The 223,070-nt window shown below is 43.3% G+C and overlaps 1 protein-coding gene and 1 non-coding gene across 3 annotated transcripts; one reads left to right on the top strand and one right to left on the bottom strand.

The window, feature by feature from the left end:
- Positions 1-13,732: 13,732 nt before the first annotated feature.
- Positions 13,733-175,851, bottom strand: KIF5C (kinesin family member 5C). 2 transcript variants are annotated; one of them, XM_061199905.1, is made up of 25 exons: positions 175,726-175,851; positions 112,469-112,559; positions 104,401-104,474; positions 90,731-90,835; positions 85,450-85,498; positions 85,127-85,182; positions 84,357-84,444; positions 80,096-80,220; positions 77,363-77,467; positions 76,844-76,992; positions 61,999-62,147; positions 50,953-51,128; positions 45,383-45,451; positions 43,491-43,697; positions 41,191-41,337; positions 34,352-34,540; positions 30,662-30,779; positions 28,441-28,517; positions 27,333-27,442; positions 25,382-25,483; positions 24,944-25,004; positions 20,254-20,325; positions 17,220-17,324; positions 15,086-15,302; positions 13,733-13,840 (listed from the first exon to the last, which is right to left on the bottom strand). In XM_061199905.1, exons 1-25 carry the CDS (start codon positions 175,849-175,851, stop codon positions 13,734-13,736), a joined length of 2,874 nt encoding a protein of 957 aa, XP_061055888.1. In that variant the 3' UTR covers position 13,733. The 2 variants fall into 2 exon arrangements, with proteins under 2 accessions (XP_061055888.1, XP_061055899.1); XM_061199916.1 differs by lacking the exons at positions 90,731-90,835; positions 104,401-104,474; positions 112,469-112,559.
- Positions 175,852-204,492: 28,641 nt separating this feature from the next.
- LOC133079139 (small nucleolar RNA SNORA73 family) lies at positions 204,493-204,695 on the top strand. The gene has a single exon (XR_009698057.1). It is a non-coding gene; the product is annotated as a small nucleolar RNA SNORA73 family (small nucleolar RNA).
- The last annotated feature ends 18,375 nt before the right edge of the window (positions 204,696-223,070 follow it).

Here is a 223,070-nt window from a genome sequence, read left to right as displayed (position 1 = left end):
ATTTAGCCCTGACAACTGTCTCTTCCCAAAGCCGTGCCTATTGAAACTATAGATATTTGGAGAAACATAACACATTTTCTCATTCCTCCAGGGAACCCAAACATCATTTCTCACTTGCCAGCACTTTAAGATACCCAGGCAGGTCAGACACACCCCCTTAGCCAGGCTCTCTCAAGAAAGAGGCTCCCAGCCCTGAAAGGTGTGTTTCACCTCCCCAGTGTGATGACGTTACTCAGTAGGGCACCCCCTATGATTTCACTCCACGGCCCACCAGATGTTCACCTGATCACCGTCAAGTCTCCAGGATGAAAGGCGACTAGTCCTGACTCAGAGGCCAGCCCTTTATCAGCCTTTGGACCAACTCTAATGAACTCAACTTTCAGGAAGAAACGGAAAGGCTCAACTTCCTCACATAAGCTGGAAGCCCTGGGTCTGTCTGTGATCCTGCCTGTGGGTTATGTGCAGAGCTCATGGTGTTTCTGGGGTGGGGAGTGGGTGACAAGAGAGCTAGGTGGAGGCTCATCCTTGAGAAACACATGGGGACTGCCAGGCACAGGAAATGTGACAGACACGAAGAAAAACCCACCTGCTCTTCTGACTTTAAAAAGAACTCCATATAGATAGAGAATGGAATACTACTCAGCCACAAACAAGAATGAAATTTTGCCATTTGCAACAACATGGATGGACTTGGAGGGCATTATGCTAAGTGAAACAATTCAGGCAGAGAAGGACAGATACTGTATGCTATCACTTATATGTGGAATCTAAAAAGATAAAACAAACTAGTGAATATAACAAAAAAGAAACACACTTATGGATATAGAGAACAAACTAGTGGTTATCAATGGTGGGGGAGGGAGGGGGAGAGGGGCAAGATGGGGTAGGGGATTAAGAGGTACAAACTACTATGTGTAAAGTAAATAAGCTACAAGGATATATTGCACAGCACAGGGAATACAGCCAATATTTTATAATAACAATAAATGGAGTATAATCTAGAAAATTTTAAAATAACTATGTTGTCCACCTGAAACTAATGTAATATTGTAAATCAACTATACCTCAATAGAAAAGAACTCCAACTCAACACCTCATGCTGTTTTTGCCCCTGGAAGGCTTACATCAAAATTTAGTGCTTGACTGTGGTTCCTGCTACAGTGCTCTCTCCCTCTCTAATTTTTTTTTGGCTTCACTCTCCTGATTTATGTGTTATAATACTGTAAGCAATCTCACATATTTTGTATACATAAGTAGGATATAAGTTATAATAGAAAAATTTCAGAGTGTGGAAAGGGATTTTAAAAGTAGATAAAAGCAAAGTGGGTGAGGGAAAAAAAGGAATAAAGAACAAAAATTGAGTAGAAAAAAAAGAGAACACATTCCTTTTTAGAATACTACCTCTTCATGCAGCTCAATATCAAAAAAACAAACAACCCAATCCAAAACTGAGCAGAAGACCTAAATAGACATTTCTCCAAAGAAAATATACAGATTGCCAACAAACACATGAAAGGATGCTCAACATCACTAATCATTAGAGAAATGCAAATCAAAACTACAATGAGGTATCACCTCACACCAGTCAGAATGGCCATCATCAAAAAATCTACAAACAATAAATGCTAGAGAGGATGTGGAGAAAGGGAACCCTCTTGCACTGTTGGTGGGAATGTAAATTGATACAGCCACTATGGAGAACAGTATGGAGGTTCCTTAAAAAACTAAAAATAGAACTACCATATGACCCAGCAATCCCACTACTGGGCATATACCCTGAGAAAACCGTAATTCAAAAAGAGACATGTACCAAAATGTTCATTGCAGCTCTATTTACAATAGCCAGGACATGGAAGCAACCTAAGTGTCCATCAACAGATGAATGGATAAAGAAGATGTGGCACATATATACAACGGAATATTACTCAGCCATAAAAAGAAACGAAATTGACTTATTTGTAGTGAGGTGGATGGACCTAGAGTCTGTCATACAGAGTGAAGTAAGTCAGAAAGAGAAAAACAAATACTGTATGCTAAGACATATATATGGAATCTAAGAAAAAAAAAAAAAGGTCAGAAGAACATAGGGGCAAGACGGGAATAAAGATACAGACCTACTAGAGAATGGACTTGAGGATATGGGGAGGTGGAAAGGTAAGCTGTGACAAAGTGAGAGAGTGGCATGGACATATATACACTACCAAATGTAAAATAGATAGCTAGTGGGAAGCAGCCGCATAGCACAGGGAGATCAGCTCGGTGCTTTGTGACCACCTAGAGGGGTGGGAGAGGGAGGGTGGGAGGGAGGGAGATGCAAGAGGGAAGAGATATGGGAACATATGTATATGTATAACTGATTCACTTTGTTACAAAGCAGAAACTAACACACCATTGTAAAGCAATTATACTCCAATAAAGATGTTAAAAAATAAAAAAAATTAAAAAAAAAAAGAATACTACCTCTTCCCCAACTCAAAAAATACATATTCAGGGAGCTCATCTGATAACTACCATTTCTTGCTCCAATAGTGCAATCACTTGCAATTACAAAGCTGCTCAATTAAACATGGTAAAGCAACCTTATATTTCTGTCATTTTTAGAAGTCCCAGAGAGAGAGTGAGAGAGAGAGATTTGCCTTTGGGAGGAGCCTCTGTACTGTGTAGACTTTCTGGTAAGATTTTGTGCTTATTATTAGGACCAGAAATGAAAAACCTAAGAAAGCGTAGTCACAGTTGTCATTCAAATCCATTTTGAGCTGAAAACCAAGAGGCTCAGGAATGCTTTCTGCATACTCCCTTTGAAATGCCCATTTCACTTTCCTTCCAGGTTCATTTTTCCAAGCACACGATCTCAGAATCACTTATGGGTCACCCCGGTCAGATGAGACAGCCGTCCTACACACCTGGAGGCAGGGAGGTGCGAGCCCCTACCTTAAATTGTAGGGTTATGGCCTGACGTGATGACTGCAGCCAACCCATGCTGACAGCCAAGTGCTGGGCACACAGACTCAACAGGGCAGCCTCAACAGCTCCAGCCGACCACGAAGTGACACGATTTCCACAGAAGGCCTTTCATTCAAATCCCCCCTCCCCACAACGTGCAAGATTCTGCACATTTTAGCTAATAGTTTGGAAGAAACAGGGGGCCACAAAGGAGGCCCAATCTGCTTAGTTTAACCACCTCCAGGAGGGCAGAGAGAACTGAGATTTTGTGAGGGACTCTGAAAGGAAAACACAGGAACTCCACCAAGAAAACGTCCCTTATTATCTAGAGGTGCTTCTTTCTCACCCTGAGTTAAAGATCTTTGCAGACATGTCTGCCAAAGCAGTCTTTCCAGCAGGCCCAAGAATGGATTTAACTAGGATATTCCCATCCATCCCCCAACCTTCTGGAAGTTCACCTCCTTTGACAAATTCTGGGAAGAAAATGGATATAACGTATAGAGGTAAATGGGTGAGCCCCTAGAAAAAACACTTCTGACTGTTCCGGTCAAATAGACTGACCATCCAAAGAGGTTGGTGCATCTCGAGAACATTTAAAACCCAGTTCTGTTGACCCTCCTTAGATGGTTCACAGGAGCCACTCACTCTCCCAGAAGCACGGTACTGAAACCAAGTGACCCGCTACTGGACTGTCCCTGGGCCTCTGCCCAAATGGAGATGGTAATGCAGAGTGGCAACGTGTGACGGACTGAGAAGGAAGTAAAATCACCTTTCTTTAGAAGGGGTGGGGAAGGTTGAAGAAAGAAGCTAATTTTATGTGGGTTTTGCAAGAAGTAGTCAGAGATGTTTTCCCCCCAACCTTGGCTTTTGCAATTGCTTGCAGTGGATTTACGCTTAATCCAAACAGTACATAGTTTTATCTTTCCTTTGCCTTTCTACAATTCAATCCCCAGATTATAAGAATGACCAACTGTACTGGACATATCATTGCTGAACAGAAGTGGATTTATCTTACGGGGGCATTCGTGCAATCTGCTGTAGAGAGACAATTTTACTTGCTCTGAATTCATAACTCTGAGAACCATGCCATTGAGGAGAATTAGGTCCAGCAGCTGACTGCGTTGGAAACGAAGTACGGGTCCCTCCGTGATCCCTCCCTTTGAATTCACAATGCTAGTTTCTAAGTCCCATCCCAGGTCCCACCAGTGCCCGTCTGCAGTCATTTCTTTCCTCTCTTCCTGAGGTCTTGCTTCGTCTACTCCTTTTAGGCCTGTCCCCATGAAACCGCCATAACACTGGAGAATATTTGTCAGGGCCAGATTTTTGCCAGGCATTCTTCTATGACTTTTCACTCTCCTTTCACATTGTCTCGCTCAATTCCCAGCACAAACCTGTGATGAAGGTACTATGATCATAACTTCTCCATGCCACAGTTTTCTTAGCTGTTCAATGGCCAAGAACCTTGTCTGGAGGGAAGAGGTTGCATTTGCTTCATATACTTGAACTAAAACAACCCACTGCAGCAAATAGAAGGCAGCAGCAGATATGAGAATCCAGTTGTCGTTTATTAAGCTAAATAGTAAAGAGATTTGTGAAACCATAAGAGTGCCATTCTAAGTTTTTTGTTTTGTAAAATAATTATGTTTCATAAAAAATGGCATTTGTTTTTTTTAAAATTAATTAGTTAATTTAGTTTTGGCTGCGTTGGGTCTTTGTTGCTGCGCGTGGGCTTTCTCTAGTTGCGGCGAGCGGGGGCTACTCTTCGTTGCAGTGCGCGGGCTTCTCGTTGCAGTGGCTTCTCTTGTTATGGAGCACGGGCTCTAGGCGCGCGGGCTTCAGTAGTTGTGGCACGCAGGCTCAGTTGTTGTGGCTCGCCGTCTCTAGAGCATAGGCTCAGTAGTTGTGGCGCACGGGCTTAGTTGCTCCGCAGCATGTGGGATCTTCCCGGCCCAGGGCTCGAACCCATGTCCCCTGCGTTGGCAGGCGGATTCTTAACCACCGCGCCACCAGGGAAGTCCAAAAATGGCATTTGTTAATAGAATTACTATTTTAAATGTTTCAATTTCTAACATAATACCTATCGATAGATACAACCCAGAAATAGAAAAGCTCTTTGATGTCGATACTTTTTAAGAATGTCAAAGGTCCCAAGGTCAGGAACCCTGAGAACTGCTGCAGAGCAGATCAGAGCTCTTAGACCAGGATCCACCACTAGCAAGTGGTTAAGATCTTGACAGTTCACTCTGCCTCTGTGCAGCACGTCGAGTGAAGCTGGACTCCATCATGACCACACCAGCGATCACTGAGAGCTTGCTCTGTGCCAGGCACTCATCTAAGCCCTAAGATACTCAGGTATCTAATCCTCACAGCCACCCTATGAGTAGGGGCCATCTGGCCACGTTTTACAGAGGACGACACTGAGGCCCAGAGAAACGAGGTAATTATCCCAGGACATGTCCAAGCTGGGATTCAACCCCAGAAGTCCAGCTCCAGATCCTTAGCCCACAACCATCCAGCTACCCTGCCTGTAGCAAAGGGTCCCTCTCTGCATGCACATACTTGCTACTCATTTAATTGCTAGGATTTTCCAACAGCAGTAGCAAGTTGAACAGTCCAGTGGTTTTGATGCAGACCACATGTGTGGCTTCATGACCTACTGTAAATGAAGCTTTTCGGCTTCAAAGGGCTAAATCCCAAAGCAGCAGCTCTCCCACCCGCCACGTGTGGAGTGAACCCATTTCTGCTGTGGCCAGAAGTCAACCTGTGCGTCTTATGCCGCTATATTTTTTGTGATTAGGGTATCAAGAACAGGAGAAAGGTCAAGATGAACCCCAACAATGGTGCAAGATAGGCTGGATGCAGGAATTCAGGACAGAGAGAAGAGTAACAAGAAGGAAAGACACAATAGGGAGGGGATATGGGGATATACGTATACATATTGCTGATTCACTTTGTTATACAGCAGAAACTAATGCAACATTGTAAAGCAACTATACTCCAATAAAGATGTTAAAAAAAAAAAAAAAAAAAGAAGGAAAGACAGAGTGTGTCAGAAAAGCAAATAGAGTATAAATGAGCAGATGCCATTTTGGGAAGCTCAGCCTGAACCTAAGGATATACCAAGGAGCAGACAGAAACAGCTTTGTTGTTCCACTAGTCAAAAGCTTAGAGAGAAAACTCCATCCTGCCTGGGGTGGGTGAGGAAAGCAGTTAAAGAAGGGTGAGGTGGGGCTTCAGAGAAGGTGGAACTTTCTCAATTCAAAGAAAGAAGAGCCAGCAGCCCAAGTGGACTTTACGTTTAGGGCTTCAGCTGAGAGTGGTGAATATGAGGAAATGGCCAGGGGCATTTAAAGTCAAGGAAATCTGAGGTTTACATGCGAGGCTAGAAAATACTGGGTTTCCTGTCTTTAATGCACACTTGGAATTTCCCTGTTTGGATGCAGCTTACTGTGAGAAGACTGCTTGCAACAGAAAGTCATTTGTGCGTTCCCAGTGTCTGGGCCAAGTATGACAGGCTGAAGATCCTGACAGCAGCAGGCACACAGGCAACATGGGGTCCAGGAATTCATACCCTCAGTCACAGATGACCATCATGGCAGCAAAAGGAAAGGGTGGTGAAAGCCCATAAATCTTTGTTATGCATGTGCCTCCATCCCACCATTTAAGGAGTTAAAGATATTATTTTTATTAATATATGGGAAAAGAATCTGAAAAAGAATGGATATATGTATATGTATAACTGAATCACTTTGCTGTACACCTGAAACTAACACAACCATTGTAAACCAACTCTACTCCAATATAAAATAAAAATTAAATTAAAAAAACTAAAACACTTAGACATAAACTTAAAAAAAGAAGAAAACAATTAGCAAACATAGTCACAATAAGCTCCTAAAGTAGTAAAACCAGAAAGAGACAGAGCCGTCCTACAGTGACTGTTAGTGACCCACGGAATGTCACATAAATCATGACACAGGGGTCATGACAGACTCCTGGGCTCCTTTGATGGCTTTCTGTAGTTACGTTCACCTGGGTGACCCTGCTATAAACTGCAGAAGTGCTTTTCCAGAGCTCTTTTCTTTATGCCTCAAAACATGAAATCACAGTGTTAAAAAAAAAATGTTTCTTCAAATGTACTGTAAGAGACCAGTGAGTCCCTTCCAGCTCCGCCACTGTGATTTTGCCTAATATTTTATCAAAGTGTATCAAAACTTTATTAAATAGAATATGATTTCTAGACTTGATATATATGGTTTCTAATAAAAGTACAGTCCTCAAAATATCAGTCTTCATCTATATCAACAAAGCCAAAGGCATCCTCAGTCTTTGGTTCATTTCACAATATTTTCAATTTTATGCTTTTCTTGCCATGAAAATCTGAAGCGTTAACATGTGCGTATTCTAGATTATCTAGCTGACTACCTTGTAACCAACTTCAGCACCACACTTGCTTTATGCCAACACCAAGTTGGTGCTTCTCCTCACAACTTTCATCATCTTCAGGCTTAAAGCTGGGCAACGGGAAAATGATGCGTTCCAGCCACAAGAAGACAAAATGGGGCTTCCCTGGTGGCGCAGTGGTTGAGAATCTGCCTGCTAATGCAGGGGACATGGGTTCGAGCCCTGGTCTGGGAAGATCCCACATGCCGCGGAGCAACTAAGCCCGTGAGCCACAACTACTGAGCCTGCGCGTCTGGAGCCTGTGCTCCGCAACAAGAGAGGCCGCGATAGTGAGAGGCCCGCGCACTGCGATGAAGAGTGGCCCCCACTTGCCGCAACTAGAGAAAGCCCTCGCACAGAAACGAAGACACAACACAGCCCAATAAATAAATAAATAAATAAAAATAATAAAGGTGTTAATAATTAAAAAAAAAAAAAGAAGACAAAATGACTTGAAAGCATGCTGTGACTCTGCAGTGGTTTTTAACAGAGAAAGAGGGTGAAAGAATTGTCATGTCTTGACACATAAGCCAAACTTGACCAGAAGTAATGCATACCAGAGTCACACTGCACGCACCTCTTTATTTTCAGCAAAAGATTGTCATTCGTTAAATTAGTAAAGGTTGGTGATTTGGATTTTTGACTTTTTAAATCTATTTTCTAAATTTGTTTTGACTTGATAGTTGTGGAAGATCCGTTAAGTTTAGGGAGTGTACACTGATTTTAATGTGCAAATACTTGAGTATTATAATAAAATAATTTAAATATTTTATAATTATTTTATAATTTAAACTCCAGGAATCTGTGAGAATTTTATTTCCCTAAAAATACTCTATTTACTACTCAAGTTTGAGAAATAACAGTCTACAGATAGGAAAACGAAAAGAACACGATTCTGCCCCAAAGCCGGTCAGAAAACAGGTTTCAGCAATGCCCCACTGGTGCCATCTGGTGGACACATTTGAACGAGTGCCCACTGGCACTGCCGTACTCCAGGGCCCTCAGAACCAGGGAGCTGAACACGTATTTAAATGCTGTCTACCTTCAATGTGGGGCATCAAGTAAGCACTCAGCACTGCCTGAGAGGCCTATTTCACGCCTTCTCTCTTCAGCCTGCAACACGGTCTCCCCCCACCCTCTCAGCTGGTAACCTGGCTTCTTACTTGCATGAGAAAACAAGTGCTAAGATGGGTCCATCTTACTGGATGGATCTACCAGCACCCCCATCTACCAGCCACCAGCATCCGTACTTTCTGCTCTGCCTTCCTGTCACCTTGGGTGCAGTGTTGCCTCTGCTTATGTTCTGGATCACAGCACCTCTCAGAAAGCCAGTATTCTCTACTGTAATTCTCCTGTCTCCTAAGTTATCAATTTCCCTTCCCAGCTGGATCATTACCATCAGCGTACAAATAAGCTGTAATGGCTCCTACTTTAAAAAAGAAATGCAAATCCCGTCTTCACCCCACATCCCTCCATTCCTCTGCTCCTTCAAACACAACTTCAAGCTGCATGCAGTTGCTGGCTCTGTTTCCCCAGCCCCATGCTCTCTGGCCCATGCATCCCCCTCATGCTGAAGCTGAGGTCACTGCCCTCAGTCTCTGTGGCTATCCTCCTGGAGCTCTGAGCAGCCTTTGGCACAGCTGAGGACCTCCCCTTAGGAACCAGGGCTCCACTTCACCTCCCCAAACATCACATTCTTGCCTCCTCAGACCCCTTTACTGGTGCTACCTCCTTTTTCTGACCTTTCCATTGGCCAGTCCCCAGGCCTGGTCTAACTCTCCCCACCCTCTGCCTCAATCCACCTTTCTCCAGGTCATCTCCTCCACCCCATGGACTTAAACACAATCTACGGGCTATAATTTTCTATGATCTCAGCCCTGATCTTTCTCCCGAGCTTATGGGTCCCACTGCCTACTCAACATACACGCTTGGATGGTAAGCTAGGTTGGATTGTCTAAGAGGCATCTCATAATCAACCAAACTCTGTTTTTCCATAAAATCTGTTCATTGCCCAATTTTCCCAGTCATGGCTAAAAGGCACCAGTATTGACCTGGTTGCTAGCGCCCCAGCCTAGGAACCACCTTTGATTCCCACCCACCCCTCCTTCTCTCCCCTCCACCCTCAGCTCTCCAACACAGGCTGACTCTGACCACTTGCTGCTGCCACCCTGGCTCAGTGCTACTCCCCCCAAAGTGGACACCCGCAATAGCCCCTAAGGGGAGCCCCCTGCTCTTACACTCACCCCACCCGCCTCCTTCCTCCAGAGTCCAGCCCAGGCAGACCTCTCCTAATCATGAACTGAGTCCCACCACTCCCATGCCCAAAGCCCCCACTGGCCCTACACGCCTAGCTTACACTCTAAACTGCTCACCTCGGCCTCAAAGGCCTCATTTATCTGGTCCCATCTCCCTCCCCAACATTCCTAGTTATAATGGTCTCCCCTGTTCTCCAGCCTTATCAGCTTTCCTGTGGTTCCTCAAATATGCCACAGTCTGGACCCACCTTCCAGCGAGTGTCTGTGCCCATGTCATTTGCGGGGCTGGCATTTCTCATCATTTAGTTCTCAGCTCAAATGTCACCCCCTTTTCTAAATAAGTGTCCCCCATCTCTATTTCATTAACCTGTTCTTATTTTCTTCAGAACACTTAACACTATTTGCAGTTACCATCTTTATTTGCTGTCTATCTCCCCCTGACAAGCGTGTCAGTAAACAAGAACAGAGCCTTCTTTGTCTCTTTACTGTTAAACCAAGTACAGAGCAAGTACAAAAATGCCTGATTCCATTTGGCGGATGAAGAAACTGAGGCTAAAAATAATCAAGTAATTTGCCCAACGTCACACAGGAGTAGAGCCAAGGCCAGGGCTGGAACCCACATCTGGCCAATCCCATATCCCGTGTCGTCAGCTTACTGCACTGTATTGCCCCATGTCCAGCTTTGGGAGTTGAAAAAGATGGGCCCCTCCTCCTGATGCAGCCCACGCCCCCAGATTTGAATGAGATGAGATAAAAGCTGGCATTCTCCTGGGTTCTTTTGATTTCTATATGTTGGCATCTTCGGTTGCTCTGAAACTTTGAGCATAAACCAAAAGACTCATTGTGACTATATTCCTTGAATCCTGAAATGAAGCAGAAAGAAATCCCAAAGGTACCCAGAGGCTGCCCAAGTATGAATGTGCCGCTCTGGCTCAAAAAGGAGGGCTGGGAAGAGTCGCAGTTGAGATCATTTCTACAGGACAGACACACTTCAGAACAAGAATCCAGAGAGCAGGAAAGATCATCTCAAAAAGCTTTTGATCTCATCTAAGCAATTAATTCCACAGTTCCAATTTTTTTAATAAGCTTATTTTTTAATAAGCATTTCCTCACTTCCAATTATAATTCCCTACTCCATGGGTTATCATCCTTTTTTTAACCTCCACTGACCAATGCCCAGTTATTTCCATAAAAATAGTCAATGTTGCTGTTCATAACTTTTGGATAAATAAATGATAGTATCTTTAAAGCCCCTTATATCTGGTCATAGCACCAAATAGGATACTCAGACCTGGGCCTTCTCTGCTGTGCTTATGACCAACTCCTACAGACTAAAAACTATTTTGTAACAACTATGAGAATTAGAAGAGAATATAAACCAACATTCATGGACCACCCACTGTGTGCCAAGCTTGCAGTGCTAGCCTCTCCTACAGCTGACATTTTCTTGAGCACTTGTTATGTGCCAAGCAGCTCAGAAGTATGACCTCATTTAGTCCTCAAATCAACGCCCGTGGCCCAGGGAAAGGATTCTCCCCGTTTCACAGACAAGGAAACCGACCGTGAGGTTAAGTAACTCGAAGGCAGTGGAAGACCTGACACCTGACCCAGGTCGCTCGTCCAAAGTCAGGCCCTTCAACCCTACCACCATCCCGACACTTGGATGGGGCCTGTTTGTTTGGTGACACTGTGAGGAAAACACGCAGTTACAGGAGTCATTTGAATAGGTAAGGTGGGTGGTGGAGGTTCCAATTTCAGATAAAATCATCAAAACCACTCATAACACTTTGAATTAGAGAAAGAAACGAATGGCCATGACAGGTGAGGGTGGTTCTATACGCTGAAGGTCTTCAAAGTCTCACCAGACCTATTGATTTTCGGTCTTCAGAGTGAGAAGGGGATATATGGGTGAGGCCTGGCCAACATCTGGTCGTACGCACCCTCCATAAAACGTGGGTCTGACAGGCCTTTATGGGCGTGCATGAGGAGAGGGAAGGTCCACTGCAGTCTCTGACCCCGGAATCCCTGGGCCGGTATAGTCATTAAAAGCTTGCTAGGAGCCAAGCACACACACTAACCCGGTGCTTCCATCAAATGGGGTGATGTAGATATTACATCTAGTACAGTGCCGCTGCAGATCAGATGTTCAACAAATAGAGTGCTGGTTGCCCACCTGACCTCCATCTCCTTGTCCTAGGCAATAGAACACTACTCTTGTTCGGGGCGGTGATGTGCCCAGCTAAAGACTACCTTCTCCAGCCTCCCTTGAAGCTAGATGTGGCCACGTGTTTCAATTCTGGCCAGAGGGATGCAGGCATCAGAGTTGGATGGGACTTCTAGGAAGGCTGCTTAAAGGAAGCTGATTCAACTGTAAGAGCTGCTTTTGCCTCTCCCCAGCTTCCTCTCTGCTTGCTGAACATGCAACACACAGGCACGAGAGCTAGAACTGCAGAAGTCATTTAGGTGACCTTGAGGAAGTCATTTAGGAGACCAGCAAGGAAGGTACTTGCTGAGGACAGTGAGTCTAAATTTAAGAGGCTATAGCTTTCTGTTGTCACTGTAGAGTTTTTCTACCAGCCACTGACAGACCACCCTCAAATGTCCTTTACGTGACAAAGAAATAAACGTCCATCCTGTATCAGCCACTTTAGGATATTTTAAGCTAGCAGGTCTCAAACTTAGGTGGCTAGCAAAATCACCTGGGGTACTTGGTAAAAATACAAAGGCTCTGGGCCAATGCTCCTTCAAGGAGCCTGGGCGTCTGGGTGTGCTGGATGATGCTGACACCCACCAAAGTTCTAGAACCACTGCTTTAGGCTTTCTGTTCTAAGCGGCCCAATTTGTCCTTACAGTTCCCTTCAAGTGTCATCCCCAACACTGATAACGTGCAGTCAGAAGCAATTTTATAACATCCAGCTTTACTTTGTTTCTGATTGAAAGCAGAGATCGCATCTGAATAGGGTGGCCCACCACAGCCAAGATAATTCTGCATCCACCCTCCCAGGATACGGCAGAAGGTGGTGGGCACGCTGCCAGCCCGTGGCCTGCCTCGACCTGTCCTGCTCCTTGACATGCTGCCTGGGGCAGGGCAGGTGAAAGTTGTCTGGGTGCAGCCACCAAGCTTCCTCCTTGGAACTTTTAGTCTGAGCCTTAGCAATACTGGCGTACCCCCTGAGTGGGGTCTCCAGCCCCTCATATTCACTTTCCTTACCTTGATGCAAAAAGGACTGGGTGAGGAACCACCGCTCTCCTGAGTTGCCCCTGATCGCTGCGGCTTTGCTGTCAAGCTCACAAGCTTTCCTACTGAGGACTAAGACTCCAAGGTCAACATTAGGAGCCACTTCCTCCCATCTACAGGTTACTGGCCCAAAGTCAGAGTTTCTCTAAGCAGAGTTTCCTGGCCACCTAGCTGTCTGCCCTGCCCAACCAGTAAACTCTTTATCTCACATACAAGAGGACAGGCTTGTGCGCTCTCCTTCTCTTTTCTAAAGGACATCACTTTTTCCTTTGTGCTGGTACAGCAACGTCAGGCATGTGGAGTGTGGGAAGAGAAGTTTTCAGACCACCATCTCAAAGAAAAAAGTGGTCTGGACCCACCTAGAAATAAATCTGCACAATTCGTAAAGACTCCATTTGTTGAGTTCAGATAGTAATTATAAAAATGTGACTTTCTATTATCTGGCTCTTTCTTTATATTCAGTTCCTGAGACTTAAAGCAGTCACCCACATCTGCCTGCTCTGGGTAAAAGCAGTTGACAAACAGGTAATGCCCTTTTGGATGCCAGCTACAGAGGGGAGTCCTGCAGACAAAAGAAAGCTCGGATGAATCATTCACCGCACCCTCTCCGTCCCTGGAGGGTCCCTGGCACCAGGTGACCTTAGCTGGAAGACCCTGAGGCCCTAGACTGAGTTGAAGGTAGACCCAGGCCCCTGACAACCTGAAGCCCCAGGGCCGGTGCTGGGGTAGAGCTGCACTCTTTCCTCTCCACTGCAGGTCCACACACACATGGCTGAGAGCCAGGCAGAAGCAGGGAGAGCCCCAGGGCTGCCCCGGACCGAAGCCACCCCTGACACTAAGGACTCACTTCGTGTTTATTTCTGGTAGTGAGTGGAGTTTGAAGAGCTGCCTCCTCCCCCTCGGATGGCGTGGACGGCCGTTGGAGACGATGCTGGGTAGTGTCCAGGGCGGATGGGCTTGGCTGTATCCAACCGACAGAAAAAAGAGAAGAGACATTCAGAAAGGACTTAAACAGCCGCGCCGAGATACCTCCAGGTCACGTGCGAAAACCAAGAGGCACACTTTTTATCGACATTACAATTCTTATCAATCACCAGACCTTTCTGAAAGCGGGAGGTTTGCCCTCCGATTAGTACAGTTAGTTAATCCAACGCACCCAATGTTTAGGGGACAGAGAGACCTTGCGTATCAATTATTTCAATTCTTATCACGGAAAATTAGAAACAGAGGACTTTCAGTTTTATCTGAGGCAGATCCGTGGGTCCCAATGGGTTCCAACAGCATCTCCCTGAAACTGGATGCACAATTCTGTCTGTGATGCATTTTAGGGGGAGAGGGTTCACAGTTTTCAGTAGATAGTCCAAGGGTATAAGACCCAATAAATGCAATGAACCACTAATCTAAGTTATGATCTTAAAACTAGAAAGATGAAGTTGCTGGTTTACATAACATCTGCACAGCAATATCTGATGAGAAATAATATTACGTGTTATTGGAGATGTTTCAATTTAAAAAAAAAAAGAAAAGAAAGAAAGAAAGAAAGAAAAAAGCTCTCTAGAGAACATCCTTAAATCCCTTCCACTCTCACGGCACTATCCCAAGAACTATGACTCAACAGGCACACCCTCATTCTTTGCGTGGGTCCAAATCCAGGTCTTGAAGGGGCTGGATGTCCAGGCCCCCTGCACTCACTGATGCCAGGCCTGGCTCTCTCCAGAGTATTTCCAAGGCTGTGCTTGCAAGCAGCTCTCCCTGAGGCTTCTGGCTACACGTAGCTCCTTCATGGTTCTGCCGGGTGCAGAACAGAAGGGGCCTTCAGGCTTCCCTGAGCAAGCCATATATTCCGGTATTCCCGAGAAAGTATACCTCTGACTGTTTAAAGCTAAACACCTCTGCCTGCAGCCAGGGCTGGCCGCCTTCTCTGCTCAGCTCAATAGCTCTGACGATCACAAGGTCCCCCAGAATCTCTCAGAGTAAGGAAGCGCACGCCTGGCCATCCCATCCTCCCAGGATGCACGCTGGAGCCGGGAGGAGCCGGGAGGAGCCGGGAGGAGCCGGGAGGAGCCGGGAGGAGCCGGGAGGAGCCGGGAGGAGCCGGGAGGAGCCGGGAGGAGCCGGGAGGAGCCGGGAGGAGCCGGGCCGCCCCGCCTAGAGCTTCCGGCCAGAGGAGCCCTTCTATCAAGGGCCCGGGGGCGGGCACACGTACCGATCTGGGCCGAGTGGGCCCTCCTGGCCATGTTCTTGGCTCGCACAGCCTCCTTGATGCGGTCCACCTCCTGCTGGTAACGCTTGCGGTCCCGCATGGCGTTCTCCTTGGCCTCCTTCAGCGCGCTCTCCAGCGCCTTGACGCGCTCGGCCGTGGCACGCAGGCGCTTCTCCAGCTTGGGCAGCTCACAGCGCAGGTCTGCGTTGTCCCGGACCAGCTGTGGTGGGAGGGAGAGGTGGGGAGTTACGGGGCGGGGGGGTGGGCAGACCCACTGCGGGGGCTGAGAAGGTGACAGGAGAGCAGCTAGAACCACCACCCGCGCGCCCCACCAGGGTCGTCTTGGAGAGTCCGTAGGACCATAAACGGTGGGACCAACGGGAATAAAAATCCCGTACCCTGAGGCTCCAATTTGCCAAACAAAGGATTCATGGGTACGAGAAAGCGGGGAGGGGTGTACGATAGAATCAAAAGCCATTTCCAGCTGTAGGAAACTTTCAGGCTTGGGTGGGATTTACTGCCTCTTTTGTTTGAGGGGTGAGGAGGGGACTTGCCAGAGAAAATTGACTACTTGGACATTGGCATGTGAAAGATAAGAAATGTGAAGCCAGTTCAGACACGCTCAGTGAAAGGCATTCATGTTCTAGAGCTCTCTGAAGGCCTCTTTCCAAGCCAGGACACATTGTCTGCACCAGCACCGGGTTTGGACCCCACTTTGCAACATATCCAGAGACTAACGGGTAACTCAGGGATACTGCTCATTCCTTCATTACCTAAGACCCTCAGTTAAGAAGGAACAGGCTTGCCCTGGGTTAAGAATGGGCTCGAGAGCCAGATCTGTTACTGCCTGGCCATCTGACCAGGTGTGAGTCACTCAACCACTGTAAGTCTACATGCTACATAAATAGGATCATTGTGGGAATCCAAATGGATCAGGAAAAGTTTTGAGAATCTTAAGTGCTAAACAAAGGTTGAACTATTGCTGGGTCTACACCTGTTTTCTTTGCTCCTGTATCTCCACCCAGCACCAGCTCCAGTGCCCGGCAGAGAGTAGGTTTTTAATAAATATTCATTGAATTCATGAATAAAATAATTAATGAAATTCAGAGCTCTATTTCAAGTTCCCTGGTAGTTTCTGCTTTTCTATTTCTCATCGACAATTTGCGTGAATGACTTCAACCATGCTGAATCTGTCATCCTCCCTTTGGGGAAAAATGCCATCATCATTAATGTTGAAGAGGATGTAACAAGTCAAAGAGAAATGACATCCCCTCGGCCACGGGGTCCAAAATGTTGGACCATTTTTATCAGATCCCAAATCTTGAGGATTTAGGGAAAACTGTCATGAACATTCCAGCATTTAAACAGAAAGGAGACAAATAAGCTGCCTAAGTCACCGGTAGGTTTGGACATGGTTATTGCTCTCTGTCACTCTAGACAAACTCCAGGGTGTTGCAGGAACCCAAGAGGATGCCCAAGAAATAGGGCGACAGTGCAGAGAGGGGGCTGGTTCCGGCCCCAGTGCTCCCACGTGTGGGATGAAGCCAGTGGCTTCCTCGCCCAGTCTGCTTCCTCATCTATAAAAAGAGGGAGCCTGACCCAGCTCGGTGGCATCCACTTTGCATTCTGTGGAGTCTTTGGATCCACAGAGGGTCCTGAAAAGCATCACAGGAGACACTGAGGCCAGCTGGGGTTGGAGGCTGGGACGGGAGGCAGGATGAAAAGACACGACTGAACACTGTGTTCCCCAAGCCCCAGAGAGCTCACACTCAATTCCTTATATTTGGCTTCCATCAAAGAAAGTATTTTAGGACTTCCCTGGCGGTCCAGTGGTTAAGACTCTGCACTTCCACTGCAGGGGGTGCGGGTTCGATCCTCGGTCGGGGAACTAGGATCCTGCATGCCAGGCGGCGCGACCAAAAAATAAAATAAAAAAAAAAAGAAGGTATTTTCTATACAAGGGAAGTCACTGAAGACTAAAAGAGTTCCAGGTCCCTTCCAGCACTGATGTTCTCTAGTGATGTATTGTCCTTTTACCTTCTGTATCAGAGTCACCTCCCTCACTAGGGCCGAATCCAGTGTGGCTTCTCTCCAGGAGAGAGAGAGAAGCAGAAGGAAGATGACGCAACCCTCCTACCTGTTTGTGGACCTTAGTGAGCTGCTCCAGGTTATTCTCCAGGAAGGAAATTTTCTGCTTCTGGGCAGCACTGCCTCCTCCCTCGTCGCTGTCCAGCTCTACACTCTGCATCAACACCAAGGGGTCAGAGGGACAGGCCTCCACACTGCCCACCCCCAGTCCCAACATCATGTGGATGAGCCATTCGAAAGAAAACCCCCAATCTTACTAAAGGTTATTCTGAAAGTGAAAATGAAGAGTGGTTCTAAAAGTTTAGACTCGACCTTCTTCCCAATTAATTTCCTTGATCGGTACCAAAAGTGTTCTTTCTTTGGACAGCTGACAAAAAAACTTCACATCTTTTTTTGAGGGATTCAGATTAGATACAGCTGTCTTTGTGAAATATACCTCTCCCTTGCACGCAGGTAAATAGAGGCTTTTCTTTTCAAAAGGAAGTGTTCCAAAACTCATTAAGAGGAACTAGTGTGAAAACATAAGCCCAACAGGACAGGAATAAAGACACAGACGTAGAGAATGGACTTGAGGACACGGGGAGGGGGAAGGGGAAGCTGGGACGAAGTGAGAGAGTGGCATGGACATATATATACTACCAAAGGTAAAATAGATAGCTAGTGGGAAGCAGACACATAGCACAGGTAGATCAGCTTGGTGCTTTGTGACTACCTAGAGGGGTGGGATAGGGAGGGTGGGAGGGAGACGCAAGAGGGAGGGGATGTGGGGATATATGTATATGTATAGCTGATTCACTTTGTTATACAGCAGCAACTAACACAACAATGTAAAGCAATTATACTCCAATAAAGATGTTAAAAAAAAAAAAAAAAGCCCAAATTTCATTTCAAACATCACAAGTGAGATAACAAGTCATCAAGCTGTGGGAAAGTGTCTGTGGTCCCACTGGGAAGTCTCAATGGCCTCTGCTTGTCCCTTCAGCTTCCAATTCCATGAAATTACTTAATGAACCCATCTCAGACTAGTCACGGCATCTGCGTGCTGTGCTGGATCAACTCTCAAAATTTATCAGATCTTGAGATTGATAAAAACACTGTTCTCCCAGCACTGCCACGCTGAGTGGCCAGATAAGTTGGGAAATACATGTAGAAACACATCCTGGAGCCCCAAAATTGCAAAGCACGCTTGCTTTGTCTCATTATAGAAGAGATCATCACCCTTCTCTTTCTGAGACGTGTTGTCTATATGAGCATCTCAAACCTGTCTCTTTGATCTAAATCCGGGGTTCTCAAACCTAGAAGAGGATTTGTTAAAACTCAGATTGCTGGGCCCTACCCTCATCTCTGAGTCAGTGGATCCAGGGTGGGTCTGAGAATTTGCACCTCTAGCAAGTTCCCAGGTGACGCTAGTGCTGCTGGCCAGGTGGCCACACTTTGAGAACCACTGGTCTAGGAATAGGTTCTTCCTAGAGAGTTTTATATCGTGAAGTCAGGGAAGTCTGATCTCAAGCTCTGCACCCTCCTCGGAACACCTCCTCCCTCCGACTGAGCCTTTTTGGTTCTTGTCATAACCTCTCCAGTCTCTGTCTCCATCACCTCTGCTCTGGCCTCTCTCTCCTCCCTGGTCCAGGTCCTCCAGTCATTTCTATTTTGATGATGGTGATCACTACCTACCTGCCTGACCAGTGCCACCTTGAGACCTCCCATCATTCTCCACCCTCTTTCCTTGTTTTTATTTCCAGGCCTCCAAACTCACTAGAATCGTGCTGTCAGGTGCCACGACAAATCCGTGCTCTGACCCTCAGCTGGACACTCCCACCACTGCTCAGCATCCTTTTGTTCATCCCCAGCAAATCCCCCACAGCTGCCTGAGCCTCCTCTAGTCACTGTGGGCTCCCCATTCTCTTCCTTCTTCTCCATTGAGGACCTTCTTCTCCACATTAACTGAGAAGGTCAAAGTCTTCAGATGCATCTCTTCCCACTGTCATATATTTCCCTGCGGATGTCTCCATATTGGCTTCTCCACGTCTCCTCTCTGGGAAAGTGGGCCCTTTCCATCTACCAAGCCTAATACATTCCCCTATACTGTCAATTCTGTCTTCTCAGATCCGACTCCATCGGTCACCTCCTCTTTTTTTTATAATATATCATCCCTTTTCCTTGGCTCCTTCACACAGACCCCCATGCACACACTTTTCTTAAATATACCTTCCGTCCATCCTGTCATACCTCTGGGTATGCCCGCTGCTCCTCATCCATCACTTTCAAATATCTTTAAAGCGTAGCCCCCTTGCTGTTTCCACCCCCCCCTCCCCCCTCCTGAAACCTCCGCCAGCTGCTCTGGGGGTTCACCGTTCAGTGACTCCCAAGATCACTCTCACTGTGTGTGGCACAAGGACCAAAGAAGCTCAGACTCAGGAGTCACACAGACCTGGATTACAATCCATCTCTGGCTGTCCCCAGCTGTGTGATCTCGGGAGGTCACGTAACCTCTGAGCCCATCTCCACAGCTGCAAAACAGAACACTAAGAACCACTTACATGGCTCCTGGGGAGAGCAAACAAGGCGCCGGATGTTAAAGTGCTTCGTACACTCTGACCTGGCCCCTCATGGCCTCTTAACAAGCAAAGATGAGGCTCTAGCCCCTGACTTCCACGTTCCTGACATTGTTCACCAGGCTTCAGGGCCACGCTGTCTGATGAGACCCCTCTGGGTTTTCCCTGCATCACTCAGAGGTTTTCACACTGCTGCCAGATAGATATGTGTTCATTTGAAAGGATATTGGGTTGGCCAAAAAAGTTCGTTCGGGTTTTTCCATAAAATGTTACGGGAAAAACCCGAACGAACTTCTCTGGCCAACCCAATAACTTCCTTTTACTAAGAATGAAAATCAGATGGAAAAATGTTCCCAAGTATTTTTTCCCCCTCCAGCACATTCTTTTAATCACATTTTCTGGCATGAAGTAATTAATTTTTAAGCATAACCAGCCCCGATTTAAGCAAGTGATACTTCAACAGAAAATGATTCGTTCTGGCCAACTTTTCTTTTCTTCTCAGTCCCATTCACACAAACTAGAACTCACCTTTTTAACCCGGGCGGTCAGATCCTGGACGAAGAGTTTACGGAGGTTGTGTAGAGTCTGTAGTTCTCGAGACTGGAAGAGAAGATTGTTAAAATGCCACTTAAATGAGGGAACACGCTGAATTTACGACACAGCTGGCACCAGACCGTCAACCCCAGACATCTCCATAAAGCTCTGTAAGCCAACCATCGAGGCCATGGGGCTCCCCACTTCCTCTGACCTGCCCACCACTCATATCCTCCCCCCTCCACCTGGCATCTTCCCAGGGATACCCCAAGGTTCAGAGACTGGGAACTCAAACAATGAAGTGTAAACTAGAACAAAGCCTGCTCGTTTGCTGTGTTTCAAATAGAACCTTTTTTTCCCTTCAACCACAAAAATTCAAAAGTTTTCTCATAAAACTTCCTGGAGGGCTGTGTTGTACCAGAATGGACTCTTTTTTTCCTCTAACTTATTGTGTACATGTTATACAAAATGCCAACAAATTTAAATGAAAAGTTAGCCACCGTTTCTCCCGCCCTAACTGACCGACGTTTTTCACGTTTCCACACCCCTCTGGCCGTGGTCCATACGCTCCTTCGCTTTACATCACTGAGCTTATGGACCTTCCACCTGGGTGACCCTGGGCAACTTATCTAACCTTTCTGTGCCTCAACTTTCTTATTTGTAACCTGAGGATAAAAATAGTAGTTGCCTCATAGTTGCTGTTATCAAGCTTCAATGAGATGATCCTTATAAAACTCTTACAACCGTTTCTGGCACATAGTAAGCATTCAGTAAATATTAGCTAGTGTTAACGTATTGATGCCTCATATTTGACAGCCATTTCTTCATCAGACTTTTACTGCTTCCTTTGGTTGTTGTTATAACTTTCATGAAATTAACTTCTTGGGGGCATTTTTTTTCTTCGTTTTGGAGTCTTTTCTACTAATGAACCCTTAGGAATTAGATTGCTAAGACAAAGGTCTAAGTCAAATCTGGTGACCTCTGTTAACAAAATCAGAAAACCAAAATATTTCCTTCCATTTAAGTCTCCGTGTATTTACCACAGGACGTACAACTAGTTCCCTTAAAAATATTTTCCCATAAGGAGAGAAATACGCTCGCATTTATGTTTTTCAATTTGTCTAAATTGACCTACTCTAACACAGAATGTCAAGGGATGGAGCTCACACAAGCTCACAGAAAAAAGGAAGAAACAGGCTCTAAAGCCACGGAAATAATAAGTTTCTTGGAATAAAGGTTCTATGTTAATTTAAGGTCATATTACTGGGTCCAATTCCATAATTGTGTTGAAATAAAAAGCACCTGAAGTCAATTGCTTCCTCAGATGAGGCAAATTACTTTCTGCAGGAGGCCAAGCGGGCCTGCTGTTAGGAACGCCGTGCACGCGGTGCGTGCCCAGGGCTGAGCCACCGGCCGGCAGGTGCAGGGGGGCTGCTCCGAGCTTTCAGCGATGTAGCTGTGTTGCCTGTGCCCCTGCCCGAGGGAGCTCGGCCGCGGCCCCCTGCTCTGCGAGCTCTTTCTCCGGCTTCAGGGGTTTCATTACTGATTGAACTATAATCACAGTAAATACTTTGCATGAAAAACGCCACCACCCTGCAGGGACATGAGAAGAGAAGACCCGGGTGTCTTGTCAAAGGGCCAGGCGATTCTTCCAGGCCGAGCACCAAATAATCCAGAGTCTGGCAACTTTCTCTCATTATTGTTTGTTTTTAGGTAACTTCAATAAACAGTTTAGGAGGGGCAGTTCAAGACCTTGGAAACAGTTGATAAGTTGCACATGAATGCCTGCGTAACCCCATTTTGGCTTCCTGGGGCAATGAATTTTCCTCCATCGTATTCATTATCATTCCTTCACCCACCCCGATTCCTTTGCCTTGTGAAGTAAGTCACAAGCCTTTCCTGGCATGGACGCTGCCCTCTGTGTAAAAGCTCAGGGCTCAGCTTCCTGTCACAGGGGACAGCGAGGGTGGGACCAGAGAGGTGGGGACACAAGGCCCATCAATGCAGCAGGAGGAGAGGTCCAGCCCCAGAGCCCACACAAAGTGTCCTATTAAAGCCAGATGGCTGCCTGGGACCCCAGAGACGTCCCCACCGGCTGGTTGGCCTTTCCCAACGTCATCCCCTGGAGTGGGCTTCACAGACCCCAATCCCTGGGTGGCAGGTCCCACCTGGGCCCTGTCCAGACAGACCAGGAGGCAGCGCAGGCCTAGAGCTAAGGAGGGCTCAGAAAGGGTCAGCCAAGGACAGCAGGCCTGCCCCTGAGGAACACTGACAGCTTGGGGAGGATGTGATGGAAGGATAAGTAAAAACACCCACGTCTGGAATGGCACAGACCGCGGGGTTCCAGTTTGGGAATTGAAAGCGTGTGTGTGCGTCATGTGTGTGGACGGGCAGTGAGGGCTGCAGAGAGAACGTGGGAGGCTGTGTCAGTGGGTCCGTCCACGTGTGAGGGACCAAGTGTGTTGTGTGAGCATGTGTGTGTGGTAGGGGGTCCGGGGAGAATGGATGTGAGGGTGGGAACATAGGTGAGTGGGCTGGGGGGGGAGGCGGGGGAGGGAGAACCAGCGGAGGAGGCTAGTGAGGTAAATGTGTTGTCAAAAATGTATTCAGTGGACTTCCCTGGCGGTCCAGTGATTAGGGCTCCGTGCTTCCACTGCAGGGGACATGGGTTCGATCCCTGGTCAGGGAACTAAGATCCCACAAGCCGCTTGGTGCAGCCAAAACAAAACAAAACAGAAAAACATTCGAAAGGGCAAAAGAACATGCTCATGAGTGAGTGTGAAAGACAGAAAGCTTGTGAGTCTGGGAGAGTCAGCACGTGGGGTGTGCGTGAGTGGGCATGACAGAGGGTGTGAAAGTGAATGAGCAAAAGTGTGAGTGTGCCAGTGAGAAAGTGTGGATGGTCACTAATGAGTGTGAATGTGTGTGTCAGCATGTTACGGGGTGTGCTGGGTGAGTGTGTAAGAACTTGTGAGTGGATGAACACAGGCATGAGAACGTGAATGTGAGGGCCTGTGGGTGTGAGTGTGTGTGAAGATATGTGTGTGAGAAAGAATAAGTGATTGTGCCCGAGTGTGGGTGAGGCCGTGAGAGAGAGAGAGGTGAAGAGTGAGCTTCTGGGTGTGGGTGTGGAAGGTGTGTATGCTGGGTGAGAGTGTGCATGAGAGAGTGCAAGGGTGTAAAGGAAGAAGAGATACTGAAATATTGATCTCTGGCTGGTGGGAATACAGTAACATTTTAATGTTCAATATATTTCTGAATTGTTATAATTATCTATGATTATGGGTACCACTTCTCCAGGAAAACAGACGTGGAGGAAGCAACTTCATGGCTTCATTTCCGTTTCCCCTCCAGCGGCCCTGTGCACCGTCTTCTCCACCAGGCTCAAAAGGCCCAACTTCCTGTGAACAGTCATCCTACTTCTGTCCTGAACGGCTTGTGCCCTCCGAGCCCACACCTGGCTTTGAGGAGCAGCTAACACTGGCCCAGGGGCCAGAGTGCAGCCTTGGGTCCAGCCCTGATCAACCACTTGCCTCCAGTCTGGGGTCACCGAGTTCTTGGATTCAGGCTCAGTCCCACATAAATTCACATGACATGGGGATGAAATCAAAATGCATGACTGTATCTAAACAACAGTTTCTCTCTGTTGCCATGTCACGTGAAATGACTCGACATGTTTTCACCAAATTGAGAGACTATTTGGGTTGTCTGTCTTCAAACACAGGCTGCGTAGCATTTTGAAGGGCTCTTGAGAGCCCTCAGAGCCAGGCACCCCCCAGGGCCACTGAGACAGAAGTTGACCAGAGGAGACAGACCCAATGGAAGGACAGAGAAAACTAACCAGGATCTCAGATGGTGAGCCCTTCTTCCAAAGGGAAGTAGATCTGTCACTCTTCCGCCCCAAACCCTGCAGGTCCCAAGGCCCTACCTGGCCTGCACTTCCTCTGGCCTTGACCTCTCTGTGCCTACCTCCTGCCCTCCCCCCTTCTCTTGGTCACATACACATTGATCTCCCTGTTGTCCCCCAACATGCCTGCATGGGCTGACCTCAGGGCCTTGGCACTGGCTGTTGCCTCTCCTGGAAGGCTCCTTCCCCAGACATCCCCATGGCTCCTTCTTTTACTCGCTTCAAGTTCCTGCTCAAATGTCACCTCCCAGTGGGGCTGCCCCAAACCAGTACCCACTGCGCTTTCTATAACCATCTAATGGAGGTCATGATCTACATCCTTATTTCTCACTGTCTGTCTCCCCCAGGTGAAAGACAGCTTCACAAGGGCCAGCACCTTAACTCTGTTTTGTACTGATGCAACTCAAGCACCTAAAAGCATGCCAGCCCTCAGTAGGTGCTCAATAAATATCCATTGATTGTTGCATGGAAGTAAGTCACAACACACAGAGGCTGTAAAATTGCAGGCCCTGATTTGAGTTTAAATCTCAGTCAGGGCTTCATGGTTACAGTCTTAAGGATGGATGGATGGACGGATGGATGGATTGATGGTTAGTCACTCTGTTAAGACCTGGGGAATAAATTCTACAGCTCTCATGTTTCCATAGGAAGTTTTATGTTTAAAATGATATTCAAGAAAGGCATGCACAAATAAAATTTTAGAAGAAACAAATTCAAAAGATCATAAACCAATCTGGTCTCTGAGACTAAAATGAGTTGGAAAACATGTCAACATACCACTGTCTCCTCCAGCCCTTTGAGGTCCTCTCTGGCTTGTTCTCTTTTATCATTGAGCAATCTAAAAAACAGAAAGGAACTGTGAACCACCAAAGGGGCATCAGAGATTCTCACAGATACCATTTGCATCTGCAGATAAGTCAACAAAACAAACCAACTCACCCAAATGGCCATGGTCTGTTTTTAAATTGGCCTGACCTAATCTGAATATTTGGGTATCTGAATCACCAAAGCAGATTTTTTAAGACTTTGCAGGGCGGTGGGGGACTTCCCTGGCAGTCCAGTGGTTAAGACTCTGTGCTTCCACTGCAGGGGACATGGGTCCGGTCCCTGGTCCCTGGTCAGGGAACTAAGATCCCGCGTGCCGTGCAGTTGGCCAAAAAAAAAAAAACTTCTAGACGATGAGAGAAAACAGAGGAAATTTTAAAGCACACTCACAAGAGCTTTTCCAATTTCATTTCTCTCTCTTGGTCCTCTATTTTCAGCTTGTTATAATCAGAACTGAGCTTCTCCTGTTCCAGTTGCAGCTTCTGATTCAAACTGAAATGGAGAGGAAAAAGCAGTACATTTCCACATCAGCCTGAAATTCTGAGTCATGCTGCTAAAGACGTGGTTCTGTTCTAACCCCATTAGCCCTGTGCAATAAAGGTGGCAATTCTGGAAGATTTGGAGGGATCAGAGAACAACCTCACAGCTTCCTCCCTGCCCAAGTGAAAACGAATTTCTGGGAACATCTAAGAGGCATGAAACATAAGGCTTTGAGAATGTATTTATAGTTGGCTTGCGCAAGAGCTTTGGGAGGGAAAATAATGAGATGGGAAAGGGGCCGATATTTTAAAACAGAAAAACAGAGCCCGGTAAGAATTCTGCTTTTCCGCCCTACAGATGGTACATACGCACTCCCAGAACCTTATTTGGCCACTTTGACCTTCCCTTCCTCTCTGGTCTGATGCTCCAAAAACATCCCCTAAATCCAAATCCCTAGCTGACATAGGGACAGTTCTGTTCTGTGAAGTCTTGGGGGCGAAAGGGGGCAGTGGTCAGAGAGGGGAAACACAAAGAAAGTCCAGGGGCTGTTGCAAAAAAGAAACTCACCATCCGGTTGGGGGTATTTGGTCACCATTTACATCAGCCCGGTCCTTATAAAACCTTTCATACGGCCATGCCTACATGACTGTAGACAACAGATGATACACTCTCCGAAGGAAAACCCATGTGAAACGCAAAGGCCAAGGAAATGTCCCCACTTGTCAACTCACTCAGAGACCCTCCATCTCTCTCACCTTCCTTCCCTCCCCTCCCCTTCCAGTTGAACAATCTGAGGGTGATTCATCAGCATAACAAATAAGAGTCACACTTAAAGGGGAAAGCTGGACATAAGTGGGAGCATGGGGGTGGACCAAAAGAAGGGGAGAGGCGATGCTAAGTGCTTTCCTAGGTAGACTGTGCACAGAGCCCCATCACATCATTTACACGTTTGCTTTTAAAATGCAAATGTGCTGTGTGAGTAGCTCATGGACATTGAGAGAGAATTAAACTCCAACTCCAGTTTGATTCCTGTTTGGCAGTGTGACCCTAAGTAAATCATTTAATCTTGCTTCCCATATAGAAATGTTTCTTCATCTATAGAAACAGAGAGGAGGGAACCTGTAGTCTAGACCTGGGGTGGCTGGGAGGGGGAGGACAGGGGAGGAGGGTGTCAGTGGGTGGAAGTGTATTTCAATATAATTGGTTTTCTTTGTTTTCCTCTGTCTTTAATTTGGGGCATTTAAACACAGCCTGGGGACTTGTGTTGATGAGGCGGGAAAGTGAGAGGAGTGGGGAGGGGCAATTACTGAGCAGGGGGCTCTTCAGCAGCTACAACAGGAGAATGGCCTTGAGACCAGCTGCAATGCCCTCGAGCGCAGACAGACACACAACAGCACGGGTCCCTAAGGAGTGTGCCCCTGCAAGCAGGTGGCTCTGGGGCGTGCCGTGTTCAGGTATGTGTTGGGCTGAGGCAGCGGGAGCTGACAGTCTTCTCTGGAGCATTTCTTAACCCATCAGAAACGCTGAAGCAGAACCAATTCAGGTTTTTTTGGGTTTTTTTTCATCCTCTCATAGGAACAGCATCCCCACCTTCTGAGGTATGTGTCTGCCCAGCTGAATCACCAACGTGCCCCTGCTCCGCGGGGACCAGGCAGGGCAGCTGGGCCCGCCTGCCACCTGCCCACCAGAGCCCCCGGAGGCTCGGCTCCAGGTGGGGAACAGACCGCAGAAGCATCACGTCCAGCTCGCTGAGGCACCAGGGCAGAGCCCCGGGTCCGTGGGGCGGGGAAAGCAGAGACCTCCAGGCTGGCCCAGGGGCCGTGCCCGCCCCAACGCCCCACGAGCCCCCAGGCCCACTCACTCCCGAATCTCATCGATGATTTTCTGCTTCTCCTCGATTTCATCTCGGAGTCTGGACAGCTGCTTCTGATGAGCTTCCCGGTGGCTCTCCATCTGCTGCTCCAGCGCCTTCTGTAACCCAGGCCGGGGGAGATGCATCAGCCGCTCGTTGGCTCTCAGCCGGCTCTGTGACAAAGCCCTTGCTCGCTATCTCCTACCCCATATCCCTCAGCTGTCAGATCCCCAAACCGGGGCCCTCAGAACCCACCGTGCTTTACAGGGACAACAAAACTCAAGGATCTGTTATAAAACTGAGCGGTCCCTACGGGCAAATTAGCCCATTCCATGAGTAAAGGGTCTCCCGCTGACCTTCTATAGCTCATCTGAGCCACACGGCTTCTCTCGCCAGGTCAGTCAGAGGGCATGGACCTCTTACCACCTGGGTGACCTCAGACAAGCCATGGAACCTGTGGGAGTTGCACTTCCTCACCGTAAAATGTAGATAATTTCCCGGCCCTGCCCACTGCATGGATTTACAGTGATAGTCAAAGGAGACCTTTCCACCAAAGTGATGCAAACCCTGGAGAGGGGTTTGCCTAAAGCTAATCAAAAGTTCCACATTTTCTCCCTATCTCATTGTATCCACCTAAAAATCTTATTTCCCAATCATCTTTCCCACTTTTCCTTTTCTGTTTAAAATGTGACCAAAAATAAAGATCTCTATGTTTAAGATGAAAGCTCAAATTTGGGCTGTTTCTTTAAAAGATAGAGGGGAGAGATGTTTCCTTCCATTCAAAGAAGGGGTGACCATTTCTGCAGAAGTTGTGCCGAGTGGCCCCATGCAGTAACTGGAAGGTGTGCTCTCTCCTTCTTGGTCATGAACGGGAAGAGAAATGTACCAATACAACATAACTACTATCTACAGACACCTCGGGATTCCTGGACACCTCCACCTCCATCTCATTGCTAAGCCCAGCCACACTCTGAGAGCAGCTCTGATGCTCAGCCCCGGTCCCAACCCCCCTCCCTCCTACCCTGCCACACACATCTCTGAAGGAGTTGGATTTTCCTAGATCAAGGAAATCCAGTCCAAACACGTGCTGGGCTCCTGGAAGGGGCTGCGTACACACCTTCATTTCCTCAGCATCCTGCAGCCGGGTCAGATGTTCCTTTTCTTTATCCTGGAAGCTGACTTCATGCATTTTTTCTGTTTTGAATTTTAAATGATGATTTAAGATTTAACTGGCAGGACTCACACCCAAAAGTAAAAATTAGAAAACAAAAAAAGAATGGGGTGAAACATCAGCTTATCTTACCAATTACAACCATAGTATAAAGGAACGTGCCTCTGAAGGAGGACTTCTGGCTTTTTAAATCAAGGCTGATCTCTCCTGGGAGATTATCGAAGTCCTTCAGGGACAGTGGCGATTGGAGAGGAAGTGCTAACTTGGAGTGGTCACGCTGCAGCTGACCTAGCTGTCACCTCACGCCTCGGAGGACTGGTTCCCCCCCCGCCAGGCCTGGTGAGCTACTCCTGGGCAGCACACATAAACGTGCTTTGTCAGTGATAATGCACTCTGCGAATATTAGTGGTGTTTGGATTCGTGCCACTATTAGAGTTTTGGAAAGAGCTAATTTACCTCCCATGGGTATTCTCTAAGAATCTGGAGCAGGAAAACAATCTAAGGATAGGCACAAAGAAAATGGAAATATAAAATAACACTCTCCAGACTAAACAGGAAGGCCACGCCTCGTACTGGGGGCAGGGCTGTTATGTGGCACACCTCTGGGAGGGAGGGACCGGTCCCAGCCTATTCTTGGTCAGTGGCCCTCCCTGAGCACAGCTGGCAATGGGCAGCCCGAGGTGGAGGGAGCAAAAGTGTTTCGGACAGTGACATTCAAGTCATTAAGTATCCTCTCTAGTCTGTTTCACTTTATTTCAGCTCTTCTTGCTTTGATTTTGTTTCCACTCAGTGGCACCACTGCAGAAGCCATTTACCAGAGGGAAAAGTTCTTTTCCATGTCAAGTTTTGGGTGGAGCATTCTGTTTCTAACACCCTTTAGCACATAAAGAAAACCTTACAAGGTCAAAGCGGGGGTGAGTGTTTTCTCTTTCATCGTTAATTTACCTTGGCATTTGAAGCAAAATGTATTTACTGAGCAAATGACTATACGACAATAAAGGAAATAAAAAAGGATAGCATCATCGCCAATCCTATTACCCTCTCAAAACCATTTCCTTTCAAATATTAATTTACAGGCCTTGGAACATAAGCATCTATTGATTTTTAAATGTTATAACCACAGTAAAGATGAAATTACATATTATGATGTTTAATCTAATGCATTGTAAGCACTGCTGCACGGCCTTCATGTACTTCATCTCCAAGATGAAAAAAACTGTTCTTTTAAACAACATACCATAGTTCATTTAACTGTTGGACATTTAGGTGGCTTCCTTTCCTTTTTTTTTTCACTAAGTAATTCTGCAATGAATATATGAGATTTGAGGAGCAAAAGGTATGAGAAGTGTTGGAATTATTAATATGTATTTTCAAAATGCTTTCCAAAGGGACTCTACCAGTTTTTGTTGCAACTCATAATATGATCTGTGTGTTCCCGTTTCACCACAACACCTACATTCTTAATCCTGTTCTGGTTTCTACATTTCTAGTCATTTCTCTCAAATCTCTTCTATTTATTCACATTTATTGAGTGCTTCCTATGTGTTGGGCACTTCACTCCACAAAGGGGGTCAGGAGACTGCCTGGCAAAGGAAGAGATTGTTCAAAGGATGGGGGATGCAGGTAAGCCGTGGGTGCACGTTCAGGCTTTATATTAAGAGCAACAGGACACCAGGGAAGGGTCAGAGGCCTGGGGTTGGACCCGAGGTAGAACTTGATTTTGGAATCCTCCTTTGGAATACAGCCCAGTGGTCAGCCTAGAGCAGGTTGGAGACGAGCTCCCCGGTAGATGGATGTGGCCACAATTCTTAATTAGGATTAAGGAACAGCGACAGTGAAGACGGAGAAGAGCAGAACCAGAGAAGCACCTGGCAGGTCGAATGGACAGGCCTTGGGGACAGACCGGACGCAGGAGGTAAAGAAGGGAGAGGATTCTGACTTGGGCAGCAGGGTGGACTGAGGGAAAATGGGAAGAGGAGCAGATATGGGGTGGGGGCAGTCTTCCAGACGTTTCTCTCCCCCCCCGACCCCGCCCAATTATGCCATTGTTTTCAGTAGACCTAGAAATGCTTTAATTGAGCAAAATTAAGCATCATGAGTCCAGCCAACTAGAGAGTGTGTGATTGAGGCTGGGAGTCAGACACCTGCAAAGTGGTCAGTTGCTCACCTTGGGCTCGGAGCTTGGCCAGCTCCTCGCTGAGCGAGTCTTGCGACTCTTCCAGCTGCCTCCGCTTCTGCTCCATGTTCTGCATGTAGTCGGTCAGGGACTTGATCTTGGCTTCATGCTTTAAACAAGCAAACAGATAAAAGGGAGCAGTGAGGGCTTCCCGGGTGGCGCAGGGGTTGAGAATCTGCCTGCCAATGCAGGGGACACGGGTTCGAGCCCTGGTCCGGGAAGATCCCACATGCCGCGGAGCAGCTGGGCCCGTGAGCCACAACTACTGAGCCTGCACGTCTGGAGCCTGTGCTCCGCAACAAGAGAGGCCGCGATAGCGAGAGGCCCGCGCACCGCGATGAAGAGTGGCCCCCGCTTGCCGCAACTAGAGAAAGCCCTCGCACAGAAACGAAGACCCAACACAGCCAAAAATAAATATAAAAATAAATTAAAAAAAAAAAAAAAAAAAAAGGGAGCAGTGAATGACTAGCAAGTGGCCACCCTGGCTTGCCCGGGACTGTCTGACGGGACGACGCAAGAGAGGAGGAGTTCTCGAGTCCTTTTTGTTGAGTCCCAGCATCCAAATGGTGCATATTCTACCCTTTGTTTGGGATCTGTCCTTTTTCTTCCATGTGCTTCTCTGCTTCGTTCCCCACAGACCCAGTCATGGCCGTGCCCTTCCTCACTGTCCTCTTAAGTGAGGTACCAATGCCCAAGCTGCTTTTCCTCCTTACAGAAAACAGAGTGGGCTGCAGAGAAAGGGACTGGGAAAATGTCAAGGCTGAGGGCTTCGTGCTTTGAAACTGCACCTCTGGATTTCTTCTTTGGAACTCAAATATTACGTCTTGTCTTTTTCTGTCTCTCAAACACACCAATTCCCGTCTCGGGGACTTTGCATTTACATTTTCCTCTCCCTAGGAAGCTCTCCCCAGCACCCTCCCAGACATGGTCCTGGCTGGATCCTTATCACTCAGGCCCCAACATTTTCTTATAGCACCTAACTTCTGCTTGATTTATCTATTTTTTTTCTACTTGTTAGCTCCATGAAAATAGAGAGTTAATAAATAATAATGGTGTGAATGAATGAATGAGAGCTCGTGACTGAATAGGGACAGTAGTCACTTCTAGGCAGATGGAAATATGCAGACACTCCCCCCTCCAGATCTACAGGGTTCATATTTAGGCAGGAACACTCTGGAGACTGAGCTCTAATCTAATGAAATAACCTCTGGGAAATGGGACCCTGTTGGAGCAGTTGTTTTATAAGCATAGCTTTTGGTGACAAGGAAGAGTGTAAACAAAGGAGATAACATCATTTTAGCTGGAAATATTTTGTCAGATTCCTTAGATCATGTCAGAAAATAGAGAGCCAAGATTTCTCTTACTTTTGAACCCCAGGCAATTATGACTGAATCTTTGGCTTTACGTAAATTGTAGCAGAGTACAAAATAGCACCTAATGGAAAACTGTATTTGTTGCTAATGCAGAAAGCACTGTCTAACTAAAACCATCCCAATATTCTTGACTCCGATCTCATATACGCTGAGTGAGTGTCACTCTAAGATCTGGGCAACTGTCCTGGGCCCTACACTTTAGAGCACCCCACTTGGGCGGTCCTCTGGCTGCATCTCACTCCACTGAGCCAAGTTCATATGCCAAGGGAGCGTGCCCACCTCTTCTAGACCACAGTGAGTCTGGGAACCTAGAAACTCCTTACTCCAATGGCCCTAAGGCCACTCCCAGGACCAGCAGTGTGGCTCCCATCCTCCATTTACATAGATTACAGCTGACACAGTTACACACTTCCATCAGTTCACAGAACGTGCAGAAAGGACTCGACTTGGACATGGAGGCTGGTACGTCCAGATGGAAGGAGAGACACTGGGCTGCAGGCCGCAGGGCCTCTGTCTGTGCTCTTGCCTTGGCCTCCAAATATTAGGGGCCTCCAGAAGCACATGCTCTCAGGGTAACAGGTGATCTGGAAATTAGACTTGAGGTGTACTATGTCCTAATGTTTAGTGTTTTTCCTCTCAACGTTCACAAATTATAAAAATGTCAAACAGTAAAGCAAATACAGAAAAAGTAGTATAAATTTCACCCATTAACCACTCTAATTTATTAACCATTTCCCCCTATATTCCTGGTCTTATCTATATGAATGCATATTTTACCAAGTTGCAAGGCATAGCATAGATCTGTAACTCAGCATTTTCATTTTTACTTAACTTTATATAATTATACTTTCCAAATGACTGGGTTTTATCAATTTTTTGTAAGAGCTGCATAAATCCTTCCATGTCACTTTATGTTATTAGTCTCTCAATAGATAGTTGCCTATTTTATTTAATTAAAATGAAAGTAATACTGCACTAAACATCTTCCATATATAAGTGCTAATATTTTTAATCAGGGAATGATAATACCATATGAAATGAAAAATTTTCATTATCAATGAAAAATGCTATAAGTGAAATTACTGGACCAAAGTATACTTACATTTTTATGGTTTTTGATTCCCAAGGTCCTTTCTAAAAGGACTGACCAAATTATAGTTTTCTCAGTAAATGTCACTATCACACACCAGCACTGAATAATCTCTTAAATATTAATATATCTTTGCTTATTATGTTATTTATAAAATGGAACCTTGGTGTTTTAATTTGCATCCCTTAGATGATTATGGTAGGAGACAAGGAGATGGTTCTATGATGACACATTCCTATGTCTAAAAGCATACAGGATGAAATATGCTTTTGTCTGTTTCTCAGCACTGTCTGATGTGCCATTCCATACTGGTATCTGTTTACCCCAAATGACTTTAGCTGTTTTAATGCCTAGACTAAGGCAGTGAGCAGCTCACACTGGACCACTCACAGAAGCCTCAAGCCCACACACCAAGCTCAGGTATCAGTGGCAGGTCAGAAACGAGGCTGCTATTTTCTAAAACCACCTTACTAAAATGAAAATACCCTTCTAATGGAAGAAGAGTAGCCTTACTCATTGAGAGAATGAAATATGCCCCAGGAGCTTGAAGATTCCTTCAAGGTTTTGAGTGCACACACAGTTTCGTTTGAGTCCCAGCTCCACCTTTCACTGGCTATATGAGTTTGGACAGTATATTTAACCTTTCAAGTCTCATTTTCCTTACTTAAAAAAACAGGAACAATCATAAAACCTGCCCATCAGGAATTTTTTAAAGATCAAGTGAGAGAATGCACGTAAAGTGCTTAACATAGTATATGGTGCGTTGTAAGCACTCAGTAAAAGGATAACTGCTACTGCTATTAATAATAGTAGTAGTGATGGTAGTTTCTGTTGTCCCATATTAAATTGGACCTGTGGTAGAGATTAAAAGACGAAAGAATGTTGCCTTAGTTGATAGGAGTTTTAGATGCCACCCAGTCTTGTCCATTCATTACATATCTCTATCTATCCTACCTACCTACCTACTTAGCTAGATAAAGATATATAGACACATCCTTTAAACAGGGACTGAAGGTAATCCATGTAATTCACACAACTAAACCTAGCCTTAAGAAATAAGCCGGGGCTGTCATTGCCTGGGAGGCCACGGACAAGCCTTACGTAAAGCGAAGTCCATCAACGATCCCTGTTATGCACCATCGGCCCCAGTAAGAGCATGGAGGAAGCAGATTTTCCAGAGCACAGGGGTGTGAAATGAGGAAGAAAGGCGTGGCCTACCTGGGAGATGAGCAGCTGGCAGGCTGCCAGCTCCCGCTCACTGGCATTCATCTTCCTGTTGGAGTCCATCTGGGCGCTCTCGAGCTGTTTACTGCGGTTCACCAGAGATTTAACCTCCGACTTCATCTTGCTGATGTACAGCCGGGCCATGGTGAATTCCTCCTCAATGACTCCATTCACATCTGCCAACTGAGCACAGGAGGGAACACACTCAACTATGCCTACAATTTCCAGAGGTTCATGGGGGCCCTGAAACCTGTCCATGGGAACTCAAGATGTCTGTGGATTTCTGGTTAAGAAACCCTAATTGTAGGACCACAAGCTGAGAATTTTTCTCTAAAAAGTACTATACGTTCAACCCCAAGTTCTCTGAAACCTCAGGTAAAACTTTCAATTAAAAACCTCTGCTGGGGGCTTCCCTGGTGGTGCAGCGGTTGAGAATCTGCCTGCTAATGCAGGGGACACGGGTTCGCGCCCTGGTCTGGGAAGATCCCACATGCCGCGGAGCAACTAGACCCGTGAGCCACAACTACTGAGCCTGCGCGCCTGGAGCCTGTGCTCCGCAACAAGAGAGGCCGCGATAGCGAAAGGCCCGTGCACCGCGATGAAGAGTGGCCCCCGCTTGCCGCAACTAGAGAAAGCCCTAGCACAGAAACGAAGACCCAACATAGCAATCAATCAATCAATCAATCAAATAAATCTTTAAAAAAAAAAAAAACCTCTGCTGGGGGCTTCCCTGGTGGTGCAGGGGTTAAGAATCCGCCTGCCAATGCAGGGGACACAGGTTCGAGCCCTGGTCCAGGAAGATCCCACAAGCCACGCAGCAACTAAGCCCGTGCGCCACAACTACTGAGCCTGCGCTCTAGAGCCCGCGAGCCAAAACTACTGAAGCCCACGTGCCACAACTACTGCAGCCCATGCACCGAGAGCCCATGCACTGCAACCAAGAGTAGCCCCCGCTCACCACAACTAGAGAAAGCCCACGCGCAGCAACGAAGACTCAACGCAGCCAAAAATAAATAAATAAATAAATAAATTTATTAAAAAGAAAAAAAAAAACCTCTACTAACATAATCTTCAATTAACCAGGTTTTTCATTACAACTGATTTTTAGGATAAAAGAGATGATAGAAGAAAAAGACATCGAAATTTTAAAAAGAGATAACTCTGAAGAGGTGTTCCATTCAATGTCTTACACTTACATTTCTGGAAGAGCAGCAAAGCCCAGTGTTCCTAAGGTGACTCTGAGTCCCCATAAGAAGTCAAATCAAAATTTCAATTATGTTCTCTATAATCTGCTATCCAGAGAGGCAAGCAGTCTAATAGCTTGAATATGTTCCCATAAGCAAGGGTTGAAATAAAAAGGATTTTCTATGTAGTCTTCGATTAAACAAAAAATCTAATGACTAAGAATGTACTATTACCAAAAGTACCTCTGGATGAAAATTTTCCTGTGTAACTTCTCATTACTACCCATCTGTTTCCCTGCCTCTACACAACTGTCCCTTCCAAGCACACAGGAATCTAGATCACCTAAGAATAACAATGTAAATCCACCTTTAGAAGAAAAGATTCTGACAACCAGCATTCCTGTACCATCTCATGTTTGTTGTCTAATTTTCAGAGTTCTACTGGAAACAAACACTGCAGCAAGCTACTTGGGATAAAAACCCATGTGCTGAGATGCAGAGATGGTCTTGAAGGGCAACTGACCACATGAGCAAAGCAACTGTGTGCATATTTTGTTTAACCACCAGAGGGCATCCTAGCACCTCAGGAGAAAACAAGAGCCCTGGCCAGTACCCAGCCCGTGAACAGAGGCTTCAGTTGGTTCTAAGACAATGATTCCAACTATGGTTTTTTTGATGTTCCACAGTTCACTGCCCACTTTTGTCATTATTGCCGTCATTAACTCATCGTATGACTATTTCTTCAGTAAACATTTAAGAGCTAGGAATACGGAATCGTGTATCAACCGGAAAATTGGTAGCAGATAGGAAGTACGCTAGACAGTGCTGAGTGCCTGTGATTTGGTGTCAACCTTCCCCTAAAAATTCCACAACAGTATTTGTTAAATGACTCCAGTGTCCATCAACACAATGCAGAATCTATGTTAACAGCAAGAAAATCCACGAGAATCAATATCTGGCTCCATCTTACTTTGATGGAGTGTCTTGCTAATCAGTTAGTTACATTTCTGACTACCAACGATTTGCCTGCCAACACCACTCCTCATTACATTCCTTTTATAATCCAATGCTATGGAGGTAACGGGTGAGAAAATCCCTCCATCTTTAAGTTCAGTTTTGTTCTTCTGCCTTTGTGACTGGTCCAATGTGGAACAGAGATGAGAAACTCATTCTTTAGCCTGACCAGGTGTGCCTGCATATTGTCTTTCTGTATAACGGTAAGGGGCCATCCATCTCTTTCATGTGGAATTCACAACCTACACCATCTCCTGGTGGGAAAACATTGCTGAACCAAGAGGTAGAGCATCATGAGAAGGGAACAAACATCTCCTCCTCTAAGGCTCTCCTTAGATGAGGACACTTTGTATGCTATGCCCAGGTCCCATGTGAATCGGGGAAGAGTGAAGAAAATGTACAATAATGGGCTTCCTCCAAAGTGAGAGCTGGATATTTCTTCCCCCAAAACAGAACCATAACTTCTGAAGCCTACACTTGTCCTAGGAGGTCTAAAAGGAGATTTTGAATCCACACCTGATGGAAAAAAACAATACTCCAAACAAATGGTTTTAACTGTAAGGTTTCTTACAACTTATGAGTTCATATATTTAGTCATGTTTAGTTCAGAGTTTTCAGTAATTCCAGTATATACTGTTATTTCAAAAAGAAGAATCAGAGTTTGCTGCTGCACTAATATTTCATACCTCTCCCCTGGGTCTGGCAATGACTCCAATGTACGTACTGGGCTGTGCGATCCAGTATGGATGACTAATCCAGCAGAAGAGGCTGCCTCTCCTTCCATCTTGCCTGTATGGAAGGAGTCACCCCCCATGCCCACCCCATGACTCTAGAGCATGGAGCAGCTGAGCAAGGTGCCATTTCCAGGTCAAGTAAGAGGTAAGTGAGGTGACTGTTCACATTCTAAGACCTCAAAGTCAAAATGGAACTTTAAAAAATCCTTTTTAGGGCTTCCCTGGTGGCGCAGTGGTTGAGAATCCTCCTGCCAATGCAGGGGACACGGGTTCGAGCCCTGGTCTGGGAAGATCCCACATGCCGCAGAGCAACTAGGCCCGTGAGCCACAACTACTGAGCCTGCGCGTCTGGAGCCTGTGCTCCGCAACGGGAGAGGCCGCGAAAGTGAGAGGCCCGCGCACCGCGATGAACAGTGGCCCCCGCTCGCTGCAACTAGAGAAAGCCCTCGCACGGAAACGAAGACCCAACACAGCCATAAATAAATAAATAAATAAAAATTTGGGGGGGGAAAAATCCTTTTTAAAAAAAATGCCCAGAATTGTCAGGTTTATTTATAAGTGCAGTACAGAGCTAAGGTATGATACAGTTGCTTCCAAGAGCTTGAGGGGCAAGATGGGACTGAAGAAGCAAGCCCTCCTGGGGGTGGGGACCCCAGTCACCCTTCTGGCTGGGGACTGGACCTCAGACCCCAGACCCAGCAGACCCCAGGCTGTGTTGAAGAAGTTGATGGAAAGGGAGCTGTCGGTGATGAGGACTGACTTCAGACCCGGGATCTGGAGCAGTTTTATCTGCATCTCTGGTCCACCCATAGTCAGGTCCCTGATGGAGCTGGGGCCCAGGGTCTGTGTCACCTGCTTGAACTTCTTCACCTCCACCTCAGCCAGACCTGAGGTTGAAAGAAAATTAGGCAGCTAATCCAATCCATCTCATTTACTCTACCTCAACCTGCTACTCTGCTTGTGGCTAGGAATCTGGAAATCTTCATTTTAAAGAAAGACCGGTGACATCGGAACATGAAAGGAAGGGGAGGCTTGCTAATAAACCTGAATAAAGTCAACACTAGGCCCATCTTGTCATTTGCTGCTCTCATCTTGCTTTGTTGACTTAAAGTATTGCCTGGGCTCTGAAAATGTTTCCACATGTGATTGAGCTGGAGAAATATGGGTTCTTCTGTTTCCTTGCTGTTTAGGCCTGTCATATCCTGGAACTGAGGACTGAGGGAGACTCCAACACCTATCTTTCCCTCTCACCCCAGAGCACTATCAGGAGGGACCTTGTGGGGACTGAACAACATTTTAGGAATAAAAATACAAGATCACTGGAAAAGATTTCCTCGATCTCGTTTTTTAGATCAAAAGAATTATATACTTCTTTTGAATTATATACTTCTTTTCAGTTGAATACTCATAATCAGTAAGAAAAGTATCTGTACCCACAATGATAGATCTAAGAAATATACACATAACTCATGCAATTCCTGAGCTGACAACCTTCAAGATAATCTGTTCTCATCCTGTCATTTTACAAATTAGGAAAATGAAACCCAGAGAAGTAAAGTAACTTGCCCAAAGTCACATAATTCCTCCCCTTTAGCTTTCATTGCCCTAATGATTAAATCATAATTGTAAGAAAAAAAAAACAGAATGATTAAGAATATGATGCTATATAAGTGAAAGTTACCAATGAAATTAGTTATCAATGAAATTAACTAGGGCATCCAATTTCTGGAATCCAAAAATAACTTAAAAACATTGAAAGTAGTTAAAAATAATCTCAATCATACTTCATATCCCAAAGGTAAGGAATCTTTTTTTTAATTCCAAAGCACCCAGACACTCCTTGATTTCATTAGCATTTTTCATCAGCTCTATTTTAGAACTTAGCATAAAAATATCTTCCTTTATCGTTATCAGCAGCAGGCGCCAACTTCCCATAAATCAACTGCACCTTCATATTGCAAGGGCCATTTAATCACCCCAACCTCAGAAGTTTATAGCTCAACACCAACATATGCTTCTAAAAATAAATCCTCAAATATAAAATCACCAAACTGGAAAGGATTAATCTTATAGTACCTGAGAATTCTACGCTAAAATTAGATTCATTTGCAAAGATTCATGAAATATTCAGTTACAATAGAGGTTCCATGAAAGAATGATTGGGTTTACAAGAAGTCATATACTCTAAACCTAGACCTATTATACCATCGAAGGAGGACTTTCAATGTTTCCCAGAAATGTCAATAAACGAAAGTAATTTGGGGAGGCTTCTCTAGTATTTAACAATCTCAACTCAAAACCTGAGTGTTCCCACAAAGCAGACTGATATAGAATTTGGCCTTTTAAAGGCTGAAGGGCTAAACTCCAAGAATTTGGTTTTAGGGACCTGTGAGGAAGTTGAATACTATAACACGATTCCCTGGCTTGTTAAAATCCACACACGTTTAAACAATGGCTACTCCACAGAAGGGGCTGACTTCATATAAAGCTATGGTAATCAAAACAGTGTGGTACTGGCATAAAGATTAGATCACTGAAATAGACTAGAGAGACCAGAAATAGCCCTACACACTTCTGGAGGTGGCAGACATGCTCATTATCTTATTGTGGGGATGGTTTCATGAGTGTATACATATGTCAAAACTTCTCAAACTGTATACTTTAAATATGTGCAGCTTACTTTACATCAATTATACCTCAAAAAAGCTATTTTGTTTAATGTCACTATCTTATTTTCCAATGTCCTCTCTATATTGTGGCAAATTGTTAATTGTTCTTAGATGATAACGTCGTTTATTCTCTTTTCTCTCTATTCCTAACTCATAGACAACGTTATACCACCCTCTTTCTCCGCATCTCCCTTACATCCTTGCTATCAGTGACACCAATGTGCACCACCCAAGGGGTTAATCATGGTTAGTTTAAGCCCATTATAGTAATACTATTTCTCTTTGCTTTCCCAGCTTCCCTTGAAGTTTGGGGTGACCGTGTGACCCAATTCTGGCCTTTATAAAGTATAAGGGGATGTCTATTGGGGATTTCTGGGATTATAGTTCCCTCCTGGATGAAAGCTGGCTGCCTTTGCAGCCCATCCTGCCTTGGATGTGGTTGTGTGGGAATGTGATGATTGGTGCTATAGAAGCTATCTTGCTACCTTGAGATAAAAATCTACAGATGTGAAAAGGCAATAGGCTGAGGAAAGCAGAAAGAAAATAAAGAAAAGGCCTGGATGCCTGACATTGTTGAGATACTGCAACAAATTTTGCTTCTAAAACTTCAAGAAGCATAAGAATGACCTGGGGAATCTTGTTAAAATGAAAATTCTAATTCAGTAGGTCTGAGGTGGGCCTGAGAGTCTATAGCTCAAACAAGTTCCCAGGTGAATGCAGATCACAACCTGAATAACAAGATTCTAGACTTCTCATATTGTGAATAATTAAATGTGGCTTTATTTTTTTAAGCCACTGTTAGAATCCTATTACTTCCACCTGAAAGCTCTCCTAATTCATACTGATTGGCTGGGGATTTTCACTCTGTTGGATTCTCATAGAAAAGGAGAAACGTTTCTGAGGGTAGAACTTCTGCTTAACGTATCCAGTTCCAAACCTCTGTGACACTGGTATGCAATTTTGAGGAATAAGTCAACTTACATAAGGCCAACCAAGATTTGAGGACATTTCCTATAACTGAAAGGTAAATTTTTTTCTCCTCCTTAACCAATCATTTACTTAGTAATTCAATCAACCCTTCATTCATTCATTCAAATATTATCAAGCACATAGCAGATGCAAAACACTGTGCTATGCACTGGATACTTAGGAGAATAAAACACAGCCCCTGCTTGCTTAGAATCATGCCATTATACGAGCAGGTAGAGAGGATAAAAGAAAGGCTGGCTTACAGTCTTCACATCATTGGTGCCAATAATTCCTCCTATCTCCCCCAGATCCTTCAGCAGCAAATTCAGGATCTCGGTAGCCCTCTTTTTCTGGTGATTGCTAAGCTCTTGCAGCTGGCTCAGCTCTCTTTGTGTGGTTGTCAATGTAGTCTGCAAAACACATTTTAACAGCAAATTAAAAGGGTCACTCATCAATTTCATACACATGGCATTGCAAAGAATAATATAATGTAGGATAGAGTTCTTTTATCATTTCATGTGATTTCAACACAAGAGTCCTTTTAAGTCAGACTATAGTATAGCACTGCATTCTCTGATAAGAAAAGGAATTTGTCTTGGCCTGATATGTCATTTGTCTGCATATCAGACAACAATTTCCAGGTCAGTTATTAAATAAGTTGTTAAAAATAAGTTATTAAAAATAAATAAAGCCCAAAAGGAATCCTTACGTTTATTATGTGTAATCATATCGTCCTACCTACCAAATGTTCTGTTTCAGTCCACATTCTCCAGGGTCTAAACATACCTGCAAGCATCCCCACCTCCACTTCCAAACACACCTGCTCCCTGGGACCACTTCCAAATTCCCATCTGGCTTCAAAATAGATGGGTCTGGAAGGCCCAAAGGGACATTAGTGAGTCTCGAAAACAACCTAGAAAAAGTCTTTCAATCTTCACGGTGAAGCTGAATTGAACACTTCACCTCGTTTCAAAATTGGTCTGGTTCAACTGGAGATGGCTTCTTAATATACAGCAGATGCTCCATTTTACTGCCAAACATGAACAAATCAACCTTTCCCATCCTTCATGTATGTTACCCAAATGTATATATTTTTAATTAACAAACTCTCAACATCAACAGAATAGCCACCTTTTGGTGTCTTGGTACTAACTCAGCCAACAAAGAAAATAATTTCCCTAAATTATGGAGTTGCAGAGGTTAATGCAAAGACATTTATGTAATTCTTCCATATGCAGCTATTTTACTAGAGCATTTTTACTAGAGGACTTTTAAAGATACGACTAAAAATAGCACTGTAAACCAGTCTAGCAGTACTTTGGTTTGACAGAAAATAAAACTTGTATCATGGAAAACATTTCATTGTTTTGGGAAGCAAATAATACCAAGGACTAGTTAAAGAATCTTGCAGAAAACAGTAAGCAGAGAAAATCTAAGTCTCCTTCTTTCCTACTGTGACTTCTGGTTTGTTTCTCTGGTTCTTGTTTCTGTTTTTATTTTGGCATTGCCACTGCTTATTTCATTTTGTTTTTAAAATCCACAGAAGCAGTAGTTCCCATCTTGGGAAACATTACAAAGTCTTCCTTCGCGCAGCTGAATGTATGGAGTAAGGAGCATTTTCTATCAGCTCTACGGTCAGCAGATCAGAGCTTTCCTGCACTATCTGCTACTTCCCCTTGCCTGGGAGGACTGGCCGTCTTCCACAAAGCAGGCTGGGCACAGTTCCATGACACCAGGCCATCAGGCCGAAGTGCCAAGGGCAGCCAGTTACAGCCACTCGGCTTCCCACCACCCATCTTCCAAGTAGAAGAAGACAAAATGGACACATCCCACCACCAGCCACCTCACCAAATGTTCACTGGCCCTCTGCCACTAGCTCACCTGCAGCATCTTTCGCTGGGAGAATCTGAAATTTAGGAAACGTGAAGACTGAAACACTGGCTGAAAACAGGACAACAGACAAACCAGGACAGCTTGGTCCTAGGCGAAGACAAGAAGCTCCGGGGAAAGGGTGTAAACAAGGAGAGTGAAACCCAGACCTTCCACAGGTCACCCACTCTCCCCTGTTCACATAATATTTTGAGACCTATTTGCTAAGACTGTAGCATATGCACAGGTCCGTGCTAAGTGCTTTATGTAAACTGTCACTAATTCTCGCGCCCTGAAAGGAACATGTTATTATCGCCATTTTTACAGATAAGGAAATGAATACTCAAGTTTCAATGTCTCGACGAAGGCCTAATAGTTGTAAAGTCAAATTTTTAGCTAGGATTTTTCTGGCTCCAAAGTCGGCACTCTCTTGGCTATCCTACAGGGCATCCCTGTTGGTGTTACAAATCCCCTAGATATAAAACAGTTCTGACATGCAGTTCCGGGGGGAATGGACAAGTCACTTACACAAAGTATTTCAATAATTGGAGGATTTCAAAGAATGCATCTATGCCTAACACTGAAAAAGCACTCAGCCAACTGCCTTGCTATACAGTGTCTGTCAGCAAACATTAATATAAGTACACGATTGGCTGCTGAGGAAGTCCTGCCCCCTACACACAAATGCTCCAACCGTTTTCTGGGCCAGCTCATCTGTCAGCTGCTCATTGGCCCTGGTCTTGTCCTCCACTTCCTGTGACTTCTGGTCGTAATTGACAGCCAGCTCCTCCAGGGCCTGGAGAACTTCTTTCACCTCGTCTTTGGCTGCCTCATTTTCAATCTGGAGACGTGTCAGCTCCTCCTGAATCTTCTCATAGTCTCTTCTTGTGGAAGCTAAAAGCTGGGGAAATTAGATGGCATGGAACTGGTGAATCGAATGTTCAAAAGGTTATGCTCTGTGCTCTATCCAAAATAAAGTAATTTTTAAAAAAAACAGATAAAAGAAAATAAGTTGAAAAGCTCAGGATAACTAGACATGCTACTATATATCCAGATGCTAAATGAAAAAATAGCATGTTGTTTTGAAAATCTGTTTCTCTTTCTTTCTTTCTTAATTTTTCTTTCTTTCTTTCTTATTTAAAGCTACATAGGCTTAACTCCAAGAATTGATTACACATCAAAAATCACCACACTTTGTAGCTGGCTGGCTATTCCACAAGTTGAACAGAGGATGAGGAGGAATAATTTCCAAGGACTATAATAATACTTACATGGCTTTTTACTATTATCATTATTTCACATTGTAAACAGGTCGATTTCAGAGTCAACCAAAACAGTATAAAAGGGCAGTCACTAATTTTTCTTAATATTCATCATGGATTATAGAAGTATATACCCCAAACATTAACACTAGTTAAAAGCGAATGACTGAGCTTATGGATACTTTCATTATTTTTGTGCTTACTGTATTTTCTGATTTTCCTGTAATGAACAGATATTGCCTTGATAGTAGAGAAAAAAAACATTAAGAGTTTTAACTGTAACAAAAAAGGAAAGGTTATCACAGGCAGTTGTACCAAGTTGGAGATGAAAAGCAACAGAATGGGAGGAAGAGGGCAGGAAACACAAAGCAAATGGAAGACTCAACTCTAGTTAAAAGGGGAATCAGTTAAATATGGTTCCTGCCAAGGGAAGTGTTTGGGCAGAGGGCATAATCATTGTCCTGGAGAGATGAAGGGCAACAAAGAGGAAGAGAAAAAGATCGTTAGAGAGAGAGTTATGTCTACGAGAGGGCTGGGACTGAGGCCATGAACTTAAGCCACTTGCTATAATTGCATCATATGATCCAACTCACAGCATTTTAGCAACAAAGCAGAAAGCACCCTAAAGCACAAAAGAGAAAACATACTTAGATGTCCTCAGTAAGAGAATTACGAATCATCTGTGTTTGATAGATTGGCTATCTGTTCTTTGCTTAGGTTCCTATTTGTAAAGTACTTGGCAAAAAGAACAATACAGTTGAGACATTTACTGGAGAATTGAATGCCATCCAGGAAGAGACTGAAGAAAATTTGCCTCCTCGTTACCGTATCACATATATACTAACGCAGCACTTGGACCCCTATCTTCTTTGCTTTCCTCTCCTCTACCTTCTACTTCTGTTTTGGGGGTGTTTTTTTTTTCCTACAAGAGAGCACAAGAACATGGTGTAGATCAAAGACCTGAGCTGTCTGATTTGCAAAGCCGAAGAGGCGGAAGTGGCACAGACCAGGAGTGCTGGGCCCTGAGTATGAGGAAGCAGGATCATCCTTGCCCGACCTCCAAGCTCCTCTATTTCTGCCCTTCACAGACTGTGTAGCAGCCAGCTACCCACTCTCAAAACCCTAGAGTTCTAGGAAGTCACATTTATTTTCTAAATTCCCCTAAAATCAGCTTTCAGCAGGCACTGAAAGGAAATCTTCCAAGAAATTTTCACATGATGCAGTGATTTTAAAAAACTCTTTGCGAATTAAATTTCTGGAACAAACATCAACAACAGAGTCATAAAAGAACTTGGTAAAAAAAATTTTGTATTGCATTCTTTACCTCATCCTGATCCAACATCTGTTGCTTTAGCTTTTCAGCCAGCTGGCTCTGCTGGTTAATTTCATCATCCTGAAACGAAATATCATATTTAATTTTTTGTGGTTAGTTATGTCATTTTTGCTATCCTGGTTTCTCAATGGATGACCGTCAGATACCAGGATGCCAGCTATAAGCTGGCTGATAAGATGAAGGAAATGGTGTGGTGCTTCCCCGCAGAAGAGAGACTGGTTAAAATACCACATTGCCCAACTTGCTCAGCCAATGAAACATCTGGATATTCTGGGAAATACAATATCCTACACATTCAGCTCAATTCCTGCTCATCCAGAAATCGGCGATGAAGGGCTTGGGAACCGAAAGGAACTTTGGAGCTATCCCTCCAGCTTAAAGATGTTAACAGTGAATTCCTAGCTCAAAAAATACGGGAGTGAGTTTCTAACCACCTGCGCTGTAATACATACATGTCCGAAATCTTGTTAAACACATCTGTGACCAGGAACACTGCCATCTGATAGGTAGAAGAGACCAGTATTTCCACTTCAAACCTCTTACTTGGAGAAACTGGAAAACATTTACTAGAGAATTAATCTTTGGCATGACAGAGCTCCCTTTGATTAGGAGCTAATTTTCTTACCAGTCTGAAAAAACCTCAAGGAAGCTGGTGTGCAGAAACGTGATTGCTTCCTTTCTGGCCTGTCATTGAAGTGGGAAAGGATCTCCCCACAGGCAAGTTCACGCTTCTCACTCTCAACTTCTGCCACTAGGTGTTGCTGCCACAAAAGCCAGAGCTGCCGCCTCTCACGCCCCGTGCAGGCATCTCTGCCTCTCCCCTCCCTAGACGCGGTCCACCCAGTATGGAAAGCAGCAGGCAGACGGCGCCTAACCGCATGAGACTCGGTCTTGGTTACGAAGATTTTCATGAGTTCCAACGAAATTGTGAAGCACAGCCTGTGAAGAAAGACAGCTTGGCTTCAGATGTGCCTCTCCCTTAGGAACAGGAGAAAATCCTCTGTGGTGACGCTTCTGGGTTCTAAACCCCAAGCAGAGTCGGATCCAGTTCAGTGTTACTGTGTCCGTCCTTGTGCCAGGAGCTGCCCAGGTGTTTCCATGTGCAGCCCATAAGAAACCTGCACTGTGCTTTCTGCCTTTTCCAGAGGGGGAGGTAAGAAGGTAAACTCAAGGGCCTAGGTGGCAGAACCTCAGTTTCCCACGGGATATTTTCCTGCCTGTTTGGTCATGTCTGTGCATCCATTTAAATCAGATTAAATGTAAAAATCTATTAAATCACAACTTGATGCTTTCCACGGAGCAAGAAAATTCTAACACCAATATTATGAGATCTGCATCTCCTTTTCCTTTGCGTAGAACATCTTTGGGGCTTATTTCTCTGCTCAGGGAGATCCTGTTTCTACTGAACTTTTTACACCAACTCACCTATTTTATGTATAAGAAAATTCAAATACCAGAATATTTTCCAAAAAGTGCTCAGAAACCTATTATCCACAGACTAGATCTTAACAGCTGCCATCAAGCCTGTGTAAACATGTTCTAAGAGATGCACTTGAATGTACAGATATAGACTGCACAGCACATCTTACTCTGAAGTTTTGAAAATTGTTTTATAATTTTAAATTCTTTAATGCTTCTAAAAAATACTTCAAGTCAGATTTCTGGCAGGAGAATTAGGGAAGTTATATCAGAGTGAAACCTCCCCCCAAAAATGGTACTTCCACAGTGAGAAGACTGTATGTCGGGCATATTTTCTCTACTACTTTATAAACTTAGAATGTCATTTACCAGGAACAATTTTGTGCTTATGTTCCTCCGCACATAAATATTAAACATCTTAACATAAAAGACTCAAGAAGTTTAACATGGGGGAGCTACCATCTCTTCCCCTGGGACATACGAGCAACAGCTACAAGTGATATAAACCACAAGAGAAGCAAAACAGTAGTGCAAGTGCTTTGTTCTTATACTGTGTTCATTCCAAAGCCTGAGACGCAGGCTTGCTCCTGACAGGTGAAGGGCTGTGATGCAGTGATTTTTGAGGTACTGTGAGAAACTAAGGGCCCTTAGCCCATCTGGGAAGGATGAAGAACAAGGATTACATTATAAGGACACGAATCACTTATATCAGAGACATTTCCAAAACTACACTTACCCTTTATTAAGGCAACTTCTCTAAGGAATTAGCATAGTCTACTGTGATTTTTTTTTAATTTTCAAAACTTTCAGAGTAAGATGTGCTGTGCAATCTATATGGATACATTCAAGTGCATCTCTTAGAACATGTTTACACAGGCTCACTCTGATGCCAACTGTTAAGATCTGGTCTATGGATAATGGGTTTCCAGGCACCTTTCAAAAAATATTCTGGTATTTGAAATGAAATAAGTGAGCCATCAACAGGTCACTGGTCACCTTTAATTATAAAGATGTTTTTGTTGCAATGGTAATCAGTGAAATGAGGTTCAACTTCTACTTCTACTTACACTGAATTCCTCTCTTACAACTCCAACAGTACAGAAGCTCTGGAGGGGTGATGGGGAATAAGAGAGACAGTGCCAATGCCGAGCTGCCTATCTTACAACTCGGCTTTCAGCCCACCTCTGCACCACCACCCCTCTGATACCATATATAATGTGGCTTCTCCCTTAAGCAAACAAAGGGAGAAGACAGAAAAGAAAGAAAGAAACCAATATTTAGTGAGCATCTGCTACGTCGTAGAAACTTTTATTCCCCAATGAAACCTTTTAAAGTAACAGATGCGAACTCCATGTTGCAGATGAGAAAAACATCTTCAGCAGGTGGGTCATCGGCCCAGGTCTCAGCATTGTTAACTCACAGGTCTGGCTCTAAAGTACACGCTTTTTGGAAACAACCTAAATGTCCATCGACAGATGAATGGATAAAGAAGATGCGGTACGTATATATACAGTGGAATACTACTCAGCCATAAAAAGAACGAAATAATGCCATTTGCAGCAACACGGATGCAACTAGCGATTATCATACTAAGTGAAGTCAGTCAGAAAGAGAAAGACAAATACCATATGATATCACTTGTATGTGGAATCTAAAATATGGCACAGATAAACCTATCTACAAAACAGAAATAGACTCACAGACATAGAGAACAGACTTGTGGTTGCCAAGGCGGGGGTGGGGGAAGGACTGGGAGTTTGGGGTTAGCAGATGTAAACTATTATATATAGGATGGATAAACAACAAAGTCCTACTGTATAGCACAGGGAACTATATTCAATATCCTGTGATAAACCATAATGGAAAAGGATATTAAAAAAAAGAATGTCTATACGTGTATAACTGAGTCACTTTGCTGTACAGCAGAGATTGGCACTACACTGTAAATCAGCTATACTTCCGTAAAAAAAAAAAAAATTAAGTGTTAAAAAATAATAATAAAGTGCATGCTTTTCCATCACACAGAGCTGGCCTGGAAGAGCACCTGTCCTTAGACCCCTGCAGGGGCAGCACGGAGGGACAGAGGGGGCAGCGGGGAGGAGACCGCATAGTCTTTCTCCCACCGCATTCTAGACAAATTCATTAGGGCTGAAAAGTTCCTCATTTCAAGGGCTAAGGCCAAAATGGGATGAGCACTGGACTGGGAGTCAGAAGATGTGTAATCTCACTGCAGCTCTGCCACCTACAGCTGATGTAAGTCATCTAACCACCCTGGGCTAGCCTCTCATCTAGACTTACTTTCAGCGCTGCCACTAATAATCTATGAAGGTGCCCTGTCCCGACTCATGCATTCTCAAAAGTATCACACCACCTAGCTCATCAGAAGCATGAAATAGCTCCTAGAACCTTTAAGAGGAGGACAAATAAGAATGACAGCTGACAAGTCATAATCAGGCCATCCATGGGTAGAGATGCGAAGGTCAAACCACTAGCTTTGGTGCCCCCCTCCCCAGGCTGAGGCTCTGGGGCTCAGTCCTCTCCCAGATCTCTCAGCATCATCCTGTGATGGACCACACATGCTAATCTCAAGATGTGTGCTTAACAGGGTTTTCAAAACACACGCTAAAGGAAAATGATATAACAGAAAATGTCCTAGGTTGGTCATTAGGAGGCAGAGGCTCTAGGGTCAGCTCTGCCAGCTACCAACTGAGAACTGCCAAGGCCTGGCATTTCCTACACTTCAGGAGCTGGATTCAAGACTCTAAAGTCTCCCTCAGAGCAAAGAGAAATCCTCATGCTGCGAAGGTAAAAGATACCAATTCCAATCACTGCGGGCTTCTATTCATAGAGAATAGAGAGCAGAATCAGGTTATCACCCCGCATCCAGGATTCTTTGGGGATACTAAAAATGAACCATCAATTCTAAATGCTATTAAACAATAGCATTTCTTTGGAGAAACCGAGAAATCCACAGACACTATTCACTAACTTACTGATCTCCCTTTTCTCTCATTTTGTTTGAGGTTTTACATAAAACACCTGGGTAGAAATGGAAGGGTAACTATGTCTAGTGCCTAAAGAGTAATTAACACAGCTCTCACGGTGTGAATATCTTATTAAATGTTACCCAAAGGGTAGGGCGACCCCAGTTTAACACTGCAGTTGTAATGCAAACCCCCAAAGTCATGGGCACAAAGAGAACCAGCTTCCTTATGACAACCAGTCACATTTCCCTTGTGAAGGTGATACCAGACTGAGCTTTACTCAGAAGAGACAGGCCTGTAAGATTAATGACAACGTTAACATAACAAAGCTGCTTCATCCAAGCCAGAGGTGTCCCCAAGCACTCTGAGCTGAACCACAGCAGAAAAGATTAAATCAGACCAAAAATATCAGCAACCTTGATGAAATGAACTGAAAGGATTTAGATATTCCAAGGGCAATATGCCAAGATCACGTGAAACATCAAGTTAATTTCCTTTGCCTCTGGGATTCCTAACCCGACCTTCTTTGGGAATGAATGATACAGTGTTCTCCAAGATCTCTTTTCCTTTATTCCAATTTGTGCACTGACATGGTTCTTTGAGTCCCAAAAGTTTGCCATGAAATTAGACATCCCAGCATGTCCAAACTACTTCGTTCAAGAGGATGCCCCTGAAAACAGCCTTACTGATGCTGCTACTACTGGCTCCTCATTCCAGGGTCTTAGAGCTACGTGATTAAAGTACACACCTGAGTTTTGGGAGCTACCGCCTTTGCCCCTATAGCTGGGACACTGCTGGAATTTCCAAGAGGTGATGGACAGGCCCAGAGAAGAAAACAAGGGACAATTAAAGAAAGATCACATAGCCTCTACTCTCATGCAGTGATAAGGCCCCATCCAATTTCTAGATGTGAAGACTCTGTCTACCCAGGCCAACACTCCACTCTTCCAATCAAGTTTCCATTCCACATGAATCCAGTTCCCTGAGTCTGTCTGCCCAATGAAGAGCTAGGGTAAATACTAGGAAGACAGGCACAAACATCAGTCTGCAGCCCTACATCAGTTCCGTGGGGCTTGAGCTGCTTCCAGCCAGTATATCTAGGACCTGCTACTTTTAGTTTTTGTACCAGTGTGAGGTCTATAATCTCTGACTACAGACCTTATCATCCAGTTGTCGGTAGAGACTGGAGATCTCCTCATCATACTTCTCCTTCTCCTCTGCAGAGATGCCAGCAACCACAGGAACAATGTTGTCTATGATGGGGGTGTTATCACAGGGCTCCAGGGGCTTCTGGTCCTTAGCACTGATCTGTTCATCCTCAGGCACAGCTTCTCCTGCAAAGCACAGCCGAGAGGAGTTAGGGATTGAAGAAATTCAGCATGCAGCCCTCCAGGAAGAGTTCCAAAAATAGTCACTCCCGTGAAAAAGACACAGAGGACACAATAAGGAACTGTTGCAGAGAGTTATAGCTTGTGTTCTTTCTATTTGACAAGAAAGGTCATAGTGATTTGACCAAAATGGGTCTAAGGAAGAAGTAGACTACGTAACACTCCCTCCCTCGTGATGCATCACTGAAGTAAACTGGTTCCATCAACCACACAAGCTCTCCAACTTTGCAGCGATACCCAGAAATTTTGCATACAATTTTCTTTGTTGAGGAATATGCTAGGGCTTTACTAGAATCATATTCTCTCTAGCGATTGATTCAAAGGGAAACAGACCTCTGAGGCATCCTAATTACAATTAATTAGGTTACTGTTTCATTAATAGAAACAGCCAAATCAAGGAACAAATTCGCCATTGTTAATAGAACACCATAGGGCCCAAATCCTCAGACTCTGAGAATCTCTGACTCTGAAACATGAAGTCAGGGTAGCCCCGGACCCGGGAACCCTGACTGACATCGCACAAACACACATCCCACTACCACCCTCTCCCCCAGGAAGTCAGAATTAATGGTCTCAACTGGAGAGTTCAAATAGAATAATTTCTTGTGATATCAGGTAATCCCAGGAAAGAAAAAGCAGCCCATCTAGAATATCATGCAGACACTCTGCATACCGCTTCTCGGTCTGCAGAGGAGCATTTATGGGGCCTTCGAAGGAAGTAGTACCAAATGTGACCACGCAAGTTGAGGGAAAAGGTGAAGTTCTCAAGCTGGCCCATGGCTATCCCCAACAAGAAAACCACCTTGCAAAGACAGACTGCATAAAAAGGAGTCTATGAAAACCATGTGGTTCAACTGTGTCTTTTAAATATCTTCTTGGAAAGCAAACCAAAACCAAACATACTTTTCCATCACAATGTTTACCATCAGTTTCACACTCAGTTTGCTACAATCAGTGAGCGTCTGCAACGTTCCAAGCCTCACCCAGTTCTCAGCCCGAAAAATGCATTCTGTGGAAATTCCCCAGGAAAACTGTCCTGAGCCAGAGCGAATTTCTCACAGAAAAAAAAAAAGACACCCAAAAACAAATGAGAGAAGAACTGAACTCCTAATCCATGGCTTCATGAACAGTATATATCAAGTCTCAAGAAACCCACCTGAACACTGATTGTGTACATTTATCTCAATATAAACAAAGCACTTTGTGATGGGTTAGCTTTGCTGCTTAAGACTCCATTATCTCACTTGATAATCACAAAATGGTACCATAGGCCTCCACTTCAAATAAAATTAACACTCAATGATTTCACCTTGGTATCACAGTTCCATTTGAAGCAGCAACTTGAAGCAAAGCCTGGAATAAATGATTACTTTGCTGAATACAAAACTGAGCCAACCTTTTTTTCTTCTGAAGCTCAACTACACTGTACTGTACCTAAGCCTTTTTCTAAAATTATTGACCTGAAACAAAACCAGAATATCTGAGTAGCCTTTGAATTGAATCTGAACCAAATCATTATTTCATTCAGTTCCAATTCCTGGTTTGAAGCGTCCATCAACAACCCTAGCGTGCAGACCGGATTTCATCCAATTAAAGGATCTATATTATCTACAGCCTGCTATGTCCATGGGCTATAAAAGCAGTACCGTGTTCTAGTTCCTAAGGATTTGTGTGTGTGTGTGTGTGTGCTTCAAAACATTATATATATATAAAATTATAAAAATATATATGTAAATATCTTTTTAAACCATAGAGTATATACTAAAACTTGAAAGCCCTCCTTCACCTCTACCTCCCAACTCTGTTCCTTCTCTAGAGAATTTCACCACTTACACTTTGGTAAATGTCCTTCCCCCACTTGGATCATGACTGTATCTCTAATTTTTCAATCCTAGCTTCTGAAATTTGTGAACAGGGCAGTCCAGTGCAGTATGAATTGATCTTCCAGCTAAAGCATAATGAAGATGAAATTCTTAACTGCACTAGACCAGAAACCAGCCAGAATATAGTCATAGTGTCCACAGGCCAATTCAGCCCAAGTCCAGAGGTAAGATACAAAAACATCTGAAAAGGACATATTCCCTGCATTCTTTGTTTCCAAACGGCCACAGAGGCAGTGATATCGTGAGGCTGGGGTGAGCTAAGGAGTTGCCCAGTGCGTATTTCCATTTGTCTGGGCGGGCAGGAGTCAGGGATGAATCCCACAACCTAGCAGTGGGTGACTTGCTCTAACCAAAAGTCACAGGCTTGACTACCCCTAAAGCTGCCCTCTTCTTCCACTGAGAAGTTATAGCATTACAAAGTTCCAGAGTTGTCCCAGTTTAGAGAGGTTCAACAAGCTAGCCAACGCTGCTCTGAGGCACCTGAAAGTGACCAACAGACACTGCATAAACATGGTCTGTGCCAAAGCGGGACACTAAGCCACCCTGCACCTTCTACAGATCTAGCTACTATCAAGCCATCTCCTGCTTAACCTCTTGCTTTTTGTAAAGGCAAGGAAATAACAATGCCTTTAACATAGCACTGTTCTAAATATTAATTAAACTAGTATATGTAAAAAACACAAAAGTCCATCTCTTATCCCCTCCTCTTCCTGACAAATTGTCAACTTTTTAGGTTTTGCAGATAAAATATCATTTTACTTATCCTGAGATTAGTGTTTCTGGGGTCTTCACAATAACTTTGGTAGTTAGGCTCAGTTCCCCCCAAAAATACAATACAGCCATACGAGTGCCTTTAGGGTTTATTTATTTATTTTTATTTTTAACATCTTTATTGGAGTATAATTGCTTTACAATCGTGTGTTAGTTTCTACTTTATAACAAAGTGAATCAGTTATACATATACATATATCCCCATATCTCTTCCCTCTTGCCTCTCCCTCCCTCCCACCCTCCCTATCCCACCCCTCTAGGTGGTCACAAAGCACGGAGCTGATCTCCCTGTGCTATGCCGCTGCTTCCCACTTGGGTTTATTTTTATTATTATGAAAACAATATTTGGGTTTATTTTTATTATTATGAAAACAATATTTGAAACCTATAGCTGGTTTTCTGGTTTCCCTTGAACAATTCTCTGAATCGAAGCATCAACATGTCCCCCACAAAACTACATCTAAACAGCGAGCCCACCCCAGTTTTTATTCTAAAGGTCAGGCAGTCAGGATTATTTTTTGCAGCAGCCGTTCAGGCCAAGAAGAACAAAGCAGCAACACGCAGGAACAAAAGCAGAGGGTGTCTGGGGGAGAGCACAGCTCCTGCCCAGAGAGGAACCAAGAACAGGTTTTCCCAAACACCGCTGCCCTTCAAAGGACCGAGGAAATGACTTCCAGAAGCGTCCCTGGTAACTACACTGTCCAGCTCACAAACACGTCTGGAGATTGTAAATTCCCAGCACTATGCAGGACCTGACACTAGGCAATCTGTCTCCATGGCAATCTCACAGCATTAATGGAGAATATTCCCTGCAATGCAGTGGATGGGGTCTCCGGAGAAGCCCCCATGAGGTGATTACGGAATAACCGATTGTAACACAGAAGACAGCTGCAAACAAACCCTGGAGAAATAATGCCCTAAAATTTGGAGGTAGGAGAACAAGAAAAGGATCACAAATGAAGATTAGCATCTATTTTTATTTTTATTCTCCTTTGCATGAAAAGCAAATTTCTCTTAGTTTATCCCTTGAGGATTTATATCTGCTGTCTATAAGGAAAGAGCTTATAATACTGTAAAGCATCTGATATTTTAGAATGAAAACTCCACCTCCCACCCCCGCAAGAAACATTTCCCTTTTTTACATAAGCATTCTGGCATTTCCTAATTTCCTATTGTCAGATGTAATTACCTTTAAGGACTAAAACGATTTGTGTGTACACAGGAGCATTCAATTGGAGCATACCTATAAGGTTTGCAGAGCACTTTAATTATAAAATGAAAACCCCCCCAGAGGGCATAAATAACATTTCCACAAAAAGTAGAAATCCATCAATTGCAATAAACAAGAATGACAGACTAATCAAAAATTCTTGTTAGTGCTATTAGTTAAAAAATGCTAAAACAGGCTTTTTGGGGTTTTGTTTTTTCAAAAAAAAAAAGAAAGAAAGAAAGAAAGAAAGAAAACCATTAGGCTGCCAGTAATTCATTAAAATTTCACACATGAAGTAGCAACAAGCTAGTTATCCTTTTCATAAGTTGAGTCCCTAAAGCCTCTGGAGAACATAGTAAGGTAATTGGCTTCTCTCTACGGCTCCAGGGCAAAGATTGGCTGGTCACTCACAGCTTCCGCCAGAAACCAGATCAGATCTGGCAAAGGAGGCACTTTCTTTTAATACCAATTAAACAGGCCCAGTGGCAGACCTAATGGCAAGTAATTTCTATATCAAAGAAACGAAAAGGAAATCTTTAAGTTGCCAGATGGGTAAGAGCAGCTGGATACAAGATGTCATTATATAAATGGGAGGTTTAAAAAAAATCATTCCTTTATGGGATTATTTTGCACTCAAATAGCATCTTTTACCCTATTTCCTCAAAATATTGTAAGAAGCTTAAGACATTCTCTAATCCTTTCTACAGTAATTTTCTAACAAACTGGTCACCCAGGACTCTGCATCCTCTTTACATTCTTCTTAAACAGGCCACACGATTCTCCCAGCGATCAGTATTTCTATTAGTGTTTCGTTGTGCTCTCGAAAGAAGGAAGAGGGGGGCTTCCCTGGTGGCGCAGTGGTTGAGAATCTGCCTGCCAATGCAGGGGACACGGGTTCGAGCCCTGGTCTGGGAAGATCCCACATGCCGCGGAGCAACTAGGCCCGTGAGCCACAACTACTGAGCCTGCGTGTCTGGAGCCTGTGCTCCGCAACAAGAGAGGCCGCGATGGTGAGAGGCCCGCGCACCGCGATGAAGAGTGGCCCCCGCTTGCCGCAACTGGAGAAAGCCCTAGCACAGAAACGAAGACCCAACATAGCAATCAATCAATCAATCAATCAATCAATCTTTAAAAAAAAAAAAAATGAAGGAAGAGGGCCTAACAAATTAGAGCTCTCAAATGAAATGCTAACTTCTGAAGTTCTACAATAATCATGAGTCTGAGAGAGGGGCCAGCATCTTCTACATATTTAATACCAAAAAAGCAAATTGTGTCCCAACTACGGAGGCTGCACAGTTCCACAGAGCCCCCATCAGCCTCGAGGTTACAGATTTAGCTACTTAGGGAACCAAGCCTGCTGGCCTGGCAGGTTTTAAATCTGGAGAACAAATCTGCTCTAGAGATTGCTGATTTTTCCACACCTTCTCAGATTGGGATGAAATAATTTCTTTGCATGACTTCAGCAGATGGGGTAAATCTACATCCACTCTGTTAGAAAATATTATATTATGCAAGAGATGCTGCAGATATGCAGTTTCATCAGGTCATTTCCCTGCACTTCTGACACCTGGATATTCAGGGCCTCTTTTTCTCACTTAAGCCCTTGTAAAAAGTTATCATTTTTTTAAAGAACAAAATTCAAAGAAGTACCAGAGAAGAGGGCATGTGTAAAGACTGACCTGGCAGAGACTGGGAACTATGGATACAACCTCCCTCTAAGCATCATGCCCCTGGGCCTTCAGCCCTCCTTCCCCATCCTCTTGTCTAGAGTCTTCTTGATGGATTGAGGAGGAGGGGGCAGCGGTGAAGTGGAAGCTGAACTACCTAAATCTATCCCCACTTACAGGATGGTTCGAATCCTTTCTGTACATACGATCAACAAGCAACAGAGCTGGAAAAAAAGATCCTATTTCTGACAGCTGCCCACTCCCTCTATCTGTCCTTAAGCAAGTAGGCTGAACAAATTTCCATGAGGCTAAAGTTGCCCACAGAGCCTCCAGATTTGCAGAAAGACTGCCCGTCGATTTTAGCCCACAAGATGTCACTAGGAGATTGGGGTGGACATGTGTTGTTTTTCAGACACTCAACACCCATTCTCACAACAGCACCTTGACTGCCTTGTGAGGAATTACCCCCTCCAGTGCATGTAGTCTTGGTCAGACAACACATCAGCGTGTCCTGTCCTTCCCCAGACAAAGCACACCACCCAGCGCAGTATCCTCCATCTCTCCAGGGCCTCTGGGTCTCCAACGCACAAGACAAGGATGGAAACACGCTTAGAGGGGATCCACTCCAGGTGTGGCCCCTTATAAGCCCAGTTCCTCAGCTGTTCTTTCGGTTCTGTGAGTCACTCATAGCTTTTTTTTTTTTTAATTGAAGAATAGCTGATTTACAAAGTTGTGTTAGTTTCAGGCATACACCAAAGTGATTCAGTTATACATACACGTCTATTCTTTTTCAGATTCTTTTCCGTTTTAGGTTATTACAAGATACTGAATGTAGTTCCCTGCTTTCTCTTTTTGTTTAAGCTGGCAGGACCTTCACTGGCCCAGTGGGGAATGGAGCCAGGAGAGTGGAGGGTTCTCCCCACTCCTGCTTTGTAAAAACAAGGCGTGACCCCCCCCCCCTTAAGCTCCCACGCACATGCCCTGGGCCACGCTGCCTGAATGGCAGTGGCAGAAATGAATTAAGGCTTGGTGTGGTATATGCATTACTACGAGTCCCAGGCCATGTTCTGAGAATCAATGTTCTACTACACCCAGTGGAGAAAACCACCAAGCTCGCATCGGAAGTAGCCCATTAAGCTATAAGAATATAGGTGGGGATGGGGTGAGGACCAGCCTATAAGCACGTAATAGGATAGTATTTCATGGCTTTTGAATGACTTTGGGCAGGGAATGCTCTCTCCTGTGGCCAACTGTATCAGACATACCGCTCTTCACTTATTTACAGTATCTGCCCGGGCCCAACTGGCCGCTGAGACATCATATTATTTTGCCTTTCCTACTACTTTGTATTCCTACTTCATTCTGTACAACAGCAAACAGGCAAAAGCACAGGCATGCACACGTATGCATGCTTTTCCCTGCTACACCACTCCTCTCCTGCTCTCCTACCGCTGGAGTGGAGCAGCCAAGTTTTTAAATTATAAACACTGTGCAAGGAAAGGAATCTCTTTCCCAAGGGAGGTGCACACAGCTGACAATGCTCCTTTATCACGTTCTGACTGCAACCTGGGAATATCCATGCGTAGCCGTCACCGCAGTGAACTCAGCGGCTGCCCTCCCACAAGTTTAGAACCAATGTGCGTACCAAATTTCAAAAGAAAGTTGAAAATATCCTGCCACTTGGGTTTTAGTGGAGGGCACTGCCTCTTCTCTCCACTCCACCTTTCAAAATCCCTGCTCTCTAGTTGACACATCCCAGCTGTGCCCTCGTGACCATGAGGAATCAGGGTGCACGGGACACCACGGAAGGAATTCCAGTCCCTCCTTTTCACACTCATCTCCGTGGCCTAAACACAAACCACCAGGGCTGCACGCAGGCTGCACCCACAAGGGAAAGAGAATGAATTCAGGAGTCAAGCGCCCTGTGGAGTCACCTTGGGCGAGTCTCCTATCCTGCCTCAAGGGCTGCTGGAGGATTAAACGCCTAGTCTCAGAACAGGACAGAAAGCCTCCGGGTTTTGTTGGATGTGCAGTTAATCCTTAAAATAGTCCTTCACTCATACCTGGTCAAAGGACCACTCCACCATGCCTCCACCTGTCTCCTTTCCTGCCTGACATTTTTATACCACTACAGTAGGTTCTCTACATCTGAAAACTTTTGCTTCCAGAAAAAAAAAGTGTTAGCTTGCCGGACAGGAGAGCTCCATGGATCTCCCTACTCTTAATCACTCAGTGATTACATGGTAATGGTGGGGGTGAGTGGAGGGGTCTCTCAAGACCCTCCCTCTTCTCTTCCCTCTCCTCTCTTCAGGAGTCTATAGAGGACCTCACCACTACCTATGCCTTCAATTACCTCCAAAAGATCCATGGCAGCTCCCCTGAGCTCCAGACCTAACTTCCTATTTGGCATTTTCACCTGGATGTTGCATGGGCACCTCAAACTCCCCTCCTCACCTCCCTTGTCTCCCTTCTGGTTCTCCTCCTGTGTTTCTTGTCTCAGTGAGCAGTTCTGCCCTCCATCCAACTCAGCAAGCTAGAAAACTTGACACTCTCTCTCCCTACAGCCTACTCCTCGCCAAGCCCTGCTGATTTCACCTCCTAAATACCTCTCCGGTCCATCCATCTCTCTCCCTTTCCACTGTCCTGTCTCTCAATGCAACGACTATAATCTCATCCCTGGAAGACCACCCCAGGTCCTAGCCCTCCTCCCACGCCCTCCAGCCCATCCTCCAACACTACCAATGGATCTTCAAAAATGCAAATCTCATCATACGATCTGCAGCTCAGTATCCTTGAATGGCTTCTCACTGCTTCCAAGATAATGACCAAAATCCTGAACAAGGACTACATAGCCCTGTACGGGCCTGTCTGTCCCTCTCACCCATCTCAGCCGGTCTCGCCCACCCCCAGATCTCCACACTGGCCTTCGCGCTCCAGCCCCTCAGGGTCATTGTAAACCTGGCTCCTCCCACCCTACCCGCACTTCCACCCTCACCTATTTTGCTCAGCTAACTGCTCTGTTTCTCTCAGATCTTATTCCCTAGGTCACTTATTGGGGGAAATCTTTGCTGACTTGAGTCAAGCTCAGGGCCCTCTGCTGTAATAACTCTTAGCACCTTATACTTTCCCTTCTTGATGAACAGCACAGACTAGCATCACACGGTTATTCATCGCGGTTGGAGCCTATCTCCTCCACCAGCCTGTAAGCTCCATGAGGGCAGAGACCATGCCTGACTGCTCACCCTTTAACCTCCGGCACCGCATTAAACACATGCTTACTTAACAGACATTTATGAAAGTCTATCATGTGTCAGAACCCATACATTAGTTCTCCTGAATTATGTAAGTTAAGGGCTTAGATAGGATCTCACCCTATAGGGCATGGAAAACAGTAAATTTCTGAGTGGATCTGCAAGGTGGGACAAAGAGTTAAAATGATGCCAAGTGAACAATCCAAGAGCAGGGGAGAGCGCCCAAAAGAGATGCAAGGCATGAGCGTGGGTTAGGCAAACAGGGCAGTGGGCAGACCCCAGAGGACAGCTGACTGAGGGATGGAGAACTGGAGGGTTGGAGCTTGGCAAAGGACAGGAAAGAAAAGAAAAAAACAAGGTTAGTTGCCCACACCACAGTGTTTCTAAGGCCAGTTCCCCCTCCCCTTGTCAAAAGGCTTTACTGAATGTTCCAGTTGCCCAGCAGAGAAGTGACCCAAGAGAATCCCAGAAATAGAACAAAATTTCATACAGCCACTCCCTGTCTTGCCAAGCACTCCTCCCCTCTCTCCTACTCCTGCCAAATTGCAAGGAATCATCCACCAGCCACAGGTGCTGAATTATTCAATAATTCTAGCAGTTTTCAAAACACTTGTGCAGCTAGAAAATCTCCCCAAAAGAAAAGAATTGTGTTATTTAGGCTACTAGGTCATTTCTTGAACTTCTCTTGAATCCCGGTTGGTCACGTAATTGTTTTTTCAATTGAACAGTAGCTCATGGACACCCCACCCTTCCTAGCAAAAACAGTGGCAAACATATAATCACAAGACGATCTGCTGCTAACTCTGCAGTTATAAGCAGGCAGGTTACCTGCCAAACCTGCACAGCCGCCCCTAGGCTCCTGCACTTACCCAAGACTGAGATCTGATGCAGCACCTGAAATAAGTACCAAACGCGGCAGCAGAGAATCTGAAGAACAACCTCCAACTATCCACTATTCCCCTACACACACACCAAGCTGCCTTGTTTCAGTGAAAAAAAAAAGGGGGACTTCTACCTTCTAACCTCCGTCACCAAGCGAAAACCATGAAAATAATCTGTCCGAGCCTGGATCTGGAAACCCTTCTTCAGCACCTCGCCCACAACCCACCCACCACTGCACGTCAGCCCTCTGAGATGTTTTCTTTGAGCAGAACAAACCAAAGAGAATATTTCAGGGAAAAAGAAAAATGAGTCATGAAACAAGCCTTTAAGGCTCCATTTTAGGACAGAGTTTCTTCAGGAATTCTCTATTTCTGGCTCTGAAGAAGCAGAGCATGAAGATGAATTGGGCAAATAAAAATGCAAATATTTGCCAGCGGTGACTTTTAACCCCAAATCGATTATAAGACTCACATAGGAGAGAATGATATTTTTCATTTAATCAAAAGCAATCAGAGCCCCCAGAGTCTTGGGCACTGCCCTCTAAACCTCAAATATGGCTACCAGGGAGTGAATTACAGTAATAGATAGAGGCGCATCTCATTGCAAATAGATTAAGGGAACCTTGTAAACAGTCACTTGCCCACACTAAGAATGTATGTCAGGGGCTTCCCTGGTGGTGCAGTGGTTAAGAATCCGCCTGCCAATGCAGGGGACACGGATTCAAGCCCTGGTCCGGGAAGATCCCACATGCCGCGGAGCAACTAAGCCTGTGCACCACAACTACTGAAGCCTGCGCTCTAGAGCCCATGCTCTGCAACAAGAGAAGCCACCGCAACGAGCACCCCGCGCACTGCAACGAAGACCCAACGCAGCCAAAAAATAAATTAAAAAAATTAAAACCCTTCCCCCGAAAGCCATCGGGGAGTTTGGGTCAAAAAAAAAAAAAAAAAGAATGTACGTCAGCCAAGTGATGGGGTGGGGGCGGGGATCAGTGCTAGGGAATAAGACATCTGCTTGTTCACATGGGTGGTTGCAAGGCAGGACCAAGCTCCACCATCATCCACTCTTTCCCAAGTGCCCCAGGATGCCAACAGTTGTAGGGGGAAAAAAAGCACACGCTCATGCCTCATTCTTCCTCTCATTCTTCCTTACCATTTCTCCACCTGTTTAGCTCCATCTCCAGATGCTGGAGAACATTCTTCAAAGTCTTGTTTTTCTCTTTCTCTTTTTCATATTTCTTCTTCCATTCTTCCGCTGTCAGCTCCAGGTTCACAGAGACTGTATTCTTGATGGTCTTAGCCCTAGGGTGAAAAACATAAGGGAAAAATTCTGAGCATAACTACTAGCTTTCGCTAAACCATGAATATAATTAAGCCTCAAATCCCTTTCACGCCAGAAGATTGGGACTTGGGGAGCAGGAGGGATCCTGGAACTTTTACCTATCACCCTCCTAGCTGTATTAATGGCACCACTATTCCTAAGGCTCTAAACTCACCTTTCCATTTTTATTTCTCCTTTACTTCCTGCCAGTCTCTAGATCCAATGGGATTTTCTTTCTTTCTTTTTAATGAATTTATTTATTTATTTATGGCTACGTTGGGTCTTCGTTGCTGCGCACGGGCTTTCTCTAGTTGCGGCACACGGGCTTTCTCTAGTGGCAGCGAGCGGGGGCTACTCTTCGTTGCGGTGCGCGGGCTTCTCATTGCGGTGGCTTCTCTTGTTGAGGAGCATGGGCTCTAGGTGCGCGGGCTCAGTAGTTGTGGCGCACGGGCTTAGTTGCTCCGTGGCATGTGGGATCTTCCCGGACCAGGGCTCGAACCCGTGTCCCCTGCATTGGCAGGAGGATTCTTAACCACTGCGCCACCAGGGAAGTCCCAGGATTTTCATTCAAATTATCTCTTGGGGTCTTTCTCTATTCCCTCTGCCACCACCTTGGTCTATGTTCTCAGTAACAACTTATGGTTATAGCCTTTTTCAAACATTCAGCATCCTCCTTTAAGCATCTTACATACCACTGCCAGATTCATCTGCCCAAGTAGAGCTTCCTTTCAATTCAATTAACTATGAAACACTGGGGATATACCAAGACAAACGAGACAAGGTCTCTGGCCTTGGAGCTTACAGTTTCTCATACCAATAAATATACAGACAAATCAACTGTTTCTCTTACTCACATTTGGTACCTAGAATCATCCCTGATGTGTTTAACACATGCCAACACATGACACCCGAGACAGGTGGGTCACTTTACGAACTCAGCCTGGCCAGGTGAGACCGTGGCTCCCTGCCGGGCACATCCTTCCCCACCACCCAGACAACTGTCACCAAGTACGAGTGGAGGGCCCACTTTTCTCAAGAAAAGTCAGAAATTAAGATTTTTATTTGTATCTCCCAGTTTAAGACAATTCTTCAGAATGATGTGTGGGACAAACAAACATGTCTAATGGCCACCACTTTGCCACTTGGTGTATAAGAGATGGAGTGGCCTCCTAGGATGGATGGCCGGGGGGGGCAGTGTGATGCCACAGTGGATTTTTGGACAGCAACTCAAGGGAGCAAGAGGTGAGAGCTAAGGCACTGGGAGCTCCAGCCGCTAATGAAAACCAAATACATGATTCACTGACTTATGCACAGAAATGAACACATAAGCAGACTTGTCCAATTAAAAAGTAAATTGACAGAGGGAGATGCAAGAGGGAAGAGGTATGGGGACAAATGTATATGTATAACTGATTCACTTTGTTATAAAGCAGAAACTAACACACCATTGTAAAGCAATTATACTCCAATAAAGATGTTAAGATGTTAAAAAAAAAAAAAGTAAATTGACAGTGGCAGAATTCCACTTATTGCATACTTCTGAAGAAGTAAAAACTTCATTTAAAAATATGTGATATTGGGATTGACATTTATACATTGATGTGTATAAAATTGATGACTAATAAGAACCTGCAGTATAAACAAACAAACAAAACAACTAATACTAAACTTTCATTGGGTTATTTGTATGGAAATATGTTAATATAAATGTTTCAGACATTAAATGAAATTTCTAAAAATCTTATATGTTCTGGTATAATGTTATAAGTCATAATCCTAGTTATTACTTTAAAATATATATCTCAGAAATAACTAATTTTCTTGTCAACTGCATTATTATGAACTTTCATCAAATCTTTAACCGTGGTCATTTTTAAGTCTTTTGTCATTTACAGACAGTTCTGGGTGTACTCTGATGCTTTTGTAAATATGTTCCTATAAAAGGGTTTCATCTTCAGGAAATTCATGGAAAAGACTCTGACAAGTACAGGTTTCTGGTACCTGACTGTACTGCTGAACTGAATGAATAAGCATTTTCAGAACTCTAATGAAAAACTGATGAGCTCATAAAAGTGCTAACAAAAGATCAAGATGAAAAAAAAAAATTAATTACATGGGACTGAGTGAACTGATGAGGATGAGTATAATTTTTGTGACTTTCTGTTTGAATTTAAAAAAAGAAAAAATCCCACAAGGACTCAGAGGCAAAGAATATACAAATCAATTTTCACTGCAAAGTAAAGGAGCTGTTACAGTGGAGGATTACTGGACTGAATGTCAATATTATGACATAGTATGAGTGTGTTTCATGTTTGGTAATTGCAATCATTGTTGCTTTTGTTGTGGTCATCCATGTACAATGCTTGGTGTCAGTCTATTTATCTCTTGTAAAAATAAAATACAGTGTGTGTGTGTGTGTGTGTGTGTGTGTGTGTGAAAAAAAAAAGATAGAATATAATGTTTTGATGATCAGAAAATCATCAATGTACCTTGTTTTGAGCACAATGTTTTGACAAAGCAAATAAATACCAGGTTGAACTGAAAAAAAAAAAAATATAGGGCTATTTCAAACAAAATAGTATTTAAAAGTCTTAAAATATATATTAAATATATATTTTGTAATAAGGCTTATATAAGATAGAAGGATGAGGCAAGATTGCAGCAAAATACAACCATTTTTACATTTAAAAAAAAAAAAAATATGTGATATCCTGTTTTATTTGCTACTGACTTTTTCATTTTAAACTCCCACCCGTTCTTGTCCTGTCACATTTGCCGGCACGATCTGACGTGTGATTCGGGTTAATTACTGTTGTCATGAAATGACATTTTGGACATGATTTCCATTTCAGTGAAAGAAATTCAGCAGTCCTCACCAGTGCTGCAGACGTCATTCCAAAAATTAATTCCTAAAGCAGACAACTAAATAACCCAACTGTCAAAAGAGGAGTTAAATGATTTCAATGTAATCATTTCAGTGTAATTCTCCCTCACTCACTGTAGCTTAAGGCTGCTGTCCCCAGAAGTGCTTCAACTCTAATTTTTCAAATAACAGCAATCTTATTGCTACTTTAAAGTTTATGCCAATTTGACACTTTCACCTCACCTTCTAACATCCTCAGGCAGTGTCGTGGGTGTTTCTCAGATACAAGCACAAACACTGCAGCATCCATTATCAACTTAGTTTAGTAAGAAAGTGAACAATAACCTATGGCTGAAATGCTTGTGGACATTTAAGGGTATACTTTGAGGCTACTAATCTTTTTTTTTTTAAACATGATTTCTTCCTTCCTCCCTCCCTTCCTCCCTCCCTCCCTCCCTTCCTCCCTTCCTCCCTCCCTCTCTTCCTTTATTTCTGCGTTGGGTCTTCGTTGCTGCACACGGGCTTTCTCTAGTCGTGGCGAGCAGGGGCCACTCTTCGTTGAGGTGCACAGGCTTCTCACTGCGGTGGCTTCTCTTGTTGTGGAGCACGGGCTCCAGGTGAGCGGGCTTCAGTAGTTGTGGCACGCGGGCTCAGTAGTTGTGGCTTGCGGGATCTAGAGCGCAGGCTCAGTAGTTGTGGCTCACGGGCTTAGTTGCTCCGTGGCATGTGGGATCTTCCCGGACCAGGGCTCGAGCCTGTGTCCCCTGCACTGGCAGGCAGATTCTTAACCACTGCGCAACCAGGGAAGTCCAAGGCTACTAATCTTACTTTTTACATCATAAAGAGTCTCTTGATTTCCAGTGATACTAGAAAGAGAAGAGCAGAGCCTTTATGCTATGCTCAGGCAGGTTTAGCCAGAAGTCCAATTTTGTGAGCGGACCCAACAAGGTTCTCCCTCGTATAGCTGAACCTCATTCTCAAAGTTCTTTTAAGTTGTTGAGAAAATTCTTTTTCTCCCACTTCTGTAGTAATCTGAGTCCTGGCAAGAGATAGTCTACTCAAATTGGGAAGAGCTTAACAAAGGTATGGGAAAGGTGATGGGAAATAACAAGGGATAATGGGTACCCCACATTAGTGCTGGGGGTGCCGTTACCCCCCCCTTAGGCTAAAGGGGTCCCAGAGGGAGGGAGCTATGAGAAGAAGGCTGTCCATACTCACAGATACAGAGAACGAACTAGCGGTTACCAGTGGGGAGAGGGAAGGGGGGAGGGGCAAGATAGGGGGAGGGGATTAAGAGGTACAAACCACAATGCATAAAATAAATAAGCTACAAGGATATATTGTATAGCACAGGGAATATAGCCCATATTTTATAATAACTATAAATGGAGTATAACCTTTAAAAATTGTGAGTCACTGTATTGTACACCTGTAATTATATAATATTGTACATCAACTATACTTCAATTTTTAAAAAAGAGAACAAATTTAAAAAAAATTTTAACCCTTAAAAAAAAGAAGAAGGCTTCCCAGTAGAAGCTGTAACAGCCTTTGGTCTAAGAACACAGCCAACCCAAAGTGACCCTTCAGGGAAGGAGTCAAGAAATTAATACCCTGACCTCACTATCTTCTCTCCTTATGACTGCCTGCCCATGTTCCTTCCCCATTGGTGGAACCTAACTGGGAGCCAGAGGCAAGGGAGCCCATTGTAGTTGTCCAGACTGGTCAATGTCCCAGGGCACAGAGCAGAGCAGAGATGGTACAGAAACAATCCGGAGGAGTAAATGGAAGATATACAACCCAACTCCCATTTGGAACTGAGAACAATGGTGGGAAACCATGTCTCCTGCTGCTGTCCTAGACAGACTCCACTCAGTCCCAAATGAGGCAGAAACACCATGCCTCTCCATCCACTCAAGGTAGAACATGAAGAAATCAGCTAACACTGATTGGGAGAGAGATTAATTATCCCAAAAGTGTTCTACAGATGTAAAATAATCTGAAATAAAATCTCAGGAGTTTTGCATGTCTATAGAAATTGACAACCTGATTCTAAGATTTATAATAAAAACAAAGAGGGCCAAGAATAGCAAAGACAGTTTTGAAGGACAAAGCTAGAAGATGGAATAACAACACATTATAAAGCCACAGTAATTAAAGCTGATTAAATAGTCCAGAAACTTTAGAATAGAAACAGAATAGATTATCCAGAAACAGACACAAGGCTATGTAGCCATTTGATTTACAACAAAGGTGCGCATATAGCACAGAGGGAAGGGATGGTCCTTTCAGTACACGGTGGTGAGGCGGGGGTGGAGGTGACGATCTTTATCGACTCCCCCAATAACATATAAAAAATTCTATTACAGATGAATCATATGCATAAACGTGAAAGGTAAAACAATAAAGCTGCTAGGAGAAAACGGGAGAGTATCTTTAAGACCTTGGGGTAGGCAAAGATTAATTTCTTAAATAGAATAGAAAGAAAAGATAAATTTGACTTCATAAAAATTTAAAACCCTCTCTTCATTAAAAGTCACCATTAAAAGAATTAAAACATAAGCTGCAAAGTGAGAGAAGATATAAACAGTCCATATATCTGCCAAAGGACTTATCCAGAATAATCCCTATAAATCAATCAGAAAAAAGCAGACAACCGGTGAAAACACTGGGCAAAGATCTGAATAGGAACTTCACAAAAGAAGTGCCAATAAATACCACCCACAAAGGGTGCCGAACAACATTAGCCTTCAGGGGAATGCAAAATAAAATGACAATAAGATACTTTTACACACCCAATAGGATGGTTAAAAATATTTAAACTGATAATACCAAGTGTTGGTGAGGATGTGCAGTGACTATAATACTCAATTGCTACTAGAGGGAGTATAAGCTATTCCAATCATTTTAGAAAACTCTTTGGTACTATCTATTAAAACTAAATATCTTATATCCTATGAGCTAGCAATTCCAGTCATAGGTATATAACCGACAGAAATGAGGACATATGTTCACCTAAAGACATGACAACCAATGTCATAGCAACTTCATTTATAATAGCCGCAAGATGAAAACAATCCAAATAACCATCAACAGTAGAATGGATACATACATGTTATATTCATACAACAAAATAGTATATAACTATGAAAACTAAACTACTCCTACCCCTAACAATGTAGTGTACTTCAAGGATACAATGTTGCATAAAAGAAGCCAGATACAAAATAATACTGTATGTTTTTATTTGTATCAAGTTCAAAGACAGCAAACAGTAATCTAAGTTGACAGAAGTCAGGATGACACTTACCCTTGAGAGTTGGGTACTGACTGGGAGGGTTCAAAGAGAGGCTTCTAAGATGCCAGGTGGTGGTTACATGTGAATATACATGTATATTTAAATTTTTACTGAGTTGCATACTTAAATGTATTTTACTATATGTATGTTATATTCAACAAAAATAAGTTAAGAAAATAAACTGATGTGGAAAGAAATCAAGTCAGATACAAGAATTTCTAGATTGTGGAAGAAACAAGAGTTACTAAGAGAAATACTGAACTTCTGTGCCTGGAGTTATTTCTTTTTAATAGAACAAATATTCTCCTATCTAGGAGGTTGAAACCAACCTTGCAAAATGGAATAAAGAGTGTCTTGGTCCCTTGCTCCCACAAGAGACCTAGAATAAAAGGATGTTGAACATCTATAATCTCTTTTTGCTTCTTACCATGAACTTCAGGAAAATCTACAGAGTAAAAGGGCCTAATGATTAGGTTCTATCTAATTTTGCCGCCAGTGTGGATTAGCTAGTGGTCTGATGAGTTTTTTGTTTTGTTTTGTTTTTGCCTTGTTCACTGTAGAGCATGTCCAAGTGTCTTCCAGCTCTCATACTCTTTGCTCTTTTATTTTGGTATTTTCCACATACGTGCTAGCTGTCAATCACACTAAGCAGTGTTACATCTGGACCTTCTGTTCAAACACAATGAATCGACATGGATCCTGGGCACTCAGGACACAGTGCCAGGACCCATGAGCATTTCCTGCTCAGCCTGGTTTCCAAAAGAATTTCAGGGAGCTAACAAGGAAACATAAAACTGATGGGATAGCAGAAATTAAGAAATGCTCTTAAGGCAGGTTTTATCATTTTTTCTAGCTGAAGCTATATAGCAATAGCAATACCACCCAGCCCTATAGTTTTGGGACATCACCTCCTTGATACAGGAAAAGAACCCAATAATCCATGGGAGCCTCACCATAGCCATGAACTTACTGCTCATTCATCATCTTTATGGGTCAATCTCACTGTGCTAACATATGATTAATCCAGTGTGACCTCATCACTCACAAAGGAGCACAGAAGTATCTTGGGTCTTCACTTTCAAAGATCCTCAGTTTGGTTTTTCAACCAGATCCCCTAAGCTGTATACAGAATTAAATGCCTGTTCCACAAGCTATGACCATAGCGGACACTGAGCAAAATCCTAACCAAAGGCTAGTTAGGGGAAGAACCTTAATTAATATTAGGTTTACAACTTAATAGCAAGACCTACTTAGCAGGAATGAGCCAAATCTTAAAGGTACAATGATCAGGGTATCTGTTTTGCAGTTTTTCTTTGCTTCAGCTTGCTTTAGAGAGTGAAGCACCACTTAAATAATATGATCTAGGCCTGCACCAGATATAATATCTCTTCTCCCCATAGGGAGGGAACCAGGATCCGGTTTTTAAAAGATCTCAAAGCTAATGAATGTTAACCATTTTTGGAGAAGGCAGACCAAGCACAGCAGACAGAGAGCAGAGGCCACAGTACATATTCCACCTAGATCTCCGTACAAAGACAGTTACGTCAGAAAAGGACACACTGACATATGCCACTGAAGGATGGAAAGAGGAAGACTCTGTCCTCTGTCCTCGTGTGTTCTGTTATGGCCTCCTCAGCACCTCTCAGTTACTCTGTCACTCAGTTACTCTGTCACTCTCTCAAGTAAACTCGCAGTTTACTTGTTCAGAACCACATGCCCAGGCTTCCAAGATTACTGATCATGTGCATTTATACCACGTTCATTAAGCCCCCATATGTGATGACACCATTATTTGGCACTTGAATCGAACCCTTGTTGAAGAGGGGAAGTCGTAGAACCACTGGCTCACATCACTCTATGTCCTGTTAAATCCCATCGCCACCTATTTCCTGAATAATTGCCTATATTCGTACTTTCTGGCCAAGATCAGTTCTAAATGATACAGAAACTACATACTGTTGGAGTTTCTTCAAATTACCTCAGCATCCCCCGGAACAGCCAGGAAGATGTTTGTTCTTGGTACCTTCCTATCTCTTGTTTTCAGCATTTTCTTTCCCTCTCCAGGATAGTAGTGGCACTTGAACAAGGAGCTCTAGACAAACCCACACCTTCAGCACATAGAATAAATCTGTAATGTACGATTCCACATGATGAATGGTGTGCATGAGAGAGAGACAAAGAGACTGAGATCCTCCCATTGTGGGGTGGAAGAGGGTAGCCCAGCATCCCTCTCTATCAGTCAGGGTTCTCCAGAGAAACAGAACCAACAGGAGAGAGAGAGAGAGAGAGTGATCTTATATATCTGATATCTTATATATCAGAGAGGATATCTATCTATCTATCTATCTATCTATTGAAATTGGCTTACTGGAAACTCAGGCAGAAATCAATGTTACAGTCTTGAGGCAGAGTTTCTTCTCCAGAAAACCTCAGTTTTTGCTCTTAACGCCTTCATCTGATAGGATGAGGCTCACCCGTATTATGGAGGATAATGTGCTTTCCTTAAAGTCAACTGATGGTAGATGGTAACCACATCCACAAAAAAATTTCATAGCAACACCTAGGTTAGTGTTTGATTAAATAATTGGCTACTACAGCCTAGTCAAGTTAACACATAAAACCATCACACCTTCTAATCTGCTCTGGGTCCTAGTTCCCATCTAAAACACCTAACCTTCTTCTGGACACATGACTGCCGCAAAGCACCTTCCCATTTCCCGGTAAGGCCATTTCCCTGCTCATGAGTCGGGGATGTAGGGAAGGAGAAATTAAAAGCTTTAAATTTTGTCTTTTGAAAAATTCTAATCTCCGGAGAAACATTAAGAAATGACCAGCTTGGATAAAGATTTGGCATCTGGTTAAACTAACTGTCATCCACAGCGTTTCCTCCTCCAAGAGCAAAAATTAACCCTATTGATGTTTGGCAACAGGCCCTCCAACAGGGGGTGATTTGATTCTTTCTCCATCCTCTGTCACACCTGCAGCCAAGCATCTCCCTTGGCCAAAGTGCTTGCCCTAGTCCTGCAGGGAACTTGTTCTCATGCTCTGGGGACATGCATTTTGCACACACACCACTCAGGCTCTGCCTAATCCAGCTGCCATTAAACCGAGCGTGAAATGGCACAATTTTCTTTTTCAAAAAGTGCATATCAGAAAAAGAAAAAAGAATATTACTTTTCCTAAACTATCCATTCTCCTTTCACATTTAACATATAAATAAAGCCTTTGAATTATTCATGCTGGATCAATCAAACTCTTGGTGTCAACAATGTGCTGATTCAGGCTTTTTCTAAACTGATTGGTCTGCCCCCTGGGGACTCACCTTTCCCTCATTACCATCACAAATCAAGGTACATTAAATAGGCTTCCATGATTGGGTGATTTGATAATTGATAACTGGGTGATTTTCATACTTCTAAAACTTAAAAATAACCTTTTTGAATAGCGCTATAAAAGTACTTTGGGGACTTCCCTGGTTTCGCAGTGGTTAAGAATCCGCCTGCCAATGCAGGGGATACACGTTCAAGCCCTGGTCCGGGAAGATCCCACATGCCGCGGAGCAACTAAGCCCGTGCACCACGACTACTCAGTCTGCGCTCTAGAGCCCGCAAGCCACAACTACTGAGCCCGTGTGCCACAACTACTGAAGCCCACGTGCCTAGAGCCCGTGCTCCGCAACAAGAGACACCACTGCAATGAGAAGTCCGCGCACCGCAACAAAGAGTAGCCCCTGCTCACCACAACTAGAGAAAGCCTGAGCGCAGCGATGAAGACCCAATGCAGCAAATAAATAAATAAATAAATTTATTACGAAAAAAAAAAAAGAACGCATTACCTTTCCTCCAAAGGTTTCAGTATGCCTGACAGCACTTCATTAAAAAAAAAAAAAAAGTATTTTGGAAGAGTAATTAAAGACTAAAAAATGAAACTCTGGGAGCCAGATGAAAAAGAAAAATTAGTGAAAATGCTCTAATTTGAGTTCCCATCCCTTAAAGCAGGAAGTGTTCAGCTTCCTGATAGAGGACGGCTTTTTGACTCTCTGCTGCCCTCAGGCATCTGTACACTCTGTCAGGTTTCTACTGCTTCAAAGGACCTACTACTGTTTTATTCAGAACATCAATACAGTATAGCCTAGCAACAAACATGGACTTTCTTCATGTCCTTGAAAGAACCACGTGGCAAGAACTAAGGAACTTCATGCTGCCCTTAGGTTTGGTCACCCCTGCAACAAGAATATCATGAACACTCGTTACACTGAATTTGGGAGATGCCCGGCAGTCTTTTCTGAGTTCATAGTGCTTAATCTCATTAGCTATCAGATACCATGTCTAATCTGATGTTCAGACTCATGTCTGCGTGTAATTGGGTTCAATGTGTGTAGTTAACAATAAAGCAGGTACTGGCCCCACAGAGAAGTTAGATGTCTTTGAAGAATCCATTAACTAACTCGAAGATGGAGGAAAGGGAACAAAATTTCACACATTTCTAATTAAGGGCAGGAAAACAAACCAGATCGAAACCCAACCAAATTTCTGGACATAATGGTGTCATAGTTCAGCAACCACTCTAATGTTCTAGGGATTCCTACATAATAAGCATTAGGTTCATCTGTTCATTCATTTTGATAACACTTGTCTGTTGACCACCTACTGTGTCCCAGTTGTCCTAGGTGCTTGTTGGGACAACTGAGGCTGGTAATAAACTACTCCTTGTCCTCATGGAGCCTAGGATCCAGATGATTCTGACTAAAGATTACAGACCAACCTATTTCATTTGAAAATATAATTGACATACTATTTATTTCCTGGAATCCTAAATTATCAGCAGGATTTCTTTTTTTTTTTTTTAGTATGCATACTAGGGGTCTTTTTATTTTTTATTTTTTTAACATCTTTATTGGAGTATAATTGCTTTACAATGTTGTGTTAGTTTCTAATGTATAACAAAGTGAATCAGCTATATGTGTACATATATCCCCATATCCCCTCCGTCTTGAGCCTCCCTCCCACCCTCCCTATCCCACCCCTCTAGGTGGTCACAAAGCACCAAGCTGATCTCCCTGTGCTATGTGGCTGCTTCCCACTAGCTATCTATTTTACATTTGGTAGTGTATATATATCCATGCCACTCTCTCACTTCATCCCAGCTTACCCTTCCCCCTCCCTGTGTCCTCAAGTCCATTCTCTACATCTGTGTCTTTATTCCTGTCCTGCCCCTAGGTTCATTAGAACCTTTTTTTTTTTAGATTCCATATATATGTGTTAGCATACGGTATTTATTTTTCTCTTTCTGACTTACTTCACTCTGTATGACAGACTCTAGGTCCATCCACCTCACTACAAATAACTCAGTTTCGTTTCTTTCATTGTATATATGTGCCACATCTTTTTTATCCATTCATCTGTCGATGGACATTTAGGTTACTTCCATGCCCTAGCTATTGTAAACAGTGCTGCAATGAACACTGTGGTACATGACTCTTTTTGAATTATGGTTTTCTCAGGGTATATGCCCAGTAGTGGGATTGCTGGGTTGTATGGTAGTTCTATTTTTAGTTTTTTAAGGAACCTCCATACTGTTCTCCATAGTGCCTGTATCAATTTACATTCCCACCAACAGTGCAAGAGGGTTCCCTTTCTCCACACCCTCTCTAGCATTTACTGTTTGTAGATTTTTTGATGATGGCCATTCTGACTGGTGTGAGGTGATACCTCACTGTAGTTTTGATTTGCATTTCTCTAATGATTAATGATGTTGAGCATCCTTTCATGTGTTTGTTGGCCATCTGTATATCTTCTTTGGAGAAATGTCTATTTAGGTCTTCTTCAGCAGGATTTCTTTAATCATTCATTCCAGAAATTTAATTCTACTCCTACTTCATTCAGTCCTGATCCTTATATTACACCCATATCCTTGTACATTATGTCACGTTCAGTCCAGTCTCATGCATGACCATGACTTTCCCAAGCCTGTTGAAAGATGGAGGAAAGGGGGAACTTGCAATCACTGGACACCTTATTCTGTGCCAGCCCTTGTGCTACATAAAAACTGAAGCAACTCATTTTATCCTCCCAATAATTATCAGAAGTAGGTGTTATTATATTTCTTCCTATAGGCAAGGAGATTCAGGCTCCAAGAGAAGGAAATGAGAGAAAAAAATGGGTGAGAAGCAGAGCTTAGCTTCAAAGCTGGAGTAACTGACACCAGAGGGCTGTGCTCATCAAGGTCCCTGATCAAGCAGCCCACATGGAAGAGGTTGTGGGTCAAATGATATAGTCTCGGTCCTATAACATCCCACACATTTAGTTATTTACTGGCTGTGTGGTCTCAGAGGCAGGACCTAATGGCTTGGAGCCAAAGCCTTGATTTCATCCTCTGCACAAAGGGGAGAGATGCCTACCTGACAGAATTTCTATGAGGATTTTGACATGCCTGGCACACACTAGTTCCTTTAAAAAAGTGCTAGTGATGATGGTACTGATGATGGCTTCACTGAGATCAGAAGAAAGAAAATCATCATTCAGACTCATACCTAAATCTCTTCCTATAGACAGTTGCAAATGCCTACCAACAGCAGCAGCCTTGAGACAGAGCCCATGCCCCAGGAAGACTCTGGCTTGCAAAGATTCAGATTATCTTTGCTTTGTGGATGAGAATTTTTTTTAAGAGATGTTCCCTTTATAAACGCATTCAGTGCTGGTTTCCTCAAACATGTCTTCAGAGGAAACTGTTAAAGCTCAAGTTTAAGAAACCAGGAGAGATGGGGCAGGCAGGATGATCACCACAGTACTCTGTTTCCCATAAACAGATACAGGTTTATAGGTATTCCGTGACCCTTAAGAAAAAGTAGGTGTTATCCTACTGCAATCCATTAACCTAAGCATTTTGCTAATCAAGGAAGTGATCTGAGAGGAAGTAAAGGACCCAAATCTAATTTAAAAGATATATTAGTCCTACAACCGTTCAGTGTAATTATTATTTATTTAGACATCCCACAGGTGCCATGACTGGGTAATTCTATGTTCTGTTGAGGGTTCAGGAAATGACTGGGGTTTAATGCGGTTTAAACAAGCCGTAACAATCTCCCATTCAGAATGCCGACCACCATCTGGCCTTTCGCTAGGCATCTTAAACGATTTCTCAGGCATAACCACACAACACACTCCCAGGAGGAAGGCAGGGGGAGTGTTCCGTGCATAAGGCAGCTGGAGCCCGCAGAGAACTGGTAACTTGTCTAAAGATCACACAGTTGTTTGAAGGGAATGACAGCAGTAGAATCCACAACTCCCAACCCCAGGTTCAGGCTCAGCCCATTGAGCATGGAAGATGCTCAGATTGCCCCAAGCCACAGCACCCCAGCACTCTGGGAACTAGCACCTGAGGCAGCCATGCAGGGAGGATGGGGCTCAACACCTGAAACTGACAGACCATGACTGAAGATCAAGAAAGGAAGGGATGGGGGCGTCCCTGGTGGTGCAGTGGTTGAGAATCTGCCTGCCAATGCAGGGGACACGGGTTCGAGCCTTGGTCTGGGAAGATCCCACATGCGGCGGAGCAACTAGGCCCGTGAGGCACAACTACTGAGCCTGCGCGTCTGGAGCCTGTGCTCCGCAACAAGAGAGGCTGCGATAGTGAGAGGCCCGCGCACCGCGATGAAGAGTGGCCCCCGCTTGCCACAACTAGAGAAAGCCCTCGCACAGAAACGAAGACCCAACACAGCCAAAAATAAAATAAAATCAATTAATTAATTTTTAAAAAAATAAAATAAAATAAGACTCCTTCCTTTAAAAATAAAAAAAAAAAAAAAAAAAAGAAAGGAAGGGATGAACTAACCCATACTCACAAATGTTGTTGTAGGATTACTGACTGTCCTTGCTGCCTACCTAGTAAAATTCTCAGACATCTAGGAAATCTCCTTTGGACATTTTTGAAGGTGAGAAGAGGGCCACCATCCTCCCCTTTCCTCAGCATACATGCTGTATCTCCTACCCCCAAGGTGAGTATCAGGATTTCTTCTCCCCACCCTTTTATATTTATGCAACTACTCTACAATCACCTAAGTTTCAGTTATTCTATCAGCAAATTTGCAATGGATCCCAAATATTGAAGTAGTTACTGGTAGTAGTGGTACCACTAACCATACTACCAAGACTGGTAGTTACCAGTCGAGTTATATACACTTGAAATCCTGTGAACCTGAGAGTTAGACTTAATTCCATGACGAACAAAAGTAACACTCCACTGCATAACCAACAATCACATCTATAATAAGCTTGAGTTGTTTTTTTCAGCATCATACCTTTGATAGGCATATTCCTACCCATTATTTTAAAACATAATTGTTCCTTTGGCCTCAATAAATGATGCCTCAAGTTTACAGGTCACGTGCTAGATGCAATTTACTAACAGGCTGCTTGCCTCCTCACTCTGTTCCCTCTCTGACCCTAGCCCCTCGCCACTCACTCCTGACACCTAAGACCCAGCTCAGAGCATAGGTTATGAGAGGCTACGCCCACCTTTGTCCAAACATTAGCGTTGACTTGGTCTCAGCTTCATTGAATACCGAGGGAGAACAGCAAATAACGATGGTGGTTCTACAGTTCCCACCCAGAGAGTCCTGAAGAATCCGAGTCATCTTGCTGTCCCGGTATGGCACGTGTGTTTTCTATTTAGGAAAAGAAAAAATATTGGCTGTTACAGCCCATTCAAAGAGAAAATACAGAGGCAAGCAAGTTAGTGATGGGAATTGGGCTTAGAAACATGTGAAATAAAAATCTGTTGCCTGGTCTTTGGATCTTGCCAAAGTTTAGAATGCCCATCCTGGGACCACCCGGGTCATACGAAATTAGCATCACCATTCACACATTTTAATGGGCTAGATTTCCCAGCAAGCAGGGCGTCCACAGCCAGGATTCCCCCTGTCCCTTTCTGAACAAAAACAAATGACTCTCTGGGGTGTGTGGCAAAGAGAGTACACGAACCCAAAAGGCGACTTCTTATAATATCATTTAATAGATGGGGACAGGATCACTTACTGTCCCTTCTGCCAAGGCAGAGATCACGTTTCCAAGAGCAGACAAAGACTTATTGATATTTTTAGCTTCGTCGAGAACAGCTCCCTCGGCACCAGTTTTGCTGACCTACCAGAGAGAAGAGAAAACAGTGAGCTGCACAGGATAGCAAAAGCACAGAGGAGAAAATTCCAATTCACAGGAGGGCAAGCGGGGAGGAAGGGACTGATGTGAATCCTCCTGGAATGCAGGGGGAAATAAAAGTAAGTGAGAATCACAGTGATAAAACCTTCCCTTGTGCCTGAGGCTGGGGATTTGTTCTCTCTTGTTGTCATTTTCCTCTCAATTAGGTTTTAGGGGGAACAGTGGAGATGCCTCAAGTGTAGAGCTGCGGATGCTTCCCAGGGGACATTTGTCCAGGGACACCAGGCTCCAAAACTGCTGTCACTACAGAAAGGCTGGGGTCCTGCGAGACTGAACCACAGCCTCCATGCCCAGGAAGCATTAAGAGAAAACACGGTCCCAGCCACAATGAATGGACTATTGGGAAAGTGTAGATTACAAGCTCCAACTTCAAGCAAAGGACAAGAAGTGGTAGGGATGGTTATCCGGACTCTCTGCTCCTTCCCTACTTATTCCCATAGCAAGAAAAAAAAAGGAACAATCATCCAAAAGGAAAAATACTCGACAAGGCATGTAAGGCAAGAAAATGTATATTACATAGTGAATTTGTCTTTTTTCCTCTGCAGTTAGAGGGACCATGCACCATTCCTCCTCGGCTGTGTTATTAGTGGTAATTTCCTATTTACAGCATTTGCTCTAGGTAGAAAGCAGTTCACAGATGCTAGAAAAAAGGGAACTCAACATGATTCATAGCTCTGCTGACTGGACAAACAACATGGCGGGGAGCGGCTACGCTCTGAAGAAAGAAAGAAAAGCAGGGAAATGATTTTAAACTGTGCGAAGATGGATTTCAATTCTGTATAAAGGAGAAACTCCCAACAATAGAGATGAATGCATGTCCAAGGGGAGGTTTTTTCCAAAGAAAAATTCAAAGATTTCTCTGGAAATCATGTGTGGGTCCCCTGCTTACAGATGAAGAAATCACAGAGCTGCTGTGTCACAAGTATTAATAGTAACAGTCTATTCACAAGGTGTTGTTTAAGGTGCTTTCACACTTGAGCATCTTAGCTCCATGAAATATGCAAGACAAGTACAATCACCTTCCTTTCACAGACAAGAAAATTTTGAGCTCCAGGGATGTCAAATTGCCCACCCAAGGGAAGAACACCATTTAAGAAAGACAGGGCTAAGACCCAGAGCTCTGTTCTACTAGATCACACTGACACATTCATGCGGACACATCTAGGGCAAGGAAAACAGATGTTAGCACAGGAAATGACGTGCAGGACAACTTTAAAACGCCTCATAAATATCATAAGTAATAACCACTGACACTGTGCAGGCCTCCACTCTCAGCTGCCTGCATTAAGCACTTTTCAGCTGCATTTAGGCCTTAAGTACTCATCTCTGTGCTCTAAAGGGAAAGGGGGCAAGCTTGGGAAGAGGGAAGGGGTCACTGGGAGCTTTGTCTGGACCGATACGACAGGTGTGGCAGCAAAGCAGATGCTGGTTGCTAATGGCCGGTCTAGAAGTGAGCAATGCTGCTCCTTACTCCCGTTCTGGTGGGCATCTTTTTAAAGTTACAAGCCGGGACCAGTTCGATTTTCGATTGCCAACTAGGAGGATACATGTGATCTGCTCAAGGCTGTACAAACGCGGACAGGAGGACAATCCAAGTAGCCATTACTCACACGGATGTTAGTGGCCATAACTTGGCATCCAGCAACTCAGTGGTGGGAGCAGTAAGTGGGGATCAATGACACAGTTTGGGAGACTGACTGAGCTTCAGGGCCGGCCCTGATGCGGACAGTCAGCACGACATCAGAGATGAGGGAGGCCACATGGTATCGTGCACAGAGACTTGCTCTGTGATGTCGTCCGAGGTGGTCAGTGCCCCCAGCCGGGGTGTGGCAGCAGGACCCTCTGGTGGTGCTATGGAAGTGAGGCTGGGAGGGCAGAGGGGAGTTTCTGGGAAGCCTATTAGGCCTGGAGTATGGCCTCAGCCAGTGCCTGGGAGAGCATGGACAGGGTACAGATGCCAAAAGAAAACCCTCACAAAATCAGAGAAGGGTCAGGGCTTGTGGCTAAAACACTGGCTCCAGACCCCGTAGCCTGAAGGGAGTGAGGCTGCCCACACAGAACACGGTCAGTTCACACCTCCTGCAGAGAGAAGCCGGGAAGGCAGGGAGAGCCCCACTTTCCAGATCTTCTATCAGCAAACAAACCTGCAGAGGCAGGCCTGCCACATTCCAGCGTCAAAGCCCCTTCCTGGCCTATTTGAATCTGTTAAAACACAGAGATCTTTCCTGTTCTCAGAAGTTCACGTCCCTCCAGCATTTGTGCCGCTGCCTCTGCCAGGCTAAGTTCACACCAACACTCGCCTCATGTCATCATCTATTAGGCATAAATCAAGGTTGGCATTCAAAACACCTCCTGTGACATGAATAGGGGACTTCAGGACCAGAAAAGAAAGAGCAGAGAAATGAAGGTTAAATTTAATAACATCTTAGCACAACATCAGAAACTTTAAAAGCTCTTTAAAACCAGGGAATAGAAAGACATAAAAATTATCCCATTGCACACTGAAGCAAATAACGGGGAAATTGTGGATAATACAAATAAAGAACCAATTACCTTTTCGCTCCCAGCCAAATCAACTAGATAAAGCTTCCCACTGAGTTTTTTTTCAGTCTCTACATTCTCTTGTTTAATATTAATCAGGAAGATACTGTGACTTCTAGAGCTGTGTTCATTCATGTCTGAAAAGGAAAACAGTTTACTGCTCTACAAAGAACATATAAATTTCGGTAGCAAGCATCTCAATAAAAAACACAACAAATCATGCCTAATAGCTCCGTTTTTTGTAAGTCCACTCAATTTAAAAAATTATCTGAGACCATTTCTCCTGCAAAACAATGCTCATTCTAGAAATGAAAGATTTAAAATATTTTCACGTGGCAAAGAAATTAATCTAAAAATCGTGGTCAGTCGTTTAAGACAACAGAGTCTCGAGCTGTGCCTGAAGCCGCCATCCTCCAACACCCCAATCCAGCCTACCTCTCTCCTTGAAGAGCTCAAGTTTTCCTCCCCTGCCTCATTTTAAGTCCCTCAGCCTTTATCATTCTGACTAGTACCTGATGTATTCCATCTTTTTCATGTGTGTAAGCCTTGCCTTATCAGTGATATCATAAGCTTTCTTAAGGAAGAATTATGACTTTCTTAAGGAAGGATTAAGACATACATTTCTTCTATAACCCATGCTAGGCACATAGAAGGTCTCAAAGATGAAATATGCTTCATTAGGACCAAGTACCAAAAATAAAAATCTTCTTGGACCCTTGTCTTTGCTCACCAGGCAGGCAGAGACCCCAGTGACTGTTTTATTCAATCCCACTAGCAATTATTTCTCAAAACTATCTAACCAGATTATGTGGAAAAAAACCCTAAAAGATTCCACAAAAATGTTAGAACTAGTGAATTTGGCAAAGTTGCAGGATACAAATGCAATACATAAAAATCAGTTGCATTATATATAACAATAATGAACAATCCAAAAGGAAATTAGGAAAACAATTCCATTTAAAATAAGAACAAAAAGAATAAGATACTTAGGAATAAACTTAACCAAGGAAGTGAAAGGCATACACTGAAAACTATAAAATGTTGCTAAAAGAAATTAAAGAATACACAAATAAATGGAAAGATAATCCTTGTTCTTGGATTAAAAGACTTAATATTGTTAAGATGTCCATACTACCAACAGATTCAATGCCATCTCTATCAAAATCACAATGACGTTTTTTGCAGAAATAGAAAAGTCCATCCTAAAATTCAGATGAATCTCAAGCGTCCCTGAATAGCCAAAACAATCCTTAAAAAGAGCAGAGTTGAAGGTCTCACACTTGCTGATTTCAAAACTTACTACAAAGCTATGGTAATCAAAACAGTGTGGTATTGTCATAAAGGTAGACATATGGACCAATGAAATAGAGAGCCTAGAAATAAACCCTCACATAATATGGTCAAATAATTTTCAACAAGAGTGTCAAGAGTGACCATTCAATTGCAAAAGAACAGTCTCTTCACCAAACTGAAAACTGGATATCCATATGCAAAAATGAAGTTGGACTCTTCCTTTAAGTCGTATACAAAAGTTAACTCAAAAAGGATCAAAGACCTAAACGTAAAAACTAAAACTATAAAACCTTAGAAGAAAACATAGGGGAAAAGGTTCATGACACCAGATTTGGCAATGATTCCTTAGATATGACACCAAAAAACACAAGCAACAACAGCAACAAAAAAGATAAATTTAACTTCATCAAAATTAAAAACTTTTGTGTGTGAAAGGACACTATCAACAGTGAAAAGGCAACCCACAGAATAGAAAATATTTGTAAATCATATATCTGATAAGGGATTGAGATCCAGAATATATAAAGAACTCCTACAAATAAACAACAACAGCAAAAAGCCAAACAACCCAATTTTTAAAAAATGGGCCAAGGACTTGAATAGCACTTCTACAAAGAAGATGCACAAATGGCCAATAAGCATATGAAAAAATGCTAAACATCACTAATCATTAGGGAAATGCAAATCAAAACCTCAATGAGATAGCACTTCACACCCATTAGGATGATGATTAAAAAGAAAAAAAAAAAACCCAGAAAATAAGAAGTGTTGGCAAGGATATGGAGAAATTAAAACTCTTGCACACTGTTGGTGGGAATATAAAATGGTGCACCTGTTATGGAAAACAGTATGGCCGTTCCTTAAAAAATTAAAAGGAGAATTACCGTATGATCCAGCAATTCTACTTCTGGGTATTTACCCAAAAGAACTGAAAGCAGGAACTTGAACAGATATTTATAAATACCTCCATGTTCATAGCAACATCATTCACAATAGCCAAAAGGTAGAAGCAATACAATGTCTATCTGTGGATGAATGGAAAACAAAATGTGGTCTATGAGTACAATGGAACATTATTCAGCCTTAAAAAGGAAGGAAATTCTGACACATGTTACATGGATGAATCTTGAGGACATTATGCTGAGTGAAACAAGCACGTCACAAAAGGACTTGTATCATTCCACTTATATGAAGTACCTAGAGTTGTCAAGTTCACTGAGACAGGAAGTAGGATGGTGGTTACCAGTGGTTGGGAGGAGGGAGTATGGAGGGTTATTATTCAATGGATATGGAGTTTCACTTTGGGATAATTAAAAATTCTGGAAAAAAATTCTGGAAATAGGAAGTGGTGATGGTTGCAAATATTGTGAATGTACTTAATGCCACTAAATTGTACACTTGAAAGTGGTAAAATGGTAAATTTTATGTTATGCATAATGTAACAAAATTAAAAAAAACACCTTACCAGAATGATAAGAAAAATAGTAATGTTCTGGACCAACAGTTCTGAACCAGGGGGCCAAGATGGACTGTCAGGTATGTCATGAATAATTCATAACTAACAATAACTTAAGAAACAGTGAAAAACTTCTTTATAAATGAGAGATGCTATTAGTATAAGAATATCAGTCTTACATTCTTTCCTATATGTGTATAAGCAGAAGAGAAAGAAGTAGAGTTTAACCTACACTATATACAGGTCTAGGCTCACCTATGAAACTTGCCATGTATATGAATATCATCTGATACATTTGTGGGGGTAGGGAAACAGTTGAGAATTACAGTTCTGGATCAAAGGATCATAGCACCAGTCAACCAAGCAAAGCTTGAATCTCCTCTACACCATGCGGGGAACTCACTACCTCTCCAGGTAGCAGGCTTTACTTGGGGCAACATTAAGGACTAGAGTTCTTCTTGTGATAGGTCAAAATCTGCCTCCATGTAGCTTCAACAATCCTGGGTGGTCTACTCATTCAGATCAAACACAGCAAGCTGACTCTTTCTTAATGTCAGCACCTTTAAGATATTATGAAGAATATGTTAAGAAACACTGTATTGTCCATATGCCCTCCCCAGATATTTTTCTCTCTTCAAAGCTAGAAATCCTTCAGGGACTTCCCTGGTGGTCCAGTGGCTAAGACTCCGTGCTCCCAATGCAGGGGGCCTGGGTTCGATCCCTGGTCAGGGAACTAGATCCCACGTGCCGCAACTAAGAGCCTGCATGCCGCAACTAAAAGATCCCGCGTGCCGCAACTAAGACCCGGTACAGCCAAATAAATAAATATTAAAAAAAAAAAAAAGTCAGAAATCCTTCATTCTTTCAAGTCCTCTTCACATGAACTCACTCTCATCTGCACATCTCAACTGAATAAGACAGACAGCCCCCATCTTTTCATGGAAGCTCTGCTGCTCTAACACCACGTGACCTGCTTCCCTGAGATGGGCCGAAGAAGGCATCGCAAGGTAAACCAGCTGACCTGACTATGTTTGTTACTAACAAGGCATCAAAAAGTTTACAGTCAAGCTTCCGCTCCTCCATGTCTTTCTTTTCCTTGTTTACAAAGGGCAGAAATCTAACATGGTTTCTTTCCATGCGTATGACTGGCCTATAGAATCTGTTGGTTTGGATTTTTTTAAACAATAACATAGTTAAAATAAATGAACTTAGAAGCTTACTTTCTTCCCCCTTTAGTTGGTTAGTTGTTTACCCCAGTGTTCAGGCTTAGGCTGTTACCAGGGCCCAGTCAGTGTCACCCGACATTTCCAACAGGCCCCTGGACAGCAGGAGGCGCTGTTTCCCAGGACCTGCCCAGGCCCACTGGTGCTGCTTACACCCCTGTGTTTTGAGTGCCAGTCACTGCTTTACAACCGCCTTCACCTGCATTATTCCATTTGGACCTCATTACCCCCACCCAACCTGGTAGGTAGGCAGACGTTTGTGTCCTAACTGAGAGGGGAGGAAACACCACCCCAGGCTTACTCGTTACAGCCACGTGGCGGTTTGCTTTGCCTTCATCTATCACGTCCATGACCTCCTCGGGGCTTGACACAAACCGCTCGGTGCACCCCTGCAAGACAGCCAGATCAGGTTGGTCATTGAAAAACTGAAAAGCAACAAGACTTTGAAACAGCTAAACATTTTCCCACTTCTCTTCTAGAGCTGCCAATCCAGAGAAAGGCTGCACTGTCGACCCAACAACTTTTCCTCCTCACCTAGGGCTTGCAGTCTACATTAAAAAGAAGTCTGAGCAAACGCTAGGAAACCCAGAAGTAAACCATAAAATAAGTGTCAGATTTTAAGTACATGTCCATACTCATCAGCAGTGGAGACAGAAAATAAAGAAGGAAACCAATGATGGAAAAAGAAATAGATGAAATCTTGCTTTGCCTTTCAATCTAGCCACCAACTTTAATTAGATACTGAAGTTGTAGACGTAATGCTATGACAGGTTTCTCCCAAGTGCAAAGTATGAACAACTGTACTCAATACCAAAGCCTCTTTAAATGTGAATAATAAATGTTCAGTTCTCCAGTTCTTACTTCATGTGATTTGACATCTGTGATATACTTACATAGAAACAACTGAAGAAATTAAATGTCAGTTTTTTTAACCAGATGAATATTAAATATAAGGAACATGATTAAATATCTATATGCACTTTTTAGGTAATATTCTGGGCATCTTATGTAATAATTATGACAGTGACTGGAGAGAAATCAACTGCATCATCAATCAAGTTTTCCTCATACCTTTACGTACGGGACTCTGTTTTTATCTTCATGAACAGCCAAGTTTGTCTTGGATACTACAGAGATGATAATGATGACATGCAAAGAAGAAAAAAAAAGTTAAAGACCCTGTATTGGAGAAAAAATAGAAATTGTTACAGAAGATAGGTAAATTTAATCACTTTGCAATGACTCAAGTTAAAGCTTTGGCTGAGAATAAGCAGATAGCCTGAAGGCAATAGAACATCTCTATAAATTCCTTAAGCAGAAGTGCTGTAAATCATGCCAACCTTTCTGGACTTTAGTTACAGAACAAATAAAAGACAAGAATTCGGGTTACTCACCATCGAGTAAGTCCCTGATTTTGTCCAAGTAGATTTCAAAATAGGAAACCTGATTAAAAACAAATTGATTTTGAAACAGAAATGCCACCCTGTATTTCAAAAACATCATTATTAGAACTTGTAAAAGCTTTCTGTTATGCCACGAAGAGTAAGAAGAGGGTTACAGAGTGAAGATTCAGAGTCTCGAGGGCAGAGCTCCAGCCCACTCCCCTGGCCTCCTGCTTCCTGCTTGTCAGCTTGCTCTACAAGTCCCTGCTCAATGGGCCACTCTCCAGCCCCACATCAGAGTTCCCTTCACTTCCAGCCAGGTGTTATTTACATCCTGTGCTAGACAGCCTTATAGGAGGACTCTACCTTTTCACCTTAGATGAGCACCAAGCAAACTTCTAGGTATGACAACGGCTAGAACAGAACACGTCCTTTGCACGTAACTGTCAAAAATCAGTAGACCTCACCTTAGGCATCACATCAACAGCCTCTTCAGACCAGGGAGGGAGCATGTTCTAAACATGCACATGAAGAAGGTGGGGAGGGGGACAACGGCAGTTTGCTTGGAACTACAGCATAGTAACAGGGAGAGAGCTGGTGATAGTGGCCAGCTCTGGGGAGTCCAGGAAGGATCTGAACAAAATGCAATTTAATGAAACACAACTAGACTGTGAGAGGGAAAGGACGCCTTCCAATTAGTTATTCTCAAACTTCAGTCCCAGCACTGCCTAGATCAGCATCTCCCATAGCATCTGTTTAAATTGCCCTGAACACTACTGCAATCCTCCTGAATCAGAATCTCCAAGAATAGGATTTAGGAATCCGTTTCTAAACTCCCCAGGTGATTCTTATCTTATCTCAGGCCGATATCTGAGAACAACTTTAACTGGATACGTGATCTCGGAGATTTAATTCACAAGTAACCAAGACCCTACACCTCAATGCTCCCATCTGTCAAAGGAAGCCATTCGACGTGATGATATCAAAAATTCCCTCTAGGATTCTGTACTGTCTACACTTGCCTTCTGCAGACCAGATCAACTGTTCTCTCCCTCAAGTTCATGGGGGGTTTTTTTTGACATCTAAACAGAAGATTGAGCCAAAAAGGTGTTTTAAAAGTTGAAAAGTAGTTGTAAAGCTGGGATGTAAGTCTACCTGTGAAATCTCACCCCTACATCCCAGCTCTGGACCAGTCCTGCCTCGAGGCAGGGGAAAGTGAACACTCCCTAACCCAGCACTAATCCCAACCCAGCTCAGCCCTGGTTCATTACCTTTTGTCCGTGTCTCAGCCTGGAACCTCCTGATGCCTCGTTTCTCTGAGATCTGGGGTCCTGGCTTCAAACCCTGGAATCTGTAGCTGAGCATCCTCTCCCTAACAACCTCTGCCTGCTTGAATGTCTGTCAAACAGCCCTGTCACTGACCCTCTCTGTCATAGATACAACTACTTGACCTTTGAAAGACCTACTGCTCTGGAAACCTCTCCCTGTGGCTGGAATCCTAGGGTCTGCTTGGCCTCTAACCTTAGACATTTCTAACCCAGCCCTTCTGCAGCCCACTCAACCCTGGTTCCAACCCATTCTATGTATTTCAGAATTGTCTGGTCTTCATTAAGACTTTTCTGTTATCTTTGAGATCTTAAGCTTGTGCCCTTATTTCCACAGGTTACAGAGAAAATTAATGACATCCAAAGACCGGTTGTGAACTAGATATTAGGAAATCTGGCAATTAGAATCTTGTTCACATTTAATATAAGTAGAAAGAGAATTCTGATTTATTAGTTTCTTTTTACCATAGCAGATAGTGGCTGCTTTGGGGTGGGGGGTTGAATTTTGTTATTTTTGTCACCTCAACTACTTTGCAAAACCAGATGGAAGAAAAATAAATAAGCACTGTTTGGCACTAGGCGAAAGCATGTTCAGAAATAATGTTTAAAACCTCTGTGAGACCGGTCAGAATGGCCATCATCAAAAAATCTACAAACAATAAATGCTGGAGAGGGTGTGGAGAAAAGGGAACCCTCTTGCACTGTTGGTGGGAATGTAAATTGATACAGCCACTATGGAGAACAGTATGGAGGTTCCTTAAAAAACTAAAAATAGAGCCACCATATGACCCAGCAATCCCACTCTCGGGGCATATACCCTGAGAAAACCATAATTCAAAAAGAGTCATGTACCACAATGTTCATTGCAGCATTATTTACAATAGCCAGGACATGGAAGCAACCTAAGTATCCACTGACAGATGAATGGATAAAGAAGATGTGGCACATATATACAATGGAATATTACTCAGCCATAAAAAGAAACGAAATTGAGTTATTTGTAGTAAGGTGGATGGACCTAGAGTCTGTCATACAGAGTGAAGTAAGTCAGAAAGAGAAAAACAAATACTGTATGCTAACACATATATATGGAATCTTAAAAAAAAAATGGTTATGAAGAACCTAGGGGCAGGACAGGAATAAAGAGGCAGACGTAGAGAATGGACTTGAGAGCACGGCGGGGCAGGGGGAAGGGGAAGTTGGGATGAAGTGAGAGAGTGGCATGGACATATATACACTACCAAATGTAAAATAGATAGCTAGTGGGAAGCAGCCACATAGCACAGGGAGATCAGCTTGGTGCTTTGTGACCACCTAGAGGGGTGGGATAGGGAGGGTGGGAGGGAGATGCAAGAGGGAGGGGATATGGGGATATATGTATGCATATAGCTGATTCACTTTGTTATACAGCAGAAACTAACACAACACTGCAAAGCAATTATACTCCAATAAAGATGTAAAAATAAATAAAACCTCTGTGAGACTCACTTTAAGGAACAGATTTTCAATATTGCCTTAATCAAACCTCTTTTTCTTGATTAAGCCTGTAACTACTCAGTTCAAAATAAGAAGCAGTCAATAACTAACTTGTCCATTTACAATTATTATTTGTGAAATAAGACAGCCTAACTACAAATGCAGGACAGGAACCTGGACTGTAAAATTCAGCCCTAGACGTGAGTGTTGTTCCTCCTCTCCTTCCCCTTCATGCTGGGGCTATTTTTATCTTAATAAGATTCTAATATGAGACCCTATTTTGACGGCAATAATTGGTTTAACATCTTACTCCAGGATTATCCCATAAGAACCCTATAGTAGTTTAAGGTATTTAAATGCAAACAGCCTTAAAGATGCACTAAGCTCCTAAATCTTGATCCCATCAAAGCAACAAGTGTCTGTATCCTCAGATATAAAAAACTCTAGCAAGGAGGAGAAGCTGGCTTCAGCCAACACAAGGAGCTGTAAACAAAAAGATTTGCCGGATGTACTTTATAATTGGGCAAACAGTTTCTGACTTGTTTTTATATAATTTGGGGAAGGTACACAGCAGAAATAAGTAAAGGTGGAAATTTAATATAATGGAACAGGTACTGGATGTGGGGTTGGTCAGATCAAGAATCTAAATCTCAGCTCTGGGGCTTCCCTGGTGGCGCAGTGGTTAAGAATCTGCCTGCCAATGCAGGGGACACGGGTTCAAGCCCTGGTCCGGGAAGATCCCACATGCCACAGAGCAACTAAGCCCACGTGCCACAACTACTGAGCCTGCGCTCTAGAGCCCGCGAGCCACAACTACTGAAGCCCGTGAGCCACAACTACTGAAGCCCGTGCGCCTAGAGCCTGTGCTCCGCAACAAGAGAAGCCACCGCAGTGAGAAGCCCACGCACTGCAACGAAGAATAGACCCGCTCACCACAACTAGAGACAGCCCGCGCGCAGCAACAAAGACCCAACGCAGCCAAAAATAAATAAATTAAATCAATAAATTAAATCAATAAATCTCAACTCTGCCAAGGACTTGATATGTCACTCTGGCCATCTGGCTCTATATCTTTGAACTTCGGTTTCTCACCTCTAAAATGATGGGCCTAGGCACTTGGGTCCCAGCCTTCAAGGATGATCAGCCTCTTGGTTGATCTGCTCACCTGCAAGTCTGCTAACTGCCCCTTTCTCCTCCACCCCCTTGTCAACCCCCTCCCCAGTCACTGTGGCGGGGACCCTGCCAGCCACGTGCATCCTGGACACAGCTCATCGGAGCTGGGGGCGGGGGGTACCTACTGGAGGCTGGGCCAATGGGCCCCTCCCCAGGGGAATGAGGAAGTGGAAATAAGGGAATGTAGAGCAGGAGCTGTCATGCACCCTCTTTCCCACACACAGAAAAGAGAAAGATGGTCTGGAACAAGGGAAAGAAATTAAGCAAGAGGGTGGGGATTAAAGAAATTAAGAAATGTGGGGACTGTAATGGAGATGGAGTTTCTTTTGGGAACATGAAAATGTTCTGGAAGTAAATAGTGATCATGGTTGTACAATTTTGAAAATATACTAAAAACCATCAAACTGTACACTTTAAAAAGGTTAAATTTATGGTATGTGAACTATATCGCAATTTTTTTTAAGTTAAAAAAAAATAGGAAAAGCAGAGCCTGGATTTCTTACTTCTCCACAACTCCGCGCCCCCATGCCTGCTGTCAGATTCTGTATCTTATAACAACTCCTCTATTTGCTTAAACAAGTAGCTTTCAGTCACTTGCAAACAAAGGCGTTCCAATGAATATACCCCTTCTACCAAATGTTATGAATTCACAGCTATAGTTGAGAGTAGAACTCTCTCTTTCAATTCAAATTTAAGCCAGAACATAGGTTTGAAAAACAAAAACAAAAACAAGGAGGAAAAGAATTCCCTTTCCGAACATTTCTCGGAATGCACTCCTCAAAATACTAGTCTGTCATCCTCCAAGGAGGGTAAAGTATGTCCACAGTCAAATAAGATAGGAAATGTAATATAAGTACATGTTCACTTTGTAGAACTGCATTACACTTTAGCATATTTAAGCTTGGGGTAAATTTAACCTTGTTCAACAAAGCGTTTTCCCAGCTAATTTGACCACATACGCCTTTTCCGTGGTAGCCCACTGAGTAATAATATGAGGGATTGTATTCCATGGAACACACTTTGGGAAATGCTGTCCTCATCCAATCATGGACACATGCCAGTCAGATCTACAGAAATCACAGGGTAAAGGGTAGAATTCAGACAACTACCAAGATGATTCCATCCTAAAAAGGGCTTTTACTTTATCTCAGTATTTCCTCAGTATTAGCCTGAGTCACTAACTAATAAATATGGTTCTGCTGATCACAGGAATGTCATTTAAATAAGATAAAATCTTCTACATGTACATAAAAGAGAAAAGCAAAGAAACACGATTTGGGGCTCAGTTTCTTCTCTTGGGACTCAATAATAGCACTCACCTTGATGTGGAACTCCAGGTTTTCATCCATGGAATAGATATGGTCAAAGATGTCGTGTGCAATCCTTGGGATGATGCCCATGAGTTGAGGGTCGTGTAGCTTCCCCTAGTGAGTGAAAAAGACAAACACAGGGAGCTAAAGAGTGCTGGGCGACATGTGAGAGAGAGAGAAGGGACCGAACCTGGGCTTCTTAAACAGGACTCCGTGGAACAGGGAGCACCACGCAGGACTGCCTGCTCCCTAGGAGATCTATCCGACCTGCCAACAGACCAACAGTTAGCGGGATAACTCAACCAGGCAGGGGAGAGCATGTCCTGCCGGCCTTGAAGGCCCCCAATATCCCCTCCTGCTGTCACTACGGGCAGCAGATCAGTGTATATGTGGGTGAGCGTGTGGGTAGGAAGGAGGGAAGGAAGGACAGAAAGGGAGAAAGAATGAGGTTGCATGTGTGACTGTAACATACTAAATGTGGGCTTTGTTTTGGAAATTTTACAAACTGACCAGAACCTACAAATCCAAGTTAATCTGCCTTAATGAAATCACCTTGAGAGCTGATAGATACAGTTTCATTCACATCATCATTGCTCAAAAATTTCTAAGAAACTTATTCTGGAAATACCTTCAGTAGCACTTTACGCATCAATCAAGAAAATCCATTTTATCGATTTCTTTTTAAAATCTGTTAATTCCCAGCCCGAACTGTTCCAAATAATTTTTGACTGTTTCTAATACATAAATCTGCTTATAAAATATTCTCTTATTCTTTCCCTGCTTTTTTCCATTTCTATTCATTTTACCTAAGGTGTGGATGGATAGGTGAATGTTTCTGTTATTTGGACTCTCACTAAATCCATTTTCAAGATCCAGAATTTGCCACCTCTGAAGAGTTTCAAAAAGAGACAGCATAGGACCTGAAAGCAATTCCTAAAGAAGAGTTCTAGAAGTGTTTCAAGCAACAGGCTTAGCAAGGACCTCGGTGCACAACTCCCAGAGAGCCTTCTTCACGCCCACACCAAAGGAACACTTAAAAGTTCTATCACAGGTTAAACAACCCGTCAGCATACCAACACACGTCTAAAGTGATTGCCAGCAACTGTCTTCCCAGAGAATCACACATGCCTTTCAGAAGTTCTAAAACTCTAGGAAGAAATGGAACTGGAAGCAAAGCCAGTCTGCTCTTTAGTTTTCCAGGGATGCTCAACAGCCTTTACAACTTTGACTCATACATCTTTGTTCAAAATCTGCCCAATACCTGCAAGATCTGCTTTGTTTTCCTCAATCAAGTCCTCTTTTTCTTTCAGAGGTTCACTGCCTGGTGCTTCTCTAACAAGATGACTTCCAAGACAACATTTGAGTTACCAAAAGCAAGAAGTTGCACGAACCCTGGCACTGACTACAGGCCACAAAGCACTTTCCATTATGAGTCCTCCTTCACGCACCTGATTCCCGACCTTCCACTCTGTTCAAGACAAGAGAAAAGCCGAATTCAGACACATCTGGCCTCTGGCTCTTACTCGGAAAACAGGTACTCTCCTGGAATGCCTCATCTGCTAAGGACCCTAAATCATTTGATGTGTTTCTGTTGTTTTTTTAGTTTAACTGTACACTCCCTAAAGGCAGGGGGGCCAGTGCATATGTATTTCCTCCCACTGCTTATGATACTTGGTATAGTATCTACTGCATAGAATTACTGTAGAATTTAAATTAAATAGTATATATAATGTGCTTAGTGACAATAAATATTATTATTCAGCTCATGATACATTCTCTCAAGCAGGTGCTGGGGGTTTACTTGACTTGAAGAGTCTGAAATCAAACATGTTTCCACCCCAAACCATTAATATATATATCTAATGAAAACAAAACCAAATCACTGAGACTTCACTTCTCCTAGACCATCATAAAACATGTAACAAATCAAATATTGGACCCCACCTGCTCTGGACTATGGAATTTGCTGGCAGAAATGGTACCTACAGTGAAAACACAGTCAAATGCGACACCACTGGGCCAATCTGACTCAAGAGGGTCCAAAGAGTGCCCCCCACACTGCCACCCAGAGCTCTTTAATAATTCATCGTAATCCTTTAGCTTCTCTTCAGTGGCCCACAGCCAAAGAAGAATGATCAATAATCCAAAAATCATTTATAATTGACTCAAATCTGTTTCCCTAGATGCTTTCCCTTTCAACGGATTTATCTTCCAATTGATTCTGGGTGCATACAAGTATTGACATCCTTTGTTTGCCTTTGGCAGGGTAAGAACCAAGGCAGAACCAGGATGAGTCTGGATACTTCCTGTTTTGTTGCCCTGAAGACCCAACCCAAAAATCACATGAGAAGGAGCACACGTTCATTTGGAGAACACCTAATAATACCCCCATCCCCACAGTGACAGAGTGATGTCCAAGTCTACCGCAGGTTTAGGGGTTGGGATGCTTGCTCTAGCTCATAAACCCAAGAGAGGTGAGGGCCTTTATGCTCAGTAAACTAAGGCTGCCAAAACAATGTGTGTGTGTGTGTGTGTGTGTGTGTGTGTGTGGTGTTAATGTACATGGTGTGTAGTGTGTGTGTGTGTGTGGTGTTCACATACATAGTGTGGGTGTGTGGTACATGTGGATGTGTGGTGTGTGGTGTGGATGTGTGTCATGTGGGTGTGTGTGCAGTGTTGATTTCTGTGTATGGAGTTTGGGTGTGGTGTGGCTGTGTGTTCGTGTAGTGTGTGTACCTGTGGTATGTGTGGTGTGTGCAGTGTGTGGGTGTGAGTGGCATGTGGATGCGTGTACAGGGCTATGGATGGGTGGTGGGCGTGTGGCGTGGGGGGTGTGGGGTATGTGCGTGGTGAGGATGGATGTGTGTGGTGTGTGTGTGAGACAGAGAGGTGTTCTGTGGGAGGCATGCAGTCTTAGCCAGAGGTAACTCCTGGTGGAGACAGTATGTCTCTCACAAAAAGCAGAGCCACTTAAGGGCTTTGTTTCCTTGACTTGGAATGCACTCTTTGTTCCAGGCCTGGGGAATGTAAAAGAGATCAGCAAAGCTATCTCAGGCCAGGAGACCTCAGGGAACTGAGAGTCCTGGTTGTTCCTTATGGCTGGGGGCTGTGCGTGCCTAGTTAAGAGAAGTTAATGTTCAAGGTCCTGGTAAACTTGCTGACGTTCATGGTGGTGACTGAACTGAGACGATAAGCAACTTTATGGGTTCCTCTTCTGTCTATATAAGATTCAGTAGATTCTAAATAAAGTGCCTTGCAACCATCAGTTGTCTTGGTCCTTCTGACCCCATACTCGCGGTGCTATTCAGTCCCTTGCCCCTCTCCATCGGGACCTGGAAGACCCCCTGCGGTGGCTGGACCATCGCAAGTGGCTCCCGCACAGGGACCTGACGGGTGAGGAAGTACAGAAAAAGAGGTAAGCGGATCCTTATGCGGAATATAGAAGAGTAAGTGGCCGCCACGAATATAAGTGAAACAGAAAGCATAAGGCAGATAGAGTCAGAAGTAAAGTAAGATGGGACAAAAAGGCTCCAAGGAGCGAGAGTTGTTCGCCCAAGTGCTGTTGTCTATGTTAAAGGCACGGGGCACGAAGGTATCTACCTCACAGATCTCTGAATTCTTGCAGCATGTATGTGAGGTTTCTCCTTGGTTTCCTGACGGAGGTTCTATAGACGCCGCTATATGGGAGAAAGTAGGGGAAGATCTTCGCAATCATTATAAGGCCAATGGCCCAACTCAAGTTCCGATTATTACTTTTAGTTTATGGAATTTGATCAAGGAATGCTTGGAACCCCCCCATGATTCTGTACCCCGCCTTTCTGAAGGGGAACACATTAAGCCTATTTCTTCTGATCCGCCGCTTGCGGAGGCTGCAATCAGCCCTCCTTTTTCAGATGAGGATGTGCCTTTTAATCTTGCTGAGGAAGCTGCACGATATGAAAAGAATAAATATCCTAATGATGATGTTTTATTAGATCTGGTGGAAAAGTCTCTTAAAAAATTGAATGTGAGTAAGTCACATGATGCTGTCCCTTTGAGCCCGCTGCAGAGGGCTGTTCAAGGGGCAATGCAAAGAGGAGAAGATCCTTTGTTTTACTGCCCGGTTATTGAAAGACCAGATCCTAATAATCCTCAGCAGGGTATTAGGGAACATCAGGCCATCCCTTTTAAAGTTTTGAAAGATCTGAAGGCAGCATGTGCCCAATACGGGGCTACAGCCCCTTTTACAACAGCTATGATTGATACTATAGCCGGGGAGGCTTTACCTCCCTCGGATTGGAAATCTATTGCACGAGCCTGCTTGAATGGGGGGGATTATCTCATGTGGAAATCAGACTTTTATGAGAGGGCTGCTAAGCAAGCTGAAAAGAATGCTGCTCACAATATCCCTATTGGTTATGACATGTTGGTAGGAGAAGGACAATATATGTCTTTGCAAGATCAGCTCACTTATCCAGCAATAGCCTATCCTCAAATTAATCATTTAGCTCTACAAGCCTGGAGGAAATTGCCTTCTACTCAAAAAACAGAAGATATTTCAAAAATTAGACAAGGGCCCGATGAACCTTATGCAGATTTTGTGGATCGGCTGCTTCAGGCAGTGGGGCGCTTGATAGTGGATGGCCCTACAGGAACTATTATAGTGAGACAATTGGCTTTCGAAAATGCTAATAGTGCTTGCCAGGCGGCTATTAGACCTTGGAAAAAAAAAGGAACCTTAGAGGATTATATTCGCCTTTGCTCAGATATTGGACCTGCTTATGTACAAGGAACTGCCATTGCTGCCGCACTTAAAAAAGCTGGCATAGTCCAACCTACTAGAAAAAGGGGTCCATGTTTTAAATGCGGCAGACCTGGTCATTTTGCCAAAGACTGTAGGGCTCCCCGCCCCGGTGCCAAGGCTGGCCTAGGGGTGGAGGCGCCTACAGGACCCAGGGCACCTGGTTTGTGTCCTCGATGTCAGAGAGGAAAACATTGGGCTAAGGAATGTCGATCTCAGACCCATAGAGATGGAACTCCTCTGTCGGGAAACTTCTTGCGGGGCCCTCCCCGGCCCCGCCAAACAATAGGGGCAATGACCATCTGCCCTCCACAGAGTGTCCCCAAGAGTCTAGGAAACCTGTCTATTTGTCCTCCTCAGACTATACCCAAGAGTTTTATGAAGCAAAATCTCGGCCCGGTATCTCCTCCCTGTTCCGAGCCACGCCCGATAGCTCAGGATTGGACCTCAGTGCCTCCTCCAGATATGTATTAACGCCTGGAATGGAGCCTCAAGCTTTATCTACAGGAGTTTTGGGGCCTTTACCTCCGGGGACAGCTGGCCTTATTTTAGGCCGGAGTAGTGTTTCTATGAAAGGATTAACTCTCCTGCCAGGAATTGTAGATGCTGATTATGAGGGAGAAATTAAAATCATGGCTTACACATTGAAGAAAATTATTCCTATTAACTCAGGTGATAAGATTGCTCAACTTATTCTACTTCCATATGTGCCTGAGGGAAACATATTACAACATCAGAAGAGGGGAACTAAAGCTTTTGGCTCCTCTAATGCAACTTATTGGGTTCAAAAAATAGAAAGGCAACGCCCACAGATGCAATTGATGATTAATGGTAAACGGTTTTGGGGGCTCTTAGATACTGGAGCTGACGTGTCAGTTATGACCCAAATTCATTGGCCGAAACAACGGCCTGTTCATTCATCCATTTCGGAGCTACAAGGAATAGGACAAACAACTGTTCCTCTGCAAAGTGCTCAATTATTAAAATGGCAGGATTCAGAAGGGCATATGGGTTACTTTCAACCTTACATTGTTCCTGGATTGCCCATTAACTTATGGGGCCATGATATACTTAAAGATATGGGAATGTTATTGTATAGCCCTAACCCTACTGTGACTAATATGTTATTGAACCAAGGTTTTTTTCCTAATGGAGGCTTAGACATTAACCAACAGGGAATTGATGAACCTGTTGTTCCAAGGACTTTCACTAATAGACAGGGACTGGGTTTTTCTTAGGGGCCTTGGAGTCTCCTCCACTCACTGTTGATCCCATAACATGGTTGAGTGATTCACCTGTGTGGGTGGACCAATGGCCCCTGACTCAGGAGAAATTATTAGCTGCTCGTCAATTGGTCAATGAGCAATTATCATTAGGACATTTAGAACCTTCTATTAGTTGTTGGAACACTCCAATATTCGTTATACAAAAAAAGTCAGGAAAATATCGACTATTACAAGATTTAAGGGCTGTCAATCAAACTATGTTAATTATGGGAGCATTACAACCAGGTCTTCCTTCTCCTTCGGACATTCCTTACACTTTTCATATTATTGTTATAGATTTAAAGGATTTTTTTTTTTTTACTATTCCCTTACATCCTGAAGATAAAAGGCGTTTTGCATTTAGTGTGCCTGCTGTTAACTTTCGAGAGCCTATGCAAGGATATCAGTGGAGGGTGTTGCCTCAAGGTATGGCTAATAGTCCTACTTTATGTCAGAAATACGTTGCTCAGGCATTGCAACCTGTCCGTCTTCAGTTTCCTTCTTTATATTTAATTCATTACATGGATGATATATTATTAGCTCATTCTAATGTCACTATGTTACAGCATGCTTTTGAACAACTACAAAAATCACTTCAAACTTTTGGCCTAGTAATAGCAGATGATAAGATTCAAAAAACATCCCCTTTTGCTTATCTGGGAAAATTTATCAATGCCACACAAATTATTCCACAGAAAATTGAGATACGTACTGACCAGTTACATACATTAAATGATTTTCAAAAACTCTTAGGAGACATTAATTGGCTGAGACCTTCTTTAAAATTAACTACTGCCCAATTACAACCTTTGTTTGATATTTTAAAAGGCGATTCTAACCCTTTATCTCCACGTACACTGACTTCTCAGGGAGCCAAGGCCTTACAATTGGTCAATGCTGCTATACAGCAAGCTCAATTAACCCGTATACATTTAGATTTGCCTGTAAAATTAATCATTTGTCCTACTCCACATGTCCCTATGGGAGTTTTGCGGCAACCTGTGGGGATTCTTGAATGGCTTCATATGAAAGTAACTCCTTGTAAAGTTATTACTCCTTATTATGAATTAATTGCTTCTTTAGTGCAGATGGGAAGAACTCGATGTATGCAGCTTTTTGGCTATGACCCTACACACATAATTTTGCCTTATAATTCAGAACATTTCACTTGGTTATTGCAGCACAGCAATGTATGGGGATTAGCCTTTTGTGGGTATTCTGGCCCTATAGATAACCATTATTCTACTGATAAATTAATACAATTTAGTCTCACTACTCCTTACATTTTTCCCACAATCATTAAACGTTTCCCTCTACCAAATGCCTTTACTGTTTTTACAGATGGATCATCTAATGGCATTACAGCTATAATCACAGATACTGGCATCCAAATTAAAGAACGTACTAACCTATGTTCTGCTCAGCGAGTTGAATTACATGCCATTATTATGGCCTTTCAAAAATTTTCCATGGTATCTTTTAATCTATATTCTGATAGTCGTTATTTAGTTGAGGTCCTAGTAGCTTTGGAAACTGCCACACTTGGCCATACTAATGATGATCAATTATTTCATACCTTTATGACTTTACAGCATTTAATTCGTACACATCAAGGTCCCGTCGCAGTGCTTCATATCAGAGCACATTCTTCCCTGCCTGGACCATTGACTTTTGGTAACACTTCGGCTGATTCTCTTACTAAATCTTTAGCAGGTACTGTGACCCAGCCTGCTGCTGTGCAACACGCTCAAAATTCTCATTCTTTGCATCATCAATCTTCAGCCATGTTACAAAAACAATTTGCCATTTCTCGAGAGGCCGCTAGACAAATTGTTAAACAATGTTCCCAATGTGCTCCACATCTCCCAGTTCCTCATCTTGGGAGTCAATCCTCGCGGTCTTCGCCCTGCTCATATATGGCAAATGGATGTTACTCATGTTTCTTCCTTTGGAAAGCTTCAGTTTGTTCATGTAACTATTGACACTTATTCTGGCTTCCTTTGTGCTACTGCCCAGACTGGAGAAGCCACAAAGCATGTTATTACCCACTTATTTCACTGTTTTGCCTTCATGGGAATTCCCTGAATACTTAAAACGGATAATGCCCCTGGCTATACTAGTACTTCTTTTGCTTCTTTCTGTGCTACTTTTAGCATTACTCACCTTACTGGTATTCCTTACAATCCTCAAGGACAAGGCATTGTTGAACATGCGAATCAAGCTCTAAAGCTCACTCTTTCTAAAATACAAAAGGGGGAATATGCTAAGACACCCCATGCCTTATTGAATCATGCCGTGTTTATTTTAAATTTTTTGACAGTTGATCGAGCAGGTAACACAGCTTTTGAACGTCTGATGGCCACTTCCACAGCTCAAAGAGCTTTGGCACAGGTGCTGTGGAAGGACCCTCTGACAAATATATGGAATGGACCTGATCCAGTTTTAATCTGGGGTCGAGGTCATGTTTGTGTTTTTCCTAGAAGTGCTGATTCCCCTCGGTGGCTTCCTGAAAGTCTTGTTAGACAGATAGATGGCAAGAAAGACCCTGCAGCTGATTCGGAGGATGCGGCGCCTCTCGCTGAATGTGAAGACTACTCCAGGGATGGATCCCAAGAGAAGACGTCGGAAAAGGAGGCGTCCAGCACGAAGGACTCGGCAAAGTGATCCTCCGACTTGGGGTCAATTGAAGAAGTTGGTGGCTCAAGTTCAGGAATTAGTGACTGCTCAAAGGACTTCTTTTACCCCTATGACAATGTTTTTGGCTATGTTGGCTGCTTTATCTGCCACTGCAGCCACGGCCGGGATTGCTCTATCCAAAAGCGTGAATGAAGCCCATTTTGTCAACCAGTTATCTAAAATTACCAGTGTGGCTTTGGCTCTTCAAAGTCATATGGATTCCCAACTAAAAACTGAACTTGATGAATTAAAAGATGTGGTCTTAAGTCTGGGAGATCAAATTAATGGTCTAAAGATTAGAATGAAATTGAATTGTCATGCTAAATAGTCTTGGATCTGTGTAACGGCGCATAAGTACAATGAATCTGACTGGGATTGGGAAAGAATCAAAATGCATATTCTTAGTGTACGGTCTGACAGCAAAATTAGTTTAGATATACGTAAATTAAATGCAGAAATTCAAGCTATACAAGAATCGCACCTAGATGAAAGTGATCCAACAGAAATTATAAAAGGGTTGGTTAGTCAACTACATTGGCTCAATCCCCAAAACTGGATTCAGGGTGGCTTATCTCTAGCCATTATGTGTTTTCTTATGTTGGCAATTATCCCATGCTTTGTAAAATTTGTTCTGCACCGATATGTTCGTCTCAGTACTGAGCTCCATGGTTTGCGTTTACAACAACATGCTTTAAAAAAGAAAAAAGGGGGACCTGTGGGAGGCATGCAGTCTTAGCCAGAGGTAACTCCTGGTGGAGACAGTATGTCTCTCACAAAAAGCAGAGCCACTTAAGGGCTTTGTTTCCTTGACTTGGAATGCACTCTTTGTTCCAGGCCTGGGGAATGTAAAAGAGATCAGCAAAGCTATCTCAGGCCAGGAGACCTCAGGGAACTGAGAGTCCTGGTTGTTCCTTATGGCTGGGGGCTGTGTGTGCCTAGTTAAGAGAAGTTAATGTTCAAGGTCGTTGTAAACTTGCTGACGTTCATGGTGGTGACTGAACTGAGACGATAAGCAACTTTATGGGTTCCTCTTCTGTCTATATAAGATTCAGTAGATTCTAAATAAAGTGCCTTGCAACCATCAGTTGTCTTGGTCCTTCTGACCCCATACTCGCGGTGCTATTCAGTCCCTTGCCCCTCTCCGTCGGGACCTGGAAGACCCTCTGCGGTGGCTGGACCGTCGCAGTGTTCCATAAAGGTCTTCACTGCATCTATGTTGACTGCTTTGCAAATGAAACGCACATGTACACATACAATAAACAGTCACCTCAGGCAGTAAAAGGTGGTCAGGAGGCAAAGAGCTATAGAAACTCAGAGAACAGAGAAGTCCCTTCCAGCTGGGGTGATATGGATGGCTTCCTTGAGAGACACCAAATCCTGAGGGATGAGTAAGATTAAGGATGGACAAAGAGGATGTGGGCAGAGGAGAGGAGATGGGAGTAACAGAACAAAGGTCGGAACTGAGAGAACAACGACAAGTTTAGTGGGCTGGAGGATCAGGGATGGACTCGAGTGGAATGCCCCGCTCCGTCATCTCGTTTCTCCCAGAAAGCAAAAAGAAGAGACATTTTAATGCTTGCATCTGTATAATTCTCTTCAAAAACTTTTCCCACTTCTGAAGGTGGCCTTCTCGGAGCACATGTGAAAGCAGAAACCAGACCCAGGCCACTGGCCACGGAACAAGACCCCCTTTGTTCCAGCCCCCATGGCCTCCTCAGCCTCCCAAGCAGGACAGAGTTTCCTGAAACACTTAAGATGGGAGAGCAGGGGGCCTGTCAGCGCAAGAGCCCCAATGCACTCAGACAGGCTCATTAAAAATCACTTGGCAACTCCTCGCAGCAGGGCAGCCTGCACCCTTCCAGGGCCTCCAGGTGTCCCTTTGGGCAGAAGGAAAAACACTGCGTGTCTCCATCCACCTAAATCCGTGTGCAGAAGAGGGCCACAAAGTGAGGCACGGGGCCGAGAGAAGCCCTTCCCAGCCTCCCGCGCTGAACAAAGGCCAAGCCCTCTCTTCCCCAGGCAGCCGGCACCCAGGGACCTCGCTTCCAACCCTCCCCTGAGCGCTGCCCGCCAGAGCCCAGCCAGGGCCCAGTGCACCAAGGGTCCTATGGAGCTTAGCACCAACACTGCCAAGTATTTCCTCTTTGCACTAAAAATCCGCCTGAAACGCGCCATTTTCAGAAGCTAATCTTTCCAATTTTATGTCGGCTTATCTGTTTGTTCCCCTCAGTAGAAGGTAATGGAATCACCATTGGATGTCAGACCCAAAACGGAGGGGATTAAAATGAAAAACAGCTTTTAAATGTGACAGCTCTGTCCATTCAGGGAGTTAACAGCCCCTTGCAAAAGCCTTTAAAGGATCACAATGTGTAATGCCGAATACATAAAATCCTCCTTTCAGATGGTGAGAGCCCTGCGGGGTTTTTTTTTAAATTTAATTGCATTCCAGGATCTTGGGTTTCCTGGTCTCCTACAGTCTCTGGATTTCAGCTTGGGGTTCCTCCTTTCCTCTGTTTTCCTCTAAAATATCCCCTACCTTTTCTCCAACCTAAAATCACCCAACAGAAAGAGCCAGATGAAATGTGTGTAGGGGGTGAGAAGGTGCTTGGAAAGGACCCACAGCCACCCCACTCCTTCCTCCTGTGGGCCTAAGCATGTGATCCTCCAAAGTCACAATAAAGAAAAGCAGCTCATTACTAGCAACCTTTTAAAACTGCCAAGGATGGAAAGGAGACAGAATTTAGGCAACTGTTAGAGTGGCCCGCACAGAATCCCATTCCCTTAGGCCCCGTGATTCCCTCTGGACCCACAGCACTGCTCCAGGAGTTGCGTGGCTGACACCGTGAGTCACAGAGGGCTGGCGATGCCCTCATTTAATAAGACGTCTCCAATTTTAGTGTGCAAGAGCTGGCATACCTCTTTGCCATCTCCTCATACCCACCTATCCCTGCCATACACACAAAACACAAACTAAGGTTTTACTCTGGGGACAGGTCTCTCCTTTGACAGTTTACAATTTAAATTTATGACATTTAGCAAACACCTTGTATTTCCCAAAGACGAATTAATCCCAAAGCTTAAAAGGTCACTCGTAGAGGCATTTTTGTAAGATGCGGGGGGATTTTAAATATTGCATTTTTTGTATTGTATATTGTTTGGTAATTTTCCAAAGAACTAAGGAATGATTCCCTCATGAGAAGCCATCTCTTAATATCTCTCTCTCTCTCTCTCTCTCATGCCTTATGAACCATGAAGAAGGTTCTGTCCATGGTTACTGCAGTGGGTGGAACTAAGGAAATGTATATCACTGCGGCTTTTCTAGCGCCTAGAAGGTTAAGGGTCTGGGGCCCAGGAGGAGAGGCAGGCGAGGGGCCAGAGCCGGAGAGTGGGGACGGCCATGCCTGTACCACCATTTCCAAGGAGTACTGCAGTAGGATGTGAGATGCAGAGAAGAGAGACGGAAAGGCTCAGGTGTCAGGAAACAGTCCTGCTCCGTCTAGAAAAGGTGGCAAATAAACCTCGTGCTTCCTTTAATCCGTACAATCTCTGAACCACTCTGTCTCCAGCAAAATGGGGGGGAAGCGAGTCAACACAACAGGAATGAGATCCCCAGAGTCACACCCCACACTTGAAATCGGTGTGAGGAGAACATCAGAGCCCTGGGGATTTCAGCCTCGAGCCTTTGAAATCTCTTCTTCAATAGCAATGATTCATAAGCTAAACCGATTCTGCAGCAGCCGTCTCAGTAACATTCCCAAGAGGGGACAGTAAATGAAAAACATAAGCTTGAAGGATTAAGGATTCATCTTACCCTGCTGCTTGTAAGCTGAATTCCCCAAACTTCCTCTGTGTAGTTTCTTGTAATAACTGCTCTTTCACCTCTCCTCACCTGTCAGGTGGGCCCAGCCTTTAGAAGAATTATCCAGCCCCAAAGGCCATATAGGAGTCCGATCCACGGCAAAAAGCAGGAAAAGAAGAGGTAAAGGGGACCAATTTTGTCTGCAGGCGCGCGCCTTGTCTGGAAGACAGCCTGGAGCCACAGAGCTCCAGGGCTAACAATTAGAGCTGGTGTCACACCCTCAAGTGCACAGAGAGGCCAGGTGTGTAAGTCTCCGGGGAAGGATGCTGAACACTCGCTCACAATGTGCGTGGAGGGGACTAGGGTACACTGGAGGGCCCAGCCCCACAAACGTGCGTCAGCCAGGGCCACCATGAGGCTATCATTTTCACAGATATTTTATCGAAGCCTTCCTAGGTGACCACCACGGTCCCACACAATAGCAACGTGAGTAAAAAGGTGAACAAGACAACGAAGACCACTGCTCCAGTGAAGCTTACACTTTATATTATGGTGACATTTCACCCAGAGTTGCTAGATCTTCAGCATTTTCAACCAAAGTTGGACACTTAGAATTGTTTGAAACCATCCCATTTTAAACACTGCCTGCAATTAAAAACAAACAAACAAACAAAAAACCAAAAAACAATGTGCAGGTCAAACAAAAATATGTCTGTGGGCTGCATTTGGTCCACAAGCCAACTTCTCTCAACCTCTGTCCTACCATTTTTTATTTATTCAGAAGACTTGCCTCCCCAGAGGCCCTTCTTAGACTAAATGATTTTCACAACAGACTTTCTCAGTAAGATTGGGGCGGCAGTCCACAGGGATACTCGCACCACTGTTTAGCTTATCGATGATTATTTTAAATAGAATTTATTGTTCCTATTTTGACAGAGCTATCAACAAAGGATTTTTTAAAATGCTGAACTCCTGAGATTTTATTACTCAACAACATTTTTAAAACTCCTCAAAGACACAAAAAATTGTGACACAGACATAACCACCCCTTAACCATCTACTGCCCAGTCAAAAAGCCGCATGCACCTCGCAGTTTGCTGGAAGCACCACTTCCGTTCAGTCATCTCAGAGACGACATAACAGCACGCTGCAACCTTACCTCCATGGTGTGCGTTTTTCCTGATGATGTCTGTCCATACGCAAAAATTGTCCCATTATAACCCTCAAGGACATCTGCGAGCAAGAAAAAAAATTAAAATTAACCCATTACTTTGATTGCATGCTAGTGCTGGTGGCCTGTTTTAAAATTACATTTTCCAAATGGCCCATCTCATTTTTCACACAAATGATGTATTTCAACTCTATTTGCATTTAAGTAGAATTGTGAGATAAAAGCAGGAATGAGGGCCTCCACTGCTCCACAAAATAAAAAGAAATGGACTCACATGGCTACAGAATATATTAATGAAGAAGGAGGCAGACACACTTTCTCCTGGTAACATCAAAATCGAAACAGGTATCGAGCAGTATATTTTCTTTTTAGTAGAGAAGTATTTGAGTTTTCTTCTCCACGTTGATCTCTTGAGATCAGTTGAGGTGGGAAAAAAAAAAACCAAAACATTATCGTGCCCTGAGTCTCTGGAGTGAGGTGTAGAATAGGATTTCTCTCCTGAAGATCTGATTTGGGTCGGTTTAAACCCTGGCCCCGGCGGGCTCCTTGGGGGGGTTTCTTGAGAAGGCCGCGCTAAGCCCCTTCAGAGCAGAGTTACTCCACAGCTGGGGGGACAGGGTCCCACTCTGTAGACTGAGACACATGGTGACAATCCAATCAGCCTGGAAACCAACTGGGCCCTGACTCGAATTTAGGGCCTCTGTTTTTTCAGTGACTGTGCTAGCAAGATGACCCTGGCCCAAGAGCATCGGGAATTTCTTTTAGTTACACAAGAAGCAGACCGTACCACACGCTGCAGGCCGCTTCCCTCTCTCTCACCCAGGGGACGAGGGGAGGCGTGCGGACAGATGCACTGACGCTGCTATGAGCTGACGATTATCTGTGGGAATTCTTCCAAAGCCGCAAAGGTGATTAAAATATATTTAGTGCTCATTTCCCTCGATCCTACTTCATCCACATAAACATCACTGAAAGTGGAATGATGCATAATTAATATTCCTTGACCCACCATCTCTATATAAAGGGAGGAAGTCCTCATTCCTAAAAGCACCGAGGGGTGGGGAGGGGAGCCCCATAAGGGGGTGTCCTCTCCAAGGCCATTTACAAAAAAATCAAGCCAGGCAATCAGCTCCATCGATTTCAGGCCCTGATTAGGTTGGTTTGTTTGCTTTTTTGGTCTCTCTCAATTTTATGATGCTGGTTAGTTTCTGTTGTTTTGTTGGGTCTTTTTAAAAAAAATTTTAATACACATTTTACTGGTCTGAGCTTTTGGAGTGTGAACTGGGGTCAGGAAAGAAAGCAGGCGTTTTCCTCGGGTAGCTAAAAAAAAGGAAAATTAAGTGGCAGGATTTTTTTTTTTTTTTTTTTTTTTAAATCCTGGCAGCCCTCAAGAGTTTGTGTCAAGCTATATTGAGAGAGAGAAAATGTTCGCACGTATCCAACTTCTGGTAATGGTCTCCCTGGTAACGGGGGAAGCAAAAACTTGAAGACTACAGTGTAAGGGTTGGAGGTTCAAGCTTCAGTTTTCTCAAAAATGCCAACTTGCCCAGAGAAAAGATTTCTACAGTCTGAAAATGGTGGCCGGAGTGGAGAGCTTCTACACAACCACAAATGTGACAGGCTTTCAGGGACCCAAAGAAAGTGGTCTCCACCCTTGGTTGTGGTTTTAAAATTCTACATATTCATGGCACAAACAACTCCAGACAATGAGAATGCCAGCCACAATCCCAGCACTAAAGCTCCTGTTTATTAGAGACTAAACCTCTCCCCCCACACTGAAAGGGCTTTCTTTCTCATCTTAAGTCCCTGTGGAGGAAGCAGCCTGGGACCGACCCCTGACCTCAGGTGTTGGGACAGGAAGACGGAAGCCAAGGCCAGGGGTCCCTCTGTTCCTCGTCACAGCCGCTGGCCACCCTACTCATTCACCTGCACACAGAGGTGGCCCTGAACAACTGCCCCACGCTGAAGAAACCTCAGCTCAGAACCCAGCTCTGCAGACGGGAGAAAACCCAGCACTTACTTCTTCCTCCGCCAGGAAGCAATGGGACCAAGGCATCTGAATTCTGCCCCGTAGACAACCCCCAGGCTCAGTCCACCCCTCTAAACCCACCCTCACTAAGAGAATGCACAATCCTCCTAACTCCTAGTGAGTCACTGCTCACCAAACTCCCTCAGGTTAAGGACTGGGACACATATATGCAAACAAGAGCTCATGGATAGCATCGCTTGTTTGGGGTAGGGAGCTGAGAGGCACATGAGACTCTTACTTGGAGAATCCCTGATTCTTTGCTGCTGCTATTTCAACACTGCGGGCAATTTCTTAGCTGTTTTTTGTTTTGTTTTTTTTTAAGAAAAAGAGAACACATAAGAGAAGCCCATTAGGACAAACTCTGTGTGGCCTTTTTTTTTTTTAACATCTTTATTGGAGTATAATTGCTTTACAATGTTGTGTTAGTTTCTGCTGTATAACAAAGTGAATCGGCTATACGTATACATATATCCCCATATCCCCTCCCTCTAGCGTCTCCCTCCCACCCTCCTTATCCCACCCCCTAGGTGGTCACAAAGCACCAAGCTGATCTCCCTGTGTGATGCAGCTGGTTCCCACTAGCTATCTATTTTACATTTGGTAGTGTATATATGTCCATGCTACTCTCTCACTTTGTCCAGCTTACCCTTCCCCCTCCCACATGTGGCCTTTAAAGTGTTCAGAATCATGTTACAATTAATTTGTTGTTGGAGAACCTACCTCTGGTGCTCAAGGTTGAACAGGGCTGAGGCCGCCCTCTATCAACTGGATTCCGAATCAGAAGGTAATTTAAAAAGAAAACAGAAAACTCTTCAAACCCGGTGTTCTCTACTTTCTTCCAAACTCCAGGGCTGGGGGAGTTTGTTTGTTGTTGAGTCTGTATTTGCTTATGAGAGGAGATGAGAGGCCGGGAGGGGGGCGCAGCACAAAAGTGCATCTGGGGCTGGACCACTGAGATGCGGGGAGATGGACACCCGCCAAGCACAGAGAGATGAGGGGACAGGCCTGTGCCCGGTGCCACTGAGCCACACAACCAACCCGCCCGCCTCTCGCAGAAACAGCCCACAGAAAGGCACTTTCATCACGCTGAGTGACAGGTCCTGGGGCCGAGGAGAGCATTTGTTTCAGAGTCTCCACCATAACAGAATGACTGTTTCTATACACCAGCCACAGAGCCGGGAACCAGCCCAGCTGGACAGAACCTTTCTTTGTGATGGGGTCTGGCGTAATGTGACCTCAGCTCACACCACACAGCCAGCGGCGCCCCACGAACACAGCACACGTCCATCCAGCGGCCAAGCAAACCCAAAAGAGAGAGTCCACAGCGGGTGGGAAGAGGCCTGGGAGGGAGGAGTGGAACGGGGTCCTTGAAAATACTTTCTGCTTCCAGGTGCAGCCTTCAGAGCCAAGCTTTCCATCCTAGGTTTTATTAGTTCTGAGTCCAGGTCTTGCTGAAGCAGAAGAGTTAGTTCCATTATCAGGTAAGAATTTGGGGAAGACATAATCATACCTGCACACCAGGGTGCCTGAGGAGGCTGCTGTGGCCTCCTATCGACTCTCCAGGTGAAACAGTGGCCTGGTCGTGGCACCAGAGCCCCTGGCAATAGTGGCTGCAACTCATCCCTGGCTTGGAATCCTAAGGCTCTTGCCAGCCGACCACACTACTCAGGCAGGCGGTGCCCAGAGAACGCAGAGACCATTCTGCCGAATGCCAGAGGCCAACCAGGATACTGGCCCCGCCAGTCCGAGGGCAGCCACTGTGCCCATGTGAGGGCATGCAGCGTCTTCAGAATGGAAGCGTGTCTCATTATCGGCAGACAGCCAGGGCCACCCTTCGGCTCTGGAACCCAGTCTCCGTTCTCTCCCCTCTCCCCTTCCCCACCGCCATTCCTACCCCTGTCTTTTTGCAATGTGGTCCATATGGCCTGATGGAAAAGGAACAACTCATAAAATAATTATCAAATGCTCATTATGGGCCCACCAGAAAAGTGGGGGCAGGATAGTAAAATTCAAGTAAGTCAGACAAACTCAGGTTCAAGGCCCAGTCTCACTTTACTACTCCCTAAATGACCTGGCCAAGTTACTTCACCTCAATTTCCTCTTTAGTACAAAGGGAATAATAATGCTCACACCTCATAAAGTTGTAAAGATTTAAAATGCAATAACATATGTAAAATGCATAGAGGGTGCCTGACAGATAACAGCAACTAAATAAATATAATTCTTCTTAAGAGTCATATATAATAGAATAATAAAATAGATCTGATAATATCCTAAGCTTGTAACTCTTCAATGGGTCCACATCACCTATAAGATAAAGCCCTTCAATTTCTATCAAATTCTGGTTCACTCTAACTTTTTAGGTCTCATAGCCATGCACCCTGTACCATTCTAAGCTGCCCATATAATTTGGGCCTTTATGCTTTTGCTTTTGCTATCCCTTCTGCTTGTACCGCCCTGCATTTTCTATGCTCCTCAGAACCCAGCCTTTCCAAGAAGCCTTAATTCTCCAATCCTCCTCTCTACCCACCAAAACCAGTAGTGACTTTCTTCTGTGCTCCCATAGCATTTTGCACACACCCATCCTAAAGCACATAATCCCCATGTGTATAATTGTGCATGCATCTGTCTCTTTCCCTATACTCAAAGATTCTTGCAGTCTTATGTATCTTGGTGACTCTAGTCCCTAGCAGTACTTACCACATGGCAAATACCTAATATACTTTCATAAAAGTATGAATGAAAGAAACAACCAAATGAATGCAATTTAAAGAAATCAGAACTGGAAAACAAGAAACCATCTTCTCTAGCACTGGATGGTCTACATCCAATTAATTTGGGAGGCAAATGCCAGGGGTGGCTTCCGCAGGCTGGGACGCAGTTATTCTTATTTCAGTAATAGTGTCCAGTAACCATGGTTTTTAATTCCTAGGGCATCCATAGGAGCCTTTCTATTTATCATGCTGGTACTCACAAACCCTATAACCTCTTCTAGAAGAACTGGAAGAGATTCTACACACTCTTTCAGACGATGTTTTGAGAAATACACACCAGATAAAGAGGGGAGCGTGGGAGATGCCAGGACTCTACAATCAAATGTTCAAAATATTTTTTTTAACTCAGTGAAGTTGAAGGGAATGCAAAGACTGAGAGAGAATAAAGCTGTCCAGTTAAAAGGAGTCTTCCTGATCTCAAAAACATCAAGGGTTTAGATAGACTTGAAAGGAAAGCTCACCAGTCCACTACATCACCATGAATCACAGAGACTGCGATTTAAACTTCCTTTAGAAGTCATTTGATTCAATTCTTGGCCTCTAGAAAAAAAAGACCCCCACTGCACCACCTTCCATTCTTGATGTAAATAGAGCTTGTCATGGCCACAGATGCCTCAGCTATACCTGGTAATCTATTCCAAGCAGTTCTTTCTTATATACCTACATTTTATCTTGCTGATGCAGAAATACATAGCCACTTCCCCTCACACTAGCCTCAGTGGATATTAAAAAAAGTTAAACTTGGTCTTCATTATGCCCCTAATAATTTTCTTTCAAGGGAAAATAAGATACTCTTTATTGCTACAAAATGAGTATGCTCGTGTTATATGTATGGTGCCCAAGAAATGTCTGTTTACTATATCATGTCAGAGCCCGATTTTATTCTATTATTATTATTTTAATTAATTAACAAATTAATTAATTATTGGCTGTGTTGGGTCTTCACTGCTGCGCGCGGGCTCTCTCTAGCTGCAGAGTGCGGGGGCCACTCCTCGCTGCGGCGCGCGGGCCTCTCACTGCGGCGCGCGGGCCTCTCACTGCGGTGGCCTCTCTTGTTGCAGAGCATGGGCTCCAGGCTTGCGGGCTTCAGTAGTTGTGGCACGTGGGCTCAGCAGTTGTGGCACACGGTCCCAGTTGTTCCGCGGCATGTGGGATCCTCCCGGACCAGGGATCGAACCTGTGTCCCCTGAATTGGCAGGCAGATTCCCAATCACTGCGCCACCAGGGAAGTCCCGATTTTATTCTAAATAGCTTTCTTTGTGGCTCACTATATATTTGGGCCTCAAGTTATCCATAGTTAGGGTGTCCACAGGAAACCCCCAGGGATTGCCCAAATCTGACATTTCATATATTATAGAGAATTCCAAGCGCTGAAAGGACCCAAACTTATCTAGTAAATAAAGACTCAAAGATTATTATTATTGTTTGTTAATCACACAATTTTTTAAAAACAGAGTTCATCCATCGCTAATTACAATGTTAACTTAGAGCGGGCAGGTATGTGTTTAAATGGACCTAATGCTTAGCATAGCACGCGGTAAATACTATTTAGATCTGATAATGAAGGAGGAGAGAAATAGAAGGAAATTCTGGCTCATATGTGATTAATCTTACTTTAATAAAAATATGAAAGAGTCTGATAATAGAGGGGAAGGAGGGCTGACTAGGAGCAAACTAGAACTATATATTCCAGAAAGAAAGAGCAAATATATTTAGATAGAAAGAGAAGCAAAAGAGTAGAAATAGAGAGAAGACAAAAATTACCACCAGATATAGGCCCAAACTATTCATTCAAAAAAAGCTCATATTCAGGCATATTTTTTCTCTTCAATTTTCTATAATAATCTTACTGTGAAGACCGTCTAATTTAATGATGTCTACAACAAGAATATGAATAACCATACACCTCAGCAAGGAACATTACATACTGATGGGCGTCACCCACGCAGGTGTCCAGGGTCAGAATTAATCTAACAGATGTACCCAGGGCTGATTTTCACACATTTCAAGTAGTTAGGTTAGTCAGCTCCGCTTCTAAAAATAAGTGGATCTAATATGACAAGGTGTTTGGGGTTTTTTTGTTTTTTGTTTTTTTTACTTTTCACTCTTTAAATCTAGCACTGCCTATAAAAGTGGTAGCATCAAGACATTTGAAAGCACAATTGCTGCAGCATTCAAATTTGAAGGCAAGGATTTAATGATGAAAAGCAAAGTAGCAGGAGATGCCCCTCAGCTCTGTCCAGATGGCGAGCTCCCCAAAGGCAAGCTCCATCCTGCCCCTGATTTAAAAGGGCAAGGTAGAGCAACGTGTAAATTGCTTTGTCTCCCTGCTGTTATTTTGACACAGATCCTTCAGGACCAAGGCCAGTCCCAGAGAATAGGATTGATCTCTAAGACAAAAATTCAGGCTTCAGGCTACCTATGTGGAAGAACAAATGTCAGGATCTGGATGGGATGGTTGAAAGTGGGTTAGATGAAACTATAATTGAGGAATGCTGACTAGCAAGAACAACTCACTAACCAGCAAGGTAATGTGATCTTAGGATGCTGTAGAAAATTCCTTGATGCCCAAGAATTTTCCACATTTAAAGCTTCTTCCTGAAGACTATACTTTCAGGGATCATTTCTATTGACACATACACACTACTATATATAAATAGATAACTGTATAGCACAGAGAACTCTACTCAGTACTCTGTAATGGCCTACATGGGAAAAGAAGCTAAAAAAGAGTAGATATAGGTATATGTATAACAGATTCACTTTGCTGTACACCTAAAACTAACACAACATTGTAAATCAATTATACCCCAATAAAAAAATTTAAAATAAAAAAAAAAAAGTTTCTTTCTGAAGAGACAGATGCACAAAATCAACCAAAAATACACAACTGGAGTCTCAGAATAGATATCTTTCTCCTGAGGAGGTACTATACCTTCAGCAGTATTTTAGAACCATTACAGAAATAGTGTGACTATAGCTTACCTTGCTTTTAAGCTTCTGCGTAACAGAATAACTCTGCCCAAAAGGTGGCAAAAGAAATAAAGAAATCTCCTTGGAAAGGAGGTATTGAGGAGTTAAATAACTTGCCTGACATCACAGCAAATCAGGGCCAGAGCTTGCTATAATTCAGTGTTTCCAATTAGCAGGCCTCTGCTTATGGTCAAGGGGTATTGATTCCTAGGCTGCGAATACCACTTACTGTCTTCCATTACTCTGAAGCGCCCCGAGGAAATGAAGAGCTAGCACTTACCTTTGACAATTTGCTTTGCACACGCGTTGTAAACCTGCTCTTGGGTCGTGGTGGGAGGCAGCACTCTGTCGAAGACATATGGCTTTCCTTGCTAGAAGGAAACGGCAAAGCCCATTAGACGCTTAGGAAGAAAAGGCACTAATGGCAGTAGTCAGACCGTAGGCACTAAGTCACCAAGCCCACTCTTTAAGGCAGTTCCTTACCAAGACTAGGGAAAATTTTTTTTTAATAAATTTATTTATTTATTTTTATTTTTGGCTGCGTTGGGTCTTCGTTGCTGTGCGCGGGCTAAGCGCTGTGAGCGGGGGCTACTCTTCGTTGCAGTGCACAGGCTTCTCATTGCGGTGGCTTCTCTTGTTGTGGAGCAGGGGCTCTAGGACCGCGGGCTTCAGTAGTTGTGGCACTTGGGCTCAGTAGTTGTGGCTAACGGGCTCTAGAGCGCAGGCTCAGTAGTTGTGGCGCACGGGCTTAGTTGCTCCGCAGCATGTGGGATCTTCCCGGACCAGGAATTGAACCCGTGTCCCCTGCATTGGCAGGCGGATTCTTAACCACTGCGCCACCAGGGAAGCCCAAGACTAGGGAAACTTTCTAACATGAACCACACCTATACTGTTTGTGTGTGTGTACTGTATGTTGAGAATCGGAAAGGAGAAAGAAGAAAAACATTTTTTTTTCTACTTGAAGCACCTTTTCTGATGAAATGTACGTTGACACGTCATTCACACATTTAAACAAATATTTAGTCACTGAGAGTTTCTTCTGAGCCAGGCATAGACTAGATGCTAACCAAATCAGAAGACAGTCCTGCTTGGAGAGCATTCAATCAAGTGTGACGGCTATAATGAGCAAGAAAGCAAACACACAGGAAAATGCAATGTGCCTAGGTATAACGTGAAGGGACAGAGGAGATGAGAGAAGGCCAAAGAAGACCTCCGTGAAGCAGTACCAGTTAAGTGGATCTTTAAAAGATCAGAAAGGTTGAGGTATGTGAAGAACCGTGGAAGAACATTCCAGGCAAAGGGTGGAGCAGACAGGAAGGGGCCTGGGGTGCTCAAGGAGCTAGAGGGTGTACAAGAGGAGATGGGAAAGGAAATTAGCCAAGGTAACGCACTTGGATTTTATTCAATAGGAAGATGCCATGATCTGATTTAAGAAGCTGCTCTTTATAGCCAGATATTATTGCTCTGTGTCCTAGATTACTCTAGTGTTTTCTTCATATGCATAAGTGGTGTCTTAACTGGGTGGAGGCTTTGGAGATAAAGGGGGGCCTCTACATAAATATATTTATAAATATATAAATCAAGTGCTCTCCCCAGGTGTGGGCTCTGGGGATTTGGCCCGACACTGGGCTGTGTGCGATTGGAGGAGGGAACTGCTGGAGGGAAGGGAAGAGGTTCTGCTGAGGTGCTACTGACTCCTGAGGTGCAGAGCCCTGTCACTCCACCACTCAGCGTTCAACAAGCAGTTACTGGGCGTTTCCGTGCCCGGTGCTGCACACTGGGGAAGCGGGTGGGGAGGACAGACACTGCCTCTTCCCCGGGAGAACCCCCCCATCACAGCACCTCTTCCCCACCGATTACCGCCCAGGCAAGGGGTGGTCCTCCCCCGGCCCCTTCACCTTCACTTTCCCCAAGTGCAGAAGGGAGGGCAGGAGAATAGAAGGGAGGAGAGGAGAGAGCCCAGAGCCTCCTTTACTCCCACCCTGCACCTCCTACACGTGGCTCTGGACACGGGGAACCACCCAAGGACAGTCTGACACCTCGAAAAGATAACCGCTCATGGGGGGGATCCAAGGGCAAGGCTTGTTACATCCTATAACCTTCACACAGAAGGAAGCACACAGCTGTCAGACCGGCTTAACATTTCACTCCTCTATGTCTATGGTAAAGCCACACGTAGGTGAGGCTACGCGTTAGGGCTGTGCTCTCGAGCTTTAGTCTTTAAAAAAGAGAGATTGTGCCAACCAGGTAAACGAGCTACTTCCAGCTTGGTTTTAGAAAAAAATGGAGAATTTTCAGGTACGATCAAATTTTGTTTTTATACAAAGCAGCAGAACCATTCATTCTGTTAAAATTCTGGAAAGGGATTATTTCCTGATGTTTTGTTCCCAGCAAGTCTCATTCAATCAGTGAATCTAGTATTTGGCTGAATAACCACGATTATACTCCTCACCGCAATCTATTGCCAATGGTCAGCCCACCATATTCTTAGCAGCTTTATCTATTTGTCAAATTCAACTACATGTCAGTAGTGTCAAAGGTTAGAATAAACATTTACAGAGTTTGCCTAAGTATTTGTCATCCGCTGAACCTTCTGGAAAGAAAATGCAGCTTTGCTTAATTTAAAACAAATCCATTATTTCTCCAAACTTGATGAGAATCACCAAAATAAACCGTCTTGTGTACAGCATGATCCTGCTTTAGGTTTTAGAGAAAATGCACTTGACACAGCAGGGGAAAGGACCTATTAAATTATAGTATATGGTACAAAAAATAGGACTCCCCAATTTTGCCCTTTAATTTGAAATGTTTGTTGGAGTGTGCTATGCTTTCACTTTAAGAGACGTAGAAAGCAAGAAATCTCTACTCTTCATTTCAATAATATCACATTTACCAAGTGACAAACGCATAATACAACAATTTTCCATAAGCTGAAGTTAATTCCCAAACAGAAACTGCCTTCGAGAAAAGAGAAAATTTAGAAAATGATTTGTTATGAGACTTATCTTGTCAGGATTAGAACATAAATTAGTTTAAAATGTAAGCATTTTTATGTGTCTTTTCATGCACTGAGGCGGTCATAGGCTTTTATTTTCAAGAACTGACTTGCGACATAGTGTGCCAGCTGTATATACAACTGCCATTTAAGCAAAAATAACAACAACGAACTCATCAATCTCTGCTGTTTTGGTAAAGAAATGAAAATCTCACAAATCCTGGTCGAGACTGCAGCAAAGACCCCCAGGAGATAAGAGTCTCCCTGTTTCTGATCCCACTGTGGCTGAGGGTTTCTGTGGGCAGGCAATGGGCCCAGCTTGCTCTAGTTGTCACTACATTTGCAGCTGCAGAATAAATTTTTGGATTTACATTTTAATATGGGTGCTGGGTGCTAACATTTGAAACTGAATGATGAGGTCACCAGTTACTCCTTCTGGAGACACTTTCCTTTCCAGGCACCTATTCAGCACATGGTCCTCTGAGACCTCTCTGGCCACTCTGTCCATGACCTTTGCTGATGTCTCTTCCAGACTTCTGAGTGACAGTGTGTCCTGGACCCAGACCTCAGCCTCCTCTCTGTAATTCAAATGAACATGTCAGCCTTCAATTCTCACCCAAGCTCCAGATTCATATACTCAATCACCTGCTAGACATGTCCACTTGGATGTCCATTAGCCATCTCAAACTTGACTGGACAAAAAAGAACCATCAAGCCCTCTATGTCTGAGTAAGAATTGCACCACCAATCACCTAGTACTCAGGCCAGAATCATTCATCATGTCCCATAGATTCCAAATCCAAAATATATCCCAAATTCTATCACTTCTCACCATCTACACCACATAACCCCAGTCCAAGCCACCATCATTTCTCATCAAGACAACAGCTACAGTCTCCTGACTGGTCTCCCTGCCTCCATTCTTGCTCCTAACAATCCAATCTTCACTGAGCAGTCAGAGTGAGCTTTCTAGAGCTATAAATCAAATGATATCATCCCTCTTAAAATTCTCCAGTGGCTCCTATTATACTTAGACTAGACCCTCTCCACCCTCAGCTCCCTGCATTCTCCTCCATCTTACTACAGCGTAGCCCACTGGACTTCCTTCAGTACCGTACTTATTCCTCGGCTCAGAGCCTTTGCTCTTAACTCTTCCACCTTCTTGGAATTCTCTCACTGCAGATCTTCACTTGGCTCACCACAGATCTTCATTTGGCTGTCTCTTCATCCCCTGCCAGATGTCAACTCCAACTTCTCCTCCTTTGAGGGCTTCCGTGACCCTAAACTAAAGCAGCCCCACCCCACCCTGACATCACTTTCTATTACATTACCCTATTTGGTTTGCTCCACAGCAATTACTATGTGACCCATTCTCAACCAATCAAATGGACCACTACTATTAAAGTATCTAACCAGCTAAGACAGAAGCCATATTCATGCCAAGACCTAATTGCATGTTATGCAAACCTGCTGCAATTTATGAAAGGAATCTGGATGGGACACACACTCCACATACATTACAACTGAAAATAAGGTAACCCAGCTTTGCCATGAAAGTCTCTCGCAGAGCAGTGCTAATTGCATGGGAGCAGTGTACTAAATAACGTACCAGGATCACATACAAAAAAATAACAGCAGATGGTTCTTACATTTTTATAGTTAAAATTAAAAAAAAAAAAGCCAAACCACCAGAATTCCTATCAAGTTATTGAGAGCAAAGTGTCTGTGAACCATATGGCCTGTCTGTTAATACATTTGACCTGTTACCCAACAACTGTTCCCCATCCTGGAAGGAATATTACTCTGGGAGACAGAAGAAAGCAAAAGACCCACTTAAAATTTTAGAAAATGGGCACCAGGAGAGAGGTTAAGGAAACTGAAATTAATTACGCCCAAGAAGAGATAATCAAGAGGTAATCTAATAACAATCTCTGAGACCAACCAAGGGTTGTGACCAAAGGGGGCCAATGATTTAAATGATTTTTCTTCTATCTTTATTAAGAAAGAAAGAAACAGGAAAAAAAGACTTAAATTTCCACAACAAGATTTAAACTCACTCTGTGGGATTATCTTCAGACACTGAGTAGAGGAAGTGATTACTGAGAATATCACTAACCTCTCCATCCCAGGTGTTTGTGTGACTTCACTCTTGAAAGTACAGAATATGACAAGTTCTTCTTGTGCTGACCACCTTCTCACTACTGTCCACCAACACCATCACCAACCACTGTGATCCAAATCCTTTTATATTTTATCTCTTTTAATTCTCACAGTAACTCCATGAGGTAGGTCTTATTATCTCCATTTCACAAACTGGAAAACTAAGGCCCAGTCACATCATCAGCTCTATTACTTTGGGGAAATTACTTTAAGTCTCTAATTTCAAGTGTTCTTCCTTTACATCATGCTGTTTTCCTAGGTAGCTAATGATTTATTGGAAAAGTAGGAGACACTTGGAAAAGCAGATGTTAGGACTAACATGAAAGATTGAAGCAAAGCGATTAATGAGGCAACAAAAGACAGAGAGCCCTACCATAGCCTACGGAAGTCGAGACAGTGTTAACCATGAAGATGGGATTGACAGGAACCCAATGAGCAAAGAAGGGCTTAAGATCAGGAAAGAAGGACAAGACTGCCAAGAAACACGGTGGGCATGCACATGGCAAGGCTTCCTTGCAACGGAAGGAATTAAAAACAGGTGAAAGGAGTCAGGGCAAGATGGCGGAAGAGTAAGACGCGGAGATCACCTTCCTCCCCACAGATACATGAGAAATACATCTACACGTGGAACTGCTCCTACAGAACACCCACTGAACGCTGGCAGAAGACGTCAGACCTCCCGAAAGGCAAGAAAATCCCCACGTACTTGGGTAGGGCAAAAGAAAAAAGAAATAACAGAGACAAAAGAATAGGGACGGGACCTGCACCAGTGGCAGGGAGCTGTGAAGGAGGAAAGGTTTCCACACACTAGGAAGGCCCTTCACGGGCAGAGAATGCGGGTGGCAGAGGGGGGAAGCTTCAGAGCCACGGAGGAGAGCGCAGCCACAGGGGTGCGGAGGGCAAAGCGGAGAGATTCCCGCACAGAGGCTCGGCGCCGAGCAGCACTCACCAGCCCGAGAGGCTTGTCTGCTCAGCCGCTGGGGCGGGCGGGGGCTGGGAGCTGAGGCTCGGGCTTCGGTGCTAGCCGGGAGGGAGTCCGGGAAAAAGACTGCAGCTGCCGAAGAGGCAAGAGACTTTTTCTTGCCTCTTTGTTTCGCAGCGCGCAAGGAGAGGGGATTCAGAGCGCTGCTTAAACGAACTCCAGAGACGGGCGCGAGCCGCAGCTGTCAGCGTGGATCCCACAGCAACAGGGGCGCAGAGGGAAAAACGGAGAGATTCCCGCACAGAGGCTCGGCGCCGAGCAGCACTCACCAGCCCGAGAGGCTTGTCTGCTCGCCCGCCGGGGCGGGCGGGGGCTGGGAGCTGAGGCTCGGGCTTCGGTCGGATCGCAGCGAGAGGACTGGGGTTGGTGGCGTGAACACAGCCTGAAGGGGCTGGTGCACCACAGCTAGCTGGGAGGGAGCCCGAGAAAAAGTCTGCAGCTGCCGAAGAGGCAAGAGACTTTTTCTTGCCTCTTTGTTTCGCAGCGCGCAAGGAGAGGGGATTCAGAGCGCTGCTTAAACGAACTCCAGAGACGGGCGCGAGCCGCGGCTATCAGCGCGGACCCCAGAGGCGGGCATGAGACGCTAAGGCTGCTGCTGCCGCCACCAAAAAGCCTGTGTGCGAGCACAGGTCACTCTCCACACCGCCGCTCCCGGGAGCCAGTGCAGCCCGCCACGGCCAGGCTCCCGTGATCCGGGGACAACTTCCCCGGGAGAACGCATGGCGCGCCTCAGGCTGCTGCAACGTCACGCCAGCTTCTGCCGCCGCAGGCTCGCCCCGCCTCCTCCGTACCGCTCCCTCCCCCCGGCCTGACTGAGCCAGAGCCCCCGAATCAGCTGCTCCTTTAACCCCGTTCTGTCTGGGCGGGGAACAGACGCCCTCAGGCGACCTACATGCAGAGGCGGGTCCAAATCCAAAGCTGAACCCTGGGAGCTGTACGAACAAAGAAGAGAAAGGGAAATCTCTCCCAGCAGCCTCAGAAGCAGCGGATTAAAGCTCCACAAACAACTTGATGTGCCTGCATCTGTTGAATACCTGAATAGACAACGAATCATCCCAAATTTAGGAGGTGGACTTTGGGATCAGGATATATTAATTTTTCCCCTTTTCCTTTTTTTGTGAGTGTATATGTGTATGCTTCTGGGTGAGATTTTGTCTGTATAGCTTTGCTCTCACCGTTAGTCCTAGGGTTAGGCCCGTCCTTTTTTTTTTTTTTTTTTACTTAGAAATTCTTTTTTCTTTTTTCCCTAATAAATGTTTTCTTAACAATTTTTTCCATATTTTCTATTTTTTAAAAATTAAAAAAAATTTTAGTAAGTTTTTTCATATTTTTTATTTAAAAAATTTTTTTCTTAATAAATTTTTTTCTTAATAATTTTTTATTTTTTATTATAAAAAATTAATAAATCTATTTTTAAAAATTAAAAAAAATTTTTTCTTAATAAATTTATTCTTAATAATTTTTTTATTTTTTATTATAATAGCTTTATTTTATTTTATTTTATCCTCTTTCTTTCTTTCCATTTTTTCTCCCTTTTATTCTGAGCCGTGTGGATGAAAGGCTCTTGGTGCTCCAGCCAGGCATCAGGGCTGTGCCTCTGAGGTGGGAGAGCCAACTTCAGGACACTGGTCCACAAGAGACCTCCCAGCTCCACGTAATACCAAACGGTGAAAATCTCTCAGAGATCTCCATCTCAACATCAAGACCCAGCTTCACTCAACGACCAGCAAGCTACAGTGCTGGACACCCTATGCCAAACAACTAGCAAAACAGGAACACAGCCCCATCCATTAGCAGAGAGGCTGCCTAAAGTCATAATAAGGCCACAGACACCCCAAAACACACCACCAGACGTGGACGTGCCCACCAGAAAGACAAGATCCAGCCTCATCCACCAGAACACAGGCACTAGTTCCCTCCACCAGGAAACCTACACAACCCACTGAACCAACCTTAGCCACTGGGGACAGACACCAAAAACAACGGGAACTACGAACCTGCAGCCTGTGAAAAGGAGACCCCAAACACAGTAAGATAAGAAAAATGAGAAGACAGAAAAACACACAGCAGATGAAGGAGCAGGGTCAAAACACACCAGACCTAACAAATGAAGAGGAAATAGGTAGTCTACCTGAAAAAGAATTCAGAATAATGATAGTAAGGATGATCCAAAATCTTGGAAATAGAATAGACAAAATGCAAGAAACATTTAACAAGGACGTAGAAGAACTAAAGAGGAACCAAGAAACGATGACAAGCACAGTAAATGAAATTAAAAATACTCTAGATGGGATCAATAGCAGAATAACTGAGGCAGAAGAACGGATAAGTGACCTGGAAGATAAAATGGTGGAAATAACTACTGCAGAGCAGAATAAAGAAAAAAGAATGAAAAGAACTGAGGACAGTCTCAGAGACCTCTGGGACAACATTAAACGCACCAACATTCGAATTATAGGGGTCCCAGAAGAAGAAGAGAAAAAGAAAGGGACTGAGAAAATATTTGAAGAGATTATAGTTGAAAACTTCCCTAATATGGGAAAGGAAATAGTTAATCAAGTCCTGGAAGCACAGAGAGTCCCATACAGGATAAATCCAAGGAGAAACACACCAAGACACATATTAATCAAACTATCAAAAATTAAATATAAAGAAAACATATTAAGAGGAGCAAGGGAAAAACAACAAATAACACACAAGGGCATCCCCATAAGGTTAACAGCTGATCTTTCAGCAGAAACTCTGCAAGCCAGAAGGGAGTGGCAGGATATACTTAAAGTGATGAAGGAGAAAAACCTACAACCAAGATTATGCTACCCATCAAGGATCTCATTCAGATTTGATGGAGAAATTAAAACCTTTACAGACAAGCAAAAGCTGAGAGAGTTCAGCACCACCAAACCAGCTTTACAACAAATGCTAAAGGAACTTCTCTAGGCAAGAAACACAAGAGAAGGAAAACACCTACAATAACAAACCCAAAACATTTAAGAAAATGGGAATAGGAACATACATATCGATAATTACCTTAAATGTAAATGGATTAAATGCTCCCACCAAAAGACACAGACTGGCTGAATGGATACAAAAACAAGACCCATATATATGCTGTCTACAAGAGACCCACTTCAGACCTAGAGACACATACAGACTGAAAGTGAGGGGATGGAAAAAGATATTCCATGCAAATGGAAATCAAAAGAAAGCTGGAGTAGCAATTCTCATATCAGACAAAATAGACTTTAAAATAAAGACTATTACAAGAGACAAAGAAGGACACTATATAATGATCAAGGGATCGATCCAAGAGGAAGGTATAACAATTGTAAATATTTATGCACCCAACATAGGAGCACCTCAATACATAAGGCAAATACTAACAGCCATAAAAGGGGAAATCGACAGCAACACAATCATAGTAGGGGACTTTAACACCCCACTTTCACCAATGGACAGATCATCCAAAATGAAAATAAATAAGGAAACACAACCTTTAAATGATACATTAAACAAGATGGACTTAATTGATATTTATAGGACATTCCACCCAAAAACAACAGAATACACATTTTTCTCAAGTGTTCATGGAACATTCTCCAGGATAAATCATATCTTGGGTCACAAATCAAGCCTTGGTAAATTTTAAAAAATTGAAATCGTATCAAGTATCTTTTCCGACCACAACGCTATGAGACTAGATATCAATTACAGGAAAAGATCTGTAAAAAATACAAACACATGGAGGCTACACAATACACTACTTAATAACGAAGTCATCACTGAAGAAATCAAAGGGGAAATCAAAAAATACCTAGAAATAAATGACAATGGAGACACGACGATCCAAAACCTATGGGATGCAGCAAAAGCAGTTCTAAGAGGGAAGTTTATAGCAATACAAGCCTACCTCAAGAAACAGGAAACATCTCGAATAAACAACCTAACCTTGCACCTAAAGCAATTCGAGAAAGAAGACCAAAAAACCCCAAAGTTAGCAGAAGGAAAGAAATCATAAAGATCAGATCAGAAATAAATGAAAAAGAAATGAAGGAAACAATAGCAAAAATCAATGAAACTAAAAGCTGGTTCTTTGAGAAGATAAACAAAATTGATAAACCATTAGCCAGACTCATCAAGAGAAAAAGGGAGAAGACTCAAATCAATAGAATTAGAAATGAAAAAGGAGAAGTAACCACTGACACTGCAGAAATACAAACGATCATGAGAGATTACTACAAGCAACTCTATGCCAATAAAATGGACAACCTGGAAGAAATGGACAGATTCTTAGAAATGCACAACCTGCCGAGACTGAACCAGGAAGAAATAGAAAATATGAACAGACCAGTCACAAGCACTGAAATTGAAACTGTGATTAAAAATCTTCCAACAAAAAAAAGCCCAGGACCAGATGGCTTCACAGGCGAATTCTATCAAACATTTAGAGAAGAGCTAACACCTATCCTTCTCAAACTCTTCCAAAATATTGCAGAGGGAGGAACACTCCCCAACTCATTCTACGAGGCCACCATCACCCTGATACCAAAACCAGACAAAGATGTCACAAAGAAAGAATACTACAGGCTAATATCACTGATGAACATAGATGCAAAAATCCTCAACAAAATACTAGCAAACAGAATCCAACAGCACATTAAAAGGATTATACACCATGATCAAGTGGGGTTTATTCCAGGAATGCAAGGATTCTTCAATATACGCAAATCAATCAATGTGATACATCATATTAACAAATTGAAGGAGAAAAACCATATGATCATCTCAATAGATGCAGAGAAAGCTTTCGACAAAATTCAACACCCATTTATGATAAAAGCCCTGCAGAAAGTAGGCATAGAGGGAACTTTCCTCAACATAATAAAGGACATATATGACAAACCCACAGCCAACATTGTCCTCAATGGTGAAAAACTGAAACCATTTCCACTAAGATCAGGAACAAGACAAGGTTGCCCACTCTCACCACTATTATTCAACATAGTTTTGGAAGTGTTAGTCACAGCAATCAGACAAGAAAAGGAAATAAAAGGAATCCAAATCGGAAAAGAAGAAGTAAAGCTGTCACTGTTTGCAGATGACATGATACTATACACAGAGAATCCTAAAGATGCCACCAGAAAACTACTAGAGCTAATCAATGAATTTGGTAAAGTAGCAGGATACAAAATTAATGCACAGAAATCTCTTGCATTCCTATACACTAATGATGAAAAATCTGAAAGTGAAATTAAGAAAACACTCCCGTTTACCATTGCAACAAAAAGAATAAAATATCTAGGAATAAACCTACCTAAGGAGACAAAAGACCTGAATGCAGAAAATTATAGGACACTGATGAAAGAAATTAAAGATGATACAAATAGATGGAGAGATATACCACGTTCTTGGATTGGAAGAATCAACATTGTGAAAATGACTCTGCTACCCAAAGCAATCTACAGATTCAATGCAATCCCTATCAAACTACCACTGGCATTTTTCACAGAACTAGAACAAAAAATTTCACAATTTGTATGGAAACACAAAAGACCCCGAATAGCCAAAGCAATCTTGAGAATGAAAAATGGAGCTGGAGGAATCAGGCTCCCTGACTTCAGACTATATTACAAAGCTACAGTAATCAAGACAGTTTGGTACTGGCACCAAAACAGAAATATAGATCAATGGAACAGGATAGAAAGCCCAGAGATAAGCCCACGCACATATGGTCACCTTATCTTTGATAAAAGAGGCAAGCATATACAGTGGAGAAAAGACAGCCTCTTCAATAAGTGGTGCTGGGAAAATTGGACAGGTACATGTAAAAGTATGAAATTAGAACACTCCCTGACACCATACACAAAAATAAACTCAAAATGGATTAAAGACCTAAGTGTAAGGCCAGACACTATCAAACTCTTAGAGGAAAACATAGGCAGAACACTCTATGACATAAATCACAGCAAGATCCTTTTTGACCCAGCTCCTAGAGAAATGGAAATAAAAAAACAAATAAACAAATGGGACCTAATGAAACTTAAAAGCTTTTGCACAGCAAAGGAAACCATAAACAAGACCAAAAGACAACCCTCAGAATGGGAGAAAATATTTGCAAATGAAGCAACTGACAAAGGATTAATCTCCAAGATTTACAAGCAGCTCATGCAGCTCAATAACAAAAAAACAAACAACCCAATCCAAAAATGGGCAGAAAACCTAAATAGACATTTCTCCAAAGAAGATATACAGATTGCCAACAGACACATGAAAGAATGCTCAACATCATTAATCATTAGAGAAATGCAAATCAAAACTACAATGAGGTATCATCTCACACCGGTCAGAATGGCCATCATCAAAAAATCTAGAAACAATAAATGCTGGAGAGGGTGTGGAGAAAAGGGAACACTCTTGCACTGTTGGTGGGAATGTAAATTGATACAGCCACTATGGAGAACAGTATGGAGGTTCCTTAAAAAACTAAAAATAGAACTACCATACGGCCCAGCAATCCCACTCCTGGGCATATACCCTGAGAAAACCATAATTCAGAAAGAGTCATGTACCAAAATATTCATTGCAGCTCTGTTTACAATAGCCAGGACATGGAAGCAACCTAGGTGTCCATCATCGGATGAATGGATAAAGAAGATGTGGCACATATATACAATGGAATATTACTCAGCCATAAAAAGAAATGAAATGGAGGTATTTGTAATGAGTTGGATGGAGTTAGAGTCTGTCATACAGAGTGAAGTAAGTCAGAAAGAGAAAAAGAAATACAGTATGCTAACACATATATATGGAATCTAAGGAAAAAAAAAAGGTCATGAAGAACCTAGTGGCAAGACGGGAATAAAGACACAGACCTACTAGAGAATGGACTTGAGGATATGGGGAGGGGGAGGGGTGAGATGTGACAGGGTGAGAGAGTGTCATGGACATATATACACTACCAAATGTAAAATAGATAGCTAGTGGGAAGCAGCCGCATAGCACAGGGAGATCAGCTCGGTGCTTTGTGACCACCTAGAGGGGTGGGATAGGGAGGGTGGGAGGGAGGGAGATGCAAGAGGGAAGAGATATGGGAACATATGTATATGTATAACTGATTCACTTTGTTATAAAGCAGAAACTAACACACCATTGTAAAGCAATTATACTTCAATAAAGATGTTTAAAAAAAAAAAAAAAAACAGTTGAAAGCCAACCAGAGGCAAGGAAAAGGCAGATGTAAGACTTGTTATGAAAAGAAGGAGTTATTAAGAAAAATTCTAAAATTTTTCAGAGCCAAAACATCCTTGGTCCAAACCCAGCATTGTGTTTTACAAACAAACAAACGAGATTGGGAGAGGGTAGACGACCTGCAGAAAGTCACCCAGCCAATTAGGTGCGTAGCAGGTCTGTGCCTAGAATCCAGACCTCCTGGCTCCCTGTCTCATGCTCTGAGAATTCTGGCTTTAGAATCAATTGCTCTCTCTTTACATCAAGGAAACAAGCATGAGCCTCTGGTACTTTTTTCCCCTGCTTTCTTCCCCATCAATTCTAAATTATTTCCAAATATACAATTGATTAGTTCAACAAAGAGTTCTTGCTATGAGAGCTGGAGCAGTACAGCAGGAGAATTAGAATCATGGCCTCTCAGAGTTAACGTGAACTCGAGAGCCAGCCCATCCAATGCCCTCTCAATGCACAGCTCTCATCTCCACAGCCCTGCGAGGCAGCAGGGAACCTGCTCAAAACTCAACTAGCTCCAATTGTTAGAAAGTTGTGTTCTTGTATTGATTTAAAATTGGCCTCCCTGAAGCATTAGACCTGGCGCTGTCCTCCAGAACAAGACAGACCAAGGCTCTTGGCCTACATTTACATGGCAGTTTTTTTTCACTTTGGGAGCTAAGTGTTCAACATCCACATCTCTTTTCTCTGAGAGAGAAAGGCAGATGTGCTTCCTTCCGGACAGGTGTATGGATTTGTCTTGAATTGAAGGACTCCAAAGATGTCCCAAGTTAAGACATCAGTAAAACATTATATTAGTTTGCACAAGAATAAATCAAATAAGATAAACTCATAAACTGTCCAGGGCTTGGCAAACAATCTGAAAGAATGTTTCTAAAACATTAACTAAAAAGCAGGAAGCCTTTGGGTTAATGTTGATACTCATTTTTTTATCGACACAAATATTCTGCCAGAAGAAGTTGTGCTTTGTGTTGTTTATTGAAATACAGCTCACATACCATTCACCCCTTTAATAAGTACAATTCAGTGGTTGTCAGAACATCCACAAGGTTGTGCAACCATCACCGCTGTCTAATTCCAGAGCATTTTCATCCCCCCAAAGAGAAACTCTGTACACATTAGCAGTCACTCCCCAGCCTCTCAATTCCCCCTGCCCTGGGCAACCACTAATCTACTTCCTGTCTTTACAGATTTGCCTGTCCTGGAATCATATGATATGTAGCTTTTTGTGACAGGTTTCTTTTACTTATAATGTTTTTGAGGTTCATCCATGTTGTAGAATGAATCACTTCATTCACTTTCATGACGGAATAAAATTCCACTGTATGCATTTACCACATTTCGTGTATCCATTCACCAATTGATGGACATTTGGGTTGTTTCCAGTTTTTGGCTATTATGAGTCCTGCTATGAACATTCATGTAGAAGTTTTTATGTGGACATATATTTTCATTTCTCCTGGTTATGTAACTAGGAGTGGAATTTCTGGGTGATATAGTAACTCTATGTTTAACTTTTTGAAGAACTGACAAATTGTTTTCCAAAGTGGCTATACCATTTTACATTCCCACCAGCAGCATATCAGGGGTCTAATTTCTCCACATCCTTGTCAACACTTGTAATTATCTGTTTTCTTTATTATAGCCATCCTAGTGGGCAGGGCAGTGGTATTTCTTGGTGATATCAGGAGACATTTTCAAATTGACACTTAACATCATAAAATTTATATTAATATATATTATGGACACAGAGATGTTCCCAGGCATTGTAACACATTGTTGCGCTGTTAACATTTATAAAATGGCCCAGAATAAATCATCTTATGAAAACTATAAGTTATACACATCCACATGCTTTAAGAAAGAGAACAGTGGACCAGGAGGAGGGGACTCATAAAGGGATTTATAATAGTGTTTCTGTACTCCTCACTCCAGTAGCCAACACTTAATGTTGCCCAAAGAAGGCTGCCTAGCAAAATATGGTGGAAATGAACCCAAATACACTTGGGTATAATTCCCATTTCTCTGAGGCTCAGTTTCCTCGTCTGTAAAACAGAGTCAATATTATCCACAATTCAGGCCTCCTGTGAGGATTAGATGTGCTCATGCAAGTAAAGGATCTAGGGCAGCGCCTGGTGTTACAGAAGATGCTCAAGACATGGTCAGTGTTATTCTGTTACGAAAAATTTGAGCCAATTTTCACCAGGCATTTGTATTGCAAACTTACTCAGCAGTGACCCTTTAAAGGAAGGGATGCTAATAAGTGATAATCATTCATAATGTACCAGCTCCGAGACTTGGCATGCCGGTGCCCGTACCACACCCAAGTGCCAAATCACACCTCAGGCATCTAGGCCCCCAGGTCTGCAACTCGTGAGCTCTGCTCCACAGAGCATGGGGGCCACTTAATTTCCAGGGGTCCTCGAAAAAATTACTCTGTTCTAAGGCCATCTCCTACACTCTTTAAAAATAAATAGAATTTCCATGTTCAGTCATAACACTTGTTCAGGAAAGCGGAGGAGCTGTGTCTGGTACAGGCACTTGTAGACTCTCCAGCTTTGCTATTACAGATTTGGACCCTCCTGGAAACATCTGTGATTATACCAACTGCAAGCCTAAAGCAGATGCTTCCAGGGTCCTGACCATATCCCCTCAATCTTCACCATTTCCACGCACACTGGCCCGACCTCCAGCATCTGCATCTCTGCCTGAGGGCTTTTCTGGCGCTGGAGCCCTCTCTGTCACCCGCAGCAGGCCAGAAGGACCTCCCCAGCACCAGCCCAGCGGTCCTCAACCAATGACTGACAGGAGTTGGGATAAACACTTCAGCTCCGTCACCCAGGGGTGGAAGGGGAGGGGAGAGTGAGTCTGAGGCAGGTATTCCAAACTGGCTCCCAGGGTTCCCCACTGGGATGGAACTCCCATTGCACGTGGTGGTAACCTGCATGATGACACGCTCTCTGTTGGTTTCCTTCTCTTCCCTGTCTCACTTCTCCACTCTTCATCAGTGTCTCCAGGAACCACCTCCCAAAGAAACTTGAATTTGAATCCCTTCTCAGTGTCTGCTTCTGGGAAGGTTCAAAGTAAGGCAAAATCCCAGACAATTTTGCTCTTTCAATCAGTGAGCAGGTCCTAAGAGATTCGGGGTTTGTTGAATCACTGTCAAATATGGAGCCATCACATTTGGTTGATGTCCAGACCGGGGAGGGGGTGCGGGTGAGTGGAAATTGAAATCCTTATTGAAATTTAACAGGGTGTGGGTTTGGGACACTGTCCTAGAAAAAGAGGTGACTTTTTCTTCATCAAAAGGTGCTGGTCACTTGCCAAGCCTCGGGTCCATGGGGCCACATCTGCCCAGAGGATTACCAATTTCTCGCCTACACAAATGAGGGCTCCAGGCTCCTGAAGATCCTGACCTAGCAGAGTGTCTTGTACATAGTGGTACAGGGTAGGTGCTCAGTAAAATTTTGGTGCTGCTGATGATGACTAATGCCTGCAGACGAGCATGCAGGGTGCCAGGACACCATGAAATGGTGCTGGGGTGCTGGAGGGAGGGACAGAATCCAGACTCATCGTCTCTCTCCAGAGTATCAGAAACATCCGTTGTTACTGACCATTCTCGTCCCCCGCCTCCAAGATTTTAGCAGTCATGGAGTTGCCCTATCTTTTTCTGCATCCCTTTACTCCTCTTTACCCCATCACCTACCTTCCCATGTATCTGGAACTGGCCTGCAAATTCCCAAAGCAGAAAGAAACCTCACTGTGCCAAAGCATCCCATACCCAGCAGTGACCAGCTCTTTCCCATCACTGTTACATCCTCTCCCGGGTCCACCCATCTGCAAATGTAGCCTCACAAGGAGACGCTGAGGCCAATCAGCCTGATTGTTCCCATCAGCTGAACCCTCCAGCTCCATCCTCTCCTCGCCACTCCACTGCCTGTCTCCATCTACGCTGGGATGACTCTGTGACTGGGAATGCTAAGCCAGAGCTGGGCCCAGACATTCCCATCTCCCTCCCCACACTGGCTCTGTGCCCCAGGGAAGGAGCTTGGTGCCAGTTCTGGCCAAAGCCAAGGCTGTTCCCAGGAAAGGCTGCAATAAAACTGACGTCCATGAAGCCAGTGGAAGCAATTGGCTTCCACTGGAGTTGCCAAGGCAATGCCAACCTCTGCACGTCTTGAGAAGGAACAAAGGCAACACACAAGCATGAATCTTGTAAGCCTTCTTCCTGTGGGAAACCAGCCTCCAATTCTTTCCTTTCTGCCAAAAGTCCTGCTGCATGGACACACAAGCGCTGTCAAAATTGCAGACAGCTATGAAAAAACACTCTGGGAAGGCAAACTGCCCAAGTGACAATGAAGAAATTCCGAATTATTGCCTGGCTGATGGACAAAATGAAGACAGAAGCGTTACTTTTGTTAGAGAAATTAATGGGATCTGTGTTTCAAAAATAAGGTTCTTATTTGTATGTGATTTTCATTTCTTATCAAAATACAATGAACTCCCCCCAGTCTTTGCCCTTCAGCTGTTCTGTACCCTAATCTACCAAGACATAGAGATTAGGAGAGAGTCAGAGGAACTGATTCTACTCCAGGACCTCGTCCCACACATACTTTGTGACCTTAAACAATTTACCTATATTTTCTGGGTCTCTTCCTCTCTGACAAGTGAAAGATTGGCTGTTTCCAGCTCTAACATGTTGTAACAGTAATGAGGACCACAGGGGTTCTGGAATTTTTCCCCATAAGAGTGGCCTCTGTCTTGACCACACAGGGCATGAGAGGAGGTAATCTTTAAACCGGGGTGATCTCAATGTTCTATATACTTGGAGAAATGAATAAAAGTTGCTGCTGTAGTTGTTTCAGGAGATCTGGTTTTCTGCCAAGTCAATTCGGGGGAAAAAACAATCAAACCTTTCTCACTGGAGAGAAGGTGAAAAGCTATTTCATTGAAGGGAGGGTTTATTTTGCCAAATGAAAGAGCACAAAAACGACTCTGAGTCTTCTTTCTGGGGCACGCCGCCCTGGTGGCAGCTTCCTCGTGAGGCACTGGGCAATCCAGTCAAACTGCCACTCTGCAAACCTCTCCCAGTGATGCCAAGACTCCTGGTGGCATCTCCAACAACATGGAAGCCACACGGTTAACACATACATGTTCTCGTCCCTTTAGTTAAAAAATGAAATATAAAAACTTTTCCCCAGACCTGCGCTTGACTAGGTATGGGGCACACAGAAACTTCTGATAAACGTGCACTGCAAATATTTACTACAAATAGAACTAATATTCTACTAATTTTTTCACTTTTCAGAAACAGCTTACATAATTGTAATTTTCCCATGCACTGGACAGCAATTTTGCTTTTATGGTATATTCAGGTCCCTCATCTCCATTTCTTCCACATGATTTTGGTGGCTGGGCAGGAATATTAGCTTCCCTTTCTGAAGAATAACTTCCCATGACCATAGGCAAAGCAACAATTTGAGCTGAGACTGGGATCCATAATTCCTGGTTCCCAGCCAAGCCTTCTACCCATAACACCATATTGCAGCTTGTCATTGATCCTCCAAGAACGTAGTTCATCTCCAACTACCGATTTTCTAAGAATTCCACACATTTGGGTTTAGAACGCAGTATAACCTTGCTTTTAAGGTTTTAACCTTGCTTTTAATGCAGTATAAGGCTTGCTTTCACATATTACTGAAAAAACAACTCCCATACATTACAGAAAAAAATGTCCCACAAAATAGAATGCTTACATTAACCAAAACCAGCACCAGTTGTTAAGTTTGGGGTAGCTATGTTACAGTGGGCATCTAGGGTGCCGGCCCCATTGGATTAGAGAGCATTAGCCCTGTAAAGGGGAGCTGCTCCATGCAAACTCATTAGCTCTTCCACATCCAGCAAAGCCTAGAATGGATGGGCTGGAACTCAGGATGCATAAGGCGCAGGCATCCCAGTCTAATGAAACTATATCCTCATCTAGGAGAACAGAAGTTTGACCCATGGAAGCAGACTTATTACCCAGTTAGCAAATGAGGTACTTGGGGCACACCAAAAAAAAAAAAAAAAGTTTTGTTGTTGTTTTAAAGATTCAGTGTTACTGAATTCAGCCACAATTTTGTATTCAGCAAATCTTAAAAAAAGCCATTTTAAGTGCAGTGGACACAGAAGGCTTGCATCTTTTAAAAAATTTACATTTTAATTGGAGGATAGGGCACCATATTTGTCAGCACTTAAGGCACTGGAAGGTCTGGGTGACCACAAACAAGTTGGGATTTAGAGTAAAGTCTCCCAACACTTCCTTCTGCCTGCCCACGCCACTCCTCCTAACTTGAAGTTCCACCTTGTGAACCATTAATGCATCAGACAACAAGAGAAACTAGTATGGTTCCAGAAGGCTGTTAGAAATAGCTTTCTAGTGTTCTGCCAGGAGTAGCAATTAGCTCATCAGATTCATTAGTTTATAGAACCGAGATAAACCAATTGTTCATTTCTGAGTAGACAATCAGGGAGGGGAGGAGTTTCCCGGCCAAACAGGGAGAGTCAGGACGACAGGGAGAAGGCACCAAAGGCAAATGCATCTCCTTCACCACCAGCCTAGGATGGGTCAGCAGGTAATTGTTTAAACCTATTACTCCAAGCAGCTTTTGCTCAACTACTGTATCTAGGGTTAATATACACCCAGTTATCTGAAGGGCTGCTTGTGGGTGCCTTCTCCTTTGAGAAGGGACGCTGTGTTCATCATTCTCATCCCACGTTTCCTTTCTGTATCTCCCTCTTCATTAGCACGTTTCAAGAAAAGGAAGGAGTTGGTGTATTAATTTTTTTTCCTTTGTCCTCCTTCAAACCACTGCCCCATCTCGGCCCTCTTTCTCCATCAAACTACTTAGAAGGAAGGTTGGTCTCTTGTTTCTAGTACTTCTCGCTCCTTCCCCTCACATCCTGCCGTCTAATTTTTGTCCTCATTCAGTTGCTTTCTTAAAGGGCTCCATGGTCTGCTAATCATCAGATCTAAGCCCTCTGACAGCCTGCAACATCCTCAAAGTTTATACAGCATTTAGAATTATGCGGCAGCCCTGGCTTCTGGTGAAACTGTGATCCACTGTCTCCCTAGATACTGCACTGTGTCGCTCAGTAACCTTTCCTGTCTTCCTGCCGCTAGTTCTCCTTGCTGCCAACTCCAAATAAAGAATGTCCCCAGCTCTCTCACTGGACCTCTTCTCTTCTCCTTTGCACCCTCCTCTGCTGTACTCTCTCCCGTGGGAGAGCTCAAACACTTCCATAGTTTCAACCATAAGTTGTGTGCAAAGGGCTCACAAAAGTCCCCTCCTAACTCTGAGCCTCTCACCCATGTTACCAACTGTTTGATTAAAACCTCCAACTAGATGTCCCCAAATACCCTATACAATGGATGCTGACGAGAGAATTCATTGCCTTCTTCCTCCTCATCTTCTCCCCGCCCCCCGCCTTTTTCTACCACTGTCCCCAATTACCTAAACTGAAAAGCTCAGTCATCTTGCCCACAGCTCTCCCTCACCACTGTCACCCAGACCATTGCCACAGAACAGTGGTTCATTTCTTTTGCCTATCTCTTGCTTTGCATCTCAGCTATCCTTATTACTTTTTGCCTACACTTGTGCAAGAGCCTTCTAGGGGGTCTACTTGTCTCGTCTCTCTCCAGTGCATTCTACATCCTTTGCCAAATCCATCTACCTTTGGCCCTGCTCCTAAAAGATGGCACTCAGTTACTTGCTAGGATGACCTACTGTACATAAGTTTGATGCCTCCCACAATGCGGGACCACCTCAGAGGTGGGTCCTTCCCTACCCAACACTCCAGTGACGTGCTCACAGCAACTTCCCTGCATCCACCTCACTGCTGCAACTGTTCCCTCTAACTGGAATAACAACCTGATACCTTTACCTTGTTATCTGTCAAAGCACTACCTGTTCTCTAAGACTCAAATGTTATCTCTCCCAAGATAAAGCCTTTTCTTGAGCCTCTCAAATAGATGCTCTCTCTCTCTCACACTTCATATCTCTCCTTTTCCCTCCCTCTCTCTCTCTCTTTCTCTCTCCTTTGAACTTCTATGGCACTTTCATATGCTTCCAGGAGGACTCTGACCTCAGATCACAAGTTACTTCATATTATAGTCACCCAGAAGCACCATGTTATAAGAAAGCAGGATCCAGGGTCAGAGATTAGGGTGAGAGAGAAAGAACTTATTTGAGTGACTCTCACCTGCCAAACCCTATGCTTTGCCTGGGTCATCACACAGATTTCTCACAATTACTCTCTAATATAACTATCACTCCTTGCATTTTACAAGTGACAAGGTCAGGTTCAGAGAGGTCCCTGATTTGCACAGCGTCACAAAGCCTGTATTATATTTGCTTCACATGGTATCAGTAAGAACCAACTAATAGAAAGCATACAAAATCACTTTACAAATTGCAAAGTATTGTACACATATTTGTTATTAGTGTTATAACCTATATTACCCTTCTATAGACTTTTAATTATTTAAGGACATGTTTTCTATCTTACCCGTCTTTAGATTCCTGGCAATATTTATAATAATTATTAAAAGTGCTTAAATAGTTGCTTAATTAAATTGGATTTCAGGTGCCATGTCTTGAATTAACAGTATTTTGAAAGTTTTCACTCCAAAATAAAAGTTGCCATTTATTGAGCAGGTGTGTGTGCCAGACATAGACCATCTCTAATCTCCACAGCAAGGCTGGAAGGCTGGTATTACTGTCCCATTTTACAGGTGGGAAAATCAGAGTTCAGAGACAATCAGGAACAATCACACAACTAGTAAGGAGTAGAAGAAGGAGGGTCGGATTTCAAAGCTCATGATTCCCCCCATTCCAGACTCCCAATCACAAAGATCCAGTTCACCTAAACACCAACACAATCCAACAATGTTTCTGCATCAGAGATGATTTCCATCCCTTAGGAGCACAGAAACATTATTTTCTCTCTTATACCCACAAGCACTGAGAGCCCCCTCTCAGATTCCCCTCAATATTACCACACAGCTGGACGTATTTCATATACTGTTACAGATTCAGAGTTTCTCTTCTCACTGCTTTATTCAACAAATATTAACAAACTCCTTCATGTGCCAGGCACTGTTCTAGACACTGGGAACGTAGTGGTGATGAGACATGAGCTCCCTGCCTTTATGGGGCTTTTATTTGAATGGAGTGGGAGGATACAGGCAGTAAGCAACGAAGTCATAACAGAGATCCTTTCTGCTAGTGTTCCGACGTGATGGAAATACAGAGGGTCAGGAGGACGGCTCAGAGCATGTGACATCAGAGTGGAGGCTTGGAGGCTTGTGAGCCACGGGAAGGATGAGGGGCAGGGTACTCCGGATAGAGGCAACCAAGACAGTGCAGCCTTGAGTTAGCAGGCACTCAGTTTGCTGGAAAGTGGGCTGGTGTGTTTGGAGAGCAAGGAGAAGGGTGGTATGAGATGATAGGGGAAGAGCCAGGCAGAGGCTCGGTGCTGGAAAGCCCTGTAGTACATCCTTGGAATGTACTCTTTTTTTTTTTTTAATTGAAGTATAGTTAATTTACAATGTTGTGCTAATTTCTGCTGTACAGCAAAGTGACTCAGTTATACACATATATACTTTTTAAATATTCTTTTCCATTATGGTTTAATTCAAACCTATGTTCATAGCAGCACTATTCACAATAGCCAAACATGGAAACAACCTAAAAGTCCATTGACAGATGAATGGATAAAGAAGATGTGGTACATATATACAATGGAATATTACTCAGCCATAAAAAAGAACAAAATCATGCCATTTGTAGTAACATGAATGCAACTAGAGATTATCATACCTTGTAATGTACTCTTAAGCAAAGGAATGGCCTGATTTGGCTTCTGCTTTTAAAAATATTATTCTGTATGCTCTGTGGGGACTTAGTGTTTGGGGAGGGAACATGAAATAAAAGAAACATGAAGACCACTTAAGAGGTCATTTAGAAGTCCACAAAGAAAGGGGGCAGCTTGGGTTGAGTGGGCAATGGAGATGGAAAGAGGGTGGGTAGGGGAGTGGGGAGGCATGGTGCAAACGTGGATGACAAAGAACCACACGACGGACTCTTGCAAATGTCCATGAGTCAGATACGATGATCGCCATGCAAGAGTCACAGGTCTCAGATCACTTAAAGTCAGCCCGACATCAAGGCTGACCAGGCCAGGAAGGCTTCATTCATCCTTATCTCAAAACACTCTTCAGAGATTGCCTCTCCTCCTTCAGCCTCCAAGTTCAAGCATGCCAATGGGAGAGTCATCCAAATAGTCCAGAAATCAAGGTGAAGAGAGAGCCCGAGGTACCAAGTACCTCAAGTCAACATCTTTCATGCCCACAACGATCCCATGGAAGAGGTGCTATCATACACACCCCCATATGACAGGGACAGCAGAGTCCTCAACATCACTCAGTTGGGACATGGCAGATCCATAATTGAGCCCAGGTCTGTCTGACCCCATTGCCCACACTCCTCCAACCACACCATGTACAGAATCCAGAGACTTCACTGCAGGGACAATGAACTTCAGAGTATCTGGAGTGACTGTGAGTTGATAACACCCACTCTTGAAACTACTCTGGGTTCTCCTCCTTAACTTCAGTTTCCTCCATTTTTTTCAAAATTTCCTAGGTAAAAATATTTTCATTTATTTAACATATAATTATTGATGTTCTCTTGTGTCAGGCAACCTGCTAGGTCAATAGTGAGAAGGACATAGTTCCTAAGGACCAACAGTCCAGGGTCTGATGGGGGAGGCAAAGAAGCAGGAAAGGAAGGTGGTTTTTCTCACCTAGGTTCTTTAAACTCCATGAATGGTAAGGTTAAACTGATACTGGAGATCTGGCTGATATCTTCAGGGACTTCACTGCTTTGGTGCCACACTGGCCTCATTATGTAGATAACTTCTCATTCCATTTTATTATCCTGTAGGAGTTCTGTCTAGTAAAAAGATGTGTCAGCTTAAAAAATGCAAAGTCTCAGACAAAGTAACTCTTTTCTATTTTAAGCAGCCTTCAGAATGATAGCAGGGCTAACAGCACCTCACCAGACAGGTAAGCACAATGCTGGGAAGGGTAGTAAGACAGACTGCTTGTCAGCTGCCGGAACCAGGCGCCATGGGGAGCAGAAATCATCTCCTTGAATCCCAAGACAGCCCCATGGAGTACAGAATATTAGGATGCCTGATTTACAGTTAGAGAAACTGAGGCTTAGGGTGGGAAGGACTTGCACAAGGTTACCCAGTAAGTAAGTGTGGGATGGAACACGGGCCATGTTCTCAACCCATCTTCTGTTCTGCTAAGGCCAGGGTGGGACTTTGCAATGACTAAGGGATTAGAAATATGAGACTGGATTGATGGACCTAGCTTTATTTTGTCTGGAGGAGAGAAATCTTGGAGGGTGATTCATGATAGCAAATTCAGGTTAGTTTTTAAATAAATTGAGACAGCTGCTCTCCATCTCCTGTGAGGGTAAAAGAAAAAAGACTCTCACCCTCAGCCTGACAGGTGAAGTAGATAAAGAATGTCCAGACAGTGGGGTCTTGCTGGACCCTGACAAGCTCTGGTGTCCCCTCTAATTGTTTGCCAAACCACAAATGCCTCCTCTTAATCCTACTCTTTCTTCAAGGACCATTTCACATCCCACCTGCTGAGAAGTCTTTTTCTCTGGTTATTTTCTTTTTCTTTTGAGAATATATGTCTTCTCCCTAACTGAATGGCAACTCTCTGGAGGGAAGGAGCCAGGCCTTACCCAACTCCCTAGGTCTCTGATGCATTTCTCTGGAAAAGGCAAATGGTGATTATAAAAGGTACAATCTGAGCTGCCTGGAAAGGTCTACTTTCCACGCTGGTGAACCCCAGAATGCCCTTTCCACATCAATTCCATATCTAGGATTGAGGGCAATGCTGTAATGAAAGAAAAGCCAGGCCAACCAAAACTTTCAATGTTAATGATAGCAACAGCATTTGAGTAGGTTGGAAAGATCTGAGCCGGGGAAGGGACTTCCGGCCTGGAGTCTATGGTCTGAATCTCCAGATGACCCAAATGACAGGAAATCATTGCTTTACTCTAAGAGAGCCCGCTGAGAGGCCCCAGTTGGACAGGCCTCTCTACCGAGCTTCCTTAATTCAAGAAGCCTCACAAGAAGCGGCACCAGAGGGCCCCAAAGGGCTGACTTTTAGATTAATCCCCCTTTGATGGGTCTGCAAAGCAGCTGCAACATTCTTTGCCCTCAGTTTTCTAGCAACATCATGCCCTGAGCGCCAAGACTTCCTGCGGGAAAGCACCTCCTTCCCTGCATTTCCAAAAGATCAATGAGTGGGTATTTGACTACATCTCCTCGGTCTCCACTTTCATAACCACCTGCTTCCCTTTAGGCACTCCTGCTTGCTCTCCTCCCTCCTCTCCTAATGAATAATTGAAACATCAAGAATTGGCTACACCATTTACTTGCAGAATTTACTGATAGGAGAAGAAGCCACTTCCCGCCTCTCTCCTCTGTCTCTCCGCTTCTCTCTGGTCCAGGGGAAGTCTTGCTCTTCCTCCCTCCATCCTAGGTAAACCCATCCTCCTGCATCCCTGGTCCTGGCTCCATCTATCCCCTCCCACATGCGTCTCTGCCGGCTCCTCCGCCATTAGCTAAGAACATGCCCATGTCTTTACTATTCTAAAACAAACAAACAAACAAACACTCCCATCCACCTTGTTTCTACCTTAACTTACTGTGCCATCATCACACACCAAGCTTCTTAGAAAAAAGTAGAAAACACTGCCTGCTTCCTGCCTCTAACTCACTCCTCAGTCTATGCCGGTCCCTGTGCTAAACGGGCACCAGCAAAGGCCTCTCAGTGGGCCCATCAGCAAACCCAGCTGCATCTCCTCTGTCATCACTGTAGAGCCCTCTCTGCGGTGTCTGCCCCCGTGCCCACCTCCTGCTTCCAAAAGGATTTCTCCTGCAGCTCTGCATTCTCTTGGCACTCCTCTGACTTCTCTCACATCATTGGCCTTCCCTAGGATAAGGTTTTTGTCTCCCTTCCCTCTCTAAACCATCTTTTCCCAACTCAGAGATTTGCGTGCTACCATCACAATTTTTGCTGCAGCTATGTACCACCCACTCATTTTTAATTTAGCATTTTTCTTTAAATCAAGTCATCTTTCCTTAAATACACTTTCAATGAAACTCTCATATTACTATTATAAGTGAAACATTAGTATTAAGTGCTGTAAATAAAAGGCAGTAAAAAATACAATGCCATATTAATGAATTCTAGCCAGATACCACTGCCTCCCAAGGGCTCCAAACCTAAGACCTGCTCTTTCCTTTCTTTAAAAGGGAAACTCCAAAGTATTCTAGATTAAAGGCTAGCACAACACTGAGGCTTTCTCATTGATAGAATCAGAAGGATTAAAAGAGGAATGAAAAGGAAATAACTTCTCACCATGTGATTCAATGTCATCTAAGGCCATGTCTGCATACTGTTTAAAATTATCAACTACCAAGATAATACCCCTACTCAATACTAGGATTAGCTCTTATTCCCCCATGGTTCTCTCCAGGGGACTTAACAATTGTGACTTCTTCAACGGTTGACCATGTTTCTTAGCTCCATTCTGCATGTCCTTAGAAAATGAAATTACAGACAAAAAATTGAAACAAGATAGAGAGCAAACACCTGAAATGTCAGAACTGGTGCAGAACAGCAGCAATCCATCCAGGCTAGAGCCCAGATCCACCCCTTCGGGGCCATCCATCAGTGCTGGAGGCTGGAATGTGTCCAGAGACGGCCCGTCATCAACATCTAATCAATCCATAAGAAACAATACTACAGCCAGCATCTGAAAGGTTTACATGCCAAATGCTGCACCACGCACCTCATATATATGCTGTTTGATCTTCACAACACCCTTATGAAGCTGATGCCATTATTAGTCCCAATGTGAGGAAACCAACATTTAAAGAAGTTAAGGAATGTGCCAAGGATTTCCAGTAAGTGGCAGATCCAGCTTGCACCAAGTGTGTCTAACTCCAGAGCCCTGGTTCTTAACTCTTCTGCTCCCTTGATGCTCAGACACAAAGCAATTTTAAACCTCACAAACCTCAAAATAATACCCTGCTGCTCTTAAGCACAATTAAGACAATGGGTTGACACAACAGGAAAACTGTTCAATATGTAATTAAACATAATTACTGGTGTCCTCTAATTGTTTGGGAAAATAAATTTCTTGCAGTTGACAAGCTATAATTCTGGTGTGTGCTGAGATAATGTTCAAGTCTTTGCTTCGATCTGTGAATCTCCAGCACATGCATAGATCATTGGTCAGATTTCATGGTGAGTGCTAGGGTGGCTCAACGATATCGTCAGTATGTAACTTAGAATCAGATAAGGTAGGGCTTGGAGGGATCTTAGCCATCCCATCCAACCCTGCATTTTATACATGGGGAAATCAGCGCCCAGAGAAAAAACTTCTCAAGAACATGCAGGTCTCTGCCTCCTGCTCAAGTGCTCAGCACACCTCACTGATTAGACAGGTTTATGTCAGACCACCTAAAGCTGAAAACCTGACTTCACTTAGCAGCTGTGTGACCTTGAGCAAGTTACTTAACCTCTCTGAGCTCGAGTTGGGAAGATAATAAGAGTAACTATTTCATAGGGTTTTGTGAGGATTAAATGAGCTAATATATGTAAATACTTGGAATGCTACCTGGACACATGACATCTGATCAATACCTTTAGCCATTCATACTACTGCTTTAAACAGTAAGCTACATGGGGATGACAGGCCTTGGAAATACTTTAAAGTTCTCATCAGGGCTGCTATGAACAGCAATAAGTATGTATTATGTGCTGAGGAGCTGTTAGAGGACATGGCTAACATCTACTACACGGAGCTCAAACTATGAAGCAAAGGAGTTTAGCCAAGGTTCATTTAAGGAGGGAGAAGGGCACGGGAACCAGACCTTCATGCCTTGTATTATGCTACTTAAACTCTGCAGGAATAAGCATCAGTGTCAGTTGCCATGATCTCGTGGGTAGACTTGTTTATTTGGGTGATCATGTTTCTAGAAGAGCAAACTCAAAAAAAAAGTAATATGAGCAAATATTTATTGAACATATACTTAGTAAAAAAGCACTAGGAACTATATAAGATACAAAAAAAATTAGGATAGGGCCATCTAAGGCAAGTTTGGCAAATACAGGCGTACCTCGGAGATACTATGGGTTGGGTTCCACACCACTGCAATAAAGCATATATCACAATTAAGTGAGTCACACGAATTTTTTGGTTTCTCAGTGCATATAAAAGTTATGTTTACGCTACCATAAAGTCTTCCAACTGTACAGTAACATTGTGTCTAAAAAAGCCAATCTATATACCTTAATTAAAAAACGCTTTATTGCTAAAAATGTTAACCATCAACTGAGCCTTCAATGAGTCATAATCTTTTTGCAATAGTAACATCAAAGATCACTGATCACAGGTCACCATAACAAATATAATAATAATGAAAAAGGTTGAAACATTGGGAGAAGTACCAAAATGTAACAGAGACAAATGCTGTTGGAAAAATGGCACTGATAGACTTGCTTGACACAGGGTTGCCACAAACTTTCAATCTACAAAAAAAACGCAATGGTGTGAAGTGCTTTATCGCAAAGCACAATATTACGAGGTATGCCTGTCCCTAGACCTATGCCCCATTTCTTTCTCATGTCCCACGGCAGACATCACTAATCAATCACAGCACACTTGCCCACAGAGCCCAGTACAGCTGAAGTACAGCCTTACAATTCTTCTCAAACCAGTGCTCCACTGCCAGTCCATAAGCGTTGAGTTTTAGGGGATGACAGTATAAGCAGGAAACCCAAGAATGAGGCATGGGACTAAAACTCAGCAGGGTCCAAGGATTATTTTTACTTGGGTTCTTTGGATAAGACGTTTACATTTAAAACAGCTAAGAATACAAAATTCATCTTGGATGTGTTTCAGGGAAAAGGTGCAGAGCATCCAAACAATAATAGGTATAAGCAATATGAGATGCTCTTTTTTTATAAGGCCTTTTGTAGGAATACACAAGCACTCCAAAAATGTTTTCATTCTCCCCAACCTCCCAGAAGAAGACCTAGCAGCATCTTCATTTGAAAGGTAAGAAATGTGAAGGAACAGAGACTGTAAGGTTCTTGTGAAAGATATCCTGGCAGTTAGCAGCCATCTGGGCCTTGTCCCCTGTAGGACCAGTGGGAGGAGAGCTCAGGACCCAGAGAAATGAAAAAAACCAGAGGAGGGGGAATCCAGGAATGTGAGTGGCGCTTCCGCTGGCCTGTCAACCAAAGAAGGTGTTGCCCAGGCTCCACATATAGAAAGAAAGCATTGAAGTGAGAGGAAAGAGGGAAAGGATTTTTGTTCTGTCCGGGTCCAATCCTGACTGTTAGAAAGAGCCAGTGAGCTCAGTGAAGAGGCTGCCTCCATGCACAGCCCCCCAACAAGAGGCAAGAAGTACAGACCCTACCTAATTCAAGCCAGAAACCTTGTTTAAAAAGTATACCTTGGGACTTCCCTGGTGGCGCAGTGGTTAAGAATCCGCCTGCCAATGCAGGGGACACGGGTTCAAGCCCTGGTCCGGGAAGATCCCACATGCCGTGGAGCAACTGGCCCCATGCGCCACAACTCCTGAGCCTGTGCTCTAGAGCTCGCGAGCCACAACTACTGAGCCCACGTGCCACAACTACTGAAGCCCGTGCACCTGGAGCCCAGTGTTCCGCAACAAGAGAAGCCACCACAATGAGAAGCCTGCACACCGCAACGAAGAGTAGCGCCGCAACTAGAGTAAGCCCACGCACAGCAACGAAGACCCAATGCAGCCAAAAATAAATAAATAAATAAATATTTTTTAAAAAAGTATACCTTGTTTACATTTGTTTGAAGTAGAAATGGAATATTGTAGAGCATACTGACTCTGTAAATGTAAAAAAAAAAAAAAAAAAAAAAAAAGGCTGTAACTGGGGCCATATCTCACATAAGCCATTATCCAGACGGCAAATAATGTTTCCTCTTTAGTGACAAAGAGATTGATGGGGAGAGGTTCCCAGGAGTGCAGAGCTGGGATGGAGCGCTATGCAGATAGGAGCCTGCTACGGGTGTGCCTGGCGTGGGGGTGGCATATACGCCCCAGCTCCTTGCCAAAACAGTGCTGAGAGAAAGTTGCTTTAAAACATTCAACTGGTAAATAACCTGCTATAAAGAATAAGAAAACCAGACTCCCTCTTGCGAGAGTACCGGAATCACAACTAAATGCTGAACAATCATCGACAGGAAGACACTGGAACTCACCAAAAAAGATACCCCACATCCAAAGACAAAGGAGAAGCCACAGTGAGATGGTAGGAGGGGCGCAATCACAATAAAATCAAATCCCAAAAACACTGGATGGGTGACTCACAAACTGGAGAACACTTATACCACAGAAGTCCACCCACTGGAGTGAAGGTTCTGAGCCCGTCAGACTTCCCAACCTCGGGGTCCGGCAACGGGAGGAGGAATTCCTAGAGAATCAGACTTTGAAGGTTAGCAGGATTTGATTGCAGGACTTTGACAGGACTGGGGGAAACAGAGACTCCACTCTTGGAGGACACACACAAAGTAGTGTGCGCATCAGGACCCAGGGGAAGGAGCAGTGACCCCATAGGAGACTGAACCAGATCTGCCTGCTGGTGTTGGAGGGTCTCCTGCAGAAGCAGGGGGTGGCTGTGGCTCACTGTGAGGACAAGGACACTGACAGCAGAAGTTCTGGGAAGTACTCCTTGGCGTGAGACCTCACAGACTCCGCCATTAGCCCCACCAAAGAGCCCAGGTAGGCTCCAGTGTTGGGTTGCCTAATACCTAACAACCAACAGGGAGGAAACCCAGTCCCACCCATCAGCAGACAACTGGATTAAAGTTTTACTGAGCTCTGCCCACCAGAGCAACACCCAGCTCTACCCACCACCAGTCCCTCCCATCAGGAAGCTTGCACAAGCCTCTTAGGTAGCCTCTTCCACCAGAGGGCAGACAGCAGAAGCAAGAAGAACTATAATCCTGCACCCTGTGGAACAAAAACCAGATTCGCAGAAAGACAGACAAGATGAAAAGGCAGAGGGCTATGTACCAGATGAAGGAACAAGATAAAACCCCAGAAAAACAACTAAATGAAGTGGAGATAGGCAACCTTCCAGAAAAAGAATTCAGAATAATGATAGTGAAGATGATCCAGGACCTCGGAAAAAGAATGGAGGCAAAGATCGAGAAGATGCAAGAAATGTTAACAAAGACCTAGAAGAAATAAAGAACAAACAGAGAAGAACAATACAATAACTGAAATGAAAAATACACTAGAAGAAATCAATAGGAGAGTAACTGAGGCAGAAGAACGGATAAGTGACCTGGAAGACAGAATGGTGGAATTCACCGCTGCGGAAGAGAATAAAGAAAAAAGAATGAAAAGAAATGAAGACAGCCTAAGAGACCTCTGGGACAATATTAAACGCAACAACATTCACATTATAGGGGTCCCAGAAGGAGAAGAGAGAGAGGAAGGACCCAATAAAATATTTGAAGAGATTATAGTCGAAAACTTCCCTAACATGGGAAAGGAAATAGCCACACAAGTCCAGGAAGTGCAGAGAATCCCATACAGGATAAACCCAAGGACAAACACACCAATACACACAGTAAACAAACTGGCAAAAATTAAGGACAGAGAAACATTATTGAAAGCAGCAAGGGAAAAATGACAAATAACATACAAGGGAACTCCCATAAAGTTAACAGCTGATTTCTCAGCAGAAACTCTACAAGCCAGAAGGGAGTGGCATGACATATTTAAACTGATGAAAGGGAAGAACCTACAAGCAAGATTACTCTACCAGGCAAGAATCTCCTACAGATTTGATGGAGAAATCAAAAGCTTTACAGACAAGCAAAAGCTAAGAGAATTCAGCACCACCAAACCAGCTCTACAACAAATGTTAAAGGAACTTCTCTAAGTGGGAAACACAAGAGAACAAAAGGACCTACAAAAACAAACCCAAAACAATTAAGAAAATGGTCATAGGAACATACATATTGATAATTACCTTAAACGTGAATGGATTAAACACTCCAACCAAAAGACACAGGCTTGCTGAATGGATACAAAAACAAGACCCATATATATGTTGTCTACAAGAGACCCACTTCAGACCTAGGGACACATTCAGACTGAAAGTGAGGAGATGGAAAAAGATATTCCGTGCAAATGGAAATCAACAGAAAGCTGGAGTAGCAATACTCATATCAGATAAAATAGACTTTAAAATAAAGAATGTTACAAGAGACAAGGAAGGACACTACACAATGATCAAGGGATCAATCCAAGAAGAAGATATAACAATTATAAATATATATGCACCCAACATAGGAGCACCTCAATACATAAGGCAACTGCTAACAGCTACAAAAGAGGAAATCGACAGTAACACAATAATAGTGGGGGACTTTAACACCTCACTTACACCAATGGACAGATCATCCAAACAGAAAATTACTAAGGAAACACAAGCATTAAATGACACAATATACCAGATAGATTTAACTGATATTTTTAGGACATTCCATCCAAAAACAGCAGATTACACTTTCTTCTCAAGTGCACACGGAACATTCTCCAGTATAGATAACATCTTGGGTCACAAATCAAGCCTTGCTAAATTTAAGAAAATTGAAATCATATCAAGCATCTTTTCTGACCACAACACTATGAGATTAGGAATGAATTACAGGGAAAAAAATGTAAAAAACACAAACACATGGAGGCTAAACAATACGTTACTAAATAACCAAGAGATCACTGAAGAAATCAAAGAGGAAATCAAAAAATACCTAGAGACAAATGACAATGAAAACAGGACGATCCAAAACCTATGGGATGCAGCAAAAGCAGTTCTAAGAGGGAAGTGTATAGCTATACAAGCCTACCTCAAGAGACAAGAAAAATCTCAAATAAACAATCTAACCTTACACCTAAAGGAACTAGAGAAAGAAGAACAAACAAAACCCAAAGTTAGCAGAAGGAAAGAAATCATAAAGATCAAAGTAGAAATAAATGAAATAGAAACAAAGAAAACAATAGCAAAGATCAACAAAACAAAAAGCTAGTTCTCTGAGAAGATAAACAAAATTGATAAACCATTAGCCAGACTCATCAAGAAAAAGAGAGGACTCAAATCAATAAAGTTAGAAACGAAAAAGGAGAAGTAACAACAGACACCGCAGAAATACAAAGCATCCTAAGAGACTACTACAAGCAACTCTATGCCAATAAAATGGACAACCTGGAAGAAATGGACAAATTCTTAGAAAGGTATAACCTTCCAAGACTGAACCAGGAAGAAACAGAAAATATGAACAGACCAATCTCAAGTAAGGAAATTGAAACTCTGATTAAAAATCTTCCAACAAACAGAAGTCCAGGACCAGATGGCTTCACAGGTGCATTCTATCAAACATTTAGAGAAGAGCTAACACCCTTCCTTCTCAAACTCTTCCTAAAAATTACAGAGGAAGGAACACTCCCAAACTCATTCTATGAGGCCACTATCACTCTGATACCAAAACCGACAAAGATACTACAAAAAATAATATTACAGACCAATATCACTGATGAATATAGATGCAAAAATCCTCAACAAAATACTAGCAAACAGAATCCAACAACACATGAAAAGGATCATAAACCATGATCAAGTGGGATTTATCCCATGGATGCAAGGATTCTTCAAAATACACAAATCAATCAATGTGATACACCATATTAACAAATTGAAGAATAAAAACCATAGGATCATCTCAATAGATGCAGAAACAGCTTTTGACAAAATTTAACACCCATTTATGACAAAAACTCTCCAGAAAGTGGGCATAGAGGGAACCTACCTCAACATAATAAGGGCCATATACGACAAACCCACAGCAAACATCATTCTCAATGGTGAAAAACTGAAAGCGTTTCGTCTAAGATCAGGAACAAGACAAGGATGTCCACTCTTACCACTATTATTCAACATAGTTTTGGAAGTCCTAGCCACAGCAATCAGAGAAGAAAAAGAAATAAAAGGAATACAAATTGGAAAAGAAGAAGTAAAACTGTCACTGTTTGCAGATGACATGATACTATACATAGAGAATCCTAAAGATGCCACCAGAAAACTACTAGAGCTAATCAATGAATTTGGTAAAGTTGCAGGATACAAAATTAATGCACAGAAATCTCTTGCATTCCTATACGCCAATGATGAAAATTCTGAAAGAGAAATTAAGGAAACACTCCCATTTACCACTGCAACATAAAGAATAAAATATCTAGGAATAAACCTACCTAGGGAGACAAAAGACCTGTATGTAGAAAACTATAAGACACTGATGAAAGAAATTAAAGATGATACCAACAGATGGAGAGATACACCATATTCTTGGATTGGAAGAATCAATATTTGTGAAAATGACTATACTACCCAAAGCAATCTACAGATTCAATGCAATCCCTATCAAATTACCAATGGCATTTTTTACAGAACTAGGACAAAAAATCTTAAAATTTGTATGGAGACACAAAAGACCCCAAAGAGCCAAAGCAGTCTTGAGGGAAAAAAATGGAGCTGGAGGAATCAGACTCCCTGACTTCAGACTATACTACAAAGCTACAGTAATCAAGACAATATGGTACTGGCACAAAAACAGAAACATAGATCAATGGAACAGGATAGAAAGCCCAGAGATAAACCCACGCAACTATGGTCAACTAATCTATGACAATGGAGGCAAAGATCTACAATGGAGAAAAGACAGTCTTTTCAATAAGTGGTGCTGGGAAAACTGGACAGCTACATGTAAAAGAATGAAATTAGAATACTCCCTAACACCATACACAAAAATAAACTCAAAATTGATTAGAGACCTAAATGTAAGACCGGACACTATAAAACTCTTAGAGGAAAACATAGGAAGAACACTGACATAAATCACAGCAAGATCTTTTTTGATCCACCTCCTAGAGTAATGGAAATAAAAACAAAAATAAACAAATGGGATCTAATGAAACTTAAAAGCTTTTGCACAGCAAAGGAAAATACAAACAAGACGAAAAGACAACCCTCAGGATGGGAGAAAATATTTGCAAATGAATCAATGGACAAAGGATTAATCTCCAAAATATATAAACAGCTCATGCAGCTCAATATTAAAAAAACAAACAACCCAATCCAAAAATGGGCAGAAGACCTAAATAGACATTTCTCCAAAGAAGACATACAGATGGCCAAGAAGCACATGAAAAGATGCTCAACATCACTAATTATTAGAGAAACGCAAATCAAAACTACAATGAGGTATCACCTCACACCAGTTAGAATGGGCATCATCAGAAAATCTACAAACAACAAATGCTGGAGAGGGTGTGGAGAAAAGGGAACCCTCTTGCACTGTTGGTGGGAATGTAAATCTATACAGCCACTATGGAGAACAGTATTTCCTTAAAAAACTAAAAATAGGATTACCATATGATCCAGCAATCCCACTCCTGGGCATATACCCAGAGAAAACCATAATTCAAAAAGACACATGCACCCCAGTGTTCATTGCAGCACTATTTACAATAGCCAGGTCATGGAAGCAACCTAAATGCCCATCAACAGATGAATGGATAAAGAAGATGTGGTACATATATACAACGGAATACTACTCAGCCTTAAAATGGAACGAAATTGGGTCATTTGTTGAGACATGGATGGATCTAGAGACTGTCATAGAGAGTGAAGTAAGTCAGAAAGAGAAAATAAATATCGTATATTAACGCATATATGTGGAACTTAGAAAAATGGTACAGATGAACCAGTTTGCAGGGCAGAAATAGAGACACAGATGTAGAGAACAAACATATGGACACCAAGGGGGGAAAGCGGCAGGGGGTGGGGGTGGGGGTGTGATGAATTGGGCGATTGGGATTGACACGTATACACTGATGTGTATAAAATGGATGACTAATAAGAACCTGCTGTATAAAAAAATAAATAAAATAAAATTCAAAAGACAAAAAAAAAAGAATAAAGAAACCATTTATATCTCAGTTTAAAACCTCCTTAGTTCCGTTTCCACATGCTTTCTTTTTAATTTTTCGAATAAGAAAAATGTTTACGTGGTTCCAACACCAAAAAGCATTAAAAAAGGTGTACAGTGAGAATCTCCCTCACAACCCTGCCCTTCATCCACCCAGATGCCAGCTGCTCCCCACCTCCCCACCTCCCAGGCCAGCCACTGCTACCAGCTCCCCACCTGGCTTTCTGAGTTCTTTGTTCATACAGAAGCAGACAAACATGGATTCTTAGTTTTCCCTCTTTATGCCCTAAAAGGTGGTAAGGTGGTGTGTGATCTACACCTGTCTCCACCTTGCTTATTTTTTTTAAAATTTATGGCCATGTTTATACCCTCCAGGTGTCATAAAATGTACTGGTCCACCTTGCTTTTTTCACTTAGTATATATTGAAGATCTTTCCATATATTAGTACATAGACAGCCTTCTTGCAATAAATTTTATTTTTAATTTACATATAATAAATGCATAGATCTGAAGTATTCCACTATTGATTCTGACAATCATGTACCCTCGTGTAACCATTACCTAAAACAAAATAATAGAACACTTGCATTGTGTTCCTTTTTAGTCAACCCCACCTCATAACCACCAGTTTTGATTTCTGTTGCCATGATGCAAACTTTTTTTATGCGAGTCATAATGATCATAAGATATCCTGTTCCTGTTAGAGACCAGAAATGAATGTCACGAGCTAGTTCACCCCTCTGTGAAGGCTCCTCCAACACAGCTCCCTGCCCCGCACACCTGCCCCAGTCTAGACCAGGTGCCCTCCTTGTGCTCCCACACCTGTACTTGCCCTCCAACTCTGCACCATCATAGCCTCTAAAATGATCTATTCTCCCCCCTGGTCTGTAAGCACGAGCTCCATTCTTTGTCACCAATGCCTCTCCAGTGTCTACTGAGAAAGCACCAACTAGATATTTGTTAAACCCTTTCCCCAAGGCAGGTTGTAATTACAAAGTAAAAATATCGATTCCCTGACCAGTGTTGCTATGGAAATGGCTAAATGCGAACTTCGCTTCACAATTAAGGTAACTATCAGAGAGGAGGCAGGAAGCTTGTAAAGAGGCAACGGTGGGTCAGCCCTGTGATGGGGAAGGGCCACTCACAGGATTCTGCAGGCAGACAGGGAGGGGCCTCTGTGTCAGTTGTCTGCTTTGCTGATGATGGAAAGAATGACGGACATTTCAGAGTTGATTTCCAAGGTGTCGAAAACAAATCAGAGGCTTTTCTTGGGCTGAGCATGGAACATGCACAGATAAGGCATTCCCTGCATCGCGAAATCACTGGACTGTAAACTTTAAATAGAAAACGAAGAATCTAGGCAGGTTATCGGACAGAGTGTCCACAATGATGTGGGTTTAAGAATGAGGGGAGATAAATTATCAGGAAAACAATCTGCTTTGAGGTCTGGGAAGTAGAAGGTATTGTCAAAATAGAGACATCTTTGGGGAATACTGAAAATTGAGCTGCAGAGAAGGCAAATGGGAAAAACCACAAAATCAGCAGAATAGCTTTCCAGGGAATAATCAAACAAGAAACCTGAAGAGTAGAAAAATGGTTCAATAAAGCTGACTGTGCAGCCAGATTCTAGGGCAGCTACCATCCTTAATTGTTTCTGTATTGGTTTGAGCAAAGCTTGAAGTAGGGCAGGATGAAGTGGCTGTGAGCCCACTTGTTTTCCATGGGATCTGAAGTCATCCTGCTGCCTCAATGCCCCAGGACCATCCTACGTTTAGCCATGGAAGCAGGAGCTGTACATGAGGCTACAGGGGAGATGGGGAGACCCAATCTCAAGGAATTCAGGAGGAAGAAATTCCAAGACCTGGCTGAGGAAATCTGTTGAACTAGTTTTTAAGGAGCCTGTAGGTAAGTGGAGTGTTAATTATACTTTTTTTTTTTTTAATGCAAAGCCCAAGCATGTCTAGAATGTTCTCATTTAAGATAATAAAAGAAATCCCTTTTAATTTGCTTCACTTCAGCTGGTTTCCATTTTTTATTATCCAAAAGCTGAAACTGCCAAGAGTTTTTAACAATAAATGCAGCAACTAGTTTTGAAACATAAATAAAAGGAAACAGTAGGCTATAGCTATACATGCTTTGTCACTGAATCTTTTTTAAAAAGATTAAAACGTCTCTTCTACCAAAAGAATTATATAGGTCAATAATTGTGAATTCTGAAAAATATACTATTTAACTAATATTGTATACAGCAAGCACCTAAAACAATTCTTTTATTTTAGAAGCAAGGATTGTACACATCTCCATTTCATATAAAATTTCCTTCTGAATATTGAATATTTTTTTGTAAATATGAAAATGGGCCCTTCAAATATTACTGTTTTTCTCATCTTAATTCATTTCTGGCAAATACACATAAGTTTTCTTTGTAAAAAATTAAATAATCATGGGATGGTGTATTAGTTTCCTATTGCTGCGGTAACAAATTACCACAAATTTAGTGGCTTAAAACAACACAGCTTTATCATCTTAACAGCTCTGTGGGTCAGAAGTCTGCAGTACGCCTCACTGGGCGAACGTCCGTCAAGGTTAGTGCTGCATTTCTTTCCTAGAGGCTCTGGGGGAGAATCCGTGTTCTTGCCTTTTCTAGGTTTTAGAGGCCGCCCGCATTCCTTGGCTCATGCCCTCCTTCCATCTTCAAAGCAGCCACGACCAGCTGAGTCCAGTCCTGTCTTTCTCAAGATGTCATCATCTGTCTGGTTCTGACTCTTCTGCACCCTTCTTCCCCATTTAAGGACCCTTGTGGTTAGACTGGGCTCACAGGGAAAATCCAGAACAACCTCCTTATCTTAAGGTCAACTGATTAGCAACCTCAATTCCATCTGTAACCTTACCCCCGTTGTCATATAACATAACAGATTTAGGTTCCAGGGATTAGGAAGTGGACACCTGTGGGGGCCATTATTCTGCCTTCCTCAGATGGGATGGGAATTGTCTCAGGAGATACTCATTTCAGGGTCCTGGGACCTTGTGTATCTAATAAATGGTTTGGTGGTGATCTTAACGACACTCACTGAAGTCACCACAGAAATAGGGACATTCAAGGTGAGCCTGCCTACTCGCTGCAGGGGAATTGACAACCTTTGGCTGCTTCTGACTGGAAAGAGCTGCTCAGTCTAGGACTTTCCACCGCCTAGATGCCTGAAGGTCTCCATTCCTATGTGGACTGGACACGACGTCTGGTAGGAAGAGAGGTTTAGGAAAGAGGCGGGACTTCACACAATGGGCCACACGCAGAGGGTGCTGGGAGCGGGTGCTGCCAGTACATTGTGCAAACTCCTTTCACATACAGAATCGGTTCTTCTTCACTCACATGCACCAGGTTTCTCAGCATCTCCATTTCACTGCAGACATGTTAAATTGGTCGATTTGCCCGAGACGATGCCCTCAGAGAAATAAAGCCAGGGCCCAGTTCATCTCTACTGACCCAAACCCCAGGCTTTCCCCACCAGCCAAACCTCTCCCTGGAGCACCCAGGACAGCAGGCCTAGGGTGACTTACGGGGCACCACAGTCAGACATTCACATCACAGAGTTAACCTAAGTTAAAAACAGCAATTTTAAATTGCATTCTATAACTCTTAACAAACATGCCACCAGTCTGGAAAATGTATTTCACTAGTTCCTCACATAGTGTCTGGCCCAGAGCTGGGGCTCGAAAAATACCTGTTGTACAAATAATCACATACTTTTATAATACCTGTCAGGTGGAGTGTTGAGCTGATCAGGACATGAAAATGGTGAAGAGTGAAATTTGGATGTCCTCCAGCCTTTCCAAAGTAACACAAGGTATTTGATTTGGGGATTGTAAACTGGTAAAAAAAAAAAACTCCTCAGTAGAGAAACACTAGTCTACTATGTGCTGGTTCAGAATCACATTTATCAGATCATAACTAGCATCTAAAAACATAAAAGGAGATAGAGTGAATAGAAAAGGTCAGAGTACAGCACACATACTAATAGCATTGCTTCATAAAACTATTATTTTGGATGTGTGCTTTTGTGTCTGTGTGCTAAGCTGTGACATCAAATGTATTTGTGGATTTCCTGGTAAAATGGATCATGGTCTATTGATCAAAAAATTGAAAACTGCTGCTCTAGTCATCACAAAATTTTGGAATAGGCCAGCCTTTCATAGGATGAGAATTAACAATAACTCAGTCCCAAATGGCTGTTAATTTTTAGCTTCTCAAGTTCCTGTTGTCTTTTCTCCTGGCCATATGCACGCACCTGGAGTCCCAGACAGTTCCAGCAAGGCAAGATAACAAATGATGCTAAGAGATTCACCTCCTTATTCTCTCTTCCAGGGCACTCTCAATCCCTTACCAAAATATTTGTCCAGGATTCTCCTTTGTCATCAACTAAAACAGGAGAGTCGTCAGTATCATGATGCTCCCAAAGGGAAGAAGTCTATAAAAATGGTCTGACTGCTGCAGAAGACTTTTTCTTATGCAGTCATCGACCCCATTATGACAGCAGCATCTGGCTTTCAGGGAAGTCACTTCCAATGCTCAGGGTTCAAAGTCCAATCATGCACCCCATCGGGGAAGCTGGCATGCCTCTTACTTGGCCCCTCTACTCTCTTGTTTGGAGGCTCAGCTCAGCACAGTTTTCATGCTCACATAAGTCACTCTCTGGGAGGGCTCCCCAAGAGCTCTCCTCTGGGGAACCTTAGCCGTTTCATTAGGAAAAAGCCAGGAAACCCACCATGGGCTATAACCTCTAGAGGAAATGCTTGAGTTTTATCATCTCTGAACCCCCTGCGGGGTGTGACAGAGCCGTAGTGTGTACCACCTGTACAGACTAAACTGTGTCCCCACAAAATTTGTATGTTGAAGCACTAATGTCCAATGTGACTGTGTTTGGAGACAGGGCCTTTAAGGAGGTAATTAAGGTTAAGTGAGGTCATAAGGGTGGGACCCTAATCCAATAGGACTGGTGTCCACATAAGAAGAAGAGAGACAACAGAGATCTCTCTCTTTCCGTACACACACAGGGAAGAGGCCATGTGAGGACACAGTGAGAAGGTGTCACCTTCACCAGGAAGATAGATCTCACCAGAAACCAACTCTGCTGGCACCTTGATCTTGGACTTCCAGCCTCCAGACTGTGATAAAATAAATTTCTGTTGTTTAAACCACCCAAACTGTGGTATTATACGATGGCAGTGCAAGCAGACTATTATCACCTAGACTGAACTGGCTTTGAACAGGCTATGTTTTCCTACCATCAGAATTCATGGTGACTTTAAGTAGCTATCTTGAAACATAAATGTTAAGAGAAAAAAGCAAGTCACAGAAAAATATACACAGTAGTAAATATTTTACACATAGAAGGCCAAGCAAAGGTAAATAATATATCATTTAGGGCTTTAAAAAATGTTTGCCATAAAACCATAAAGAATATTATGGAGGTGATAAAAGCAAAATTCAGGAGAGTGGTTGTTTCTGGGATGAGGGGATAACAGCTGGGACCTAGGGAGAGTCACACATTGGTAACATGCTATTAAGTACATAGTGACCTCATGGGTGTTAACTTTATTTGAATGTCTCCTAGTTTATTTTTGTTATTTTTTATACATATTAAATATTTTACAATTGAATTTATAAAAGTAAGATGTTGGAATAATATAACACCCATCATTTAACAGTAGTTATCTGGAGAGGGGGAATAGGGGGCATTTCTACCTTGCAAATTTTACCTCCCTGAATCTCTTCAATTGTCCTGAAATATTTATATTATATTTATATTTGGAATAAAAAGTCAAGAAAATTAAAAGAAGTAAAAAGGAACTACTGAACACTTGTAATTACTTTCATAGTTTCTTTAATCTTCCCTCCCCCGCTTCCATTTTCCCGAATAATAAGCTAGGATGAACAACTGACCATCTTTAAGAAAAATGCCTTGGTTGATCTCAAGTAATTCTGATCCCCAGACCATATGGCTCATATTGATTTATTAAATACATTACACACACACTTACTTGAAAGGTAAGCTTCAGCTGGAATTAACCCATACTCTTTTGAAATGAAAATAATAGCTATGGGGTTATAATAATAATTCAATCACTCTGTAGCCTGGTTATTAGGAAAATGCCAGGAAACAGACATCCAAGGAAGGAAGTCTCATTTCTTTTCCTTTCAAGCCAATTTAGGTAAATTACAGACATTTCCCTTTCAGAGCTGAGGACTATCGATAGAATTTTAAGTACGGCTCATTTATATTAATGTCTTCAATTTACAATTTCTTGGACCCTTCTTTCTTTATGATGTTAGTTTTCAGTTCATATTAAAATAATTTTGTAAGACTAGTTAAGTCGCAAGTCAAGAAAAGAGTGTTTTGTGTGTGGCTTCTACGTTTTAGAAGAAGAGGAAATCATTTGAAAGCAAATCATTTTCTGTACTTAATGAATCTCTAATTTCTTTCCTTTTTGGCTCTGCCAACTGAATAGATGAATAGAACATAAAGGAGTTTGGATATTCAATACAAAACAATTTTTTCCTTTGGAAAATGGAACCACTTTGCAAAATTTGCCCCAACCTTAAAGGCGTTTCATGCTCAATAAACCTTGAGTACTGTTCAATCACTTATCAGTCTCATTGCCATTACTTGTGTGTGTGTGCATCTGTCTGTCTATCTCTCTTACTAGACAGTGAGTTGGTTGCGGGTGGGATGAATGGATCGTGCACCCTAAGGAATGCCTGTTCTCAGTTTGGCCCAATTATGGTGAATTCCACACAAGAAACATGTGGGCATGTTCAGTCCTCACGTAGGACTGACAGAGAGAGGAAGAGAGGAAGAGAGGTATAATGAAACAAAAAATAATCATAACAATGAGCATTAACACCACAAGAAATACTTTTTCAGTTAGTCATTCATACATCCCATTGTGTATTGCGCACCCATTATGAATCATATGCTGAGAGTATGAAAATAAATCAAACAATGTATATCAATCATACCTCAATAAAACTGTTTTCAAAAAAAAAAAAGAAAGAAAGAAAATTAATCATACAAACCCTAACCTGGAGAGGAGCTCGCATCTAAGTGGGGTAATTTCAAGAAGGGAGAGACTAAGGACAAGAGGAAATGCCTCCTGTGAGTTTCTAGTGTGAGAAAGAAGTTCAGGAGGACAGAAAGATGGGAACGGCACTCCACGAGATGGGAACCTCATCAACAAAGGCCTGAAAGAGTGAAAGCCCAGACTGAGTTTGGCATACAGTGTACAGTTAGGTTTGAGAAAGGCTGAAGGGAACATATTGTGGAGGGTTTTGCTGAATAGCAGGAACAAGTTGAGGAGTTCACATTTATTTTAGTAGGCAAAGGAGAGTCCTTAAATGTTTTGAGCAGAGAATTGACATATTCTGGATGGAACTTCAGAAAGATTTTAGCAACAATATTCAAGAGACTAGACAGAGTGAAGAGCAAGCAGGGGATTGTTTTCCAAGACTATTACAATCCAAGTAAGAAGCAATCAAGGTCTTCAAGACCTGTTCATGACTAAAAACAAAACAAAACAAACTAGGAATAGGTGGTACTTCCTTACCTTGATAATGGACATCTACTAAAAACGTACATCAAACATTGCTTTAAGATCAAGACCGAGACGAGGATTCCTGTTATTATTGTTTTTATTTCAGACTGTCCAGGAGGTCCTATCCAATGCAGTAAGACAAGAAAAAAGAACTTAAAAGTATATGTTTTGGAAAGAAGGAAACAAAACTGACATTATTTGAAGATGACAAAGAATTATCTTCATGATATATCTTTTTAAATTTAATGACAATTTTTAAAAGAGAGTTTAGTAATATGGTTGAACACAGATGGACTTAGAAATCCAAGAAGCAGTCACCAATCTCCCCACTTTTAAGACACAGAAGAGAAGGGTGAACACATGTTTTTATAAGAAAAACATCATAATTCTTTTCTCTGTGGACAGATCCATGTAGATTAATAGCAGACTGAAACATTCAGAAGTCTAGCTTACAAGGCTTCCTAAGAAATATACCACACCCTGAGAACAGTGGCACTGTATTCTATGGAATGCCCTAAACAGCCTTTCAGATGGAAATCACAGCAATAACAGAGAAGCTGATTCTGACCATCATACATAATTTGATATCAATGCAAAGACAAGAAAGAGAGAGAAAAAAAATCCTGCATTTTCAAGGGTAGCCCTAGTTTACAGCTACCTTCTCCTACAGCAGTCCCAAACTTATGCCTCAGCACAGAAACACCAAGTTAAACAAAGCTAAGCGTGCTGATTTATGGCAGGATTGCTTGAGGGGGCTAGGGGGCTCGGATCTCCAAGAGGCAGAGAATGTGGGTAACTCTTCCTACATTTAATTGATATCAAACCCTTTTATCTGGGAATAACTCAAGGAACTAGTGACCTAGAGAAACTCGAATTTAGAAAATGCTGTGCACCCAAACATTCTCAATTCCTGGTATGAACCAAAATAGCAAAATCAACATAGCAAACAGTTTAAAGCAAGGACTCTGAGGCCAGCGTGCCTGGGTTTGAATCTCAGATCCACAACTTACTCTTGTGTGACCTTAGGCAAGTTACTTAACCTGTGTCCCAAATTTCTAATCTGTGGAAATGGGGAGATGGGTTATGACAATAGTGGCTACCACATAGAGTGGTATTGAGGATTAAAATAAATGGCTGAATAAATGTAAAGCATTTACGTGTTTGTTAAGTCAAGCAGATTTTGTGATATGCTGTCACTACTTTGTTAGAATTACAATATTTCGCAAGCAAGCAGGGAAGAATATAACCTCATTGGTGTAGGAAGAAAATTACTGGTCATCAAACAGGTTCATAAAGGTCTCTGAGAAGAGCAGTAACACACAGATTGTCTGTAGTTCTGCTAATCGAGACACTCTTATCAACTGATATTTATACTGAACACTAGAGTTGTGTTTGGGGTGGGGTGAGGCAAATAGAAAATAAAAAAACAGGCTATTCTTAGCTTTTAAAAGATTGAGGAGTTTTCTCTAAATATGGTTCTCCCAAGCATCCAAGTTGAAAGGCACCTTCTCTCTGACCTCCCACACTCACTTTCCAGAGTAAGCCCCATCTTCTGAAATGCAATTTAGTGCTGAAGAAATTCTGCCAGAATTAAGCCACTTTAGAGGGTTGTTTTCTGTCATCTCTTCCCTTAAAATAAGCAAGATCAACAGACATCAACAGACATGAAACAACTGTTGTACAATGAGGAGCCTTTGACATATACAATATCCCAAATTAGACCATTCTTACCAACAATGCAAAATTCTTCCAGGAAATGTCTAGAGCATCAGAAAAAATTATGTTAAATGTGGCTTAAGTTATGTATACTTTACTGTGTGTCAATTCCTTGAAATTTGGTGATCCACACATGAAAACAACCTTCATCCCCTAACTACTGGGGTTAAACAAGATATATTAATCCTTTTGGATGACAGATCAAGGGACCGTAACTGTTGAACTTCGTCTGGGATAGCTGAGAACGTGCATGTTTTGCATTGTACCACCAGGCATAAAGCTGTGAAGAGCAAACTTCAACAGTGCCTGCCTTCGTGGGAACCTGAAAAGGTTGTTTGAGGCCAAGGGATACATGATTTAAGGAGAAATGTTTTGTGGGTGTGTTTCTGAGCCAGCTACAGGCTAGAGTTACCAGTCAAGCAAACCAAGTTTCAATTCCTCTAGCCCCCTTTCAAGACCCTCTACATCTCATTCCTTCCTGTTTATTCTAATCTGACCACCTTGCTGCTCCTCTGTCCTCAGGCCTCTTAAATGCGGCTTGCAGGCTTCCTCCAGTTCTTGAACACACAGTGATCACACTGAATACCTTTCCTCCCCTGTAAAAATTCTTACCTCATCCTTGCTTTTCTTTTTATCTCCTTCTGTGTTCTTTGAGCTTTATACCATGAGTATGCCTTAATTTATCACTTTTATGAAACCTAAAATTTAATCAGAGTAATAGGTAAGATTTTCACAAATGAAATAGTTTCTTAAGTAAGTGGCATTTGACACGATAATCAAGGCACCCCAAAAAAGTGACTAAACCTATTCAATAGAGAGCAATACTTTGTATTCAAAGTCAATTTTGTAAGAAAAGAAGTGTGTCCTGTCTTCTCTAGTAAGATCAGAGAATAGAGACACCCAGGAAGGGGGCCCACAGCACTCTTTCCCTCTCTTTTTCAGCCTGGCCCGAGTTCCTCTTCATCTTGCTTTTCTTTTTGTTTACCTTACCTGGGTTCTCGTGTCCCAGCGCTGGGTTTGCCAGTGATGCCCACAGGATGATGAGCCTGGTTGGTGGGCTACCCCAGAACTAAAGAGCATGCTGGTGCCTGGATGTATAGAACCACTAAAGCATGAAGTCATGCCTTTTGCGTGGTGCCACCATACCTCCTGGAAGGATGGATTCCTACAAGATGACCCAGGTCATCCAGCAAAATGTATCCCTACGTGAGCTGCTGTTAGGTTAGAGAAGGTCTGAAGTTCATCCAATGCCATAGCATGAATAATTATATCTGTAAGCATGTGCGAAGTGCCTTGAGTTAAACATAAGTGTAAATCACCACCTCCAAACAATTCCTCTGATGAATGTTGGGAGGTAAAGCAACACTTCCAAGTCCTTCCTTCGTCTTTAAAGCCCAGGAGACTCCCCATTCACCAGCCTGACCCCAGAAGTGCCCAATGACAACAATATTCCAAATTAAAACAGATCACTGAATAGTTATACTTTTAGTTTAAAATTCATATAAAATCAGAGGAAATGCCTGGAACAAAACTCAAGGCACATGAATCCCAGACCACTGCTCTATAAATTACCCTCTCAAATGATTATCTCCTTTACCTTAAAAATTAATTCCCGGGCTTCCCTGGTGGCGCAGTGGTTGAGAGTCTGCCTGCTAATGCAGGGGACACGGGTTCGAGCCCTGGTCTGGGAAGATCCCACATGCCACGGAGCAACTAAGCCCATGAGTCACAATTACTGAGCCTGCGCGTCTGGAGCCTGTGCTCCTCAACAAGAGGCCACGATAGTGAGAGGCCCACGCACCGCGATGAAGAGTGGCCCCCGCTTGCCGCAACTGGAGAAAGCCCTCGCACAGAAACGAAGACCGAACACGGCCAAAAATAAATAAATAAATAAATAAATTTAAAAAAAAATTAATTCCCTGCCAAATGGGATACTCATATATCCCCAGAGGCCATAGGGATTGGTAGACCCCTATAGAAAGCAACAGGATAATACTGAATAGGAGCAATTTAAATATTCACAGCATTGGGTCCAGTAAATCGACTTCTGGAGAATGTAATGTCTAGAAATAACTCAGCAAAAGAAAACAGCTCTGTGCATGCATATGATCACTAAAGCATCACCCAGAGCAAGGGGAGACGAGATCTGAATGAGCAAACTGTGATCTATCAGCCCAAAGCACATTTAAGTCATCACTGAAAATTATAACCATGAAGATATTATACAACATGGAAAACCATTTATGGAGTAGGATTTGGTTTTTTCAAAAAAGGCAGAATTGTATATCTGTGGTATACATTTATTTTCCAAAATGTTAAGTGTCAACCAAGAGAGGAAAAAGGAGGATACAAAATAATTAACATGGATGATGTACGGTGGTAAGTTTACGGCTGATTTTGCCGTTGCTGTTCTTTCATGTTACCATCATGTGAATGAGCCTTTCTGCCATTTACAAAGGAGGAAAAATCAATTCTGTGCCAACCCAGACAAACAGGGACATAAGTGCGGGTGGAATAGTTTCCAGCTCCTTCTCCAAAAAGCTGTGTGGCCTTCACCTGCAAGGTGACTTCTCCCCCAGATGCTAGGACAAAGAAGAGGCACCTGTAAGCGACAAAGGCCGCGTTGCCAAGGTTTCCCACAGCAGCGCGGCCTCCCCCTGACGTCCTCCTAATGGGAGCTTTTGTTCCGCTGCGGGGAGAGACCTCATTAGAAGGTGCCTGCGCTAAAGGGGAATGTATTTTCAGGACAACAGGTCTCATCATTCCCAGCATTAGCGACAGAATGGAGACAAGGTAAGCAGCAAATTTGCCATCACCCTGGCACTCCTTGCCTGGAAATTAAAATCCGCCGGCTGGCGAGGTCTACCCAGCACCCAGCGGGGGGTAGGGCGAGGCCCGCGGGCTGGGGTCCCGCCCTGGGGTCCCGCCCCCGGGGAGGCTGCGGCTGGAGCCTGGCGGCAGGACGGCATCGTGCTGTTTTTCCAAGACGAGGCCCCCTGTCACCTTTTGGTGTTCTCAATGTCACCCACGCAAAGGCATCACAAATCCGCATCACAAACCCGCTGCAAATGGCTGGTACTTAATTACAGGATGCGGGGTGGGGATAATTACACAATCCTGGCGGGTGGGGGGAGAGGAGAGCGAGAGGAGAGAGACGCCCAGCTACAGCACACATCCCTACTCGGGTCTTTTTCTCAACCATATTTAAAACAGAAATCTCTAAAGCGGCTATGCAGAACTGCAAAGTAACTGAAGATAAAGAAGCAAATTTTACATTTGCAGAGCAGATTCCTACCCCAGCTTCGAGGTAAGGATCAAACGGTCCCCCTGCCTGAGCTTTCCCTGAACACCACTGGATGTGCTTTCTCTCTCTTTTTAACTCCACCCACGTTGTGCTTCCTCTTCTCTTCGGACACTCATAGCACACTTTTTTTTCCACTTGCTTCCGCCCATTGAATTAATTATATACACGGTTATTGATGGCAGGGATCTTGTCTTACTTATCACAGGAAGTCCACAGTGCTTAGCACTGACCTTAGCATACAATAAGCCCTCAATATGCCAAACTGGAACCAAAATTAATAAATGCAAAACCAATCAGAATGCTAGCATCTAAATGTTAGACCAGCACTGTCATATAGAAATATATTGCCAATAGAAATATAATGCCAGGACTTCCCTGGCGGCCCAGTGGTTAAGACTCCTTGCTTCCAATGCAGGGGGCGGGGTTCGATCCCTCCTCAGGGAGCTAGGATCCCACATGCCGCATGCCACCGCCAAAGAATAAGAAGAAAAAAAAAGATATAAATATATATGTATGTATGTATGTATATACATAATGCCAGACAAAGATGCAAGCCACACATATAACTTTAAATTTTCTAGCAGTCATATTTTTAAAAAGTGAAAAGGAAAGGGGGGAATTTATTTCATCAATGTTATTTAACCCGATACATCCAAAATGTTATCATTTCAACATGTAATGAATACCAAAAGAATTAATTAATAAATTAATATTTTTACATTCCTTTTTTTTTTTTTGGGTGCAGAGCCTTTGAAAGACAGTTTACATTTTACGTCTCCTGCACACCCCAATTTGGACAACCACACTGCAAGTGCTTAATAGTCACATGAGGCTGGTGGCTGCCATTTTGGACAGCATAGTATTACAGTGAAGCTCCAAAAAGTCCACAGTGCAGAAAAACACCTCTTTATAAAGGGAAACATTTTTCATAGTAATAAAGAACTCATTTAAAGTTTTACATTAACCTATATGTTACCTCTTTATATTTGTTTTGAATAGAACGAAGGAAGTGAGTATTAGATAGGTGTACATTTTCCCCTTTACAAACTTGTTTCGATAAATGTCTAGATCAGAAAATATTGTTTAAAATACATCCTCCACAGGGAACTATATTCAATATCCTGTGATAAACCATAATGGAAAAGAATATAAAAAAGAATGTCTGTATATGTATAACTGAATCACTTTGCTCTACAGCAGAAATTAACACAACATTGTAAATCAACTATACTTCAAAAAAAAATATACATCCTCAAGCCAGTCTTTTCCAAGAGGCATATTCATTAAGGAAAATTTAACAACACACATGAGCAAGTGTTACTCTAGGATACAGTACTTCAGGCGGTTTTTTTTCCCCACTTGTTTGAGCAGATAATTAGTGGGTTGTGTTGTTTAGTAATTATTACTGAAGAGCTAAACACTTCTCTTCTAAAGTCTACTTTCACAAATATTAGATAAACAAACTATTAGTAGTTTGAAGACGGTTTCGACGCTATCGTGATGACATTAGTACCAGGGGCCCTGGAATGCCAGAAGCCTCCCCTACCAGTCAGCCCCCTTCTCCCCCTGGGCGGGCGAGTGTGCTCTACACAGGAGCAGGGATACAGCAGGTGTCCAAGCACCACCTGGGTAGGGCACTAGCACCCATTATCCCAATATCAAAATTGGCCAAGGCTTGGGCAAGGAGGCTTGTGTGGTCTTCCTGTTTTCTTCACCTCACCACCCCACCGTCCCACAGCCCAACCAGTTCTGAACCTTAAGACCAGCCCACAGGGGCCCTAATCTGTGGGCCCAGATGAACTTATCCACTCAAGCAATGGATGATGCTGAGATGGAAAAACAGTCAGCCCCTGGGAGCCAGCCCAGGAAGCCAGACCCTGCAGGGGTCAACTTACCACAGAGGCCAGATAGAGGAAGGAACTGACCGCCTTCCAAGGGATCCTGCCCACCAGTAACCAGGACCAATAGACGTTTGGACACTGACCAATCAGATTGGCATTTGTTCCTCTCCATGGAGCAAGAGGTGCCATGAAAGAGGAGCAGAATTCCGTTTCCCCAAGACTATCCCAAGTTTCTGATGTCAGACGGAGCTGTTATTTACCCAGGTTCCCAGAGGAACATCAGTAATCTCTGTGGAGTGAGGTACCAGACCATTCATTCAGTAAAAAACTATGATATAACCTCCTCAGAGAACTGAAGCAGGCTGTTCTTCGTTTCCCCTTGAGAAAAAATGAGACCTGGGAGTGGGAGAGATGGCTCTATGAGAGAGCCTGGGAAGAGTCCCTGAGATTTGCTAATCCAGAATTGTGTAACCAAGCTCTTTAAACAAAATGCTTCTAAAATAACATTATTGATCAGCAGCTCTCACGACCATACTCTGCAGTCAAAGAAGTTAAAGGATCACTCATTTGGGATTTGGTTTTTATTTGTACTTTTTCTCTAACCTCAACTGCCTTCCAAAGTTTCTTTTTTTATGAGAAAATGCATAAAAAGAGAACTACAGACACTGAATTCTCTTCTCACCTTCTCACCTGCATGTTTTCCCTTCAGCTCTGTGGATGTATTTTCCAGTATTCAATTCACATCAAGGATGAGTATGCACTGACTGAAAAGATAATAAATACTAACACACCAAGACACACCTAAAAGAACTGCTCTAAATGTAGTTGGTACCGATTTTATAAGGGTGGGTACTGAGCTTAGAAGACAAATGAGTGACATGTCCTGCTTTCCTGACGTTTATGCAAGCCAACTAAAGCAAGGGGAGATGCAGCAGCAAGGGAAGCTATAAAGCATGTAGCTCTTTAAATAGCTTTTGTGGGTGACACTACAATGCTGGCATTGGTTTATTAAAAAGGATAACTAGGACATTACTACTGCTAAGGGAGATGCGCTGGAAATCTCGATTAGCCCTGATTGCTCTGTGTGTTCTACTGCCACACATGACTCTAAAGCAAAAGCCTCCCTCCCTCTTGTTTCAAGGTTGGTACGTATGAGCATTTCTTTTCCTCCACACTTGTAATCAATAGTACCTAGTATTCTGATTTGAGCAAACCAACTGTAGAAGAGACTTATAAGGCAATGGGAGGAATTGGTCTGGGTATTTGACATTAAGGAATTGTGCACATGTTAGCTGTGATGTTATTGTGGTTTTAAGAGTCCTGATCTTGTAGAGATATCTATTAAAGTTTAGGGATAAAGTAATGTGAGACATGAGATTTCACTTTAAAATAATTGAGTGATTTGGGGAGAAAAGGTTAGGGGTGTACAGAAAAAATAAGATTAGCCCATTTGTTGATGATAGCTAAAACTGGCTGATAGATTCATGGGGGTATATTTTGATATTCTTTCCACTTTGGTGTATGCTTGAAATTTTATATAAGTTTTTTTTAAGAGAACCTAGTAATCAAAGGAAAAGGAAAAAAAAAAAAAAAAAAAGCTCTTTCTAGGGCTTTTTTGGGAGGGCTATTATATCCCTTCTCAACTTACCATTGCCCAGAAGATATCACAGGCCATTCACTGTTAGCTCCAAGAAGAAAGGACACATCCATCCTAGTTTTCTTTAAGACTACAATCTTGACCTCTATCTCTCGCTGTCTCAAGAGACAGATTTAGCTTTTGATCACCTCCAAGAAACAACATCCTTTAGGATATTGAAACTGACAAGAGACAGCCTACAAAATCCTATGGTTTACATTAAAAATCTGAAGACATTGCCGTGTTCTGGATCTATGGGTTAACAGTGCATGACGAAGCACACGCTCTCGGTAAGAATTTAATTTAGCTGAGGTATGAAGGGATGTCTTATGAGACAAATTGGCATCAACCCCATGGAGTCTGCCATGGGGCAAAGAAGTGAGAATATAAAACAGAAGACAATTCACCATCTCTAAATTGCTCCCCCTCAAAAACTGTGGATACCTTAAAATCATCTATATCCTTTTACCCAGCAATCCCAATTCTAGGAACGTATTCTAACAAAAAATTGGGCAAGAGCCCAAAGAGATGCGTACACTGATGTTGATCACATCTTTGTTTATAACTGAAAAATAAAACAGAAAAAAAACCAAATGTCCATCAGTAGAAAATGGTTAAAGTATTAATTACACACATAATGGAATTATATACAACCTTTAAAAATGCTGATGTCTGAGGTATACCGTTAAGTAAAATGCTGGGTTTCAAAACAGATTTTATAAAATCATATCTTCATTTTAAAACAAAGTATGTTTCCTATAGAATAGAAAAGAGCTGGAATAAACAATAAGATGTTAACAATGACGTTTTCTGGTTCATAAAATTAAAAGTGATTTTTACCTTCTCCTTCATGTTTTTCTGCATGGTCTGAGGTTTTTTCAGTGAGCATGTATCAGGACGCCTGAAAAAGCTATTTCTTTTAAGACAACAACAACAAAACCATGAAGATGTCCAAAGCAGGAAAGAAGTTACCAGAGCTAGACAGAGGTCAAAGGTAAAAATCCAAGCAAATAACCCAGGCTCGGACATCTGACAGCCTAGGAGCGTCAGCATTCTTTCACTTCTTTCAAAAGACATCTTGTACCGAGCAACTACTCTATTCCAGCTACTAGGCCAGGACTTGCAGATGGAAACGAATGGCACACACTTCCTGCCCTCCAAGGGGTTTAGTCTAATTGGGGGAAAGGACACTTATACCCAAATAAATGAAATGCAGTAGTGGGGGAGGTCTGACAGGAGTCCTGCGTGGTGCAAGGGGTGCAGGGAAGAAGCATCTAACCTGGCCAGGGTGGCGGCGGGGGGGGGGGGGGGGGAGGAGCTGGTCAAAGAAGCATTCAGAAAAGGCACCATGGGATGAGATTCTAAAGGCGAGTGGATGTCGCCATGCGGGTACACTTTGAGGATGGTCATCCCAGGCGTGTGGGATGTGGGCAGCTGTGGCGGCGAAGGGCAGACATTGAGAAGCCTAATATTTTAGGGGAGCAGAAGCCCAGATGTAACATGCGGTCGGGGGTGAGGTTAGGAAGGTAGGTAGGCCCAGGGGATGGAGGTCTTGAATGCCCCCACTGAAGCATCTGGGTTCCAAATGAGCAAGACTCTCTCCCTTTTTTTTTGGCCGTGCCATGTGGCATGCAGGATCTTAGTTTCCCAACCAGGGACTGAACCCTGCAGTGGAAGCGTGGAGTCTTAACCGCTGGACCACCAGGGAAGTCCCAAGACTCTCTCCTTGATCAAACTTTAGTCAGGCTCCTCTGAGCCCTCTTCTCAACTGGGCCTTGACCTTGGACTTCCGTGTCTGTCCTTGCAGAGTCCAATTTGAGCTAGACTCCTGCTAAGGCAGTTGAGAGAGAATCCCCCCCACCGTCAATATCTAATCACCCTCGATACCGCAATACTTGTATCTTAAGACCTTGATATCTGGCCTGCCTGCAGCAAGAATCCGATTAGGTCAGTTCAGCAAGAATCCCCCTTACCTTTCATGTCCCCTCTCAGTGACTGTCCATCCACCTACCCCCCCACCAACCTGCTCCACTTGTACTTGAAATTGAGCCTGATTTCTCTTCCCTATTGCAGTACTATCGACCCCCTACTACAGTAGTCTTCCTTACTATCTTTACAAGTGTGAGAATAATTTTTTCTTTAACACAATCTGAAGGTACCAGGGCACCTGTGAAGGGTCTAGGGCTTTCCCCTGATTAGTCAGTCTGACAAGTGTGCAGAGAAATAACCAATGTGGGTCTCACAACAGTGTACATTTTCTGAACCAGGCACCGTACTTGGCAATCTACACACATTAGCTCATGTAACTGTCACAAGGTGGAGAGTGTGATTATCCCCATTTCACAAGCCGGGAAACTGAAACAGCGTGGTGTAGCAATTTGTCCAAGTTCATAAAGCTAAGAAGTTGCAGAGCTGGGAAATGATGGTCCTGGGCTGTCTGCCTCACGTCCAGGTTTGGTGCTGGGGATAGTAAGATGAATCTAAAACTCTATTTTCTCCCAAGCTCTGCAATATTTGCAAATAACCACAAACTCAACATCTCTCTTCCTACTAAAAGGAACTTGGTTGATGTGCAGCAAATGGGTTAAGGGAGGAGCTTTCTCAGCCACAAAAATAGGACTCTATGGAAAACCTGAGAGAAATCAGGTGAAATTGGATCTGTCAGGGAGCTTTTTTTTTTTTTTTTTTAACTCAGGAGAAACCATTAGGGAGGATGTAGTTTTGTTCTTGCTTGTGTAACAAGTAGACACGGGTGAGAAACCTGAGGCCGGTACTAAAGGGAACCCAAAGGTGGGGGAGGTTTCCTATTCTGAAGGGAGGAGAAAAGCCAAGGATGCAAAACACTGTCATTAAACAGGGGAGTTAGGCCAGACAAGCACATGTGGAAGCAGAGGGAAATCCCCAGTGATGCCCAAGTTATTTAAGGAAATGCAGAAATTGGCATTTAGGGAGACGATTCCAGGCAGGGAACAGGGGAAGACAGAACTGTCAATCAAGATACACTTACTAGGGGGCTTCCCTGGTGGCGCAGTGGTTGAGAATCTGCCTGCCAGTGCAGGGAACACGGGTTCGAGCCCTGGTCTGGGAAGATCCCACATGCCGCGGAGCAACTGAGCCCGTGAGCCACAACTACTGAGCCTGCGCATCTGGAGCCTGTGCTCCGCAACAAGAGAGGCCGCGACAGTGAGAGCCCCGCGCACCGCGATGAAGAGTGGCCCCCGCTCGCCGCAACTAGAGAGAGCCCTCGCACAGAAACGAAGACCCAACACAGCCAAAAAAATAAATAAATTAAAAAAAAAAAAAAAGATACACTTACTAAGCAACAAGAAAATGACAGTAAAGGGGACAAAGACGTAAAACAACAGCTCTTGCTTCTCAGAAGCTTGCAATTTACATGAGGCGGATATACACGCCCATGCGCGTGCACACACCTATGTGTGATCATTGCAGATAATAGGAACAGCTGATATAGTCTATGAGTAAATGGAACCTGAGCTCTGCCTTCCAATGGTTAGGAATTCCACAGGTAAGAGGAAAAGAGTGGCTATTCCAAGCAGGAGAATGGGGTGAACCAGTTCCTAGGAAATGAGGATGCAAGAAGGGTTTTCAGGAGCTAGCCAGAGTTAAGGGCAGTAATTTTGGGGGGCAAGGCTAATTCTGAAAATGAGGAAAATTAAAAGGGGAATAGGAATCGTGGGAGATAATTAGCATTTATTGAGCATTTTCTCTGTGCTAGACCCTGTTTTGACCACTTCATTTCATTCCAACGACCCTGTGAGATAATTATCTCCACCTTAAATATGACCAAACTGAGGCCCAGGAAAGCTAAGCAACTTGAAAAATGCCCCACAGAGAGCTAGTGAATCCACACTCCGTTCTGTCTGACTCTCCCCGCTGCCTCTACCAACCCCAGTCATTTACGTTGCATTGACTGTGTGCTCACCACCAACATGAGTGGCCTCCAATGACACTTGCCAGATTATAGCTACTCTCCTGTGTTCACTCATTCCAGGGTTTCAGAGGGTAGGTTTGCAGGAAACCACTAAATCATCTAAACATGTAACATCTCATGTAAACATCTCTGAATTTAGGGCACAAGAGAATGAAGGACTGATATATCTTGACACTACTAAACACTACTGTTAGTATTCACTAGACACAGTGACTGAATACATTCTTTAAAAGTCTGGCTTAAAATGTTACCACTTTTAGGTGGGAACACAAAATGGTACAACCACTTTGGAAAACTGGCAATTTCTTAGAGTTAAACATATAGTTACAATATGATCTATTGTAGTAATCCCACTCCTGGGTGTTTACCCAATAAAAAATTTATACTCACACAAGAACCTATATTCAAAGGTTTATAACAGCTTTATTCATAATCATGCCAGATTGGAAACAACACAAATGTCCTTCAACAGGTGAATGGATAAACAAACTGTGACAAACTTGTATAAAGGAATACCACTAAGCAATAAAAAGGAATGAAGTATTGATACACGCAGCAACAACCTAAACCTCAAAGGACCCAAGCTCAAAAAGATACTTAAATTTATGATTCCATTTTTATATATACAATTTGGAAAAGGCAAAAATTATACAGAGGAAGAACAGATAAATGGTTGCCAGGGGTTAAGAGAGGGGAGAAGGTTTGATTACAGATGGGGGGCATGAGGACTTTTTTTTTTTTTTGGAGTGATGAAATTGTTTTGTATCTTGAGTATGGTATGTGGAGGCAGAATAATGGCTCAAAAGATGTCCACACTTATCCCTGGAATCTGTGAATATGTGAAAGTTACAGCATAAAAGGAACTTTGCAGATGGAATTAAGATTGCTAATCAGCTGCCCTTATATCAGGGAGATTATCCCAGATTATCTGGCTGGGCTCACTGTAACCAAGTGGGCCCTGAAAAGTGGAAGAGGGAGGCAGAGGAGTCAGTGAGAGAGACAAGCCATGGAAGAAGAGGCAGGAGAAATTTGAAGCATGAGAGAGAATCAACCCACTGCTGGCTCCTAAGGTAGAGGAAGGGGGCCATGTGGCCAGGACCTGCGAGTGGCCTCTAGAAGCTAAGAACAGCCCAGGCCTACAGCCAGCAAGGGGATGGGGACCTCAGTCCTACAACCACAAGGAACTGAATTCTGCCAACAACCTGAATGAGCAAAGAAATGAATTTTCTCCCAGACCCTCCAGAAAAGAACATGGCCCTGCCAACACCTTGGCCTTGACCTTGTGAGACTCTAAACAGAGAAACCAGCTGACTTGATAGACTTCTGATTGTCGACTGAAAAAAAAAAAGCACAACCTAAAAGCTGAGAAATATGTTTTATTTAGGGCATTTACTGAGGACTATAGCCCAGGATGGCAGCCTCTCAGATAGCTCTGAGGGACTGTTCCAAAGAGGTAAGGGAGGAGCCGGGATATACAGGAGTTTTTGCAGGGGAAAAAAACAAAACAAAACAAAACTATGTAGTGTAACATCAAAAGATTACTGCTAATCACAACAAACAGACATCTCAAGTTAATGATTTTAGTGCTTTTCTAGGTATGGGAAGATGAAAAGAGTGTGGGCTAAGGAAAACATTCCTTTGATATGCATCTTAACTATCTAGGGCCAGTATTCTGTTTTTCTCTGTCCTGAATTCCCCTCAGGGTGCACCATCAATGGCAGGCGACATCCTTTGTCCACATGACCTATGGAAGCTGTGTGATAATAAACTTGTATCATTTTAAGCCTTTAAATTTGTTGTAATTTGTTACAGCAGCAACAGAAAACTAATACAGCATAGCTACACAACTCTATGTATTTTTCACACCCCTACAATAGAACTACACACCAAAAAAAGTGACTTTACTCTGTATAAATTTTAAAGGAAAATATTCTTGCTTTAAAAGACCATTGCTATGGACAAAAAGAAAAGTTCTAGCCATATTTCTTCACATCTTCAGCCCATAATCTCCACAACGATAACTCAGGCTTGGAATTTGGTCTCTGTCCTGGCCCCTGCCTTCCCTGCCCATCCACTGCCCAGAACTAATCTAAGCTCCTACAGCCTGAGGCCACTTTCCACCCGAAGGCCAGCTCAGGGTTTATAGCTAATATTTTGCTTTGGCTTTCAAACAATTCAAAACTTACATTGCCCCAGGGAAAGCACCCATGGTTAACAACACCTGCTTTCCCAGGATTGCAAACAAGAGGAAAGCCCAAAACTGAAGGGTATAAGTCCATTTCAAAGAACCTCACTGAGAACTCTCTAAGACAGAGTTCCATCAATACAGATGCATCAAAACCAATAGGCAGGGCTTCCCTGGTGGCGCAGCGGTTAAGAATCCGCCTGCCAGTGCAGGGCACACAGGTTCGAGCCCTGGTCCGGGAAGGTCCCACATGCCACGGAGCAACTAAGCCCGTGCGCCACAACTACTGAGCCTGCGCTCTGGAGCCCGTGCTGCGCAACAAGAGAAGCCACCGCAATGAAGAGTAGCCCCCGCTCGCCACAACTAGAGAAAGCCTGCCTGCAGCAACAAAGACCCAACGCAGCCAAAAATAAAAAATAAAATAAAAAACAAACAAACAAACAAAAAACCAATAGGCAGAGCTCAAAGTAATGGATGACTCACGCGGATTTTTAGCAGCTAATGGAGGAGTATTCTGAGAAATGCTGTAAATACAATATTTTTCTCTGAAGAATTAACATGGAGTCCCTAGACCCGCCCTCCAATTCTAGCTCACCACGAGTGTCATTAGCGCTCCTAATTTTTAACAAAGCTGGGTACAGTTCTTTCCCAATTTTCTTATAACATTTAAGTGTATTATATGCTCTCTTACCAGGCCTGCTCAAAGGAATAGCACATCTCTTTAAACTTATTTTTTAACTACCCCCGACAGCCTACAGTAAATTAAAAGTCCATGAAATCAGTTAAATACATCAGAGTTAAGATTTCTGGACTCAACAAAGAGATCAATAAATATTTATTAAGTGCCTTCTATGGGCAAGGCCCTGGGAAGTACAAATAAGCAAAACATGGATGGGCCTTGTCTCTACACATGCCTTACAATGTCATTAAACATATGATCAAAATTAATAATAATCTAAGGCAAAAAAATCATGAGATCATATACAAAATAAATGCTACAAGAGTTCATAGTGGGAAGAGACTGTGGCTGGAGCAGTCAGGGAAAGAAAGCTCTGCACAGGATCTGGGGGGGGGGGGGGGGGAAAGCAAGAATGGTAGAGATAATCCCTCCAAGACAGGACATTTCTTAAAAAAGAAAAATCTAGGAACTCCGCCTGCAAAATCTCCCTCTTAGCATACATCTCCACCAGAAATGAACAAGACTTTAAAGGAAATAAAATCACTCCAGTTTCAAAAACAAATAGAATGTCTGGGGTTCTGAATTTGGACTCACAGATAACTGCACAGACATTCATTCTTCACTCATCTCTCTTGGGAGTGAAGGTGACATTTCTGGATGGCTCTGGGCTTCTTTGGTCATCCCCACAATCTCTGTCCCTGCAAGCAAGGAAGGGAAGGCCCACCTAAGGCAGTCTCCACCTGCAACTGAGCCATGTGGGACGGTTCCTACTGGATTGACTTGGGAGCCATTCTACTTGGTGTACAAAGTGTGACACAGGCTGCCAGAACTGTCACTTCCTTTAGTTACATATTATTAATTAGGAATGGGAAGGGTCCTAGCACATGCCAAGCGAAGTCCCAGCACCCTTCAGCATCTGGCAGTCTTCTGTTCTGTACCACACTCACTGAAAGATGTGTAAAACAGTGTTCATAGCAGCTCCATCCATAAGAGCCTCCAAGTGGAAACTATCCAAACAGTTACTACCAAACAGTTACTAGATAAATAAACTGTGGTATATTCATATAATGGGATACTACAGAACAATGAGGATGAACAAACTGCAGCTACACACCACAACATGGATGAATTTGACAAGCGTAACGTTGAGCGCAAGCACGCACACACAGAAGTGAACACACTGTATGGTTTTATGTAGATAAAGCTTAAAAAAAAAACCAAACTAAACTAATCTATGGCATTAGAAGTCAGAATAGTAGTTACCCTGAGGCAGAGGGAGTCAGTGACTGGGAGGGACACTAGGGAGAATTCTGCAGTCCTGAAAATGTCTGTTTCTTAGTCTAAGAGGTGGTTACAAGGGAGTGTTTATTAAAAAAAAATCATCAAGCTGTACACTTATGAAAACACTTTTCTATATGAATGCTTTATTTCAAAGAAAAATTTATCTTAAAGAAAACTGAAAACTCTCTGTTGTATTAAAGGATTATAGTAAGGGACTTCCCTGGTGGCGCAGTGGTTAAGCATTCACCTGCCAATGCAGGGAACACGGGTTCGAACCCTGGTCCGGGAAGATCCCACATGCCACGGGGCAGCTAAGCCCGTGTGCCACAACTACTGAGGCTGCGTGCCACAACTACTGAACGCTGCGCACCTAGAGCCCGTGCTCCGCAACGAGAAGCCACCGCAATGAGAACCCCGCGCACCGCAACGAAGAGTAGCCCCCGCTCGCCACACCTAGAGAAAGCCCGTGTGCAGCAACGAAGACCCAATGCAGCCAAAATTAATAAATAAATAAAAAAATTTAAAAAAAGGATTATAGTAAGATGATCAAAAATGTTAATTTACAGTTGAAGAGCTACATGTGTATTCACATCCACAATCTTTTGTTTAATATACTTCTTTTATACGGTGACTTTGTTTTACTTTATTCACTCAATAACATGAATATGTAGATGGGAATTAAATATATACTCATAGTAGTGTCAAAATTAAAGAAGAATAACTGTAAGATTAAGGATCCCTGCCTTGCACACAGATCAAAGGGATGATTTATTACTCCACTTCATTAGTCCTGGTGTATCACCCTTAGAAGATGGAGGAAGAGGAGGAAGAGGAAGAAGGAAAAGGAGAAGGAGGAGAAGGGGCAGAAGAAGGAGAAGGAGGAAAAAGGGAAGAAACAACTTCAGCTTTTCTTTAAAACCTCTGAAAAAAATAGGGTCATCAGAACATGTTCTAGGGCTGCACAATTATTTGTTAAAAAATTGTTACAAGACAAGGGGCAGGGACTAGATGTCCCCAGTAGCTCCCACTCTATCTAAACCATAGCGTGGCTCAGGAAATAGCAAATCAGACTATAGGCTGACCCTAGCTTAGAGGTGTATCCCAACACCTCTGCCCCATCTGCCCATGTACTGGCCATAGATATGTCACTATCCCATGTCTGCCATTAAGTATAGAATTTTCCTCCTCATCAATAATTGTAGCATACATCTTTTCTTCAATTTAACACTAAGCAGATAGAAAACCCCTCTTTCCTGCCCTCTTAGGTCAGCTCTCAGGGTGAACGACCATCCCCATAGCATTTGGAGGTCACGGTTTTCTGATGACTGTGAAAACTGGGAGGAGAGAAGAGGGCGTCAAGAGGAGCTGCCTTCCTAAGGCAGGTACCAGATGAAGCCCTGAGGCCAGAGCCTTGCCTCTGTTCCCCTGGCGCGCAGAGCGCCTGTCTTCCGGTTCAGCAAGCACCTGCAAGTCCCCCGGTCCCTTACCAGGGACTGCGGCACAACCTTGGCGAAGATGCTGGGACTGCTTGGGCCGGCAAATGTCGGCCTCTGGTGCTTAAGAAAGGCCGGGCTGACTCGGGCAGAGACCCTAAGTAAATTGTCACCTGTCAATCACTTGACCTAAATACACCAGCCACTGGGGGAAATAGGAGGGAGGGGGTTAGTCGGAGCATGCTCAGTAAACGGGATGACATCACTTAATCAATGCTGAGGCCGGGAAGGCTGCATCAGCAGCCTCGAGCAGGCTGCCAGGAACGTGTCAGCGGGATCGGAGGCTCCCATTAACTCGGTCCCTCCCCACGCGACTCGCATACAAAGAAGGCACCATCAGCTACACACGCTGGGGCCAGCGGAGGGGGAAGGGCGGTGGAGCGGGGGGAAGGCTGGCTTATTTCATTTGACATATTCCTTTAAGAACTAAAACCCAATGGTATTCCCTCCCCCCACCAGCAGCCCCGCTGCAGAAATAGAGCCAAGTCTGCGGAGGTGAGGGAAGGGGGGAGGGGTAACGTGGGAAGGGAGACCAAGAGGGAGGGGGACCCCAGCCACACAAAGTAACTTCTTTGGGCACAGAGGCTATTTGGTTGCGCCCCGGACCCCCAGCCCCACAGACGTGGGCGCACAGCCTCCTCTCCACCCAGCGTGAAGCACACCCGAGGGTCTGCGGACACCAGGTGGGGGTCGCCCTATTGCGGAACCGAGGTCCAAGCCAGGGCAGCCTGGGTTGAGAGGAAGCAGGAGGAGACACCAAGGCCACCAGTGTTCCCCCATCCCCCGCCTTCCGCGTGCAGAGCAAGGAGGAACGCCGCGGGGAGCCAATTCTGCACAGCTGTGGGAGCTCCGGGCCGAGGCTAGGATTTTTCCAGTACCTTTTTTCTTTCACCAAGCTCGTGAGAAGAGGCAAAGTGTTCGATAAATTGAACCAACGCCTGGAATCATTTGTGGGTTACACGTGGGCTTGAGGGTAACCTGAACACACTACCCACGCGGTGTGGCCAGGGCGGGGAACAATGGGCCCACTCGGGCCCGCACCCCAATAACAATGGCGGCGCCGAACCCTTCCTCGCCCCCCACCCCGACCCCCGCCGCCTGGGGCCCGCCCCATGGTCCCCAGTCGACCCTCCACCGGCCCAGGGGGGAACTACGGGGCGGGGGGAGGGGATTTCTCTTCAAGTCCACCCTAGAGGGCAGCCCCGAGGGGATGTCCGAAGGGGTAGCCCGAGCATCTCTGCCTGATCTGGGGCGTCGGGGCTGCGGCGCGAAGCAGCAGGGGAGGCCAGACGTCCCAGCCACTTACCCCGATCACCACGGTCTCATCGCCTTTAAATTTGGGGATGAATTTGTCCCCGCGGAGGATCTCAGCTTCGTTGAGTGGCCGGAACCGGCACATCACTTTGATGCTGCATTCGGCTGGATCCGCCATCTCTGCCGGCGGCAGGGAAGGGGCGCGGGGATGGGCGGGGGGCCGGGGTTCCGCACAACTAGGGAGGTGGTCGAGAACCGCACCGCCCGCAACGAGGCCGCCTCCCGCAGCCTCCGACGAAGCTTCTCAGCAGGTCATCGCGAACTCGGCGGGCTGGGCAGCTCTGGCCGCTCCGAGACCTGGTAGGTGGGCAGTCTATCAACCTTTGGCCCGTCCGGCTGCACACCTGCCTTCCCTGGCCCTGCCCTGGCCCTGCGCTGCGTCCCGGGCCCACCTGCCCAGGACCACGCGGCGGGCGGACGAGGCGATGCGCAGGGAGCAAGCCTCTCCCGGCTCAGACCTCCCGGGCTCCTGCGAGCTCAGCCATCCTGCATCAGCACCAGCGCGCTCCGGCGCCTCCCCGCCCCGCCCCTTCCCCCGCCCTCCCTCGGTCCGCCCCGGGATGGTGACGTCACTGCGGAGATCCGCCCCGCCCCCGCCAAGGCGCCAAGAGCGAAGCGTCCTGGGACTTGTAGTCGTTGCACCTGCGGGCGGAAGGACAAGGATGCTTGGAGTTGGCTTTCGGGGACAACGTTTGTGCCCCGGGTGACACCTCCGAGAGCCTGCAGGTCTTGGCTGGCTGCCCAAGTCAATAACAGGATGGATATCACATCCAGTATTCCCGGTTAAAATCTCTATAAATAACCAGGTCTATATCATCTCTTTACATCGTTTCATGATCCCAAAGGAAAATCCCCTCTTAAGACAGTGTCCGACCAAACAGTTATGAAGCATTTTCTCTGTGCTCAACAGTTTTTAAGCGTCGTGAAGAAATCGGAGGGAGGGGGGCAATGAGATTTGCATGAATATTTGAAGTCAGTAACTCCTGAAAATGCCTGTACACAGATAGCAGTTCATACATATTTTGGGTCAGGGACTCCTTTAATATCTGATGAAAGTTAGGGACCTCTTCCATAACAAAAACAAAGACAAACCTGTACACACCCACAGATTTTTCATGCTATTTGAGAGGGATTGGAGACAGCTGAAGCCTGTCTGTGACTCCCAGGTTAACAGCCTCTTAATTACTACTAATTATCGTACAGTTTACAGAACGTCTGCCTAATGCCTACTTATAACCCTGTAGAATGAACAGAATATATACAGGATCAAGTCCAAAGTACTTTGCAAAATATATCCAGGTCCCATGATTAGATTCTGTCTACTTATTAGCCTCATCTCTTGCCACTTCTTGTCTTGATGTTTACACTCTGACAAACACCAAACTACTTGCGGCTTCCTCCGTTTAAATTCACCTCTTGCTCTGCTTGCTTCTGGTATTTTGTTTAAGCATTTACTTTCCCAGAGTCAAGCATTCATGCCTATTAGTAAGTATGTATATTAGGGCTCTTACCGTGGAAAGTGATAGAAATGGAAAGTGATTGATAGAAATCCACCTGGAGCCACTGAGTTAAAGGAGGGAGGGTGGGAGGGAGACTCAAGAGGGAGGCGATATGGGGATATATGTATGCATATGGCTGATTCACTTTGTTGTACAACAGAAACTAACACAGTATTGTGAAGCAATTATACTCTGATAAAGATGAATTTAAAAAATAAAAAATAAATAAATGAAAAGAAGAAGAATACAGATTGATCTGGCTTATTAAAGGAATGATGAAAAACCAAGCCAGGGAACAGGCAGACTATCAAGACTCTCTCTACCACTGGTCCCTGTTCTCTCTTTTTATTGGCCTTACTCTCCCTCTAGATCATCCCTTCAACATGTCAAGAAACCCAGCTGCCAACAGCCCCTGAGTTCATTCTTCAATTTCTACCATTAGATAAGGATAGATGTTCGTTCAGAGATTTGGTTTGAAAACCCCTAGGGCAAGTCTGTGATTGGCCTGGGCTTCGGTTGGTGTCTACCTCTAGACAACTCGATCAGAGTCAAGGACTTTGTGAGATCCTGCAGGAATCTCATGGTCGGAAGCTACACAAAAGAAGAGGGACATCAGTCCCAGAAGAATAGCATTTTGCAGGGCTGGCAGAACAATTAGATGTCCACTCTCCCTTTCCAGTGTTATCTTTTCCTCTAAGACTCAGCTCAGCCCTCCCTCCTTAGGAAGGAGGCCTAAGTGAGCCCTCCCTCCTTAGGAAGCCTTCCCTGACTCACTAAACACTGACAGAGAGTATGTGGTCCTCCTTGTTGTCTCATTATCTCCTGTGTCCACCTCTGTCACTGCAAGTCCATGGGCAATGATATCTGCCTCATCTTTATGTCTCTAGCATTTAGCACATAATAAACAGCACAGATGTAGGACCCATGGCAAAGTATTTAATTTCCTTAAGACTCAGTTTCCTCATCTCTATCACTGGAGTAATGATATCATCTCATAGAGTTTTTGAGGGAATTAGAAGAGATAATACTTATAAAGCACCTAGCATGCTGCCTGACACATGTATGGTATAAACCTTTGAAAGTTAGATATGATGATGATGATGATGTTATGAACAAATGAGTGTAAAACAAGTAATTTACTCCGTTAATTTTAGGAACACATCTGTTGATTAAATGCAGGTGTACCTGGGAATAGAGGTTCTCCACCTAGCTGAGAAGACACAGCTACTGAAATAAACTTTTGTCAGCTATTGTGAGCAGTACCAATTTTATTTCTTGTCCTCAGATACAGTGAAAGTAGGTTTTAAAAGGCCCAAATGCTACATGTTCATCTATTTTCACCTAAGTAGTTCTCTGGCTCAGACACCCACAATCTTCAGTTGTCAACTTCACAATATACTGGAGAGGGCAGTCCAATCCCCAGTTTCCCTGAGCCCACCAGAGGATGCCTAGAAGCTCACACACACTGGTTTGTCTGAAAAGGTCAGAACATGGATAACCTGGGGTGGTGAGAGAGAACCGACTGTGTGTCCCTGGGTTCACTCTTCATTTATTCATCCATCTATCCATCCATCAACTACTGATTGAACAAGTGACATTTGCTGCCACTATATACATTTAGATTTATTAAGTGAACTCAAGGGGACTATGGTCCCCCACTTGAGGGGAAATTGCAAAATAAGTCATCACCCTCAGGCAACTTAGAAACAAGTCAGTACTGAGGTACAATGCTCAGTGGTGCTAAGAAGGCTTAATCAAGGAGATGGACTAGGTAGGATTCAAAAAAATTAAAAAGAAACACCAAAGCACAGACAACAAAAGAGAAAATAGATAAACTGAACAATATCAAAATGATAAACTTTTATGCATCAAACAATACTATCCACAGAGTGAAAAGGCAACTCACAGGATGGGAGAAAATATTTTCAAATCATATATCTGATAAGAGATTGATACCCAGAATATATAAAGAACTCCTACAAATCAACAATATTTTAAAATATGATTTAAAAATGGGCAAAGGACCTGAAAAGAACTTTCTTTGAAAAAGATGCACAAATGGCCAATAAGCACATGAAAAGATGCTCAACATCACTCATCATTAGGGAAATGCAAATCAAAATCACAATGAGATACTACTTCATACCCATTAGGAAGGCTTTTATCAAAAAAAAAAAAAAAAAGAAAATAAGTGTTCAGGAAGATGTGGAAAAATCGAAACTATTGTACACTGTTGGTTGGAATGTAAAATGGTGTGGCTGCCATGGAAAACATTATGGCCATTCCTCAAAAAGTTAGAAATAGATTACCATATGATCCAGCAATTCCATTTCTGAGTATATACCTCAAACAATTGAAATCAGAGGCTCAAACAGATATGTGTATACCCATGTTCATAGCAGCATTAGTCTCAATAGCTGAAACGTGGAAGCAACCCAAGTGTCCAAGTCATCTATGCGGAATGGGTAAACAAAATGTGGTATATACATACAATGAAATATTATTCAGCCTTAAAAAGGAAGGAAATTTAGACACGTGCTACAACATGTATGAACCTTGGGGACATTAAGTGAGATAAGCCAATCACAAGAGGACAAATACAGTATCAATTCCATCTATATGAGGTACTTAGAGTAGTCAAATTCCTAAAGACAGAAAGTAGAATGGTAGTTGCCAGTGGCTTGGGGGAGGGGAGAATGGGGAGTTATTATTTAATAGGTATGGAGTTTTAGTTTGTGAAGATGAAAAATGGAGATAGATGGTCGTGATGGTTGCACAACAATGTGAATGTACTTAATACCACTGAACTGTACACTGAAATAATGGTTTAAATAGTAACTTTTATGCTATAAAATAGAATAGGAATTTTATGTTGTTGTAGTATATTTTACCACATTTTTTAAAAGTGATTCCTATATTTGGGGTATGTTTCTGACATCACGGGTTGGTGTACTCAGCTCCAATTGTTTTGGGGTTTTTTTTGTTTTTTGTTTTTTGGACCACGCCACATGTGGGATCTTAGTTCCCCAACAGAGATTGGACCCGTGCCCCCTGCAGTGGAAGCACGGAGTCTTAACCACTGGACCGCCAGGGAAGTCCCTATTTTACCACAGTTTTTTAAAGAAACTTTTGTGCACTGTTGGTAGGGATGTAAATTTGTGCAGCCACTATTTAAAAAAGAAAAAAAAATCAGTATGGAGTTTCCTCAAAAAATTAAAAACAGAACTGTCATATGATCTAGCAATTCCACTTCTGGATATTTACCCAAAGGAAACAAAATCCCTATCTTGAAAAGATATTTGTACCCTTGTGTTCACTGTAGCATTATTTACAATAGCCAAGACATGGAAAAAATTGTGTCCATCTGCAGACAAATGGATAAAGAAGATGTGGTATATATACAATAGGGTATTATTAAGCCATAATAAAGAAGGAAATCCTGCATTTGCAGCAACATGGATGGAGCTTGAGGGCATTATGCTAAGTGAAATAAGTCAGAGAAAGACAGATACTGTGTTACCTCACTTATATGTAGAATCCAAAAAAAGCCAAACTCATAGAGATCAGATTTGTGGTTACTAAAGGCAGGGAGTGGGGGAGTGGAGAACTGGATGAAGGTGGTCAAAGGTACAAACTTCTAGTTATAAGATAAATAAGTCTTGGAGATGTCATGTACAGCATGTTGACTATAGTTAACACTACCATACTGCATATCTGTAAGTTGCTAAGAGAGTAGACCTTAAAAGTTCTCATCACTGTGTACAGTGATGGATGTTAACCAAACTTATTCTGGTAATCATTTCACAATATACATATATCAAATCATAATGTGGTACACCTAAAACTGATACAATGTCATATGTCAATTTTATCTCAATTTTTTAAAAGATAAAGAAAAAATAGAATGGAATTACCAGGGCTGGTGGTTGGGGGGAATGGTGGATGTTGGTCAAGGAGTACAAACTTCTACTTACAGAATGAATAAGTCCTGGGGATGTAATGTACAGCATAGTGACTATAGTTAACGATACTGTACCAAGTACTTGAAAGTTGCTCAGAGAATAGATCTTAAATATTCTCTCCACCAAAAAGAAATGGTAATTATGTGACATGATGCAGGTGTTAGCTATCACTATAGTGATAATCATCTTGCAAAATATAAGTGTATCAAATTAACAAGTTTATATACCTTAAACTTATACAACGTTATAGGTCAATTATATCGCAATAAAGCTGGAGAAACAAACAAATTAATAATAGATTTCCCCAGGGGGGAAGGAGTAAAAAGGGAAAGGGAGGTGATTGGGTCATTGGGGTTAATTCCTTGACATCCATCCCACCACTCCCTACTGTGAAGCCAGAACATGCTGTGGAGAACCATCCCCAACTCTGGAGATGGGCTTTGGTTAGTCTCAGCCAAACAAGATCATCCCATCCTCAGGGGTGGGCAGGATGAAGCCAAGGAGATAAAAGAGAAGTTTGCCAAATTTTTGGAAAGAGATTCTATTTCCCAACCTTTCGCTCCTCGGCTAAAGGATGACATTCAACACCAATTGTTACTGACACATTCTGTGACTGCATGGAGAACAAGGCTTAGGATGAAGCCAAGCTGTGGGCAACAGAGCCAAGAGACCAAAAATCCTGGGTCTTTGAACACATGATCGAGCCACTGAGATTCAACAACCCAAAACCCACCCTTCTCTAGATTTCTTTCTTGAGCCAGTAAACTTGCCTATTCTTCAAGTCAACTTTCTGTGACTTGCAGCTGAAAGGGTATTAAGTGATACCAGAAGATATCTAGGGGACAAGAGAGCAAGAGACACAGTCTGGAGGTCAGATTAAGCTTACATACCCAGGACAGCGAGGAAACCTATGCGACCAGAGTGAAATTTATGAGAGATTACGTCAAGAGGCTAAGTGAAACAAGCCAGAGAAAGACAAATACCGTATGATCTCACTTATATGTGGAATCTAAGAAAAACAAACCGAACTCGTAGATACAGAGAACAGATTGGTGGTTGCCAGAGTAGGGGGTGAGGGAGAGGGGGGTCAAATGGTACAAACTTCTAGTTATAAGATAAAGAAGTCCTGGAGATGTCATGTACAGCATGGTGACTATAGTTAATAATACCGCATTGCATATTTGAAAGTTGCCAAGAGAAAATCTCAAAAGTTCTCATCATGAAAAAAGAAACTGTAACTATGTATGGGGATGGATGTTAACTAAACTTACTGTGGTGATCATTTCACAATACACATATATATGAATACAATGCTATATATCAATTATATCTCAGTTTTTTAAAATATATTAACAGTGCAGGAAAAAGAAATTGATTTTTAGAAAACCTTCCTGAACAGCTCTAGCCCACAGAGCTCTCTGCTGTCTCAGGCTGTCGGTCCCCTGGATTTGACAATTGAGCACTTGCTGTCTTGCAGTGACATTCCTATCATTGTCTGGTTCTGTTCTCTAGTTCTTTCCTCTTCACAGTATTTTTCTTTCTGTTAAATGTCTTGTGTGTACGTCTTGCTCCCTTATCTATGTTGTGGGGATCATGCATTATTTACGTGCTTGATAAAAATATTTTCTGGATGATCAGTCTGTGTCCATCATGATCATGATAATGGCAAGGACAAACAAATGAATACATGAACCTGGAAATGATGATCTTGCATTGTAGATGGAGCCTTGGGCTCAGGACATGCATTTTTAAACAGAATTTCGTAGTTCATTTAATTTATTTTTTTGGCCACACCACGCAGCATGTGGGATCTTAGTTACCTGACCAGGGATAGAACCCCTGTCCCCTGCACTGGAAGTGTGGAGTCCTAACCACTGGACCTGCATTTTTCATTCATTCTGCTGTTAACAAGTTCTGTGACTTTGGAAAATATATTCAACTTCTCTGAATGATTTTTTTTACACCATCTGTTGAAATGGTGCTAAAAATATTATCTCTTCTGGATAAGTGAGAATTGAAAGAGAAATATGTGCCGAAATGCTTGGAAATAAGGTCTGGGAGAGGTTGTGAAGAGATTGGGGGAATCACCCCTTCCAAGAAAACATGAGAAGAAAGAAAAGTATGTAATCATATCAAGTGAATTATTCCAAGGCCCGGCATAATGCCAGACACAAAGTAGCAACTCAATAAATGTCTTTCATGTGTTCATGCATCACTCACTCATTCACTCAACAAATGTGCATTTCCGTTGCAGCGATGAATCCCTGAGTGTCCTAGTAAAGGAATCATCTGCTTCAGGGATTGGTCAAGTCCTGCTGCCCTGATTTTTGCTCATGGTTAAGAGGTGTGCTATGCTCTTCCAGGACAGCGCCTACTCCACTCCCCTCCTTCCTGACCCAGCAAAGCCTTCTTGAAGCTGGAATTTATAGGTCCTTTGAGGGTAGTTAATGAACTGAGGAATTCACCCACTAGCACGGGGTGAGGGCCTCAAACAGCCTCCAAGTTCCCCAGCCACAGTTTCTTCCGACACCTCCACCAGCAACACCTGCTTGGCTCAAAAAATTCAATGTTGAGATGGGACAGAAAATAAATAAGGAATTATCTGGATCATTCAGGCAACAATGAACAGTCTCCCTTTGACTAGCTTGAGCCTAATAGAAATCAAGGCATGTGAATCCCACCCCACCCCCCCTTCTCTCTGCAGTGATCAGAATCATTTTCTGAGCACTCTGATTCTCTATTCAGCTCAGTCCTGGAGAACAGTTTCTATCCCAGTCTCTACTGCTAGTGAGAAGTGTAAATTGAAGCAATTATCTGGATTGTTCAAGGAAAAGAAGCCTCAGAAATCCTTCTGCCTGAGTGATCTAGGTAATTGCTTCAATTTTCACATCAGCGCCCCATCTTTGGCAGTCACTGGGATAGTCATTTAACTCGAACCCTGGGGTCTGCAGGTTCCCGTGTGGGTTTAATCATTTCTGATGGTCTGGGCCCAGCTCCATTCCTATAAGTACAAAAAATATCTGGCCCTAGTGAAGATTAAAAACCAAATGAACAGGTGAAAATGTTTTTTAAAGTGTCGAAAAATCCCTTTAAAACTTGCAAAAATAGCCTATTGCCATGGAATGGAAGATCAGGGTGTCTTTTAAAATTTAGCACCTCAAGAGGCCCAGATAACCCAGCTCAGTGGGGAAGAAGCAAAGACTATCACTTCCTTTTAACATGACATTAGCTGATCTGAAGGAGAAAGCCTGTTCTCTGTAGGGGAGCTGACACATCAACTGCGATTCATTTTACTAGATTAAATCTTTAGTATTAATTCTTGCAGAAAAAAATCCAGGGCTCTGGACAAATACAATGGAGAACCCCTGAGTCTAAGGAGGGAGAGCAGAGGAGAGAGAAAAGCCAAACGCTTGTGTCCTGGGGGTAGAGGTAGGGGCCCACCTGTGAATGAGCTCTGGCAACGGGGTACCAGGCACCAGGCACCAGGCTCAGTTAGGAGCCGAGATGCAGGAGGTGAGGGGCATGGGCACCCCTGCCCTTCTCCGGGCTGACAGCACAATCCTAGTGTGACCTGAAAGTCAATGACTCCCTCATCTTTCAGCAACTATGCCTAACTTCATTCAGGCCCTACTTGGAGACAGAATTCAATATTGTTAGTTCCTCTAAAAATCCACTCTCAGGAAAGCTTAGGAAGTAATGCAAACTCTACTAAAAATGTAACAGGAATCCCAGATGAGGGATTTCTATTACACACCCCACAGTGAACTGTTTAAAAATCACTACTAGACAGACTTCATGTCTCCAAATTCCCATCTCCATCATGCACCACAGAGGGTCCTTTTCCATCCCAACACCCCATGTGACTCCTCTCTCCAGGTCCTGACATTTCCTGCACTGTTCTTCCCTGATGCAGAGTCAGTCTGTGGTGTTCCAGCTGCGTCCCAGGCTTGCAGCCTCTAACTTATCACTGTGCTCAGCAAAACACAGGGGGTTCCTCTAGTCAGCAGCTCCATCCTCCTCAGACACTGTGGGAAAGAAGAATAAATAAAAACACGTTTCCTATTGCCCACAGTGGAGAAATACAGCAGCATCCTTGGCAAATCAATTCCTTGTAAATATGTTAAATAAAGACTGTGAATTCCAAGGTTGATGTGGTTCCCTATAGAGATTCTCCTTTACTTTTTGAAACAGTAAATAAGATGAGGTTTTGTTCAACAGAGGTCAGAGAAAAGTACACAAAGACTAGAGCATTTTTTTTTCAACAATGGTATTAGTTATCTACTGCTGCGTAACAAATTACCCCCACACCTAGTGGCTTAAAACAGCATTTGTTATTTCACAGTGGGTCAGGAATTGGGCATCACTTAGCTGAGTCCTGTGGCCCAAGTTTCATCTCTCATGCAGCCAGGGCTGCAACCATCTCAAGGCTCAAACTGGGGAAGGATCCATTTCCTACTCAGTCTTGTGTTTTTTGGCAGGATCCCATTCCTCACTGGTTGTTGGCCAGAGGCTACCCTCAGTTCTTTGTCATGTGAGCCTCTCAAGAGCAGTAGAGGGCTTCCCTGGTGGCGCAGTGGTTAAGAATCCGCCTGCCAATGCAGGGAACATGGGTTCAAGCCCTGGTCCAGGAAGATCCCACATGCTGTGGAGCAACTAAGCCTGTGTGCCACAACTATTGAGCCTGCGCTCTAGAGCCCACGTGCCACAACTACTGAAGCCCGTGCGCCTAGAGCCCGTGCTCTGCAACAAGAGAAGCCACCACGATGAGAAGCCCGTGCACCGCAATGAAGAGTAGCCCCTGCTCGCCGCAACTAGAGAAAGCCTGTGCATAGCAACAAAGACCCAACGCACCCAAAAATAAAAAACAAATAAAAAATAAATAAATTAAAAAAAAAAAAGAGCAGTAGACATCATCAGAGCAAGTGAAAGAGAGGAAACAAGACCAAAATCACAGTCTTTCATAGCTTAATCTCATCCAATCATTTTCCCATACTTCCTTGATTAGAAGTAAGTCACTAGGTACAGCATGCTTTCAAAAGGAGGGAATTACACTTAGGTGTGAATATCAGGAGGCATGGATCATTGGGGACCATCTTAGAAGGCTGCCTGTCACAACAATAAATGAATTAACTGTCACTTATTTGTCACTTACACTGAAATAGGGCAGAGAGTAGAGTCAAGGAGTACAACTTTGGAAAGAGACCCTTCTCTCAAAGAGCTTCAGTCTAATTGGGAGACAAGATATACAGAGATTAAAAGAGAAATAGTCATTCTAAACAAACAACAAAAAAAACCTTAAGATGGCTACTATCAAAGGAAAAAAGAAACATATTAAACTTCATAAAAACATAAAATCTTATACATCAAAAATCATATGCAATAATAAAATAACACAACCTGCTAAGGAAGGTTTTTGCAACATATATGACAAAGAGTCCATATCTTTAATAAAGAATTCTTACAAATCAATATGACAGTTGTAATGCACAATAGAAAAACTAGCCGAGAGCATAAAAACTCAATAAACAAAAGAATTACAAATTACCCTTAAATACATTAAAAACTATTCAGCCTTATTAGTAACCAAAGGAATGCCTATTAAACTGGCAACGATTACAAAGAATGATAACACCCAATGCTGTAATGCATACAAAGAAGGCAACCTTCTCTTATCCTACTGGCAGGAGGGTAGATGTGTATAATTTTTCTGGGAGGGCAACATAAATCAAACCCTGAAATGTGTACAGAGGCAGACTTCCTACTGAAAGTGACAGAAATACCAGGCATGCAAGCACTTGTACCTTCAGGGAAAAAGAAGTGCAAACTTGAATGGACACATCTGGGGACTAAAATTGGAAAAGTGTGTTTATGCCAGATTACTGAGAGCCTTGGACCACAGGTGGTGGTGTCTGGGTGGCATTCAGCTGACAGTGGGAAATCACTGGAAGTTTTTAAGTGGGGAGTGATCAGATGAAAGAAGAGTTCTAAGCCCAGTTAGAAACAGCAGTGAGATACAAATCCAGGGATAGAATGGGAGAGACTCATCACTCTCTCCATGGGCTCTCTGTTCCTCCCCCTTTGGCTTCACTGTATAGCAGAGCCAAACAGATAGCCCTTCTTACCGAATGGAGATTGTATGGATAGTTTCAGCCTTTGGGTCTCATTTGCAGTGGCCTGAAATAACAACTGTAGATTATGTCTCTCCAGTCTATGAGTCTCTGGACAGTTCTGCTGACTTGGCTGGGCTCTCTCCCGTTTTGGGGGATCAGCTGGCTGTCGGCGTGTTCTAAGATGGTCAAGGCTTCCCTCCACTTCTCTCCATCACCCCAGGAAGCCAGCCCAGGCACGTTCTCACGGCGAGGTAGCGTGAGCAAGCCCAGCTATGTAAGAGATTAGGTGCACATGTGCGTGTACTTTTCTAGCCTCCGCTTGCCTCACACTTCAAGTCAAGCCACATGACTGAGACCAGAGACAGAGTGAGAGAGGGCTGCAAAGCTGCAGGGCAAAGCTATAAATACGGACTGAATCGTGTCCCCCTAAATTCATATATTGAAACCTTAACCTCCAATGTGACCATATCTGGAGATAGGGCCTTTGGGAAGGTAATTAAGGTTAAATGAGGTTATAAGAGTGGGGTCCTAATCTGATAGGACTGTGGCCTTGTAAGAAGAGGAAGAGAGAAATCCCTCTCTCTCTCTACCACGTGAGGACACAGTGAGAAGGTGACCATCTGCAGCCAGAAAGAGAGCTCTGACCACAACCGGACCCTGACGGAACCTTGATCTTAGACCCCCCCCGCCCCAGCCTCCAGAACTGTGAGAAAGTCAGTTTCTGTTGTTTAAGCCCCCCAGTCTGTGGCGTTTGGTTATGGCAGCCCGAGCTGACTAAGGTATGGACACACGGAGGCCATTTACTACCACGACGAGGGAGGGAAGGAGACAGGAAGCAGGGAGGAAGGGAGGGAAGGAGGGAGGGAGGTTTACTTATTTTTAAGTATGTGTAGAGTTGAAAAAATGAATACGTTCCACTCTCTTTCATCTGAAAGTGGGTCACGCGCTCTGTGCCTATCTGCAGTCTCCCTCTGTGAGCAGAATGCGGTCAGAAGGTGAGGAGGAGCGGGACCAGAGGGAGAGAGAGAGAAGGGCCCTGAGACTGGCTCACTTTATTCCCAAAAGACATAGAAATGGTTTGGGGATTTTCCACGCGTGGGACCAAACAAATTGCTGTGTGAAAGGCTCTCATTCTGCCTGGAGGACTCTCATCACAGCCTACTCTCTTCCTATTTTCAAAATGTCAAGCAAGCCTGAGGAATCGACTTAAAAAACAAAAGACATCTTCCTATGTAAAAGAGTTGGAGGGACTCCCCTGGCGGTCCAGTGGTTACGAAGCCTTCCAATGAGGGGGTGGCGGGTGAGGGTTCCATCCCTGGTTGGAGAGCTAAGATCCCACATGCCTCAGGGTCAAGAAATCAAAACATGAAACAAAAGCGCTACTGTAACAAATTCAAGAAAGACTTTAAAAATGGTCCACATCAAAAAAAAAAAAAAAAACTAAAAAATAAATAAATAAATAAATAAAAGAGTTTGAGGACACCGATAGGCCTCCCTGCCCTAAAATATAAATAAAAATTGGCCTTAACTAGCAAATCTACCTTAATATACTTTTGTTTTTGTTTTTTTTTGGCCACACCATGAGGCATGCAGAACTTCCCCAATCAGGGATTGACCCCACACCCCCTGCAGTGGAAGGTGAAGTCTTAACCACTGGACCACCAGGGAAGTCCTACCGTAATATACTTTTGGTTGAGTTATTGGAATATCCTAATCAAAGGAAAATATTTATTCCCTCATTTAATGAGATTGATCACAAGACTCTATCCTAGGAAATGATACCATGTAACTCTAAGAACGCTTTCAACTCAAAAATAACATTTATATTCTTGCTACCACAGGAGCTACTAAGATAAGCAAGGCATGGTGCCTGCCTTCCTGGAGTTTGCCATCTAGGAGAGAAACACAGACCTGGAAAATAACTGAATTGGGGGCTTCAGAGGAGTGGAATTGCAGTGTTCACAGAGTAAAGCCATGTCCTTGTGGGAGAGGCGTGGGGTCTCCACTGACAGCACCCCCAGGAGGGAGGCAGGCCTCAGGCAGCTTGGAGAAGGCTCCAGCTTCTTGCTGGGTCTCTCTGTTTGGAATCTTGGACATCAAGGGGTCCAGTGGTGGTAGGGCTCGAGATAGCAGGGCTGCATGAATGCAAGCTCCTGTGTATAACCCACTCCCCTTCCTCCATGTTCAGGCATTAGGAGTGAGGGAAGGGGGGCTGAGGAGAGGGTATTTCTTCTTTCCCACCAGGGGGGCCAACTCACCGTGCACCTCAGTGACACAGGGAAGGTCCTTCCTGGCTTCCTCATCCCTGGACACTGGCAGAGTGGCTTCTAGAAATGCCGACTCTGTAGAGATCCTGCCACACCTGCTAGCCTGCTGGGACCACCCGGTGCTTGGGTGTAGCCTCTCTGAGGACCACGCTGCCTGCACTCACCTGTTTTACCACCTCCAGGCAGAAGAAGGTTGTCTCTGGTGGAAATGCTTTGTAGGATGAAGAGAGGTGTGTAAGGTGGACAAGGCAGCTGTGTCTTTTTTTTTTTTTTTAATATTTATTTATTTGGTTGCACAGTGTCTTAGTTGCGGCAGGTGGGCTCCTAAGTTGCAGCACATGGGCTCCTTAGTTGTGGCTCCAGGGCTCCTTAGTTGTGGCATGCAAACTCTTAGTTGCAGCATGCATGTGGGATCTAGTTCCCTGACCAGGGATCGAACCCGACCCCCGCATTGGGAGCATGGAGTCTTATCCACTGCCACCGGGGAAGTCCAAGGCATTTGTGTCTTGATTTGGGCTCCCCAGAAGCAAAGCCTGAGATGGGCAGTCCCATGGCAGTGGTTTCTGAAAGAGTGAGGGGAGCAGGGGAGTGAGGCATGGTGAGGCTGCAAGAGACCGGCTCCAGCCTGGTCCCACCAGGAAACTCTGGCATATAACTGCACCCCTTTGAGGAAGGGGGTAGCCTTTTGTACCCCCGTGTCAGTCAGTCACTGGATGTGTGGGGTTCTCTCTCAGGTTAGGAGGAGGGCAACTCTCTAGAGAGGAGCTGACGCTCCCAGCGCTGGGAGAGGGGAGCACAAGCTGGTAGAGGGGGTCTGGGGCATGCTACCTAACCTCCTATGCCTCAGTTTACTCATCCGTATGATAGGGATGATAATCGTACTACCTCAAAGGTTACTATGAGGATTAATAAAGTAATACAAATCAAGTATTATGTGTTAGAGCAATGCCTGGCATAGAATAAGCCCTATAGAAGTATTTGCTATTATTGTTTTTATTTTTTATTATTAGCTCTCAGCTACCTGTCACCTGCCCTGAAGTTCTGCCTTAAGCCCTGAGTCTCACAAATTCTTCCTTGAAAATAGTTCTGTTATTGCCTAACCTCCATCCCTTTGATTAATATAGGGGTTCAGTGCAAGTCCAAGACCCAGGTACCATGCTAGCTCTTCCATCATTATTGTCCCCCTTTATTTATTTATTTATCTATTTATTTAAATTTATTTATTTATTTATGGCTGTGTTGGGGTCTTCGCTGCTGCACGCAGGCTTTCTCTAGTTGCGGCGAGCAGGGGCTACTCTTCTTTGCGGTGTGCAGGCTTCTCATTGCGCTGGCTTCCTTTGTTGCAGAGTACAGGCTCTAGGCACATGGGTTTCAGTAGTTGTGGCACGTGAGCTCAGTAGTTGTGGCGCGTGGGCTTAGTTGCTCTGCGGCATGTGGGATTTTCCCGGACCAGGGCTCGAACCCCTGTCCCCTGCATTAGCAGGCAGATTCTTAACCACTGAGCCACCAGGGAAGCCCTGTCCCCTTTTAAGTTAAGGGCATTTTCTCCCAAAGCAATCAAGTTTGTAGAGAGAGATACTACTCAGCATCCAGCAAGGATGACATTTTACTATCTTAAATTCTAAGTTTAGCTCCTGGGAACTAGTCTCAAACATCTTCATTTACGAGAGGATCTTTGCTTTACATTTGCATTCATAAAATTTCCATTTGAATGTAATTCTAGGTTCAAAATAATTACCTTGACAAGCCAGTTTTTTTTTTTTAAAGATTTTTTTTATGTGGACCATTTTTAAAGCCTTTATTGAATTTGTTACAATATTGCTTCTGTTTTATGTTTTGGTTTTTTGGTCCCGAGGCATGTGGGATCTTAGCTCCCCGACCAGGGATGGAACCTGCACCCCCTGAATTGGAAGGTGATGTCTTAACCACTGGACCACCAGGGAAGTCCCCTACAAGGCAGCTTTTAAATGACAAAAGCTGTTTGTTTTTTATCCTCTTCGGTATTGTTTCAAAAAATATTAGGATCCAGGTCTCAGCTTGGGCATGCCAGATATGGACATCCACTACCTTCATATTCCAAAGGCTTTAAGGTAATGCTATGGCTGCATCTGGATAGTTTGGCCACTGGAATGTGAAGATGACAAGGGACCGAAGGTATCTGCTACATGGAGGCACCAAAGCATGCTGCAGGGCCCCCAAGCTAAGGGGAGTGAAATAGATTATTTTACTGGTGTTATTTTACTGTCTTATTTATTTCTCCTTTGTTACTCAGAGCTTTCAATAATCTTTAAAGAATATCTTCTAGCCTGTTCTCAGCTGTGCCAAATGGAATTAAGAGAATAGTTGAGTGTTGTCTGTCCTCATACTTGGGTTGAACCCTCAAAAGTAAAGCAGTGGTCCCTGAAGCTAGCCAATAGGTAGTAGGGAGAAAGCCCCAGGAGAGAAGTGAATCTCAGAGCAAGGATGAGGGCTTTGAGGTCCAGCCAGCACTCCTCACTTGTTGATTCCTCCCCCATGGCCGGCCTTGGACGATCTGGACTAGATTTTATTAGGCTAGCCATTTGGTTCCTTTCAGCATAAAACTGAGTACTATTAATACAAGGAGAAACGTTATATCATGTATCATGCCACAGGGAGTTAGAGGCAAGTGCTATGAGAATTTAAAGGAAAGGGAGACCATTTCTAGCTGTCAAGGGGTCAAGCAAGACTTAGAGGAGGTGACATTTGAAAAAACAGTGGCTTAAACACACAAAGATTTATACTCGTTATAAGAAGGCAACGCAGGACTGATACGGCAGCTCCAGGAAGTAACAAAGGACTCAGTAATCAAAGTAAAAATGTTTTCTATGTTTCTACTCTGCCACCCTCACTGCGTGACTTCCATCCTTAAGATTGCCTCATTGTCCAAGGTGACTGCCAGCACCCCAGCCATCAGGACCATATTCTAGTCAACAAGAAAGGCAAAGGGTCACAATCCTGACTGAACAGCTCCCTTTAAGTACTTTTCTTCAAGACACAGGCAATACATCTACTTACAGGCCAGAATTCACTTACTTGGCCACACCTAACTGCTATATAGTCTTTTGTCTGGGTGCACTGCTGCCTCGAATAACACTGGGATTCTGTGCTTGAGGAGGAAGGGGGAAATGGCTATTAAATCTCAACTATAGTCTCTGGCACGGGAATTTTGAAAGTTTCTAAACAAAGTAATGATATCGATCAAAATGCCCCAAAGGAAACCTCCTCTCAGTGGGGGTATAGAATGGATTGGATGGGAATTCTACTTCCAGGATGGTAGCATGAGGAGCTGAGCAGACCCAGTCCCCAGCAAAACAAGCAAAGCTGGTGAAAACCATTTTTAAAACAAACATTTGTAATCTCTGGAAATTGTCCTATGGGCATACAACAAATGAAGAAACATTTATTCAAGAAAATATATTAAACTTGATAAGAATAGCAAGTGTCCACAGCATTTGAGCCATGACCTACTCCCTCCCTCGCCCTACCCATCTCAGCTTGACGGAAGCTCCACTCCAAAGAGGTGTGATCAAGAAGACAGGACTCTCTCTCCCCTCATGTCCTAATCAATGGTTATCATATTTCACTAGGAGAGCCAAGCCACCAGCATTTCTCATTCCCTCCAACTCCAAAGTCAAGAGGCTAAATTCCTGATGAGAACTTTACTACCATCCAGCCTTAACCCATAGGATGGAGGTTCTATCCCAGGCTTGACAAACCAAGAACACTGGGGCCTCAATCACCCTCATCCCAGTGCTCACCTGTAGGGTAGAGGCAAGCCAAGAAGACTAGAGACTACCATACCAGCCATTGCTCAGAGTGGTGGCTGAGAAATTTTGCCCAAGGGAGAGTCAGTCCATAAGAAAAGAGAGCTCCAAGGCTCTCAGCAAAAGAACGGACTTTATTTGAAACAGCGTGTGCAGTAGTTCAAGCCTAAGAGTGCTATAGAAAACAATAGGTCCTTTTAATTAAGAGCAATAAGCTAAAACATAGGCTAATGCGTTCACCAGAGAGAACTAGGGAAAGACGCTGCTAAAAACAGCCCAACTGGCATCAAAACAAACGTCAAAGACCAGCCTAAAAAAAAGCTAGTCTTGGGAGGGTTCTGAGAAGATGGCAGAGTAAGAAGTTCCAGAAATCTGTCTCCCCACCTAGACAAGAGTTGTCTAGCAGAAACTGTCCAGTAAAGCAATTTTGAAGTTCTGGAGTCTATTGACAACCTAACATTCCACCTTAAGACAGTGGGTAAAAAAAAAAAAGAGAAATTAAACCCAAATTTAGCAGAAGGAAAAAAACAATAAGGATTAGAACTGAGATTTTTTAAAAATAGTGAACAGAAAAGCAGGAGAATCAATGAAATCACCTGATAGTTGATTCTTCAAAAAGATAAACAAAATTGACAAACCTTTACCTGGACTGACCAAGAAAAACACAGAGAAGACTCAAAATACTAAAATCATAAATGAAAGAGGGGATATTACTACTGGTATTGTCCCATTTTACAGGTGAGGAAACTGAGGCTCAGAGAAGTTAAGGAACATATCCAAGACCACACAGTAGCAACACTGGACTTCAAACCCGGGGCTATTTGATGGAAAGCCTTGGATCTTCCCATTGTATCATGTGATGTGATCTTTTTTCTTGATACACAAAGTGAGTCCATGGACCAGCAGCATCAGCATCACCTGAGAGTTTGTTCAAAATGCAGACTCTCGGGCCCGACCCAGACCTGCTGAATGCAGAACCTGCATTTTAACAAGATCCACAGGTTAAGTCAAATGTACGTTAGAGCACAAGAAGCACTGTGCTGCTTAGTCTTTAAAAGACCTTGACAAGTGTCTGCTCCAAAGTCCAACTGCCTTGCTTTATAGATGAGGAAACTGAGGGTGAGAAAGGACTAGCAAGGTGCCCAATGTTCCTAACCCGATGTTTCTAACAACAATGGGGACCATCCTGAGGACCCTGGCCAGTATGCTGCTGTGGCCAGAAAAGGCAGTCACATCATGGGAGTGGTCAATCAAGAATGACGCTAAAATTAAAGAAAAAACACTGTTCCATCTGTCCCAGGAAAGCAACAGAGGGGCAGCTGCAGCGTCCTGGTCCCTGACCCAGCTCTGGTCCAGGCTCCCTTGTAAGAGCTGTAGTGATGCTTCCCCATCCCAGCTGTGAGCCCCTGGCTGTTCTCACTTCTTTCTTTGCATCTTCAGGGCCTGCCTATATGCTGTGCACACAGTAGGTGCTCAATTCACATCTGCTGATGTCACTGATGATAGTGGGTGGGAGAGATTTGCACAAGGAGTGAGGTCCCAACAAGAAGGGATGACCTGAAGACAAAACCTGCACATTTGCCTGGGGCAGCCCTGCCAGGCTTCCCTCTCCCATTCACCTCCTTTAATATTTATTACAAAGTCTTAAGCTGCTTCAGCAGCTCTTGGGCTTTTCCAAATTCTTTAACCAGCGTGCTAGTGTGCCAGCACTTCACTTTCTTGCATTGACCCCATTTCCCCTTCAATACCATTATTCCTGCTGAAACTGCCAAGGCGTTTTAGCTTTGAGCTCTAATGGACATTGGGCATCTGGGCCCTAAAGGATCAGCAAAAACTCTTTCCGGCCGCAGCTGGGCACCTGCGCCCAGTCCTCTCCATCCCCCAACCCCCAGGCTCTGCTTCCACCAGCCACTGCTTGCACTTACCCACTGCCTCCTTGCAGGCTCTGCCCACCTCTGGACAACAGCGGGACCAGCATCCAGGGAGCTACCCCATGACCAAGGAGATAAAGAAGCCAAGAGGACAAAAAGGCCTGCAGAGCCTCTGGCCCAGCCCTCTCTGCCTGAGTCAGGAACGTCCCCTGGCCACAGGCCCATGCTGGCCAGCCTGACCCCACCCCTGCAGTGGAGCAAGCATGATGGGGGGGGGGCTTGCCTGTGTGCCCAGCCCCATTCCTTTATGCTGCTTGGGTTGGCTGTCCCTGCACAGCTCCTGGATTCTGAATCCAGCTGCCAGCTCCAACGCTTGGTATTTTTCTGTTGCCTCCTTCCTGATCTCAGACTCTGGACTCAGCTCCTTGGACTTACAGAGCCTCTACATCATTCTCTAAGATTTTGGCCTTTCTGGCAGCAACTCCTTATTGTTCAGGACATAAGTTGTCCTGCTTACCAACTACCTGCCAGAGTCCAGGCCCAGTGGATGGTAGAATCCATCCCTGTTCACCTCCTGGCTGGAACACAGGAGGCTGCCACGCATCCTGGACCCGTGTGGACTCACATCCCAGCAGCAGTCATACATACGTCAGGGGACAGAAAGGAAAAAACAGATACATAGTCATTCAGCTTGAGGAGCTAATAAAAGAGACACACCTTGAAAAATGGAACAAGTCACAGCCATGTGTACTCACTGATACCTCAGCCCCCTCATCCGGACCTCTGCCCACGCATTTTTGACCAAACCCAGGAAACTTGACTTAGCGGCAGGGGCAGCCAGCAAGGCTCTTTCCCGTGACTTTAGGGCAGATGCACAGAGATGGTCCATGACCTCTAGGAATTTAGTACCAAAATAGAAAGATGAATAAAGTACAGCTGGATAAAAACCATTAGACCAAAGCCAAGTGGCCAGTGAAGTTTGATACCACAGGCAGGTCAGCAGGTGTGTGTGGGGACCACGTGAACCGGCCTCTGGGCCGTCGACAGGGCAGGCCCTGGGAGCTTCGCACGCAGCCTGGCTTGGGTGAGGGCAAGCCAGGAGCTCCTCTTGAGCACAGACTCAGCAAGCCACCCTCCCTTCCAAGTCCAGGCACACCTCACAGCACAGATGGGAGGGTCAGAAACTGCTCGCTCGATAGAAGACAGGACTGGCTGAGGTAGAACAGGTGGAAAAGGAGTTTCGGGCCCACGGTCCTGCCACGAGGAGGCGCAGAGGGAGGTGGGAAAGGGAGACACACGAGCCAGCAGGGCCTAGCCACATAAGAAATGGTGGGTTAGGGCACAGGGCCAGGAGAAAGTGCATCAAGATGAGGATGTTGAATGGAATCCATGAGCAAGACATAGCGTTGCTTTAAGTGCAGTCAAAACAGTGGACAGAGAAGCGTAATGGTTAAAAGATGTGAGATGAATTCATGAGAGCCTGAGTGACAATCTCGGCTGTATAACTTACTAGCTGTGTGACCTTGGATGCGTTAATTCACCTCTCTCAGCGTCAGTTCCCTCATCGGTAAATTAGGGATGATGCTGAAGTGTGTACAGGCTTTCAGTGCTTGGTGCCAACCCACGGCAGCCTCTGGGTTCAGCCACAGCTGGTGGTTGGGGGGCAGGTTCTGTGGGCCTCACTCTCCCACTCACAGGTTTGCTGTTGAGGAGCCTGCCTGGTGCTTCTCAGCCTGCAGGCGTTTGGGCCTCAGGGCCTTCTCTGAAGCAGCAGAAGCCCTGCTTTGGAAGTGCAGGGAAGTTTGAGCCCCCGTTAGGAACCCTCCACCAAAAGCAGATGGGAGCCAGTGGGCCAGTGGCCTAGCTGAGGGACAGTTAACCTCGCCTGTTTGGGACAGAAGATCTGGGGGCATTCTGTGTGCTCCTTAGATATCTTAGGGAGTCAGGCCTCTCTTGCCCGTAGCAGCGACCTCCTTACCATTCTCTGGAGTGACTTTCCCTGTCTCCACCTCACTCTCCCTGCTCCTGGGATCACTTTCCCCTAGACAAGCTCAGACACATCCTTGTCTCAGGCTCTGCATTCAGGGAGCCCCCCAAAGACAAATGCCTTCCTTGTGAGGTGATTATAAGGACTAAAAGAGATAATCCGGGACTTCCCTGGCGGTCCAGTGGTTAAGACTCCACGCTTCCAATGCCGGGGGCACGGGTTCGATCCCTGGTTGGGGAACTAAGATCCCTCATGCCCTGTGGCATGGCCAAAAACATACATACATACATAAATAAATAAAAGCTCCCTCAGGGGCTTCCCTGGTGGCGCAGTGGTTAAGAATCTGCCTGCCAATGCAGGGGACACGGGTTCGAGCCCTGGTCTGGGAAGATCCCACATGCCGCGGAGCAACTAGGCCTGTGAGCCACAACTACTGAGCCTGCGCATCTGGAGCCTGTGCTCCACAACGGGAGAGGCCGCGACAGTGAGAGGCCCGCGCACCGCAATGAAGAGTGGCCCCTGCTCGCCGCAACTGGAGAAAGCCCTCGCACAGAAACGAAGACCCAACACATCCAAAAATAAATAAATAAATAAATTTATAAAAAAAAAAAAAAGCCCCCTCAGATGATGCTGATGTACAGTCAAGGTTAAGAACTACTGAACTAGTGCAATGTTTCTTAACAATGAATGTACATCAGCATCACCTGGGGAGATTTTAAAAAATAAATAAAAATAAAGGAAATAACCCATGTAAAGTTCTTGGAAGAAAAAAACATCCTCTAAGTGACTGAGAAAGCAAAGAGCAGTGCCTGATACCTGTGATCCGGTCTGATGCTTAGGGCTGGCTTCCATGTTCTTAGAAGCGCTTCTGATGTTCACAACCAGGCCATGGGCTCCCCTGTGGGACATAAATGATCTCAGAGAAAACCACCGTCAGACCCTGGCATGCTGATGCTGTCAAGAAGTGAGACAAAAACACGCAATCCACAGAGCACCCAAAGCCTCGCTCCCTCCCCAAGCCTTTGTAACTACATCAGGAGTAATGGAATATGTGTTATTTACTTTATCTTGTTAAAAAAAAAAAAAAAGAAGACACTACATGCTACTAGTAAACATGTTGAAGAATCTCTTCTGGAACTCTATTCTGGACAATTGTATATGATATGAAACTCCTCTGATGGTCAGGTTTAACATCATCAGTGATAAGGCGTGGTGATGGTTTATAGCCCTGATATGTTGGGAAAAGAATGGCACTTCACCTCTGGGATCTGCCTCTCAAAAACCCATCATCCCAGCTTAATCATGAAAAAAGCATCACACAATCTCAACTTGAGGGACATTTTACAAAATACTTGATCAATACTCCTCAAAACTGTCAAGGTCAACAAAAACAAAACAAGTCTGAGAAATTGTTATAGCCAAGAGGAGTCTTAGGAGACACAAGGACTAAATGTCATGCAGTATCCTTGGTGGGATCCTGAAACAGAAAAAGGCCATTAGGTAAAAACTCAGACAATCTGAATGAAGTATTGACTTTGGTTTACAATAATGTATCAATATTGGTTCCCGAATTGCAAGGAATGTACCATAGTAACATAAGATGTTAACAATTAGGGACTGAGGAACTCTCTGTACTGCCTTTGCAAGTTTTCTGTAAATCTAAAATTATTATAAAATACATAGTTTATTATAATGAGATAAACAAACCAATAAGCTTTGAGTACTGCATGTCCTATACATTATTTCTGTAACAGTAAATTCTGATCAGGTTTGTCCTTTCCACCGTTCAAGATCATCAGAGTGCGGTCTGCTCCACAGAATCACCTGCAGTGGAGGCAAGCAAGTGGTGCACGGGCCCTGCCCCAGAAAATCGAGTTAGAAATTCAAGGCCAACCAGTCCTATGTACGGCTGAAACTTGTCATCTCCTTTTGATATTTCAATAAAGTTCCCCAAACTAATACATTTATATTAAAAATTCAAATAATATCAAGTAAATAAAATAAGATGAAAGTCTGCCTTATTCCCGCGGCTATCCTGCTCCTCTCTTTGGAGTTAAGAGCCTGGGCTTCCATTTTTCTTGCATTTACAAACACATAGGGTCTTCTCTACACACATGGAATCACTGCATTGCATGGCATGCGGGATCTTAAGTTCCCCAACTGGTGATCGAACCCGTGTCCCTGCAGTGGAGGCGAGGAGTCCTAAACACTGGACCACCAGGGAATTCCCACTGTGTTATCCCTTTATTTCCCTTTGACTTTTACTGGACTTTCAAGGACCTTATATTTTTCCCTCCCTTAGTTATTTGAAAATTATATATTTTATTTCTATTTAATTGATGTTACATTTACATTTTGACAGATTTTTAAGCATATTTTTTTCTATTGCTGTTGAAAATTAATAAGCATCCATAATATCCACATTCAAACAGGGTAATGCTGTTACCAAAATTTTGCCCCAGTTCCGCTTTTTAAAAGTGTCCATTATGGAGAATTTCAAATACAGGCAAGAGTAGACCAAATAGTATAGTGAATTGCTCTGCTCATCTCAGCAGCTTCCAAATCAGGAGCACGTACCAGTTCAGGGCCAGTCTCGTCTCATCTATATCCCGTCCACTTGCTCCTCCCATATTATTCTGAAGCACATCCCAGATATCGTATTACTTCATCTGTAAATTAAAAAAATGTCTATCTCAAAATAGTATAAGGACTCCTCTTTTATATATAACTATAACAGTAACACACCTAAGAATCAATCAATAATATCATCAAATACCTAGTAAATATCCAGAACTTCAATTGTTTCATAAACTTCATTCTTCATTGTTTCTTTTCTTTTCTTTTTTTTTTACAGCTTGTTTGAATTGGAATGCAAATAAAGTCCACACACAGTAATTGGATGAAATGTGTTTATGCTTTCTTTAATCTATAGGTTTCCCTTCCATCTTTTTTTTTTTCTTACAATTAATTTGTTGGAAAAAAAAAAAAACCAGGCTGTTTGTCCCACAGTTTCCCAAGTTGGCATTTTGCTGACTGCATCCATGGGGTCATGTGTTCTCTGCATTGGCAGGTAGATCTATAGGCTTGGTCAGACTCAGGCAAGAGACTTTGGGAAGAAGACCTGCTGGGTGGTGGTGTGCACTTCCATCAGGAGGCACACAATGGCTTGTTGCTTTCTTTGTGTGATGTTAATAGTAACACTCCAAAATCCAAAATTATGATATTCAAAATCCACTATTCTTTATTTATTAACTGGAATACTTCTACTAAAATAAATGTCACCTTGTGTACTATTGCTCTAGCTGGTGGCACAGTTAGTAAAGAGAAGTCAAGATAAATGCTTACTTCTTTCCTTTTATTTACTGTTTTCACAATAATGGCTTGGTTCCTCAGCATCCTCCAGTGGTGACCAATTAGATTTACTATTGCTGTCATTGCTGGTTTAACACTATTATACACTCTTGCATTTACACATATTTGATGTACTTTAATCCACTGTAGTCATCATCCTCAGCGATGCTCACATTGCCCATCTTTGGCCAGTTGGAAGCTCTACAGGTTCGCTCCTGAGTACTGGCTGGGTTAAAACAAGCTATCACAACATCATATTTTGAGGTTAGTCTCTGGTAAATATCCAACTTGAAAATCCACATGGAATGGTTTTGCCCTGTCAAAAGATTTTATTTGTACAAGTCTTGGAGAATGGAAATCTTCTCAACTTGACAGGAGGACTACATGAGAGAGAGCAGATCATACTCATCTGTGGAGGGCATACATCCTTGGTTAATATTATATGTCACTATGCTTTACACCTCCTTTTAGGCACAGATACTTCCTCTGATATGGGCAAAAATAGTTGGTGGTGAACTTGGTAGCCATACGTTCATCCGTCTTCCAGTTTTCATCCTTTGCACCTAAACGCTTAGAGTCTCCTGTGTGAGATTTTATTATTTATGTTTCCCCAACCTCTTTCTTACTGATGTATAATTTACATAAATACAATGTACAGGTTAAATTGTACAAGTTGATGGGTTTTGACAAATGGAAATTCCATGTCTCTATCACCTCCAACAAGAAATAGAACATTTCCATCCTCAAAGTTTTTCATGCCTCTCTCTAGTCAATCGCATCCAGCCATTCACACATAACTACTGATTTGTTCTCTGTCACCGAAGATTAGATTTGTTTGTTTTGGACTTTACATGAAGGGACTCATACAGAACAAACGCTTCAGTGTTTCACTTCTTTCTCACAACAACATAATGTTTTGAAATTTATCTGTGCGGTTGAACTAGTAGATCATTTTTAATGCTTAGTAGCATGCTGCAGTTTGTCAATCCTTTCACCGATTGATGGACATTTGGGTTGTTTCTAGTATTTGCCTGCAAATGAAGCAACTGTAAACATTCTTGTGTAAGTCTTTCTGTAGACATATGTTTTTGTTTCTCTTGGGCTGGGATTGGAGTTGCATTGTAAATATATGCTTAACTTTATGAGAAACTACTAAACAGACTTGTGACGTGATCAAACCATTTTACACTTCTATCCACAATGTATGAGCCTTCCAATTGCTCCACATCCTTACCAACACTTGGTATTATCAATCTTTTGAATTCCAACTGTTGCAATGGGTATGAAGTGATCTCTTGCTGCCATTTTAATCTGCATTTCCCTAAAACGACTAATGACATTGAACACATTTTCCTGCACCTATTGGCTAATCGTATATCTTCTTTTGTGAGGGGTCTGTTGAAGTCTTTTGACCCTTTGTTACTGGGTTGTTTATCTTTTTATCACTGCTTTGTAGAGATTCTTTCTATATCCTGGACACTAGTCCTTCATCAGATAAAATTAGGATAAAATGTTCACAATAGTCCATGGCTTGCCATTTCATTTCCTTGGATTTTGTTTTGAATTTTATTTCTCATTCCATTTCCACACTTCAGGATCTTCCCCCAATTGCTAGCCCTCAATTGCTCAGCTCAAAATAGAAGATACTATTTATTGAGCACTTATTGTCGTCCCTCCACTGTGCCAAGCTCTACATACCCATTCACCTCCCCTGCTACTCACTACAATTCTGGGAGGCAAATCATGTCCACCACATTGAATCACTGGGGAAACTGAAGTTGAACAGCCTTCCGGTGTCACCCAGCCAGTAAGTGGCCTGCAGGCTCGAAAGCAGTGCTGTTCAACGTTGGCCGCACATCCGAGTTACCTGGGTAGGGACAGGGTGAAAATTTTTGATGCCCAGGCTCCAACCTCAGAGATTCTGATTTAATTGGTCTGGGGAGGAGCTTAGGCATGGGTATTTTTTAAAAAGCTCCAAAAGTGATGCTGATGTTCAGAACCTCTGATTTTAAATGAGCTCTGTGCTCTCCGCTGCTGCTGAGTTTGGCTCTTGAAGATCGCCCTGCCCACCGGTGCAGGAAGAGTTAAGTGACAGGCCTTCCCAGGGGCCATCTCTCTGTGTCATTTACTGGCTATGCAAAGAGAAAGCGTGCCTGGCTGAGGCAGTTCTCACTGTGCAGACTGGAGATGATTTGGGTTTTAACTTAAGGAGCTCTTTAAAATCTGCTCTCTCTTCCATTCCCCCTCCCCCACCCCCCGGAAAAAAGCATACCCAGACGTCAGCGTGTAATACCAGGTCCAATTTTGGAGGCTGCGGCAATCTGGGGAAGCATCCAAGGTGTCCTTGCAGACAGGCAGTCACAACTTGGAAGGGACGATTGCAGAGGGGTTTCAATGTTGCGTGCAAATCTCCTCTCTTGCCAACAATTTTCAACTTGCTGGCATTTAGTGAGGCTTTGTCGCTCGTTCTCCAAGGAAAGCTGGCACCAAGTCGGGGGGAGAGGGCTTGCTTTTCTTTTTACTATTCCACCAGTGCTGCTGTGGCTTTCAGAAGGTGAGCTGGGGTTCCTGAAAAGCCACCATTTTTATCAAATGGGAAAAGAGCGCGAGCCAGGGAGAGATAGGTTTCTCTAAAATAAGACGCTTCTTGGTTTTTCTCCCTGTGACATTCACAGCCCATATCAATGAGTCCAGAAAATCCTTATTTGTTCTGGAATCAGAACCCCGATGTCACTCAGTTCAGGGTAAAGGGACTGGAGGAATTCCATGTAATACTTCTGTGGAGCTTTGAAAATCACCATCATCACTTGGTATCAAACACACACAGAGTCTGCAAAACTATTAGATATTTGTTCCTGGCGAACAAGCTTTCACAGAGAGGATATGCAAGACTTGCTGAGGGGAAAGAAGATGATCCACGTTAGGACAGACTCTCTGCCCAGAAAGCTCCGGCACTGTGTTCTGCAGAACAAGGACATCTGAGTTTGAGGAGTGGAGACGAGGGTCACGGCCACTTCAGGTGGCGCTGATACCTGGAGCACTACATCTGGAGCTGTGGTTTTCAAAGTGTGGTCCGAGAGCCAGTAGCACCGGCCTCATTTGAGTCGTGGTAGGAATGCAGGTTCATGGGTCGCATCCCAGAGTCAGAAACTTTGGGGGTGGGGCCCAGCCCCCTGTGTCTTAAGGAGTCCTCCAGAGAGTCTGATGCACCTTAAAGTTTGAGATGCACTGGTCTAGTCTAGACCCTCAAGAGCCAATCTTGGAAAACTTGAGGCCTACTGAATTACAGGCAGGAGGCAAGGGGTGAGGGCCCTGCCTCAAGCTGTTTTCAGTCATTTCCTCCCTGGTGTAAATGGGGTGGGAGTGGGGTTGGGTGGGTGATGGTGAGAACTCCACCTGAAGCAGAAGCAGAACAGCTCAGGAGGCAAAAGAGCATCTTTTCTGCTTTCCACTGAGGCTCCACAGGCAGCTTGGCCACCATCCTGCAGAATTTTCCTGTGGGAGGAGGATACATTCCAGTGCGATAACAGAACAGTGACATGAGTAGGATCCCGCCTTCTATTTCAGGAGCACAAGGTCTGCAAACAGCTGGAAGGGCTCCATGATGGGTTGGATTTAGGGAGGTAGGAGGGTGGCAGGGAGGTTCCCAGGAACAGTCTTGCCAGCCCACAGAAAGAGGGACCTCCTAGGACCGACCCAATGCAGGCTGGGTATCAGCCCTAACTGGTTGCTATATACAACCTGCACAACTGTACATGGCGGGCCTGCTCAGGAAATAGGAGCTTAACCAAACAGGAGCATCATGCTCAGAGCAAAGAAGAAATAAGAAGGAGCATGCCAGGGCCGGGGAGGAGGAGGAGGTGGATGAAAAGGAAGATAAGCCCCAGAACAGGGTAGCTTATGGGTACCTGAGATAAGACACACATTCCAATATGGATACCCCAGGAGGTCACTGCCCGGGCTCTGTCCTGGTGGCGTAGGGGAGCACAGGGCTCTGCCCCATGATGTACAGTCCCTTTCCACAACGTTGGAGATGAAGCCAGGCCTTGAGTCTGCGCCTGCATATTCCTACAGCTTCTCAGAGTCCTGTGAACAATGACTGAGGAGACAAACCATGCAGTGAGGCATCTGGTATACCAAAATTTAAAAGTGAAATAAGATTGTTATGTATGAATCTAATTCTTTTTTGTCCTTTTCATTCAGGAGAGAAGAGGAGCCTTGCCTGACTTGTGCAGTTAACAATGCTGTGGGGGCCTTTATTTGGCAGGGAGATTAGTAAAGTGAGTAATACACTATTTTTGGAAGATAAGCCTGGGCAATTTGAAAATGTTAAGTTTCGGCACAATGTTTAACCCTGGAACCGCACCTTAAAAACCAGCAGAGTAATAGTGTTCTGTTGCCCAGGTGCCTTTTGAAATTTAGAAGGAATTCCAGAAGACACTTGAGTGTGGCAGGTCTGTGGACAGTACAGTGACCTGGGAGTCCCAAGAGACCCTTTCAGGTTTCCTATGAGGTGGAAACTTGATGTACTGATACTAAGATCTTGGCCATTCTCAAGTAAACTGGATTTTCTTAAAAGTGGAAAGCAGATGCCCATGAGAATCTACATGTCTTAATAAAGAGATCCATGTCAGTTTCTAATGTACACATGAATTATAATAAAGGTGACTATATACATTAAAAAAAAAAAAAAAAAGACACACAGACACTGAACTGACTGTCATGAAGGAAGAAGTTTATTAAAACTCACAGTTCCCTAGAAACAGGAGCCACGCTACAGCATGCAGGGAAGCCACATCCAGAAGTGCTGGGGTGGGTCAGGAGACAGAGAGAATGAGGAGAAAACATGGGTGAGAGTCTTTACTGTGGCTTCTCAAGAAGGGATGGGCAAGGCAGGATACACTTGTTTAGGACTGGCTAGTTTGAGTCATTTCGATGGGCTCTGGGGCCCAGGGCCGTCCCTCGTAGTCTGGTTTCTGGTCTGGGGGTGATTAGGGCAGTGAAGAGCCCGACAGAGGTGTCTAGGGGGCAGGCTCTGCACTGGTTGGTTTGCGCAGGAAGGCAGATTACAGGTGTGCTGTTTGCTCTCTCTAGGAACTGGGAGGGGCAGTCCTTCCAGGGTCAGAGCACCAGAATACAGAAAATAAAAGACACGGCTACTGCACAGGGATGACGAAGCAAGGTCCTGAAGGCTGGCCTGCCTAACTGAGTCATCACTTTGCTCCCAGCTGTCTGCACCACGCTGCCCAGCCCGTAGTCCCTCCTTACCTGGGACTATCAAGCACTTGAAACGTGTCCAGCGTTGACAGTGGAGCTGAATTTTACACTTTTATTTAATTTTAATTAATATAAATATTTTTAAAAAGTATAACATCATCTTTCATTAAACAGATTTAGTAAGAGTGTAAAAAAATTTCATGAATGATTTTTATATTGATTACATGTTGACATTATAATATTTTGGATATATTGGGTTCAATAAAATACTATTAAATTCATTCCACCTGTCTTTTTACATTTTTAATGTAATTTAAAATTACAGATACAGCTTGCATCACATTTTTACTGGACAGTGCTGGCCTATATAGTCAATACTTAACAGTGATTAGAAGTAAAATCCTAAAACTGGAGTCAAAAAGTGGGATGCCCTGAGAGGCAGTGCTAACGAAACACACATGGTGCGTACCTTCCTCTTGCTGGAGGGTGACATTCTTCCTATTGGGGGTCGGCGTATGCTCCAGAGCATCTGGGAGAAAGGGGTGGGGTAGGCAGGAGATGTCAACACGGCTGAAAAAATTTATGTTCAAGCAATGTCTTGACAGAGAGAGAGAGAGAGATCTACGTTACTTTCTGCAGCCCCAAAACAGCCATGAGGCCCAGAAGCAGCTGGCAATGTTTCTCGGCTGTTGCAGACCATGAGGGCTGCCAAAGCCCACCCAAGACTCCCTGCTCCATCTTCCCTGCCCCAGAGACCGCTCCCTGGATGGCCTGGTATGGCAGAGATAAGGGACAGCAAAGAAGGGCACGTGGAGGGACAGACAAGGATTTCTAACGGCCTAGTGCCCACCGTGCTGAGTGCCCGCTCCCAAGCAGCCCTCTGGCCCCGTGTTCCTGTGAGGCTGCCAGCCCTGGGAAGTGTGTGTGACTCACAGATATCCTCAAAGTTAGACTTTTGGGCATTGTGGTTATAAATTATTACAAAAAGTTTCTTGGCGCTGGATCCAGGAGCCCTGGCCCTGTGTCAGTTGCGGGAAAGCTTCTCAGCTGATGGGAGTGAGGGGTAAGGGGCCAGGGCTCCTGTGCAAAGGACAGAGGCATAGCTGCCACCAAGCTCACTACTGGGAACACTGAAAGTCTGGGCAGGGCAGGGATGCAGGCCACGTATGTACGGAAGGGTGGCCTGGCAGAGCTCCAGAGGACAAGGTGTCCCAGCTGGCAGCCATCTGCACACACACACTTTTGTCAGGGGGGGTGAGGAGCACCGGCCTCCGTGCAATCATCACCTGAAATCCTGAGTCACATCCTCTGGTGAGCTGTGGGAGAGACCCCTTAGTAGAGGGATCTCTTAAGATGGGAAAGAGAACTTGCTATATGGTCCAGAAGAGGGACTATCTTGAACAAGGGAACACCCTTCTCATTCCCACTGGTAGAAGAAATCCAATTCGTTCAGTCCAACAGGTCATATGTTTGTGCCTAATATGTGCCAGGCATGGGTGGAGAAGTCACCCGAGGTCCCTCCCTGCCCTTAAGTAGCTTAGAGGCAGATGAGGTCACTCTGTAATGAATTCAAGTGCAAGTGCTATGAAAGGGAAGTAACGGGAAGTCAGCCTCGTTGGAGAAGGCAGCCTCATCAGAAGACAAGGCTTCCTGGACGAGTGCAAATGTTAGCAACCCAAGAGGAGGCTGCGGGCAGAGGACAGTGTTTCTAGCTGAGGGACTTGCACAAACAAAGGCCCAGAGGCAAGAAAGTGCCTGGCCTGCCATGGATTCAACACATTCAGCTCTGATGTGTGGATTTATTAGTCACACTAATGCCAAATATATTTGGGGCATGATCCTACTATCTTGACCTGCCCCAGAGGTTACAAAGGCAATAACCTACACAATAGCTCTCATTCATTTACTCACATAGATTCATGGGACATCTACAATGCATCAAGTGCAGGACTTCATTGTTAGAAGGTAGCAACAGCCCAAGAGCCTAAGGGATGTCAGGATGATAGATGCAGAAGTAGGAATAGTAGGGAGAGCTGTGGGAAGGAAAGGAATTGAGGGAGAGGGTATTCACTTCTGAGTTTGTGTCATCCTTCCTTGAGAGCATGAGTGGATGGCAAAAGGCCCCTGGCACACAACCCTGAGAGCCTGAGGAGGAGGAAGGTCATAGTCCTTCTCTCTTCCTTGCTTCTCGCATTTCACCACTTATCACGTCCTGGAAGTTCTAATTCCATACTGTCTCATGTCTTGACCCCATCTTCTCTCCCACTGCCAGCTCAGGGTCCCTAGATTAAAACCAGAGCCTCCTAATTAAAAACAGTGGAGCTTATTAAGACATAAGAATTGGAAAAAAGTATAACCTTGGCACTGAGGACAGAGAGGGTTGGGTTCAATAAAATACTATTAAAGTGAGTGGGATCACTGGCCAGCATTGAAGGATGGATGGTCAGTGTGATGAGACGAATGATATCTGCGGCTGTTTAAGTTGCATTGAGGTGCACTGGAGGAGCGGGGGATAGGGAACCACTTGGAGGTAAGTGCAGAGATGATCAAGGAGAGGGAGTAAAGGCCAGGGTACCCCTTGGTGTTAAGGAAAAAACAAGCAATAAATTAATGAAGAAATCATGGTTTTCCAAGTAATTTACAAGAGCAACAAAAACCATGCCTAGGAGTAAGGCTAACAACAAATATGCAAAGATATCTATGGGTATATTCCGTTCAATTTCTCCAAGATTCAGTACAATTCCAAGCAAACTGCCTACATAGATCTTAGAACCTAGGAAACTGATTCTAAAATGCATATGGATGATATCGCATATATGTGGAATCTTAAAAAAAATGAACTTATTTACAAAACAGAAGCAGACTCACTGCCTTAGAAAACGAACTTATGGTTAGCAGGGGGAAGAGTGGGGGAGAGGATAGATTAGGAGTTTGGGATTGACATGTACACACGACTATATTTAAAATAGATAACCAACAATCACGTACTATATAGCACAGAGAACTCTGCTCAATACTCTGTAATAACCTAAATGGGAAAAGAATTTGAAAAAGAATAGATACATGTATACGTATAACTGAATCACTTTGCTTTACTCCTGAAACTAACACAACATTGTTAATCAACTATACTCCAATATAAAATAAAAATTTTAAAAATTCATATGGAAAGTTGCAAGAATAACCAAAGTTACTGAGAAAATAATATCTTTAATTTACTAGATATTATGAAATATTAAAAACTGTAGTAATTAAAACAAAGGTGGGAATAGGCAGTTAATGTCATGTGTTCTAACAATGTGGAAATAATAAAACTAACAAAAATGGGAGATAAAATGGAAAGTAAAATAAGCGCAGTGACAGTCCCTTTTGAAATAGCTGAGAATCACAGGATATCATTTATAGTAATATAAGCTTAAGTACTTTTAGCATACAAAGGGAAAACAAAGTTATTATTGACTAAAATTTGGTGCTGGAGAAGAGAGGGGCAGCAGGGCAAGGAAGACACGAGCTAATGAAATTGTTACTCATGGTAGGGAACCACTAGGTGTTGTTTAAAGAAAGAAGGAACTAAAAGTATGAATTATACAATGACCTACATGCAAAGAGAACCACTAAAACAAAAAATAGAAGCCTTCTTAAACACAAAGAGGACTACAACAACAACAAAGGTGAACAAAGAAAGCAGATCACATGATGAAACACATGCACAAATATGCATGCATACACATAAACATTAACACAAGCATTAAACGTAAAATAATACGAAAGAACTGAGACAAAACATCTCTCTCATATCAAAGCATGTAAATGGGCTTAAATGATCTATTAAAAGCAATATGGGACTTCCCTGGTGGTCCAGTGGTTAAGACTCCGCACTTCTAATGCAGGGGGTGAGGGTTCAATCCCTGGTCGGGGAACTAGGATCCCACATGCTGCATGGCACAGCCAAAAAAAAAAAAACAAACAGCAATACACAATTCTATAAAATCTATGCTGTGTCGAGACGTACACAAAACAACGAGAATGATAGAGATTACAAATAAAGAGATGGGCAAAACTATATCTGCCAGATGTCAGTGAAAATGGTAGAGCAGGCAGTTCCAAGGACCCATCCCGCCACAGAAACATCAAAAAAATTAAGCAAAAAATTTTAGAACCAACTTTGTCAACTCTGGAAAACAAAGGTTTACAGCAGGCAAGGGAACCCTATATCAAGAAAAAGGCAATCTATGGGGCTTCCCTGGTGGCGCAGTGGTTAGGAATCCGCCTGCCAATGCAGGGGTCACGGGTTCGAGCCTTGGTCCAGGAAGATCCCACATGCCGCAGAGCAACTAAGCCCATGTGCCACAATTACTGAGCCTGTGCTCTAGAGCCCATGAGCCACAACTACTGAGCCCACATGCCACAACTACTGAAGTCTGCGCGCCTAGAGCCCGTGCTCTGCAACAAGAGAAGCCACCGCAATGAGAAGCCTGCGCACGGCAATGAAGAGTAGCCCCCACTCGCCGCAACTAGAGAAAGCCCACGCACAGCAACAAAGACACAACACAGCCAAAAATAAATAAATAAATTAATTAAATAAATAAATTTAAAAAAAAAAAGAAAAAGGCAACCTAAACATGGTAGAAAAGCTTTGTGGTGTTTTTCTTTGCCCTTGTCCCACTAACCTCTGTGGCATATCAGTGGTCTTGAAGATGGTTGTCCACATTCCCAGAGTAGGACTCTGGTTCCAAAAGGAGCAAAACAAACCTTACTTGCAAAGAATTGTGTTTGTCTATTCTAACCTGTCTAGGAGTTACCTGAAGAACTGATACTGGTGTTCTGTTTTTGTTTTGCCTAACTTGGAACTCGCTCAGGGTAGAAAAGTGGTGGACATTCCTTGAAAATACTGTAAGGCAAATCAACTGTCCACAGCTACTTGGGGCAAAAAGATTATGACTAAAGCACAAAGTGCCCAAAGGCTCAGTGGAAAAGTTAGGGAGAGAGTTTTGGGAAATCAGGGAATTCGCAGGGGCCCTTCCACACTGGGGAATTTAGAAAGCCACATGCATGCCCAGGGCAGAATACATGCACAGAAAATACCTGAGAAGACTCTAAGCTTTCTCCTCCAGCTGATCTCTAGGCTGAGTCCAAGAGGAAGTGAAGGCTAAAGCAGAGTTATAAATAGCCTGGCTAAACACTGAAGGAGTTCTCCAATACAAAGCAATTTGCAAAGACTGGGAATATTTGTGTTTTTATTTATTTATTTATTTTAATTTATTTATTTTTGGCTGAGTTGGGTCTTTGTTGCTGCACACGGGCTTTCTCTAGTTGCAGTGAGCGGGGGGCTGCTCTTCGTTGCGGTGTGCGGGCTTCTCGTTGCGGTGGCTTCTCTTGTTGTGGAGCATGGGCTCTAGGCATGCAGGCTTCAGTAGTTGTGGCTCACAGGCTCTAGAGTGCAGTCTCAGTAGTTGTGGCACATGGGCTTAGTTGCTCCGCGGCATGTGGGATCTTCCCGGACCAGGGCTCTAACCCGTGTCCCCTGCATTGGCAGGTGGATTCTTAACCACTGTGCCACCAGGGAAGTCCCTATTTGTGTTTTTAAAACTTTTTCTTTCTCTGTCAACTTCCCCCCGACCCTGGCCCCACCGCCGCCAACCAGGGAAGGGGATGACTGAAGGAAATCTTTATTAAAACGCTAGCTGAACACAGATATAAAAACAGACACCAGAAACCCATACATGACAAAGAATACTGACTTTATAAATATACTTTAGAAAAGTTGCTAAAAAAACAGCTACAGCCAACAACAAGCAAGAAAAACAAACCCTAAGGAGAGGAAAAAATCTGATTTCCAGAATTACCATATTATAGTATTCAAAATGTCCGGTTTTCAACAAAAAATGATGAAGCATGTATCGGGACAAGAAAATATGGCCCATTCCTAGAAAGAAATTAATAGAAACTACCCCTGAGGAGGCACAGACATTGGACTTACTAGACAAAGACTTTAATTCAACTACAAAAACTAGAGAAAGAAAAGCAAACTAAATGTGAAGCTAGTAGAAGAAGGAGATAAAGATCAGAGTGGGGATAAGTGAAATGCAGAATAGAAAAATGATGGAGGGAATCAATGAAACCAAAAGTCAATTCTTTGAAAGCAACTAAATTGACAAACCTTTAGCTAGAATGACAAAGCAAAAAGAGAAAAAAACACAAATAACTAAAATTAGAAATGAAAATGAGACATTGTTACCAACCTTACAGAAATAAAAAGGAATATAAGAAAATACTATGAACAATTAAATGCCAAAAAATTAGATAACCTAAATGAAATGAACAAATTCTTATAAATACACAATTTACCAAAACTGATCCAAGAAGAAATTAAAAATCTGAATAGACCATAACAAGTAAAGAGATTGAACCAGTAGTAGAACCCCCCCCCCACTTCTAGCACTATACAGAGTCATTGGTGATTTGAAACATTTGAAGAAGAATTAATACCAATCTTTCCAAAATTCTTCCAAAAGACAGAAGAGAGAACACATTCTATAAAGCCAGTATTAACCTGCTAACAAAGCTAGACAAAGACACCTCAGGAAAATTACAGACCAATATCCCTTATGAATATAGACACAAAAATTCCCAATAAAATATTGGTTAACCAAATCTAATAGCATATTAAAAGGATTATATACCATGACCAGGTGAATTTGTTCCAGGAATGCAAGGGTGGTTCAACATGAGAAAATCAATCAACATAATACAGGTTAATAGAACTACAAAAACAAACAAACAAACAAAACAACACACACATGGTCATCTTAATTGACACAGAAAAAAGCATTTGACAAAATCCAACACCCTTTCATGATAAAAAACAACAATAACAACAAAAAAAAACCTCAGAAAACTAAGAGTAAAAGGAACTCCCACAACATGATAAAGGATATTTATGAAAAACCCACAGTTAACACCATACTTAATAGTGAAAGAATGAAAGCTTTTGCTTAAAGATCAGGAACAAGACTTGGGTACCCACTTTCACCACTGCTATTCAATATTGTACTAGAAGTTCCAGCCAGAGTAATTAGGTAAGGAAAAGAAATAAAAGCCATCTCAACTGGAAAGGGAGAAGTAAAACTTTATCTAGTCACAGATGACATGATCCTATACATAGAAAATCTCAAAGATTCCACAAAAATAACTACTAGAGGTAATAAACAAATTCAGCAAAGTTACAGTAACCAAAATCAACATGCAAAATCAGTTGTATTTCTGTATACCAGAAATGAACACTCTGTTAAAAAATTAAGAAAATCTCACTTAAAACAGTATCCAAAGAATAAAAGAATAAAATAAATTTAACCAAGGAAGTGAAAGACTTGTATGCTGAAAACTACAAAACGTTGCTGAAAGAAATTAAGATCTAAATTAATGGAAAGACAACCCATGTTCATGGATTGGAAAACTTAATATTGTTAAGATTGCAATACTACCCAAAGAAATATACAAGTTCAATGAAGTCCCTATAAAAAGTCCATCAGTGTTCTTGTAGATTTCCAAAAGTCAATCCTCAAATTCTCATGGAATTGTAAGAGCCCCAAACAATGAAAACAATCTTAAAAAAGATCAAAATTGGACAACTCACACTTCCTGATTTCAAAACTTATTGTAAAGCAATGGTGGTAGTGGTATAAGGGTATATATATATGTGTGTGTGTGTGTGTGTATCAGTGGAATAGAATTAAGAATCCAGAAATTAACCCATACATCTATGGCCAGACACCTGTATTTTCTACAAGTGTCAAGACCACTTAACAGCGAAAGCAGAGTCTCTTCAAGAAATGCAGCTGGGACCATTGGGTATCACATGCAAAATAATAAAGTTGGTCCCCTAACTCACACCTTGTATAAAAATTAACTCAAAATACATCAATGATCTAAATATAAGAGCTCACAATCATTAAAATCTTATCAAAAAACATAGGAGTAAATCTTTATGACCTTGGATTTGGCAATGAATTCTTAGATAATGTACCAGAAGCACAAGTAACAAAAGAAAAAATAGATAAACTGGAATTCATCAAAATTAAAGACTTTGGTGCACCAAAAGACATTATCAAGAAAGTGAAAAGATCAGATACAAAATGGAAGAAATTCTTTGCAAATCATATGAGTTACAAGGGTGTTATATCCAGAATATATAAAAAGGTCTTACAATTCAACATAAAAAGGGAAACAACTCAACTTAAAAATGAGTAAAGGGGGGGCTTCCCTGGTGGCGCAGTGGTTGAGAATCTGCCTGCCAAGGCAGGGGACGCGGGTTCAAGCCCTGGTCTGGGAAGATCCCACATGCTGCGGAGCGGCTGGTCCCGTGAGCCACAATTGCTGAGCCTGCGCGTCTGGAGCCTGTGCTCCGCAACAAGAGAGGCCGCGATAGTGAGAGGCCCACGCACCGCGATGAAGAGTGGCCCCCGCTTGCCGCAACTAGAGAAAAGCCCTCGCACAGAAACGAAGGCCCAACACAGCCATGAATAGATTAAAAAAAAAAAAAAAAGAGTAAAGGACTTGAATATACATTTCTCCAGAAAAGATAAACAAATAGCCAACAAGCACATGAAAAGATGCTCAATTTCATTAGTCACTGGGGAAATGCAACTCAAAACAATGAGATACCACTTCACAAACACTACGATGATTATATACATACATATACATATACGTATACATATACATATTTTAAAAGGAAAATAATAAGTGTTAGCGAGGATGTGGAGAAATTGGAACACTTGTACATTGCTGGAGGGAATGTAAAATGGTTTAGCCATTGTGGAAAACAGTTTGTGGCTTCCTCAAAAAGTTAAACATAGAATTACCACATGATCTAGCAATTCTATTCTTAGTTATATACTCAAAAGCATTGAAAATAGGTACTTAAGCAAATAAATGTATACACTTGTTCATAGTAGCATTATTCACAATAGCCTAAAGGTGGGAAAAACCCAAAACAAACACATCAACAAATGAGTGGATAAATAAATTGTGGTATACACTTACGCAATATCATGCAGCCATAAAAAGCACTGGTATATACTACAATGTATATATGCCTTAAAAACATTATGCTAAGTGAAAGAAGCCAGACACAAATGTCACATATGGTTCCAATTATATAAAATATCTAGAAAAGGTATATCCATAGAGACAGAAAACAGATTGATGGCTGCCTGGGGCTGGAGGGAGAGGGAACTCTGAGTAAATGCTTAATAGCTATACGGTCTCCTTTTGGGGCGTTGAAATGTCTGGAACTAGATGTGGTAGTGGCACAACACTGAATTGTGTACTAAATACCACTGAACTGTTCACTGTTAAATGGTTAATTTTACGTTGTGAATGTCATCTCAGGAAAAAAAAACAAAAACAAAAAAACGTATATCCGTAAACTTCAAACAAAGGAAGAAGGGGTCCATGACTTACTATCAGGTGGGGTAGAATTTAGACATCTAAAATACTAATTTCAAGCCATGTAGTTTTTAAGGGTCTCTTAACTTATGCAATGTGTATAACAAACCATCTAAATGTTCATTAGTAACATGGCCATCTGACCCTTTTAAATAGAACTTATAACTCAGAGCTGAAAACCACTTAAACAAGCATTTGTTGGATCAAGGTTATGATGTTCAGAAAGCACACAGGATTGGCAGCCTTCCGGGGTTAGTCCCAGATTGGGCACCGTTTAGTTCTGGGTAAGCTTCTTCAGCTGGCTGGGTCTTCGTTTCTTCATATGTAAAATGAGAGGGTCGGACAAGATCATCAGTAGGCCTCCTTTTTAGTTACAAAAAGTCTGTGCAATCTATTCCCCAAGACAGAATGCAAAAAGGCAAAGCCTTTGAGAGAAGGGCTATACTTCATTCATAAGCACTGAGACAAATCTCACCTGCCAGTGATGGAGGTTGGAGAGAATAGCACTTTCTAAAGCAGCCAGGATAGGATGGATTACAGATGAAAAATCAACCCCAATTCAAGCCACATCTGGAAGAGAATTGGTGTCAAATATCAACAGCTGGGTACAAATGTTATTTGCATTTTTTGGCAAACATCTGATGTGGGTTTGGTGTGAGCAAGAATTCTCTCTCCAAAATATAATAGCTTAAGTGGAAAGCTTTGATAACTCAATGCATTCCTGGTAAGTGTGTTGAAATCTGATGTTTTGACAAAAATACACCTGGAAAGCATAGTGCCTAAGGAAACAGTGATTAGTCACAAACCCCAGATACGAGACTTACAGTGATCATTGATGAAGAAATATTTCTAGCTCACAAACACAATGACAAAACCAACAGCTACCCAATCTGCTCCCTGATTTTCTTATACTTGAGCACAACTGTTAATTTTGTATAAATATAAGTAGAAAAATAGCTTTTGGAAATCTTAAAACAAAGCCTATTTTCTGCCACTATCCACCCACAACCATCTGCCAGGCTTTGGATTAAAGATGACAGCAACCTCCTAAGGAAACTCCATGGGGAAAACCAGTTTCTGAAGCTATAGGTCAATCATTTTAAGTGTAACTAAACTATTTTAGATTTCAAATCTGTTTGTTTAGTAAGTCCAAGAGAAATAAAACTAAGTTTAGTGGTCACCACATTTTGGTTTAAAATAACAATAAAAAGAGTAAAAAATAAAAAGGAAATCTTTTGACTCTGAAGCTCTAATTGTTACTCATTCACTTATTTATTCCACAAATATTTCAGCAACTACCATGTGCCAGGCTCCGTGTTGAGTGCAGGAAATACAATGGAGAACCAGTCCCTGGCATCACGAGGCTCATGAGGCAGATGAAAGGAATAGTAAGCAGACAAATAATTTAAAATATTTCCTTCATATCACTCACGGATAAAGGGACAGAGAATAACAGACGAGGACGGCCAGAGAGCACCTCTCTGAAGAGGGGACACCCAAGGCCTAAAAGATGAGAAGGAGCTAGCGAATAGGCAGAGAGGAGTATTCTAGGCAGAAGGAATGCCCACGTGCAAAGACACTGAGGCAGGAAGTCATTCATTAAAGTCTGGACCGGATCCATCAGTGGGCTCAAGTGTGGTGAGGCGATAAAGTAATATGGATGAGTTTGGAGAGGAAGGCAGTGCAAGACACGAAAGATCTTACAGTCATGGTAGGATTTTGGATTTTAAATGCAATGGGAAGCAGTGGAAGGGTTTTTAGGAGACAACTGAGAAAATCTGATTTCCAAAGGATAACATTTGCTACCATGTGAGTTGAATGGAAATGGGCAAGAACAGAAGTGGGGAGAAGCGCTGCTGCAGTGCAGAGAAAAACAGATGAACTCAATATATATTTTGGAGCTCAGGTCAAAAGACTTGTCGCGGGACTGTTCCAGGGGTTGGAGTGAGGAAAGGGAGGAATCAAGGTGAGTCTTAGATGTCACATCTGAGATGGCGAAGACTGGGGCAAGCAGTGGTGGGATGGAGAGGTGGTGGTAACACATCTGGGAGCATGCAGGTGAAAGATTGCACATGGTAAGTGTGGGCATGTCTGTGAGACTTCCAAGTGTTGGCGTCAACAAAGCATTGGATATAGAAGAATGGAATTCAGCGCAGAGTTCTGGGATAAAGATAAAAATTTTGAAGTCACCAGATAAAGATAGTATTCAAATTCATGGCAGGGAAGAGTACATACAGAGAGAAAAAAAGCGAAGTCCCCAATGCTGTGTAAATGTTAGGCAAGCAAAATTCGCCTAAGACAGCTTCTTAAGGACAGTAACTTTGTCTCTGTAATCATATACCACAGTCATATACAATTGGAAAGCATGTACTGACAGCCATGGTCTAAACAACCTGAAAGCGTCTAACAGTGGCGGTGAATGAGCATTTGAAAAGTGGTGATTGGACCATCGCGGCAGGGGTGGGGAGGGACGACAGTTCTCTCTCTGGGCACGCTGATGTTTGGGGGGTGATCTGGGAACTTAGAGTGCTTGAGATGGGAAGGTGTGAGGTACACTTATGAACTGCTATAGAGAATTTAAGCAGCCATAATTTTCATCCGTGATAAACTGCAAGACAGAATTATTTTTTAAAGCATACAATCTCAAAACTTTAAAGGAAGCATTTGTTATACGCTTCATAATCAGCACTATTTCTAGTGGCTGTGAAGCTTGTTTAGTGAGAGGCATTCTCTGTGTGCCCTTGGAGCTAATGGGACTGGGCAAATAATCTAACCCTCCTTATTTCACAGCTAAGGAAATAAATCCTGAGCTTTTCCATAAAGTTACGTATCCATGGTCACAACTAATAAACAGAAAGATTAGACTAGTCATTCCCAACCTTAGCTGCAATCAACAAACACCGTCTGGGGGAGCTTACCAAAAAGCAGTCAACAAGCAAATCACACAAGCAAACAAAGAACTAAAACAAAAGATAATATACCGACTCACTTTTGGAGATCCTGATTCAGTCAGCCTGGGGTGAGACCCACACATCTGTACTTTAAAAGCTCTCCTGGGTGCTTCTGATGGCTAGAAGTACTGGAACAGCACTTGGGCTCAGGCTTCCTGATCCACGTCGTTATTTTTCACCTCCTCACTGCTAAATCCTCATCACCTGTACCTCCTTACCTACCCAAACCACTCATCCCTACCCGCCCTGCACTCTACCTCTGCATGGTTCTTCTGAAGGAAATTAGAACCCCCTGGATCCAGATCTTCCTCCCCGATTGCTACCAGTCTCTTCCTCTGCCTCTTCCTCTCCCCACTTTCCCCTGGCCTCACAGACGCTCAGAGTTTTGCTCTTCATACTTTTCCTCTTTCCATTCTACTCTTTCTCTAGCTGGTCTCATCCACTCCAGTTTCCGCAAGGCTTTTGTGTTGATGCTGGCCAGCAGGCTTAGCTCCAGCCTGGACCTGACCCGCTGCCCAACATCCAGGCCTGTGGGATTTATGACTTACTTACAAAGTAGCAAAATGTTTGCATTATAGAGTACCTTAAATCGTTTCCCTATATAAATATGTAGCTCCATTGAGGTTAATCCAAGGTAACTGAGATGGGGAGACTGGGGTGAGTGGGATGGAGTTAATTCACTTACATAGATGTGGCAGACACACCCTACGGTGGCCCTATAATTCCTGTCCCCTAGTACCTATGTCTTTGTGTAATTCCCACCCCTTGAGTGTGGGCAAGGCCTGTGACTTGCTTCTAAGGTATAGAATATGGCAAAGGTGATTTTACAGATGTGACTAAGGTCTTCAATCAGCTGACTGAGCTAATCAAAGCATACCAAGCTGCATGGGCCTGATTATAGATGAGCCTTTCACAAAGGCCTAGGTCTTCGCTGAAGCAAGAGACGTCACGCAGCAGAAACTCTCTCTTCCATTGCTAGTTAAAGCAGCCAATTTTTAGGAACTCTACAGCCGCAAGGAAGTGAATTCTGTCTACAACCTGAGGGATCTTAGAAGTAGATCCTCCCCTATTTGAGCCTCCAGGGAACACAAGAGCAGCTGCCACTTTGATTTCAGCTTTGTGCTGGACTCCTAGCCCACACTGTAATGTATGTGTTGTTTGTAATAGTTTATTACTCAGCAGTAGATAACTAATATAGACGTCTCATGTTAAAAGCTGAAATCCTGCATCTTGGCTATTCCTAATTTGGGCTTACCTGGCCACTGACCAAGATCTACTTGTGAGCGAGAAGAGCACGTAAGAGACAGCCATTAGTAAGACAGGAGCTGTGTGTGCCCATGACCCCCGGTGGCCGTGGGACTGAGCAGAGGAAGTACACAGTGTTCTTCTATAGGCTAATGGTTAAAGGTCTTCAACAATGGCAAATGGAAAATGTCATTGCTCTAGAATGTGCTATTCATCAAATCAACAGTTTGTATATGGCAGGTGAAATAATTTTGTTTGATTCGAGTAATTTCTTTTGTTCTATCAGTGGAAGATAACTGCAGTAATCCTAGGCTTTCCTGAGGATAACAGATGTTCACTCTGAGGGAGGGTCAATGTTCAGAGATATTTTATCATCTTCTTGACCTGCAATGTTACTCTAGTCAGCCAGCCAGGGAAGTAGGGGTTTTGTTCAAATATGTATTACAAGAGAGGTTTCATGAGAATAACAAGACATCTTTAAGTATACACAGAACTCTTAATCTTGATACAAGACCCCATTTCGAGACAGCCCATGCTTAAAATCCTGTGCCAAATAAATTACTGCTAAAGAAATATGCGGCTCAGTGTTACCTTCCTCTTCCCTGTTAAAATGTCAAGCTTTGCAGTAGGTCACATCTAAAAAGCTTAAGCCCATGTGTTTGAAATAAGAAATAGTCGCCCTTCAGACAAATACGAAAAGAAAAATATGTGGTAGCAAGGCACATAGGGTCTGATTTGGTATTGATCCTTTTGAATGGTGCTGGTAAGTCAATGGATACTGACAATGGCATGGAAGGTGATTTTCCTGGAAAGCAAGGGAGCCACCTGGGGAGGTAAGAGGGGTAGGGGGAGATTTGATTCCTATGGCATCAGAGCTGGCAGAGATGTCAGAGGTTATCTAATTCTACCCGTCTGTCCTATGATACAAGTTGGGAAATATGAAGATGATAAAATCACCAGCCAATTAAATGGCAGAGAAGGGATTAAAGCACAGCTCAACAAATTCTCTGATATTCTACTGCACTGTGATGTCTTGTTTTCTGCACTGATGCCTCCTCCAAAAAATAAATAATTCTTGTGCCCTTCTGAGACTTGTAGTCACTGAAGTTGGTTAGAATTATTAGTTCTGCACAAGATAAGTTGCATTACATGATACAATTGTCAATACTTCACAGTCATCGATGACAGTAATGACTTTAAAAAAAGCAGCTCTAGACTAACCATATGCTCAGCCTTAGCTCCCACATCATTTACTTCCTTGGTGAGAAACCAATGACACACGGGCCACATGTACATCTGCACCAAGCTTGGCAGGGTGGCCTCCTTTCTAGAGTTTTAGGAAATTGCTCATCTTACAGATGGGGAAACCAAGGTCCAGAAAGGGCTAAACTCAGCCACGTCCTGGCCCAGACCCAGCTTCCAAAGCTTTGTGCTGGTTGAGAGCTTTAGCACTTACCGGCTAGGTCTGGCAGACAGAGGAGGATAAACTGACAGGGCTGGGTTTGATTGATGGATGGCTAGAAGCCACAGGTGGATCTAATGCACTCAGTCTGGGAAGCAAAAAACAAACATTAATTGCCTGATGGTGTAAGAGTGGAGGAGGTTGTTTTCTAGATGAAATTTAAAACTCTGCTGCACAGATGCTGTCAATAAGTGGACTGACAAGTACAATAAGTACTCCTTTGAAGGGTACTTCTTTCACATTAAAGATGGGAGGCAGTGGTTAAAAGTGTGGTGACTACCCGAATTTAATTCCTGGCTCAGTAACTTATCAGCTGTGTGACATAAGGCCAGTTACCTAACTTCTCTAAACTTCATTCTCCTGACCTGTAAAATGGGAAAAATAATAGTATTTTACACAATTGTTAGGACTAAATGAAAAACGTCACCGAGAGAGAACTCGACATGCTCCACGATGCTTGCTGTTATCATGTTGTGGTTAAACGAAAAACAACTCTTGTGTTATAGAACATAATATTCAGAATTACTTGAGATACCCTTAACCTTTTGAAATGTAATAGTCTGTCAAGTTAGTTAAGGGACAACAAAACCTTTCAGTCGAAGGTGTATATACAGGTCAATAAAATTTGTTTGAAATAACAGCATTATACTCAAATACAGCAGTACACACTATGGAGCAATTTCTGAAATGTTACTACTTCTTACTACTCTCCCCCTGCCTCCCAAAAGAACAACCCTGGCAATAAAAAACAAACAAAAAAACCCCACTAAGCACAGTTGCAAATACCCTATTCAACATTTTTTTTAAAAGATAGAATGTGTGTGTGTACTGTATATATTTTTTAATGTGCCCTCCAGATATTTTAATTTTTCCCTTGGTCTTCTGCAAAAGGAAGATATGTAACACATCTTCAAATATACTTAGAGCTGTATCTTAATATTAATCATAATGATGATCTTGAATTACCAGGAGAAAAAAAGGGTACTCTCTTTAGAAAGGCAGAAAAATATAATTTGTAACTATTTTTACCTATACTCAATTACAAGATATCCCAGCATGTGAAAGTTACCCCTTTGTTTAAAACAAACAAACAAACCTACTATCCACCCCATCAAAAAACACACTCCAAGGACTCAAGAAGCTTACTGAACTACAAGTACCAATATTAGTTTCATCAGAAAAACCAAGAAATGGTGGTATTGTCCAGTGGAGGACCTGGGCAAAAATAAACTATTCTTCAATTTAATAATGTAAAAACAAATATGTCACTTAAGTTCTTGAAAAGCACTAGAAAAATGTGTGTGCAAGTAACTGAAATCTGTGAAACAGTTACAACCACCAAAATAAGGAAGGCTTAATTTTTCTATTTTACTTAAAAAACAAACTGGTGATCAGTTTTTGATAAATTCTGGATTTGCCACATCTCCAGAAACTGTACAAATACAGTTCTTTGTTTTACTTATATTACTTATAACATGTGTATCACAAGGCAAATTTGCTTCATGCTTTACTTCAGTAAAATGGAAATTAAAAACCCTTCTCTGAAATCGGCACTAAAGTTGTTTTGAGTTCTTAATAGCAAGGAGATACATCCAACTAAAAGCAGAATGAACACAGTCATACTACACATCAAATCAAAATTATTTTCTTTATATCATCAGCAATGAGTAACTCCAGAGGTAGTATGGAAGAAACGAGCATGGATCCTATCAGGTCACAACCAATGAAGAAATTAAATTTATTTTTTCCTATGGTTTTGACCATAAATTGCTTTACATATTCAGGACCTGAATAAAAACCACTCTCAGCAGAAACCCTGGTCCATTAAATCAACTGACATATCAATTTACAACTTTCAGGACTGCAGATATAAAAAATGTAAAGTATAAAATTATGAAGTTTGAAATGGTTTTAATCATATTCATTAAAAATATTTACATTTCCCAGTACTTACTTGACAAAACCCCTTGCAATATAATTCTACTCTAAACTTTTATTTATAAAATGAGGCTCATTTATGAGATTTCAATGAATGTTATACTGCAAATTACTTACATTCTGTAAAATATTTTAAGAATTTTTCATATCAAAGGTAGTTTATATTGGATTATCTGAAACCCAATAGTGCCCACAGATGAGCTTCTTATAATTCTTTTCATTAATGCTTGGAAAGCACTGTG

The sequence above is a fragment of the Eubalaena glacialis genome, chromosome 1 (assembly GCF_028564815.1).
Source record: "Eubalaena glacialis isolate mEubGla1 chromosome 1, mEubGla1.1.hap2.+ XY, whole genome shotgun sequence".
Taxonomy (NCBI): domain Eukaryota; kingdom Metazoa; phylum Chordata; class Mammalia; order Artiodactyla; family Balaenidae; genus Eubalaena; species Eubalaena glacialis.
The sequence above is the reverse complement of the archived record's forward strand: the minus strand, read 5'-3'. Positions and strand labels throughout refer to the sequence as shown.

Excerpts from the sequence above, each read along its gene's own strand:
- KIF5C (XM_061199905.1), bottom strand. The coding sequence starts at position 175,851 with ATGGCGGATCCAGCCGAATGCAGCATCAAAGTGATGTGCCGGTTCCGG. Across the intron at positions 80,221-84,356 it reads CCGCCACGTGGCTGTAACGA|ACATGAATGAACACAGCTCT; the intron begins GTAAGCCTGGGG and ends TTTCCTTTTCAG. Across the intron at positions 25,005-25,381 it reads ATGAAATTGGAAAAGCTCTT|ATTGCTCAATGATAAAAGAG; the intron begins GTGAGTGTGCTT and ends TCTGTTTTTTAG.